At 40.0% G+C, this 268,761-nt stretch overlaps 1 protein-coding gene across 1 annotated transcript; it reads left to right on the plus strand.

Moving 5' to 3' along the window:
* The first annotated feature begins 40,528 nt into the window (after nucleotides 1-40,528).
* On the plus strand, nucleotides 40,529-185,137 carry LOC122218481. The gene is made up of 4 exons (XM_042936705.1): nucleotides 40,529-40,557; nucleotides 42,735-43,281; nucleotides 152,319-152,391; nucleotides 184,577-185,137. Exons 1-4 carry the CDS (start codon nucleotides 40,529-40,531, stop codon nucleotides 184,645-184,647), a joined length of 720 nt encoding a protein of 239 aa, XP_042792639.1. The 3' UTR covers nucleotides 184,648-185,137.
* Nucleotides 185,138-268,761: the final 83,624 nt, after the last annotated feature.

Consider the following 268,761-nt stretch of genomic DNA (forward strand, 5'->3'; position numbering starts at 1 on the left):
AGTATTGACATTTTGACAATATTTATTCTTCCAATCCATGAGCAGGGAATGTCTTTCCATTTCTTTATATCTTCTTCAATTTCCTTCCTAAGCTTTCTATAGTTTTCAGCATACAGATCTTTTACATCTTTGGTTAGATTTATTCCTATTTTATGCTTCTTGGTGCAATTGTGAATGGGATCAGTTTCTTTATTTGTCTTTCTGTTGCTTCATTGTTAGTGTATAAGAATGCAACTGATTTCTGTGCATTGATTTTGTATCCTGCAACTTTGCTGAATTCATGTATCAGTTCTAGCAGACTTTTGGTGGAGTCTATCGGATTTTCCATGTATAACATCATGTCATCTGCAAAAAGCGAAAGCTTGACTTCATCTTTGCCAATTTTGATGCCTTTGATTTCCTTTTGTTGCCTGATTGCTGATGCTAGAACTTCCAACACTATATTAAACAACAGCGGTGAGAGTGGGTATCCCTGTCGTGTTCCTGATCTATGAGTAACTTTTTAAACTTTTGTGTCATGTAGAGTGTTCATGAAGTTTTTGGTGAACTTTGAGGCTACTACCTAACAAATAGTTAGCACTTGTCAGTTTATTATAAATACTTTGACATAACTCCGTTGATTATTGTGTTCATTTTCTTTTTCTTTTCTTTTCTTTTCTTTTCTTTTCTTTTCTCTTTCTCTTCCCTCTTTCTTTCTTTCTTTCTTTCTTTCTTTCTTTCTTCTTTCTTTCTTTCTTTTTTGAGACAGAAAGAGGGTGCAAGTGAGTGAGGGGCAGGGAGAGAGAGAATCCCAGGAAGGACAGAGAAAGAAAGCGGGGCTCACCTGAAGCGGGGCATGAGCTCATCTGATGCAGAGCTTCAGCTCACCCTAAGCAGGCTCCAGCTCATCTGATGTGGAACTCAAACTCACAAACCATGAGATCATGACCTGAGCCAAAGTCAGATGCTTAAAGACTGAGCCACCCAAGCACCATATTGTATTCACTTTCTATTGCTGCATAACAAATTACTACAAATGTAACAGCTTAAACAGCACACATTTATTTTCTCATGGTTTCTGTGGGTCACAAGTCTGGGCACAGTTTAGCTGGGTCCTCTGCTTAGAGTCTTACAAGGCTGTGATTAAGGCATCAGCTAGGCTGCGTTCCCACCTAGAGGACCAACTGGAAGGGAATCTGCTTTCAAGATCATTTAAGTTATTGGAAGAATTAACTTCCTGTGGTTGTATGACTGAGAACTCTGGTTTCTTGCTGGATCCTCAGCTACTGGACACTCAGCTCCTGGAGGCCACTATTAGCTCCTGGAGCCTGCCTATTGTTTCTTGGTATGTGGGCTTTCTCAGCTTGCACACTGAATTCTAATAAGTCTGGCAAAAAGTTTCTAGAGAGAGTCCACTAGCAAGATAAAGTCTTACACAAAACAAGATAATCATAGAATGAGTAGTAACTTTCACCATATTCTATGGGTTAGAAGTAAGTCACTTGTCCTGCCCACACTCAAGGGGAGGGGATTTGGCACCAGAAGTAGGGATCATAATGGGCTACCTGGAGTCTGTTGGCCACAGTTGTCAACATAGTCCTTGAGAAGGCTGGGGAGATGTTCTTTCCTCTGTTGTACAGATGGAGACACTAATGTTCTATGAGAGAGGTTAAATGAACTGGTGTTCAAGAGCATACAGTTAATAGAAAAGATTAAAGCTAGAATCCCTAGTTCTGTGCTACGACCATCAGTACCTATCTTGTATATCTTTGTATCCATCCATCCACCTATTCTCACATCCAACCGTCCTAGTCCAGTGTTCTTTTCACTACATCATGATACTTGTGTAAATGTAGGTACTATTCAGCAAATTCATCTCTTTGAACCCAGCAGAATTACCTCTTTGTCACTGTATTAGACAGGTTAGGTAAGATTCCCCTATGGTAACAAATAACTCCAAAATCTCAATGGCCTTACAAAATAAAGGTTTATTTCTTGCTATTACATATCTATTACAGGTCATCTAGGTGCTTTGCTCCACTTTTCCTTTCCTTTCCTTTCTTTTCCTTTCCTTCCTTTTCTTTTTTCAATGTTGTTGACACACAATGTTACATTAGTTTCAGGTGTACAACTTTGTGATTAGAAAAGCTTATACATTATGCTATGTTCGCTGCAAGTGTAGCTGCCATCTATCCCATTACTATTGCAACATGCTCCATAGTTTCTTACCTGAGGAACCAGGCTGATGTTGCAATCACCGTCTTGAAGGTTGCCAACCCTCATTCCAGAGGAAAAAGAGAGCTCTGGTGAGTCTTGCAATGGCAATTAAATGCTTTGACCTGGAAGGGAAACTATGGCATTTGCTTAAAACTCAGGGCCCAGAACCAGTAAAATGGCTCTATCCAACCATAAGAGAGGCAGGAAGTCCAATACAGCACTATTCCCAGGAATAAGGAAACCTAGAAGTAATCGGCATATAATTGGTGAAATAATTATTAACGATAGCCATGAATCTAGTCTATCATGAAATGAGTCCCTTTCACCTTTGTATTATTCGTGGCCTTAGTCCAAAAGACCTCACCCAACCTAACAATCTGCTTCTAGACCTGTTTTTTTTTTTTTTTTAATTTTTAATGTTTATTTATTTTTGAGAGAGAGAGAGAGAGGGCAGGGAAGGGTCAGGGTGAGAGGGAGACACAATCTGAAGCAGGCTCCAGGTTCTGAACTGTCAGCACATAGCCTGATGCGGGACCTGAACCCACGAATCCTGAGATCATGACCTGAGCTGAATTTGGACACTTAACCAACTGAGCCACCCAGGAGCCCCTAGACCTGTTTCTGATAGCCTCAGCTTTTGACTCTTAACTTATTTACATCCTCAGAGTTGTATCTCCCCTAAAACTTAAGGCTTGCAACTGCCTGTCCAGCTCTGGTTTCTAGTTTTCTTCTTGATCACAATTTTTACTTTGTATTCTTAATGACATTGTTTTTGGCCATTGTTTTCTGGATAAACAACTCACCAAATCTTGCTGCACTCCTGAGGCCCTACACCCAGACCCAGGCCTTACAAGCTAATGTCTCTGTGAAGTTGGCAAGTCATTGAGAACACCACAATGAATGCCACGTGGGGAGAAAAATATGATTATCTTCTTAAGTCTTCCCCTGAGCTCTTTTCTTCAGAGATACTGTAGGCACTGATCTAAATTCAATTAGTGTTTTAAGAAAGGGCAACATCAATGGAAGAAGTGGATCAAAGCATTAGACATGACTGAACCCAGCAGGAAAGCAGAGCTGGCCATTCTCAAGGTGAATAATTATCTGAAGAAAGGTGAACAATAACAACACAACCTGTCAGTTGCACGCCCATTTTGGCTCAACAGGAAAGCTGCAACAAGTGAGCTAAAATATTAATGCCACAGTAAACCGTCTCAGAAGAATGTTGTATTAGCACAACATTCTCAGTGGGTGCCCAACGCTGTTGGAACAAAGTACTAAAGAATACAGAAGCAGCTGGATTAAATATATGTTCACAGCAGAAGAAACGTTTTTCATCCTATAGCTGTATTCTATCTTATCATTTTAAGCATTTCTGTCAACTCAAAAACTAAATTGCACTCAACCTTGTTGTGTATACATTTTATGACTCCGATAGCCCGAGAAGAAGGAAAGTTGTGGGTTAGGGAAACAACATCTGGGAGATGTCTCCATTATAAAGGTAAAACCCGCCAACTCTTAAGATTTAGCCCCCAATAGATTATTTGCTTGTCAGGAGGCGACTGGATCAAGTAAACCTCTTTCTGCCTCTGAAAGGCTCCCACTGTCACACCATGCAGCAGAGACCTGTCTCTGCAGCAGTTCTGGGTCAGCTTTTAGGGTCTCATTCAGACCTAAGCAAAAGTTCCTTCCCTTGGTTTCCCCCAGCATGGCCAAGGTAGTCTGGAACTTATTAAAAGGTTTAAAAGAGCAAAGAAATACATAAACCTTCTTTAACAAGTTGAAGTCTAGTTGGCACAGTGTTATATTTGTTTCAGTGTACAGCATAGTGACTTGACAAGTTTATATGTTAGAGATACACAAACCTTTATAAGTTATCTTATAAATAGAGGTTTCTGTCTTTTCCATAATGTGCTCGTTGCTAGAGCTTATCAGTCCTGTTGCCGTCCACTCACTGCCTAGCTGACTTGTCTGAGTTTCCCCCAAAGCAGACCCTGCATCATGGCTCTGTGTTTGATTTTATTTGGGAGGTTACCCCAGGAAGCAGTGAGAGGGTGGAGAAGTGAGGCGGGCATGAGAGGGAAGCCGCGTTAAGGAGTGGGTTGCTACAGCAGACAACCAGGGTTTAATCCCACAGGGGCGCTCTAAGACCATGTAGAGCATGCCTCAGAACCGGAAAGAGAGGAAGATGAGATGTTTATCCACCAGCTCCCATCACTCACTGTTAAGAGTTGGGTCTGGGGGGGTTAACTCTCCACTTTCTTGCCTGCCCAGCACGTATGCTGAGCACATTTCCAGAGAAAAACTTCAGGCAGAGAGGTGGAGGTGTTTGAGGAAGGGAGCCAGCAGGAGAGTGCTCAGGAACTCACCATGAAGGTGCAGGTAACCTCCAGGGTAGGCCCCCGGGGAATGCGTGGGCACTAGGAGCATCAGCTTCAAGGAGCCCTAACAGGTTAGCACAACTTCACAGGCTCCCCCCATCCCCCTGCCCTGCTCCTGATCTCTCTTCCAGCTATCTTCTCTATCTCACAAGATGTAGTTTCTGGCAATAGTTCTCTTCTCAACGAATGGTGTGTGTGCATGTGTGTGAGTGTGTGTGTGCACATCACACATGCACACACACTTTGTAGTTTATATGACACTCCAGATTTTACTTTCTCAGAATTTCCCATTTCCCTGCTGCTAGAATGTATCTTTGATATGGCATAATGATGAACTTTACTCCTGCAAACACTGCTACAGCTGTTTGCATTTTTAAAAATTCACTCTAAATGAAACTATAATGATAAAATGCCTATAAACATAGAAACTTTTTCTTGTAATGTGGTTGGAAATTCGTTTACACTACAGATGTGTGTAAAGTAAACAAAGAACTGATCTGATGGCTCTCATCAGTTCTCCACCCTATTGGGTAGAGGGTGAAAACAAAATTTTAGGTCAATAGGGTACAGTCAGGCTGATCTTATAACAGAAACAGTCTCTTTAAATTAGCTCGGTCTCTATGGATGATTCAGGCTTTCAGATTTTCTTCATCTACCTGTTCCTCTCCAAGATGGAAGCTAAGGTGATTTCCTCATGTTGGTGACTCGGGGTGGTCCTTGCTGTGCTCTGGCTGGTGGGCCCTATCCCATCTCTGGGCATCCTGCCAATTTCTGCTTCTGATGTCATTCATTTGTCGGTATCAGCTTTGTTGGGACCAGAGGTCCTCCCAGCTATGAGTCCTACCCAGTACCTGGCTCAAACCATTTGCCCGGTAGCCCTCAGGCCAGGATCACTCTGCCTTTGTCATAGTAACCTCTTTGGAAGCCTGGCCAGTTGGCACCCACCAGTGCTACCCTCCATGGAGCGTATGGAATCATCTGTACATCTTCCAGGCTGCCTGGAAATTACAGGAGACTTTAAATTGCCCATATCAGGCCTTCCCTTTCTATATCACACTTCACTGCCTATTTTTTACTTAAAAATTTTTTTTTAATGTTTATTTTTGAGAGAGAGAGAGACAGAGCATGAGTGGGGGAGGGGCAGAGAGAGAGGAGACACAGAATCAGGCTCCAGGCTTTGAGCTGTCAGCACAGAGCCCGACACAGGGCTTGAGCTCACAAACTGTGAGATCATGACCTGAGCCAATGTCAGATGCTTAACTGACTGAGCCACCCGGGCAGTTCTATTTTATACTTTTTAATACCCACCTTAGATGTCTCTGTGGACGATCATGGACGAAGAAAACTCTCCGAGAACATAAAGCCAGTAGCATTGAGGACAGTAGACCAGAACATTATTTTCAGAGAGCAAAGCAAGAGGACTGCTAGACTAGATGAACCGTCAGGTGTCAGGGCTCTCCAGAGAAACAGAACCTATAGGATAGATATAGATATATAGAAAGAGATTTATTATTGAAGGATTGGCTCATGGAGTTATGGATCCTGAGAAGTCCCACAATTTGTCATCTACAAGCTGGAGGCCCAGGAAAGCTGGTGGTACAGTTCCAGTCCAAACTCAAAGACCTGAGAACTAGGGAAGCCAATGGCCAAAGTTCCAGTCCAAGTCCAAAAACCCAGTAGCAGGGATATTTAAAGAATCAGCCTGAGTCCGAAGGTTTGAGGATCAGGAGCACCATTGTCTAAGGGCAGGAGAAGATGGATGTCCAGCTCAAGCAGAGAGTAAACTCACCTTTCCTTCATCTTTTTGTTCTATTCAGGATCTCATCAGAGAGAGCGATGCCCACTTGCATTGGTAAGAAGGATCTTCTTTACTCAGTCTACCCATTCAAATGCTAATCTCTTCCAGAAACACCCGCATGGACACATCCACAATGTTTTCCCAGTTATCCAGGGATCCCTTAGTCCAGTCAAGCTGACGTAAAATTACCCATCACACTAACCAAGGACATCACTCCACCTCCAGGGCAGGGATAACAATTGCTGTCTCATTCTCCAACACTGTGCACTGGGCACGTTGGAAGTAGCTAACTTAATTTCTGGTTTGGAGGTTGCCAGACCATTTAAATATGATTGAGAAGATTGCATAGCATTCAGAGATCCTGGAGTTTGAGCTGGATGATAACTCAGTTAGATTTTGTGGTTATCTCCTTTGAGGTGCTCAGTACTCCTAGAAATTTGGATGGTGAAGGGCAGACTGACAGATATTGCTAGTTTCCTCCCATTGTTACAGGGCCTATATCATTTATAGTCTAAGCTGGGACACTTCTGAGGGTGAAAGGGAATTCTCAAAACAATTAGCCTGTGCAATTACAATTAATTCAAAACAAAAAAATCATTACCAAATGATAAAATCAATAGTTGCATATTTACCCCAGACATTAAATGACAAAACGGCTATAGGAAGTGGTATAGCCCACATCAAAACCGCTCAGCCTCTATTTCTGCACATTTATTTCATATGCATCCATTCTATCGTTTTCTATGGACTCCACTGACTGGTGGCCTATGGCACAGGTCACAACACAACTGGTTGATCCACCAAGTGCCTGGCAGGGACAGCATCACCAAATACTTTGCCCACATCACCCGAGACCAAGAGGAGTTGGTTGTCAGAGCTGCTTTTGTCTGAACACACTGTGTGTTATCACTGAGTTCCCTGTATCTAGACACTTACAGGGAGGTGTTAGCTCTGTTGCATCTGGAAAGGTGAAGAAAAGAGAGAAGTGTTATGATTGCTAGTTGTCTTCTGGGTTTTACGATGTGTTTATGTGAGACTTCATGTGTTTCTCACACATTACCAGACAGGTCCATAGCACAGAAATGAAAAGTGCAGGTCTACCAAACCCTTCCCAGCTTATTTTAATACATTTGATAATTAAATTTCATGAAAATGAAAATCCAGGCCAAATATTAAAGTGTTAGGAACACAAGAACTAATGGGCAATGGACACCGCCTGGGAGAATTCCAGGCCAACCAGTCAGATTATTCCAAGTTCACTCTTTCCTCATTCTTAGGAGTAGAGTCCTCACTTTTCAGCTGAACACATGGCCACCAGGAAGACTCTTTCTAGTGGGTTGGCAATTGAGCCATCCAGTTTCTGGGCACAGAGTGCCAGTGGCAACAGTGGCGACATTCAGGGTCCAGTGCAGAAACACCAGCTATAGTATTCAGCATTTGGCAATGGCTTTATTGCATGACGTCAGCTTTGGTTCTGAGCCTTATTCTCTGGTTTTCCCGGAATGCTGTTAGTTTTCTAACATTATTTCCCCTCAAATCAGTCTCCTTAATTCTGTTCTGTTCAAATAAGTGCATTGACTGGTTTACGGAACAGACCTAGATGACATTTTCTGATGAGCAAAAAAATTTCCCTAACATTCCTTAAGTCCAGTATATGAACATTTGCTATTTTAGTCCCTTTAGCGTCCACACCCCCTTGGCATGTAACCCGGGTCCGGCCAACCACACATAACACTTCATTCTCTGGCCATGGAAGTTTGTCCAAGATGGACATGTATTTAGGCCAGGCCAACCAAAGTCTTTCCCAGGAACTAGGAATTTCATCCATGAAAGTAGGATTGATGAACACATGCTCTCTCTCTGCTCTTGGACCATGAGCTTCACAGGGTCTAGAGTGTTGGCAACAATGTCTCTGGCAAACTGATAAAGACTCTCCGTGGCATTTACTCTTGATGGATAGAGTGTGTGTGTGTGTGGGGGGGGGGGGCTCGCAGGGGAGAGGAGGGAAATGAAGGGAAAGGAAGGGAAGGGATGGGAAGGGAAGGAAAAGGAAGAGAGTTTTGACAATCTCATTTGAATCCCTGGGCCCAGATGAGTCTGAGGCCCAGAGCCAACCCTATTCTTCCTCATTCTGTGGACGAATGTTTTCCCTTTTCGTCTTAAGCCATTTGAATTTAGTTTCTGTAATTCACAATGGAAAGAACTCTGAGTTAAGGGTATATATTTTTTTCCAGTTTTATTAGCAGAATGAAGCAAAGGAGGTCTTTTTCTCTTTTAAAAATAGCTTTATCGAGTTATAATTCATATACCATACAATTCACCTATTAAAGTATAAATGATTTTTGGTATTCACAGATACATGCAACTATCACTATAATCAATTTTAGAGCATTTTAATCACCTCAGAAAGAAACTTCTTTACATATCATCGCTCATGTCTCTTATTCCCCTCCTCAGCCCTAAGCAACCTACTAATTTACTTTTTGTCTATAGATTTCCTTATTCTGGACTTTTATATGAAAGGAACCATACAGTATGTGGTCTTTTGTGACTCACTCCTTTCACTTAGCAAAATATTTTCAAGGTTCATCCATGTTGTAGTGTGTATCAGTACTTCATTCCTTTTCATAACTGAATAATATTCTGTGGTATGGATATAGCACATTTTATTTGCCCATTCATGTGTTGATGGATATTTGGGTTGTTTCCACCTTTTGGCTACTATGAATAATGCTGCCATAGATATTTGTTTACCAGGTTTTTGCTTGGCATATGTTTTCATTTCTCATAGGTGTGCACCTTAGAGAGGAATTACTGCTTCATGTGGTAATTCTAAATCTAATCATTTGAGTAAATGCTAGCCCGATTGTTTTCCAAATGGCTGCATCATTTTACATTCTTATCTTGCAGTGTATGAGTTTTCATTACTCCACATGCTTGCCAATACTCATTGTTATCTGAATTTTTTTGATTCTAGCTATTCTAGTAGGTATGAAGTGGTATTTCACTGTGGTTTTGATTTGCATTTTTTTTTAATGACTAGGATGTTGAGCATTTTTTCATGTGCTTACTGGATATTTGTATCTCTTCCTTAGAGAAATGTCTATTCAGACCACTTGTCCATTTAAAAATTGAGATATTTGTATTTTTTATTATTGAGTTGTAAGGATTCTTTATATATTCTGGATACACGTTCCTTATCAGATAGATATATGATTTGCAAATATTTTCTCCCATTTTGTGTGTTGACTTTTCACTTGATGATGTCCTGTATTTTCCAGTTCTTAATGGTATAATTAAGCAGAATAGGTCTTAATGTCCTTGGTTTCATCTTTTTTTAGTATATTTTTCTACCCTTGGAGTCTAGAGTCAAGCTTTTAAACCAAAAAATACTTAATCATTTTTTTTTTAACTCAGGAAAAGTGTAAAACCTATAGGACAAACTGTGGGATAAAAATCATCCCAGGCTGGTGCTTGGCATAGGTCTTCTAGGCTGGGAAGGGACACGGCAGGGGGGAAAAACCCAAAACATTTCTCAGTATCCTTCCCATTTTATCCTCACAACATGGAGAATTTCCTAGTGTATTCAGATCACTTGTTCATAAGTGATATTTAGAAAACTTCTGGGTTGTTACCAGATTAAAATGGACAATCACCACTTGATAGCATGAACAATGAGGAAAAGGAAGGCGACAAATCTCAAGATAAAACCCCAGGATAAAGGAGTAAGCCCAATGACTCTGTCAACGCAGTTACCTACATTATAATGTAGCTCAATATAGAGGATGTGAGAAGCCCTGCTTGCTGTTGTGGTGGTGGTGGGTGGTGGGTGGGATGGGCGTGGGGGGGAAGAACATGCAGGAAAATCTGACTTTGAACTGAGTGTTAATAAAGGAAGTCAGAAGACAGCATAGGTGACTCTAGTGCTGTGAATGCTACGAGGGCAGTAACAGAGGCACAACCTCTGTTGTGCATGGAGTCACAGCAATTGGAAAAATCTTGTCCAGGATGGGGAATCAGGAGAGAATTCATGAAGGCAGTTCTGAAAAGATTCAGCCTTTGAGCTGAGTCTTGAGGTGGTGTTGGAACTTCTGTGTACAGAAATGGAGAAGGAAAACACTGCCAGCATTTCAGGTCTGGAGGAGTGGACTCAGCTGGTCTTGAGGGCTGGAGATGAGGCTGGAAAACTGCTTGGAGCAGAATAAGAAGGTCTGTAAATGTGAGACAAGAACCCTTTTCCGTAATGATTGAGACAATGAGGAGCCACTGAAAGTTATCGAGTAAGATGCATTTGGGAACTGGATGAAAAGTGAGTGGAGAGTGGAGAGACCCTGGCTCTGGGAGGAAAGAAAGACTTCTTCTGGGATGGTGTGGCCAGCTGGACTCAGACTTTGGTTTAAAGGACAGCCCTCATGGAATGACGGCTGCCCAAAGCCAGCACCGAACTCGCTGACTATTCTCGCTGACTGAAGTTACCACTGCTGTTTCAGGAAGGTTGTGGGTCCAGAAGAAAAGATGACATCTGATGGGAGATAGGCAGCATCTATTGTCCCCACACTCAAAACTAATCAAACGTATTAAGTCACACAGGGGCTTTACAATCAGTTCTGGGGCTTTGGAAGCGCTGGTTGGCAGAGCACAACAGGTGATGGAATAAAAGATTGCATGCAAGTGGCTTGCTGAAACAGAGTCACCTCCCAGGAGGACCCTCCCAGGGAAACATGAGAAGGGGGTGGTGGTGGTGGTGGTGCGAGGCAGGGGGCCCTCCTGCCATCTGAGCTGTTTACACATCACATCAAAGCTGCAGGAGTGGAATGGGCAACTCCAGCTAACCGGATCTCTGTGAGAGGGCCACAGAGCAGAGCCCCAGCTTCTTCCCCTATAAAATGGCAGGTATTTTGAGGATTAAATTAAATCATTCATGTGCAGCACTTGGCAGAGGGCCTGGAACATAGCAAACTGTTTTCATTCCCTATGGATGCTCCTAGGACAGCATGCCTGTCGAGTTATGGGATGACTCTTTGCTTCAGAGCCGTGTGCTGCTGTCCCCAGAAGGTGTTGGGACACCTGGTTGTTTTGCATTTGAGGTCGTAGCTCAGAGGCAGCCGTGTGAATTGATTTGATGCCTCTACTTCACAGTTCTGCACAGCACTCTCTGTGGTGAGACTTCCCCCTCCGTTCCCCAGACTGGCTTGACTCCTCCTAAATGTTCTGCCCTGTTCCTGGCTTCCCCTTCCTGGCCACCAAGAAATTGTGGGCCCTCTGCTGAAGGCTCAGGGATCTGGCAACCTAATCTGGGAAGGTTTTTAGGTAGTTAATCAGGGGAGAAGAAGAAAGTAGAGAACATAACTGCGCCACATTTTAGAAAGATGAGGAAAGTCTAGGGAGGCAGTAAAGCAGGAACTAAATTTGTCGGGAGGACTACTCAGGGCATTTGGGCTGTTTAGCTGTCAGGTCAGGTTACTAGCAAAGCTCCTTCTTTCCCTCTCTTGCTCGCCTCCTTCCTTCCTTCCATAGTGAAAGGAAGAAGACAGATCTTGCCTTGAGGTAAGCTGTAAGAGGGAGAGAGGCATACACACAAATGACCCCAACCGGGAGTAGTAAGTATCGGAGACTCACTTAATGGGACCTGTGAGTTCAAAGTGAGGAGCAATGATTGTGCATTGGAAGAGTTGTGGAGAGCTTCAAGGAGGACGTGGCAAAGAGGCTCATTCGAAGGATTTGTAAGATTGAAACGTTGGAAATAAAGGGAGAAGGCAACAGCTCAAACAAGGTACAGAAAGGAAGAAATGGTAGTTGTGTAAAAGAATGAATCCTTTATTTTGGTCAGAGTTCTAAGTGTCTGAAGGGAACAGTGGGCCAGATTGGGGAGGAGTCTCAACGCTAAGGTGGGGATTTGGGACTTTAGTCCATTGCATAAGGGAGTAGGTGAGTGATATCACAGCAGTGTTTTAGGAAGATTAATCCATTGGCATCGTGTAGAGTGGATGGGCAAGGGTGGGGGAGCAGGGACATGGCTTGTAAATATTGCAATGGTCCAGATAGAGCTATTGCTATACTCGGTAGCATCAGGGAAATGAAGAGGCATTAGAAATGAATGCTGTGGAGTTAAATTAGTAGAAATTAGTAACTGATTGAATATAAGGCCTTAACAGGAAAGAAGAATCAAGAATGACTTTTCTGTCTTTTCTCATCTGGGGTTGTCCAATTCTACTTGTTTCTCAGAGCTACTGGCCTCTATTGGCTGAACAAATAATCTTACATGCATCCCCTTCATTGGGCTTTGTTCTGCTCCCCTCCCCCCCCCCCCCCGACACCTATTGTGATGATGGTGTACAAATCTTTGTCATTTATCATCGTGGCTATATACAAAGAGGTATTCTGGTTTTCTGGTGTACCGTGACACTTTTTAATGCCACTGTTCCCAAGGATTTCACATTTAGAAAGGTTTTCGTAATGCATTTATGCTATGGGAAAAGAATCAAGTTTTCTAGAGAGTCTTTATGCTGACATACAGATTATTAGGGTGAGCTTTTGGTGGTGTGGCAAGGGGAGGGAAGAGGTTGCTTGGGGGTATTGCTGACAAAGGCTTGTAAGTGTGATGATTTTTCACTTGTTCACTGGATGTCTCCTTCAGAACTATAACCAATTGGGCTTGGGGCAGCAGCTGCTTGTTTCTATTGAAATTCTTGCATTTTCTCACTTCATCTAGGTCTTGTTTGAGTCTGATTGGTGACAGACAATGTGCCAAACATCCTTCTTCTTTTAAAATTTCTCTTGTCCTTGACATTCGGAATATGTTTTTCCTCTTGCCCTCTCTTCCTCTCTCTCCCTTCCTCCTTTTCTCCTGCAGATATGAAGATGTATAAATGTATCATTTCAAACTTTTTTTGGGGTACCTAAAACAACAAATGTGCATTCCTCAGTCCATGTCATGGCCATGGCTCTGTGGTCGGTCCCATGTGTCTTCCTCGTTCTGGAATCTAGGCTGAAGAGCTGCTCCAATCTTGGTCTTGTGGTGGAGGAAAAAAAGCAATGATAGATGAATCCATGCAATGACTTTATAGTTTCTACTTAGAGGTGGCACATATCACTTCAAAAATATTTTCTTTCCACTCAAAGAAAATGCCACATAGTTTAAGTTTTTCATCATTCCTATCTATTTGTCAGCCTTTTCTAAGTTATACTACAGTGGAAACAACCCCCATGTCTTGTGGGTTACAACAGCAAATCTCTAGTTCTTGCTACATACTAGCTGTGCCAGTATGCCAGCTCTGGGTCAAAGGCAGCTCTGTGAGTCTGTTCAAGTGTCTTCATTCTGGCTTCCAGGCTGAAGGAATAGCCTTTCTTTTGGCAGAGAGAAAAGAACCTCAAACTTACTCTTTTTTTTTTTCTCTTTGGAATAAAACTCTTTGTCTAAAGTGTGGTAGGGCACAGTTCTCTTCTTTTATCTTCTTTTCTTTTGAGATCTTCATACTGCAACATTGGCCTATATCAGGTTAGGATAATGGAAAAGGGTATTTGCCAAAGGTGAAAAGATTTAGAGCCCCTGTTGGCAGAATACTGCCTTTATTTTTGCTATAGAAGTGAATAACTCTTGCAGAACAAGGTTTATCTTGTGGACATTTCACTTGGAGTCTGGAAGCATAGAGTGCTTTGCTCTTCCTATGCTCTATCTCCAGAAGGACTGGATGTGCAATGCCCCCTTCACACCCCCACCCCTTTCTCCAGAGGTGAGGAGAAGAAGAGGTAGACTTCTAAGTAGAGGGAAGTTGAACAATTCTAAGTAGAGGGTTGAAGAGATAGATGGAGGCGGGCAGTGAGGGGAGAAGAAGATTAAGGGGGAAGACCAGAGAGGCTGGGTTCTCTGACACCCACCCTTTGGTGGGCTTAGGATTCAGGGCATAACTAAAGAGCTGTTTTTGCCCAGCCTGAGTCTTAGTGTGTGAGTGATTATCTAATAGTATGGATTCTGTTTGGGAATTTAGAAGTGGTTGTACCTCATTGCCTTCCAGTAAATAAGGGCATAGCTACATAACCCCAGTGCATTACACAGAGAAAAGTAGGGCTGCTTTGGTGTGGGAATGGAAGACACCGCCATATCCCCACCCAACCACTCTGCAGAATCCTAGGACTCTGAGAAATATAGTTTGAACACCTAAAGGATAAAGTCATAATCCTATGGTCCAAGATGACATTAAAAAAGATGACTTCTAGAAAAAAGTATTAGGGCTTTTGTTGTGGTTGCTGGAAGATGAGGTGAATTATAATACTATCCCTTGAAGAATCCCAGAAGAGGGAGGACATAGGCTAGAAGGCAAGGATTATCTTATATGCATTTGATGCTTTGGTAAAGATAAGTACAATGAGAAAATTTTGTTATTTTTGCCTTATCAAAAGGAACTGCAGCCACTAAAGGGGTCTATACACTCAGCGGGCTCAGAGAGTCAGCTGTTTGTAGAGGTGGCAGATTTGGAAAAGAACTGGGAGGAGATCAGCCAGGACACTGGGCAGAGAGGAGAGAAGCCACTCTTCCCATGCTGAGGAAGGCTTTGTGGGCAGCTGCAGCGAATAAAGCCAAGCTAGGCCTAAGCTTGTTTTTGTGGACTTATATGTAATGAAAAGGGGTCCTAGTTTCTTGTAAGTAGGTCACTCTGTATCATGTACCGTGAACTTCATAAAGTGAACCAACATGTAATGGTGTAGAGTTGTAATCCTTTACCTCACAATGGCCCTTGATGAGGTGTGTGGTCTGGGAAACACGGGACAGGGGCAAGGTAGCCTGGAGGATTGAAGAATTTCTTAGCCTTCCTGCCAGCTGTCAACTCTGGGGAAACAGGGCCTGTTCTTTCCCACCGAGTCTCCTTCAGAGAAGCATGTCTATTGTGTTTGTAGAGGGGAAAAAAAAAGAACATTCATTTCTATTACTTGCTTCTGTGAAGATGTGTTAACTAACGAGGAGGAGGAGGTGGCTTCTTTTTATGAGGATTATACTGGCAGCTGAGGGGCAGCACATAATGAAGGAGGTTTACAGATTTGCTGTTGAAAGCTGTAGATATCTATGCATACTGTTCCCAGATGAGAGAAAGCTAGGGCTGGCTGCTACAAAGGTCAATGCCAAATTTAAATGCATTTTTTTAGATCATTTCCATAGCATTTTATTCACAAACATTGAGTGACTTTCAGTTTCTCAGGAAAAATAGCCATTAACATTTTTATTTCTCTCAAATGGGTTATAATTATGTTGTTATAAATATGGACACTCTAAAGAGATCCTGCTGAGGAAAAATGGGCTTTTTTTTTCTCATAATGAGGAGAAAATAGGGGTGACTGATCCTACTCAGAAATAGTTTCAAACAACTGGTTTTGCACTCGAGGTGTGTAGAAGAAGATTCCACCCAAGTTCACTTAGTAGTAGTTTTGAACTATTAAAAAGAATAAAAAGCAACCATAGAGTTAAAAAAAAACTGAATTCAAATTGGTTGTAATTATTTACACGGAGAAGTTTAAGTAGTGGATTGGAAACCAAAAAAATGGAAACTTTCCTTTAAGTAAAATCATATGGGAATAGCAAACATGCAAGACAGATCAAATAGGAGCTGCTCTGGGTGAAGGGAGGCTAGATGGACCAGGGCCCATCTTATTTGTCACCCTTCCTTGAGTCTGTAGTGACCACTGTGGGACCTTTGTGGCATCCCTGGAGTTCTGAGGATTCCAGTTTGACCATGGGTTGGAGAGCATGTTTTCCTTGAATCCCAAGCCCATAGGATTTGTCCAATAGCCTCCAGGTCCTGAGAAGTAACATGACACATTTGGTGTCTGGGCATAGCCAGTGTGAACATTCCTGTGCAGCTGGTAGGGAGTTCTGGGGTTCTGGTGCAGATGGGTATTCTGGAGCTGGGTGTGGATGTGAAGTGGGACTGATACATGGTAGCAGTTGGGGAGCAAAAGGGAATGGAGATCATGTCTTGGGTGAAGGACAGTCCAAGGTCCACAGGAACTGTCCAGAATTCAGAGTCTAAATAGAGTTGGCAATGAATCAAGGGCAGAGTCTGTAGCAAAGGGTCTTCAGCTGAAGTCAGACAAGACTGGACTAGGGTCTGAAAGTGGGGACAGAGGCAGAAGCTAGATTTTGAGATATAAAGAGAAAGGCTTTATGGGGTCCTGTGGTCTTGATTGTGGGCAGGGAGGGAGATGCAAGGGCCCAGGGGGTCTGGAGAAGGCCATGGCTTTGGAGGGATGGGGGTTGAGCTTCTTACCCTAGAGTTTTGCTTGGGATCTTGAACACGATGTGAGTTAGCAGCCTTGGGTGCCTATACCATGGGTCTGTTGCACCCTCTTTCTCTATCTCATTGAGGATGGGGATCTTATCAAAGATGGGCTTCAGAACTACTTTTGACAAGGATTCAAAGTAATTTATCTTCCTAAAACTTAATTTAAAAATCCTGAATAGTTCAAGTAAACATGTGCACCACTCATTGTATACCATATATGCCTGTGCCATTGGGATTTTAGTCTTTTGGCACTTTTTCTTTTTCATATTTTTCTGAGGACTCTGTGGGTCCTAGTGTTGTGGAGCAACCAAGAATCTTACAGCCTAAAGTCATTCACACTCAATGACTTCTTCCAAGGCTGAGGGTAAGGGAAACGCTTGCTGCTAAGTAAAAAAGTTAGTACTGCCCACCCTGTTGTGTGCCTGGGAGGGTCATTGCCTAGGATAGCCAGAGATGGCAAAAATGGTTGAATGAGGAGAAACAAAAGCTTAAGAATTATTGTTTTCTTTGTACTTAAGGTTTATGAATTATTTCCTTTTGAAAATGTGTTCAAAAAGCAGATCCTCCACTGAGGCCCAACATGAAAAGCTCTGGGATAGGTGAAAACGTGAATGTCTGAAATACAACCTCACGCCACTGCGATGGGCTCAAGCTACTCTTAGTGAGTTTTTTATCCCTCCTGCTGCCTGTGACTTACATCAAGCTGTGGAGAGAACCCCCAAAACCAATAGGTCATTTTAACATAAGACGAGAAAACACTAAATAGAAGTTTAAATTTAAAGGGAAATTATAGGGGTGCCTGGGTGGTTCAGGTGATGAAGCATCTGACTCTTGATTTCTGCTCAGGTCATGATACCAGGGTTCTGGGATCAAGCCCTGTAGCCAGCTTTATGTTGGCCGCGGAGCCTACTTGAGATTCTCTCTCTCCCTCGGTCCCTCTCCCCTACTCATACTTGCTCTTCCTCTCTCTTTCTAAAATAGATTAATATATACACACACACACACACACACACACACACACACACACATATATATATATATATATATATATGGAAATTATAGATCTTTTGGCAGTTTAGAGAATAGGAGCCCAAATCCCAGAAGCTGATATTTCCTTTTATTCGGGTCTGAGGCCATCTATTTTGAGGTTTCTAGGGTTGTTTTTCAAAACCCTCTGGGATACTAGGGGGACAGAAGGGTATCTGAATAAGGAGCTAGATTCTTTTGGCAAGGAGCTGGCAAGGAGATTTGACTGGCCTTTGGCAAGTTGGGGTTACATTTCTGAGACACAGGTGCTATAGGAAAGCTTGGGTAGAAGCCCCAAATCTCAGGGATACTCTGGAGTTGATCGACACAGATCTGTCCAGAGAGAAAAAAACCATTATCTAAAATCAGTTAAGCTCTAGAAAACTCATAAGACAAGAGGGTCCAGCTGACCCTAATGAAATCTGGATTCCATTTCTCAGACCTTGAGATCTACTAAGAGACTTGGGGCAGAATGTCTTTTTTTTTTTTTTTTTTTTAACATTTATTTATTTATTTATTTATTTATTTATTTATTTAGAGAGAGCAAAGGGGAAGTGCAGAGAGAGAGGGAGAGAGAAGCCCAAGCAGGCTGTGCACCATCAGTGTGGAGCCCGACCTGGGGCTCAAATTCACAAACTGAGATCATGACCTGAGCTGAAATCAAGAGTTGGACACTTAACCAACTGAGCTACCCAGGTGTCCCAGAATGGCTTAAAGTCATGTGGCAAGTTGGTGGTGGAGTCAGGTTTATAGTTCCTGCTTCCTGACTCCTAGTTCAGTGATTTTTCACTTCTACAGTGCTACCTCTACCTCCCCCTGATTCTATTATGTGCCAAAAATCTGCCTTTGTAGGAACTAATCTCCCTTCCTCCATCCCTTTCCTTCCTTCCTCCCTCCCCCTTCCTTCCTTCCTTCCTTCCTTCCTTCCTTCCTTCCTTCCTTCCTTCCCTTCCTCCCCCATCCCTCCCTACTTCCTTCCTTCCCTTCCTCTCCCATTCCTCCTTCCTTCCTTCCTTCCTTCATTCCTTCCTTCCTTCCTCCCTCCCTCCCTTCCTCCTTCCCTCCCCTCTCCCTTAAAATATTTGGTGCTCAATGTGTGCCTGGAAATATGCCATTTTTAGAAAGACAAAAATGAGTGATAATCAGTCTTTCTTAAAATCTTAAGCTTTAAATAATCATCCATTAATAAAGCAGAGAAAACTTCACTGAAGGAATTATGAGATCAAGCATCTTTTTAGTCATACATTTTATTGTCATTTACCAAGGGTTATCTCCAAAAGTCTAGAATCAAGTCTAGAACCAAGCACATATGTATTTGCATACTTGATAAGGTTAGCCAAATCTAATCTCAGCTGAGGGAAATATCTCAGCAGCATACTTATTCCATCCATGGGGTGGTGTGAACTTCTTCATTCACCCATTATCATGGCCCTAGCAGAAGTAGGTAATTGGCAGAGGCAAGGAATGAATGGGGGATGGAGGGAGTTGAGGGTGAGAGGGATATGGGCAAAATGGCCTGGGCAGCCATAAGTCAGAGGAGGTAGGCTGGAGCCAGGACCAAGAGTATCATGGCAGACCCTGGGAACCTAGGGTAGGGCATTCTAGGTAAGGGCTTAGTGTGAAGTCAGAGAACAATGAAGGGCAAGTGGGAGCCATAGTCAGAAGCCAAAGAAGAAATAGAAGCCGATAAGCCTGACAAACCTGGGTCAAAGACAAATCTGTAGCAGCCATGGTAGTCTCTGAGTAAGAGTGACCATGTTGAGGAAAGATTGGCTTCAGGAAACGCTTGTATTCTTGCCTGTGGCTCAGCCAGATACAGACCTGAATCCTCTGTGTGGAGGCCCATGGAGCAAAGCAGATGGCACATACAGGTAGCCTCCAAGCTGTCTGAGGCTCCCTGGAGGTTGTCATGGCTACTGACTTATTAAGAAGGAGATGGAGATGCGGGTCCTGGGAAACATCACTCTCACAAAGTTGCTTTTGCTTTCTTTCCCTCTGACTGTCCAAGGCAAAGAAAATTTTCTCCATGGACATTTCATCAGAGAATCCACTTACAAAAGCCAACAGAAGAGCAAATGCATAGCATGGTGACAGGCCTACAATTTGAGAGTTTTATGTAAAAAAAAAAAAGATTCTGCAGTGTCTTCCTCATATAATAAATAAAAATCTGTATAGCTGGATATGGTGATGAAAAACAGCCCATCACAGAACAGCACTGAAGAAAGGGAATTTTCTTAAAAAGGAATTTCCTTAGGTTTGTAACTGATATTCAGGGTTGAGAGGTGTACGTGACAATGTTCTCTTATGATTCCAGGTGTTTTAAACACCATAGTCTTGATATACCCACTTTCTGGATATTAGAACCCAGAATTCAGAGCCCCAAATCTAGGGCTCATTTATTTGTTTGTTCACCGAACACTGGTTAAGCATCTAAAAGCTGGGTGCCAGGAATGCAGAGGTGAATATAATATGACTTCTGACCTTAAAGAGCATACAATCCACTTGAAGAGACAGATACGTGCATTAATAATAGTGATGAGGTATGCAAATCTAGGTAAGCCTAGGGTAAAGGTCTGGGCAAAATACCCTAAGAGTATAAAAAAAGAAATGCCAAAGAGAGAGGGAGAGGGAGAGAAATGCCTAACTCCATCTAAGATGGAGTGGGTGGGGAGGGGAGGGGAACTTCTAGGAGAAGGGGATTCTTTTTTTTTTTTTTTTTTTTTTTATTTTTTAATATATGAAATTTACTGTCAAATTGGTTTCCATACAACACCCAGTGCTCATCCCAAAAGGTGCCCTCCTCAATACCCATCACCCACCCTGTCCTCCCTCCCACCCTGCCCTCCCTCCCATCCCCCATCAACCCTTAGTTTGTTCTCAGTTTTTTAACAGTCTCTAATGCTTTGGCTCTCTCCCACTCTAACCTCTTTTTTTTTTTTTTTTTTTTTTTTTTTTCCTTCCCCTCCCCCATGGGTTTCTGTTATGTTTCTCAGGATCCACATAAGAGTGAAACCATATGGTATCTGTCTTTCTCTGTATGGCTTATTTCACTTAGCATCACACTCTCCAGTTCCATCCATGTTGCTACAAAAGGCCATATTTCATTTTTTCTCATTGCCACGTAGTATTCCATTGTGTATATAAACCACAGTTTCTTTATCCATTCATCAGTTGATGGACATTTAGGCTCTTTCCATAATTTGGCTATTGTTGAGAGTGCCGCTATAAACATTGGGGTACAGGTGCCCCTATGCATCAGTACTCCTGTATCCCTTGGATAAATTCCTAGCAGTGCTATTGCTGGGTCATAGGGTAGGTCTATTTTTAATTTTCTGAGGAACCTCCACACTGCTTTCCAGAGCGGCTGCACCAATTTGCATTCCCACCAACAGTGCAAGAGGGTTCCTGTTTAGGAGAAGGGGATTCTTGAGCTGAATCTTGAAGGGTATCAGGGAGACAAAAAGAGAACGATGTTTCAGGCAGAAGGAAGGAAATTTGGAAAGGCAGAGGTATGGAAAAAGCCTGTCATTTTTTAGAGAGTATGGTTTGGTTGAAATCCGGGAAAATTGTGGACATGGCTGAGGGACAACCCTTTCTTAGTATCATGTTGATGTATGTGAATTTTATTGTAATGGTCATGCTGTGTTCCCCCCAAAATTTATATATTGAAGCCATAACCCCCGACCCAATGTAATGATATTTGGAAATAGATTTTTGGGATGCAATTAGGATTAGATGAGGTCATGAAGGTGGAGCCATGATAATGATATTAGTGCCCTTATAATAAAGGGAAGGAAGAGAGAAAGAGAGACAGAGAGGGACATTGTCCTTTTCCATGTGAGGATACAGTGAGAAGGCAATCATCCAAAAGTCAGGAAGAGAGAGCTCTCGCCAGAAACCAACCATGTTGGTAACCTGATTTCAGACTTCCAGCCTCCAGAATTGTGAGAAAATAAATTTCTGTTTTTTTTTTAAGCCAAATAGCTGATGGTATTTTGTTAGGGTAGCTCAAGCAGACTAAGACAGATCAGTTGGCTTAAAATATTTCTTAGGGTAACCTTCACTTTTCAAAACCCTCTCAAAACTTATGCAGAACTCTAAATATAAATTTATTTTAGGTAATGAGCCTCTCTGCTGTCTAAATTGTTGACCAAGTCAAGCAATCTCATGGAGAGAGTAGAAGAATGAATTCTTTCATTTATTTGATAAATATTTATCAAGTGCCTGTTTAATGCTAGGCATTTTTTATAGTGCTGGAGTTTCAGTGGTGACTAGGACAGACTAGCCACTGCCCCCATGTAGCTTACTTCCTAATGGAGAAGGTAAGAAGAAGAAGACAAGAACAAGGGAATTTCAGGCACTGCAAATACCATGAAAACAGTAAAACTGGGTCACATGGCAGGGGTAGGAGCTAGTTTTTTTTTTTTTTTTTTTTTTTTAACGTTATTTATTTTTGAGACAGAGAGAGACAGAGCATGAACAGGGGAGGGTCAGAGAGAGAGGGAGACACAGAATCGGAAACAGGCTCCAGGCTCTGAGCTGCCAGCACAGAGCCCAACACAGGGCTTGAACTCACAGACCGCAAGATCATGACCTGAGCCAAAGTGGATGCTTAACTGACTGAGCCATCCAGGCACCCCAGGAGCTAGTTTTCAATGGTGGCCAGGAAAGGCTCTCTGAGGACACACCATTGGCACTGAGAGATAGATAATGAAAGAGCTGCCATGGGGCACCTGGGTGGCTCAGTTGGTTAAGCCTTGGAGTTCGGCTCAGGTCATGATCTCACAGTTCTTGAGTTCGAGCCCCATGTCAGGCTCTGCGCTGACAGCTCAGAGCCTGGAGTCTGCTTCAGATTCTGTCTCCCTCTCTCTGCCCCTCCCCCGCTCGTTCTCTCTCTTTCTCTCTCACTTAAAAAATAGACAAACATAAAAAAGAAAAAAGAGTTGCCATATAAGCCTTGTGGGGAGAGGAGGCTGGGAGTGAGGGGTAGATGGGAGGATGGGAGCAGGTCAGGGGTTGAGAGGCCATTTGTTGTGGTTTGGGGGAGAGATGAAAGTGAGTAGGACTAGGGGTGGAGATGGAGAGGAGTTTGGATGAAGGATGTGTGGATTTGAAATATCTTTTGAGGGCTGGGCCATCAGGGGGATTGGTTGGAGGAAAAGAGAAAGAAGAGTCAAGTATGACCCCCCACCCTCCCAAGTTTCTGGCTAAATTAACTGGATGATAATGCTGTCACTGAAGAACAATGAAATTAGTTTGATATTATGAGATTAAAAGAACCAATTGGTGCATTTAATGAATTTAGAAAATTCCCAACATTTGTTTGGGTGTTGGGTAGACTTGTTTTGAAGTTTGACTTCCTTCCAAATCTGCAATCACTATCATCTCCATCAATAAGAATTAGTTGATGTCTGGTTCTAGAAGAGACTTGTAGCTTCTACGAAAAATCCATCACAGTGACAACAGTTAGGGACCCTGCCCTCTGGTTGTGTCCCGGAGTCGTATGTCCACACAGATGGAATCAGATAGACAAACAAACAAACAAACAAACCACAACTTGCCGGAGAATTGCATGGCTAGACTAGATGGAGGCAGGGGGAATTTCCTATTCCTCTTAGAGTTGACCTATATGCCCGCCATTTACTTGTTTTCTCTCAGATGTAATTTGCACCCTTCCCTTGCTCTGCTCTATATCACAGGGAATTATATTTCTAGGTAGGTTTGACCAGTTGCATTCTAGGCAGGTTTGGCCAGTGGAAGGCACTGGCAGAAGATTGCAGGACAGGAAGAGGGGGGAAGTCGTGTTCAGGTATTTCCCTGCTTTTCAAAATTTCGCATTATGCCACTTTGCTTTTATGAAAGCAAACTTTTGCTTCCTGAAGGAAAGCTAACTGAAGTTTTTTTGCTAACTGAAGGAAATCTAAAGAGAATTTTCACTGTTATGAAGAAAAGGAAGTGAAAATAGCATTCAACATTTGTTTTGCAGCAAGCTATTATAGAGACAGAACACCCCAAGCAGGGAGAGGGGCCCTGCCAAGCTCCTTCTCTGGGAAGCATCTCAGCCTCTCAGCATCCAGCCACCATAGCTGTGAACTGTGTCTATGAGCATCTGGGCTTTAACTGGATTTGTTTTGTGCATCCATTAGCAACATGTGTCCCTAAGGTATCAGAAAAGCCCAAGAGAGGTTATTTTTCGGGTCTGGGAATACTCACAAATTTTTCTGTAGAAAGTGATGGGAATTGCTTCTTTACAGCATTTTGACTTATGAAAGATTTGGTAGGAATGCTCTAGCAGGAGAAATCTGTATTTCTTTGTCTTTTGCTCTGTCTAGGGTAAGACTCCTCTCTCATGAGACAGATTTCTTCACAATGCCCAGCTTCTGCATGGGGGCCCCTGCCCTGGTCCTAACTCTTCTAACGTCCTGTGTTTCTGGACACTGATGATGCCACTTCCTTGTCCAATTCCTCCTGCCCCAGGTGGCAGTGAATTCCTGCTGTGGCCTCGCCATATTTTCTTTGCTTTCTGGGCTCTTCAATTACCTGTTTACTCATTCCTTCAACTTTAGTCAAATTCAGTTCCCTGTATTTTTAAGATCCAGAGCGGTTTCTGGTTTCTTAAGAGGATCTTGACTGATTATTTTGTATGTTGGGTTCTGAGAACTCTAGATGTTAGGTGATCAGCTTGTAGAGTCTGCATTTTCTGGCTATTTTCTAGCACTCTTATTTCCTCACCCATAACTTTCCATCTTGCTCTTTCCTTGTCTGTCCATTAATCTTCTTTTTGTTGTATGAGTTTGATGAGAAGTCAAACTCATGCGCAGTGTGAAGCATATTCACTGTTGTCTTCTCTTCTTAGAAAGCTTTACCAGATCTATACAGGGACCTCATTCCTAAACCAACCGGATGTCTGGCTTCACAGTTTCTTTCTTTTTAATGCTTACTTTATTTTTGAGAGAGTGATGGGGGAGGGGCAGAGAGAGAGGGAGACAGAGAATCACTGACAACAGAGAGCCTGACTTGGGGCTTGAACCCACGAACCTTGATATCATGACCTGAGCCAAAGTCAGACTCTTAACTGACTGAGTCCCCCAGGTGCCCCTCTGGCTTCATAGTTTCAATGTATCTACTCTGATGCTCTTCTCTAATGGATGGGTTAGTCAAGAATTTCCCAAATTAGCTTCTTCGTATGTCCTGTTTCCAAAGGGCAAACCCACAGGCACTTTCTTTTTGAGGATCTACTAGGGGTATTTGAAAGTTCCATTTAGTTTTATGATCCTTTCATAGCATAGGCCTTACAAAGTTACACACCAGGGAGAGCTGTCAAAGTTCATGCAGGCATTAACCTATTTTGTTCAGCAGTTAAGGAAAAAAAATCTCTATTTTGTTTTGGGCTTATGACATTTTCGGGATGCATTGTGGAATGTTTTTGTTTTGGTCAAGTGCCTTAGTTAGAGAACAGTAAAAACATTTGACAAAGCTCTTTTTTTTTTTTTTAATAAGTAGAGAAAGCTATGATTAGAGACCAGAAAGGCCCTCTGATACAGCGTATTTTGTCTGAAGGTCTACTAATAGATTTCCATATGTCTGGCATAATTTTAAAGTGCAACTACCCCTTGGGGAAGGTGTAAATAGTATAATTAGCTTTTTTTCCTGGCTTCTGGATAGATCAGATTCTGAGGACACTAAGAGTTTAGAAGAAATTGTAAATGAAAGTAAGTTGATTTTTTGGGAACAGGGGTTTATCCAAAAAAGGCTGCCCAGAGAATGTTGGAATGTGTGTGTGTGTGTACATGTGTGCATGTACGTGTGTGTGTTTGCATGCTCTTTGAGTAAGCAGGTGCCAAAAAAGGATGGTGGGATGCAGTCAGGGCCTTTTAAAAACCATGTTACTGTCTCTGGAGTATGGTGTCCTTTTCAGAGGACTAAACATTCTGGCCTATGGAAGATGTATTTTATTTTATTGCTTCTTGCCTTCCTACCTCAAACAGAAATACTGCTCTTGAAATTCTTAACTTTGATAACGAGAATAATAACTTCCTGGAATGAGAGGAGTCAGGTTTCTCAACTTGTTTACACATCCCAATGAACATTTATGTACATTAATATAGTAATTTCCTCAGGGGGTTGAATGTTAATGAATCATTAATAATAAATATTCAAATCTCATTCCTGGATTTACAGGGGATGGTGGGAAACATTTAAGGGGTAACCTTGTTATCTAGGAAAAACCCCACTCTCACATTTAATACGCATAAATAAAATATCTTTCATCTGGGGAAATCAGGATGCTGTGATATCAGCAAGCCCCAGACTAGATGGCTGTTTCAATATCTAGCCTGTTTACTTTGGGGGAAGGACCAGCTGTTCATAAAGCAATTTACATTCAACAGGTGAACCATGACTCTAATGGATGTGAAAGATACAGTGGAGATAATCTGTAGAATGCCATTCCTTTACTGCTTCCTGGACCACCCATGGCTTCTAAAGAAAATGCCATTTACAAATTAGTTTTTAGATTTTTTAACATGTTTAATGACCGTTTGCTTGATTTTCTAGAATTAAGAAATGATTTACATCCAGCTAGCAATCAACACTGTATTTTTATTCTTTTTCCTAACCTCTGTAATAGCTGGATGGAGATTGGAGGGAGAATGGCCTTATATATTTTTGGTACTTACCTTCCTCGTTGGATTAACGCATTTCATAGAATTGTTGATTTTTGTTAGACTGGGATTTAGGAGACTCATTACAGTGATTAAAGAGGGATGACAAATGACATTTTAATAAAATAGCTGACATATATCCTGGAATAACAGGAGGTAACAAGCACAAGGACAAAATGCCCACATGCCAAGAATGGTGAAATAAGAGATGGAATGAGCCTGCATCCTTGATGGTATTGTTGAAACACTGCACTGGCCTGGACTGCATTTTTCCAGATTTCATGTTGTGGTAATTAAATGTCTATTACTTAAATTCTGCTGGTTGAGGTTGTTTCTTATAGCCGAAGGCATTCTTAACTGACCTGCTATCTCAAACCAAACTCCTTGGGGCACCTGGATGGCTCAGTCGGCCAAGCGTCTGACTCTTGATTTTGGCTCAGGTTCTTGATTTTGGTCTTGATTTTGATCTTACGGTTCCTGAGTTTGAGCCCTGTGTGGGGCTCTGTGCTGACAGCTCAGAGCCTACTTGGGATTCTCTCTCTGCCTCTCTCTCTGTACACCCCCCACCCCTGCTGTGCACTCTCTCAAAATAAATAAACTTAAAAAAAATAACCAAACAAACTCCTTCTGTCTCGTCTCCTCTCCCATCCTGTTCCTCTTCTTATATTCCCCAGTTAATGGTATCCATACAGTTGCCCAAGTCAGAATCTCAGGGATCTTTTTCAACTCCTTTCTCTTGTTCACCTGTCTTCTTGAATATAGGGACTATTTCTTACTCATCTTTTTATTACCAGTTCCTGGTACAATGTCTGGTACACAGAAGACACTCAAAACATATTTCTTGAACTAAAAAAATTAATGTGATTAGGTATTGAATGTCATGGATTAGTACACAGATACTGAGTAAAGTGAAAAGGATGACCTTGGGAAATATTTTTTATTAGGCTAGCGTGAATTTTGATGAGCCAACCTTGCCCCTCATCATAGACTATCTTTCTACTGACTAAAATTCTTTTGTCCCCCTGATTGCATGTTTCTTTCACATAGACATTATTGGATAAGCATTATCATATTTTTCCTCTTGAACCCTTTAAAATATTTTTATGTAAAAACCCTCTTTTGTGACATTTCTGTCTCTTAAATCACTATTATTAGGTTACAGTCCTACCTTTAACCTGGTAGACATTCTGCATCTTTGTAATGACTTCTGCTAATGTCTGCTCTATTCTTTTACATTGGTTGGTTATATTAATCTTATTCGCAGAATCTTGGGTAGGCTCTCTGTCTTTTTATGTACAGGGGATATAATGGCAATGTCATGAGGTTCATAATCTTGTGGTGAAATGAAAAGAAGACCAGATTTGAAATGCAAAAAAACCCTAGGGTTTGTGTCATAGCAGTTCCTATATGTATAATTTTAATCAAGTCAAGAAGCCTAATCAATTTTGTTTTCTTACATTTATAATGGGAAGAAGAGTTATACCTATCCTGTCCCTCTCACAATACTGCTGTGAGAATTAAGAATCCTGCAAGTGTAAGGCTTATATCATGTGTCCATTATGGGGTGTAGTTACTTGCATTTGAACTGCAAGTGCATAGACTGAACAAGGTTATTATAGATTGGGAAAAGGTGAATCTTCAATAGAAGAAAGATTAGGCAAACAATAAATATCCAAAGAGCTAGCTTATAGAATCCAGGCATACTGCAAGATCTTTTGTGCTTGAGAAGTTTCCAGTTTTCTCTTTTCTATACAATGTAGGAGCAGTTACTGGAAGAAGTAATAGAAAGATAAGTTGTTTTCAGAGATATGAAGCTCTAAGTCTTGTTTGGCTTTTCCCAGGATTGCCGTATTTAGCTCCTAACCTCAGAATCTGAGGAGGGCTTTCAACCAGACCTCAGTAGAGTAATTAGAACTGAAGTGTGACTCTTGTTCAAGCTTCTCATGTTACAATAAAGAAATTGAGATGTAATAAAGAGAAATTACTTGCTTTAGATCATACAGCTAAGACCTAGAACCCAGGTCTCTTGGCTGCTGTGCTGAGAGATCCAGCCATGTTGAAATCAGTTGCAAAAAGGGTGCCTGGGTGGCTCAGTTGGTAAAGCATCCAACTTTGGCTCAGGTCATGATCTCATAGTTCGTGGGTTCAAGCCCTGCACCAGGCTCTGTGCTGACAGGCTCTGGCCTGGATCCTGCTTCAGATTCTGTCTCTCTCTCTCTCTCTCTCTATGCCCCTCCCCTGCTCACACTCTTTCTCTCAAAAAATAAATAAACATAAAAAATGTAAAAATCAGTTGCAATGTATATTGATAATGATGATGATGATAATAGTGATCACAGTGACAAGGATGAAGTAACCATGGTACCTTGAAATTTGTGGTAAACAATGGCAATTACATAGCAACTTTTGTTGTTGTCTTCTAGACAAGTGCGTGAAAACATTAATTAACTGGAGGGATTGCTGCGAAGTCTCTTGGTAACAGGCAGCCTTTAATCCAGGCAAACAGTGGAAATCAGCAGTAGCTGGATGTCTGGAATAAACCATTAATTGTATGAATTACAGTGTTTCATGGTAATTATAAACCTCTGAAGAGGTACCTATGGGATGAATATTTTTGGAGGATTTTCAGGTGAGGTCAACATGGTAATGAGAACTGGACAGGGTCATAGTGGACTTTGGTGTTTGACTCAGCAGCCATTAGCTGTATCTTTGCAGAATTATGATGGCTTTGGATACCTGTGGTTCTATGCATTGTTGTTGTTGTTAGCTACTTTGAGGCCATGGGTAATTTGTACCAGGATTGTGAGTCAAGTGCAAAGGAAGAGTAGCTACTGTAATAATGTTGTTCAAGAACCTGGATCCATTGCAAAACCTGGTGCTCATCTTTTCCCATCTCAAATAATTATTTATTGCTTGTTTCTCAGATTACTAGGGTAATATAATCTTTGGCCAGCCTAATAGACTCAGATTTTATTCACAAATTTTTAAATCTTATACAATATATCCTGACATGACATTTTTGCTAAGCTCAGTTTCTTTATACTCTAAATTACTTTGCAGAGGGCGTTACTTTGTTACTTATTTATTTATTTATTTTAAAAGTTTATTTATTTTGAGAGAGACAGAGAAAGCACAAGTGAGGGAGGGGGAGAGAGAGAGAAAGGGAGAGAGAGAATCCCAAGCAGTTTCTGAACTGTTAGTGCAGAGCAGAGGGGTCTACTTTAAATCATATGTCAAGCAAACCAAAGCCACTTGATATGAATCTTTCTAAGTCTTAGGCAAGAACACACTCTCCTCAGAGGTGGGCCTTTGGAGTATTTATTTCAAATGAAGACTTGAATGAAGATGTGAATCATTATCAATATTGTTATTATTTGCTATACCTGCCTTCTGTGGGGGTAGCCATGGCTAGAGAAAATGAGGGGTGAAGATTGAAGAAGTGGGAAATAATCAGTTTTTTGGGAGGACAGAGAGATATGAGCTGAACTTTGTGTTGGCATGGACTCAACTCACTGAGCTGAGAAGACAATGTAAAAAGGTCCAGGCTTCTATCCGTAGGAAAGGGAAGAATGGCCAGACCCAAATTGTAACACAAGGTTAATATCCAAAACATATGAAGAATTCATACAACTCAAAAGCAAAACCAAACCAAAACAAACAATAAAAATTCCAATTAAAAATGAGCAAAGGACTTGGATAGACATTTCTCCAAAGAAGATATATGAAAGGTCAACAGGTACATGAAAAGATGCTCAACATTACTCGTTAGGGAAATGCAAATTAAAACTGCAATGAGATATCTCTTCACAGCTGCTAGAATGCCTGTCATCAAAAAGATAAGAGATAACAAATGCTAGTGAGGATGTGGGGAAAAGGGAACCCTTGTGCCCTGTTGGTAGGAATGTACATTGGCACAGCCATTGTGGAAAACAGTATGGAGGATACCCCCTGCCCCCAATAAAAATAGAACTATTATATGATCCAGCAATTCTATTTCTGGGAATATACCCAAAAGTAATGAAAACACTAACTTGAAAAGATATCTGCACCCCTATGTTCATGGCAACATTGTTTATAATAGGCAAGACATGGAAACAACCTAATGTCCATCAGTGGATGAATGGATAAAGAAGATGTGATATATATACCACACAATGGAATAAACACACACAATGGAATATTATTCATCCATGAACAAGAACTCCTGGCATTTTTAACAGCACGGATGGAATGTGAGGGCATTGTGCTAAGTGAAATAAGTCAGACAGAGAAAGGCAAACACTATATGATCTCACTTATATATGGAATCTTAAAAAAAAAACAAAACCTCATGTAACCAAAATTATAGAGAAAGAGATCAGGCTTGTGCTTACCAGAGGCAGGGGTTGGTGGGAGGACGAACTGGAGGTAGGTAGTCAAAAAGTACAAACTTAGTTATAAGATAAATAAGTCCTAGGGATGTAATGTATAGCATAATGACTATAGCTATTGCTGCTGTATGTAAGATAGGAAAGTTGTTAAGAGGGTAAATCCTAAGAGCTCTCATCACAAGGGGAATTTTTTTCTTTATTCTTTTCTTTTTATTGTATCTATACAAGAAGATGGATCTTTGCTGAACTTACTGTAATCATTTCACAATATATGTAAGGCAAACCATCGTGCTGTAGGCCTTAAACTTTTACAGTGATGATGTCAATTATTTCTCAGTAAAACTGGAAAAAATTATAAGCAATATCTTTTTTACCAGAAAAAGAAATTATTTTACATTTATGTCATGCTTTACCACAGCTCAGGCATGCAGACCTAATCCAATCAACTCCAACAGCTGCCTGGAGAAGGCAGCTAATTTTCACACCAACCTTTTAAGGCAGGGAGTTTGTACCCCTTTCCAGAGGTGATAATAATTGATAAGAGACTTTACAAGTGCTTTGCATGAATGATAATCTCTTTTAATCCTCAAACTATACCCATGAATCAAGTGGGTTACTATCTTCATTTTACGCAGGGCAGACTGAGGCTTAGGAGTTGTTATGTCAATTGCCTGAAGGTTCACAGGCACCTGGGACAGTTTTCCTAACAGCCCGTGTGTAGAGCCCGTGTGTATGTATCGTGCTGATCCTTGGTGGATCCAGATGAGGAAATGAGGCTCAGAAAGGTTCAGTGAGTGACTCAAGATCACACTGTAAATAGCAGAGTTAGGATCAAACATAGGCCAAATATTTCTAAGTTTAATGAAGTAGTGTTCTACTTTCCTCATCCTTGTAAACTTGAAGCCCACAATACCCCTTATCAAAGGGGTATTTATTGTGGCATACTTGTCATTTGAAACAGTTCCCTAAGTGAATTTGATATACACCATCTTTTTCGACCCATATTTCCTAGAAAACAGAAACTTAGGCAAAGCTTATGTGCTAGTAATGCATTATTGGGGGTGTAGTTGAAGGATGTTAAGAGGGAAAAAGAGATGTAGGTGTGGCAGGAGGTGAAGCAGCCACGGCTTCATGAAAGAACACACCCAGGTGCTCACTTATGTGGCATACTTCCAGCTAACCCATACAGAACCATAGCACCTCAGAGAAAGGAAGGGAGAAGAATCTTTCTGACAGCTCTTTCCCGTTTTCTGTCTCTTGCCATATAACATTTGTTCCATAGGGCATCAACTCCCTTGCAGTTTTGGGTTTGTTCCCTGGCTTTTGAGGACAGCTGTTGGAGGAGCCAGAGCTTCTGTGGATCTGGTTGTGTTAGGTCTGGGTGCCTGAGCTGCTGTGGCTTCTACCAGAGTCTGGCCTTCACCTGACAGAAGGGGGTACAAGGGGGATGGGCAAGGTAGCTCGCAGAGCTAGAAGATTAAGTGGTCATGGACCCAAGAGGCAGACAAAGATGAACAGATCTGGAGAGCTGCATAAGCTGTGTCTGACGCATTGCTCAGACCATCCTTGGAGATCTGGCTCTCAGGCTACGGTTGTGGGCTTTTGGTCTTATAAGACCAAGATGCCCTCATTTTGTTGAGAAGGGAGGTACAAAATCAGTGCATCACAGAATCCACTTTACTTGAAATCTGCTAAAAACCCTTTAAGTGGGTTAGTGAATTAAGGTGCAGTCCCTATTGCTATAACTGATCCCAAGGACATAGCTGATATTCATCACCAGCCTTTTTTACCACTAATTTTAGATTTCCTTTTCCCTGGGCAAGTGCATTGGCTTCTTTTGGTTGCTACTCTGGTAGGAATTCTAGACCTTCCACCCTAAGTGGTCTGAGCATGTAGTTGCTTTGTCTGTCTTTTTTGCTTATTTTTTTTAATGTTTACCTATTTTCGAGAGAGAGGGGGAGAGACAGAGTGTGAGTGGGGAGGGGCAGAGAGAGAGGGAGACACAAAATCCAAAGCAGGCTCCAGGCTCCCAGCTGTCAGCACAGAGCCCAACACGGGTTTTGAACATGAACCGTGAGATCATGACCTGAGCTGAAGTCAGTCGCTCAACCAACTGAGCCACCCAGGTCTTTTTTTTTTTTTTTAAATGTTTATTTATTTTTGAGAGAGAGAAAGCACACATGCGAGAGCAAGGGAGAGGCAGAGAGATAGGGAGACAATGGTCTGAAGCAGGCTCTGAGCTGAGAACACAGATCCTGATGAGGGGCTTGATGAGATCATGATCTGAGGCGAAGTCGGATGCTTAACCAACTGAGCCATCCAGGTGCCCAGTTACTTTGTCTTTCTGGTCTGTAAAAGTTACTGTAACTGTCCATGAACAGTTATAACTAAGCAATGCCAGTGTTAAAAGATGACCAATGTAAAAAGATTCTATAAAGAATCTTTACTGTCTTACTGTGTAGTAGCAACCAGAACTCCTCATGATAATTACTGTTGATTACCTCAGCAGGAAGTGACTTTTTCTTTGCCTGCTGGTTCATGGGCCTAAGGACCCCAGAGTGGCCAGGCAGTAACAATCATAGCTCTCCAATTCAGTGGGATCCTTACTGTGTCACTTGGTGGGAGTTTTCTCTACTCCCCCTGACTCCCCACCCCCAATGAGATATAGAAACTCTAACTTGGTTTAGCTTACCTTTTCAAGACAGGAAATATAAATCATGCTAGGGAAAGTAAGGGTTAGAAGAACTACCGCTGTTTCTACATGGCTCCTAGATCCATGTAGCCTAGCTGTGGAGATGCAGCACCATCCATATTGAATCCTGGAGAACAGTGCCCCAACAGTGTATCCCAAGCGGACTCTTAAAGTGAGTCTTCAGTAGGCTCTGCCATTATTCTTTCATGTCCCTTTCTTCTGGTAAAGAGATATGGAATAGAACTAGTGTATCCTTCAATGGAATACTACTTGGAAATGAGAAAGAATGAAATATGACCTTTTGTAGCAACATGGATGGAACTGGAGAGTGTTATGCTTAGTGAAATAAGTCATACAGAGAAAGACAGATACTGTATGTTTTCGTTCTTATGTGGATCCTGAGAAACTTAACAGAAGACCATGGGGGAGGGGAAGGAAAAAAAAAGTTAGAGAGGGAGGGAGGCAAACCATAAGAGACTCTTAAAAGCTGAGAAGAAACTGAGGGTTGATGGGGGCTGGGAGGAAGGGGAAAGTGGGTGATGTGCATTGAGGAGGGCACCTGTTGGGATGAGCACTGGGTGTTGTATGGAAACCAATTTGACAATAAGTTTCATAAAAAAAAAAAGAACTAGTGTATCCTGGGGTCATAGGCCCATTGTCACACCTCCTTTGCCTTAAAATGGATTCTTTCATTCAAGATAATATAGTGTGAAGTACCATGTTGATGGATTAGGCATCCTATAAACCCCCAGATGCTGGAACTGGCAGAGACAATGCAGTCAGGGAAGGTGATCTGGAGTAGATATTCATTCTGATAAAGATGAATTGCTGTCTTTTTAAGGTAGATGGTGTTTAATGATGAATGGTGCCATACAGAGGATTCAGCATTGGTCTGTGCATCTGGAGGGGGGTGGTAAGCATTCAGAAATGACAGTAGCTAGATTAGCTGTGGTGGGAGAGAGTCTGTGTTGTTGGGCCCATGCAGAGCTTCCATCCCTGAGACCAAAGCCACTCTTGGTTCATGGGCCCATTGAGGTATTCCCCAGAGGCTGATTGAGAAACAGAGATTGGCTGACATCCATAGGTTCATCATCTTGTCCATCTGGTCTTTGAGCTCCTTCTCTGAGGTAGATAATTTCCAGTAAACATTCATATGAGACACAAGCATCCACATTTTGAGTTCACTCCCATCAGTCTATCTGTAGAACTTTTCACAGACCTCACTGTATGTGATCTTTCAGACCTATTGCTGTCAGGGCTCTGAACAATTAACCAAACCATTTGTTAATGTTCAAGTGACTGTTTATATCCATATCTCAGGCCAATTCTCCAATCAAGCATACTGCTTGGAAATCCACCCACTGGCATGATTTCCCTTCTCCAGTGTTTTCTGGGATACCCCTGAGTAGTGCTGCAATGTGGCAGCAGTATGTTTCCAGCTAGCACCAACGGATCATGCAGACTTATCTGTGAGCTGGGTCTCACAGTGTTCATAGAGAACTCCTTGTGAAGCTGTATATGTGGATGAAGAGAAAGGCATCCAATACCAACAGGAATCTGAGTTTCCTGTTCATGTGAGTTACTCACACCTTCTGGACCTGCCTATGCCTATTCCCCAAGTACCGCTGAATTGTGACTCAGTGGGTCACACATTCCCCCTAGTCAGTAGAATGTCAAGAGTTTGTTTTCAAACAGAGAGCAATTCTCTGCTAGAGGTCATAGTCTTGCTCTAGGGCAGTAGTGATTTGTACTTCAGTGTCCTGGTTTCTTTCATCCCTCTTCAATTTATCTTAATTGTGTTTATAACTAGCTTGCTCCTTTGAACATGTCATCATCCTGTATAACATTATTGTAATTATTGGAAAAGTCCAGGGCCTTTTATTGGTAACTATTTATAGGGTGCTGGCACTTTATTTTAGATCAATTTTGTTAAGGCCATCAAATAAATTAACATATACATTTCATTTGGAGGAAACAATATATTTGCATGTCAACACAAACAGAAAAGGGGGGAGGGGACTGGGAAAGAAAAAAAGGGAAGAGATGTTTTCTAGCTTAAGATATAACATCTTTTACATTGCTCTTAACCTTGGAAGGCCATGGTGATAGACAGCATTACTTGGGGGTAAGTCTTTGATCCAGGTGATGTGTAGGCTGATCTTTACAGCAGGCTAAAGTCAGTGGCCATCCATGTTAAGATTCCCCTTAGGATGAGAAAGAACTATGAGTGCTATGTTTACTTTGTTCAGCTTATTCCACCCCATCCTGAATGTGTACAGTACTCCTTCACTAGATACTGTGTGATCCTGAATGCTACCACCCTCTTCCCATCCAGTCCAAGAGCATCTGTCTTGTGGGTTCACCCTCTTACTTTGATCCACCCTATTTCTCCAAAGCCCTTGTCTCATAATCCCAATTCTTAATCCCTACAGTTTTTGTTTTTGTTTTTGTTTTGGCCCTGAGTATTAGTCATTGAGCTACATTTAGTTTTCTCCAGGATGAAGCTGGAATAAGAAAGGAGGGCTGGAAATGCTACTCATTGGTCCATCCTCAGGATCAAGCATCTATACTATCATTGGAGTTTTCAAAATCTCAACATGGTGCCTGGGTGTTTTATGGAGAGACAGTACAATGTAGTGATGAAATTGATGAGTTCTGGAACCAGATCACCTGGGTCCAAATCCCAGATCCACCATTTAGTTCTGTGACCTGAGGTAAGCCTTTAACCTCTGCTCCTCAGTCTTCTCATCTATAAAATGAGGAAAATAACACACCCATATTTATAGAATTGTATGAGCATTAATAAATTTATGTGTGTAAACTACTCAGAAGAGTGCCTGGCACATCCTAAGTGACTTATAAGTATTTGCTCCCATATCTTATTATATTATGCTAATAGCTAATATGTCCTTTCTGTTTTTCCAGTTGCATTTCAGAAGATCCTCTTCTCCCAGCCCACATGGTATGGAGTCAGTGTTTAGAAAGCAGGTGCGCATGAGTGGCTCAGTTGGTTGAGCATTAGACTCTTGATTTTGCCTCAGGTCATGATCTCATGGTTGTGAGATTGAGTCCCACATTGGGCTCCATGCTGAGCATGGATTCTCTCTCTCCCTTTCTCTCTGCCCCTACTCTGCTTGAGCATGCTCTCTTTCTCTCTCAAAATATATAAACCTAAAAAAAGAAAAAGAAAGCAGGGGAATATATACTCTGCTCAAAATTGGGGGTGGAGGAGAGAAACAAATCCACTTAATAGAAAAGTATTGGCAAAAATTATGGAAAGAGCCTAAATGTCCATCAACTGATGAATGGATAAAGAAATTGTGGTTTATATACACAATGGAATACTACGTGGCAATGAGAAAGAATGAAATATGGCCCTTTGTAGCAACGTGGATGGAACTGGAGAGTGTGATGCTAAGTGAAGTAAGCCATACAGACAAAGACAGATACCATATGTTTTTTTACTCTTATGTGAATCCTGAGAAACTTAACAGGAACCCATCAGGGAGGGGAAGGAAAAAAAAAAAAAAGAGAGGTTAGAGTGGGAGAGAGCCAAAGCATAAGAGACTTTTAAAAACTGAGAACAAACTGAGGGCTGATGGGGGGTGGGATGGTGGGGAGGGTGGGTGATAGGTATTGAAGAGGGCATTTTTTTTTGAAATTTATTGCCAAATTGGTTTCCATACAACACCCAGTGCTCATCCCAAAAGGTGTGAAGAGGGCATCTTTTGAGATGAGCACTGGGTGTTGTATGGAAACCAATTTGACAATAAATTTCATATATTAAAAAAAAAACAAAAAAACAAAAAACAACATTAATAAATATACAGGTCACCCCCCCCCCCCAAAAAAAAAAGAAAAAGCATTGGCAAGTCAGTATGTAAAGTAATAGGAGAGACTATAACACTTTGTTAGGCCTGGGAACGTGAAGACATATTTATTTGCTTAAGAGCACTAATGAATCTAGATAGCCAAGGGTAGACATATAAGTAATTTATTCTTGTAAGCTTGATCATCACTATATTAGTCATTAAATACTTGATGATTTACACATTTGGAGAAAGGAAGGCTGGGAGGTCCCAGAACATTGATAGATTCTTCCCTAATTCTCATCATTATTTATTGTTTCTATTTTCAAGCAGAGGAGAAAAGTCAAATTACTCTTATTTTTGAAGATGATGTTATTGGTATGTTGCAGTGTTTGGTTTAGTACTTTGTGAGATGTTCATGACAAGTTAAAAAATTAGGAGATCAAATTGCCTTTTACTTTATGCATTTAAAACAAAATTAGAATTTTATTTCTAGTTTTATTTAAAGAGGAATTAAAATTCAAGAATTAACTCAGCATTTTGCTGTAGTTGGAAAAGACTGAGGGTCAACCAACTAAATTTGATGGTTTATTATTACATGCATTCAGATGTGCTCCCACAAACACACAATTACTAAGAGCAAAAGAACTTATTTTTTTCTTTCTAAAAGGCTGCTGTTCAAATAAAGTTTTGAATTTCAAAAGGAAAGAGAAAAGCAAAGCCATTTCATATAGTATTGGCATTTAGCAAGTACTTAAATATTTGTTTGATATTTGAATTTATGTTAAGGTGTACATATATTATATATTAGTTAATTATAACAATTAATGATTTAGATATTAGTTAATATATATTAATATATATAATGTGTATTAATATATAAGGTGTATATTTATTAATATATATTAAAACATGTATATCTTAAGCTTATATATATATATATATATATATATATACCTTATACATATATATATTAAAAATATATATATATCTTAAGTTTATTTAGAGAGCATGAAGGGTGGGGAGGGGCAGAGAGAGAGGGAGAGAGAATCCCAAGCAGGATTGTCAGCGCAGAGCTCAACTTGGTGCTCGATCTCACCAACTATGGGGTCATGATCTGAGCCAAAGTCAAGAGCCGATTCTTAGCTGACTGAGCCACCCAAGTGCCCTTAAGATATATTAACCTGATGTTGTAGATTGTTTACATAAATGACTGCAATTTTTCTTCCCTGTGTGCATGCCCCCTTGCAAAGTGACTCTGTGAGTCCTCCCATCAGAAGTGAAATTTATTTCCCCATCCTTTGAATATGAGCTGGTCTTGTGATTTGTCTGACCAATAAAATATAGTGGAGGTGGTGCTGTTCCAGCTTCAGGCTTAAGCCTTAAGAAGCCTTCCTCACTTTAGTCTCTTTGGAACCCTCTTATCACTATGTGAAAAGCCAGGCTAGTTTGCTGGGGAATAAGAGACTAACTGCCACATGGGCAGTTGTCCTGGTGACAGCTGGCCAACTGCTAGACATGTGAATGGGACCATTCTGGACCAGGAAACCTGAAGTAGAATAGCCTAAATCTGACCTATTTAGCTATGGCTATTTGGAGCTGCAAGATAAATTCTGGCCAATATCAGAAGACACATCCTGCTGAACTCAGACCAAATTGCCTGTCTACACAGGCAATGTGTGCTGTCTACACAGTGTGCTAAGTAAATGGTAGTTGGTATCAGGTTTGGAATAAGAGCTAACATTTACTGAGTGCTTACTATGTGCCAGGCAGCACTCTAAGTGCTTTACGGTTATTGACTCAACTCTCATAACAACTCTGTGATAAGGTTATACGTGAAGGAAGTGACAAGCAGAAGTAACATCTCAGCCAAACTCATCAGCCTGATCTCCTCCCCCTGCTTGCTGATAATGGGGCAAAGGTCAAGATAGACAAAGCCAAGTCTCTTCTTAATGAGGTTTCTTTAGAGTGGTGTTGACTAACATTTCCTGTAAAGGTCCAGATAGTAAATATTTTAGATTTTTTTGGACCATCTCCGTCACAGCTACTGAGCTCTGCCTTTGTAGTGTGAAAGTAGCCATAGGCAATATGTAAACAAATAAACCTGGGGTTCCAAAAAAACAGGTAGCAAGTTGGATTTGGCCTGTAGATCATAGTGTGTTGACCCCCACTCTAGAAATTAAGCTCTAATGACATAAGACATCCATTGAATGTAATAAATAAGTTTACACTCTATTCATCTAGCATGGTACCTAGCTCTGAATCATCCTTGGGAGAACTGAGAAATAGTCACACAAGTTATTCTCAGTAGGCCTTAATTCTTCTGCAGAATCCCAGTTAAGAAAGGCACTGTAGGTGTTAGTTTCGTCTTAAATCTGGTTCTTTTTGTAGCTGTGGGGTAACTGCTATAGCCATGGACAATATTTTCACATGTTCACTCTAGTAGGAAGAAGAGATCCAGCCCAAGGAGAATAAGGAGGGGCTTCTCCCGAGGCCCAACAAATTTCTCTGGTGTCTCAGCTGGAATGTGTCACTATTCATTTCTGATCCAAGCCCTAGCAAAAGAATAGGGTTTTTCTAACTGGCCTGGAACTAATCAGGTTCTGCAGCAGTTGGATCAACAGTTACTGCGCTGCTGATATTTTTAATTTGCCCTCTCACTTGAATTATAGTTTTTCTCCGTTCAAAAATAATTTTCCCTTGGGCACCTGGGTGGCTCAGTAGGTTGAGCGTCCAGTTCTTGATTTCAGCTCAGGTCATGATCCCAGGGTCATGGGATCCAGCCTCATGATAGGCTCTGTGCTGAGCAGGGAACCTGCTTAAGGTTCTCTCTCTCTCTCTCTCTCTCTCTCTCTCTCTCTCTCTCTTTCTCTCTCTCTTCCTGGCTTGCACTCTCTTTCTCTCTTTCTCTAAAAAAAAGAAAAGAAAAAAAATTTCCCTTAAAACTTTGAGCATATTGCTCCAGTGTTTTCTTGCCTCTGGTCATATTGATATGAAGTCAATGTCTATCTAATTTTTGTTGTTTTGAAGTATAATTTTTACTTTTTATTTTGGACACTTAAAAATTTTGTCTTTATTCTTGCCAAATTTTATCATGATTTGAGGACTAAGTTTTTTTTCATTTATCTTTCCCAGTACTCAATGGAGTCTTTCTACATACAGACTCATATCATTGTTCAGCTCAGGAAATTTTTCTGCCATTATTAAAAAAAAATACTCCATTTCTCAATTCTGTCTCTTCTCACCTGTAAACAGTATTACTAGTGTTTCTATAAAAAGTGGATATCTGGACACAGACACACAGGGAGAATGCCATGTGAACATGAAGGTAGAGATTGTGGTGATGCATCTGTAAGCCAAAAAAAGGCCAAAAGTTGCCAATAAACCAACAGAAGCTAGGAGAGAAGCATAGAATATATTATTCCCCATAACCCTCAGAATAAACAATCTTTGCCAAAACTTTGATCTTGGACTTCTAGCTTCCAGAACTGAAACAATAAATTCCTGTTCTTTCAGACATCTAGTTTGTGGTACTTTGTTACTACAGCCCTAGGAAACTAATACAACTCTGTTCATACTCTCCATTTGTTTTGTCATTTCAGACATTGTATTCCATAGTCAAGAAGAATTTCTCAACATCCTCTCATAGACCATTAATTTGTTCTGTAGCTATGTCCATTTGATTTGTTTTTAAACCATTTATATTTTCATTATAAGGATCTAAAATTGGTTCATTTTCATTAACAGCCTATTCTTATTTCATGGATACAACAAGCAAATTTTGTTTTTCTGTATCAGCTTTATTTCCTTTGAGATGTACTAGATAGGATTGTATTAAATTTCAAGTAACAGAAATCACAACAAACTATAACTTACACAAGTAGTGAGTTTATTTTTCCCATGAATTAAAAAGTCCAGAAATGAACATGCAGAGTTGTCATCTAGGGACTAGGCTCCTTCCGTATGTTTTTTTTAAATTAAATTTTATTTTTTTTCTTCTTTGTATCCTGCCATTTTGAGCATGTGGCTTCACCCTTGTGGATGTAAGATGACTACGAAGCATTGGGTATATATTACAGACCAGAAGAGGAAAGACATAGTAAAGAGGAAGGAAGGATTGGTATCCATGTTAGTATGACAGATGCATTTGACAAAATCCAAAATTATAGTGATTTAAAGATGAAGTTTATCGATCTCTTATATTAATTAAATCTGGAGGTCCAGAGCTGATATTCCACCACACGGTGTCAGGAACCTAGGCAGCTTTTCTTTTTGTTCTGTCATTGAAAATATGCGGCTTCTTTAATGTGATCCAACATGATTGCTCAAGATTCAGCCATCATTTCTTTATCCCAGCTAGCAAGAAAATGGAACAAGGAGGACATGAACTTACATCTCCTGGCCAGAACTTAGTCATGTGACCACACTTAGCTGCTAGGGAGATGCCACTGAATTTCCCAGTGGAGTCTCCCCCTACCCCTTAGGAAGCCATAGACTGGGCTAAAATCAGAGCTCATAACAAGACTAAAGAAAAGAAGAATGAATATTAGGAGACAACTGGCCAGCTCTGTTACAATTAGGAAAGCAAAACTTACCCTTAAATACCCAACAGACTTCTATCTCAGTGGCCAGATCTGTTTTTCCTCTTACATGATTGAGAGGTAGAGTTTTGTTAAATCATTCATCAAAATTCTGGTAGTAAGGAAGAAAAGGAGAATGGATCTTGGGTAGGCAACTAGCAAGTCAGTCACACTTGTGTATAAGTTTTTCAATTTAAACAGTGATGCTTCTTTCATGCTATTTGTTTTCCTTAAATTATTAGTGATACCTGGTTATATGATCCTGCCTTTTTTTTTTTTTTTTTAAATCTTTTTGTTGTTTCTGGTGGTGGTGGTGGTGGCAATTACTCCAAGGATAACTTCCAGACTCCTTAGGTGAAAGAAATGTCACAGAACAGTACAGGAAGAACGAGGTGACACTGTTTAGATGGCCATAGCACAGGCGGCAAAGGCCACAGGCTGGAGGTGGGGGCACAGGGAAAGGCCCCCAGGGTGGCCAGGGGACACAGCAAGGACACAGGCAGGGTGGCCAAGTCTAGGGGACTCTCGCTCATCTGCATTGTTTGAATTCTTCCAGACAGAATGCCTCCAGGTGACACTTGGCAGACCATAACATCTGAATAATCATCATTATAGCGAGACTAAGGAAAGAAGCAAGTGGAGCAGGCGCTGAGGTATATTCAGAGGCTAAACCAGACGCAACAGAGCGGTGGAAAGCAGACCTGTGTGGTTAACATGGGTGGGACGGAGGCCTCTGGAGGCCCAGAGGCTGGTCTGGGGGTGTTGTGGAAAGCCGGGGTCTGGGGCTGAGCAAGTCACTGGCGTGGGTGCCTTCGTTCAGTGAAGATGCCCAGGTGCTTCCAGGCTGGAGGAGGATCTTGGCAAAAGGCAGCAGGCTCGCGAATGGTGAGAGCGCCAGCGAAAGCTCTCGGGCACCCCTCCGGGTGCATACCCCCGGTACTTCCGCAGATGCGGTTACAGGAGAGTACCTCTTGCCGGATGCAATCGTCTTCACCCGCCTGCCTCACGTGGTCCGACTTCACGGAGCTCACACCAGGTCCGCCAGGAGGCTGCCCTTGCGGTCGGAGTCCACTCCAGCTGCCCTGCGGTCTCAGTGCGGCAGACCCCGGAGAGCCTGCAGGTCTCTGACATGGACAGGTCCCTGACATCCAGCTATCGCTGCCTCAAAGCAAGGAGGCCACAACGGGGGACTGGTGACGGTCACTCACACAAGCGCAGCACGGGAACACAAGACTTTGGCAACCGCCGCAATCCACGTCACACGCAGGAAGATCACGCGAGAACGTGCTGGAGGCGGGACAGGGAGCCGCTGGTGAAGATGCGCATGTGCGGTCTCTCAGCTTCGCGTCTCATGTTGTCCTCCTCGTGTTCCACTACCGCCGGGCTCAGGTTCTTGTCGTCAGCCAGCTTGCTGAGGCGTGAGGACGCCATGGGGTCAGAAAGCGCCATATTCTTTTTTTCAGAGAAACTGCCTCGCCACCTATGCATTGTTGAAGTGAGGGCGGTTTTCTTTCTAGTTTCTATCCCTCGGGCTCGGACGTCGGGCAGTCGGGCTTGCCCCGCTGCGGGGTATGTGGGGGGGAGGGGCTTGGCCACCTTGTCCGCCTCGTCTTGTGCGATGTCCACCGCACTTCCCGGGAGCACCACTGGTGGTTGCGGCATTCCGGCCTGAGCCCACATGACCCCCTCCTCTTACAGTAGTGGGTGCTGGTTTCTGAATGTGCAAGTTCCTGTTCCTGAATGTTGCATCTGCTTATCACAGACTGCCTCTAGCGACTGCGAGGAGGTTTGGGAGGGTTCCGGTAAGGCAGAGAGTAGCCTGGTCTTCTGAGTGTGGAGATTTCATCTTCTAACCAGCATCCTGCCCAAGAACCCACACTCACTGCGCTTCCTGGGGCTAATGACTTCACGATTTTACTACCTGCTTAGAGGGAAGGACAGATCTCTTGGATGGTCCTTTGGAGGGCCTTGACAAATTACCCCAAGAGTTCGTTTCCGGTCCCTTTAGGGTTCTCCTTATTCGCTAACTCAGAACTGAGAGCATCCCAGGAGCAGCTGCCGCTTTTTGCAGAAGTTTTCTGATGAACAGACTTGGGGCTTTGGATGTATGTATGTATGTACGTATGGATTTATTTTTATTTTTGTTTTTGTTTTTTAGAGAGAGAGTACAAGTAGGGGAGAGGGGCAGTGGGAGACAGGGAATCTTAAGCAGGCTCCATGCTCAGTGTAGAACTCAGTGCTGGCTCCGATCTCACGACCCTGGGATCATGACATGAGTGGAAATTAAGAGTATGGCACTCAACCTGTGGACCTACCCAAGCACCTCTATATGTATTTATTTAACCTTTATTGGAATACAATTGACAAATAACATTGTGTAAGCTTAAGGTACACAGTATGTTGACTTGATACACTTAAATTGCAAAATGATTATGATCACAGTGTTTGGCTAACACTTGCATCATGTCCCATAATTACCATTTCCTTTTTGTGGTGAGAAGATTGAAGATATCTCTTCAGGATCCTGTTTTAATTATATTTGAATATATATCTAGAAGTGGAATTGCTGGATCACATGTTCTAGTTTTAATTATTTAAAAAAAACGTTTATTTGTTTATTTTTAAGAGCAAGAAAGAGCACAAGTAGGGAAGGGGCAGAGAGAGAAAGAGAGGGACAGAGAGAGAGAGAGACAGAATCTGAAGCAGGCTCCAGGCTCAGAGCTGTCAATGCAGAGCCCGCCTGGGGACTTGAATCCATGAACCATGAGATCATGACCTGAGCCCAAGTCAAGAGTCAGACACTTAAGTGACTGAGCCACCCAGGTACCCCTCTAGTTTTAATTTTTTGAGGGACCTCCATGGTGACTGTGCAATTTATATTCCAATCAGGTGCACAGAATTTCCTGTCTCCACATCCTCTCCAACACTTGTTATCTCTTGTCTTTTGGATAATAGCCATTCTGACAGGTGTGAGGTGATATCCCATTGTGATTTTGATTTGCAGTTTCTTGATGGTTAGTGAAGTTGAGTACCCTTTTATATACCTGTTGGCTGTATGTATGTTTTCTTTGGAAAAATGTCTTTTGATTCCACGGCTCATTTTTCAAGTCAGATTTTTCCCCCTCTATTGAGTTATATGAATTCTTCACGCATTTTAGATATTAACTCTTTATCTTAGATACAATTACAAATGTTTTCTCTCATTCCATAGGTTGCCTTTTCATTTTTTTGATTGTTTGCTTTGTTATGCAGAAGCTTTTTCATTTGATATACTCCTACTATTAATGTTTTGCTTTTGTTGCTTGTACTTTGGTGTCATATGCAAAAAACTGTTGCCAAGACCAATGTCAAGACCTTATGCTTTCTTCTTAAAGGTTTATGGTTTAAGTTTTATGTTTAAGTCTTTATTCCATTTTTTTTAAACATTTTTTTTTTCAAAGTATTTTTAAGTTTATTTTTGAGACAGAGAGAGACAGAGCACGAATGGGGGAGGGTCAGAGAGAGAGGGAGACACAGAATCGGAAGCAGGCTCCAGGCTCTGAGCCATCAGCCCAGAGCCCGACGCGGGGCTCGAACTCACGGACTGCGAGATCGTGACCTGAGCCGAAGTCGGACGCTTAACCGACTGAGCCACCCAGGCGCCCAAGTCTTTATTCCATTTTGATTTATTTTTTGTGAATAGTATAAAATAGAGGTCCAGTTTCAGTCTTCTGCATGTGGTTTTCCAGATTTGCCAACACCACTTATTAAAGAGACTGTCCTTTTCTGATTGAGTATTCTTGGCTCCCTTTTCTTTCTTTCTTTTTAAAAAAATTTTTAAAAATGTTTATTTTTGAGAGAGATAGAGACAGAGTGCAAGCAGGGGAGGGGCAGACACACACACACACACACACACACACACACACACACACACAGAATCTGAAGAGTCTCCAGGCTCTGAGCTGTCAGCACAGAGCCCAATGCAGGGCTCGAACTCCCCAACTGCTAGATCATGACCCGAGCTGAAGTCGGACGCTTAATGGACTGAGCCACCCAGGCACCCCTCTTGGCTCCCTTTTCAGCTATTAGTTGACCATATGTGCAAGGGTTTATTTCTGGTCTCTTGATTCTGTTCCATTGGTCTATGTGAGTGTTTTTATGACATTACAATACTGTTTTGATCACTATAGCTTTACAGTTTGAATCCGGAAGCATGATGTCTCCAGCTTTACTCTTTCTCAAGATTGCTTCGGCTATTTGGGGTCTTTTGTGGTTCCATACAAATTTTAGGATTGTATTTTCTATTTCTGTGAAAAGTGGCATTGGAATTTTGATAACAATTGCATTGAATTGATAGATGGCTTTGGGTGGTATGGATGTTTTAACAATATTCTTCTAATTTATGAAGATAGGTTATCTTTCCATTTGTTTATGCCTTCGTCATTGTTTCGTTAAAATCTGTGGTTTTCAGGGTACAGATCTTTTATCTCCTTGGTCAAATTTATTCCTAAGCATGTTATTCTTTTTTATGCTGTTGTGAATGGCATTGTTTTATTGTTTCTTTTTCAGATACTTTGTTGTTAATATGTACAAATGCAACTATCTTGTTGTTGAATTACTCCTTTTGCTCTTGTATTGTTTACTTGATATTTTTAAATTGTTTACTTGTGTTCTCTGGTAGCTCTCTGAGCATCTTTGGAAAAATTAGTTTGAATTTTTTGTTGGGTAATTCCTGTATCTTTGTTTCTTTGGGGCCAGTTAATGGAGTTTTACTGTATTCCTTTGGTGGAGTCATATTTCCTTGATTTGTCATGATCCCTGTAGCTTTGTGTAAGTACACATTTGAAGAAGCAGTGACCTCTTCCAGACTTTAAGAACTAACTTCTGTAAGGGTAGACTTTCACCTGTGGGCACAGACATGCTGAAGCTTGCTGTGACTTGGGTCTCGTGGCACAGAGTAGCAAGTACAGGAGCATGTGATGGCACCGGGTCTGGAGGAGTGTGTTACCTCTTTGGCTCAGGCCGCTGGGATCCACAACTTAAACAACTGTGTGGTCCTTTGTGACTGTTGTGGGAATGGGCATGCTGCAGTGGCTGCAAGAGCTGTTGGGGTCCTCAGTAGCATCTCCAGGTCCAGTGGCTAGGGACCAGGTCAGGCAGTGGTGATGGCTGGAGCCAGTGGTGTGCACACATTCAGTTGCAGGGACCAGCTGTAGGTGCCTATGTAGTGACAGAGGCCAGATGCAGACAGACATGTTTTGATGGGGCCAGGACAAGCAGCAAGGGCCAAGGCCAGCTATGGGCTCACTGGCAGCCTACGGGGCTCTGGCTGTCAGTGTGCTATCCTTTGGCTGTACAGTATCCCCCTGGACATTCATACTGTGAGAGGCTGGTGTTGGGGGTTGCACCAGGGGTGTGCAGGTACTTAGTTAGCTAGAGGATCTAGCTCTGAGTGTGCACATGGCAGTAGGTGTCAGCTGTGGGGGTCTAGGCTGGAGTCTGGTACTCACGTAGACACAGAGTCCTGGGCAGTCTAGATCCCAGGTTCATTGGGGGTTGGGGGGAAGGCAGAGTAGGAATAAGGGAAGGACCCAGGCAGCTGCTGGTATCAGCAAACATGAATACCTGTGGGGCAAAAGCTGGGGAATATGCAGGTTGTTGACAGAGCAGGTCACTGTGAACTGTGGTCACTCCCACTGGCTGTTCTTGGTAGTCTCTGCCTTCACCCTCTTGTTCCTAACCCTCTCTGTTTGTCTCAGCTTTGCCCCCTGGGTGGGGTGAGATCAAAGCAAGACCTTTGTGTAGCACCCCAAACAATGGAGAAGCTGGTGGCCCACCCTACTCTTTCCTGGTGAAAGGAATTCTTTCCAGCTGGGAAGTTCCTGTTGGCAGTGAGCAGTGGGATTGATGAAGGAGGCAAAATGAAAGTGTCTTCCTTCTCTTCTTGTGTGGTTATTCTCAGGATTTTTGTTCCACTGTTTTGCTAATGTTTCTTAAGTGGACTCCAGAAGCTCTCTCTCAGAGCTCTTTTTGTTCATGGATAGCTGTCTATTACTGAGCTTTGTGGGACAGAGGCTAGGATCTCCTATGTGGGTTGTCATTTTGGTGATGTCACTCCTCTTGGGGCTTTAGTTTTCATTCTATTTTATTTTTTTTATAATTTTTTTTAATGTTTATTTTTGAGGGACAGAGAGACCGAGTGAGAGCGGGGGAGGGGCAGAGACAGAGGGAGACAGAATTTGAAGCAGGCTCCAGGCTCTGAGCTGTCAGCACAGGAGCCCGACATGGGGCTTGAACCCATGAACTGTGAAATCATGACCTGAGCTGAAGTCAGACGCTTAACTGACTGAGCCACCTAGGCGCCCCTAGTTTTCATTTTAAATCCAATCTAATTTTACTTTTACACACAGGTAATATATAGGTAATTTGTGGTTTCCTGAGAGTATCTCTATGCTTGATAAAAAACACAAAAGTTTTCTGTCATTTCTAGGGATTTGGGGGCAGGCCTGCATACATACTCAGCTTCTTATGTACTCAGCTTCATATGTGCGCATCTTCTTAATCCAATCCTCCAATATAATTCTCTACTATATAATAAACTAAATAATCTATGTAGTAATAAATAGGTCAGTAATAATCGACTAAATAAAACGCTGATGTCCTGTGGGGTGTATTTATTTCCTTTGGATGATATAACAAATGGCCTCAAACTCGGTGGCTTGAAACAGCAGAACTTTATTTTCTCACAGTTCTGGAGTCCAGAGGTCTGAAATCACATTATGTTCCCTCCAAAGGCTTTTTGGAAGAATCCTTCTTTGCCTCTTTCAACTTCTGGTGGCTCCAGGTATTCCTTGGCTTGTGGCCACCTCCCTGCAATCTCTGTGTCCATCTTCACATGGACTTCTGCTCTTTGTCTTTGGGTGTCTGTGTGTTTCCCTCTTCTGTCTCTTATAGGGACACTTGTCATTGGATTTAGGGCCCACCTGGTTAACTGGGATAATCTTATCTTAAGATCCTTAACCTAGCTGCAAAGATCCATTTTCCCAATAATGTCATATTTAAAAGGCTGGGGTGTTAGCATGTGGACATAACTTTTGGGGGCCACCATTCAACCAAGCAGAACATCTGGAAGTCACATTTAGAAATACTCTGGTGTTATAAATTGCAGCATTTGGTATCTTGTGGAGTAGGTAAACATTACTGTTATATAATGCATATCTGCTCCCACAGATTCTTTTAAACTTTTCTCCAATTTCTTCCCCTTTGCTACCTTATCTGTAGGGGAGGCTTACAAAAAAGCAAAAGAAAAGTGTACTCACCAGAAATCTTTAACTGCCAGTATTTGCTGTACCCTTATGTCCTGAGAAGAATAGATAATAGTAATCAAACCACCTATTCTTTTCCTAAGTCCTGCACCAGTATTCACTCCATAATCTCACACATGGTTTTCTTTTGTGAGGCTAGGGTGAAATCCATAAAATAAATTAAATAATAGTGAACCCGAGTTGGACCTTTGCAATGCAGGTGACTCAGTTACAAGTAAAGCATTTCAAATTCTTGAGGTAAAATCACAGTGGATAATGCCAAGCTGCCATTCTTTTCCCAGCAGTTCATTCTCTAGGCATTAGGTTCTCTGAGGCTTTGGCTTAACTCTGCTTGGGGGTCATTTCTTTCTTTGTAAAAAAATTTTTAACATTTATTCAATTTTGAGAGAGACAGAATACAAGTAGGGGAGGGGCAGAGAGAGATAGGGAGGCAGAATCCAAAGCAGGCTCCAGGTTCTGAGCTGTCAACACAGAGCCCAATGTGGGGCTTGAACCCATGAACTGTGAGATCTTGACGTGAGCCAAAGTGGGACACTTAACTGACTGAGCCACCCAGGCACCCCCATTTCTTTCTTTTGTAAGAGGCAGTCAGAATCCTCCTGTGAACATTTCTTTTAAGTGGCCTGGATTATCGGCTTTCCTCATATACCATTTCGCGAGGTGCTTTTTTCTCTGGGGTAACTTGCAGGTAGAAGGAGTGAGATGATGGGGATAAGGTGTGACAGAAAACCTTAGGGACATGTGAAGCCCCCTCAGGGAACTGGAGATTTGGTTTGGTGTGTTCAGACCACTTGGCAGGGTCTGATTTCCTTTCCAGGCCCTAAATACTTATTGAGTTATTTTTAACCCCTAGCCCCAGGAGGTTTAGATCCCTTAGTAGATGGAACCCGGCATTTCTGACCTAACAGTGTGGCTAGTGTGGTGGTAACATGCTATGGGACAGGAAGATGAAACCATTCCTGACTAAAGAACCTGTTTTAGCAAGAGTATTAGTGCTTCCCTCTCTTCTCTCTCAGGGACACTGCCATGCAGACGCAAGGAATGCGGCGACTGTGAAGGTTGACCATAGACAAGGATTAGTAAGACTTAAAATTCTGGAGAGACAGGGAAACTGGATCTCAGGTCTATTTCTTTGTTCAAGGTTTAATGAGCTTTGAATTCAGGGAGAGAATCAGAGTGAACTCCATTGTTTAGGGAGATGATGCAGAACTTAATGGAGAAACCATTATATATTTGTAACAGGATGTTAAATGGGACTTTTCCCCTTGGGTTAGAATTTTAGCCAAAGCACAAAATGGAGAACATTAGAAAAAGGGCCACCTCTGTAGGGTGTCCTAAACATGGCATATCTTGCACAATTACCAACTGCCACCCCACTGTCCTGTCTCAGCCTGTGTAAGAAGAGGACTGGGAGAGGGAGGGAGTCATCTGAGAATTGGGTCTTTTGGAGGATGCAGTATTTGTGGTAAAAAGTTTAGCATCTTCTAGAAGCCCTGGGGTAGGGACAATAATAAGACAGTCTTTCTTGAAGACTGGGAGGTGCCTGTTAGTGGAGGAGGCTAGCTTTTCATTTCCTGTTTGGACACCTGCTTGGGCAGTGGAACTGACGACCTGTCCATATTCTTAGTCCAGTGGAGGAGAAGAGAATTATAAAGACATGACAGGACCAGGTGGGGTGGGGAGTGGCTGCACAGCAGGCTAGTGAGGTACCTGTGGGTCATCTGGACTTTGAGGAGGGTCCTTGAGCTATTTGCTGGTTTTTAGTCACTCAGGAGGCTGCAAGCTAGACCTTCCAGAATCCCAGCAGCAGAGGCCATGGGATGGGTTGCTGGTGTTTAGAGCCAAGGAAAGGGTCTTGTGACAGATTTTGAGGCTGAGCTTGATTTCCCACAGCAGGGAACAATAGTAGGGTGGGGAGGCCTTGGTTAGCATTTAAATGTTTGCTTTCTGAAGGCATAGTGGGTCAGAGGAGTTGTAACAAGAAAGAATAGTAACCTCTTCCAATCAGGTCAGGAGACATTCTTTGTTCCCCCTGGTGTTCTTTCTTGCCTCAGCCCTGGAGGAGGTAGAAGGTTTAAAAGGGTAGACAGGAGATGTGTAAAGAACAGGCCATGTCCCTTCCCTGTTCCAAGTGCCTGGAGCCGCAGTACAACATGTTTTGGGGAAAGAGAAAACTTTAAGTTATAGATGAAATTGACACTTTCAGTTGGGACTGGACTGAGTTAACAAATGAAAATATTTGGAAGCATGTGGAATCTGACCAAGATGTCATTAGGCACCAGAAAGGGGGCATCCATCCCACAGGGTTGGAAGCAGTGGCTGGGACTCTCCATGCACAGATTAAATTTTTTTTTTTTAACGTTTATTTATTTTTGAGACAGAGAGAGACAGAGCATGAACGGGGGAGGGGCAGAGAGAGAGGGAGACACAGAACCGGGAAGCAGGCTCCAGGCTCTGAGCCATCAGCCCAGAGCCCGACGCGGGGCTCGAACTCACAGACAGTGAGATCGTGACCTGAGCTGAAGTCGGACGCTTAACCGACTGAGCCACCCAGGCACCCCTCCATGCACAGATTAAACTGAATAGCTTACTACTTCTGTCCATTTCTAAGTCAATAGTGGATTCAAGTCAGGGACAAGACTCACACTCAAAACTCTTTGGAAAGCATAAAGCACTTTTTAATGTAGCAGTTAATAATAGATTTCACTTATGATTGGGTGGATGGGTAATAGTATTGATGCAGGTGGCAAGGAATATTTTTCACTTAGAACCTGATGGTTAAAAATAATATAGCATTTTCAGAACTCTTCATAAGTTGTTTGTTATTTTTAAGAAAATTACTAAACTAGTTTAAAACCTAGAAACATGTAGTACTGGAACATATCGTTTTATTTTCTATGTTATTTGTATTTTCAAAGAAGTAGCTCTTGATTGTTTCCACTGTTTTACTAATTCAATTCATTAATTTCTACTCTTATGAATTCCTTTCTTTATTTTACATTGATTTTGGTTTTTCTTTGCTTTAATACTTAATTTATTACAAGCAGTTTTCCTTTATCAGTACGCAACTTTAGTGGTATAAATTTCTTTTAGATAACAGCTTTGACTGTTTTTGTACATTTTAGGATATAATGGTATTATTATTATTTAGTATTAAACATTATATAAGAGTTAATTTTTCTCTTTGATCTAAGAATTACTTAGACTGGCCTTTAATTTCTAAGTGTTTAACTTTTGTTTCTTTTAATTTCAAATCTTTATCAGTTTATTGCTTTGGGAACAGAGAGGGTAACTTACACAATTTCTGCTTTTTGGAATTTATAGACTCTCTTTGTAGCATAATATGTGACAAATGTTTATATTTTTTATAGGTGTTGGAAAATAAGTTCTGTTTTCTGTAGAGTTGAGAGTTAGCTACTAGCACTTAAATCAGACTTACTAATGACAGGATTCAGAGTCTCCTTACCATTGTTTTTGACCAGTTAATCTGTTGAAGATTAGAATGGTGAGTGAAATCCTTCCACTACTATTATACTTATATGACTTTATTCTTGCCTTATTAGATGTTTTTGCTGTATATAAAGAAGTTCATGGAAATAATATCCCTAATTTGAATTATATTCTTCATCAATGTGAAATAATTCTACTTTCCCTTGAATTATTTAAAAACACTTGTGCAGCAGATTTTTTTATTATAATAAGTATTTGTTGTAAAATTCTAAAATAATATAAACTTGCATAAGTAAAAGCCAAGGTCTTCTTGGTCTCTTCCAAGAATTTCATTCCCACTCTGTACCATTATTAAAAGTTTGTTGTATAGTCTTCCAGACTTAAAAAAAACCTCTCTCTTTCTCTGTATGTGTGTGTGTGTATGTGTGTGTGTGTGTGTGTATATATATATATGTAATTTTAGATATGTAATCTTTTGAAATTCAATAATATGATATGGATAGCTGTGTCATATTTTAATGGCTACCCATTACTTAATTGTATAAATTTACCATAATTTATTTAACAATTCTCCTTTTTAATAAGTCTTTGAATTAGTGGTTTTTGCTCTTATATGCAATTTTAGATCTTGAATTCTCTTTTTATCTGATACAGTTTTGTGAAATTCTGTTCTTTATTTTTCATGAACCTGATATACCTTTGCCCATTCATTTGAAAAATACTGCTTTTGAAAGTATGTTTTTTTAAAAGTTTTCTGTCCAAATGTTTCCTTAACCATGAGGACTTCCCTAACCATGCTTTAAAAAATAGCACTTTCCTCCTCCACTTCACCTACTCTTCCTGATTCTTCTTCCTAGCTTTATTTCTCCATAGAGCATTTATCACCACCTGATACTTGTTTGTATATTTATTATTATTGTTTGTTCCTTCCCACCTCTCTAAACTAAAATGTAAATTCTGTGAGGACAGGAACTTGTATCTGTTTGGTTCATTACTTTATCCTCAGTTCCTGACATAATGTATGGCATGTAGTAAATACTCAATACGAATTTGTTGAATGGATATATTAATCCCTTTAGTTTAAAGTTTGTCTCTTTATTTTTTTGATTATTTTATTAAAGTTGACTGATGCTCCAAAGTTTAGCTTTGGCCTCACTCTTTACCTAAAATTGTGCCATTCAAGCTGTGGCTTTGTTTTCAAGTTTTAGAAGACCAAATCACCAAATGCCTACTCTAGTGTCATTTCTGGAGTCCCTAAACTGACTGCTTCTGGTTTCCTAGCCTGTTGAGAGATATCTGAGTGATTATTGATAGATATGAATTTAGTGCTTTTGTGTCGCCTGTAAAATTGGTGTTTCTGGTGATGTTCTCTGTTCCTTTCTAGTCTTTGTTGCTTTTGGTCTTTCTTTCCCACTCAAGGAGTCCCCTTTAATATTTCTTGCAGGGCTGGTTCAGTGGTCACAAACTACTTTAGTTTTTGTTTGTCTGAGAAACTCTTTATCTTTTCTACTATTCTGAATGACAGCCTTGCTTCATAGAATATTCTTGGCTGCAGGTTTTTCCCATTCAGCACTTTCAATATATCCTGCCACTCCTTTCTAGCCTGCCAAGTTTCTCTGGACAGATCTGCTGCAAACCTGATCTCTCTTCCATTTTGGGTTAAGGAATTTTTTTCCTTTGCTGCTTTCAGGATTCCTTCCTTGTCTGTGTATTTTGTGAATGTGACTATGGTATGTCTTGGTGATGGTCATCTTTTGTTGAATATAATGAGAGTTCTCTGTGCTTCTTGGATTTCCCAGATTGGGGAAGTTTTCAGCTATAATTTGCTCAAATAAACCTGCCCCCTTTTCTCTCTCTTCATCTTCTGGGACTCCTGTGATTATGCTTTAAGGAGTTGCAGAGTTCTCTAAGTCTACCTTTGTGATCCATTGCCTTCCTTTCCCTTTTCTTTTCAGCTTCATTACTTTCCATGATTTTATCTTCTGTATCACTGATTCGTTTCTCTGCTTTGTCCATCTTCATTGTCATGGCATCCATTTGGGTTTCATCTTGGTTGTAGCATTTTAAATTTCGGCCTGACTAGTTCTTAGTTCTTTTATCTCTGCAGTAAGGGATTCTCTAGTGTCTTCTGTGCTTTTTGTTTCAAGCCCAGCTAGTATCCTTATAATTGTTTTAAATTCTAGTTCAGACATGTTACTTGTATCTGTATTGACTAAATCCCTGGCCATTACTTCTTCCTGTTCTTTCTTTTGGAATGAATTCCTCTGTCTTGTCATTTTGTCAAGGTAACTGTTTTTTGTGTGTGATTGTTAGGAAAAGCTGTTATATTGCTGTTCCTGAGAGTAATGGCTATATTAAGAAGAGGTCCAAAAAGAAATAAAAGGAAGCTAGATCTTAGATGTGTTTTGGTCTGCTTGTTAAAAGAAGCTAGAGCCGGGGTGCCTGGGTGGCTCAGTTAGTTGGGTGTCTGACTTCAGTTCAGGTCATGATCTCATGGATCATGGGTTGCAGGCCTGTGTTGGGCTCTGTACCAACAGCTCACAGCATGGAGCCTCCTTGAGATTCTGTGTCTCCCTCTCTCTCTGCCCCTCCCCTGCTCATGCTCTGTCTCTTCTCAAAAATAATAATAATAATAATAAAGGGTAGAGCCAAACTAAATAAAGAAATAAGTAAATAGTAACTTTTTCTGTATCCACCCCCCCCCCGCACAAGGAAGCTAGATCCTGTTTTCCTTAAAGCTGAAGATTTGCAACACTCTGTGATCAGTAGACTTGGCGCGTATGACAGGTCTGTGCTGTGTGCTGGCCTTCTGGGGGTGGGGCCTGCTGCGCTGATTCTCCTGCAGACTTGCCCCAGTGGAGATGTACCTGCAAGGCACAGACGGGTGGGGCTTGGTGTGAGTGGCTCTGGCCTCCACTTGGTGGCACTGTTATGCTCACTAAAGTCAGTAAGTGTTGAGGGGCAGGGGGTGGGGGGTGGGAAAGGAAATAGCATTGCCCAGCTCTCTCCAGAGCAGGGAGTTTATGCCTGCCACTCCTCAGGAAACCCTCGCAGAAGAGCAGTCACCCTTCCTGTTCCATTAGATCCCGGCCTTCACTCAGTGTTTGAGCTGTCGCCTGCCAGGCAGCACAGCACTCTTGTGTTTTATCTCAGGTGCACCTGGGTTTTGAGACTCCAAACTTAAGACATACCTGGGGCGCAGACCTGTGCTGATCCTCTGGGGGAGGGTCTCACTGTGCTGTGGCCTGGAGCCGGTTTGTCCCAGAAAACAGTCACAGGACCGTGCAGCAGCTTGGAGTTTATGGTAGAGTGCAGCAGTAGCCGGCACCAAGGCTTGTTGCCCTCAGTCGGTGTCTTTGTTCCTATGCCAATGAACAAGGCAGCTCAGTAGTGCCCACAGGGTCTTTTGTCCCTGGAGAGGTCATGCTGGCATTCCCAAATGCATTCCAAGAAGGGGAACTGTTTCTCCTTGTGCATCCTAGGGTAGCCTCAAACCATGTTGCCTGCTCCTGGGTCGCCATGCTCCTTCCCCAGTGGAGCACGATGAAGTGCACCAGGCATGACCCTAGTCATGGCACAGACCTCTAAAACTCCAGACTTTGTGCTCCATTGCTTATAAAAACTTGTGGTATTCAGCCCCTCTCCTTTTCCCAGTCAGTGGTTTTGGGGAACAGATTTTCTTGTGGAATCCCCTGCACATATTTGCACTCTTTCTCTTTCTTTCTCTCTCGCTCCTATCTCCATGATCAGGGGTCTCTCCCCTCCAAGTGTCTGCACCTCTTTTCTCCCCCAAATCAACTCTCTGTAGCTCTAGCTTCTAAGAGGTGGTCGTTTTCTATTTGTACATGTGCAGTTTTGTTCTCTCAGTACTCAGATTGATTTCTTGGGTGTTCAGAATGAATTGATATATATACATCTGTGTTCAAGGGATGAGGTAAGCTTAGAGTCCCCCCTACTCCTCTCTATCTGAACTCCTCTTTCTGAGAGATGTCTGGATCTCAAAACAGCCAATAACAGTAAATCAATTTAAAGAAATATTTTAAACTTAAAAAGGAAAATCAGTGCAATGTCATGTATTATCATTGCCATTGCAAAACAACAACAACAACAACAACACCCCAACATTGTGAAGGGTATCAATAACTTCAGGCTTGAAAGATATGATATTATGTTCACACCCTTTACTTGTAGGTTCAGAAAGGAATCGCAGCGTGAGGTACCATGGTAAGATTACTGGCTGTAAGGTATCAGACCACTTATTATTGTTCCTCAGCCAAAGACAAGCACCATAATATCCAAGAGGTTTTAAAATTGCCTTGTCAAATAGTCATACAAAATATTCAAATAGGATGAAGGAGTAGCAACTACATGTTTAAAGTCTTCCTGAATACTTAGTAATACCTACAAGCCAGGACTGAGAATCTGTGGGCCTCTTGAAGATAAAATAGTTCATTTGCTGGAACCTGCTGAAAAAGTACCTTAACTGATGAACTTGAAGGTGCATGATATCTACTAGAAGGATTCATTTCTTACACTGCTCCAGGAAAGATAGTGAAATCATTGTGCATCTAATGAAAGCTAAGATGCAAATAGGAATCCAGACTGTTTTTCTCTCTTGGAAGTCATTTAGGTGCCCTATTGTCATGTTTGTAGATCTAAGGATTAAGGACACGTTAAAATAGTACGTTTTTGCATAATATTAAAAAAAATATAAATGAGGGCAAAAAACTGCATTTGCTCCTGAAAATATTCTGAAAACAGCTTCTTCCAGCAATGCACAGAGATTCCATTTGTTAGGTTGCTTCAGTGAAATTGCACAATCACTATTGACTAGAGCTTAAGTCCTGAAAGAGAAGAGTAGGCAAAATTCCTTTAAGCCAGTTGCTGCTAGAGTGGAAGGGCAGCATTACTATCAGCAGTAGTCTATTTTGACTAGATTTGGCAAAAAAAAAAAAAAAAGTTCCTTTTGCTAACTTCAGTTGAAAGGAAGGGTCTATTGGATTTTGTAAATACGTGGTACATTGACCATGCATGGAAGGTGAATCACTGGCGGTTAATGAAGCTGAGAAATGATTATTCCTGCACTATAATGTCAACTTTAATATTTGAGAAATAATATATTAAATAATCAGATCAAACTGATGATTCAGTTTATTTTCTGGGAAAATTTTCAGATTTATCCTGTCTCAAGAATTTCATCCAATGGTAGTGAGCTTCAGCATTGGTTTTGGCCTCATTTGAATGTTGAGTTCAAACTTGACCCTTCACTATTGGGCCAATTCATATATTTGTTACATTTCTATTAAATTTTAAGTAGATACAAAATAACAAAATACAAAGCATCACTTACCTACTCCTTGATTTAAGAAAAAGAACAACACACTGTTACTGTTAAGTACCTTGTGTGCCTTCCCCAGGTCCATCCTTTTTCCCTAGAAGTATCCCACTCTTCTGAATTTTGCATCTATCAGTTCCTTACTTGTATTTACAGATTCATGGCCTGCACGCTTGCATTGTTGAATACTATATTTTTAATATATTTGTAGTTTTTCTATAACAAAATTTTTAATGTTTTTAAACATTATGTCCATGTTGTAATATTCATTTTGGCACTATCGTAATGTTGTAATGTATGTCCATGTTGTAATATTCATGGCACTATTGTATTTCATGATGTGAATGTTCTACATGTTTATTTATTCATTCTACTCTTTATGTACATGTGTTGTTTTGATTTTTTAAAATTTTACTCTTTCACACAGTATTTCATGAATATGCTTACGTCATGTGTGCCAATGCATAAATGCAAGGGTTTTTCTGATGTGTGTGTGTGTGTGTGTGTGTGTGTGTGTGTGTGTGTAAATGGAGGGGGGTGGGCATGGGTAATGATGGAGTGTGAGGTTGGAAGTCAAGTTTCATTTTCTTCATGCAGATGTCCAGTTGTCTCAACCATTTTTTCCCCAATCCCATGGGTGTCACCTCTATATCAAGTGCCATTTGTGACTTAGCCTATGTCTAGTCACTCTATTCTGTTCCATAGGCTTCTTTGTTTCTTGGGGTATTGATACGGTATTGAGTCTTCCAAGCCATGAACAGTGACATTTCTCTCCATTTATTTAGGTCACTTCTACTGTCTTTTAGTGAAGCTTTATAACTTTCCTATCAGAGGTACCACACATTTTTTCCCTGTGGCCCTTTGAAGATGTCAGAAGCACTGCTCAGCCTCTGAGCTGACTCTTGTTGATTGGCCATTGTGCTTTTGGCAAAATTCCAGACTCTCATCTTTGGCTTTCTATTTTCTTATAGATCCTGGCCCAGTAATTTCATACTGTCTTTTTAGCTTGATACTTTAAATAACATGATTTTTTATATTCTCTCTGGGTATTTTAGTTTTCTTCAGCAGGAGAGTTGGCCCAAATTAGTGTACCACCCCTGGGAGGAAGTCCCCAGATCTTCTTCTACTTGCATCCTCTAGATCTTTCCAATTTATCTCCTCTTCCTTTTCCCTTCTCTCATATTTCTTCTGCACCAAGCTTTACTTTACTCTTTGCTTCTTTCTTCCTGTTAGCTTCATTTTTTTCAGCTTCTCTGATGGCCCCTCCTTTCCCCCGTTTTTGTATTTCAATTAAAATTATAGCATGTTTCATGATCGAGACAAACAGAAATGAGCTTGGTGGAAACCACAAGCATTATTAGCACATCCCTCAAAACAAAACAACACAACAGTCCCGCTAGGATTCAGCCATAAAGCACATTTACTTATCATGTACAGGATTCAGAAAGCTCATAGAGGCAAATCAAGAGGCAGTGTGGCAGTGTTGAGAGAACTTGGCTTCAGATTAAGATAGACTTGCACTTTAGTCTCTCTCTACCACTTGATAACTGTGGAAACGGGCACATTGAGGGACTGTGATTAATTAATGTAAGCTGACCTCTTTTTTTCCTTTTGGTTAGTCAGTAGATCTATATTTTGTCTAAGCTGCACAATTGCCCTGATGCTCTTTATATTCCACAGTAGACAGAAGAGTTCATTTTTTCATTAAAAGAAGAGATCACTGTAGATCCTTTATCTGAAGTCCCAATAGGTAAATATTATGGGCTGTCAAATGTTTCAGGTACTTTGAATCATTTTGAAATTTGAATTGTCCAATTCTCTGGATTAGCTGATGGCATCACATTACCTAATTAAGTAAATGTCTATTCTTTGGTATTTCTTTGGTTGACACTAAGAAAAAGAGTATGGTTTTGATGTAGGAGACTTTGGGGAGAGGTCACTGAAGATTAATAACAAAGGATTTAGGGCAGGGAGGAGGAGAGGGCTTTTGAGAGATTAACGTTTCAGGAGTTGGAAATGAATATAGCCCTTGCCAGAGATGTGTATCTCAATTTACACAAAAGATCAATTTATGAAAATTTGTATATGCATTAACTTTTAATAAGTGTAATCACATTAGAATTTCCCAAAGGGTATTAGCACATAATGAAACCTGGTTATGAAACCTTTTGTAAAATGAAATGTGTTCTTTTCCTTTTTTTTAAATATCAAATTATATTAAAATAAATATTACCTGGGCTTTGAAATGTTAACTATTAAAAATATCCTTGAAGTATAAACATCTTATTCACTTATGAAGGAGCAGGTTTTTCTAAAATAGACCAGAGTAAAAAGTAGCATATTTTCACCTACTTGAATCCTAACATATGTATTTTTCTAAGGAATATATTTTAGGTTTAAATTTTAGCAGATTGAGTATTTAGGTTTCTCTCTCTCTTTGTCTCTCTCTCTCTCTCTTGGTTTTTCCTTAATATAGCAGTTAGTTTTCAAAGCTGAGAACTTCTACATTTTGCTTCTTTCACTTGTACAACCTGTACCTGTAGTACCATGTTCAGATAGCTGTACAAGAAACACAGATGTCATTATATTCTTACATAATATCTTATTTTTTTCCTTATAATCTAATTATTTCTCCCTTCTACTCCCCTAAGATCACTGGGGAATTTGTACAATCTAGAGTCAGTAATATACCAGGATTTAAAGTATAATTTTGTTATTTTGGGAAGCTTAATTCCAAATTCTAACTCAGTATCCAGTATCCCCTTTGGGTGATGTGTCCCAGTCCACAATACTAGCAAGTTTCATTCAGAGCCAAGTTGACAAGAGATGTGCTCAAATAAATTACCATCCCTGTTTCAACTAATGTGTTAATAGGAAAATGAAATGATAAATTAATGGAAATATGAAAGGGGAAATGGGTGTGGATAGAAGGATGGGGTAGAAGGAATATTTTATATCTTATTAAGACAGGAGTATGGATGATTCAGTGCCTGAATGAAAAGCTTGCGCTTAAGGCTGGCCTTGGAAATTTGAAGCTCTCCAGAAAAGAAAATATAAACCCTGGAATCTCACTGTGTTGAAATTAACAGATAAAGTTTTGGTCCTCCCTGGTGTTTACAAAGAACAGATATTCATGGTTAATGACAGTTCTTTTTTAGGAAGTCACTTCTCTGCCTCCAAGAAAGTAATATTTATCTTAGAGAAGTTTCATCTCCACAATATCCTGTCTTGTGTTGTCCATCTGTTAAATTAGGAGTTTTTGTTACAAAGATCCATCAAGAAAAAATGACAAGGATAATCATGCAGCCAAGAATAATGTTCATTTACTTATTTTCTCCAGATCTCAAAGTGCTAATAAATGGGATAAATTGGTGAAAGAATGTTGATGATTTACACATTAACTGCACTTGAGGGTAGATGACAGTTTTCTTTGGAGCCCCTTTAAGGCCAAACTATGCAGATTTATCACATCTGGTTGCATTATTTACATCAAATAGTATCATACAATTTTATAGGCATTATAAACTCAGTTTTGGTATGACCCGATGTAGTCCATTTCTTTGAAGGTAGCATGAAATGCCAGGGAAGAAGGTGTTTCAACTCATAATGAGGATCAGGGAACACAGGAAGAATTTTCTGCCTTATGATTAGTGAAGCTAACCTCTGAAGTCCTCATGCTCCCAGAAGTAAGTGTTCCTCTTGGAGTTGGTTCATAGCAGTGGGGTGTTTGGGACTGGAGGTCTCTCAATGACTCGTAAGGGCCAGGGATTCTGAAAGTCCTGTACCACATGAGACAGTCCCACAAGTGAGGAACTGTGCTGCCTAAGTGCAAATAACACTCCTTTTTGAGAAACACCGCAGGAAAAATGTAAGGGCCACCGGAACTCTCTGGGTACACGTTGTCTCAGTTACTAATGCTGTGTTATAAACTGCCCTGAAACTTAGAGGATTAAAACAAAAATGGTTGTTATTTCTCATGATTCTGTGGGTTGACTGGGCTCAGATGGGGTGTTCCTCTGCTTCATGTGGTGCAGCTGAGGACATTTGTGGAGCTGTCTTCAGCTGAGGGCACAGTTAGTCTTAGAACATTAAAGATGGCTTCCATTCTCCAGGGTCTGTCGGTATGTGGCTTCTTCTTTTTCTGTAGTCTAGCCAGAGCTTCTTTATGGCACGGTGGCTGGCTTTCAAGAGGGAGTTTTCCAAAAGTGCAAAAATGGAAGCTACAAGACTTCTTACAGTCTAACCTTGGAAATCACCCATCACTTCTGCCTCATTCTGTTGGACAAAGCAACTCCCAGGGCCAGCTGGGATTCAAAAGGGGAGGGTAAATAAGAGGAGAGGCAAAGTCTCATTGCAACAGCTACCTGGATGGGAGGGTTTGTTGCAGCATATTAAGAAATGATCCTTATGCAAATGATTACATTTAATTCCGTGTAGGTAGGGATTATTATCAGAGGTAGGAATTATTATTAATCCCATTTTATAGAAGATGGAACTGAGGTTTTGTGGGGTTAAGTGACATGCCTAAAATCAGGCCACTGTTAAGTGATGGAGCTCAAAGCCAGCTTGCCTGATCCTAAATCCTTTTGTCTCTTTTTTTTTTAAATTAAAAAAATTTTTTTGTGTGTTTATTTATTTTTGAGAGAGACAGAGCGACAGAGAGAGAGAGCATGAACAGGGGAGGAACAGAGAGATAGGGAGACACAGAATCGGAAGCAGGCTCCAGGCTCCGAGCTGTCAGCACAGAGCCCGACGCGGGGCCCGAACTCACAAACTGTGAGATCATGACCTGAGCCGAAGTGGGATGCTTAACCGACTGAGCCACCCAGGTGCCCCTGTTTTGTTTTGTTTTGTTTTGTTTTGTTTTGTTTTATTTTATTTTATTTTATTTTATTTTATTTTATTTTATTTTATTTTATTTATTTTATTTTATTTTTTTAATCCTTTTGTCTTATTTTTTATTTTCTTAACTTAGAAGTTATTTCAGTGTTAGGCAAAATGAATGAGGCTTGTGAATTTGGTAAGTCTTCTCCTTTTGGTGATTGTTAAATGTCTTCTGGACTTTCAAAGGTCATGCAGATTGCCCATGGTCCCTGTACTGTAGTATCTCATCTAAGTCTCATTTCCTCAGACTGTAGTTTAAGCTTTGAATATTCCTCAATACCTTCTTCTATTCAATTTATTTATTTATTTATTTATTTAACTTTCAAATTGCTAATTTCTTTTTCTTTCTTTTCTTTTCTTTTTTTTTTTAAATATGAAATTTATTGTCAAATTGGTTTCCATACAACACCCAGTGCTCATCGCAACAGGTGCCCTCCTCAATACCCATCACCCACCCTCCCCTCCCTCCCACCCCCCATCAACTCTCAGTTTGTTCTCAGTTTTTAAGAGTCTCTTATGTTTTGGCTCCCTCCCTCTCTAACCTCTTTTGTTTTTTTTTTCCTTCCCCTCCCCCATGGTCTTCTGTTAAGTTTCTCAGGATCCACATAAGAGTGAAAACATATGGTATCTGTCTTTCTCTGTATGACTTATTTCACTTATCATAACACTCTCCAGTTCCATCCACGTTGCTACAAAAGGCCATTTCATTCTTTCTCATTGCCAAGTAGTATTCCACTGTGTATATAGAGCATACTTTCTTTATCCATTCATCAGTTGATGGACATTTAGGCTCTTTCCATAATTTGGCTATTGTTGAGAGTGCTGCTATAAACATTGGGGTACAAGTGCCCCTATGCATCAGCACTCCTGTATCCCTTGGGTAAATTCCTAGCAGTGCTATTGCTGGGTCATAGGGTAGATCTATTTTTAATTTTTGAGCAACCTCCACACTGTTTTCCAGAGCGGCTGCACCAATTTGCATTCCCACCAACAGTTCAAGAGGGTTTACATTTCTCCACATCCTTGCCAGCATCTATAGTCTCCTAATTTGTTCATTTTAGCCACTCTGACTGGCGTGAGGTGGTATCTGAGTGTGGTTTTGATTTGTATTTCCTTGATGAGGAGTGATGTTGAGCATCTTTTCATGTGCCTGTTGGCCATCTGGATGTCTTCTTTAGAGAAGTGTCTATTCATGTTTTCTGCCCATTTCTTCACTGGATTACTTGTTTTTCGGGTGTGGAGTTTGGTGAGCTCTTTATAGATTTTGGATACTAGCCCTTTGTCCGATATGTCATTTGCAAATATCTTTTCCCATTCCATTGGTTGCCTTTTAGTTTTGTTGATTGTTTCCTTTGCAGTACAGAAGCTTTTTATCTTCATGAGGTCCCAATAGTTCATTTTTGCTTTTAATTCCCTCACCTTTGGGGATGTGTCGAGCAAGAGATTGCTACGGCTGAGGTCAGAGAGGTCTTTTCCTGCTTTCTCCTCTAGGGTTTTGATGGTTTCCTGGCTCACATTCAGGTCCTTTATCCATTTTGAGTTTATTTTTGTGAATGGTATAAGAAAGTGGTCTAGTTTCATCCTTCTGCATGCTGTTGTCCAGTTCTCCCAGCACCATTTGTTAAAGAGACTGTCTTTTTTCCATTGGATACTCTTTCCTGCTTTGTCAAAGATTAGTTGGCCATATGTTTGTGGGTCTAGTTCTGGGGTTTCTGTTCTATTCCATTGGTCTATATGTCTGTTTTTGTGCCAGTACCATGCTGTCTTGATGATGACAGCTTTGTAGTAGAGGCTAAAGTCTGGGATTGTGATGCCTCCTGCTTTGGTCTTCTTCTTCAAAATTACTTTGGCTATTCAGGGTCTTTTGTGGTTCCATACAAATTTTAGGATTGCTTGTTCTAGTTTCGAGAAGAATGCTGGTGCAATTTTGATTGGGATTGCATTGAATGTGTAGATAGCTTTGGGTAGTATTGACATTTTGACAATATTTATTCTTCCAATCCATGAGCACGGAATGTTTTTCCATTTCTTTATATCTTCAATTTCCTTCCTAAGCTTTCTATAGTTTTCAGCATACAGATCTTTGACATCTTTGGTTAGATTTATCCCTAGGTATTTTATGCTTATTGGTGCAATTGTGAATGGGATCAGTTTCTTTATTTGTCTTTCTGTTGCTTCATTATTAGTGTGTAAGAATGCAACTGATTTCTGTACATTGATTTTGTATCCTGCAACTTTGCTGAATTCATGTATCAGTTGTAGCAAACTTTTGGTGGAGTCTATCAGGTTTTCCATGTATACTATCATATCAGCTGCAAAAAGTGAAAGCTTGACTTCATCTTTGCCAATTTTGATGCCTTTGATTTCCTTTTGTTGCCCTATTGCTGATGCTAGCACTTCTAACACTATGTTAAACAGCAGTGGTGAGAGTGGACATCCCTGTCGTGTTCCTGATCTCAGGGGGAAAGCTCTCAGTTTTTCCCCATTTAGGATGATATTAGCTGTGGGCTTTTCATAAATGGCTTTTATGATGTTTAAGTATGTTCCTACTATCCCGACTTTCTCGAGGGTTTTTATTAAGAAAGGGTGCTGGATTTTGTCAAATGCTTTTTCTGCATCGATTGACAGGATCATATGGTTCTTTTCTTTTATTGATGTGATGTATCATGTTGATTGATTTGCAAATGTTGAACCAGCCCTGCATGCCAGGAATGAATCCCACTTGATCATGGTGTATAATTCTTTTTATATGCTGTTGAATTCGATTTGCTAGTGTCTTCTTGAGAATTTTTGCATCCATATTCATCAGGGATATTGGCCTGTAGTTCTCTTTTTATGCTGGGTCTCTGTCTGGTTTAGGAATCAGAGTAATGCTGTCTTCATAGAATGAGTCTGGAAGTTTTCATTCCCTTTCTATTTTTGGAATAGCTTGAGAAGGATAGGTATTATCTCTGCTTTAATGTCTGGTAGAATTCCCCTGGGAAGCCATCTGGTCCTGGACTTTTATTTGTTGGGAGATTTTTGATAACTGATTCAATTTCTTCACTGGTTATGGGTCTGTTCAAGTTTTCTATTTTTTCCTGTTTGAGTTTTGAAAGTATGTGGGTGCTTCGGAATTTGTCCATTTCTTCCAGGTTGTCCAGTTTATTGGCATATAATTTTTCATAGTATTCCCTGATAATTGCTTGTATGTATGAGGGATTGGTTGTAATAATTCCGTTTTCATTCATGACTTTATCTATTTGGGTCATCTCCCTTTTCTTTTTGAGAAGCCTGGCTAGAGGTTTATCAATTTTGTTTATTTTTTCAAGAAACCAACTCTTGGTTTCATTGATCTGCTCTACAGTTTTTTTTAGATTCTATATTGTTTATTTCTGCTCTGATCTTTATTATTTCTCTTCTTCTGCTGGGTTTGGGGTTGCTGTTCTGCTTCTAGTTCCTTTAGGTGTGCTGTTAGAGTTTGTGTTTGGGATTTTTCTTGTTTCTTGAGATAGGCCTGGATTGCAATGTATTTTCCTCTCAGGACTGCCTTCACTGCATCCCAAAGCATTTGGATTATCGTATTTTCATTTTCATTTGTTTCCATATATTTTAAATTTCTTCTCTAATTGCCTGGTTGACCCATTCATTCTTTAGTAGGGTGTTCTTTAACGTCCATGCTTTTGGAAGGTTTCCAGACGTTTTCCTGTGGTTGATTTCAAGCTTCATAGAATTGTGGTCTGAAAGTATGCGTGGTATGATCTCAATTCTTGCATACTTATGAAGGGCTGTTTTGTGACCCAGTATGTGGTCTATCTTGGAGAATGTTCCATGTGCTCTTGAGAAGAAAGTATATTCTGTTGCTTTGGGATGCAGAGTTCTAAATATATCTGTCAAGTCCATCTGATCCAATGTATCATTCAGGGTCCTTGTTTCCTTATTGATCCTGTGTCTAGATGATGTATCCATTGTTGTAAGTGGAGTATTAAAGTCCCCTGCACTTACCACAATATTATCAATAAGGTTGCTTATAGTTGTGATTAATTGTTTTATATACTTGGGGGTTCCTGTATTCGGTGCATAGACATTTATAATTGTTAGCTCTTTCTGATGGATAGACCCTGTAATTATTATATAATGCCCTTCTTCATCTCTTGTTACAGCCTTTAATTTAAAGTCTAGTTTGTCTGATGGAAGTATGGCTACTCCAGGTTTCTTTTGACTTCCAGTAGCATGATAGTTCTCCATCCCCTCACTTTCAATCTGAAGGTGTCCTCAGATCTAAAATGAGCCTCTTGTAGACAGAAAATAGATGGGTCTTGTTTTCTATCGATTCTGATACCCTATGTCTTTTGGTTGGAGCATTTAGCCCATTTACATTCAGTGTTATTATAGAAAGATATGGGTTTAGAGTCATTGTTATGTCTGTAGGTTTCATGCTTGTAGTGATATCTCTGGTACTTTGTGGTCCTTGCAACATTTTACTCACAGAATCCTCGTTAGTATCTCTTGTAGGGCTGGTTTAGTGGTGATGAATTCCTTCATTTTTTGTTTGTTTGGGAAGACCTTTATCTCTCCTTCTATTCTGAATGACAGACTTGCTGGATAAAGGATTCTCGGCTGCATATTTTTTCTGTTCATCACATTGAAGATTTCCTGCCAGTCCTTTCTGACCTGCCAAGTTTCATTAGATAGGTCTGCCACTAGTATTATCGGTCTCCCTTTATGTTAGAGCGTGTTTATCCCTAGCTGCTTTCAGAATTTTGTCTTTATCGTTGTATTTTGCCAGTTTCACTATGATATGTTGTGCAGAAGATTAAGTTACATCTGAAGGGAGTTCTCTGTGCCTCTTGGCTTTCAATGCCTTTTTCCTTCCCCAGATCAGGGAAGTTGTCAGCTATGATTTGTTCAAGTACACCTTCAGCCCTTTTCTCTCTCTCTCTTCCTCTACTGGAATTCCTATTATACGGTTATTGTTCCATTTCATTGCATCACTTAGTTTTCTAATTCTCCCCTCATATTCCTGGATTTTTTTATATTTTTTTCTCAGCTTCCTCTTTTTCCATAGTTTTATCTTCTAATTCACCTATTCTCTCCTCTGCCTCTTCAATCCAAGTCGTGGTCACCTCCATTTTATTTTGCACCTCATTTATAGCATGTTTTAGCTCTTCATGACTATTTCTTAGTCCCTTGATCTCTGTAGGGATAGATTCTCTGCTGTTCTCTATACTTTTTTCAAGCCCAGCGATTAATTTTATGACTATTATTTTAAATTCATTTTCTGTTACATTGATTAAGTCGTTTTTGATTAGTTCATTAGCTGTCGCTACTTCCTGGAGTTTCTTTTGAGGAGAATTCTTTCGTTTCATCATTTTGGATAGTTCCTGGAGTGGCACAGAACTGCAGGGCTCTTCCTCTGTGCTGTCTGAAGTAACTTGCGTTGGTGGGTGGGGCCACAGTCAGACCTGATGTCTGCCCCTAGCCCACCACCTGGGGCCACAGTCAGACTGGTGTATACCTTCTCTTCCCTTCTCCCAGGGGCAGGACTCACTGTGGAGTGGTGTGGCCCCTGTCTGGGCTGCTTGCACACTGCCAGGCTTGTGGTGCTGCTTCTATGGAGTATTAGCCAGGGTGGATCCACAAGGTGCACAGGGGTGGGAAGGGCAGGCTTAGCTTGCTTTGCCGTCGGTGGTCCCCTGCAGGAGGGGACCTGCAGCCCCGGGAGGGAGGCAGGCAGACCCTGAGGAGGGATGGATCCACAGAAGCACAGCGCTGGGTGTTTGTGCAGTACAAGCAAGTTCAGTGATGGGAACTGGTTCCCTTTGGGATTTCGGCTGGGGGATGGGAGAGGGAGATGTTTCTGGCCAGTGCCTTTGTTCCCTGCCGAGCTCAGCTCTGTCTTTCGGGGCTCAACACCTCTCCCTCCCAGAGTCCTCTCGCCCTCCCCACTCTATGAGAGCAGAGCTGTTGACTTTTAAGATTGCAGATGTTAAGTCCCACTGGCTGTCCAAACTCATGGAGTCCAGCCCCTCTGCTTTTGCAAGCCAGATTCAGAGGCTCTGCCTTGCGGGCAGGCCGCCTTTCCACCGCCCTGGCTCCCTCCCGCCAGTCCACGTAGCGTGCACTGCCTCTCTGCCCTTCCTACCCTCTTCCGTGGGCCTCTTGTCTATGCTTGGTTCCGGAGAGTCCGTTCTGCTAGTCTTCTGGCTGTTTTCTGGGTTATTTAGGCAGATGTGGGTGGAATGTAAGTGATCAGCAGGACGAGGTGGGCCCGGTGTCCTCCTGCACCACCATCTTCTCCCTCCTATTCAATTTTTTTAAACGTTTATTCATTTTTGAGAGACAGAGACAGAATGTGAGTGGGGGAGGGGCAGAGAGAGAGGGAGACAGAATCCAAACCAGACTCCTGGCTTTGAGCTGTCAGCACAGAGCCTGATGATGGGCTCGAACCCATGGACTGCGAGATCGTGACCCAAACTGAAGGAGGATGCTTAACAGACTGAGCCACCCAGGTGCCTCCCTTCTCCTATTTAAATGATGACATTCTTTTCCCTGTCCTGCTCTCAGCTAATACAGAACCAGAGAGCAGCTAATAACATAACTCACGTTCATCCAAGTATAGTGATTGCCTGATATTTCTGCCTACCTAGCATCTATTTTCACATCTGGTATCAGAATCCCAATTTTCTTTGGGAAATCCATTTCTTTTATTTCAAATGGTGCTGAATGCAATCCCTACTTGAGGATTTGGCAGGTGTTGAGGGCTGGGTAATCAGAGGCCGGTATTTCTCTTGTTATGGTGATTGGTTCACAGATGGGCATGTGATCTGAGCTAAGTCAATGATAAACCTCTAAATTTCAGTCTGGGACTTTTTTCTTTAAAAAAGAATAAAATATTTATTTTATTTTGAGAGAGAGTGTGAGTAGGGGAGGGGCAGAGAGAGAGGCAGAGAGAGAATCTCAAGCAGGCTCCAGGCTGTCAGCACAGAGCCTGATGTGGGGCTTGATCTCATGACTCTGAGGTCATGACCTGAGCCGAAATCAAGAGTCAGACACTTAACCCACTGAGCCACCCAGGCACCCTCAGTCTAGGAGTTTCTGAGAAGATGTGAGTAAGCCTGGCACAATTGGGAGCTCTCTTGTCTGTGTAAGGCAAGAGCATGCAGGAGAATAAGGTCAAGAAGGGGAAACAGAGGGGAAGTGGTGCTGGGGGCGAAGTGGTCCCATAGCATCATTTGGGACTCTGGAAAGGGCCAATGCCAGATCTGCCCCTGGATTTTTCAGGATGTTAGTCAATAAATTCCTTTTTTTTTTTTTTTTTTTTTTTTAACTAGTTCTAATAGACTTTTCTATCAACTACAATGGAAAGAATCCTGACTGATAGACCATTTATGGTGACCAAAAGGACTCTCAGAAAGACACCTCACATAAATAAGCCTATGAAAAGAAATTATAATAATTCACAATTCCACTGTGATTCAAACAATGGAGATCCTAAGGTTGTGTAATGATAAAACTTCAGGTATGTAGGGTTGACCCTTGAACAATAGGGGTTTGAACTGTACAGGTCCATTTACTTGCAGATTTTTTTTCAATAAATACAGTATGGTACTGTAAATGTATTCTCTTCTCTATGATTTTCTTGATAACATTTCCTTTCCTCTGGCATGCTTTGTTGTAAGGGTTATAGCATGTAATATATATAATATGTAACATTTATGTTAATCAGCTTTATATTATCAGTATATTGTCAGTAAGCTATTATTATTCAACTTTGGGGGAATCAAAAGTTATGTGTGGATTTTTGACTGTGTGTGTGGGGGGGTGGCACCCCTAACTCTTGTGTTATCAACTGTATAGACAAGTGTGATGTGAGATCAGGAATTCTATCAATTAGAAACAAAATAGCAATAAGTGCTGCTAGATCATATTCCTTAGCCAGCTGAGATTATGAATTGTACACTGTATTTCTGAATGCAAGATTTCTGGTTCATTGCCCTATACATAGTAATTACTAAAGCAATAACAACAACCAGAACACCAAAGTCACTGAACGGAGTCTTTCCTGAAGAGAAAGGAAATAGGGTTTTTCTCATGTTCCAGCTCTGATAATTGCTAGTGCCTGCTTGGGGCACAGACTGAAGAAGCCTCGTGAAGCCTCTCATAGGCTGTGGGAAAGGACGAAGGAATGGTAGGGTCTGCTGTGGGTGAGGGGAGGGTGCATGGAAGCGGCCCTGGGTCTCTCATATATGTGGTGATGACAAAAGAAGATAGAGGAGAGCTGCCTTTTTATTTTTCCTGTCTTACTTCTACCCTACCAATTTTGGAGGCTTCCTTGTTAATTATAGTTAATGTCTTTGCTAACTTACCTAAGCCTGAAGTCTCAAAGTGAATATTTGGAGGTCACTTGGGTGATTTGGTATCCCATATCAAGAGATAAAATATACCAAACAGAAATATTTTCTTTAAAAGTTGATTTATTTATTTTGAGAGAGAGAGAAAGAGTGAGAGTGAGCACACAGGCGGGGCAGAGAGAGAAGAGGGAGAGAAGGAGAATCTGAAGCAGGCTGTATGCTGTCAAGCACAGAGCCCAACATGGGGTTTGATCCCACGAAGAGATGAGATCATGATCTGAGCTGAGATCAAGAGCTGAACCTTAACTGACTGAGCCACCCAGGCGCCCTGCCAGCAAAATATTTTCTGTCATTTTATTTGGTTGGCTTGAGTTTGATATAGACTGAGTCTCAAGTGACCAGTGGTGGCCTGGTTACTTGCCAAATCCTTTTCTTCTCCACTCTGATCTTTGGGGGAGGCAAAGAGTCACATGCCAGCTTGAACTGGTGGAATGTACTGGCAGCTTTTGTTAGAAGCTCACTGGAGCAGTAAGAATAAGTTTCCCTCATCTCCCCAAGACATCCATGTTCTAATCCCTGGGACCTGTGGATATGTTATGTTACATTGCAAAGGGGAATTAAGGGTGCACATGGAATTAAGATTGTTAATAATTAACATAGACTACTTTGGGTTATCTGGGTGGGCCCAATGTGATCTCAAGGGATCTTAAAATGGAGAAGGAGCAAATGAAGGGGTTGGGATGATGTGGTATGAGAGGGACTCAGCCTACCATTGTGGCTTTGAAGATGGAGGAAGGGGGCCATGAGCCAAGAAGCTGGAAAAAGCAAGGAAATAGATTCTTCCCTAGAGCCTACATAAAGGAAGGCAGTCCTGCTGAGACCTTGGTTTTAGCCCAAGGAGTCCTCTGTCAGACTTCTAACTTGCAGAATGGTGAGATGATAAATTTGTATTGTTTTAAGCCACTAAGTTTGTGGTAATTTGTTAGGGCAGTGACAGGTAATGAGTACAGATTTCCTTGCAATGAGAGAAAACTCTCTTACATGCAGTTGGAATTGAAGATCAGGGTTAAATGGGACTTCGGAGGACTTTAGCCCATACTTAATTCCCCACATATGAATTTCCTCTACCATATATTTGATAAATGGTCTTCCAGGCTGTGTGAACCTGTCAACAATGAGAATTGGCAATTTCCAGAAATGGTTTGTTCCAATTTTGGATGGTTTGAACTGTCAAAGTTCTTCTGTACAGCAAAAGCATAAATGAGCTTTCTTATAGCATAACTTCTTTATTTTGATTTTGTTTTCTAGAATTGTACAGAGATCATCTAATTATCTTGTTCATAAAAGATAGCCCTTTACGTCTTTGAAGATTTAACCATGATCCTTAAAGGGTTCTCTTTTTCGGACAGAATACCCTCATGCTGTTCTTGTGGATCCCACAGTACACAACCTCTGTTGACTAAAACTGCAACAAACACTACAGGTGTGGTTTGATCAGAGAGTCTGTGGAGGCCTAATTATCTCCTTTGTTCTGGATCTCAAACCTCTATGTTGCATGTGCTTTGTCAGGAGCATCTCTACCACATGCCCAGAGGTGTATAAATGGCTCTTTCTCTCACCATACTGTAATCCCCCCTTTGGTATCTCCAAAGCTCTGAGTGCTCTGTTCTATAACTAGTAGATGCCTGATATGATGTTTATTCTTGAAACATGCCATGGTTTTCATATCTTTCATCTTCCTGATCTCATTTCTTGCATGACCTGTGCAAGAGAGGAGATAAAACTGATTTGGCAATGTACAGGAAAGAGCAAGAGTTGCGTAGTCAGAGACCTGGGTCCGAATTGATTTTATGTTTTCCTGGCTCTGAACTGTTGGTAAGTTTCTTAGTCTCTCATGAACCTCAGTTTCCTCATCTGGAAAAAGGTGAAGAATAATTCTTACAGTGCTGTGGCGAGGATTAAATGAGATTGCTTATGTAATATACACGTATGCCCTAGTCCCTGGGCGTAATTTACTCACTTTATCTCCTGCTTCTGAGGCTCCCTTCCACTTTGTTCCTCCTTTTACCTTATACAGTCATAAAACAGTACAAAATTGAACTGCATAGTTTCATCCAAGAGAGTTCAGGATGATTATTGTGAGCTGGAGCAATGGCTGACTTCCGGAGGGTGGCAGAAGCCAAATAGAACCTTGCAGATTGGGCGGGGCTGACTGGGGAAGTGTGTTCTCTGGCTTTGAAAGGTATGTTCATTTTCAAGCTTTCTCATAGATGAAGACAAAGCCCTGAGCATTCCCCGTAGGAAGGAATGTTTTGTTTATAACTCATTAGTTTTGAAATCTGGCTGAAAAAAGGTAGGGCATGGTTTACATGCTGTGATGAGACAAACAAAACCGAAGAAAAACAGGCTAAGGCTTAAATTGCCTAGGGCCTGAACCAAGACTTTCTCAAACATACGCAAATGAGGAAGAGTTCCTTTTTTTTTAAAATATGTTAATTTATTTATTTTTGGGAGAGACAGAGCATGAGGGGGGGAGGGGCAGAGAGAGAGAGGGAGACACAGAATCCGAAGCAGGCTCCAGGCTCCAAGCTGTCAGCACAGAGCCCCACACGGGGCTTGAACCCACGAAGAGAGCATGACCTGAGCTGAAGTCTGATAATCAACCAGCTGAACCACCCAGGTGCCCGGAGGAAGAGTTCATTTTCCATTTCCTTAAGGCAAGTTTTGTTTGTTTGTTTGTTGTTGTTTTTAAATTTACAGGTCTGGTTTAGGTAATGAAGACCACATCACCAGAATGATGGGAAATCAGACTAGGGAACAATCAGCATGGCAGGGAAATGAGTTCTGGGAAAGTTCTAGGTTGTTGAGAGAAGCTAGACCCTGTAGGCCTGTCAGTGTTTTGTTTTTGAGTTCTCCAAAAAATCATCCTTTTTAGATGGCTTGGCAAGCAATTATTTTATTTTTTTTCTCATAAAATCATAATCTGGGACATCATTTTGGAAGGCATGCCAGTAGCTATTCTTTGGGCTGCTCTGCCTCCGCTAGTTTTATTTTTAACCCTCTCATGATTATTTCTAAACCCCTTAATCATGAAATCTCATTTTCTTTTATTAGGAGGGATTTATTCACAAGGCTAACTCAGACCTACACAGCATCCTTTAATACACATTACTGAATGCTGACACGGTTCTTCAAGCATTAAGAAATGCTTTCTGATACAAGATACACAAAGTATGTGGAAAAATGGAGACACTCATGCCTGAGATCATAATCTGACATATCAATTCAGTTTTATATATGCTAAAGAAATTCTTCTGACAATAGCAGTGAATTCGACAACAATGGGATGGACAGTTACCTCCTACTAGGTGCCAGGTAATGTGTTAGGTGCTATGACAAAACAGTGAACATACTAGGCAAGGTCCCTGACCTCAGGAAATTATGTTTCAGTATGAGAGATCACTGCCCCCCACCCCTGACATATGCACTAGTAAATTGATAAACAATTGAAGTAATTGCAAATTGTATGCATACTATGATGAAAGCAAAAAAGAAAAAAGGTTGAGATTAATTGGCTGTGCTATAGACTGTTTGGGTCCCCCTCAGATTCAAATGTTGAAGCCTAATCTCCAGTGTGATGCTATTTATTTGGAGGTGATTAGGTTGAAAGGGTGGAGTCCTCATGAATGGGATTAGTACCCTTATAAAAGAGACCCAGCAACTTCCCTTGCCCCTTCCACCATGTGAGGACACAGCCAGAAGATGCCCATCTATGAACCAGGAAGCAAGCCTTCACTGGACACTGACTCTGCCAGCACCTTGATCTTGGACTTCTAGCCTCAATTGTGAGAAATAAATTTCTGTTGTTTCTAAGCTACCTAGCCTGTGGTACTTTCTTATAGTAGCCCAAACAGACTAAAACTGTGTGTGAAGTGGGGGGGGGGGGGCACCTACTTGTAATACAGTGGCCAAAAAAAGCTTCATGAGGATTAATATTTAAACTAAAACTCAAAGAAAAGGGTTTATCTTTTAAAGTATGGGTAGAAGGATATTCAGGGTAGAAAAAATAGCATATCCTGAGGCCCAGAGGCAGGAGAGATCTTGGCATATTCAACAAAACTGAGAAAAGGCCGAGGGGTCTGGAATGCACTGAGGAAGGAAAAAAAAATTAGGTTGACGGGATTTCATTAGATCAATGGTACTTGCACTAATTCCACCCCCAGTAACAAATGCCACTTTGCTCTTCTTCTGTCCATCTGCCACTTCCAAATTTTCCCCGACCCCTGCCAACCCAGGGAAACGAAAGAATCAGCCCACTGCAAATGCTGTCAGCCTGCTTGGCTTCTACTCTGCCACCCAGGGTCCAGGCTGTGAGACTTCGATCTATAAACTGAATTTCCTCTCAAAACCTTAGACCAGTGTTGACTTCTGGTAGCAGAGTTTTAAGGAACAATTGCCCAGGACTTTGACATAACTATCCATTGATAGTCCAGCTCTAGTTTTATGTCTACTCTGATAAATATCTTCTGCCTTCTCTTGAAGATCTGGTTCCAAACAACTCTTGTAAGTGCATTCGTTCATTCATTCACTTCATTGATTTGGTTTTTATTGAGGGACTTCCTCAAGCAAGGCACTGTCTTAGGGCCTGGGAGTATATAAAGAGAAATAAGATGGGTTCCTCCATGGGTCCCTCCTCTGGGTCCTTTCAGAGTAGCAGGGAGGCAGGCATTATGGTAAGTGCGGTGACAGGGAGAATAGTCTTTAGGGTTCAAGGAAGCCTTGCTAGAAGAGAAGCACAGGGGACAAGGTGAGAGGTACTGGGTAGCGACTGGGTAAGAGCATTCAGGCAGAAATGATGGCAGGAACCGAGGAGATAAGAAGTAGCAATGGTGTGTGTGAAGAAATCTTAGCGTGACCAGATCCTTGCCACATGTCTTTCATGCAGGATTTGGACTTTCATTGTTCTTCTTAGGCAGCAGTTGTACCCCTGAACTCGGGTCCTCTTATCCGTGCAGATGTTTCTTGCGCAGACTCTGTGCCCCTGGGAACCTGCTCTGGTGTCCCCAGCAAAATGTTCTGCCCACTTATTGGAGCACAGTGGCCCGTCTTCTGCTGTGGTCTCCAGACCCTACATTGCTCTTCCTCCATACACTTAGGGGGAGGTTTTCTGACTCCTGGGGTGTTCTGTCCTCTTCTTGCTATTATTAGGTCATCTGGGGGTTGAGTCAGAGGGGCTCTGGCCTGATTGCACCCCAGAGGACGTTTTCCTTGGCTCCTTGCTGTGGGAAGAACACAGCTTGTTAAGAGCTGGTTTCCATTGGCCTCCTCTCATCTCTGCTCTTGGGCAGGGTCATCTTCCTTGGAGAGTGATGAGGTCAAGAGGAGCGAGAGGCAAGGAGGACATGTAGGTGACAGAGAGCATCTCTGCCTTTCACAACAAAAAAAGGGTTATTGTCAGAAGCTAAAGAAGGAAACTGAAAGGCCACAATTAAACTACCAGTGCTGCCTCCTCCTGTGTGTACTCCCTACAAAACAAACAAAATGACACTGGGCACAGCCCGCTGGAACTAGCGCACAGATACAGAGGACAGAAATCCCGAGGACACTCTGTGCATTTGACTTGTACATTTTTCTTCCCAGAAAAGCCCAGGCAGGAGATGCTGGAGAGCAAGATTTGGAATAATCACCCTGAAGGAAACACAGCAGGGAGAAGGGACTAGGACCTCTGAGAAAAAGTAGACTTTCAGGCAGATTTTAGCAACAGCATATGTTTTCACTTCCCTTGATTCATTTATTCATTCGTTCACTCATTAGTTCATTTAACAAAAATGTATTCGTTAACTTTTATGCCAGGCACTATGCTAGGTTTGGGGAATATATTTCCTAGCAAAAAAGCAAATTTCTTGACCTCTCAGTGCTGATAGATTTAATGGTGCGTGCACATGTGCATATGTGCATGTGTGTGTTTGCATATGTATGTATGAGTGTGATTAGAGGAACAGATGTTTTAAAAAATGCAATAAATAGCAAAAATAAGCCATACAGTGTTCCTTAGGTACACATATCTTGGGCAGATGACCTCCCCTAGAGGTGAGGGCAAGCTTCTTGGAGCGCAAAATTACTACGCTGTGTCCAGACAGCAAAGTAGGAGCGGGGAAGAGCAGGGAGGGAGAGTATTTTAAACATCAGAAGTAACATGTGCCAAGGCCTGGAGTTCTGTGAAAGGACTTGATTCTTCAGGGAGAAATCATCCCTGGCATTATAGTTTATAAGGAAAGTGATGCTCAGGTGTTGTTTAACACCTTTGAGGATGCAATAAGCGAGGGTGTACTGTGAGAGAGCCTTAGGTTGGTACAGGAAACACTCAGACACCCACATCCATGTTCACCAGACCCCACTGATTTTAGCCTTAGCTGTGGTAGCTGCTCCATGGGAATGCACATGCACTGTGGGCTGCCGGACTCCCTGCTCTCAACTTGGGTTTCTCCTTTTTCTAACCGAGGTCCGTCTCTGGGTCCAGATGCAGCAGGAGCTTGCTAGAGTTGGTGTCCCTGGGGCCAGGCTTCAGCCACTGGGGACTGGAATGTGTGCCACAATCCAGCTGGCCCTTTCCAGAAGGCATTCTTTACCCTTCTTAGGAATCCTGGTCCAACTGAGCCCAGGTTGTTCACATCGGTGACCTTGATAATGAACCATTGTGTTGGCTCTCTCTCCTTTTATGACTATCCCCAGTCTCTGTCGCCTGCTTCCTGCGATCATAGGCCAGGTAAGACACCTGTGCCCAAGGTCTCATCTTTGCTGTGCCTTTGAGGCAGCCTCAACTTAAGATAGTTGGCCACCTAAATAAAGTTAAGTGAAACTTTCCTCAACTTTTGATTGGGTCTTCTCTTTATCAAGTGCTATATCATAGCTGTGTTCCTCAAGTAACTGTAAGGCCACTTTCTCTAAGGAATGCTCCACTGAGCCCTCCCATTTTTGTAGGTAGGTGAAGCTAAGGCTGAGCTCACCTCAAGAGAAGTCCAGGGGGCACCTGGATGGCTCAGTCAGTTGAGTGTCTGACTTTGGCTCAGATCATGATCTTATGGTTCGTGAGTTCAAACCCGAATCAGGCTCACTGCTTGTCAGCATGGAGCCTGCTTCAGATCCTCTGTCCCCATCTCTCTCTGCGCCTCCCCATCTTCTGCTCTTTCAACAATAAATAAAACACTAAAAAAAAAAGCCCATGATAAAAGCTCAGGATTTCTGATTTCAAATTAAATACCTTCTGTACTGCTCTATTTTGGGATATCATACTTCTCCTCAAGGGAGTGACTAATTCTGCATACCATTCCCTGAGTTTTATTCAGCATCTTTTATCAAATGTCATTTCCTTATAGGAATAATCCAGTCAAACATGAAGCATTTGAAAACACTATCTGGTCCCCATTCCTAATGTTTTGGAGTTATCTATACACGAAACACAGCACTATGTTTTGGAGAACTCTAAACGAGAGAATCCGGAAATCATCTTGTTTCAGATGTGCTGGCTTTCACCACAAAGTCCATGTACTGAGACTCAAGGTCATTGCCTGCCATTTCAGAATAAGACTCAGCAGTGTAGTGACACATTTTTAACACATCCTTCTCCAGTTTAGAGAGATGCTCTAGGTTTCAAATGGCGTCTTTCCATTTATATTTTGCAGGAGAAATGCAGTAGTTTCCCCACTGCTGAAAACATGCTAAACTCCTGGGCTGACTGCAATTTGACTGGGTGTGCGTTATCCAGCTTCTTGTAAATTCCCATCAGTAACATAGCAGTGAGATATGTGGGGTCTGCTCTCTCCTTTCTGAAGTCTACCTTAAGTGCCTGATTTGTACTAAAGGGAAAAGAAAATCCCCTGGCCTAACTAGTATATCAGAGAGAAGAATAAAATAGAATTTTTGGCTCTTAGGGCCATTCCAGTTTGTCATTTTGTGAAATTAGAGACATATGCGTGATGTCTGTGTGTTGTGGGAAATTCTGTCCCATATTCCAGCCAACGCTGGGAGTTCTGGAAGAGGACAGAGAGGAGAAAGAGAAAGCTATTTGGACAAGTCAGAATATATGCTAATTATGTGACAAAAATAGCATCAATCTGCACACATTAATTCTAGGCAAGTCTCATTCTTAGCCTGTTTTCTTTTCTTTCCTGGCTTTCATAGTAGTAAATGAATTTTAAACTGGTTGCTAATGGAAGAATATTCAGAGGTCATGTGGCTTGTCTCTTACTGCAGAATATCATTTTTATCACAAGCACTAGGGGGTAGAAGGGACTACTGTTGGTCAAATAATCAACCTGTATTTCAGGGAGATCATAACTAATTTTGATCTACTCGGATTGTTGCCTAAAAGACTCAAGTGGTGTGGAAGGGGGTAGGTGGTCATTTGTAGGAAAGGGACTATTGTATGGAAAGTGTTGGAATTTGAAGAATGGGGTCCACACTCCAGGGTTTCCATAATCTAATGGGTTTCTCTTCAACTAATTGTATCCCTTATGGGTATCCTGAGACTTCTGTGATCAAGTTCTAGGGCTGAGCTTAAAGAAATAAGGTTGGGGGGTGCCTGGGTAGCTTAGTCAGTTAAGCATCTGACTCTGGCTCACGTCAAGATCTCACAGTTTGTGAGTTCGAGCCCCGCGTTGGGCTCTGTGCTGACAGCTCAGAGCCTGGAGCCTGCTTAAGATTCAGTCTTCCTCTGTCTCTGCTCCTCCCCCACTTGTGCTCTGTCTCTCTCTCAAAAATAAAAAAAAACATTAAAAAAAAGGAATTAGGTGGATCAATATGTCAGAGTGGAGAAAGATACAGATAGTGGGGTGTTGTAGGGTGACTGGCAAAGTATTGAGGAGGCTCAAGAGGGGTTCAAGTGGAAGCACATAAAAAGGATCTAGGTACTAAATGTTGAAGATTCAGGAGCTTTGAAGTCATTGAGGCACGGCCTGGGATGGCCTAGCCTGGTCCTGCCATGTACATGGCAGTTAGATTTCAGATGAGAGAGTCAGAAAGTGGAGTAAAAACCAATCAAGATCTGAGGAATCTGGGAGTACTGACTGAAAGAAGGCAAAGGAAAGCCTTAGCAGGAAAAGACAGTGAGTCAGTTTAAGGTCAAATTACAGACAAAAGAGAGTGAGTCAATTTTCATGGCAGGGAAGTGGAATGTAGCCTTGTGTTCTTGGTCCAAATTCTTTTCTTCTTCAAGCCTCAGTTCCTCATTTGTGAAACAGAGATAAAAATTCTTCCTACATCTTATGTTGGGAATGAAATTTAAGTGGAATCATAAGGTGAAAGCATTTTGTAAACAATAAAAAAAGATGGTTATTGGGGCACCAGAATTTGGCTTAGGTCATGATCTTGTGGCTCATGAATTCGAGCCCTGCGTCCAACTCTGTGCTGATAGCTGAGTCTGGAGCCTGTTTCAGATTCTGTCTCTTTTTCTCTCAATGCTCCTCCCCTACTCATCTCTCTCTCTCTCAAAAATAAACTTAAAAAAAAACCCGAAAAGATGGTTATAATGGAACTTGGTGATACTCTCTCACAGGACTAATACGCAGGGCGTAGGTGAACATTCCTTTGGTGAACCACACATTTTGATGGCTAGAGGAAGGACTCCCCACTCCCCACTTCCCACTCCCTACTACACTATGGTAGATCCTGAAAGGGGCTTATTGGCTGGCTACTCTGAAGTTCCAAAATAAGATACCTTCTAATATTTGCATTTTTGCTTATTCATATTAATTTTTCTTCATAATATCCCATTATAAAGTTTTAAAAAATAACTTCAAGGACAAGGACTTCAGAATGGGATAAAAACTGTTGGTCCTTTTCCCAGAAAAATACCTGGACAGGGTCATCCCTACTTTACTGTCACTGATGCTTCGGTTGGGCAAAACTAAGCAAATAGCTTCCTTTGCAGAATCCTTCTGGGTACACTTCTATCTGGCCACTGTAAGTATGATATACAGTGGGCAGGCCAAGGAGTGAATAATTTGGGGTAGAGAGGGTTTGGTTGGATCCAGAATACTGCCCTTACAGGAGGGGAATAAAATGGAAGACAAGTGAATTCTTAGTAATTGATGTGAAATTCCTGCTTCCCTCCTAGGCTACTTGTGAAAGGCCTGACTGCTAGGTGGGAACCACATAATAAATCATACAGCCTTGAATTCTTTGGTTGTTAACTGGAAAGGACTACTTATATGGAAAGAGGACTTTCTTAATGGGCTGAATGGATAAAATAATAGCAGCATGTCATTCTTTCATGACGCCTCCCTTGAAATATTTCCCTACTCTTTCTTTAATTGAAGGATTCTCAGTAGAAAGCAGTTAAGATAAAGGGTTTGGTTTTGATCTATAGTTCAAGTGCAAAAGAGATCCTAGTGATACCAGAGGAGCCATATAAGTAGCTGTCATGCCTGCCCTTCCAAACTTATCTATTCTTCCCTATAGAATAATGGGTTTCCTGGAAATTGATCATTAGGAACCAAAAAGCTTCAAATACATCACAGCTCCTATTATGGGTCTGTTTTTTATTCACAAAACTTCTGGCACCAAATGTGTGGGTTTTCCACACCATGCAATTTTCCAGTTTGCTGCAGACACTGACTGGATGTCCTACGGTTTAATTCAATTCTGATGCTAACTACCTGGAATTTAGCACAGACCCCACAGGTTAAGGGCTCAGTTGTGTGAGAGTGGCCCCCCCCCCTTCAGACTCCAATCACATGTATGGGTTTCTAGGTTACCCAGACTTCTGTTCCATTTGGGTATGAACTGGGGTTTTCATGACCCCCTCTTCAGATTTGGAATTTTGGTATAATGGCTCAGAACTGAAGGAAACATTTTACCCTTGTTGTTGGTTTATTATAAAGGATACAAATGAACAGTAAGATGAAGAGGTACATAGAGTGAAGTCCAGAAGGGTCCTTGGAGCTTCTGTCCTGGTAGAGTTTGAGGTGCACCATCCACATGGTATGTGTTTGTGTTCTCCAGTTCAGAAACTCTCTGAATCCTGTTGGTTGCATTTTTATGGAGGTTTCATGATGTAGATGCAGATGATTAAATCATTAGCTTTGGAGATTAACTCAGTCTCCAGCCCTTCTCCCTCCCACTGGGGTTCAGACTGAAAGTTCCAACCCTCTAATTACAAGCTTGATTCCTCTGGGAACCAGCCTCCATTCTGAAGCTATCTAGGGGCCCAAGAGTCACTTCAGGAGCGTAACCTCAGGTGTGGTTGAAAAGGGCTTATTATAAATAACAACAGATGCTCCTCTCATCCTTATCAATCAGGAAATTACAAGGGTTTTAGGAGCTCTGTGCCAGGAATTGAGGATAAAGATCAAATATATATTTCTTATTATATTATAATAGAACAGTTCCCTACTTTATATTTGTTAGTATATAATTGTTAGTAATTCTTAAATAGATTCAAGAGACAATGATCAGCTTCCATCTGAAATGACTTCTCTACAAATTTGTTAGTTTACCTCAAATATTTCTATCACTGGGATCCTATCTTGAAAACAAGGTATTGAACATCTATACTCAAGTTTAATATATTTTTAAGAAGGCAACTTATCAGCAGTCATTAATACCTTATTAAGAAGTATTTATTTACATTGGCTTGGAAGGAAAACAAAAAGCCTGAGAATTTTGGTGAGGCAGAGTTATGAGGAAAGTTTCTGAACTTAGCAGGATGCCTCAATAGATTTCCTGCTAATTGAATTGGAGGAAAGATTTCATTGATCACTGGTTGAACAAGATGCTAGTCATGGGGGTGGGAGGATGAGATGTGTGGGTGTGAGACAAATATGATATCGTTTCTGATTTTAACAACCTCGCTATATATCTTATCATAAGCAGATAATTTCCATATAGTTACAACAAGGGAACACAGAGGTACCAGGTGCTATGGGAACTGGCAGGTCATTCAACCCAGTCTGTGAGTTGGATGGAGTCACAGAAGGCTTCCTGTAGAGATGAGCCCGACCTGAGTTTTAGTTTCTTTTTTCTCAAAAGTGAGGTTTATTGAGGTGGAATTTACATAGAGTAAGATTTATCCTTCTTATGTGTACAGTTTTAGGAATTTTAACAAAAGCATAATGTTAAATAACCACTGTCCCATTCAAGATACAGAATATCTCCATCTGCCTAAAATGTTCTTTTAAGCGTCGTTGTGGTCACTCCCTTTTCCTCCATACTCAGCCCCTGGCAACCCCTGATCTGATTTCTAGCCATGTAGTTTTACCTTTTGTAAAGTGTCCTATAAAGGGAATCATAGAGTGTGTAGTTTTTTGTGTCTGGCCTCTTTTATTCACCATAATACTTTTGAGATTCATCCATGTTGTTGCACATGTCAGTAGTTTGTTCCTTTTTATTGCTGAGTAGTGTTCCATTGCGTGCATATACCATTATCATTGTATTCAGCAGTTGAAGGAAATTTGTGTTATTTCCAGTTTTTTTGCAATTATAAATAAAGGTGCTTATAACAGGTGTTTATAACAGTTGTGACCAGGTCTTTGTGTAGACATATGTTTTCATTTCTCTTGGATAAATACCTAGAAATGAGCTTGCTGGGCCATATAATAAATATATGTTTATAAGAAACTTCTTGTTTCCACCAGCAATGTATGAGGACCCCACTGCATAATGAAGGGAGCTAATCTTTAAAGAAGGTGCAAAGAGAAGTAGGGAAGACATTTTTGGCCTAGAGCTATTTAAGCTAAAACTTGTTAGAGAGGAGGAGTTAGGCAAACAGGCTGTGCTGGGAGCATTCTAGGATAAGCATGTGCAAAAGTCAGCCCAAGAGGCGTCTGAAAATAAGGATGCAGGGGCGCCTATGTGGTGCAGTTGGTTGAGTGTCTGACTCTTGATTTCAGTTCAGGTCATGATCCGAGGGTCATGGAGTGTGAGCATGGAGCCTGCTTAAGATTCTCTCTCTCTCTCTCTCTCTCTCTCTCTCTCTCTCTCTCTCCCTGCTCTGGGTAATATTTATAAGAGCAGTTTTAGTGGAGTGCTATGGGTAGAAGCAAATTTATTGATGTTGAAAGAATGAATGGGATGAGAGGAAGAAGAGAGATGTGTGCAGACCATTCTAAGAAATGTTAGGTGTGAGTGGAAGGAGAGAAGACAGGAGATAGAGGTGGTCCACAAGGTCTAGGAGACTTGTGAAGGGTGGAGAGACCTGAGCAGGATAATGGGCTAGACAGGAAGAGGGTATAGATGCAGACTAGGGAGATGGTAAAGCAGGGGATTAGCCTGGGGGAGAGTGGGAGGAAATAAGGGCAGCCTTTGACCTGGTTGTCTGGCATCTCCTGCTTGGCCTTATAGGGAAGGGAGGCAGGTGTGGAGACTGGGAAGCCGAGGTGGTCATGTCTGACCTATTTACTACTTCCTTATGGTAACCAAGGAAGACAAAATAGAAAGTGGATTCCAGGTGGGGAATTTAGAACTTCTGTCTAAGCATCCCTAAAAAAGGCAGATTCAAAGAACTGTACAATAGATTTACACTTAAAAAGGTCTGTTCTTGGTAATGCAAGCTGGTGTAGCCACTCTGGAAAACAGTATGGAGGTTCTTCAAAAAACTAAAAATAGAACTACCCTACGACCCAGCAATTGTACTACTAGGCATTTATCCAAGGGATACAGGTGTGCTGTTTTGAAGGGACACATGAGCCCCCATGTTTATAGCAGCACTGTCAACAATAGCCAAAGTATGGAAAGAGCCCAAATGTCCATCAATGGATGAATGGCTAAAGAAGATGTGGTATATATATACAATGGAGTATTACTCAGCAATAAAAAAGAATGAAATCTTGCCATTTGCAACAATGTGGATGGAACTGGAGGGTATTATGCTAAGTGAAATTAGTCAGAGAAAGACAAAAATCATATGACTTCACTCATGAGGACTTTAAGAGAGAAAATAGATGAACATAAGGGAAGGGAAACAAAAATAATATAAAAACAGGGAGGGGGCAAAACAGAAGAGGCTCATAAATATAGAGAACAAACTGAGGGTTACTGGAGGGGTTGTGGGAGGGGGGATGGGCTAAATGGATAAGGGGCACTAAGGAATCTACTTGTGAAATCATTGTTGCACTATATGCTAACTAATTTGGATGTAAATTAAAAAAAAAGAATATAGGGCAAAAAGAAAGTGTTTTACAAGATCCTTTGAAAGATCCCGGTCTAAATTATTATTGAGGAGCCTATTTGTAGTCATTCTGAAAGCATAGAGTCATAAAATAAACCACTTGAAATAACTAATGAAAAAAAATTAGTCTGTTTTTGTAAATATCATACAAACGCAGTACATAAAAATGACAGTCCCATAATACATTATTGTATTATTGTTACATTAATGTATTTTGTTGGATTGCCTTACAATAATTTATTTATTCATACACTTTTAATACAACTTAGAGGCTGCTGTGTGTGAAGCTATATGTAAATATCTTGTATGGGATATTACCTTCTTCAGTTAATGTGTTTCTTGTTACTTTGTGCACACCAGAATAGAGTTCCATGAGGCCAGTGATCATGCTCTTATTGACTGTTAAATCCTCAGCATTAACACTGTGACTTGCACTTATTAAATACTTCAACTATATTTATTAAAATAGTATGTTTTTGCTAACATTATAGGGTGAGCATTTCTCCCATGTCATTAATATTATTTAAAGGTATTTTAATGACTTCATAGTGTTTTTTGGCATATGTATACTGCCATTTATTTAATAATTCCTTGTTGGGGGAAGGGGAAAATGGGTGATGGGCATTCAGGAGGGCACTTGTTGGGATGAGCACTGGGTGTTGTATGTAAGTGATGAACCATGGGAATCTATTCCCAAAACCAAGAGCACACTGTACACACTGTATGTTAGCCAATTTAACAATAAATCCTATTAAGAAAATTAAAAAATTAAAAAATTAACAAAACACAAAAACAAAAAACCAATAATTCCTTGCTCACTAGAGGCACAATGAAGCTTTTATAATGGTCTAATGATGTTAATCATAGTCGTGATGACCGTTGTTTATTGAATGCTTGCTGTTATAAGCATTCATTGCTGTGCTTTGTACACATTATTTTATTTTATCTTCCCAACATCCCAGTTTGATATGTGTTATTATTATCCCCATTTTACAGCTGAGGAAAATGAAGCTAAGAGAGGTTTAGTAACTTAAACTCTGAAGATAATGAGTGGCATAACTGAACCCTATCCTCGGTCTGTTGACACCGAGCCTGTGCTTCGTGATTCTTCTATGCTGCCTCAGAGGCTAGCTCCTGTTGTTCAATCACAAAACATTTACCAAGCACCTATAATGTGTGAGGCAATGTGTGGGCACAAGAGAGGGAATGGTAGAACAGGCTTAAACAGCCTTCTGGATGTAGACAAAGATACAAGGTGTATACCAGAAACAGGAAAGGGAAACTTAACTCATGGTTTCCCAAGAGGTTAAAAAAATCCAATTCACTTCAATTGTGAAAAGTTTAGTGGCCATGATTTATGTTCCAGGCACTGTAGTGGGCACTCGGGGCACTGCTGTGAATGAGATAGACTGGTGCCAAGAATACAAATCCACTGGCATTAAATCCACGAATACAAAAGCAGAAGCTATTAAAGCAGGGCATGCTCAGTGCACTGTAAGAGTGTGGAGCAAAAATAATAAACCTTGTCTCAGGGGTCAGGGAGGGTCTCCTGGAAGCAATGTTATTTTAGTTGAAATTTGGAGGTTAAGTAGGAGTTAGCCAGATGGAAAAGGAGAGGGGTCACAGTGGTGGGAGCACATTTGAGGGAAGGCTGGAACCAGAGAGGAGCAGGACAGACAGACTGAGGGAGAGAAAGAAGTCCAGTTGACTGGAGCAGAGACAAGGGTGTGGGACAGGGTGACAGGAGTGAAACAAAAAGAGTGTGGGAGTAGCTGTGGCCAGGTAATGCAGAGCCTAGAAGGCCATGCTAGCGTTTTTTTCGTCCTCCTAAGAGGTGATGGGAATCCACAGGAGGATGTGAAGAGGGGTGTGATGTGGTCAGATGTGTGGAGACAGTTTGCTGTGCTGCACTGTGGTGAATTGATCGGAAGGGACACGGTGAGCGGATGTTGCAGTAGCCCAGCAGAGGTGTGCTGCAGACCTGGGGCAGAGCAGTGTGGGGAGGTGAGATTGGATGCGTTAAGATAGGATATGTGCTAGATTGGATTGAGTGATGCCCGGAGAGAGAAATATGGGGGGTGAGGGTTCATCCCTGACTCTTGCAATTGAGTAGACCTGGGGTCATCTACTGAGATGGGGAAGAAGAGAGAGTTTGGAAGGATGGTTAAGAATACAGTTCTGGACACTTAAAATTTTATTACCAACATGCCAGTGGAATGTCTAGGAGCTTATTGGATCTATAGATGAAGAAAAATATATAGGAGTTATTGCTATATTGATAGTACCTGAATCTGAAGCAGGGTGTGTCAGCCTGGTAAGAGGGTGTTGAATAAGGTGTATAAAATGGTTTGGGAGAAAGAAGGGCTGATAGGTTAAGAAGGCAGAGGAGTGGAACAGCAAAAGAGACTTCAGTGAAAACTAGTTGTGGGGGGGAGATATTCTGGAATCCACCTGATGAGAGTACTTTTCTCACAGAAAGGAGAAATCAAGTGTTACATACCCCGGAGAGGTGAGAAAAAACCAATGGTTGAAAGTTGCCCATTGGATTATACAACCTCTAGGGCAACAGTGACCTGGGCAAGAGCAGTTTTGGTGGTGGTGAGAGAGAAGCAGTTGGGGGGAGAGAGTTGAGTAACTGGTGGGATGGACACGCTGGCCTCCAAGGTCCTGGAGCCCATTCCCCACGGCCTGCACCCCACTAGGTGTGGGGGAGATGGGTAGTTAATGAGCGCTGGTGAGCCTGAGTTGTGGCAGCTGCGGTCCTGGAGGAGCGCTGTCATGAATTTTCCTGTTGGCCATTATAATTTTATGGGGGTAATTTGTTTTGCTTTGTGACTTTTTAAGAACTAGCACTAAAAGAAAAATGAGAGGCTTTCCAGGGACAGCTTCTTTGACAGCTCAGCAGCACTACACACACCCTGAGAAAGTTAAGGCTTAAAGGGGATGAGAAAAACTTACAGGAAATTTATTAGTTGTGTTTCAAGCTGTGCACAGTGCAACAGACTAACAGTATATTAATGCCTTCCTGGGAGGCTGCCATTCACCTAGCCACAGAAATATGGGGATAAAAATGGTCTGTGAAGTGAGAAACTCACTCAGGATATATAGTAGGGCTATTGGAAAAAATGACCCTAACACTCATGAGAAGCTTCTGGCTTTTTATTGAGAGTTATTCTTCAGACAGGCTAGTCTGTTCTTAAAAAATTGCTGGGAGGAGTACTGTGGGGGCTCTGCATCAGAGTTGTTGTGACCCTGTCTTGTCTGAACAATGGGAATTGCTGACCTGGGAGCGTGTATATGTAATATATATATATATATATATATATATATATATATATATATTACATACACACACACACGACAGATATATATGTCAGATGTTTGTCTTGACTTTGATATGTGCCATTTTTTCCTTGTATATTTATATTTCTAATTAGGTTTCCCTCAACCTGCTATTAAAATAAACTTGCTTTGTCTAAGCACACCTATGTGGATTGAGAAAAAGGTAGTGCAGCTCTCTGGGTAATGATGAGAAGCCAACTGGGGCTAACGTTTTGATTTTGCTGTAGAGATTCCACAACATGGAAAATCCATAGGCAGATGATCTGAAACCTGGATCATGGGTGGGATCATCCAAGTGTGGCTACAGAGTGTGTAAGGGGAGGTCACATAGATCTCAAGAACCAGGAACTAAGCTCATAGCTGGGGTACACGGTGTGCCCAGACTATGGTCCAGCCAAATCGATCATTTTGAGTATCTTATTATCAATAATGATGACGGGTGAGTAATTTAGTCTTGAAATTCCTAAACCGGTTCTGTAGGATCAGTGCCATGGCTGGTTGCTTTAAGTGAGTGTCTTCATGGAAGCCCAGAAATTATTTTAGCATCTGGGAATATGAATTGAATGAACTCCGAGACCCACCAGATATGGAAAACAAAGAGTCTGTTGGGATTGGTTAAACAATTGGATGGGGGCCCTGAGCCTTCAGGCCCTGATTATTGGCAGTCTTAGCTGTGAGGACAAGGACCAACTTCCTAAATGTCTCTAAAATGTTGTATAGCTTGGAATTGACAGATAGGAGTGAACATGGGGTACATTTTCTTAAAAGTGAGTGGTCAGTTCTGAGTCTTTTAAGTGAAAAACTCCTGATTTTATTCTAAAATGCCATCTTCTTAAATAATTTTTTTTTTTTTGATTATCTTTTTTAGAACTCTCTTGAGCCCAGACATTCTGTTGTGCTTAAAGGAGCTTCCTTGATGGAATTAGTTTCAGAACACAAAGTTAAAAATGAGTTCTAGATTTAAAATGGGAATATGTTTAGCAGCCTGAGCTATATACTACGTCGTACTGTGGCTTTTAACACTGTTTCTTCACAATCTCTCCTTTAAAGTTAAACTTTTTTTTTTCAAGGTCTGGAATAACATTTTTATTCCAGTTTTATTGAGAAATAATTGACATACATCACTGTACAAGTTTAAGGTATACAGCATGGTTTTATTTACATACACCATGAAATGATTACCACAATAAGTTTAGCTAACACCTGTCTTCTCATATAGATAAAATACAAAGAAAATAAATAAAAAAAGAAAAAAAAATTTCCTTGTGATGAGAACTCTTAGGGCTTAAATCTTTTAACAAATTTCCTATGTATTACACAGCGGTATTAGCTACAGTCATTATGTTGTACATTACGTTTCTAGTACTTACCTTTTAAAAAAGTTTTTCTTTTAATCAGTTGGTACTCATCACAACAAGTGCACTCCTTAATCCCCATCACCTGTTTCTCCCATCCCCCCTCACACCTCCCCTCTGGTAAGCATTAGTTTGTCCCCTGTAGTTAAAGAGTCTGTTTCTTGGTTTCTCTCCCTCTTTCCACCCCTTTGCTCATTTGTTTTGTTTCTTAAATTCCACATGAGCAAAACCCTATGGTATTTGTCTTTCTATGACTGATTTATCTCACTTAGCATTATACGCTCTAGCTCCATCCATGTTGTTGCAGATGGCAAGATTTCATTCTTTTTTATGTAAAGCCAAACTTTTAAGAAATGGAATTTCTATGTTTGTCAAATGCCTTCAGATGAAAAATCTCATCAGAATCCTAATGGACATGAAAATAATGCCAACTTTCAGGTTAAGCAGCTATCCAAACACTAAACTATAGTTTCTGATGCTAGGAAATTATTTGATGCTCCTAACAGTGTAGTTTTGGGAAACTAATAAAAATCAAATGATATCACCACTATGTAGTTTGGCTAACTTTGAAATTTGTCTTAAAATTGGATGACAAATAAGATCTATCTACTATATATTGAGCTGAATAAAAAATACAATCTTAAGGAAGGTTAATTCAGTAGGAAGCTTATTCACACAATTTTGGCTTCAAATGTCAAATGAATGTCTTAGAAATGAGATTGGGTTAAAAAAGATTAAAATGCTTTTTATTAAAAAATTATAGCTTTTTATGTGCGTACACAAACATACATGTGGATATATGCAGAGAGAGCGAAGGGGGAGGGGAAAAGAGAGGGAGAGGGGGAAATCATGCAGATTAGCAAGGAAGTAAGACAGCACTGCAGGTAGAGTGAATTTACAGGTGCACATCTAATTGCTGATTTTCTGAGCTGTAATCTTTATTCTATCAAATCATTCAGGCAAACATTCCTTTAGTCCTCCTGGGCTCAGTGACATTATGATGCATCTTGAGAAGTTGTAGGAGATTTGCCTTGTCCCTACTGGTCTTTGGGATAATTACTTTGGATGATTTTCCTTAATCCTTCTCTTGGTGATCTGCAAGGTGCCACATTATGCCTCTTTGCTGACACTCTGCTTGCTTTTTGTAAATGCTTCCTGCTCTGTGCTCCTTTGTCAGAGACCCTGAAGCCAGAAGAGGAATAGTAATTGTCACTAATTTCACGACTTGTTCGCAGAGAAGAAATGCCATAGACCAGTCTCATATTCAGAATACTTCATTGTGTATTTCTGGTGCCAAGTGATGTACTTCAGGTTGAAATGTAATGCATGCCTTTCCAAATGGTGGGAATTAAGGGAGAGTTTGATATACTTTACAAACACAGAGGCATTCCAAAAGTTGGGTCATTTTTCAGAGGTATAACTAGTGTTGCTCAAATAGGAGGAAATGCAGAGGAAGAGAGAGATGTTGAAATTTTTCTGTATTAAAAAGTTTTTTATTTTTTATTCAAGAATTGTAGAATCTGAGGGTTGATAGGGCACTTTCGGAGACACCTCTAGCCTCACATGCTTTAACCCCCTATTTTTACCTCCTTAGAACGAAAGGATTAAAAAACAGAGAAAAAAAATGCCATACCTAAAAGTCAGAGTCACGATTTTTAAAAATGAAACTGAAAATCTGGTTTCCTGGGAAGACTGATCAGGAGAGTTATTCCAGATAGATTTTGTGTGTAACTCTTGAACAGAGCGTCTTTTTCTGCACACATTTCAGCAGTTCTAAATAATTGAATTTTTGTATTTTTTCCCCCAGAATCTGAATACCTTGAGAAAAGTAAAGTCTAGCCATGTATATGGTCCTGGTCTAGACCTACTGCTGTTTATTATTACTTATGGTAATTTTTTCCCTCCTACAGCGTGTTGGACATTACAAACATTGGTGTCTTGCTTTTATTGGCTTGAAATGCTACTTTAAGTGTGCATGAACTCATTTTCTTTGATTTGTTTTTAAAGTTTAATGTGTTTATTTAAGAATTCAGTTGCTTCCTGAAAAATGTAAATGTAGCTAGACTTCCCCTATGTAGTACTAGTTAAATCTTTTGTTTAATGAGATCTGATTGTGGATTAGATCGCAGATAGTTTAAGAAGGTCAGAGTAAGAAACATGCTGGCTTGTCTGGCTTATCTCTGTGTGTTACTGCCCTTCCTCCAGCCCCTGGTCTACACCTACATGCTTGAACACCCATCTTCCAGTGCAGTCCTTAGCACACAGGCAATGCTCAGGTCATTTTTGCTTTACTCCTCATCACTTCCCATCACTTCAAAATTTTTGATTTGTCTATAATCTGTACTTGTACTAAGCCACTTAGCATCACAAGGAGGGAAATGTTGTTTATGGCCACTGACTGACCTGATTCTTATCTCAAGATCTCATAATATATGCATTGATCATTAAGAAAAGGCTAAACAGAATTTTCAGCCTTACCACTACTGACATTTTGGGCTGAATAGTTCTTTGGTGTGTGTGTGTGTGTGTGTGTTTTCTGTGTACTGTAGAATGTTTACCAGCATCTCAAGCCTCTATCTACTACATGCCAGTAAAAACCCCCCAGTTATATCAACCAAGATTATCTCCAGATATTGCCAAATGTCCTGTGGAGGGCAAAACCAAACCCCAGTCAACAAATGTTGGGCTAAGAAAATATGTATGTTTGTATGGAACATGTCTTCCTGCAGAAACAACATACCAGGGGACATTTCTTACTTACCACTTCACCTCCACTATCTAGAATAGTTTCTGGTACATGATAGGGTTCAGCGGTTCTATAGGTGTTACTATAAAGAGGACAGAATATGATAGTGACCTGTTAGTTTTTATTTCCTGGCTTACAGTAAGTGCTCAATTAATATATTTTTTTAATGACTACATGATAAACAAATGAAAGCATGACTTCCCACCTAGGACTTTAGACCTTGAGAGGAAGGTAGATCTAAGCTGGGTATTACTATCATTAATGATTCTTCAAGTTGGGGTGTCACCTTCCTGCTCTCTTTAGAAACATGTGGGTGCCATGGCCAAGTTACTCCTCATGCACAGATGAAGGCAGTTATCTTCAAATGGAAGTCTTTGGCTCACTGTTGGATTCTGAAATTTTGATTTGGTGGGTCTTGGCTGGCATTTTAAAAAATAGAAATAGGGGGCTCAGTTGGTTAAGTGTCCAGCTTTGGTTCAGGTCATGATCTCATGGTTTGTGAGTTTGAGCCCTGCGTTGGACTCTGTGCTGTCACTGGAAAGCCCGGCTTCAGATCCACTGTCTCCCTTTCTCTCTGCCCCTCCCCAACTCTCTCTCTCTCTCCCAAAAATAAATAAACTTTAAAAAAAAAACTTAAAAAAATAGAAATAGTATAAAATAGAAGAGAAAATATTAGAGTGCATCACACCTTGTCAAGGTGAATATTGTTCCTTAGCATTTTTATTTTAGTTATTTTGTGTTTATCTAGATCCTGGTTTGTAAGTGAAAAAATGTTTTTTTCTGTGGGCCCCTCTCAGAATAATTTGAAAGGTGGAGCAGCCCAGGATGTGGAGACCAGAGCAGAAAACACTGTGTCCCAATAGCTGGTTTGATAAATGAAGAGTAAGAGAATGAAAAGAAGAGTGTAGAGCAATACCAAGGAGACAGTGGCTTTGGGAAGAGATGTCTGCACCTATGACAACACAAGGAGGCATGGTGGTCTTTTGGAGTGAAGTGGCGAGGGGCGATGGAAAGTGAAGTCAGATAACCATGGGTTTAAGTCTAGAAAGTAGTGACTGTTCCCTTTGTGTGTTCTTTTTTTTTTTTTTAAAGCATAAAGAATACAGCCGTTCTGTCTGCAGAATTTCTTTTCTTGGCCCAATGAAAAATGATATCAGCGTATTTTTCACTGGTCTTCTATTTATCCAGACTGAAGGAGTCTGGTGTTACATTAGTCGGATCAAATGTACCTTGCAACAATATTGACTCAGATGATGGCAAATGAAGATATTTCCTCTAAGGTAAAAGCCTGTCACTCATGAGATTTAGGACAAGTATGGGCTAGCTGGAAATACCTCTTTTAACATTGTTAACATGAAGAACAAATGGATTTGAAAAACATATGTGCCCTTGGTGGATCTTTTTCCTACATAAAAGACATTTATTTTGAATTCAGAAGGTGATTGATTTTATAGACTAAAAAATGCTGTGAATAAATTAAATAAACCAAGTACTGATATATTATTCATGAAAAAGATGATAACCAGATTTCCCTTTTCATTTTATTTTAAAAGCCAGAGGGATAAAAAAAAACTACCCAAAAAACCTCTAGAATTAACAGCCAGGAATATTACAAATGAGGTGTCTAGATTAAGCAAGGAATGCTAAAAAAAAAAGGCATTTACTAATTTGAGTATGCTCCTCGGAAAGTGTCTATACATAGAGCCACTTTCTTTAAAAAAAATAATGTGTGCAATGTCTCAGAGAGTGCTTGGATCCTTGGTTTTGTACAGGTTTCCAACATCATAACCAATACTAGATAAACTGCGCACATAGGTATCCTTGCCAGGGTCGCAGCTTAGTCCTAGAAATCTTTTCCTGATGTGTTTCTTATTTTCCATCCTGATTTGCTCCCAGACCTCCTCTTATTTTGTTACTACTTTTTTTTTTCAATTCTATATTATCCCTTAGTCCTGATGATTAGCATTTCCCCTTACCTGATTCTAACTGTATTTTTTCACTGCCTCATGTCTCTTTGGATTTTATTTTTTCCAGACCTAGTGTATCTTTAGAGAGTCTTTGTGTTTAGTTTCCTCATGGATGACATTCCTGTAGGACTCTTCTTTTTCTATTGAGCAGAGTTTAAACAGAGACGAGATATGCATACAGCATGTTCACAGCATGTTTTAGAGCACCACGAAAAAAATAAAGAGTCTGTTGAAAGTTGACAGGTGAAGTATATGCTTATAGATAGAAATCATGTGGGCTCTTTGTTTTTACTCTGAAAGCCCTTTGGGGCCAGAGAAAGATCAAGTCAATGTGAAATCAGATGAACTATTAAAAATAATGAGAATTTAGCAAGGCGTTTGTACACAAGATAAAAATGTAAAAATCAATAGTTTTTCTCTGTTCTAGCAAAAACTGACTAAACATGGAAATGGGAAAGAATGGTCCCATGTTTGACAGAGCAACAGTATCTAAAAAAATACTTAGCAATAAAGATAACAAGATACAGGACCTATCTAAAGAAAATCATAAAATTGTTATTGGAAGACAAAGCAAGAGCTGAATAAATAGAGGGATAAACCATGTTCTAGGATAGAGGGGCTTAAAATAACAAAGTATCAATTTTATCAAAATTAATAGATAAATGTACAATTCTCAGTAAAATTCCAAAAAGGTTTTTCTTTTTAGAGTTGGATAAAATGATTTTGTTGTTTATATGGAAGGATAAATACTCATGAATAGAGTAGGAATTTTGAAAAAGAAAACGCCAAGCGGCTGTCTTCTCAAGTGTCAGAACATACTATCACACCATAGAAAGTAAATCAAAGTTATTGACAAAAGAATAGACTAATAGCCCAGAAGATCTGAATGGAAAATCAAGAAGTAGAACCTAATACACATACTAAGTTTTATTCTAGGCATGGGAAAATTAAGAACATATTGCTATTTAGAGGAGAAAAAGGATAGTTTTGTTTTGTTTTGTTTTTTTTAGAGATGGCAAAACTTGATCTTTCATGTAGAGGAAAACAAAATGAAACCTCTCTCACATTATATACAAAAATGCATTCTAGTGTCAAAGTATAATTTTTAAAAAGTTAAAAACATGACTCATACAAATATAGATTGAACACAAGTCAACAATTTATTTAACTCATTAATGAGGGAACTGGTAGGACGGTAAAACCAGTTCAAAGAACATATGGAGAACAGATTTATATGGTTAGTCAGGAGAGGCAGGCTGGAACAAGCTTACTAAGAGACAAAACTGGTTCAGGTCCTATAGGGAAATAAAACTGTGCCTTATTTTTTCTATTGGACAGAAAAAATTTGCATCTCAGGAAAAAAAAAAAAACTACAAGTCAACATGAAAAGTCATAGAGTCTGGGTCCATCAATAGTAAATAGCAAATCAAAACTGGTATATATCTTAATATCATATAGGTTAAAGTTTTAAATTTAAATAATAAAGCAATTTAAAAAAGTACCTGTGAAAAAATCCAAGAGATAACTACATGTATATTCCAGAGGTGAGGAGATTTTAAACAAGACCGAACATTCAGAAGTTTTATAAAAAAGGAAAAAAAAGACTATAGAAAATTGCAAAAGGAAAAGGTTTTGCATGGAAAAAGATACTATAAACAAATAGATAAAAAATAGATTTGGAAAAATATTTGTAATGTAGAGGGTGAATAGAACGCTACTGTGAAAAGAACTCTTACCAATTGACAAGGAGATAAAGGCTCAATGGGAAAATGGGAAAAAGATATTCAGAGGCAATTCATGAAAAATAAAGATGCTCAAACTGACTCGAGTCCAAGGAAATGCTGGCTGAGGTAACAGGGGGCTGGCCTTACACCTCACAGAATGCAGGAACTTTGAGTTCCATCCATTGCCCATGGGCACGTGGGAAAAAAAAGTATTTACATATTCCTTTGAGGGAAATGTGTATTGTTATAGGCTGTTTCCTTTTTTGAAAATAAGCTAGAAATATGTATCAAAAGTAAAAATACAAATATTCCTTGACCTACCAAATCTTATTTCTGAGAAACTGTTTGAAGGAAAAGCAGCAGGAGGTTAGTATATGTTCAAGGATGTTTATTACAGCATCAACTGGGGAAGAACTGGGAGAAAATGGATGCACCGTTCTCCACCAGGGGAATGGTGAATAAATGACAGAACATTCCTCTCATCACAAAAAAGAATTGGACCCAAGCCAGGTGATTAGAAGGAATTTCCATGAGTTATTATTGCATGAGGAGAGCAAGACACACAAAAGTCTGTGAAATACAATCTCATTTTTATAAAACAAAAATGTGGTCCCTGCTATATGTGTATATACAGTTGTTCAATACAATTATATAGGCATGAAGGCAAATGTAGAAAGATAAATATCCTAGGCAGTTAAGATGAATAACAATGAGGGAGGAAGGGAGAGAGAAAATCAAGCAAAATAGGGGAAGAAAAATTTAAAACACTGCACTAGAGATACAACCCTAGTATGCTCACATCTATGCACTATGGACAACATTTGTGTATAGGTAAAAGGATAATTTTTAAAAATGGTTCTGACTCTCATTAGAGGGAAGGATACTCACATAATAGGTGTCCTTGAAAGAAGAGATTAGTAACCAAGACTGGAAACATCGATGCTCTCTTGGCCTCCTCATTGCTTTAAGCCCTTTCAAGCTGTGATTTCAAAGCTTTGGCATATTCTTGGATGTGTGACCTTTCCATTCTCCCTCAATAAAAGTTTAGGCCCCAGAGACTGAGGAGAGATGAATTCTTTTGTGTAAAGAAAGAGATGGGGAGGGGGTGCCTGGGTAGCTCAGTCAGTTAAGCGTCTGGCTCTCGATTTCAGCTCAGATCATGATCTGACAGTGATGAGAATGGAGCCTCATGATGGGCTCAGCACGGGGCATGGAGCCTGCTTGGGATTCTCTCTCTCCCTCTCTCTGCCTCAACCCCCACTCGTGCTTGCTCTCCCTCAAAATAAATAAATAAACTTAAAAGAAGATAAAGAGATGGATTTGGGAAGAGGGTGGGAGGTGGGTAAGAGATTCTAAAAAGGAAGTTCATAGAGGAAGGCAGAGCCATTAGAACATTTGCCTAAGCACCGAGGCAGTGCAGCCAAAGGACTCAAATACAGGTGCCTCAAACTGATTCTAAATCTGTTTGCTATAATGCCCCCCTGCCTCCTGCACTCATGTATCTGGAAAGATAGCAGGGCATCACCAAGGGAAAAAAATGGTGGAAGCAGTTGGAGGATATCAAGGTGGGAAGGTAGAATAGATATAGTAGGCTGGTATCAATGGGCCTTTGATTGTCCAGGACGTGTCTTAGAAGGTCAAGAGCAGGACATAAGGCAAAGTGGGTTTGAATATTTTGGGGGATGGAATGGTCTCTTTGTGAGATTACTGTGCATTCTCCCTCCCTCTCTTCTTTCCTCCTTTCTTCCTTTCTTCCCTTCCTTTCTTCCTTCCTTCACCAGATGCTGTGATAGTACATAATCATGGAATATAGCAAACAGTAAGACACCATGGTTCTTGTCTTCCTGGAGTTCACACTCTGTCAAAAGAGACAAGTGATTATAGAAAAAGTGGGTTATGGTTATGGTGAGTGCTGTGAAGAAGTATATGGGTGTATGAGAGTTTATAGACAGGGAAGCTGGGTTAAAGTCAGGGGTTGAGCACTGAGGTGGTCTCTGTGAACACCTCATCAGTCCTACTTGCTGACTATTCTGCAGAGGCCTTAAGAAAATAGGATAAAAAATTGGGAAAAGGGGGAAGGGCCAGGGAGGAAGTAAATGGATAAAGACAGGCTGGTGAGGTGTTTGGTTGTAAGAATGCTCAAATTACATTGCACTTTTGCTTAGGAACCCTCCTTAAGGGAAATACAACTGCCGTTAGTGTTGCCAGCATTCAGTTACTTTTTCTATAGTTGGACATGCTGGCCAAGCCTCTTGTGTCTCTAGGGAAGAGGGAAGCAGGCTGCCATTATTGAGCACCCCCGATGTGCTAAGCCCTGCACTTGGCACAAGTTACCTTATTCCTCACAGACAACTCTGTGAAGTAGGTATCCTTAGCACCTATTACATATGTGAAGGATAAGAGAAAAAAAAACCTATAAATTATACATGTTTAAAATCGTTTGGTTTGATTTGGTTGCTTGGTCAGCAACCGGCCCTTGGTTTTGCGGATGGGTTGGGATGTGGAGGGAGAATCTGAAGAGGCCTCGGTGAGTTGCACGACAGAACTTTCCTGGGGAAACAGCCTAGTGGGGAGGAGAAGCTGGGCAGGGTGGAGGAAAGCCAGATGGGGTGGGGATTTTGAGGTGGGCAAAAGGTGAACTGTAACAAATTCAGGGAGGCAGAGGGCTTCAAGGAGAGAGGTACAAGAGAGAGTTCGAGGAAATCTGTCTCAGTGCTCTCTGCCTGTGTCACACCCCTTTCCCCTTGCCCTCTGTCACGTTAAGATCGACATTCTTCTTTAAGACCTTTGGATTTGTGTCTCTTTGAGATGCTGAGATGAATGAGCATTAAAATGGGCACATGGAGGCCTGTCTCATTTGGGTTTTGGACAGATAGGAAACCAAGGTTCCGATGGTGTAAGTAGGGTTCCAAAAGTCACCTCATCCCTCTGCCTTTCAGTTTCTTTCCCTGTAACATGAGAGACGGACCAGGTGATCTCCATGATTTCTTCATGCTCCCAGGTCTTCAGGGGAGAACAAGCTGACTTCTTTTCATACTGGTTAGGACAGCAGCTTTGCATCAGTTGGGCCTGGGTGATTTTCAGTCCAGTGCTCACCGGTGGCTGCCATGGGAGGTGCTGAAAAGAATCCTGAGGCTTTGAGTTAGAGAGGTGTTCCATCATAGCAGGCCTGGGAGCCAGAGCACCGCCTCTGTTGTCCCAGCGTCAGGGGGAGAACAGGTCTGAACAAGCTCTTTCTTCCTAGGAGGCCCTGCACCCCCCAGCTGACCTGATAGGGGCTGGAGGAGGCAGACCCTGCTTGTTACCCTCTCCAGGACCTCTCATGGAAAACTGCTGATCGCTGTCAGGGGAACTTGACAACATCCTGACTTTTCTTTCCATGAAAACCTAGAATACTCATTTTCTCATAAAGCTTCTTTAAACGTAACGTTGCTTTGGGTGCCTGGTGGCTCAGTCGATTAAGTGTCAGACATTGTCTCAGGTCATGGTCTCACAGCTCATGAGTTCGAGCCCCACGTTGGGCTCTGTGCTGACAGCTCAGAGCCTGGAGCCTGCTTCGGATTCTGTGTCTCCCTCTCTCTGCCCCTCCCCCATTCATACTCTGTCTCTTTCTCAAAAATAATAAACATTAAAAAACAATTTAAAAGTAACATTGCTTTTCAGATTTTTAAAAATGTTTATTTATTTATTTTGAGAGAGAGAGCGCGCGAGCAGGGGAGAAGAAGAGAGAGGGAGACAGAGAATCGCAAGCGGGCTCTGCACTGGCACCTCCAGTACCAGTGCAGAGCCCGATGTGGGGCTCCAAGTCATGAGAACACAAACTATCTGTAGAATGTTCTAAAATTTGAGAAAGTGTCTTAAGGAAAAAAATTAAAATTTTCTGTCATCTCACATTGAGAGATCATTGCTTTTAATATTTGGTGTATACAGTTTCTGTCATAGTTCTCTGCCCACTCTATTGCATTCATTCATTTAACAAGTATTCATTGAGCATCTGTGATGTACCAAGCACTATGCTTAGATACAGCAGTGAATAAGGTGGAGAGGTTTCTGCCCTACTCAAGTGTATATCAAGTTTACGTTTTTATAACATTGTTATCATACTATAGATAGATTTAATATCCTGCCATTTTAACTTGATATTCATCACCAAGGTGCTTATAGTCTTTATGACATCGGTTGTAACAACTGCATATGGTTTCTTGTAGGCACTCCTTCCTCTCTCTAACCTTTTCGCTGAATGACTCATTCCATCTTTTTGTACGTCCACTTATTGGCCACTGCTGATTTTTCTAGGGATGAACATCAGAGCCAAGCTGAAACAAAATGCTTTTCTCCAGAGTTTTTGAATGTGGGACCAGTGAGATGAGCTAGAATTTGCAGTCTGGGAATAGAAGTAGGAGGAGACTTTGGGGGGTAGGCAGGGGTCAGCAGTTGCCAAGGGGTCAGCTCTTACCAAGCTGGGGGGGAGGAGAAAAGGAGGCTGAAAGATAGACATTGACAGGAGTGTGTGTGTGTGTGTGTGTGTGTGTGTGTGTGTGTGAGGGAGGGGGGGGGGAGAGAGAGAGAGAGAGAGAGAGAGAGAGAGAGAGAGAGAGAGAGAATGAGTTGCAGATGGAATATTTGTATCTGCTCAAGTTCTTTATGAAGTCCTAAGCCACTAAGTGATAGTATTGGATATAGGGCCTTTGGGAGATACTTAGATTTAGATGAGGGCCCTCATTATGGGATTAGAGTCCTTATAAGAAGAAAAATCAAGAGAGAGTGGTCTCTCTTTCTTTCCACATACATACACTGAGGAAAGACCATGTGAGCACACACAGTGAGAACGCGGCCATGGCTACCTGCAGGCCAGGAAGAGAGCTCTCACTAGAACCCAATCATTCTGGCACTCTGAACTTGAACTTCTGGCCTCAAAAACTGTGAGAAAATAAATGCCCATTGGATGAGACATCCAGTCTATGGTATTTTGTTATAGAAATCTGAGCTGACTGAAAGAGAGAGGGACAGAGAGACAGAGAAAGGAACGGCCTTAGATGTATCCCTGTGATCCCACTGCCAGGTTGTCCATTTTCTGCTCAGCCCTCAGCCTGGCTTCCTGGCTGCCCAGCTTTTGAGTACCCAAGTTTGCTGATCTATTCTGCTTTTGCCTAACCTGGTTTGACTAGTTTCTGTCATTGGCCATCATAAAACTTGGGTTAGAACAGAGGAGTACGTACTTTTTAATTTATATCATGGATGTATTTTGAGTTTTAGTTAGTATAGTTTTTGTGGGTTTAGTACCCATGTAGGAGGTAAGGGGATGAAACAATGAAATGAACAGGAAGCCCACACCATTTAGGTAGAATTTGTTCTAGTTCTTAGGGATCTCCTTGAAGCCAGAAGTTATAGGACTGAGAAATACTTTGGAACCACCACCAGACTTCTTAAAACCGTAGAACTCTTTGAGATAATGTTGAATCATACATAACTCATGTTAAAAATAATAATTCACTGAAACTTTTGTCCAGTATACTCCCCTAAAAATCTTAGTTCTCATGAAAAATGAGAAATGAGCGAGAAGAAATTATCATCCTCAGGAAAAATATTGGTGGTGGTAAGGATAACCAGTTAACCACAATGGAGCCCCCAGTAGACTCCTGCCAGACCTGTACTGGAGGGAAGAAAGATTGAAGAACATGATTTGAAAATCATTGCACTCCTGGATTTGGTCCTGGTCAGAAATTGGCAGCTCTTGGGGCGCCTGGGTGGTTCAGTCGGTTGAGCGTCCGACTTCGGCTCAGGTCATGATCTCACAGTTCATGAGTTCGAGCCCTGCATCAGGCTCTGTGCTGACAGCTCAGAGCCTGGAGCCTGCTTCAGATTCTGTGTCTCCCTCTCTCTCTGCCCCTTCCCCGCTCATGCTCTGTCTCTCAAAGGTAAATAAACATTAAAAATAAAAATAAAAATAAAAGAAATTGGCAGCCCTTGATTTCAGGGACTTAATTTTGCCCCTGCTTTGCTCACCCCTCTGCCTATACACAGAAAGCAATTGGAAAGGATTGTATTTTTATATTCGGCAAGACCGTGTTTTATATGTGCAAAGCCCAAGGGCTCAGATGCTTGTTTCTGTCACATTCTGGCTATAATCAATGTGCATCAGTGACTTTGGCACAGGTGTTTCCTTGGAAAGATGTCAGCAACCACAGTGGCCATAAGGGGATCCAGGAGGGTCCATTTGCTTTCTGCTCACCCCATTTCTTTGAATGTAAAATGAGGTTTAGACTATCAAATTACTTAATAAGTCATGCAATACATCACTGCTCTTGGAAATCCCTTAATCATGTAGTTTTATGACGCTATGGAAATGTAAGGAAGAAAGAAGAAAATCCCCACTGATGTGAGTGGAAAAAAAATGACAGGCCTGAAGATTCTAGGCAGCCCGGGGAGATGTAGACATTTCTAACGTGTAATGGCTTGTGGGAGAGGATTAGGTGTCTGATTTTACTTTCAGAGCAAACATGCAGGAGCAGCTGTATCACGTCGGCATCAAAGGCACACAGGCAGTTCCATGACCAGGCCTCATTGGGAATGTCACGGTACTAATGAGTTCCATTCACTCCTAAAAATACATGCCAGCTTCTTCCTGAAGCTGAACCATTTGATCCTCTTCTCCCATCAACATCAGGGGGCTATGTTTTGTGGGAAGGACATGGTGATTCCCACACCAAGTGATGAGGCTGAGGAGGTTTGCTTCCAGTGGCTTCTGCATTTCCCACTTCCTGTGTTGGTGTCCTTCAAGCCCCTGGACCCCAGGACTGTTGTTGCAGGCTTCTAAGAACAGCAGGGCCAGTGCCCTGCCCATGTCCCTCACCCTTACATTAATGAACTCCATCTTGGCTCCCACTTGGGGGCAGAAGAGAAAGAGTCTACCCTACCTTAACTCACCAAATTCTATATTTCAGGTCCACAGTTGGCAATACCCCACTGCTAGGAACCAGTTATCTCTGTATGTTAGAATTGTTTCAGTTGGAAGTTCCAAACCTAACTCAGATTGTAGGCAAAAGGGGGAATTTGTTGTTTTATTTTAGTTAAAGCCCATGGGTACATTTTCACTTAAGGCTAAGTCCAAGGATAAAAACAATGTCACTAGAGAGATATCACAAGAAGAAGAATTGGGTGCTGGCCAGTTAACAGACACCTATCAGTGTCTCTTGCATGCCCCACAAACACTATGAACAAGACAAACAGGAGTTTATGATGTAGTGGGGATGTTCCACAACATGTGCAATTGCAACATGGCATGATGAGTGTTACAGTGGCAAATTACAGCATGCTAATAAGAGGGGCACACAGCCCAGCTGAGAGCACAGTAGGGTCGGGGATGCCTTTACAGAGTAAAGGATATTTCTGTAAAGTAAGTGCTAGAGTTAGACAAGAGGGAGTTATGGAAGGGGGTGGAGGGGAGAGGTGGCGAATATTTTCTTTCTCACATGAAACTGCCAGGTCAAACCATCTAAGAATGATGGTGTTTTCTAAATAAGAAATAAGGCTGCATTGTGTAATAGGTATAAATATACTTAGCAAGATAAGGACTGTGCCAGGAAATCCAGGATGTATGGTCACCATCCCTCTTCCCTTTCCCCTGCTATTAAGAAAATAAACAGCCAATCTCACGAGTGGGCCTTACTGCCAGTGGTGAAAGGGAACTAACATAAATTGAGCACCAATCATGTGTCAGGTGCTTTGCTGACATTTGCTTATTTAATCCTCTCTGCCATTCTATGAGATCAGTACTGTTTCTAATTTATAGATATAAATGAAACAAAGTGACAAGAACCAAAAAACAATCTAGCAAACAAAACCCAGGAGGATGCAGAGATTTAAACAGTATATTTAAAGTGACGCTGCTAGTGAGTGTAGAAGCCAGGATTCAAGCCTACGCATGCCGGGTTCATTCCATTTTTGCCAGTGAATATTCTGTTTTATTGGAGTCTTCCAGGACTGATTCTCTGGTCTTAATTGTTTAACTAATGCAAGATTCTAAGATTAAAAATTTAAATTCCAGCAGGCATAAATTTGTTTTTATTTTGGGAAAACAATTGGAAAGGTGTCTACCTACCTGGTGTGAGTATGGTGAATAAAGTGATCATATTCCCTGGCCTCCTCGGGCAGGGATTCTCAATTTAGATGCCACCATATTTTGCTGAGTGTGGTAGATTGAATTCTGTACTTCTCACTAGCAGAATTATACAACTGTATATTGCCATGGCTTCATACTAGGTGGAGTATACTTCTTTCTTCCCCCTCACCTTGAGCGTTGGGATTGACCATATGCCTCGTTTTGGTCATTGAGTTGTAGTCAGATGTGACATGAACAGATACTTGAAATGTGCCTCTGTTGTTAGCTTGTTCTTTGTGCATTGTGGTGAGTACCCCGCTAGAAGAAATGCTCTACAGGGCGCCTGGGTGGCTCAGTACATTGAGCACTGACTTTGGCTCAGGTCATGATCTTGAAGTCTGAGAGTTCAAGCCCCGGATCGGGCTCTGGTCTGACCGCTCGGAGCCTGGAGCCTGCTTTGAATCCTGTGTCTCCCTCTCTCTCTGCCCCTCCCCTACTCACGCTCTGTCTCTGTCTCTCTCTTTCAAAAATAAAATAAACATAAAAAATTTTCTTAAAAAAGAAGAAATGCCCCTTTTGCCCGGGCTCTGAAATACGACATGTAGAAAAGATCTGTAGCTCATAGCCTGGAGCCACGCCCAGTTGCCCTGGAACATGAAACAGGGCTGCTCAGCTGAATCCAGCCTATATTAGCCAAACTAGTTCACAGCTACAAGAGGAAGAGAATAAATGCTTGTTATTTTAAACTGCTGAATTTTGGGGTGACTAGCTAGACGCAGCTGACTAGTACAAGTGGTAATTTTTTTTTTCTGCAACCAAGCTTACTTACCATCTTAAAGATATCCATCAGATGTAACCTTGAACTGAGAGGGTTGTAGGGTACATAAAGAAGGGAGTGCAGTTTGCTGTTAGCAAGAGGTAAAATGGCTTTGGAAAGACATTGAATGCTTCCTGGAATGTGTGAGAACTTTGTACCATGGTTTATAGGGAAGCAAATTAAAGGCAACAAAGAATACTTCTAGAGGAATGATGCTCTGCTATAAGAGTAAATGGATAAGTGAGTGAGTTTTTATAAATCTTGTGAGATATTTTTCAGTCATAGTAATGATTGTGTTGTAATTGTTTCTGACTTGTTTGGTGTTGCTTTGAGGCTTTTAATTCCTTCTTGCATGTGGATAGAAAATTTTGGACTCATAAGTGTGCTGCAAGGACATAAAGTTGAGCATTATTCCTCATGTGTAATGTGTTTATAAGTTGTTGCAATAAGCTGTTCTTAGTTGCTTTACTGATAAAGAGAATGATCTACTTCTGTTTTACCCAAAATAGTACAAAGGTGCCTGCAAAGGCTCTTGCTTCTTTGCTTGGAAGTTAAATATGGAAGCTTTGGGATTCTCAAATTTCTGTTGAGACACTGGATTTTTCCTGGCTTATAAACACTCAAATATTGGTATTTACTGTTAATTTACCTTGGAATATGTTAAACATACAGACCTTGTTTTATTCATTCATTCAGCATGTACATTGAGTGCCTTCCCTATAATGAGTACTGGACTAGGTCCTGGGTGTGCAGTGGTGAAAAGAATAGGCATAATCTTTGCCCACAAAATGCTTTACATGGCTTTTAACTCAGATTGCATATTAAAATAACCAAGAGAGCATTAAAAAAATGTAGGTGCTTGGGCCTACCCAAGAGATTTTGGTTCCATCAGAATGGGAGAGGACCTAGGTATCACTATTTTATTTTTTATATTTTTAAATTAAAGTTTACTTATTTATTTTGAGAGAGAGTGTGCAAATGGGAAGGGGCAGGGGGGGCAGGCAGAGAGAGAATCCCAAGCAGGCTCTGTACCAGCAGTGCAGAGCCTGATGCGAGGCTCAAACTCATGAACCGTGAGATCATGACCTGAGCCGAAGTTGGATGCTTACCTGACTGAGCCACTCAGGTGCCCCTAGTTATCAGTATGTTAAAAAGCTACCCAGGTTCAGATATGTAGCCAAGGTTGAGAGCTGGGGTTTAGCACGTAGTTAACATTTCTTACTCTGGACAAGGCACTGTACTAGACACTGAACATGTAGGGACTTGCTTTATCCTCGCTTGAGTCTGGGAGGAGCAGATACTACAACACCAACTGTATGAGTGGTTAGATGACTTTTTTAAGGCACGCTGAGTATGTAACAGAGCCAGGATTCTAACAGGGACCTGTCTTAACCACTATGCTGCACTGTCTTTGAAATATAGTTGATGTAGACCATTTACAAAAAATTAAAATAAGAGTTAATGCAATAAGAGTTTTGAGATATTGACATCTAATCAGAAACTGGATAAAGCATTCCTGAAATAATGATGTAAATCTATGGAAAAATATGAAGTGATTTCCTAAAATTTGATTTGTATTTAATTTTTCAAGAATTCTATCTGCTTGGAAGTTTAGGTTGTCATGTGTAAACCTCTTATTTTCATACTTTTTTTCTCCATCCCTCTCTCCTTCCCTCCCTTTTTCTATCCCATCCTCCCTCCCTTCTTCCTTCCCTTCTGCCCATTATTTTTCTATTTCTTTCTGACAGGGAGTCTGGCCTGGAGAGAACTTATTAGTCCAGGTTGATGTTGAGTGACTGTGTGTGTGTGTGTGCATGTGAGTATTTACCAGACTTAGTGATTGAAAAGCTCCCCAACTCAACCTTGATTTGAGAAACTTTTAAATTACCATATAAGTTCTGAAACTTGTATAAGGCTGAAATTTGTAAATGTACTAATCCAAATTTAATATTATGCAACCTGATGGTTTCAGACAAGAACATCAAAGCTCGGAATTCTCTTCCTTACATGGTCCTGTGTTCTGAAGAATTGAACCTTTTACATCCTGTTTCAAAAACCAAGTAACCTTAAACCAAATGCAAAACATTAAAGTGCTCTGAGAAATGAGTGCTAAAACTTTTCCAGAGAGGTGTTTGTAGGACAGACAACAGGAGCCATGCTCATTCTCTGAGAAATGAGTGCTAACACGTTTTTGGAGGGGTGTTTGTAGCACAGACAACAGGAACTATGCTCGTTCTTTGGTTCTCAGCCCCACACCCTGCCCCATCTGTTGACTAGGATATGACACCAGTACAGAAAGAGACAAATGGACATATGCTTAAATGGTTTCACTGAGCCAAAATCAAATTTTCACCCATACCCTTGCCACTAAGCCTTCCAGACCTACATTTATAGACAGCACTGTCAAATGCACATCGAGCTTGTCATCCAAGATAGAATTGTATATTTCAAAAACACTACTGACAACTGTTTTTCCATCAGCTGCTGCCTAAAAATTTTGTACCCACATGCATATGCATGATCATGAGTATGCCGGGACTCACATGACAGATAAACCACACTGCAGATGATCTGTGGTCATTGTGACCCTTTATTGAGAATTCTGTACAAAAATAACTTTAAATTCAATCAATAGATCTGAATTACTAGCTTCTTCTACGTTCCCTTTCACGGAGAAGTAATTCGTAGTTATGTCTTCTTTCTTAAACTGTAAATATCATTTGAAATTAAGAAATCCCCACCTCTTAAGTGAATTGTTTTCTTTTTACTCTCTCAGCAAAAACTGTACCTAATTTTCCTTGTGTCTAATTCGTAGAACCACATGGCTTTTTCTTCTCTGTTCTTTTTAAGCAATGACTGTTGAGTGGAGATGGGAGCCATAGCCTTGGGAAAGTTTCCTAGCAGAACTCAACACCAAACTCTTTCTACTCTAATTTCTTCCTTACAGAGAAATGCTACAGTAGCAAATTTTATCTTGGACAGGTAGAAATTGCCACTTGCTTCTGAGGAATCTTTTAAAGCAACCACATACGTTCCTGTCACCGCATGTATGCTGGTTGTAAAGTTTTCATGAGAATTCCCTGGGAATATTAGTTTAATTTATTTAATTTTTATGTAATCTTTGTTCTAGGCTTGAGTTTGTAGCATTTACCAACAAGCTATGGTTTCTCCCTCACCGTTATTTTTTTTTTCCTTTTTAATATGCCTACTTCTATGCCATAAATATTTCTTTTATGGTTGGGCATACTCTGACTCTTTATTAGTAGCTTCTAGGACTTTTGGCATAGCCAGGCAAAACAGGAGCACCTAGCAAATAGTTGGCAAAAAGCTAGTCACTAATACATTAAAAATCAGGGGATAGATGTGAAAAGTATACATTTGGTCTGTGGCGTCATATATGATTGGCCAGTAACTCTACCATATATCTGATTGTGTTCTTCTAAGTTCTTTTGATGCTGCAGTTTATGTACATTTAATTTTCTCTTCTTAAATCTGGATTAATTCATAAATAAGTTTATTGAAGATACTTCTACTTAGGAATCCCTGCACCAGACCCTCAGCTTAGGGGCGAGCATCATTTTAGTCCTACTGTGTGTGTGCTCTCACTGCCTCTTCATTGTCACCTTCATCAATCCCAACATTGTTAATTTTGTCATTGCCACCACTTACTGAGCAACTAATATGCTCCAGATATTACACAAGCACTCAAAACTATTTCATCTATTACTATTTCTATTCCACAAGTGGGAAAATGGAGACTTTATGAAGGTTAAGCCATGTGTCACGAGAACACATCTAATAAGTGGCAAAGCTGGAATTTGAACATCAAAACATCCCCATGTCTGAACAGCTGCATCAAAGGGGCAAAAGTCATGGTGGCTGGTCAAACTCACTCTGTCAAGCTGTCATGATAGCTGTGATATGTGAGATGTGGGCAGGTGTTTCCCATAGTGCAAAGAAAATGTTTCTATGATGCTAATTAATTTAGAATTATTACATTTGCCACTTGAGAATTTTAGAAGGAATTTGAATATATTACTTGAGATATAAGCTCAAAGAAAGCTCTAAAAGATGAAGGTGCAATTTATGTGGATGTTTTTTGCAAACTGGAACATTTAATACACTAAATCCTTTTAATGCTACCACATTATTCACAACAGAGTATAGAAGGAATGATTTATGCTTGTAATAGTCAAAGCAAATCTGGGTATGCATGGAAAGCTAATGGTGTTCTTGTTTCAAATGCTGGGCTGGAAATTAATTTCACCAAACATTACACTGCAGCCAAATACTGTGTAGCATCCCATTTACTGATATATAAACTTGATGAATTAACTTTAAATTGATGCTATTCCAAACTATTTCTTTTTCCTATTATCTTGGTCCATCAGCTGGCATTGGCTACTTTCTAAATAGTTCAATTTGCTTTCTAAAATAGTTCAACTTTTAAAATTGAGCAGAGTAATTTATTTTGTATTCTTATATGAATTTCAATGGAATAAAATGCTATAGGAAATAATACCTTTAAAAATGTATGTACATATGTCAATATGAGAATGTTTAAAGGAATATATACCAAACTACTAATGTTAATAGTAATTATCTTAGAACATAATTATCTTGGGGTTTTTAGAACTTTCTATTTTTTCTACAATGAATTTAAATTGTGTTGATAACAAAGAAAACCCACCTCAAAGATCTTTGGGAATAACTGAATATAAAGGGAACGATAGGTCAAGAAGAGAAAATTGGAGCTAATGTGGATGTTAGAACAAGAGTAGGTGTGACCTCAACATCTAGATGTGTGCCTTTTCAGCTTGAAATTATGGCCCTATCTCAGGGGACCATACTTGGTTCCTTGGTCTTAGTGGGAAGCACTTAACACTCTTTTTGCCAGTTCTTGTCTTTCATTGGGATAGATTCCTAACTCTTTGCTGCAAGTGCCTACTTCTCATTATAGAGGTTGAACACTTCAGTCCTTGTTTTCTCTGCTTCCTCACAGTCTGAGCTTAGCCATGTAAACTCCCTTTGTCAGGGCCCTGTGTGGAACTTCTAGAAAGTTGCCAAGGAGAGACTTCTGGGATAGATTATCCTCCTGGTAAAAAGAGATGGGCAAGAAGAAACTGCCTTCTTCATTTGCCTTTGGATATAACTGTGACGTTGCAGGCTCCTTGCACCATAAAGGGATAACCTTGACATCAAAAGCCAACCAGCTGAGATTAGTAGAAAAGAAAGATGGGAAAAACTATGTGTCCTTGATAATGTCATTAAGCTACTACAGCAATACTGGAATTGCTCTGCCTCTAGACTTCTTGTTAGTTGAATGAATAAGCCCTATTGTTTAAATCACATTTCATTGTATATTCTCATGTAACCATCTCCTCCTCCCTCTCCTTCAGGTAAACAAAAGTGTCCATGTATATCAGTTTATACAATCACGTGCTCAGGAAATAGGGTGAACATTTCATTCCCAGATACCTGATCATTACTTTTCCTTGTAATTATTTGGCTAAAGGGTCTCACTGCTATGTCATTGGGTCAGATTTTATGCGCCAAATGAGGAAGATACCTGGCCACTGAGACCCGGGTAGGGCACTGTGCTAAGATACACAGATGAGTCACTTGGGTCTGGGGTGAGGAGGGTATTCAGAAATAGATGTTGGGGAAATGAAGATTTTCTCTCAATGCTAAATAGACCACATTAAAAGGAAGTTACCCAAAGATTTTCCCACTGCCAAGCATTCAAATTATTTGGCATTTTGGCAATCATGTTGAGACACAGTAGAAGGCCATAATGGAATCTATGAAAGATCACAGTTTCATTACATATGACATTGAAAAAGGCTCTTTTTATTTATTTTTAAAAACAATTTATTGTCAAATTGTTTTCCATACAATACCAAGTGCTCATCCCAACAGGTGGTCTCCTCAATGCCCATCACCCATTTTCCCCTCTCCCCCACCCCTCCATCAACTCTCAGTTTGTTCTCAGTATTTAAGAGTCTCTTATGGTTTGCCTCCTTCCCTCTCTGTAACTTTTTTTCCCCCCTTCCCCTCCCCCATGGTCTTCTGTTAAGTTTCTCAAGATCCACATATGAGTGAAAACATATGGTATCTGTCTTTCTCTGACTGACTTATTTCACTTTGCACAATACCCTCCAGTTCCATCCATGTTGCTGCAAATGACATGATTTCATTCTTTCTCATTGCCAAGTAGTATTCCATTATATATATAAACCACATTTTCTTTTTTTTTCAATATATGAAATTTATTGTCAAATTGGTTTCCATACAACACCCAGTGCTCATCCCAAAAGGTGCCCTCCTCAATACCCATCACCCACCCTCCCCTCCCTCCCACCCTCCCATCAACCCTCAGTTTGTTCTCAGTTTTTAAGTCTCTTATGCTTTGGCTCTGTCCCACTCTAACCTCTTTTTTTTTTCCCTTCCCCTCCCCCATGGGTTTCTGTTAAGTTTCTCAGGATCCACCTAAGAGTGAAAACGTATGGTATCTGCCTTTCTCTATATAGCTTATTTCACTTAGCAAAACACTCCACATTGCTACAAAGGGCCATATTCCACAGTTCCATCCACATTGCTACAAAGGGCCATATTTCATTCTTTCTCATTGCCACGTAGCACTCCATTGTGTATATAAACCACAATTTCTTTATCCATTCATCAATTGATGGACATTTAGGCTCTTTCCATAATGTGGCTATTGTTGAGAGTGCTGCTATAAACATTGGGGTACAAGTGCCCCGATGCATCAGTACTCCTGTATCCCTTGGGTAAATTCCTAGCAGTGCTATTGCTGGGTCCTAGGGTAGGTCTATTTTTAATTTTTTGAGGAACCTCCACACTGTTTTCCAGAGCGGCTGCACCAATTTGCATTCCCACCAACAGTGCAAGAGGGTTCCCGTTTCTCCACATCCTCTCCAGCATCTAGAGTCTCCTGATTTGTTCATTTTGGTCACTCTGACTGGCATGAGGTGATATCTGAATATGGTTTTGATTTGTATGTTCCTGATGAGGAGCGACGTTGAGCATCTTTTCATGTGCCTGTTGGCCATCCGGATGTCTTCTTTAGAGAAGTGTCTATTCATGTTTTCTGCCCATTTCTTCACTGGGTTATTTGTTTTTCGGGTGTGGAGTTTGGTGAGCTCTTTATAGATTTTGGATACTAGCCCTTTGTCTCATATGTCATTTGCAAATATCTTTTCCCATTCCGTTGGTTGCCTTTTAGTTTTGTTGGTTGTTTCCTTTGCTGTGCAGAAGCTTTTTATCTTCATAAGGTCCCAGTAGTTCATTTTTGCTTTTAATTCCCTTGCCTTTGGGGATGTGTCAAGTAAGAGATTGCTGCAGCTGAGGTCAGAGAGGTCTTTTCCTGCTTTCTCCTCTAGGGTTTTGATGGTTTCCTGGCTCACATTCAGGTCCTTTATCCATTTTGAGTTTATTTTTGTGAATGGTATAAGAAAGTGGTCTAGTTTCATCCTTCTGCATGCTGTTGTCCAGTTCTCCCAGCACCATTTGTTAAAGAGACTGTCTTTTTTCCATTGGATACTCTTTCCTGCTTTGTCAAAGATGAGTTGGCCATACTTTTGTGGGTCTAGTTCTGGGGTTTCTATTCTATTCCATTGGTCTGTGTGTCTGTTTTTGTGCCAGTACCATGCTGTCTTGATGATGACAGCTTTGTAGTAGAGGCTAAAGTCTGGGATTGTGATGCCTCCTGCTTTGGTCTTCTTCTTCAAAATTACTTTGGCTATTCAGGGTCTTTTGTGGTTCCATACGAATTTTAGGATTGCTTGTTCTAGTTTCGAGAAGAATGCTGGTGCAATTTTGATTGGGATTGCATTGAATGTGTAGATAGCTTTGGGTAGTATTGACATTTTGACAATATTTATTCTTTCAATCCATGAGCATGGAATGTTTTTCCATTTCTTTATATCTTCTTCAATTTCCTTCCTAAGCTTTCTATAGTTTTCAGCATACAGATCTTTGACATCTTTGGTTAGATTTATCCCTAGGTATTTTATGCTTCTTGGTGCAATTGTGAATGGGATCAGTTTCTTCATTTGTCTTTCTGTTGCTTCATTGTTAGTGTATAAGAATGCAACTGATTTCTGTACATTGATTTTGTATCCTTCAACTTTGCTGAATTCATGTATCAGTTCTAGCAGACTTTTGGTGGAGTCTATCAGATTTTCCATGTATAATATCATGTCATCTGCAAAAAGTGAAAGCTTGACTTCATCTTTGCCAAATTTGATGCCTTTGATTTCCTTTTGCTGTCTGATTGCTGATGCTAGAACTTCCAACACTGTGTTAAACAACAGCGGTGAGAGTGGACATCCCTGTCATGTTCCTGATCTCAGGGAAAAAGCTCTCAGTTTTTCCCCGTTGAGGATGATGTTAGCTGTGGGCTTTTCATAAATGGCTTTTATGATGTGTAAGTATGTTCCTTCTATCCCGACTTTCTCAAGGGTTTTTATTAAGAAAGGGTGCTGAATTTTGTCAAATGCCTTTTCTGCATCGATTGACAGGATCATATGGTTCTTTTCTTTTATTAATGTGATGTATCACGTTGATTGATTTGTGAATGTTGAACCAGCCCTGCATCCCAGGAATGAATCCCAGTTGACCATGGTGAATAATTCATTTTGTATGCTGTTGAATTTGATTTGCTAGTATCTTATTGAGAATTTTTGCATCCATATTCATCAGGGATATTGGCCTGTAGTTCTCTTTTTATGCTGGGTCTCTGTCTGGTTTAGGAATCAAAGTAATACTGGCTTCATAGAATGAGTCTGGAAGTTTTCCTTCCCTTTCTATTTCTTGGAATAGCTTGAGAAGGATAGGTATTATCTCTGCTTTAAACGTTTGGTAGAACTCCCCTGGGAAGCCATCTGGTCCTGGACTCTTATTTGTTGGGAGATTTTTGATAACTGATTCAATTTCTTCGCTGGTTATGGGTCTGTTCAAGCTTTATATTTCCTCCTGATTGAGTTTTGGAAGTTTGTGGGTGTTTAGGAATTTGTCCATTTCTTCCAGGTTGTCCAGTTTGTTGGCATATAATTTTTCATAGTATCCCCTGATAATTGCTTGTATTTCTGAGGGATTGGTTGTAATCATTCCATTTTCATTCATGATTTTATCTATTTGGGTCATCTCCCTTTTCTTTTTGAGAAGCCTGGCTAGAGGTTTATCAATTTTGTTTATTTTTTCAAAAAACCAACTCTTGGTTTCGTTGATCTGCTCTACAGTTTTTTTAGATTCTGTATTGTTTATTTCTGCTCTGATCTTTATTCTTTCTCATCTTCTGCTGGTTTTAGGGTGTCTTTGCTGTTCTGCTTCTATTTCCTTTAGGTGTGCTGTTAGATTTTGTATTTGGGATTTTTCTTGTTTCTTGAGATAGGCCTGGATTGCAATGTATTTTCCTCTCAGGACTGCCTTCGCTGCATCCCAAAGCATTTGGATTGTTGTATTTTCATTTTCGTTTGTTTCAATGTATTTTTTAAGTTTCTTCTCTAATTGCCTGGTTGACCCACTCATTCGTTAGTAGGGTGTTCTTTAACCTCCATGCTTTTGGAGGTTTTCCAGACTTTTTCCTGTGGTTGATTTCAAGCTTCATAGCATTGTGGTCTGAAAGTATGCATGTTATGATTTCAATTCTTGTATACTTATGAAGGGCTGTTTTGTGACCCAGTATATGATCTATCTTGGAGAATGTTCCATGTGCACTCGAGAAGAAAGTATATTCTGTTGCTTTGGAATGCAGAGTTCTAAATATATCTGTGAAGTCCATCTGATCCAATGTATCATTCAGGGCCCTTGTTTCTTTATTGACTGTGTGTCTAGATGATCTATCCATTGTTGTAAGTGGAGTGTTAAAGTCCCCTGCAATTACCACACTCTTATCAATAAGGTTGCTTATGTTTATGAGTAATTGTTTTATATATTTTGGGGCTCCCGTATTTGGCACACAGACATTTATAATTGTTAGCTCTTCCTGATGGATAGACCCTGTAATTATTATATAATGCCCTTCTTCATCTCTTGTTACAGCCTTTAATTTAAAGTCTAGTTTGTCTGATATAAGTATGGCTACTCCAGCTTTCTTTTGACTCCCAGTAGCATGATAAATAGTTCTCCATCCCCTCACTCTCAATCTGAAGGTGTCCTCAGGTCTAAAATGAGTCTCTTGTAGACAGCAAATAGATGGGTCTTGTTTTTTTATCCATTCTGATACCCTATGTCTTTTGGTTGGAACATTTAGTCCATTTACATTCGGTTTTATTATAGAAAGATACAGGTTTAGAGTCATTGTGATGTCTGTATGTTTTATGCTTGTAGTGATGTCTCTGGTACTTTGTCTCACAGGATCCCCCTTAGGATCTCTTGTAGAGCTGGTTTAGTGGTGACAAATTCCTTCAGTTTTTGTTTGGGAAGACCTTTATCTCTCCTTCTATTCTAAATGACAGACTTGCTGGATAAAGGATTCTCGGCTGCATATTTTTTCTGTTCAACACATTGAAGATCTCCTGCCATTCCTTTCTGGCCTGCCAAGTTTCAGAAGAGAGATCAGTCACGAGTCTTATAGGTCTCCCTTTATATGTTAGGGCACGTTTATCCCTTGCTGCTTTCAGAATTTTCTCTTTATCCTTGTATTTTGCCAGTTTCACTATGATATGTCATGCATAAGATCGATTCAAGTTACGTCTGAAGGGAGTTCTCTGTGCCTCTTGGATTTCAATGCCTTTTTCCTTCCCCAGTTCAGGGAAGTTCTCAGCCATTATATCTTCAAGTACCCCTTCAGCACCTTTCCCTCTCTCTTCCTCCTCTGGAATACCAATTATGCGTAGATTATTTCTCTTTAGTGCATCACTTAGTTCTCTAATTTTCCCCTCATACTCCTGGATTTTTTATCTCTCTTTTTCTCAGCTTCCTCTTTTTCCATAATTTTATCTTCTAGTTCACCTATTCTCTCCTCTGCCTCTTCAATCTGAGCCGTGGTCGTTTCCATTTTATTTTTCAGCTTGTTTATAGCATTTTTAGTTCCTCCTGACTATTCCTTAGTCCCTTGACCTCTGTAGCAATAGATTCTCTGCTGTCCTCTACACTGTTTTCAAGCCCAGCGATTAATTTTATGACTATTATTCTAAATTCACTTTCTGTTATATAGTTTAAATCATTTTTGATCAGTTCGTTAGCTGTTGTTATTTCTGCAGATTCTTTTGAGGGGAATTCTTCCGTTTGGTCATTTTGGATGGTCCCTGGAGTGGTGTGGACCTGCAGGGCACTTCCCCTGTGCTGTCTTGAATAACTGGAGTTGGTGGGCGGGGCCGCAGTCAGACCTGATGTCTGCCTCCTGCCCACAGCTGGGGCCACAGTCAGACTGGCGTGTACCTTCTCTTCCTCTCTCCTAAGGGCATGATTCACTGTGGGGTGGCATGGCCCATCTGGACTACTTGCACACTGCCAGGCTTGTGGTGCTGGGGATCTGGCGTATTAGCTGGGGTGGATAAGCAAGGTGCACAGGGGGGGGAGGGGCAGGCTTAGCTTGCTTCTCCTTAGGTGATCCACTTCAGGAGGGGCCCTAATGTAGCGGGAGGGAGTCAGACCCGCCGCTGGAGGGATGGATCCGCAGAAGCACAGCATTCGGTGTTTGCGCGGTGCAAGAAAGCTCCCTGGCAGGAACTGGTTCCCTTTGGGATTTTGGCTGGGGGATGGGCGAGGGCGATGGTGCTGGTGAGCGCCTTTGTTCCCCGCCAAATAGCTCTGTCGTCCGTCCGGGGCTCAACAACTCTCCCTCTCGTTGTCCTCCAGCCCTCCCGCTCTCTGAGCAGAGCTGTTAACTTATAACCTTTCAGATGTTAAGTCCCGCTTGCTGTCCAAACACACTTCGTCTGGCCCCTCTGCTTTTGCCAGCCAGACTCGGGGTCTCTGCTTGGCCGGCAGGCTGCCCCTCTGCCCCGGCTCCCTCCCACCAGTCCATGTAGCGAGCACCGCCTCTCTGCCCTTCCTACCCTCTTCTGTGGGCCTCTTGTCTATGCTTGGCTCCGGAGACTCCATTCTGCTAGTCTTCTGGCGGTTTTCTGGGTTATTTAGGCAGGTGTGGGTGGAATCTAAGTGACCAGCAGGACATGGTGAGCCCAGCGTCCTCCTACGCTGCCATCTTCCCTAGAATCCTCCACATTTTCTTTTTCCATTCATCAGTTGATGGACATTTAGGCTCTTTCCACGATTTGGCTATTGTTCAAAGTGCTGCTGTAAACATTGGGGTACATGTGCCCCTATGAGTCAGCACTCCTGTATCCCTTGGGTAAATTCCTAGCAGTGCTATTGCTGAGTCATAGGGTAGATCTATTTTTAATTTTTGAGCAACTTCCACACTGTTTTCCAGAGTGGCTGCACCAGTTTGCGTTCCCACCAACAGGGTTGGTGTTCCCAAGAACAAGAGGGTTCCCATTTCTCCACATCCTCTCCAGCATCTATAGTCTTCTGATTTGTTCGTTTTAGCCACACTGACCGGTGTGAGGTGGTATCTCAGTGTGGTTTTGATTTGTCTTTCCCTGATGATGAGTGACGTTGAGCATCTGAAAAAGACTCTTTTTAAAACAAAGTTTATTTTTGAGAGAGTGTGAGAGAGAACAACAAGCATGTGTGTGTACGTGTGTGCATGAAAAGGAGGGGCAGAGAGAGAGAGAATCCCAAGGAGACTCCACTCGACATGGGGATTGATCCTACAAACTGCGGGATTATGACTTGAGCCAAAATCTAGAGTTAGATGCTCAGCTGACTGAGCCACCCAGGCGTCCCTGAAAAACGTTCTTAATGTTCACCATCATTACATCCCAAAATTTCCAGAATACACCTATCCCACAGATTATAGATATATTTTTGTCTCTATTGATTGAAAACATACAAATAATGACAAGAAGTTACTACTAATGTGGTAATGGTTTTAATTTAATTTTTATTTTACCTATCCCAGCAATACTTACATTCGTTAGAAAATAGTTCCAAGAAGTAAGAGACAAATCATGTTTTCAGTTTTTAGACAAGGCTTATTGCACATATTCATCTGTGGTTCTCCTTAGACCATAGGATGGAAGCTGCCACCCTAAAGGCATTTCCACAGCCACCTGTGGATGAGAAAATAGCATTATAATGGGGAGACTGAAAATATGCATTATTAGGTGGGAGTAGGACATTGGGGCTGAAGTCTTGTTTTAAGAGAACTATCCAAAAGAATTTCCTTAATCTTGAAAAAAAAGAAGAAGAAAGAAAGAAAATCAACAAAACAGCTTCAAATTTTTATGTGCCTGTTCTCTTCCTCTCATTGTGTTGTATCTTCCTCTACATGATTGTATTCAGTATTTGATTTATGTATCACGTACAACTGCCTGATAAATAGAATATAAACAAAAAAGTTCTTTTTCTCATGCATCTCAATTCCAGTGTTGTCTAATTGTGTTTCTTAATTTTGACCCTAGAACATTTTGGGCTAGATAATTCTCTGCTGTGGGGGCTGTCCTGTACATTGTAGGATATTTAGCAGCATGTCTGGCCTCTATCCACTAGAAGCCAGTAGCATCCCCAATTGTGACAATCAAAAGTGTCTTCAGATATTGCCAAATGTTCCCTGGAGGGCAATTCTTGGTTGAGAACCACTGATATAATATAAGCTATCAAACTCTCTATAATGATTCTTTAGTTACTTAAGTAAACAAAAAAAACAACAAAAAACCCTTTGTATAAATGGAAATATGCATAAATGGTACTCAGCAACAATAATAGTCAATAGTCAATTGTTGAATGCATACTATACTGCAGACACTGTGCTAAGTACTTTACATTCATTATGTTGTATAATTCTCACATCAAAAGTATGAAATAAGTTATTAATGTATCACAATCCCCTTCTTCCCCCCTCCCTCTTTTAAACCAATTGAGAAAATTGAGAGTAGGCAATTTGCTAGAATGTGATGAAATTAGTATGTGAATTCAGGCAAATGGACTATAGAACAGTGCTCTCAACACCTAGAAGATAATGCCTCTCTGAATAATGTATGGCCCAGGGAACAATAATGTCCTGATCTAAAGGAGCAACATCCAGGGTGTGCAGTAAATGAAAAATTTGTTTCCTCTTTCTCTTTAAAATTTGTTTTAAATGTTTATTTATTTTTTGAGAGAGAGAGAGAGAGAGACAGAGTGCAAGTGGGGGGAGGGGCAGAGAGAGAGGGAGACACAGAATCCAAAGCAGGCTCCAGGAGCTGAGCTCTCATTACAGAGCCAGACAAAGGCTTGAACTCATGAACCATGAGACCATACCTGAGCCCAAGTTGGAGGCTTAACCTACTGACCCACCCAGGTGCCCCCATTTCTTTTCCCTTTTATTTCCACATAGAAGGACATCTAATAGCTTCAGTGCACCTTCTCACTCCCCCTGTGGGGAGAAGGAGTGAATTACCTGACTGGGGCATTTGGGACGAGAACCTAGGGATGCTCAGCTTTGTCTCTTTCTCCTCTATTTCTCTTTCAAGTTTGGTTGCCAACTGAAAGCATATATTCTGCTCCCTTTTGCAACTCCTGCCATAAGGGAGAGGGAACGGGCCCCAGGTGGCACTTGGCTGGTGGTGAAGTCTGTCTAGTCTGGGGTTTGGTTTGGGAAGCCTCTTATCTCTGTGTATCTGAGTCATGTTTCCTACTGTCAGCTTTAGCAGCAATGAAGGTGGTGTCTTGCTCTGTATTTTATGCCTGTCTTTCTCTTAATTTGTGCAAAATTCTACTGGGGAAGAAGAGTGTATTAGTTTTCTATTGCTGTTGTAACAAATTATCACAAATGTAGTTGTTTAAGACAATACAAATTTGTAATCTTATAAATCTGGAGATCAAAAGGTGAAATGACTCTTACTGGGCTATAATCAGTGAGTAACCTGGCTGCATTTTATTCTGGAGAATCATTTTCCTTGTCTTTTCCAATCTCCCGAGGCTACCCACATTCCTTGGCTCATGGCCCGTTTCTCCACTTTCAAGTCTGTTAGTGTAGCATCTTCAAATCCCTGTCTGACTTTGAACTTCTGCCTCCCTCTTCCATCTTTTAAAGACTCTCGTGATCACCTTGGGGCCACCTGGATATTCCAGGATTATCTACCCATCTCAAGATCCTTAGCAAAGTCCCTTTTGACATGTAAGGTAATATATTCATAGGTTCTGGGAAGTAGTATGTGGATATCTTTGGGGGGGGGGCATTATTCTGCCTAGAAAAGGTATTAGTGAATAATCTCCTCAATCCCCTGGCTATATTATCAAAAGCCTCTCACCAAGAAATGGACTCACAGACACTTATCTGTGATGGTTGGTTTATATTTCAGAGCAGTCCAGTGTAATCTAGGCCCAGGGCTAAGGCCTAATTTCTACTTCCTGGTCATTACTTTTGCTTGTAATTGTTTGGCTAATGGCTCTCACTTCCATGGCATCAGGCCAGGTTATATGCACCGCATGAGGTAGAAAATTCATAATGACTTGGGAAAGTCAGTGCTATTTAGTGGAGCCGACACTGTGTGTGCTGCAAGTTATCACTGGCTTCCTTAACTTTTTAGTGGTAATTTTTACTCACTTCCCTCTAGATACCATAGGCAGGAATAACGAAAATAGAAGTGCGTGTGTGAAAGTGTGCATGCGTGTGTGTGTGTGTGTGTGTGTGTGTGTGTGTGTGTATGGCTTTTGAAGTAGTGACTCAATCCCATGTATTCATCATGTATTTATTTCCCAGAAGGGATAATATTCCCCATGTCTCTCCTCTCTTCCTGGGAGCTGGAATGTTCTGGCTCGTAATTGCAGTTGTGACTCAATAGCCCCTCTTATAAAGAGTCAGCTGAGTCGGTCACGATGGAAAGTTCTGTGTGTAAGGATGTGGGTCCAGGGCAGCATATTGCCAGCTTTTTCATATAGAGAGCTGTGAGCAGTGACTAGAGGGTAGGAGAGGTGGCCATAAGGAGAGGATGACTAAAAGAAAAGTGCTATTAAGAGTCTTCTCCTGTGCTTACTGTGAGCCAGGAGGGATGACTATCTAAGATTAGCCAGTAGGGACAGGATGCCAGGAGGGCCACTGCTGAAGATGGTGTAAGGATAGGCTGTCAAGGTGAGGAGGTGGGAAGGTGGTTGAAAGGATATTCATAGATAGGATGATTGAGGCAGAGGGGAAAATGATGTCATTCATTGGGGGGAACTTGAAAACTGTTTGGTGAGTAACTCTAGACTTAGCCATGAATGAAGTGTTTGCTGTGATCACTCATTTGCATGGTTCCTAGTGCTTTTCTTAGAGGTGGAGATGATTCGGAAAGGAGCTGTGGTAGATTGAGTAGAGAGAATGAAAGTAATGAATGGCCCAGGGAGGGAGCTCAGAGAAGAATCCTCGAGCAATGATATCTGATGTGAATATTAAGTGACTTCCTATCTGATGTTGTGCTAATTCTATATTTTCAGCAAAGCCTTAAAAAACGTAGAAGGATGGGGTGCCTGGGTGGCTCAGTCGGTTAAGCATTTGACTTCAGCTTAGGTCATGATCTCGCAGTCTGTGAGTTCGAGCCTTGCGTTGGGCTCTGTGCTTACAGCTCAGAGCCTGGAGCCTACTTCACATCCTGTGTCTCCCTCTCTCTCTCTCTACCTCTTCCCCACTTACACTCTGTCTCTAAAATGAATAAATGTTAAAAAAAATTTAAAAAATGAAGAAGGTGCTGAATCTGTGGTTGGGGTAAATAAGGCAGGGGATGGCAACATGCATAGTGGCGCTGGGTTGACCTGAGGTAATGCGAAATTGGGCTATTGTGAGAAGAGATAGTAACTATAGAAGACTGTTTCTCCTTCACACTGTCCCAGATCTTTGAAAATGTTGGGAGTGCTGCTGGATTTCCAGCAATTTGGGGGGTAGGAGCATAAGTTATTTTTGTTTGAGTAATAAGGAAAAGGATGGTTCCAGAAGGTGGAGTGCTGGGGGGCATTTGGGTTATATTACAAATTTCCTAATGAAAGGGACTAGAGGTTTAAACTAGTATTTTAATATAGCATAACTGCTTACTTGTAATGAATTATAGTGTGTAATAATATAGTAAAACCATAAATTTTCCTAGCTTTAAGCAGGTACCTCTGACTACATTTGCAAAAATATGAACATCAAAAAATGACAGTGATGGATTATAACATAATGAACTTTATTTATTTTAAGTTTTCATTTCTTTATTTTGGGACAGAAAGAGAGAGTGAGTGTGTGAGTTGGGGAGGGGCAGAGAGAGAGAAAGAGAGAGAGAATCTCAAGCTGGCTCTGCACTGTCAGTATAGAGTCCCATGTGGGGCTTGAACTCATGAACCGTGAGATCATGACTGGAGCCAAAATAAAGACTGAGACACTTAACACCTAGGTGCCCCAAGATATTGAATTTTTTAAAGTTATTTTTATTTTTTAATATAATTTATTGTTAAATTGGCTAACATACAGTGTATACGGTGTGCTCTTGGTTTTGGGGGTAGATTCCCGTGATTCATCACTTACATACAACACCCAGTGCTCATCCCATCAAGTGCCCTCCTCAATGCCCATCACCCATTTTTCCCTCCCCCACCCTGTTCCCCCATCAACCCTCAGTTTTTTCTCTATGTTTAAGAGTCTCTAATAGTTTGCCTCCCTCCCTCTCTGTTTGTAACGATTTTTCCCCCCTTCCCTTCCCCCATGGTCTTCTGTTAAGTTTCTCAAGATCCACATATGAGTGAAAACATATGGTTTCTGTCTTTCTCTGACTGACTTATTTCACTTAGCATAATACCCTCCAGTTCCATCCATGTTGCTGCAAATGGCATGATTTCATTCTTTCTCCTTGCCAAGTAGTATCCCATTGTAATATTAACCACATCTTCTTAATCCATTCATCAGTTGATGGACACTTAGGCTCTTTTCACAATTTGGCTATTGTTGAAAGCACTGCTATAAACATTGGGGTACATGTGCCCCTATGAATCAGTACTCCTGTATCCTTTGGATAAATTCCTAGTAGTGCAATTACTGGGTTGTAGGGTAGTTCTATCTTTAATTTTTTGAGGAACCTCCACACTGTTTTCCAGAGCAGCTGCACCAGTTTGCATTCCCAACAGTGTAAGAGGGTTCCCATTTCTCCACATCCTCGCCAGCATCGGTTGTTTTCTGTGTTGTTCATTTTAGCCACTCTGACCTGTGTGAGGTGGTGTCTCATTGTGGTTTTGATCTGTATTTCCCTGATGATGAGTGACATTGAACATCTTTTCATGTGTCTGCCCAACATATTTAATTAAAATTTTTTTTAATGTTTATTCATTTTTCTTAAGAGACAGAAAGAGAGTGAGCAGAGGAAGGGCAGAGAGAGAGAGACACACATACAGAATCTGAAGCAGGCTCCAGGCTCTGAGCCGTCAACACAGAGCCCGATATGGGGCTCAAACTCACGAACTGTGAGATTATGACCTGAGTCGAAGTCGACCGGTTAACCGACTGAGCCACCCAGGCACCCCTCAACATGTTGAACTTTAAAAGAGTCATTAACTTTTATAGTGGTGGTGGTGGTGGTGGGTGCAGTAAAAGCTCTTCTTTACAAAAGAATACCAACTAATACATGTGGAAGGAATGATGAGAAAATCACCGTTTTGCCATCAACATTATAATAATCAGTGCAGGCAAGAGTCATTAATGGATCCTTAAACCAACAGCTGAAAAGTTGTCAGGGGAAAGAATATTCACCATGTGGTCCAAGAGTTACACTTTATCCAAAGGATTTGAAAACTTATATCCAAACAAAACACTGTATACAGATGCTTCTAGCAAGTTTTATTCATAACTGCCCAAACTTGGAAGAACCGAGATGTCCTTCATTAGGTGACTGGATAAATGAACTGTGGTACATCCAGATAATGGAATATTATTCAACAGTAAAATGAAATGAGCTGTCAAGACATGACAAGACAGGGAGGAATCTTCTATACTACTAAGTGAAATAAGCCAATATGAAAAGGCTATGCATTGTGTGATTCCAAAATGTGACATTCTGGAAAAGGCAAAACTTGGAAACAGTAAAAAAGAGCAGTGATTGCCTGGGTTAGTGGGGAGGGAGGGATAAATAGGCAGAGCACAGGGAATTTTAGGTCAGTGAAACACTCTGTATGGTACTATAATGGTGAATAATTGTCATTAGACATTTGTCAAAACCTATAGAATGTACACAGAGTGAACCCTAATGTCAACTATGGACTTTGGGTGATAAGGATGTATCGATGTAGGTTAATGAGTTATAATAAATGTGCCCATTGGGTGGAGGATTGATAATGTGGGGAGGCTATGCATGTGGGGGAGCAGGAGGTATATAGGGAATCTCTACCTTCTGCTCAATGCTTCTGTGAACTTAAAACTGCTTTACAAAATAAAGTCATATATGTATATATGAATATTCACATCATCTTGAAGTATCATTTGTTATTTATTTCAATGGGCGAAAGTACCTTAACAATAAAAAATATTGCACACTCCTTAATTAAGCAATCAAATTTAACATCATCAATAATGAGACATTTAGGGGCGCCTGGGTGGCTCAGTCAATTAAGCATCCAACTATTGATTTCGGCTCAGATCATGACCTCATAGTCATGAGATCAAGCTCCACATCAGGCTCTGTACTGAGAGTGTGGAGCCTGCTTGGGATTCTCTCTCCCTCTCTCTCTGCCCCTCCTCCTGCTCATGTGCATGCACGTGCATGCTCTCTCTCTCAAAATAAATAAATCAACTTAAAAAAATGAGACATTTTATATTTCCTAATGTGATGTAATGACACAGCATCACTTACATAATGTTGCCAAAATCTTGCCAAAAATGTTTAATTTGAATTGAACCATAGGGAAATGATTAGGCAAATACAGGTTATGGAACATTTTCTAAAACCACTGACCTTAAAAAATGCCAATGTAATGAAAGACCCCCAAAAACTAGGGGTGGGGAAGAAGGAGTAGGATGATAGGGAGAGCTGTTCTGGATGAAAGGAAACTGGAAAGATATGGTAACAAAATGCAATGCATCATCTTTGATTAGATCCTGGTTATTTAAAAAAGAAAACAGCTTTAAGGACTTTATTGGGTCAGTGGGAAAAGTTTGAACATGGACTGTATATTTGATGATATTTTTAAATACTTTGCATGCCGATGATATTGTGCTTATATAGGAGAATGTTCTTATTATTGAAATATAAATGCTAAAATAATTAGGGTTGAAGTATGATGTTTGTATTTTTCTTTTTTTAAAAAAAATGTTTAGTGCTTATTTATTTATTTACTTACTTTTTGAGAGAGAGAGACAGAGTGTGAGCGGGGGAGGGACAGAGAGAGAGGGAGACACAGAATCTGAAGCAGGCTCCAGGCTATGAGACTGATGCGGGGCTCAAACCCACAAACCATGATATCATGACTTGAGCCGAAGTTGGACGCCCAACCGACTAAGCCACCCAGGGACCCCTGCATGTTTTTTAAATGCTAACACACACACACACACACACACACACACACACACACACACACACACACACACTGAGAGTGAGATAAAGCAAATGTGGCAAAATGTTTAAAATGGGTGAATCTCAGGAAAGGTATGTGATTGACCCTTGTACTATTCTTTTAATTTTTCTGTATGTTGGAGAATTTTCAAAATAATGCACTCAAGGTATTATCCAGAGTAAGATATCTGAAACCAGGTGGTTTCAATAAATTATCAAGACACAATGTTAGTATTCTGTCAAGATTATTCTAGTAATTCTGCAAGAGTATCCTGACAGGTATTGTATTACGTGCCAGTACCCCCCAAAGGGCAAAGTGTAGCAAATGAATTAGTTAATGTCTGCTGAGTGCTTGGGACACTTCTGTTATGGCTGGTTTGCAAATGCCGAGATTAGAGGGTTTAGACAGGAAAAAAAAAAACACCCAAAATGAAACTTCATGCGTTTAACCGAGTGATGTTATTGACAGCCCCAGCTGCCAAATACCTAACCCTAATGGGACATTGGGGAGGCTGTGTTGGTGACTTTAGCTTGTACACATGGTCCCATTTGTGTCACAAGCACAGGTTTTTTTTGGGGGGGGGGCAATGAAACATGATGGAAAGGTAGAAAGAGAAATAAATAGAGTGTTAATCAAATTAAATGATCTCACTTGTAATAGATAAATTATTATTTTTATATTTAGCTGAGATGTGCATTATTTCTGTGATATAGATTCTGAGTAAAGGAAGTTTAAAGAGGTAGGTTGTTTTTGCCTCTGCATTGGGAAAGACTTTACTTTGAACCATAATTCTATACATACACCATGAAAACCAGTTAAGAAAATGAAGAAATGTAAAATAAGTGGACTGGTAGAATCTTATTTAGTCAACCCTCCTACATAAAAGTTCCACGAGATCTGAAGTAATCTAGAAAAGTATCACTTACAGTGTTCTCTGTGATTCATCATGGGAAATCTGGCTGGGCCTAAGACCAGCCACCCATGAGGAATTGGTGCTGGATTGGAGGGAAAAGCGATGGTTCATGTGCTTTTCCTTCTGGTCTCTCGAGTTTGTTCTTACCAAATTCGTGGGCTTAAACATTCTCATAAATTTCCAGGGCTGTCCTTGTTCTGAGGGGATTCTGATGGTACAGTGTATTCAGTGGGACTTGACATAACCCTGTTCAGCCAGACGAAAATCTGGAAGTTTGGCCTTAATTCTTGGGCCCCAAGGGCCACACCTCTAGGGGAAGTTATTCAAGATCTGCCAGCACTTGGTACTGGAGAGCGTACCTGGAGAGTCCTGGTGGAACAGAATGTTTTGACATGTCTCTCTTTCCAAGGGGTTCATTAACATGAAAAACTTGCGTTTTTGTTTTATTAGCAAGTAATGTGTGCCATGGCATTGACTTCTATAATTCATCACTCTTTTTTATCATTTTAACTATTTTTTTTATTTTTGTGGTAAAATACATGCAACCTAAAATTTATATTAACCATTTTAAGTGGAGAGTTCAGTAGTTGTAAATATATTCACATCGCTGTGCAGCCAATCTTCAGAGCCCTTTTGTCTTGCAAAACTGAAACTCTGTACCCATTAAGCCCAACTTCCCTTTCTTCCGTGCCCCCCCAACGCCTGGTAACCAGCATTCCATTTTCTGTCTCTGTGAATTTGACTACTCTAAGGGTCTTATAGAAGTGGAATTATACAGTATTTGTCATATTGTGTCACTCACAACTCTACCCTCATCCTTGTCCTTGAGCCTCACTAACTCCAGTCTCTGTGATGTAGTGAGGATATCTGTTGCTCAAATTACTTTGTCATTTTTTTAAACTGAAAAACAAATTAAACTATGGAATATATTTAATTTAGAATGGGTGATAAAGGTATATGTGCATCATAGAAAAATGACAGGACTCCATGCAGCAATTCTGCATTTCTTCTTCTTTTTTTTTTTTTTGAAAACAATCTTTATTGAGGTATAGTTAACATACAGTAGACTGCACATAATTAAAGGGTATAATTAGATACACTTTTTGGATTTACTCTTTTTTAAAACTTTTGTCGTGGTGGGAACACTGAACATGAAATCTACTCTCTGAACAAAATTATAAGTGTACATGCAGTGTTCCTGGCTGTAGGTGCAATGTTGTACAGGAGATCTTTAGAATTAATTCACTTTATTTAACTGGACCTTTATGCCTGTTGACCAGTAACTCATTTCCCTCTCTCACAAGCCCCTGTCAACCACCATTTCACTCATTGATTTTCTGAATTTGACTGTTTTAGCTACCTCATATAAGTGAAATCATGTTGTATTTGTCTTTCTATAATTAGCTTGTTTCACTTAGCATAGTATCTGCAAGATTTACTGATATTCTCACATACTGCACAATTTTTTTTCTTTTTAAAGGCTGAATAATATTCTCTGGTTTTGTATGAACCATATTTTCTCTAGCCATTCATCCGTTGTAGGATATTTGTTTCTGTTTCTTGGCTATTGTGAATAGTGCTACAGTGAACATGGGGTTCTAATATCTCTTTGAGATCCTGATTTCATTTCTTTTGGTTAAATACCCCAAGATGGGCTTTCTGGACCATATAGTAGTTCTATTTTTAATTCTTTGAGTTATTTCTATACTGTTTTCCATAACAGCTGAATCATTTTGCATTTCCACCAACAGTGAATATGGATTCCAATTTCTTCACATCCTTGAAGATGCTTTTTGTCTTTTATTTTTTGGTGGTAGCCATCCAAACAGGTGTGAGGTGGTATCTTGTAGTTTTGATTGATTTGCATTTCCTTAATGATAAGTGATGTTGAACATTTTTTCATATACCTGTTGGCCATTTTATGTCTTCTTTGGAGAAATGTGTATTCAAGTCCTTAGCCCATTAAAAAATCAGGTTATTAGTTTCTTTTGCTGTTGACTTGTAGGAGTTCCTTATATATTTTGAAGGTTAACCATTTATCAGATATATTGTTTGTAGATATTTTCTCACATCCCATAAGTTACCTTTTTACTCTGTTGACTGATTTCTTTGATGTGCAAAGACTTTTAGTTTGATGTAGTCCTGTTTATTTATTTTTGCTTTCGTTGCCTGTGCCTTTGGTGTTATATCTATGAAGTCATTGCTAAGACCAATGCCATGAAGCTTTTCCTCTGTTTTCTTCTAGGAATTTTTACAGTTTCAGGTCTCATATTTAAGTCTTTAATCTACTTTGAGTTGATTTCTATGTATGGTATAAGGGCCAATTTTATTCTTTGAACTGTGAATATCCAGTCTTCCCAACAGCATTTGTTGAAGACATTATAATTGTCATTAAAGGGAATTTAATATTGTAAAACACTCTTTTTATACCTATTGGGATAATCATGTGATTTCTATCCTATATTCTCTGTCAGGTAAATCATATATACTGCATTTCATTAGGGCCAATGTTTGGAGATTTACCTTGTTCCTTTGGTCACAATGTATTTAGAATATCTTTGTTTGATCTTTCATTTTCTTTAACTTTCTGTGTTGGTATCTATGCATTAGACAAAGCAGCTACCTCTCCCAGTATTCACAATCTGGCTTCTTACAAAGAGAAAACCTGCACCAGTCAGCCCAGCCAGAGATTTCTGGGGCCTTTCTAATCTCCCAAATAGCCCAACTCACTTTCTTTGTTCTTTGCAGGCCCCAGGTATCTGGTGTATATGCAGTTCCATCTGGACACTGGGACAGATGAGACCAAAGCCAGTTCTTTGGGTAGCCTCCCAAAGATTTGGCTCATTGGATGCTCCATCCAACCCAAGTTTTTCTTCCACTCATTCTCGGTTGAACTGGGAGGGAATGCTAGGACAATCCCTGCCTGACTCTCTGCCTCTGTTCTCACTAGCCCACAGGGAGCTAGATAATGCCAAGTCCCATCAGCATTTTGAGACAGGCAAGTGAGAAGCAAATCTTTTGGCAGGGAAAATTTGTTGCATTGGGTGCCTAGACCAACTCCTTCCCTCCCTAAGGAGAAACTGGGAGCTGTGCTTTTTGTCTGCTTCTTCTTTGCTGGGCCAAAGGAAGAGCTATGGAATTTACCAGCTTAAGCTGATATGTCCATTCTTCTCTGGGTGGTTAGACTATGCTGGACCCATCAGAGCTTCATGATTGGCAAGACAGAGTCCTTTGTGGAGCCTCCTCAGAAGATTTGGGGGTTGGACATATACACCAACTTTTTCTCTCTCCTGGGAATAGATCTAGGGGATCTCTTCCTAATTGTATGACACTCTGCAAGTAGGGATTTGGTTGAGCAGGTATCCCAAATCTCCCTACCAGCTTTGGTGAGTACGGTTTTGCATTGGCACAGTGTACAGGATCCTTTCACTTAGTTTCTGGATTTCTCCCAAAGAGAATTTGTCTGTGAAATGGTGCTGAATCAATGTATTTGTGGGAGAATGGAGGGTCCAGGGCTTCCTGCACTGCTATCTTGCTGATGTCACTTTAAAGATTGACATTGTTTTGTAGGACTGGCTTGTTTTATAGGCCGTGTTAAACTATTTCATCAGAACAACCAAATGAAAATGTGGGCCCAGCTTTAGGTTTCCATGTAGCTCTTGATAGCATTTCTTTCTTCTAAAAATTGGTTTTGGGCTGGAGGACTGACCTTTTTCCTTGACTTCTCACTCAATAGTTCTTTTCTGTCTATTTACATAATTCTATCTGGCACCACTATGTAACGCCGAACCCCATATTAGCACCCCCTGGTTCTACTTGACACTAATTCCCATATCCTATATTTACCCCTGCCTATGTCCTCTAGTAGGATCCTACCATGTCTGGGTAGATTTTCTGGAGCTTCCCTGTAATCAACAGTGCTGTATCTGGTTCGGTTTTCTGGTGTTGAGCCCTGTCCACTGGTTCGAACCTTTCGGGAATATCCAGTGCTTGCTTTGTGCTGAGATTTCGCCAACCTGCTTGGTTGGAGTTGGCCTCTGGGGCCAGGAGACTTCCCTCCAGCTTTGTGCCTTCAGCATGGACTTCTCCCAGTCCTGATTTTCTCCAAGTGGAGATATTGACTTGGAGGACTCCATATGTCAGGTTAAATATCAAGACTTTGCAAAAGTTTTTGAAACCCATTGGGAAAAAACAGTTTACACTAGAGGAGAATTGAGAAAATTGTTGATCAACTCCATTCACCTCTTCAATTTATAATGATTGACTTCTTCAGGAATAATAATGAAGGAAGAAAGTATAAGAAGAAGGCAGGAAGAGAAGAAAGCAAACAGGAATAAGATATAGGAATGTAACATCTGTGGATGTTTTGAAGTTATTGAACCAGTGGAGTTAGAACGAAATGGAGTTAGAACTTCAAAAAATGGTGTATTGAGTGGCTACCATGTTTATTCTCACCTCAAGCACTTAGCAGCAAAACCTGATAAAGCTTCAGAAGCTGGAACCAATGCTGGAGGTAGAGGCCACTTATGGTCACTTTGGACTCCATTTCCTTTATCTCTAGAAGGATAGATACTTAGGGTAAAATCTAGCTCTTCCAGTTTGGACCTTCAAGGACCAATATCAAAATAAATGCATGGAGAAACACACTGGCTTTCAGGAGAAAGGCTTTTTAAACAGTGTTAACAGTATGTAGCAACAGAAACCACCTTTAGCTAATTCCAGCAGAAAGAGGGTTTATTGTTAGGGAATGCAGATGGTTGTAAACAAATGAAAAGATAATAAACTTCCCTTATAATAAAGTAAATAAAATTTAAAACTACACTAAGATATAATTTTCACCTTATCAGACTGACAAAATCCAGAAGTTGGACAACATATTTTGTTGGCAAGGCTTTGGGGAAAAAGACATTGCCGGTAGGGGTGCAAAGTGATAAACCTCAATGGAGGGAAAGTTGACAATATTTATCAAAATTACAAATGCACATATCCTTGGACTCAACAATCCCATTTCTGGGAATTTCTTCTAAAGGCATCTCTTCATACATAAAAATGACATATGCCATGCTGTTTACAATAGCAAAAAAAAAAAAAAAAAAATTGGGGACAAGCCAAATAAACATCAATAGATACTGATTAAAATAAACTGTGGTACATCTGCACAATGGAGATCTATGCCACCATAAAAGAGGATGAGAAAGACTTCTATATATTCATATAGATATTTTACTAAATGAAAAAAACCAAAGTGCAACAGAATGCACATATATGCGCACATTGTGTATATGGGCATAGCATGCTACCTTTTGTGTAAGAAAAGAACATGATAGGAATACTTATTTGTATTTATTATGTTTACAAAAAGAAATGCTAGGAGGATACATGAACTTAAAAATGGTTACCTAAAGGTTGTGAGGGGTAGCAGGGTGCAAAGGAAAAGGAAGTGAAGCATTTTTGCCTACCTCGTTGTATTGCTTCGAATTTAGAACAATGTGAATGAATTTAGAATATTGAATAAAAAGATGATGTAATTTCCTACAGGTCCTAGATAACCAGGCTCAGAGGCTAATCTTTGGAAACAAGAGACCAAATCACTCTGCCAGCTCTGTGAGATAAGCTGTGCCAAGTTCATTCTGGGATAGCAGCAATGGTAGCCACAATGACGTCCAGTTTCTAGAGGCATGAAGGTTGTGGTTCTAGTGCAGCCTCCTGTGTCCAGGGTTCAGTGTCAGGGGTTAATAGGTAGTAGATGCCATGTGTCTGTGTTCAGCCCTGGTGTCTTCTCTGTGTCTCACAAATGGATGCCAATGTGCTAAGATACTGATCCCCTCAGCGTTTAGTGTTACAGATGATTCTGGGTCTGAAGCCCCCAAGCTGGTAGTTGGTAGCAGCAAACAGCCTTAGCTATTGGTTCTGCTGTGCACTACACATGACATACTTTTCTATGTATGCTTTATTTTGAAAAGATTTGGAAGCAATGGATTAGAGAACAAATTTTAAAAGAAAGGACTCTCAGCTTGCCTCCAGTGAGGATAATACATCACAAGGATCAAAGCATTCAAATTTGTTAAATTTGAGACATTCGTTTGTTCTGATGTGCTTAGAGTGGATTTGCTGCTGTTGATGTTCAAGTAGTCAGTGCTCTGCACCAGGGGCTGGTTTCCAAGGAAATGAAGGCTCCATTAAAGCTGCTTTCCACACAAGTGTTAGAGCGCTTATCTAAGGGTTCATGATTACCGAAAGTCTCACCAGATGTACAGGGGAATTTTGGGAAGGATAATATTTACTTCTATGTTCTCTCACTTAAAGGAACATACGAGGAAAATGTTTTAAGGAAAGGGGAGGGGAGAGCCAGTGTAAGGTATCTCAGACTAGCCTGTTGCAGTGTTCCTTAAGTCCCTTAAGGGTATAAGGATATAGTCCTTATACGTGGATATAGTCCACGTAATTCAGCCTTCCCAGGCACCGAGTTGGAGGAGGGGTGGATATTTGATTTGGAGGGGCAAATGGAAGGTACCCAGCACAGTCTCTAAAAATACAAGACAGTGTTAGTCACAGATAGTTGTGTGGGCTTACTGAGAGAGGAATGTTATTAACAAATCTTCCCTGGTCAGTTTTGACCTTTGTTCTCTGTTCTCTTACTCATTCATAGTATTAAAGTATTAAAGGATAGAACAAGAAGAGGAGTCCTCTTCCCTGGCTCCAAGCCCATTCTCATGTTCTTCTTTTTTTTTTTTTTTTAATTTTTTTAAATGTTTATTTATTTTTGAGAGAGAGAGAGAGACAGAGTGCAAGCAGGGGAGGGGCAGAGAGAGAGGGAGACACAGAATCCGAAGCAGCCTCCAGCTCTGAGCTGTCAGCACAGAGCCCAATACGGGGCTCGAACTCACGGACTGTGAGATCATGACCTGAGCCGAAGTCAGCTGCTCAACTGACTGAGCCACCCAGGCGCCCCACTCTCATGTTCTTGATAAACCTTTTCTGGATTCCACTCATCCATCCATCCATCCATCCATACATACATACATACATCTTTCCAAACATTCATACAACAAGCATATGCTTTTCAAGCATTGGCATAAATTATTTTGTACAAGGTTCTGTGCTAAGAACTTGAGTATAAATAGAGGAATAGGACTATTTTCAGGAAGCTTGCAGTCTTACAAGAAGACAGATATGCAAATAAACTAATGCTATGTGATAAGTGTTAATTATAAATATGCATATAAAGATCATCATGGAGAAAGAAAGGCCTAACCTTTAATAGTGTAGGAAAGGTAATGCTGGAGCTTAGATTCATAACAGAGCAGAGGCTCCCCTTATGGCCCCTTTTAATGAAATAGAAAAAGGCACTCTGTCTGAGCAGACAGAGAAGGCAAAGGTGCCCCCTCCAGCCAGACACAGTCTTGAGCCAGACGTGTGATTGGTGACTGAGATTTAGGCTGGTTTTTACCTTGTTGGCTAGGAGCCTTTATGCATCCTTCAGATTGCCTACCCTTATGGGGCAGCCCTCTCCCTCAGCTGTAATGTTCCAACGACTGCTACATCAGAGTTAGGGCTTCCCTTCATTGATTTAGTCTAATACCCAACTAGAGAAGTAGATGCATGGGTGTTTGGGTTGGTCAAACTGTTACCAGTTAAATTCCCTCCCTTGCTTAGGGAGACAAAGTTAAACTAAAACCAGGAGTCAAAAAAGTTTTGGAGCCAGGTGGTATTGACCAGTGGTATATTATTATTCTTACTGCTTTATAGGTGTTCCAGCAGGTTATAAATAAACTGAACCCCCTCTCTTTTCCTTGTCTTCCCACCATAGGTCATACAATGATACACATTTGCAAATTTCCTATACAGTAACTATGATATTTGTTGCCTTTATTGTATTGTATTGTATTGTATTGTATTGTATTGTATTGTATTGTTTATTGACAACAAACCATCAGGCAAAAGCATATAATATAAGGACTTATTGACAGGGTTTCGTTGGAAATTTGTGCTAGAGGTAAAAAAAAACAAAAAACAAAAAACAAAAAACAAACAAAAACCCACAACCAAAAAACCAGCCCCTACAGTTGTTTGTGAGTAACTTCAGTGAGATGTAGTCTCCCATTATTTTATTTTGCAGTATGTTAGTGTTGAATATTGGGGAAATTCTTAGCTGATGTAAATTAATAGCACCCTTTGTGGTGGCCTGGTCAGGGAACAAAAACACCATGTGAAATTGGAAGAGTCCTCCCTTACACATTTCACTATATTTGCAGCAGCAAGAGTCTGGTATCCACTTTTGAAACTCATTTGTTACATTATAAAATATGTTACATTATAAAATACAATACAAAATATGATACAGAACCCTATGCCTGGCTTGTCTCTATATGGTGCCAATAATCATTGTCTTAATTTTTTATTTCTATTTTATTTTTATCTTTAAAAGTTTATTTATTTTGAGAGAGAGAGAGCGAGAGCAAGGGAGAGCATATGCACAAGTGGGAGAGGGGCAGAGACAGAGGAGAGAAAGAATCCCAAGCAGGCTCCACACTGTCAGAGCAGAGCCCAATGTGGTGCTGGATCCCATGAACCACGAGATCATGACCTGAGCCAAAATCAAGAGCTGGACAACTGAGCCACCCAAGTGCCCCTCAATTTTATTTTTATTTAAAAGAACTCTAAAGGATCCAAATCAGCTTTCCAGCCTCAGGAGTAGGGATGGGTTGGTAACAAGTGAGGACTGTAGAAACAGGGGAGAGAGATGTGAAGATTATCACTATAGGCTGCAGTGACAACAACTTTCTTGTGGGAAAGTCACATGGACTCTTGAGACTTAGCTGTCTATAAAATTACCCAAATTATGCTAAAATTTATTGCTATCTCACCGTCACTGGTTTGATGTCAGTGTCATGCATGCTCAAAAAATCTGTTTGGGGAAAGCAAGACAATGCTCAGTGAACAAATGGATTCAAATCTGGGACAACAGATTCTTTTTTTTTTTTTTTTTAAAGTTTTTATTTAAATTCCAGTTAGCTAACATACAATGTAATATTAGTTTCAGGTGTACAGTATAGTGATTCAACACCTCCATATATCATCCTGTGCTCATCACAGCAAGTGCATTCCTGAATCCCCATCATTTATTTCACCCATGCCCCCACCAGTCTCCCCACTGGTAATCATCAGTTTGTTCTCTATACTTAGGAGTCTCTTTCTCGGTTTGCCTCCCACCCTCTCTTTTTCCCTTTGGTCATTTGTTTTGTTTCATAAATTCTACATATGAGTGAAATCCTATGGTATTTTTCTTTCTCTGACTGACTTATTTCGCTTAGCATAGTATTCTCTAGCTCCATTACAAATTGCAAGATTTCATTCTTTTTTTATGGCTGGGTGATATTCCATTGTGTGTGTATACCACATCTTCTTTATCCATGCATCAGTCACTGGACACATGGGCTGTTTCCATAATTTGACGATTGTAGATAATGCTGCTATAAACATCAGGGTGCCTGTATCCCTTTGAATTAATATTTTTGTATTCTTTGGGTAAATATCTAGTGTGATTGCTGGATCATGGGGTAATTCTATTTTTAACTTTTTGAGGAACCTCCATACTGTTTTCTAGAATGGCTTCACCAGTTTGCATTCCCACCAACAGTGCAAGAGGGTTTTCCTTTCTACACATCTTTGCCAACACCTGTTATTTCCTATGTTGTTAATTTTACCCATTCTGACAGGTGTGAGGTGATATCTCATTGTAGTTTTGATTTGCATTTCCTTAATGATAAGTGATGTTGATCATCTTTTCATGTGTCTGTTGGCCATCTGGATTTCTTTTTTGGAAAAATGTCTGTTCATTCTGCCAATTTTTTAGTTGGATTATTCAGTTTTGGGGTGTTGAGTTTTATAAGTTCTGTATATATTTTGAATTCTGACCCTTTATTGTATATGCCATTTTAAAATATCTTCTCCCATTCCATCAGTTGCCTTTTAGTTTTGTTGATTGTTTTCTTCACTGTGCAGAAGCTGCTATGGTTGATGTCAGAGAAGTTACTGCCTGTGTTTTCTTCTAGGATTTTTATGATTTCAGGTCTCATATTTAGGTCTCTAATCCATTTTAAATTTATTTTTGTGTAGGGTGTAAGAAAGTGGTCCAGTTTCATTCTTTTGCATATTGCTGTCCAGTTTTTCCAATACCATTTAAGAGACAGTCTTTTTCCCATTGGGTATTCTTTTCAGCTTTTTGAAGATTAATTGACTATATAATTGTGGGTTCATTTCTGGGTCATCTATTCTCTTCCATAGATTTATGTGTCTATTTTTGTGCCAGTACCGTCCTGTTTTGGTTCCTACAGTTTTGTAATATAACTTTAAGTCTGGGATTATGATGCCTCCAGATTTGGTTTTCTTTTTCAACATTACTTTGGCTATTTGAGTTTTTTGTGGTTCCATATAAATTTTAGTATTGTTTGTTCTAGCTCTATGAAAAATGCAGTTGGTATTTTGGTAAGGATTGCATTAAGCGTGTAGATTACTTTGGGTGGTATAGACATAATAACAGTATTTGTTCTTCTAATCCATGAGCATGGAATGTCTTTCTATTTCTTTGTGTCATCTTCAATTTCTTTCATCAGTGTTTTATAGTTTTCAGACTACAGGTCTTTTACCTCTTTGGTTAGGTTTGTTTATTCCTTGGTATCTTACTGTTTTTGGTGAAACTGCAAATGGGATTGATTGCTTAATTTCTCTTTCTGCTGTTTCATTATTGGTTTATAGAAATGCAGCTGATTTCTGTATACTGATTTTTCCCCTGTGCATTGATTTTGTATCCTATGACTTTACTGAATTTGTTTATCAGTTCTGTTAGTTTTTTGGTGGAGTCTTTTGGGTTTTGTATATGTAGTATCATGTAATCTGCAAATAGTGAAAGTTTTACTCCTTTCTTGTCAATTTGGATGCCTTTTATTTATTTTTTTGTTGTCTGATCGCTGTGGCTAGGACTTCTAGTACTATGTTGGAAAAGTGGTGAAAGCAGACATTCCTGTCTTGTTCCTGACCATAGAGGAAAAGCTCTCAATTTTTCCTTATTGAGAATGGTATTAGGTATGGGATTTTCATAGATGGGTTTTATTTTTTAATTTATATTTATTTATTTGTTTAATAAATTTATTATTTTTAATGTTTATTTCTGAGAGAGAGAGAGAGTGTGCGCAAACATTCACAAGACCAGGGGTAAGGGCGGAGAGAGAGGGAGACAGAGGATCCAAAGTGGACTCTGCACTGATAGCAGAGAGCCTGATGTGGGGCTTGAACTCACAAACTGTGAGATCATGACCTGAGCCAAAGTCGGGTGCTCAACTGACCAAGCCACCCAGGCACCCTTATTATTTTTTTCAAAGATTATGTATTTATTTTGAGAATGAGAGAGAGCATATGTGCATGCAGGGGAGAGGCAGAGAGAAAGGGAGAGAGAGAATCTCAAACAGGCTTCACACTGTCAGGGCAGAGCCTGATGCAGGGCTCCATCTCATGAACTGTGAGGTCATGACCTGAACTGAAATCAAGAGTTGGATGCTCATTTGACTGAGCCACCCAGGCATCCCTTATAAATGGCCTTTATTATGTTGAGGTATATTCCCTCTAATCCTACTTTGTTGAGGGTTTTTATCATAAATGGATGTTGTACTTTGTCAAATGCACTTTCTGCATCTGTTGAAATGATCACATGGTTCTTATCCTTTCCCTTATTGATGTGACATATCATTAATTGATTTGCAAATATTGAACCACTCTTGCATCTTGGGAATATATCCCACTTGCTTGTGGTGAATGATTTTTTTTGAATGTATTGTTATTATTTTGTTGAGGATTTTTGTATCTGTGTTCATCAGAGATGTTGGCCTATAGTTCTCTTTTTTTTGTAGTGTCTTTATCTGTTTTGGTATCAGGATAATGCTGGCTTTGTAGAATGAATTTGGAAGTTTTCCTTCCTTTTCTATTTTTTGGAATAGTTTGAGAATAGGTATTAACTCTTCTTCAAATGTTTGATAGATTTCACCTGTGAAGCCATCTGGTTCTGGACTTTTGTTTGTTGGGGGTTTTGATTACTGATTCAATTTCTTTTCTGGTTATCCATCTATTCAAGTTTTCTATTTCTTCCTGTTTAAGTTTTGGTAATTTATAAGTTTGTAGGAATTTATCAGTTTCTTCTAGGTTGTCCAATTTGTTGGCATATATTTTTCATAATATTCTCTTATAATTGTTTGTATTTTTGTGGTGTTGGTTGTTATTTCTCCTCTCTCATTTGTAATTTTATTTATTGGGGTCCTTTATCTTTTCTTTTTGGTACATCTGGCTAGAGGTTTCTCAATTTTATTAATTTTTTTCAAAGAACCAGCTCCTGGTTTCATTGATCCGTTCTATTGTTTTTTTAGTGTCTCTATCATTTATTTCTGCTCTAGTCTTTGTTATTTCCTCTCTTTTTCTGGCTTTAGGTTTCATTTGTTGTTCTTTTTCTAGCTCCTTTAGGTGTAAAGGTGTATCTGAGATTTTTCTTGCTTCTTTGGGTAGGGCCTGTATTGCTATCTAAACTTCCCTCTTAGGACCACTTTTGCTATATCCCAAACGTTTCGAATTGTTGTTTTTATTTTCTTTGTTTCCATGTATTTTTTTAAATTTCTTCTTTCATTTCCTAGTTGACCCTTTCATTATTTAGTAGCATGTTACTTAACCTCCATTTATTTGTGGTCTTTCCAGATTTTTTCTTATGGTTGACTTCTAGTTTCATAGTGTTGGGATCAGAAAAGGTACATGGTGACTACAGTCTTCTTGTATCTGTTGAGGCCTGTTTTATGACCCAGTATGTAATTTATTTTGGAGAATGTTCCATGTGCACTTGAAAAGAATGTATATTCTTCTGTTTTAGGATGGAATATTCTAAATATATCTGTTAATTGTATCTGTCCAGTATGTCATTCAAAGCCTTTGTTTTTGTTTAGATGATCTGTCCATTGATGTAAGTGGGGGCATAAAGTCTCCTATTATTATTGTATTATTATCAATTAGTTCTTTTTTGTTTGTTATTGTTTTATATATTTGGGTGCTTCATGTTGGGTACATATTTACAATTGCTATATCTCCTTGTTGGATTGTCCCCTTTATCATTATATAGTGACCTTCTTTGTCTCTTGTTAGAGTCTTTGTTGTAGAGTTTATTTTGTCTGATACAAGTATTGCTCCTCCAGTTTTCTTTTGACATCCATTTGCCTGATAAATGTTTCTTTATCCCCTCACTTTCAATCTGCAGGCATCATTAGGTCTAAAGTGAGTCTCTTATAGACCGCATAGAGATGGGTCTTGTTTTTTGTTTTTTTTTTTATCCATTCTGACACCCTAGCTGGCACAACAGGATTCTTATTTGGAAAGTATAATTTCAGGTATAATTTGTGTTCATTCACAAATTTTGAGAATGATCTATTAACGTCCATGTTTCTTGCCTTTTCTTCAGGGGGTAGTTCCCTCTATACTTTATGATTCTCTCCACTGTATAGGGCACAAGTTAGTTATTTACTGGTTAATTTGCTCATTGACAACAAACAACAGCTTACATTGAGTATGTGGAAAGTCCACATTGACTAAATTAGCTGGATAATTGCAAATACTTCACTGCTCCTGGAGTTATTAAAAGAGAACTCTCTCATCGTTGGAGAGTCATTGGCTGTCTTCAGCACCATGACCTCCAGATTGCTTTCATCACCTACTTTTCAGCCCTGGCATGATTTAAAAAGTTAGGAAAAGGAGAGGAAGTTTTTGCTTCCTAAATCAGTAATTTCTGACTTGGTTTAAACTTGGCAGGCTTTGGAAAAAAGAATAATTTATTTAATGAATGTTTGATAAATTTATTTAATTTATTTAATGAATGTTTGAGTCCTGCTATGTGCCAGTAATGAGAAGATATAGCAGTGAATTTTCAGATGAAGGCTCAGTTGACATAAAACTTACAATCTAGAGGAAGGAGACAGATAAGAAGCAGTTATAAAAATAAACAGTGCTGAGTACCTGGGTGGCTCAGTCCATTAAGCGTCTGACTCTTGATTTCAGTTCAGGTCATGATCTCACGGTTTGTGAGATGGAGCCCTGTATTGGTTTCTGTACTGTCAGTGCAGAGTCTGCTTGGGATTCTGTCTCTCCTTCTCTCCCTGCCCCCTCCCCTGTGTTCCCTTTGTCTCTGTCTCTCTGTATCTCTCTTTCTCTCTCTCAAAATAAATAAATAAACTTAAAAAAATTAAACAATTCTGTTTTAGATAGTGGATAAATACCTTGAGAAAATGAAGGCTACTTTAGGTGGGGTGGTTAGGGAAAGGCTCTCTGCAGAGGTGGCTTTTCCCTTCTTAAACTATGGATTATTGGATGCTTTCTATGCTAGGTCTGTCCTACAGGTTTTGTTTATATTAACTCATTCAATCCACACAATAACCCTACAAAAAAGTATAATCATCTTCTTTCTAAAAATGAGGAAACTGAAGGACACAGCCATTTGGAGGCTTGCCCAGGACCACACAGATGGTAAGTGGTAGAGCCAAATTTGAACCCGGGGAGTTCTGTGCCTTCAATTACTAGATCCTATCTGCCAGCCACATAAAGAGTTGGAAGCAGCTCTGCTAGGCAGAGGGAACAGCAAGTGCAAGTTCTTTAGCAGGAAGAGTTTGTGCCATCTGAGATGCAGACCAGAGACCAATGTAGCTGAAGCAGAGCGAACAAGGGAAGAAGTGGTGGTAACAGGGGCTCAGAGCTGCACAGAAACCAGAACTTATAAAGCCTTGTAAGCTCCTCCTCTTGGTGAGGAATTAGATTTAATTCTAAAGGAAGCCATTAAAGGGCTATACGAAGGGAGTCCTGCCTTTAGACCGAGTAAGAGTGGTTCCTTTCCTGGGCTTTGTGCTTTAGTGGGTCTCACATATGGCACATACACATATAAGCTCGTGCACGCACACACACACACACACACACAAACACACACCAGAGTCTTCAACTTTGAGGTATTGCTCTGTGGTGAAAATAGTGATATAAATAGTAATAGTTTATATGGTAAAATTAAAGTGTTTTGTAATGTTTTCTGCAATAACAATAATTATATGCAACGCCACTAAAATATTTAAACATGATATATACATTTTGAGGTTTGTTTCTGAATCTAAATGTTGGTTTAAACTGAACAGTTCTGGTTGTTATCTGGGGAAAATTTCATTAAGTTGAAATTAATTAAAAAAAATTAATAACTCAGTAAAGGAGATCTAATTCAGTATTACTGTGAATAGAATACACACGTGAAAAATATTGATTATAATAATATAATTATAGATTTTACTGGAGTGAAGGCAAGAAAAATGTCTTATTCCATAAATAATAATTTATGAGCTATCTATATCCTTATTTTATCCCTCATCCAAACAATGCTGGCCCAACAACAGAATACTCAGATGTGTGTAATAATAATTAAATTCAGTCATCTTGGTTATTTTGCCAATTTTTAAAATTAAATTTTTATTATTTTCAATGTTTATTTTTGAGAAAGCAAAAGACAGAGCATGAGTGGGGGACAGAGAAAGAGGGAGACTTAGAATCTGAAGCAGGCTCCAGGCTATCAGGACAGAGCCTGATGCGGGGCTTGAACTCCTGAACCACAAGATCATGACCTGAGCCGAAGTCAGACACTTAACTGACTGAGCCACACAGGCACCCCTATATTTTGCCAATTGTTAATCATGTAAAAACAGCATGCGTATGTTTTGATTTCTGTTTTTATTTTTTTATTTTTATTTATTTAAAAAAAATTTAATGTTTATTTTTGAGAGACAGAGAGAGAGAGAGAAAGGAGACAGAGAGAGGGAGACACAGAAATTGAAGCAGGCTCCAGGCTCTGAGCTGTCAGCACAGAGCCCCACGTGGGGCTTGAGCCCATGAACCATGAGAATGTGACCTGAGCCGAAGTTGGCCGCTCAACCCCACTGAGCCACCCAGGCACCTCGATTTTTGTTTTTATACATATAGATACACTTGTCAAAGTAGGAGGATGGAATATTTTTTATTTAATGGGTTTTTAGTTTCATTGATGAATTTAAACATTTAAATAAACAGTATGTGGCTTCCATTTGTCTCTCTACCCAGGCCCTGCATATATAAGGAGTGGGCCTTCAGGGAAGTGACATGATCTGATTCATGTTTCTAAAGGGTAAAAAGAAGTGGAAAGCTAAACTCATTTCTAAAAGTGACATCTGATTTATGTTTTTAAAAGATAAACAATAAAGCTGTATTTATTTCTGAAACACAATTTGAAAAGAAACTTTCCTTCATCAATTTTTTTCCTTGGAAGTTCAGCTTAGAGAGAAGTTAGACACTTTTAGTATGGAGAAGAAGACATAGGTAGCTTGGAATAATACTTGTCTTACAATGTGTCAAATATAGATTCTTGGACATTAAAAACTCCACATTAGTCCTCTTATGTTTCCTATAGCAGTGGTTCCCCATGGTGCACATTATAAATACTTACAGAGTTTTTACAACATACCTTTGCCTGGTGCCCCACCCCAGAGATATGAGTTAATTGGTCTGGGTGGGGCTCTTAAGTCTATAGGGCTCCCAGGTGATTCTAGTGTGAGGTCAGGGGTGAGAACTGTTGCTTCAGTGGCTCCTTGCTCTATAAAACTGGCCACTTTTCTCTCTTATTTGGAAATTTCTGTGAGTTTCACCCACCTTTTCTTTTTCAGTATTTTTTGGCAGGTGTCATCTCTTTATTTTTCTTGCAATTCTCTTCTTTCAACTGGATACAAAGGAAATTATCCCTTTATTGGACTGTAATTGAGGTTGCTTAGAAAAATAATAGTCATATGAGCACATGTAGGTTAAAAATATAATGGACTTAATCAGATGGCAACCTCTGTGGGATCTGAGCCCCTAACCTTTTATACCAGCCTCAGGGAGATGGCATATGATATGATTAAAAATATTATTGGACAGAATAAATATATAGTATGTATACATAAATACACAATTCTGGATTTACGTTGCTCATGAGAGGCTGTTAGCAAATCCCAGGACTAAAATATACCATCCATGCCAAGGTTTCTCTGAATATATTTCCTGTTGTACTCAGGACGAAGTTCATTCCCAAGCTTTATAGCAGACTGAGTGATAGTGCTATCATGAAGGGCAGAGCACCTGAACCCATAAACAGGGTGCAACATAGGGATATAGGACTGGTTAAGAAGGACTTGCACGGGAGAGAATCATAAAACTGCTTTTGAGAAGCCTCTGCTAAAAAATATGGCTGCTGTTGGCATGGTTGTTGCCCAGATTTCGGGCTGAACAGCAGCCTTTTATGATCTGAGGCATTAAATTCCCTTTATTAACACAAACAATGAGTCTCCCAAAAGGACAGAGTTAAGGAAGCTTCAGAACACGAGAGGTCCTCTGGGTGAGGCTTTCTCCCTTCCCCAGATCACCATTTCTGGGGTTATGCTGATTTTTTGTTTATAGACTCTTACAGCAGTTTACATTCTGGTTTTTATTTTTTTATTTTTTGTTTTTTAGAGAGAGGGAGCAGGAGCAGGGGAGAGGAGCAAAGGGAGAAAGAGAGAATCTTTCCATGCTAAGCGTGTTGCCTAATGTGGGGCTCTATCCCATCACCCTGGGATCATGACCTGAGCCGAAGGCAAAAGTCAGATGCTCAACTGACTGACCCACCCAGGCACCCCTGAAGTCTGCTTTTTGGTATTTTCCCGTTTCATTGAACCCTTTTGCTGTGTGTTGTCTCTTCATGCATGTTATTAATTTCTTTTCTTAAAATCTTTCCATCCCTACCACCACTCTTGCAGTTCAGACTACCAGACTCTCCTGCCCAGATTGCTGTACTAGCTCCTACTGTTCTCCCTGCCTGTCTTTACCCTTCTAGTCCATTCTCTACATTCCACCATCACGATCTTTCTTAAGCCTAAATCTATTATGTAATTCCCCTGCTTAAAAACCTCCATTATTCCTCACTACTCTTAGGATAAAATTTAAATCTCCAAGTGGGCTTACAAAGCACTGGATAACCCATCCTCTGCCTGCCTCTGTCACTTCTCTCACCTAATACCTACCCCCTCCCATCTCCCTACCGGTTTAGGGAGATCCACTAACCTCCTTCTTCAGAATTACCCTAAGATGCTCGTTAAGAAAGAAATCCAGATCCCTGCATTCCATCCAGTACTGGTGGGACCAGAATCCCAGGGAGCTCCCAAGAGGAGGCTCCTAAATACCAATCTAAGAAACATTTGCTAGGCCATTAAAGGGGTGAATGTGAATTGAAGCCGCCTGGATTACAGTGGGCAAACTCTGCTTCATTAGCCAGGTCAGCTATATAAGAGGATGATTTCAAAGGTGAGAGAGGTCTGGTGGGGCAGCGGTATTGCTTGCTGTCTGTGGCAGTTGTGTGTGCTATTTCCTTTAGAAATTTAGAAATCTGAGAATCCTTCCAATACTCTTGAAAATCTCCTTTTAAAATACAAACTATCTTAGAAGCTTATGAACTGGTCTTAACTTAGATTGTTAGAGATTTGGGTAAAGTACAGAGAAAAGAGGATGAGATTTGGAGTCAGATGACCTGATTACAACTTGAGTCGATCTTTGCTGATATTTCAACCTTGGGCAAGTTTTTTCAATTTCCTGATTAAATTATAGTTTCCTTATTTGTGAAATGGAACTAATAGTATTGTTAGGTTTAAATGAAGTGAGGAGATGTTTTGTAAACTGTTAATTGCCATCAGCCAAGTTGGTATTCTGTCTTTGTTTCTGTCTTTGATTGAAGAAAGAGGAGAGTAATGGGTCTAAAAATGGGATACTTAGAATTCAGAAAATATTTTGAAGTGAATTTCATTGACATCACGATGTATCAAAATTTGTGGGATACAGTGTAGAGAGGAAAATTTGTAGCACTAAAATTGAAAACATTTACTCTTCAAAAGGAAACTTACCATAAAACATAAAGCACAGACTTGTATCTAGAATATATGAAGAATCCTATAACTCAATAATAAGATGACAAATGACCCAATAAAAATGGGGAAAGGATGTGAACAAACACTTAACCAAAGACAATCTATGGATGGCTAATAAGCACATGACAAGATGCTCAGCATCAGTAGTTACTATGGAAATGCAGACTGAAACCACAATGTGATACCACTACACATTTAGCCACTAGAATGGCTAAAATTACAAAGATGGACCATACCGAATGTTGGCAGGGATGTGGAGCTCCCAGAACTTTTATTCACTGCTGGCGAGAATGTAAAATAGTATAGCCACTTTGGAAAATAGGTTGGCAGTATGGTGACCCACTTGGAACCCCAAAGTTGGTATAAAGATTATTTTAAGTTGGAGATATTTGGGATTCAACAGATGCAGAAAGAAGCCTTCTTGGAACTTCCTTTATTTGGCTAAAAGTAGGCAATTCTGAGAAGTGAGAATTGCCATAAATTTCCTCTTTGGGGTAGCCTCTATTGTTAGGAGAGAGATCAAGAATAAACCTACCATAAATCTCCTCTTTGGGTGACAATTACAGCCACTGGGAATAAGTAATGTTAGAAAAATTTCCAATCCACTGAATAAAATCCATGAGTCCACATTGATATAAATAAGTGAATAAATAGATATAAATGGGAAGTTGTATTAAAACAGGGTATTTACATAGTTTCAAAGTACCTCCCCACAAAATACCTAGTAATTATAGGGGAAAAGAAAATAACCTCAGGTGGAAAAGCCTGACAAACACCACCTTCATCAAATGATCTAAGTGAACATCACCATCATGAGAACAAATTAAGAGCGTGTGACATTTGATAGGGTGTGATGACAAGTATTTCTGATATTCCTGCCAAAGATATGTAACTTTAATCACATGAAAACATCAGACAGTGCAAAATTAAGGGACATTCTTTTATTTTTTACTTATTTTTTAATGTTTATTATTTTTGAGAGACAGAGAGTGACAGAACATGAGCTGGCGAGGGGTAGAGAGAGGAGACACAGAATCTGAAGCAGGCCCCATCCAGGCTCTGAGCTGTCAGCACAGAGCCTGATGGGGAGATCGAACCCACGAACAGTGAAATCATGACCTGAGCTAAGTCAGATGCTTAACTGACTAAGCCACTCAGGTGCCCCTAAGGGACATTCTTTTAAAAGAACAAAAACAAACAAACTGGCCTATCGTCTTTACAAAAAAAATTTTTTTTAATGTTTATTTATTTTTGAGAGACAGAGAGCAAGCAGGGGAGGGGCAGAGAGGGACGGAGACACAGAATGGGAATAAGGTTCCAGGCCCTGAGCTGTCACCACAGAGCCCCATGCAGAGCTCAAGCCCACGAACCCTGAGATCATGACCTGAGCTGAAGTTGGATGCTGAACTGAGCCACCCAGACACCCACAAACTGGCCTATAGTCTTAAAAAGTGTCAAGGTCATGGGGTGCCTGGGTGGCTCAGTTGGCTAAATGTCCGACTTCAGCTCAGGTCATGATCTGGTGGTTCATGAGTTCGGGCCCTGTGGCCTGGAGTCTGTTTCGGATTCTGTGTCCCTCTTCTGCTGCTCCTCTCCCACTCATGTTTTGTGTGTGTGTCTCTATCTCTCAAAAATAAATAAACATTAAAAAAAAACAAATTAAAAAAAAGTGTCAAGGTCATGAAAGTCAAGGAAAGACTGAGGAACCATTCCAAACTGAAAGAAAATAAAGAGACATGACAAAGAAAAGCAATACATCGTTCCAGATTGGATCTTTTTGCTGTAAATGACTTACTGACAAAAAAGGTGAAACATGAAAGGAGTCTGCAGATTAGATGGTAGCAATATATCAGTGTTAGTTTCTAGGTTTTGATAGGTGTATTTTAGATATTTAGATTTAGATATTAGCTAATTCCCTTGTTTGTAGGAAATGTACACTAAGGTATTTAGGGAAGACAGGCATTATATTGGCAACTTACTCTAAAATGGTCTAGGAAAAAAAATTATTTGTACTATACTTGAAATTTTTCTATAAATTTGAGACTGTTCAAAATAACAATTTGAAAAACTTTATACAAAAGAAATCATCTTATAGTATGGAGTCCTGTGGGGCAAGAGACGTCAGGACGCCAGATATGATGCTTTTGCAGTAGACTACATAAAAAAGACAGTTGTTTCAAGCAGAATAGTAGTAAACAGAAATCTTTAATATGTTCAGGAGAGGCAACTGATGATAAGTGGAGGCTGAAAGGAAGAAATAATTCAAGGACTATTTCACACCATTTTCTTGAGATGGGGAGACTGGGAAAGGAACGGATTTGGGAATGAAGTTAGGAGCACTGTTTTAGGCATGTTAAGCTGGGGATGTCCATGAGATATCACAGTGAAGGTGCTGAGTAAGCAGTTGAAAACATGGGTCTGACACTTAGGGGACAGTATAAATTTTTGAGTCACCAACACATAACGTGGTTTCATCATAGACCTAATAAGATCACTGTTTCAAACAGATTCTTGGTACAAAACAACCAGATTTCCTCTAGTGTAAAAGTCAAGCAGAGCCAGTTCTCCAACTTTCTTCTTAATAATGTGTTGGCTACTCTGGGTAATTCTACCTTTTTTTTTTTTTTTTGTCTTTAGAGCAGTAGGTTTTTCCTCTGTGATACCCTCAACCTCAGCATTTGGAATTTACTCTTTAAAAAAGTTTTTTGTTTTTAAGTTTATTTATTCATTTTGAGAGAGAGAGAGTGAGCAGGAGAGAGGCAGAACTTTTTAAAACAAATATTTGCAATTTGATAGAGAAAATGAGAGAGGCTGTTTGTCCCTCACTTTTATATTTTCATTAAATCCACAGATACGAATTTCCTGTGACCTGGGATCCTGAGAACAGGACTCTTGGGAGGGAACCATGAAAAATCAGTTCTGTTGGTGACATTTCCACCTTTCTCTTATTATTTAGAAAGTTCACTATGAAAAGATCTCTTAGAAATTCTCCCAGAAAAAAATTTTTTTTTCTATTCTGCTACTTTGCCTGCAAGTGAAGCTATAGTCCTCTTGGGTGGACATCATAGCCATTTCCCATTGTTGGTTATGAGGGCCTCCAGGAGGAAATTATATGAGTTTACATGTAAATCAGGCAGTGAGAACAGACTGTTTAGATTCAAAAAGGCTGTTTCCATGGAACTGATAAAAGACAGACAAGGGGAACATTTCTATGGTCCAAAAACACGTTCTAATAGACAATTTTCTTTTCACATTTCAACAGTGTTCTTCAGAGTTGTAACGAGGGTCCCATGTGCCCACTGCTCACCTCTTGAGGCACTTTGAACAATGTCTGCCTGATGGCTGTTGCACCTGTCTTTTATTCTGTAAGGATTCTTAAGAATAGTGACTGTAAGCCTTGTCCTACATGATATTTACTTTTACTTGTATTGACCTGGGTTTGACTTTTTGAATAAGGACTTCACCATCTGTCTTTACATAAAACGTTTCCAGTTCACCCTTACAATAAATAAATGACAAGAAACTCTCCTTTTCTTCCAAACAGCTCTTTAAATCTCTCTGTGTCCTTAAATCTTAGAGCCTCCTTTTCTTCAGAAGAATCAATACCTCAAATTTCAGGTGTATGTGCACACTCTGGAGTCAGGTTGTTAGGGATCAAACCTTGTTCAAACCTGTGAATCTGTGGAATCGCTTGGACTATAAGTCACAGTTTCCTCATTTGTTAAAAAGGGATATAGTGAGGGTCAAATAAAGGACTCTTGGGAGTTCTTAATGCAGAGCTGGCACTTGGTATGTGCTAAATATGGTAATTTTGTCATTATCTTCATTATTATTTCCCTTACTAGTCTAAAACCATCCTCCTCAAAGGGCCAAGATTCTGATCATGTAGCAGCTTGAGCTAAGTGATAATTGAGCTTTTTCTGAGCATCTTCTAGAGACCTCTGCCTCACTCTTATCATGCATTTTGTTATACAGGACTAGTCTGTAGCCAGCATGCCCATGTGCACTGGCCACCATCACTTCTGTGACTGGTTGGTGTCCATAGTATGAGGTAGTTATGTATTTTGAATAGCCCCATGATTATAAATGTTACATTTATAATGTTGGATTGAGAGTTCCCAAGGGCAGAGATTGTGCTTTCTTGATAACCAGTGGGTTAAGACCATGCTTAACAGATGGTAGACTCTCCATAAGTTTTTGATGAACCAGAATAAATTGTGGGATCTTGAGGTGTCATGGTAGACTTGAGGTGTTACACAAAAGCTGGCCACCTTTTGGCTGGACCTCTCAAAACAAGTCATATGGAGGAGCTTTGTCTAGGGAGGAAGGTGGCTGTGAGCCTCTACCTCGAGTCATATCCACATGAGTACCTCCAACCATGTTGTACTCAAGCCTATAGCAGTTTTCCCAACAGCTTTTCATCACAATCAGGGCATTCACTCTCAGACTATGGAGGTTTGCTTTGGGAGGCATTTATTATTTGGCTCCTTTGAAATGTTTAGCAATGCAAACAGGTCATCTGCTGCTGCTTAATGACATATGAACTGTCACAGTTCCCTTTTTGCCTCTTTCCTCCACTTCCGCTCCCTCCCAACCATCTCCAACATGTGATTAATTCAAAGGTGGCAGACAGCATGGGGGCTCTTTATCTTCCACAACCCCTGTAGAGCTGGAGGATAGTAGAAATTGCAAGATGGTTTTCAAAATGTAATTGAGGAATGATACAAAATCCCATCTTGTTCGACTTGTTGAAAATTCCTGCATATGGTCTTTTAACACCGAGAAGGCTTCCATGTATAATAAAATATTCCTTTCAATTCCAGGGTCTTGTAGTGAGGGTGGGGATGGGTAGTTTCTAGGCCAGAAACTTCTCAGGGCAGTGGTTTTCATTTGGGGGTGTGGAAGTAGGGCCTTAAGCCAAAACCCAGTCAGGTGAATGAGAAAAGTGACTGTAAGCAGTACCGTTAAGGTACAGTAAAAGTGAATTCATGTCAGAAATGAAGGTGTCGAGGCTGCTGCATCCTAAAAATTAATACTAGTGGGAGTGGAGGCACCTGGGTGGCTCAGTTGATTAAGTGCCTGATTCTTGGTTTCGGCTCAGGTCATGATCTCGCGGTTCACGGGTTCGAGTCCCGCATCGGGCTCTGTGCTGACAGTTCGGAGCCTGCTTGGGATTCCCTCTTTCCCTCTCACTCTCCCCCTCTCCCACTTGCTCTCTGTCTCTCTCAAAAATAAATAAACAAACTTAAAAAAATAATAGCATGAGTGCCAGGGTGACCTCTTTGAGACACCTCTGAACCTCAGGACCCACTTTAAAAACCATTATCACCAAGATAAGGAGACCATTTAAGTCGACATGAATAGGGTTAAAACTGGCCAGGAACACCTTGTACCTCAGAACAAATTCAGATTCTTGCAAACCAAGAGAAAAATGTGTGTGTGTGTGTGTGTGTGTGTGTGTGTGTGTGTAAAAGAAATAGAGAAATGGAGATTAATAAGGAGAAAAATGGAAATATATTTCCTGAAGGCAGTTGTTTTCTTTCTGGAGAAAAAGACTGAATAAATGGAAAGAATGTTGGACCAGGAATTAAGTGACTTGGGTCTGGGAGTGGAGCTTGGTCTCTCTGAGCCTATTGCTCACTGACCCAAACCTTAGCTCCATAAGCTGTGAATGACCTCATGGGTTATTGTAAGGTGATAACAGGGGCATAACTGCCTTGAAAGTAAAGTTGATAAATACTGCAAGCTATCGTTGCTATTATTACAGAAGTGAAATACTACAATTAATAACTAACAAAGGCTGATATCAAGGACCTACACACACCATCTTAGCCAGGACTTTATACGCAAAACTGTATCTATCATGACTGAAGTACATGCCAAGTCTTGTGGATATTGGATCATAACAAAAAGGTAGAATCATGTTGCTAAGGATTGTACACCAGCAATTACCTCTTGAAGGGAGATTGATAAGAGAATTAACTCAGCATGCCAAGAACCATCTGAGAACGTTTTAGAAAACAAACACTGTAAGATCCCCTGTGATAAAAATTTAGTAATAAAAGTTGTATTTTCCCCTTCCTTTCTGCCTGCCTTCTTTCCTTCTTGCCTGTCTGGCTGCCTGCCATCTCACTTCGCACTCTTTAACTCACTTCTTAAAAGAATAATTGAGTACCATCTCTGTAAGATATTGTGCTGGTCTCTGGGAGGACTACCAAATAAGTAGGGCATGATCCCTGCCTTCAAGGAGCACCCTGTCTACTTTGAGGAGCATTGGAGGTAGAGCCACTGGTCTTCATGAATCACTTGTTGCATTGCAGTGGATCGATAAGATTGAATCAGGGCTGGGCACAATATGTAATCATGCCTTAGTGTGATTCTCTCTACCATAAACACCATCCCTTTTCCTCATTAGGTGGTGAACTTCTTATAGATCAGGTTAAGCCACTGCTTTTCTGAATGCCTTCATGGCTAACCCAGACAGAGTTAGCAACCTCTTTTTCTTTATTTCCACAGTACTTGGAGCAACATAGACCCCAGTTCACAGATCTGGACTCTGCCCCTTACCAGTTACTTACCATTGACCTAGGTAAGTTACTTGATCTCTCTGCTCACCAGTTACATTCTGTAATATGAGGCTGATAATGCTCCCCGGAAGTGGTGGTGTTGCAAAGATTAAATGAGATAATGTAGTTGCCTAGAACAGATGGTGATCCTCAAAACAGGAGTTCACTGAATGAATAAGAACATTTATAATTCTCTATTAAAAGTATTTGTGAAGCTTGACTCCTGCCCTAGACTCAGTGCTCCTTAAGAGCAAGCACCATGCTTCCCACTTGAATCTTCGAGGCTTTGCCCATAGAAAGTGCTCCATAAATACTTGATTTATGAACAAAGTAGAGAATGGATGAAAAGTGGTTAAGAGTGGGTAAGTTAAAGAGATGGCAGAGCTAATTTGCTGATATGTTTATGATTACATTATAATTTTGTGAACTCATTAACAAAGTGGGAGTGTAGTGGGAGCAAGTTAATTGATTTTGTTAGAAAACTTAGAGAAAAGTCTAAGTCTACAGCCCAGAAATGCTGCTGGTAAAGCTGACTGTCTTGACATCTGGAGTGAATTAACTTCTAATTGGAGAGCTCATGGGCCTTAGGAGCTGCCAGGATGTTTGGGTGAAGAAAGTAGTTTTTAAAAAACATGGCACATTGTCATGTCACCAGGTTGTTTTCTTTCCTAATAACAGAATATTTTAATGTTTTGGGGGCCAGAGTACTCCTCCTGCTATAATGAATTTATAATAGATTAAGATGAGTTATGCAAATGTGATCATCATAATTACAGTGACTTTGAGTTTATGATCTCCTCTATTAATTATTCTTCAGTGGTTTAACAGTACAAGAGTTCAAGATATCAAAAATCACTCTGCTATTGTGTATTACCACCCCCCTCTTTTTACTTCCTAGGAATAAATGTTTATTAAGTGAATATATATCAAGGTGAAAATGTCCTCATTTTAAAAACTAGCATCATAATTTCTCATAGGGAGGGAACAAACTTTGATTAGGAAAATATCTTTGATAAATTACTTGGGGGCAAAGTGAGATCCTGTGAAAACCGGATGGCAGGAACAAAAAAGCATGCAGAATTGACCAGAAGTTTGAGGAAGGGAGGGTAGAGACTGAGATGAGAAGGGGGGTGGGGAGGGTAGAGAGGGGAGGGCTGAGCAACAGGGCAGAAGGCTAGGGCCCAAGTTAGAGAAACTTTCTTGGGACTCGTGGAAGCAGAATTATTTCAAACTAAGTTTCAAGTTGTTTCCACTACTGGACTGTAGCCCTATTTCTGGAAACCTTCAAAAAAAAAATCTTTGGGTGGAAATTATGGGCAGCTTGAGTCCACTTCTGGGTTGATATAGCCCCAAACAGGGGAATCATGAGCAGCAGATAAGAGCCAGAGGGAAACTTGAATGAAGAGGTGGCCTTCACTCCCCATGCCCTGTCCCCAGCCCCAGGAGTTTGGACTTTACACAATTCTCTGGAAAGATTAATTTTATCTAAATCTTTAAAAAAGGTAAAGAAGTGGCTAAGAGTGTGAATTCAAATCCCTGTTGCTATCCCATATTGCCTTGGGCAAGTTACTTAGCTTTTGTAAGTCTCATCTGTAAAATGAAGTCATACTTTTCAGGGAGGATTAAATTAGATAAAGCTAGTAAAAAGTGCTTACAACAGGGCCTGGCACATACCAAGCATTTCATAAATGTTAGGAAGTAATATAACTATTGTATATGTGAAAACAATTCCATGGTGTTTTTGGTCCAAATGATGCTTTTGCTTAGGAGATTCAGGCAGTGAATCCTGCCAGAGTTCATACCTTCCAAAGCAACGGTGAGGGCAAGTCTCAGTTCTTAGTACAGACTTCTTACTATCTTTGCAGGGTAGCACCACACATGCCTCATATGCAGAAATTATCTTCCTTCCTTATATTGGTAGCTTTGACCATGGCTTACCAACCCATAGTTCCAACTTTGTGACGGTGACGATAGCATTTTGGAACCATGCCTGGATCATCATACTAATGGTCCCTTATATTTATATAACCTTTTAGAGTTTACAAAGGGCTATACACACCAGCCGCTAGCCTTATAAATAAAGGTGCCCTTATACTCACTTTGCAAACGAGAAACTGTGGCTCAGAAAGCCTGGCTATCCACAGCAGCAGACCCACAGTGGCTGTAAAGTAGAACTCAGGCTTTTTGGACACCTTTTTCATTGGAATTTGAGAATATGAAGGGATGTTCTTTATCATCTAAAGTAGCACTAATATCTGTAAACCCCTGCCCAGAGAGAGAAAAGCAGAAGATAGTTTTGAGCTATTTTGCATATCAAAGGACTTAGTTCTCCCTCTTTACAGATCTGAAGTTTATCTGCCCAAATTAAATGCAGACTTCTAGTGCTAATCTTATATATTTCCTTTTTTCGAATCTCTTTGGAATTTGTGATTTGCTTTAGACAGTCGACCAATTTAAAAAAAGAAAACCGTAGACTTTATCTTTGGAGAAATTCTAGGAGGGTCTCCTTTATGAACCAAAAATACTCTCTTCCCCTGAACTTTCCATCTCCCCTCTTCTCAGGGTATTGCCCTGACCCTGGTGCCTGAGTGCGAGCTTTTCTGATTAAAAGCAAAATGCCAGTGGCTGCTTCAGTTACTTTAAATCCACTGTCACCTATTTTTATCTTGCTTGTATGATCATGAGATAACAAAGCCATGATCCATAACACTTGAGAAGACAATATTTGGGGACGAGGAGCTAGTGCATGCTGGAAAGAAGGGCAGATGAGGAAGAAAAGAAGCCACAGTGAGGAGGAGAACTTTTTAACTGATGAATAAGCCTGATGGGAGGAGAAACCAGAAACTTGCTTTGCAAAATCTTACTGTAAGTACCTGTTAAGGAAGCTGGGCCTGAAGCTTAAAAACTCAAGTGGAGCTAGAAACCCAAGACTAGGATAAATATCTGCTGGAATTATTGTCTAACTTTGGGAAAACATAGAGTGAGGACGCTGTACCAGAGAGAATGGCTGGTCAGTAATTGTAATACCTTCACTCTGGTGACCTGAACAGGTTAGAACAAGTTTGAACAGGTGTAGAAGGTGTCATGTCCACACACTGGACAATCTTAAAGACCTAAAGATCCTGGTGTGTGAGTGTGTGTGTGTGTGTGTGTGTGTGTGTGTGTGTGTGTAGGCTGGCTCACACTAAAAGGGGCAGGGGGTGGAGGTAGGAAAATGTCAGAGAGGCCTAGTCAAGTGGGACCTCAGGAAACAAATCCCAGAGAGCAGTTCACTTCTATAAAGGACAGATTACTTAAAAAATACATGTGTAAATTTGTGTTCTCATTTAATAACTTCCCGGGGTCTCTCTCTCTAAGGATGTGTTAGTATGTAGAGAATGAGAAACCAGACACTGATGGATAGGGTTTTATTTTGTTGCTCTTTGTTCTGCAGCTATAAAAGGAGTATCTTCTAACTGGCATTGCAAGCTGATTTTCAGAACCATGCTTTAGTATGATATGTAATTAATGACTGCAAAGTCTTTTCAACAAAGAAAGATGGCAATACCTGGCAATGTTAATTAAGTATAGATTTGAAAGATCCTCTTCTGAAGGTTTGAAATTAAATGCCAAATGATGTAGAGGGTCTTCAAACGCAATTAAAGAAACATATCAAGTTGACCTTCATCATCTTCACTAATTAATATTTATGGGGTGCCTAGACATCTTGCTTGGTGTTGAAAAAGGAAAAGAATCCGGAATTTTATGATAGTTGATAAAATACTTATGAGCTCAGTGACATGGTAGGAAAGGGAATAAATGAACCATTTGAGCATAATATGAACCATTTGAAGAATTTTGAAATTTGTTGAGACCTCATTAGCAGGATCCTGAATATATCTTCTCAGAACTAATAGGTTATGCTTCTAATGTATCAATTTACTCCTTTAAGAAGAAATATCTAGAAGAAATTGAATCGGTTATCAAAAATCTCCCAACAAATAAGAGTCCAGGACCAGATGGCTTCCCAGGGGAGTTCTACCAGACGTTTAAAGCAGAGATAATACCTATCCTTCTCAAGCTATTCCAAGAAATAGAAAGGGAAGGAAAACTTCCAGACTCATTCTATGAAGCCAGTATTACTTTGATTCCTAAACCAGACAGAGACCCAGTAAAAAAAGAGAACTACAGGCCAATATCCCTGATGAATATGGATGCAAAAATTCTCAATAAGATACTAGCAAATCGAATTCAACAGCATATAAAAAGAATTATTCACCATGATCAAGTGGGATTCATTCCTGGGATGCAGGGCTGGTTCAACATTCGCAAATCAATCAACGTGATGCATCACATTACTAAAAGAAAAGAGAAGAACCATATGATCCTGTCAATCGATGCAGAAAAGGCCTTTGACAAAATCCAGCACCCTTTCTTAATAAAAACCCTTGAGAAAGTCGGGATAGAAGGAACATACTTACACATCATAAAAGCCATTTATGAAAAGCCCACAGCTAACATCATCCTCAATGGGGAAAAACTGAGAGCTTTTTCCCTGAGATCAGGAACACGACAGGGATGCCCACTCTCACCGCTGTTGTTTAACATAGTGTTGGAAGTTCTAGCATCAGCAGACAACAAAAGGAAATCAAAGGCATCAAATTTGGCAAAGATGAAGTCAAGCTTTCACTTTTTGCAGATGACATGATATTATACTTGGAAAATCCGATAGACTCCACCAAAAGTCTGCTAGAACTGATACATGAATTCAGCAAAGTTGCAGGATACAAAATCAATGTACAGAAATCAGTTGCATTCTTATACACTAATAATGAAGCAACAGAAAGACAAATAAAGAAACTGATCCCATTCACAATTGCACCAAGAAGCATAAAATACCTAGGGATAAATCTAACCAAAGATGTAAAAGATCTGTATGCTGAAAACTATAGAAAGCTTATGAAGGAAATTGAAGAAGATATAAAGAAATGGAAAGACATTCCCTGCTCATGGATTGGAAGAATAAATATTGTCAAAATGTCAATACTACCCAAAGCTATCTACACATTCAATGCAATCCCAATCAAAATTGCACCAGCATTCTTCTCGAAACTAAAACAAGCAATTCTAAAATTCATATGGAACCACAAAAGGCCCCGAATAGCCAAAGTAATTTTGAAGAAGAAGACCAAAGCAGGAGGCATCACAATCCCAGACTTTAGCCTCTACTACAAAGCTGTCATCATCAAGACAGCATGGTATTGGCACAGAAACAGACACATAGACCAATGGAATAGAATAGAAACCCGAGAACTAGACCCACAAACGTATGGCCAACTCATCTTTGACAAAGCAGGAAAGAACATCCAATGGAAAAAAGTCTCTTTAACAAATGGTGCTGGGAGAACTGGACAGCAACATGCAGAAAGTTGAAACTAGAACACTTTCTCACACCATTCACAAAAATAAACTCAAAATGGATAAAGGACCTGAATGTGAGACAGGAAATCATCAAAACCCTAGAGGAGAAAGCAGGAAAAGATAGCAGTCTCTTACTCGACACATCCCCAAAGGCAAGGGAATTAAAAGCAAAAGTGAATTACTGAGACCTTATGAAGATAAAAAGCTTCTGCACAGCAAAGGAAACAACCAACAAATAAGGCAACCAACGGAATGGGAAAAGATATTTGCAAATGACATATCAGACAAAGGGCTAGTATCCAAAATCTATAAAGAGCTCACCAAACTCCACACCCGAAAAACAAATAACCCAGTGAAGAAATGGGCAGAAAACATGAATAGACACTTCTCTAAAGAAGACATCCAGATGGCCAACAGGCACATGAAAAGATGCTCAACGTCGCTCCTTATCAGGGAAATACAAATCAAAACCACACTCAGATATCACCTCACGCCAGTCAGAGTGGCCAAAATGAAGAAATCAGGAGACTATAGATGCTGGAGAGGATATGGAGAAACGGGAACCCTCTTGCACTGTTGGTGGGAATGCAAATTGGTGCAGCCACTCTGGAAACAGTGTGGAGGTTCCTCAGAAAATTAAAAATAGACCTACCCTATGACCCAGCAATAGCACTGCTAGGAATTTACTCAAGGGATACAGGAGTACTGATGCATAGGGGCACTTGTACCCCAATGTTTATAGCAGCACTCTCAACAATAGCCAAATTATGGAAAGAGCCTAAATGTCCATCAACTGATGAATGGATAAAGAAATTGTGGTTTATATACACAATGGAATACTACGGGCAATGAGAAAGAATGAAATATGGCCCTTTGTAGCAACATGGATGGAACTGGAGAGTGTGATGCTAAGTGAAATAAGCCATACAGAGAAAGACAGATACCATATGTTTTCACTCTTATGTAAATCCTGAGAAACTTACCAGAAGACTATGGGGGAGGGGAAGGGAAAAAAAAAAAGAGGTTAGAGTGGGAGAGAGCCAAAGCATAAGAGACTCTTAAAAACTGAGAACAAACTGAGGGTTGATGGGGGGTGGGAGGAAGGGAGGGTGGGTGATGGGTATTGAGGAGGGCACCTTTTGGGATGAGCACTGGGTGTTGTATGGAAACCAATTTGACAATAAATTTCGTATATTGAAAAAAAAGAAATATCTATAAACTATTGCAGAATCTTTGACTAGTATTTGAATGTCAGCAACTACCGCCTCTCTGCTCTCTATAATTCAATTCAATTTAATTTACCTATGTTATATGTATCATCTACCAAAGTCCAGTGCTAGATTTTTGTTGGGAAGATAGAAATTAATAAAATAAGATCATTTTCTCAAAGAAAAGATCTAGTAGTTAAGAGACTTGATTCTTGAGGAGTCTGGCTCCTGCCCCCTTCCCCCCCCCACAACCCCCAAAAGCTGTGATATTCTTTGCTTACTTGACAAGCCTCACATGTGCTCCCTATGCCAGACTCAGTGCATAGTGAGTTGAAGTGTCTGAAGGGAAATGCAGTCAAGGATTCAGGTTCTTCTGGGCTGATCATGTTCTTTGCATATTTCCCTTCTTGGCCCAGGTACCTTCATTCCTAGGTCTCTTTAACTGGGACTTTGGCTGAAGTCTTCTTCAAATGCCTCTGTCAAGGGTTCTTATGGGTGGAAGTCAGGGGAGGAGGAAACTTACAAGACACTTTTTCCCACTCTGCCTGTATTCAGTATTTTCATATTCCTAGCTCTCCTTACCTCCCCCCAGGGTCCCTATGGCCCATAAAACTGCAAAAGTCTTTTGTTTGGGGTCTCTCAACAGTGAGGCAACCCCTATATCTGCACTGATTCACCTGACTGTGGATGGGTGTGGCATTTCATGGGGGAAAGTGGTATGGGGGAGGTGGTACTTTCTCTCATTTTAACCTCTTATATTATCTGATTAAGGACTTCACCATTACATTCTCTTTGGCTTGTTGCTTTAATTGGCTTCTTTGACACCTGGTGGCTCACCTGAGCTCCTGACAGGTACTAATCCATCCATATTCCACCACTTCCTAGCTATGTAAGATTGGGCAAGTTACTGAACTTCTTTCCCAGTCTTCAGTTTTCCTGCTGTAAAATAAATGTAATACTGTAATAACACCTATTCCAGAGGATTGTTGGGAAGACTGTATGAGATGATGCTTGTGGCCTGCATACAGTGAGGCTTTTAATAAATGTTATTATAATATATACTATTATGTAAGAATCTCACAGCCTTCTGGGGAGATTCAGCTGTGAACAATCACTCATTGATTGATTCAGCCATTGAACAATCTTTCAACATGCCTTTTGTATCTACTATGTATCAGGCTCTGGCTGTAGAGAAATAATATGCATGTGTTCTCTTGACTCTCACAGAGGCTGGGAGTCTAGAGGGAAGACAGATGTGGCCCAACTGAAAAGGAAGTATGTACAAGATGACACAAGAACTTTTGAGGGTAAAGGCAGTTCATTGGTGAGGATGTTTTGGCTGAAAGAAGTCAAAACCCAACTCAAACTGTCGTTAATAATTTGAAATTTTATTATTGCATGCTACTGATGTTAAGGTCAGCTGCCCAGTGATGGCATCAAGAACCCAGATTCCTTCCATCTCTCTGCTTCAACAACATTGCTTTCATTCTAAGACCGTCAGTAAGGCACAATATCCAAGCATATTTAAAAATTATAATGTACAGAAGAAAATATTTCATTCCGTATCTTTTTATGAGTGAAGAAACTTTTCCTGGAATTCCACCAGCCAACTTGTCTCATCTCATTGTACAGACATGTGTTATGTGCCCGTCCTGCACAGGTTGCTGCCAAGAAGAATGAGATTACCCTTAGAATATGGAGCAGGGATGACATTAGCCTCTCTCAAAGCACATGATGCATGGGGAAGGGTGGAGACCTGAATCAAATGAAGGCTATGTTAGAAGTGAGGGACAGGATGCATGTTTGTCAGGAGCCAACCATGTTCTCTGGAGGCACCCAGATGTGCATGGGGAAGTGAAGGAAAACTGACATATTTTTGCCTTTGAGTTAGTACCCTGAACTGAGACTTGAAAGATGTAAACGTTGACAGGTAGATAATGAGGAGTGGATTGTTTTGGACAGTAAAGAGTATGCTAGACCGAGGGAGGAATAATTGCAAGGGTGAGGAAACATGAAGTAGTATGGGACCTTTACTTCCTCCCAGGACAGAGTAATAGGAACTAGATTTACTTTCCCATTTAGAGCAACTAATAAAACCAGAGAAAATATATAAAACTACAGTTTTCAAGACACTGAACACCAGGCAACAAAGGATAGTGATCCCTGAGAAATTGGAAGCCAACAAAATTGCTCATGCAATTGTTCCGTTTACTGTTTTGAGAGAGTTTCCAGGTCATGGCACAGGGAGGATGTAGGATTACAGAGAAAATATTTTCATGTTTCTGCACGGTTAGGGATTTCTGAACAGATTTTGATGAAACTTGGAATCTGACCCTAGAGCAAGTCTTAAAAGTTAATTTATAACTGTATAGAGAGTAAGAACTCCTGAGAGATTTACCTAATACCAGAGATACATATTTATATATCAAGAGGGGATTAAACCTGGAACTTGGAAACATCTCTGAACTGTAAATCTGGAAACACTGGATTATTTTTTCCCTGGAGAGATTTATTTACATTCTAAAAGGTTAGAGCAGGATATTTCCAAGGAGATTCTCAGATGTGGAGGGGAGGCAGCAGCCTCTTTCTCCTGTATGCAAGTATAGGAAATTAATTTTTCTGTTTCCCTCACCTACGGGGTGAGCTTGCCATTCACACAGGACAGATTTTCATATCTAGTTCTCATCATGTTGGTTTGGAGACCTGGGGGAGTGACACTGCAATGTTACTCTATTGATCTTGCTGTGAGTGTAATAAGGAATATGTTTCTGATCCAAAAGCCTCAATGTGCATTAAGGACAGCATTAATAAAGATGAATATTTAAAACATAACAGAGAAGGAACCCTGGCAGAGGTTGACAGACTTCCTAAGTTGAGGAGATGGAATTGAGAGTCTGGGGAGACCAAGGAGGGTAGAATTTGTAAAACAAAGTAACAAAGGGAAATATCTACACAGAGGGAGAACCTGGATATTCACAGGAGCTTCTCTTTGAATAGGCAGTAGATTACTGATCAGTTCACGTGTGTGAGAAAACTACTCAAGGTGGTTGGAAGGGGAAGCAATCCAAAAGGATTAAGAAACAGTGCCTGGCACTAACACAGTTCCAGAAATGTTGTATATTCCCACAAGCCAGACTGGAAAAATTCATGGCTTATGGGAACATTGTGTTGAATACTCATAGTGGGGAGTAATTTGGTCCTAGATGGGAGTACCACTTGGGAGCTGCATAGCAAATCATGAAAGCAAGATGCAATAAGATCAAACTATTCCTGGTAACTAAACTGTATCCTAGACACAATTAATGAATATTTATATGAGTACAAAAATACCCAGCACCCAGCAAATTAAAATTCACAATGTCTGTCATTAAAACAAAGATTACCAGGCATACAAAGAAGGAAGAAAATATGACCTATAATGAGGAAAATAATTAATCAATCTAAACAAATCTGGAACTGACTAATTCTAATTCTAAATAATAGAATTAGCAGACAAGTACATTTAAAAATTATAATTATATTACATATGTTCAAAAAGTTAAGCAGAGACATGGAAGATATAAGAAAGACCCCAATTGAATTTCTAGATGAAAAGTATAAGGCTTGAGATAAAAAATAATACAGTGTATTTATTGGTAGATTATACATGAAAAAAAATTAAGTAAATGTGAAGACTCAGCAATAGAAACTATCCAAAATGAAACCAGAGAGAAAAAATTATTTTGTTTTAAATGTAGAGTATTAGTGAGCTGTGGGAGAACTTCAACTAATGTACATGCTAATGTACATGCAATTGGGAGTCCCATAGGAAAGAAGGGGTTGGGGGTGGGGAACAAAAATATTTGAAGAAATAATTGCTGAAACATTTCCAAATTTAGTAAAAACTATAAGAAAAATCTAAGCACAAGAAATATGCAGAAAGCTACATGAAGGTATGTAATCAAATTGCTGAAAAACGATGATAAAGTCAAAGTCTTAAAAGCAGACAGAGAAAAAGACATGTTAAATATAGAGGAACAAAGATAAGAGTGGCAGCAGATTACTTATCAGAAACAGCAAAGGAATATAATATTATTGCGTTTAAGGAATTATAAGCACTTGGTATTGGGGGAGGGCATGAAGGGATGGATAAGGGGCTGTGGCAGAAGATATGTCTGCATAGGCTTGTTGAGATCAGATAATAAAAAGTGTTTGGTGCCCTATTGCAGGTATTAGAATTTTTCTTGGAGGTCATAGGGAGCCATTAAAGAATTTGGGGCAGGAAAATGTCATCGGATTTACATGTTTGAAAGATCCTCTAATGACATTGATTACACAATTGTATTAGTAAATGGATGAATGAATGAATGAATGAATGAGTGGAAGAGGGTGGTTTGGAAAGTTGAGAAACCGGAAGAAGAGAGTGGAACCATAGGTAAACTACTGTATTCATTTCATTTCATTTCATTCATTTGTTCACCACCTGTTTGCTAAGTTCTCCCATATACCAGACTTTAAGCCAGCTCCTTGAGATACTATGGTGAGCAAAGTGACTATTTATATAAAAGGTATACAACTCTCTAAGTATGTTGTATACATCTTTCCATGTCAATATGAGTAGATGTTTTGTTCTTTATAATAGCTGCATAGTATTCATTCCTTCATTCATAAATTCATTCAGCAAACATTTATTGAATGTATTTTATGTGCTTGGCTTTGGGCTAGGCACCAAAGATACAGCAATGAATAAAAAGATTCCCTATGTTCATGATGCTTATATCTTAGTTGAGGGTAAGAATAGACATATAATAAATACATAAAGGTAGATATATGTACACTATAAGGGTTTACCAAAGATCATCCCTTTTGTACAGCCAAGATCTTCTCTTCACTTTGGACTTTATCTTCAAAGCCAATTTGTTGGAGCCCTGCTTCAATGTCATTCCTGGCATCTCTGAATTTTGTGTGATGAATAACCTCTTAATCATATATGTTTCCATTAAGTGTAGTTAGGAAAATGAAGTAATTCAAGAAGATTTGAATTTCAGATTTATTGTTAAGATAATCATAACCACATATGAGCAAGTGTTTTTTTGAAGCGATAATTTCACTATTTGTTTATATGTTGAATTTTTATCAGTTTATTGAAGTATAAATGTATATTTATTATTATAAGAGTAAAATAATTAGTGATGGTGGTCAACGTTGGTAATTTCCTGTAAAAAGCAAACATTAAGTATTTTCAAATGGTTTCATAGGGAAATAGATTGATGGTTAATACAAATGATGCAGTACCTGCATAATTTTAGTAATAATATTATATATATTTGTGCTAACAAATGTTTATAAAAATAGAAATTATTATTACACGACTCATAGCAGTAAGAGTAGTAGTAATAGTACTAATGATGAGGATGATTAGGCTATATCATTATTCTAATCCTTGTAGATTGTATGCTAGTGTTGATAACATTAAACAAAATAATTTTTAAGAACTGCATTCAAGTTTCAGTTAGTTAATTCTGTTTAGGCCATGAGTGTTTTATAAAAATGGCTTCTTTCTTAACAGAAACCCATGGGGGAGGGGAAGAAAAAAAAAGAGGTTAGAGTGGGAGAGAGCCAAAGCGTAAGAGACTCTTAAAAACTGAGAACAAACTAAGGGTTGATGGGGGGTGGGAGGGAGGGGAGGGTGGGTGATGGGCACTGAAGACGGAATCTTTTGGGATGAGCACTGGGTGTTGTATGGAAACCAATTTGACAATTTCATGTATTTAAAAAAAATGGCTTCTTTAAGATTCCTCACATCCTGTGAGGATGGGTTAAAAGCAGAATATTAACTTTGGCACCTCAGAATTTCACAGAGGTAAAAGACTCTCTAATCATGTTTTACAATATCCATGAAAAATAATCTTCAATTAAGACACAGGAAAGAATACAAAGAAAATAAAATGTTAGAGAGAAATGAGGTACCTAAAACATTTTGTTTGCATAACTAATCTAGAAATGCACTCTGTTAGAATCCTTTCAGGAAACGATTCCTTACAGTTATGAGTCTATGAAGGCTAAAGACTTGAATAAAAGAATTGTTAAAATGATTGTTATAGCCTGTTTACAATATTCAGTAGTTAAATATGAAGGATATTTGAGGTATGCACATAAATCTTAGATAAAAGTTCCTTCTAGAAAGCATATTACTGAAAATCTCTTTTGCTGAATTATAGTATCTGCTTTGAACACAAAGGCAATAACAGCATTAAATGTACTACTTTTGTAAATCATATATCATACATTTGGGCATGCAGAGACAACCAGATGTCTTTTAAAGTTTGACAGTCTGGTGGATTAATGATAAATTCAACTTTGTTTCTCTGTACTAGCTTGCCAAAAGATGTCAGGTCTCTCAGAGCCAACAACATAGTGAATTTGATTGAAGAAATATTTATAAATAGAAAACGAGAAAAGAAATTATGTGATTGACATTAACAATAGAACAGACATGGTGAAGGGGATGTGTGATTCAGGAATTTCAGTCACTGTTTTCTTCATAACCTTTAGTTATGTGTTCAGAAAGTAATTACAGCACTGAAGAATATAATAGGATTACGGAACCATAAGCAGGAAATGGTGGGCCACTGTCAACACTGTTCAGCCAAAGACAACCATCATGACCTATAAGGAATTTTTGAACTACCTTGTGAAGGACTTGCACAAGGTATTCAAATAGGATGGAAGAGGAACGGTTACATTTGGCAGACAAAAATATCAACATAACAGCATTTGCTAGCAGTCAAAGGGTTGCTTGAAGAGAAAGTAATTTGTTTTTAGAACCCACGGAAGAAATTATCAATATAAAGTATATTGAATGTGCAAATATTTCTTCTATAATACCTTATATAATCCTCCCAGCATTTGACTAGAGAGAAGGTGCTGATATAGGTGCTCATGCAATAAAAACCGAGATACAAATGGAAAGTCCGAGCTCATTTTGTTTATCTAAAAAGAAAGTTACATTATTCTGTTGTCATATTTCTAGACCCAGGGTTTAAGAACATATTTAAAACAATTTAATTCCAGTATAGTTAAAATACAGTGTGATACTAGTTTCAGGTGTAGTGACTCAGCAATTTTATACATTACTCAGTGTTCATCCTGATAAGTGTACTCTTAATCCTCTTTCCTTATTTCACCCCTGCCTGGTAACCATCAGTTTGTTCTTTATAGTTAAGAGTCTGTTTTTTAAGCTTATCTCTTTTTTCTTTGTTTGCTTGCTTTGTGTTTCTTAAATTCCACATATGAGTGAAAAATCTTGGTATTTGTCTTTCTCTGACTTATTTCACCTAGCATTATATCCTCTAGACCCATCCATGTTGTTGCAAATGGCAAGATTTCATTCTTTTTTATGACTGCCATACCACTTCTTTATCCATTTATTGATGGACACTTGGGCTGCTTCCATAATTTGGCTTTGGTAAATAATACTGCAATAAACATGGGGTGCATATATTTTTTCAAAGTATTCTTTGGGTAAATACCCAGTAGTTGAATTACTGGATCATATGGTAATTCTATTTTTAAGTTTGTGAGGAACCTCCATATTGTTTTCCACAGTATCAGTTTGTATTCCCATCAATAGTGCATGAAGGTTTTTTTTTTTTTTTTTCTCTACATCCTTGACAATGCTTGTTGTTTCTTATGTTTTTGACTTTAGCCATTCTGACAGGTGTGAGGTGATATTTCATTGTGGTTTTGATTTGCATTTCCTTCACAATGACTGATGTTGAGCACCTTTTCATGTGTCTGTTGGCTAACTGTATGTCTTCTTTGGAAAAATGTCTATTCATGTCTTCTACCTATTTTTAATTGACTTATTTGTTTTTTTTTTTTTTTTTTCAGTGTTGAGTTGTACAAGTTCTTTAATGTTTTGGATTCTAACTCCTTAGTGGATATGTCATTTGCAAATATCTTCTTCCATTCAGTAGATTTTCTTTTAGTTTTGTTGATTTTTTTCTTTGCTCTGCAGAAGCTTTTTATTTTGATGTAGTTCCAGTAGTTTATTTTTGCTTTTGTTTCCCTTGCCTCAGGAGACCTATCTAGAAAAATGTTGCTATGGCCAAAGTCAGAGAAATTACTCCCTGTGCTGTCTTCTAGGATTTTTATAGCTTCCATTCTCATGGTTATATCCTTAATCCATTCTGAATTTGTTTTTGTGTATGATGTAAGAAAGTGGTCCAGTTTCATTCTTTTGCATGTAGCTGTCCAGTTTTCCCAGCATCATTTGTTGAACAGACTGTCTTTGTCATGTTGCATATTCTTGCTTCCTTTGTCAAAGATTAATTGACTGTATAATTGTAGGTTTATTTCTGGGCTCTATATTCTGTTCTATTGATCAATGTGTCTATTTTTGTGCCAGTACCATACTGTTTTGATTACTACAGTTTTGTAGTATATCTTGAAATATGCTATTCAAGAGTATGTTATTGCTCTGTGAAAAAAGCTGTTCATATTTAGATAGGGACTGCATTTAATCTGTAGATTGCTTTGGGTAGTACGGATATTTTGACAATATTTGCTCTTCCAATCCACAAACAGGGAATATCTTTCCATTTGTTTGTGTCTTCAGTTTTTTCATCAATATTTTATAGTTTTCAGAGTACAGGTCTTTCAACTCTTTGGTTAAGTTTATTCCTAGGTTTTTCAATCCTATTTGGTGCAATTGTGAATGGGCTTATTTTCTTAATTTCTCTTTTTGTTACTTCATTATTATAGTATATAGAAATACAGTGGAATTCTGTATATTGATTTTGTATCCTGTAAACTTAACCGATTCATTGATCAGTTCTAGTAGTTTTTTGGTGGAGTCTTTAGGGTTTTTTATATATAGTATCATGTCATCTGCAAATAGTGAAAGTTTAGCTTCTTCCTTACAAATTTGGAGGCCTTTTATTCCTTTTTCTTATCTGATTGCCTGGTTACCAGGTTATCTGGCTAGGAATTCTTGTACTATGTTGAATAAAAGTGGTGAGAACAGACATCCTTGTCTTATTACTGATCTTAGGGGTAAGGCTCTCCATTTTTTACCATTGAGTATAATGTTAGCTGTGGATTTTTCACAGATGGCCTTTATTGTGTTGAGGTGCATTCCCTCTAATCCTACTTTGTTGAGAGTTTTTATCATGAACAGATGTTGTACTTTGTCAAATGCTTTTTCTGTATCTATTGAAATGATCATATGGTTTTTATCCTTTCTCTTATTGATGTGATGTATCACATGATTGATTTTTGAATATTGAACCACCCTTGGATCTCAGGAATAAATACCACTTGACTGTGGTGAATGATTTTTTAAAATATATTGTTGGGTTCAATTTGCTAATATTTTGCTGAGAATTTTTGCATCTATGTTCATCAGAGATATTGGCCTCACATTCTCTTTTTTTTGTAGTGTCTTTGTCTGGTTTGGTATTAGGGTAACCCTGGCCTTAGAGAATAAATTTGCAAGTTTTCCTTTTCTATTTTTTTTTAAGAATAGTTTGAGAATAGGTATTAATTCTTCTTTAAATGTTTGATGTAAAATTCACCTGTGAGGCCATCTGGTTCTGGACTTTTATTTGTTGGGAGTTTTTTGATTATTGATTCAATTCCATTGTTGGAAATTGGTCTATTCCTACCTGATTCAGTTTTGTGAGGTATCTTTCTAGGTATTTATCCATTTCTTCTAGGTTGTCAAATTTGTTGGCATATGATTTTTCATAATATTCTCTTACAATTCTATTTTTGTGATGTTAGTTGTTATTTCTCTTTCATTTCTGATTTTGTTTATTTGAGTCCTCTCTCTCTCTCTCTCTCTCTCTCTCGGATGATCTGACTAAAGTTTTATCAATTTTGTTGATCTTTTAAATTAACCAGCTCCTGGTTTCATTCATCTGTTCTCTCATATTTTTTTTTAGTTTTTATTTTGTCTATTTCTGCTTTAATCTTCATTATTTCCTACCTTCTGGTTTTGGGTTTTGTTTGTTCTTCTTTATCTAACTCCTTTAGGTGTAAGATTAGGTTGTTCATTTGAGATTTTTCTTGCTTCTTGATGTAGGCCTGTATTGCTATAAACTTCCCTTTTAGGACCACTTTTGCAATTTTGGACCATTGTGTTTTCATTTTCACTTGTCTCCATGTATTTCTTGATTTCCTCTTTGATTTCCTGGTTGACCCATTCATTGTTTAGTAGCATGTTAGTTTACTTCTATGTATTTGTGCTCTTTCCAGATTTTTTCTTGTGGTTGATTTCTAGTTTCATAGTGTTGTGGTCAGAAAAGATGCATGGTGAAAAAAAAAAGATGGATGGTGTAACTTTGATTGCTTTGAATTTGTTGAGACTTGTTTTGTGGCCTAACATGTGATCTATTCTGGCGAATGTTCCATGTGTACCTGAGAAGACTGTGTATTCTGTTGTTTTAGGTTGGAATGTTCTGAGTATATCTGTTAGATTCATCTGCTCCAATGTGTCATTTAAAGCTACTGTTTCTTTATTGGTATTCTGTCTGGATGATCTATCCATTGATGTAAGTGAGGTGTTAAAAGTCCCCTGCTATTATTGTATTACTATCAATTACTTCCTTTTTGTTTATTATTAGCTGTTTTATGTATTTGGGTGCTTTCCTGTTCAGTGCATAAATGTTTATAATTTAAGTTTATTTATTTTGGTGGGGAGAGGGGCAAAGAGAATCCCAAGCAGCCTTTGTGTTATCAGCACTGAGCCTGACATGGGGCTCAATCTCATGAACCAAGAGATCATGACCTGAGCTGAAATCGAGAGTTGGATGCTTAACTGACTGAGCCACCCAGGGGCCCTACAATTGTTATATCTTCTTGTTGGATTGTTCCCTTTATTATTATATAGTGTCCTTATTTGTCTCATTACAGTATTTGTTTTAAAGTCTATTTTGTCAGATAAAATATTGTTACCCCAGCTTTTTTTCTACTGCCGTTAATATGATAAATGCTTTTCCATCCCTTCACTTTCAATCTGCATGTGTCTTTAGGTCTGAAATGAGTCTTTTGTAGGCAGCATATAGATGGGTCTTGCTTTTTTATCCATTCCATCACCCTATGTCTTTTGGAGAATTTAGTCCATGTACATTCAAAATAATTATTGATAAATATGTACTTCTTGCCATTTTCTTACTTTTCCTATGATTATTTTTGTAGTTCTTCTCTGTTGCTTTCTTCTCTTGCTCTTTTTTTCTCATGGTTTGCTGGCTTTCTTTAGTGATATACTCAGATTATTTTCTCTTTATTTTGCATATCTGTTACTGGTTTTTGGTTGGTAGTTATCATTAGGTTTGTATATAACATCTTAGGCATATAGTAGTCTATATTAAGTTGATAGTCACTTATATTTGAACCCATTATCACTCTCTCCCCACCACATTTTAGGTATATGGTATCATACTTTACATCCTTTTATTTTGTGAATCCCTTGACTGATTTTTATAAATACACTTAATTTTATTACTTTTGTGTTTCCCGCTTTTCTTATTCCTGCTTATGGTCTTTTCTTTCCACTGAAAGAGTCCCCTTTAACATTTCTTGTAGGACTGGTTTAGTGGTCATGAATTCCTTTAACTTTCCATTGTCTGGAAAACTCTTTATCTCTCCTTCTATTCTGGAGGATAGCCTTGCTGGATAGTCTCGTAGGCTGCAGGCTTTTTCCTGCCGAAGAATCAGCTGGTAGCTTCATAGGGTTTCCCTTGTATGTAACTGTTTTCTTTTCTCTTGCTGCTTTAAAAATTCTCTTTATCATTATTTTTTGCCATTTTAATTACTATGTGTCTTGGTACAGACCTCCTTGGGTTGATTTTTGCTGGGGACTTTCTTTGCCTCCTGGATCTGGATTTCTGTTTTCTTCCTCAGATTTGGGAAGTTTTCAGCTATTATTTCTTCAAATAAATTTTCTGCCCCATTTTTTCTCTCTTCTTCTTCTGGGATCCCTATAATGTGAATATTGTTACACTTGATGGTATTCTTGAGTTCCCTAAGTCTATATTAATCTTTTATTATTATTATTTTTTCTCTTTTCTGTTCAGCCTCATTACTTTCCATTACTCTGTGCTCCAGGTTGCTGGTTTGTTCTTCTGTTTCCTCTATTCTACTATTTATTCCCTCTAATGTATTTTTAATTTCAGTTATTAAATTCTTCATCTCAGATTGATTCTTTTTTATGTTTTCTATCTCTTTGTTAAAGGTCTCACTGAGGTCCTCCACTCTTTACAAGTCCAGTGAGTATTTTTATGACCACTAATTTAAATTCTCCATCAGGCACATTACTTACCTGTGTTCCACTTAGCTCTTTTGCTGTGATTTTGTCCTGTTATTTCATTTGGTACATATTTATGTCTCCTCATTTTGTTTAACTCTCTGTGTCTGTTCCTATGTATTAGGAATGTCCACTCCATAAGGGCAGAATTTTAAAGTGATTGTGTGAAACAGTGAATGCATGCAAAAATATTGGAAAGTTCAGATATCAGCAAGGGCAACAATCTTACAAGAGCTTATGAAATTGTTCAGAAAGCATCTTTCTCAGGCAATACCGAGTCCAACCAATGTAGGATTGGTTCAGTGACATATGTCACCATTTTCAACCAAACCTTCAAGTCTAGGAGTTGAGGTAAGTCTTTATGTGAGCTACTGTTAGACAAGAAGAAAAACCTTGGTGGTGACATCGCTATCAGCAGTGGCCTAAATGGAAGAGCTTGACCTCAAATACCACCCTCAGTTAAAAATGAGATCCCTTTAGTATTACAAATATGCAGCACAGTTGCTGTAGTAGCCAATAAGTGATAATTCTTATACTATAATATCAAACTTTAAAAACATGACTACTAGTTTTTTTAATAACAGAAAAAATAATTTAAAGAATTTTTTGGAGAGAAAGAGAGCACAAGTGGGGGAGAGGGTCAGAGGGAGAGAGAGCATCTTATTTTTTTCAATTTTATTTTTTAAATTTACATCCAAATTAGTTAGCATATAGTGCAACAATGATTTCAGGGGTAGATTTCTTAATGCCCCTTACCCATTTAGCCCATCCACCTTCCCACAACCTCTCCCCCTCTCTCCTAACCCTCCGTTTGTTCTCCGTATTTAAGAGGCTCTTATGTTTTGTCCCCCTCCCTGCTTTTATATTATTTTTGCTTGCCTTCCCTTATGCTCATCTGTTCTGTGTCTTAAAGTCCTCATATGAGTGAAGTCATATGATATTTGTCTTTCTCTGACTGACTAATTTCGCTTAGCATAATACCCTCTAGTTCCATCCACGTAGTTGCAAATGGCAAGATTTCATTCTTTTTGGTCGCTGAGTAATACTCCATTGTATATATATATACCGCATTTTCTTTATCCATTCATCCATTGATGGACATTTGGGCTCTTTCCATACTTTGACTATTGTTGGTAGTGCTACTATAAACATGGGGGTGCATGTGTCCCTTTGAAACAGCATACCTGTATCCCTTGGATAAATACCTAGTAGTGCAATTGCTGGGTCGTAGGGTAGTTCTATTTTTAGTTTTTTGAGGAACCTCCATGCTGTTTTCCAGAGTGGCTGCACCAGCTTGCATTCCCACCAACAATGCAAAAGATATCCTCTTTCTCTGCATCCTCGCTAACATCTGTTGTTGCCTGAGTTCTTAATGTTAGCCATTCTGACAGGTGTAACGTGGTATCTCATTGTGGTTTTGATTTGTATTTCCCTGATAATGAGTGATGTTGAGCATTTTTTCAGGTGTCGGTTGGCCATCTGGATGTCTTCTTTGGAGAAGTGTCTATTCATATCTTTTGCCCATTTCTTCACTGGATTGTTTGTTTTTTGAGTGTTGAGTTTGATCAGTTCTTTATAGATTTTGGATACTAACTCTTTATCTGATATGTCGTTTGCAAGTATCTTCTCCCATTCTTTCAGTTGCCTTTTAGTTTTGCTGATTGTTTCCTTTGCTGTGCAGAAGATCCCAATAGTTCATTTTTGCTTTCTTTCCCTTGCCTCTGGAAACATGTTGAGTAAGAAGTTGCTGCGGCCAAGATAAAAGAGGTTTTTGCCTGCTTTCTCCTCGAGGATTTTGATGGCTTCCTGTCTTAAATTGAGGTCTTTCATCCATTTTGAGTTTATTTTTGTGTATGGTGTAAGAAAGTGGTCCAGGTTCATTCTTCTGCATGTCGCTGTCCAGTTTTCCCAGCACCACTTGCTGAAGAGACTGTCTTTATTCCATTGGATCTTCTTTCCTGTTTTGTCAAAGATTAGTTGGCCATACATTTGTGGGTCCATTTCTGGGTTCTCTGTTCTGTTCCATTGGTTTGAATGTCTGTTTTTGTGCCACTACCATACTGTCTTGATGATTACAGCTTTGTAGTATGTAGCTTGAAGTCTGGGATTGTGATGCGTCCTGCTTTGGTTTTCTTTTTCAAGATTGCTTTGGCTATGTGGGCTCTTTTCTGGTTCCATTCAAATTTTAGGATTATTTGTTCTAGCTCTGAGAAGAATGCTGGTGTTATTTTGATAGCATTGAGTATGTATATTGCTTTTGGTAGTATCAATATTTTAATATTTGTTCTTCCTCTCCAGGAGCATGGAATCTTTTTCCATTTTTTTGTGTCTTCTTCAATTTCTTTCATAAGCTTTCTATAGTTTTCAGTGTATAGATTTTTCACCTCTTTGGTTAGATTTATTCCTAGGTATTTTGTGGGTTTTGGTGCAATTGTAAATGGGATTGATTCCTTGATTTCTCTTTCTGTTGCTTCAAGGAGAGAGAATCTTAAGCAGTCTCCATACTCAACACAAAGCCTGATGTGGAACTCACTCCCATGACCCTGGGATCATGACCTGAGCCGAAATCAAGAGTTGGACACTCAACTGACTGAGCCACCAAGGAGCCCTAGGAAAAATACTTTTTGAGATGGTTTCATATTTACTGTTTAGCCCATGAGTTCATTTTATGTTGTTTTTAGTGGAATATTAATTTTAATAGATAAAAATTATGATGGTTTGGGCTGAGACAGTGATAATGAAGAGAGTGAGAAATGAATAGATTCTGAATACATTTAAAATACTAGAACTGAGAATATTTGTTGGTAATTGGGTGTGGGATGTGACAGAAAGAGGGAGTCCTGGATGACGAAGTTTTCTGGCTCAAGCAATTGGTTGTTGAATAGAATTGCCATATCCTGAGAAAAAGAAGACTGCCAAGAGATATTTTGGATTGAGAGTGCAAAATGATAGATGCAACAGTTGGTTCTAACACATTAAGTTCAAGACTTTTAACTGCCTTCTCAGCATCTCTGCTTGACTGTCTTGATGTCTCCAATCCACATGTCCCAAATGGAATTATTCATCTTCTCCTTAAACTCGCCTTCCTGATGTCTTCCCCATATCAGTTAATGGCAACTTCATCTTTCCAGCTCAGACCATGAACTTTAAAGTTAACCCTGAGTTTTCCTCCCTCTCCCTCTCTCTGGTAACCCTCTCCCTTTCTGTCTCCCTCCCTCCCTCCCTTTTTTCCTTCCCTCCTTCCTTCTACATATCCAGTCTGTCAGAAATCTTGTGGTCTTTACATTTAGAATTAAATCCATAATTTGGTCAATTCTCACCATCTTAGTTGCCAGAACCCTGCTTCCTAGCCACCATCATCCCTCTCCAGAATGTTACAGAGGACTCCTAATTGGTTTCCTTGCTTTACCTTCCTCCTCTACAGCCTATTTTCACCATGGCCATTAGAATTACATTAAACCATAAATCAACCAGATCACTTTTTCACCTCTCTTGGGTCTTTGTTCAGATGTCATCTTCTCAAGGAGGTCTCTCTTGACTGTCCTGTGCAAAAAGCAAACTTGCACACATACTCTTACCTGCCACACACCCCATCCTCCTTACTCTGTTCTAGTTTTACTATTGTGGTAGCACTTTTCTTCTTTTTAGTTAACATAGTTTGGAATTTATTTTAACATATTTTAAATGCATTCTGTGTCTCCTTCCACCAAACTGTAGTATAAGTCCCAAAGACAAGGATTTTTGTCTATTTGTTCATTGAGGTATTCCAGGTACTTGGAACAGTGCCTGGCACACAGTAGGTGTTCTGTAAATACTGACTATTGAACACTGGGGCCTGACTCTCCCCAAACAGTAATTTCTTTAATCAGGGTGACACTAAGACACATGAGCAGTCCAGGCTATTAATTTGGTTCCCCTTCAAATGGACATTTTTAAGAAAATTTATTGTGTTTAGAAGGGAGGCTGAGTTCTTCAGGGCTGTATGTGGGAAGGACAAAACACAGGAATGGGGCTCAAACTTTCCTTTCTTATCCCAGGCAATTCAGCTCTGGCCATGGATGTATCCAGAACAATTCAGAAACAAAGCTCTGGAGTTCCACTCACCTTCCCTAGCACACATCTTTCACTCCAGCATACCCTCTGGGGATCTCACTGTGCCTACTCCAAGGGATGGGTTTTGTTTGCCATATCCAGTATCCTCCCTAAGAGGCCATGTGGCAGGTGGAGACTTTTCCATTTCGGACTATTCTCTGGGGAGTTTTAATGCCCCTTAGAAGTTGGTGATCTAGGCAGCCAGCCACGTTTCTGAACTTAGTCACAGATTTGCACTTTCAGGATAGCCGGTTTAGTCCCATCACTTGAAAAGCCCTCATTTGCTTTCCCCAAACATCCTGCCTGGGAGACCTCCTGCTTGTCTCTCTGTAGGTCTCAGCAGAAAATAATAATAGCGTGAGAGGTGTCACTGTGTTGGAGAAGGAAAGGCACTCCCTACAACCTAGGTTTTTCTCAATGGCAGAACGTTCTTGTCAGTTTATCTCATCTGTTTGGGAATATATATTCTCATTTCTCCTCTCCTGCAGGTGCTCCAGCTGGGAGCCCCTTTTAAACTATTTTACTCATGATCAAATCTACTTTACATCTTCAATAACTTGTGGCTTCTAGAAAGGTTTGAGGTAGAATCCAATGTTAACTAGAGTGATTTCTGTATTAGTTCTTTTTCCTTGTAAAAATGGGGCGTTGTTGGGAGCCTGGGTGGCTCAGTCGGTTAAGCTTGCGACTTCGGCTCAGGTCATGATCTCATGGTTCATGAGTTCGAGCCCCATGTCAGTCTCTGTGCTGAAGCTCAGAGCCTGGAGCCTCCTTCAGATTCTGTGTCTCCCTCTCTCTCTGACCCTGTTCATGCTCTGTCTCTCTCTCCCTCAAAAATAAATAAATATTAAAACAATTTTAAAAAGGGGGGCATTGTGAATAAAATTAATATTTGAAGAGTGAAATGAGTTTCATGATAGGCAGGTGACACATTTTCTCTGTAAAAAGAGGGTGAAACCTTCTTTCCTGTAGCTTAGAATTATTTTGAAGCTCACATGAGATGAAATAACAAATGGGTTTAATGATAATCTTTTCCATTTTGTAGTGGAGATTCTCTACTGGTCTGGAAGGAAATCAGTACAGGGAATAGAAATATTTATTCTAAACAGGACTTCAGGAGGAAAAGGGGAATGGTTTTAATGCCTTTGTTCCTGAGGAAACTAATTGCCCCACTTTGTTTCTTTTCATTGAGGGTGAAAGGAGGGTGGGAGATAGGGGATATGTAGGAGATAGGAGTGGGAGGGGGTCGCTTGGATACCATGGGAAAAGGACAGCCAGAGCACTGAGGTCCCCATGGAGACCCTGCTGACCCTGTTGTACCACCTCCTGCCACCTGCCCACCCCTGCTCCTACCTCAGGCTCAGAAAGAGGGAGACTGGTAGGGGAGACCAAGAAGGGAAACTTACAGTCTTCAGGAGTCTGAAAATCGTGTTATCAGAAGGAGAAAAGAGATTCCTAACCCCTATTTTTCTTCCTCCCTCACCTCTCATAGATCTCCAGCCTCCCTCATTTCCCACCAACCTTCTACCCTGTATGGCTTTTACTAGTCCTTTTTTACTCATGAATCTTTAGTCACACACACACAAATTGAAAGTAGCAAAAGTTTGGGCTGGTTAAAATGTTTCCAGATACTTGTCTTTCAAGGGGTGCCCTCCAGGGAAAATTCCAGTAAACTCCTGTTACTATCACTATTTTTCTGTGAATAATCACCCACCTTCAATCATCAACTTCTTTTTTGAATCCACATTTCACTGGTTCTGGCTTCTAACTGTTAATTTGGGTTGTCAACCCCTGTGAATTATGAGAGGGGCATCATATGCCCTTTTGAACAAATTCTTTTATTTTACTTTATTTTTTTAGGTTTATTTACCTATTTTGAGAGGCTCTGACAGCACAGAGCCTGATGTGGGGCTCAAACTCACAAACCGTGAGACCATGACCCGAGCCAAAACCAAGAGTGAGACGCTTAACCGACTGAGCCATCCACACGCCCCAACTTATGAACAAATTCTAATCAGCGCAGTTCATTGCTCGCTCTTTCTTTTCCTTCCTTCCTTCCTTCCTTCCTTCCTTCCTTCCTTCCTTCCTTCCTACCTTCCTTCCTTCCTTCTGACACTGTGGAGTTTAAGAATCTTATCCTTAAGGGTTCACTTAGAGGACAGAGTCTAGAAAACCCTGTTTAGGCGGGAATTGTAGTTCTCCCATGAAGAGAACCTGACAGGAAGCCAGGGAATGAGTCAGGGGAGAGAGAAGAGGAAAATAAATTTTGTCTTTAGAATCATTAGAAGTAAGGTTTATGATATGGGAAGGTGTGTATGTGTGTGTGTGTGTGTGTGTGTGTGTGTGTGTGTGTGTGTGTGTGTTTGAAATGAATTATCCCCCTGGACTTAAGAAGGTATAAGATCACAAAAAATAAAGACAGGAGACCCCTTCCTCTACTCACGTAGGGCAGGTAGCTGTGAGAAGGCCACAGGAGGAACAGGGAAACTTTCTGGAACTCCACCTGGGCTGCTTTGGGAAAACAAACACCGTGTATCTTTTTTTTTTTTTTTTTTCTTGTATTTTCTTTTCCTTGTTTCATGGTAAGAGGCAGTGCGCTTGTGTTATTTCTACTCCCCTAACTTGGTAGGTCTTCCTCAAAAGAGCTGAAGATGTACCAAACCTGAGATTTGGCTTTGAAAAGTTATTACCCATTTTCTTCTATGTTTTACTTGAATTGAGATAATCAGCTTGTGTCTCCTTCTACCCAAAATGAATCACGAGGGTTTCTTTCTGACTTTAGACCCAATGGACAGAAAATTAAACTTCCTAATTCACCCCAAGTACAAAGCAATTAAGAGCTAAAAAAGGGATTAGAGTTTTGAAAATCACAGGAGCCCAATCTGACTCTTGCTCTTAGCTAAAAACATTTGAAAAAGCCCTTTCATCCTGAAAGCAGTTTTAGGAACGTTTTTCTTCAGGTTAATTGGATGTCTTACTGTCTCTTTTCTTCTAGGGATTCTCCTTAGAGCATGGTTTACAGTATTTGCAAAGGGTTTTTGTCACCAATTTTGGTATTTTTAAAGGTACTATGGTGTAGACTTCTGTCACCTCCCTGTTTTCTCTTGTTATACTGAGACATTAAGGGAGGAAGTGATTGCATTAAAGGGAAGAGACTAGATTTGCTGTTCTGAGACCTCTGTGTAATCTGTACCTAGACCTGAAATCAGCCGTTGGGCTGATTTCTAAAGGAATGAGAGTATGAAATGGTAACAGTTCAAAAAAATGGGTTTCTGGTTTCCAGTCCAGCATCCACCATGCAAGGATCTTAGAAATGGTTACTCCAATCTTTATAACAACAAAAAAATGTGGAACTAAAAATTAACAACCCTTCTTAGATCCCCACGGAGAATTTTGGTCACAGGGCAGACTTCTGCCCCCAAATTAGAGGGGCATACAGATGCATATAGAGAATCACAATTAACCAGAGAAGTACCCACAAATAGAAATCTCTACATGAACCAATACCAGGGTAGAAAATTGAAAGTATAATTAGTGAATTCCTGGAGGCTCAGTATGGACAAATTTGAGAGTTAAAACTCCAGATCTAGGCTTAGGGGCTCCCCATACTTTTGTGAGTTTTACCTCTAGGACCTCAAACACATTCTCACAGTCAAGATAGGAGAAATTCCTTATACTTCAGTAGGAGGAATAACCATTTTGAAATATGCTTAGAGCATTCTGTTCTTAACAAGGCCTGCATCAAGAGAAACTATTTCACTAGATTAGGGAAGGGAAATAGCAAATTCCAGCCCTTTTGTAACCTTGCTGTCTCACCATGGGGAGAAAAAAAAAACAAAACTGAGAAATATTTGTGAAGGTCCCAGCCTAAGGGGACAGGCTCACTAAGAAGAAGTCTAAGACCTAATCATAGGATTATATAATGCTTTCTCTTCTCCACCCCCCCCAACCATACTTTACTACATTTCAATAAGACAGAATAATAATGTATAATAATGGAATTTCAATGGAATGACCTGCACATCTCAGATATTATTTAAGAGGAAATCTCTAAGGAAATCTAAAGACAACAGGGGCTTACAGAAACAAAGATACCAGAGGAAATTTTAGCCTCTGAAACTTACAGCTTCAGAAAACATTAATTCTTAGCCAGATAAACAAAACATCACATGGAAGGCCTATTTACTATGATTCCTTTTACTTAGTACATCATGTCTAGTTTGCAACAAAAGGTTACAAGCATACTAACAGACGAAAAGCCAAAACAACACAGAGTTTGAAGAGACAGAGTAAGCATCAGGATCAGTCTCAGGTATGGCAGAAATTTTAGAATGATCAGATCTAGAATTTAAGACAACTATGATTAATATGCTAAGGACTCTAAGTGGACAACGTGCAAGAACAGATGGGTAATAATAATGTCTAGGACTTTTAGTGGTATTAGAGGAAGGGATAGGGAAAAGTATGTGTGTTCCATCTTTGAAGTGGAAAACTTAACTGTAACTTAAAAAAAAGTATTTGATTTCTCTTCATTGTCAATTTCCTCTGAATTTCTATGTATTTATTTCTATTTCTTTCTTGAATTTTAAAGACTTTCCTCAGAGATATGATCCCTGGCTGCCTATTCTTTTTAAGATCGAGTACTATAAAACTTGAAGTTATGTCAGGGAGAGGGGTGGGACCAGCCACTCACTGCAAGGTTATTGGGCAAGGATATAGCCATTCTTGGAGAGATGATGTACATGTATTGAATGCCCACATATATAAGGTCTTTTCTATTAGGATTATCCTTTTTTTTTTTTCCAGAGAGTCATCCTCAAATATACTGCTTGGGGCTAAACCTGTCAATGTAGTAACCTGACGAAGGAAGAGAACTGAATATTCTGTATTCAGACTTCACTTAATCTGTCTGTTTTTTAGTATAGCTACTCACCCTATTCTGGGTTATGCTATAGTTCCCATGTCTAGTGCAGGGTGAAGGTAGGGGACTCTTTTCTGATCACTGATAATCAGACCACACAGGTCACAGGTGGGACATCCATTGTTCCTGTCTACACAGTGTTGGGAGACAATTCCCTACTAATCATGGTTTTTGAATTCTACTGTCTTGTGAACAGACGAATTAACAGCTTTTTTAATGGATGATCTTTTCAAGGATGTTTATATAGCAAGCGGCTTTGGAAGTCAGAGATGGGATCTCTTCCCAAAGCAGAGAGATTTGTTTGCTGCACACTATAATAAAGGAAATGTCATCTTCCAGGACAAAGGTTGGGCAGATTTTCTTGAAGTCTCTTTAACATATGGGGGCTTCCTAAAATTGAGAATCCTCAGCTGTGATGCAACCCCCCTGCATGTGCAGCATTCGCTCATGCTGTTTTGTGTAGTCCCTGTAGGACTTGAGGGACAAGGTAAAAACAATGAACATGAAGATCATGCTGCCTGCTGTGCTGGGAGTAGTAACATCATTTGCCTCTGACCCAGGAGACTCTTGTTTTCTGCTAGCATGAGTGGAACTGCGAACATTTAACTTGTAAGTTTTTACAAGTAGATTAAAATCTCAGGTGCTCAATTCTGTGATTTTCCAGTGTGACAATACCATGTTTGCGACTCAGGAATCTTTATGAACTTGCTTCTGAGTTTGTCTTCTTCTATACCTCATACAGTTGTTCTAAATTCTGGTCTTACTGCTAGAAGACTGGTTTGGATGCTGCTACTCTGGGACCCACAGTCTATTTTCCTTCTTTAGCTTGGGAATATCTCTTGTAAATATGGAGAGAAATCCTCCTCCTTTCATGGTTCTTCAAGTTTCCCCTTCTGCTTCCATAAATTCCCATATCGTAAAGATTTAGCTTTTGCAAAACAAAAGCCAGAATGTCTTCCAGTACTTTTCAGCTTCCAACCCTACCACTCACCTCTTCTGAGACAAAGAGCAACCTCTCTGATGTCTGACAAGTATAAAACAAGAAGGGAAAATACAGGGAGAAAAAGACTCACATGAATTACTATCTGAAAATGTTATTCAGACACATTTATTCTGTGTTTGACAAGTGTCTCCCGCTCTCACTGAACAGTCTTTATCACATGGCCAGAATCCAAGGAACCCACCCACCCTCCTGCCAACTTTTACATAGGGGTTTAGTAATTCTATAATAATTTTTTAAAAAGTCTGTATAAGGAAAGAAACAAGAACAGTGATGAGCACTTTGCCACCCTTCCAGATTTCCACAGCCACTTCTTTCCTGCTTTATTCCCATTAATGTTTGTTCTAAGGGATATAAATTCTCTAGAGGCCCACACAGGGCCCAAGCTTGATAGATCCTGGAAAAGTTAGAGCCATCAGGTCTCTTCCAAGAAGAATAGAGTCCTCTGAGAATAAGACAAAGCTAGGAGCAGGAAGCAGGTGAAGGGCACTGGTTTTCTTTCTTTCTTTTTTTTTTTTTTTTTTGGAAAACAAAAAATGGAATGAGGAATGGATGATACAGTGATGTTTAGGTTTATTTGGCAGACTGAGGAGAGGAACTATGGTTACATGATCCACTGAATTTGAGCAGTGTGGAACTAGGAAGGTTAAAGAGAGAAGAATTACCCATCTTTCATCTGCCCCTTGGGGAAGGGACCTTTGACCCCAATCCAGGAAGAAAATGGCAGTAGGGAGGTCATGCCTATAAGTCAGATAGAGCTGGAAAAACAAGTGTGTAAATGAGAGTTGGGAGGAGGATGTTAAAGGGCTTATAATTATGTTACTTTTATGTCTCCCAACTGGTCCTGTGACTTCCTTTAAGAAATTATCCTGTTTGACATTAGGCTTTAAAAATAAGCTAATGTTTTACCTATTATACTTCAAATGGAGACATTCAGTAAATTCACCAAATTTAGATATGTAGTGAAGAATTTTTTGGTCTATGTTTTGAGAAAAGTTATTATTTCAGTATTTTGACAGTTAAACATTAATGCATCCTGAGCTGTTTTACCTGAGTCTCAATTTCTAGATTATCCTGTGGCTATTGGAAGATCATTTTCCCTTGGGGACACTGCATATGGAACGATCAGATTTCACTACCTTTACATATATCAGCCTCTGACCTCCAACCTGTGGGCAGAAAATTGGTTTCCTTAATTGAGCTTGCCTGCAGAGAAAGGAAAGGGCTAATACTGGTATATGATTAAGAAGGTGAAAGGAAAATTCTTCATGAGTCTAATCTAAATGCCTCCTTTTGACTAAAACGTTTGATTATTTCTCATATTTTTGATAGATTATGGGAATATTTTCCAAGTTTGGTTGATGTCTAGTTAGTCTTTTCTCAGTGTGGGTTATTGAAAGGAAAGGTGGAATTAAAAATCATAATTTGATTTTGGTTCTTGTCATTAATGTAACTCTTCCTAGTGGTCCCAGGCTTCTTGCTTCCTATCCTTCCTCTCTGGGTGTTGAGTCTCCTGCTTTGTCCAGGTCCATGTTTCCTACCTCTGTTGTAGCATAATTCTTATGCATTTTTATGGCAACAAAATATATCCCTTCACACTGTCCTAACTAGTCCTACTCCTCACTAGGAATACAGAAAGGAAGAATGGAAGCAGGTAATTGGGGAAGAAAAATCCTGTTTTGCCTCTCTAGAATATCTGGATTTTATATTTCCTCCTGAGTCCTATCCAGACAGCCTAATGGAGAACCAAGTGCTGGCAGGCAGGAGAGGCTGTGGCAGGGGCAGACACAAGAGAAAAGAGATTTAATTCTTAGGGGCTGTATTAGTCCACTAGGGCTATCATAGCAAAATGCTATAGACTGGGAGGCTTAATGGAAATTTATTTTTTCACAGTTCTGGAGGTTGGAAGTCCAAGATCAAGGTGTCAGCAGGGTTGATTTCATTCTGAGGCCTCTCTCCTTGGCTTGTAGATGGCTGTCTTCTTCCTTTGTCTTCATATGGTCCTTTCTCAGTGTGCCCATGTTTTCTCTTTCTGTGTCCTAATCTTTCTTCTTATAAGGACATCAGTTATGTTAGATTAGGACTCTCCATGTGACCTCAATTTTATCTTGATTAACCTATTTAAAGGCTTTTTCTCTAAATATAGTCATATTTCAAGGTACTGGGAGTTAAGACTTCAATATGTAATTTCGGAGGAATACAATTCAGTGTATAAAGGGGGCTGAGGATGGGGGTTGGGGAAGGATACAGAGCTGGGAAAGTCATGCAACTTCCTTTGGTGGTTGGTTGAAGGATAGAAATTCACCTGTCTGGGGCCTGGGATGTTTATAACCTTAAGTTTTATAGTCTCAGCCCTTCTACCAGTACAATTTAAGAGCTTGGGGTTACACATGTACTACATATACCTTAAAAATACTTGTGAAAGAAAGGTGAGGAGGAGTAAATATATAGCCATCAGAATGGTATCTCCTTAGAAGGAAAAGGACTGAGCTGATAGATCAGGTAGGATGATTTGGGGCGAATTTTTTTCTTAAGTTGCTAAAAAGATATATATCTTTTTCTCTACTGTCCTTTAAAATAGAGATTACTGAAAAGCACAATGACTTATATCTTGGAGGTGAGAATTAATATTTCAATAGTTTTAAAGCAGTGGTTCTTTCTACCTCTAGAGATTCTCATTTAATTTCCCTGGGAATCTGTGCTACTAGTATTTTAAAAAATCTCCCCTGCTATACTAATGTGTAACTAGAGTGGAGGACCAATAAAAAATAGCGTCTTTGATTCTCTACTTTCATCTCAGACAGCAGCACAAAAACTTCTAGAATCTGGAACGGGAGAAAATCCGTCCCCTAGAGCTTCAACGAAGAGGAGAACCATGCATACCCCCAGAGAGAGTCTATGTTTTCTTTTTTCTTTTTTTGTGATATACCCAAGACCCACCTTGGACTCAAGGGACACAAATTTGGTCTTCTTCAGGTTGGTTGAGCAAAAAGTGAAGGTAGGAATAATTGGGATTTATAAACATAAAACATGTTTTTTTTTGTTGTTCTTATTAAAAATGTAAAATGTCCCCTTTCCCACTTAGTACAGGTTTACAGACATGTTTCTGAGGGCATTTTGCTCATCCCTTGGAAGTGGACATTCCCTCCTATTCCATGTTTCCAGTTGTCTGAAGGAGGGATGAGTGTCAGCGCCCCACATCTGTGGCGAAGGAAGATGAGAAGAAGCTCTTGCTCTCCAAATAGTATCCCTGTTTCTAGGTGGGATGCATGGGATGCATATTATATACTTTCCTCCCAAGGTCTGTACAGAAGCTGGAGATGTCCTGGGCCACCTGGATGCATGGAGACATTGGAGAAAACAGATCCATGAGGTCAGTGGAGTTTGTGACCAGAGAAGAAAGGGAGATGGGAGAATTTTGTTTGGAAAAGAACAGACTTGATTTTGCCAGAGGACTGCATGACTTCTTCTTTGATAGCAGCACATGAACCTTTAGTTTTAAGAGCTAGCAGGGTTTGGGTGCCTTCCGTGGGGAAGTGAGCCAGGACTACAGCCCTAAATCTAAGACAAAGGACATGTTGCAATCAGATATCAATTCTGAAGGAATATAACATTTTTTGTTCTTATAATAAGAATTCAGATATTCATTGATAGTTGTAGTGAGTGGGATGGGACAAAAGACACCTGATGTTTTCCTTCATCTCTTCTCTAGAATAGGAACTTTCTTAAATGCAGAGAGCCAAATAAGCTGTTGTTTGGATTGTTTTCTTTTGCTTTTAAAAGTTATTTTACTTTTGCACCCATTTTCTATCTTCTCTAATGTTTTTCAAGACTGATATGTCCTTTAACACGTGTTTATTTTGAAAAGGTGGTTGTTTATAATTCTGGAAATAAATTTGAACTTTGGAATTAAAATATCTGGTGTGTTGATCCTGACATATCCCTGATGACCTACACTTGAGGCTCTGCAGAGTTCGTCACAGCACAGTGTGGAGCAGGAGAAACCCCTGCATTCAGCAAAGGAGGGAGTTTTGCACAGGGGGCCCCTGTCCATGATGTTTCCCCTCTGGAGGTACAGAGAATTAGAGAATTAGGATCCTGAAGAGAGTTTGAGTGTGAAATGGTGATTGCATGTATGCAACTTCAAAATCTGTAAGAATCCAGCTCCCATTCAAAATGTGGGATGTTTCCCAGGTAAATGTGTTGCTTGTTTTGGGTTTGAAGTTATCCCCTATTCCTGGTATCTCTGCCTGAAGTGTTCTTAGGGCTCAGGTTACCCAGTAGGGCTTGGATGGTAGTATTTCCCCCTTTCAGGGATTGGCCCAGAGATTTTTTCCTCCAAGTTTATGGGTAGGGAAAATGCAATGAAACTGTGCTGATGCTGCCTGTCCCCTTAATCTACAAAAGTAATTAATCTATTTTTTATGTGGTCATTTTGACAAATTTGTCATAACCTATGGGGCATTTTAATTTAACCTAAAGCCAAACCATTAAGTTTTTAGACATTTTTCACCCCACCACTCTAACCTATCCAAACCCTAGAACTTTGTCCTTTACTTCATACTATTCTATCACTTCCATGGGTTATTATGAAGAAATGTCTGTATATAGTACTGGTTAATTGAAAAAAAAGAACTGTTTTGGGGCACCTGTGTGGCTCAGTTGGTTAAGCATCCAACTTTTGATTTCGGCTCAGGTCATGATTTCAGGATTGTGAGATCAAGCCCTGCATTGGGCTCCGTGCTGAGCTTGGAGCCTGTTTGAGATTCTCTCTCTCCTTCTCTCTCTGCCCACTCTCTCACTCTCTCAAACAAAACAAAACAAAACAAAACAAAACAAAACAAAGAAACAAAACAAAACAAAAACCCCAAAACTGTTTTATCATTTTGGCTTGGTTAGTTGGGTAGTGCCCAGATGTCTGCATTAAATGTCTTGTTTCCATCCTTGCTACAAACTTAAGTCCCCAGGGTTTGTGCAGGGATGCCACCTTGCCTTCCCTAAGGACTGTCACCAGAGTTGGAGTCTGTCTGAGATGGTTGGCGACAACTGGATCAACTGAGCTGGTCCCAGAGCTCTGAGAGCAGAGAAATGTCAGGAGCAAGAAGTAGATAACAGAAATCTGGATTTTGGAGAGACCCAAGTATGGCATTCATCAGTGATGATGTTGGAGAGTGGAGTGATGGTAAGAGGAGTTTGGACCATTCTTTTCTCCCTCCTCATCATTCCTATGAATTTTGGTGGAAATGATTCATAATACAGGAAAGAAAGCATCTCTTCTTTCCTCCTTGGAGAATCACTTCTGACCTTGGATAGGAAAGGGACCACAGGAAATAGATTATTCATAGATTGCATTTATGTTCTGGATCTGTGTTTGAAAGATATGCCCAGATTGTAAACCTTCCCTTGCTGTTTCTGGGAAGAATCAGGGAAAAAATGGTGGAAGGGGATCTCCCTTTGCTCCAACTGGTAGAAGCTCCTAGAAAGATAGAAGCTAGGACACTGAGTATGACATTTTGATCTCAAAAATTTAGGGCTTGGTTGTTTTTAAATCTTGTTTTGCTTTTCAAATTAGGACAATAAATGAATAAAGACAGATAAGCAAAAGTGCCTTTGGTTTTTCACTGGGAAGAAATTTGTTATTTCAAATGTTAATAATGAAAAGTCTAAGTTAGCTCTCCTTATATATTTGTCCTGATTCTCCTGTTTCCAGAGTTTCAGAATAAAGAGTTTAGCCTTGAACCCTTCACCACTCGCTATGGAAGAGAATCCTCCCTCAGGGACATCATTCCTGAGGGAAGGAAAATGAGTGACAGACAAAAGCTTCTGAACCCAGATGTAAATCCCATCTGTGACATATCCAAGCCTAACCCCTGACCCTTGGACAGAAAAATGGGCTTTTATTAGAGCCCACACACAGAATAATGAAAAGACTAATGTAAATTCAAGATTAGTGAAAGAAAGTAAAAATTTAGCAGGAGCCAACCCAAGTTTTTCCCATTGCCCAAGACTTTTGAAATGAACTTTTCCTTATCTTGAAGAGTAGAAGGAGTGTAATACCTTGCCTTTATAAATCACAGGTAGGAATTATAAAACAGTAATTTGTAATCAGTACTTAACCTCAATATATTTGTCTGCAATGTTTCTATCTTTTACCCTTCTTCCTATCTATCACAAAAATGAGAGCAGCAAGACTCCCCCATCCTTTTAGGTATTCCGACTTGGGTGTGGTTTAATCTTAGACCAGTGGTATATACACAAAGGAACATCAAGGTCAAGAATCCAGTGTTCTCTAGTCCTTTGTTCTGAATTTTCATAGTGAGGCATGTCTTTTCTTTAAAACTATATTTATGGCTTATAAAGTTAAAGAGTGAAAACATGCTCAACAACAACAACAAGACCATATGAAAGACAGAAGGGCTTGAGGAAAAACTCTGTCCAGGGAAATCTGCCTGAGAGCTCATCCTGAATCTAGGACTGTGTTACAACCCCAGGTTCCTATAGCAGGTATAGAGAGTATGTGGAGGCAGAAGCAGCAGTGGGAAGGACACATTTTGTTCTTGACTCTGGGATGTATAGGAGTGACCCTAGGGTTTTTCTTATGCTTGAGTAGAGAACATAAAATTTAATTTTCATGGTGTAGGAGGAGTTGTGGCTTACAGAAGAAAATGGAATATATTCTGTTTCTCACTTCTATCTTGGTAGAGTAGCGAGAATTTCAGCCTGAGTAAAAGGTCAGCAGCACACCAGGTTTCTGAAGGTGAAATCATATGGAACATTGGGCTGGACTCCATTTTGGACAACCAGTAAGTATTATAAATCCCTTGAGGATTTAGACTTATTATATATATGAATATATATATATATATATATATATATATATATATATATATAAAATATGAATAATATATAATATAAAAGATATATTTTAACCTAAAAGTACAACATATGCATTTCTTTCTTTCTATTATCTTTCTATAAAGTGAAAGGCTTTTTTTGTGAACGTGTGGAAAAGATAAATAGGTATACATATATATTTAGTAATTTGTCCATGCACATAAATAGGAGAAATGTTTTACCAATGAGATATTTAGTAATGTCCAAGTTAACTCCTCATGTACTTTTCCTTGCAATTTTCCTTTGGTTTCTGGGATACATCATGGTTACACAAAAATCCTTTCACTATAGTTCCTGCTTCCCATCCTCAGAATGATTCCCTGAAGGCTTTCTCCATAATGGACCAAGTCTGACCTCTGACCCATGAACAGAAAATTGTACTCCTTGATGTGATCTCTGCATACATTATTCATTGAGCAACTCTAAACCTTAAACATTCTCTATGTAGGAGCCCCACTTACATCCTTTCTTACGTCTAGTATATTTTAAAGTCTCTTGTTCATTGTATTTTGTTTCTATTATATTGTTTATTTTACTTTGTTTTCTTTTGCAATCACTCTGTTCTAAATGATTTGATTCTAATAGTCTCAAGACTTAAGTTTTATAATCCTCAGCATCTGATGAGTTTGTCTTTATTTTCCCAGTTCCCTGGGGTATGCATGATGAATTTTACGGATGGAGAAGAAGAAAAAAAAGAAAGAGTTGATGTCTATGTTAGTTCTTTTTTTCTTCAGTCTCAAAGTCCAGAATCTATAAAAAGAGCCCAAGAAGCAAGTTCTGTGCACTTGTAAGAATAATACTAGGATTAAAAAGCGGGCGAAAGAAATTTGTATGAAGAAAGGGGTGAGCGAGAGGAGGAAACATTAAGGAGAGTTTCAAGGCAGGGAGGGAGCAATATATTCCATTTTGGGGAGTAAGAGAGGAGATGGGAATCCTCTGCAACATACTTTGCTTTTGGAGTGAGGATAAATGACACCACTCAGGTGGGAATGGTCCTTAGGAAGCCCAGTGACTGAAAATAATCCTTGAGTATACCATTTGGACAGGTTGATGTGAAGGAGACCCAACTATAGCTGTGTGGGTGGAGCCAATGGGTATGAGACTGTTGGGTGATGAACTTGTAGACTTCCTAAAGTCATCTGTCAGCTGAAATAGCTGTTAGGAAAAGCCTTTCTGAGAACACTTCTGCAGCAATGAACACCTGTAGGGCTCTGGTCTTGACTTCTAAATATCATTCTCCACTGAAAGAATCCAGAGCTCCTTGGGGAAGTGGCTGACTCCAGGTATAGGGCAGGAAAAGTACACCATGAACTTGGAGCATTTTTTGTGCCAAAAGGCAAGAAAGTGCTCAAAGAAGTGGTGAGGTTGTGTAAAGGACACAGAGGCCAATTTGAAGGGATTTCCATGGAACAATCTGAACATCATAATGACCTTTGATAGTGATGGACGATAGCCCAAAGAATAAAATAACAGTCTTTGAATCCATACTGATAGAAATAAATGAGTAAGCCAATAAATGGGCAAGAAGAGAATGCTCTTCTTTACAGTAGAATTAATAAAGACAGAAAGATGGGTAGAGCTAGAAAAGCACCTTCTGGCAATCACTGTAGTAATAATTGTTTCAGGCAAAAGTCACCAATGACTCCTAAAACCAGAGGGTGAAAGTATGATGAAAGACGATATACTTACATAGTTTCAAAGTATCTCCCAACAATATACTTATTGGCCAGGATTCAGAGAAAAAAATAGTATCTTTTGAGCAAAGAAAAATGTTTCAAAGAAAAAAAATAGGATCTTTTACAGTGGAGAAACCTGCCAGAAATCATCTTTACCCTGTGATAAAATTAACATCATCAGTATTGGGACACTTAGACATTATGTGCCTCCTGAGAAGGGCATAATAGCATTTGTATGATATTCTGACAAGAGTGCATTCCTGAATCTAATCATGATGGAATATCAGACAAACCCAAATTAAGGAACAGTCTGCAAATTAACTAGTTTGAACTCTTCAAACTACCAAGGTTATGAAAGGCAAAAAAGCATAAAGAAATATTTCATACTAAAGAAGACTAAACTAAAGAAGACACCTGGAACTAATGGTGTAACATTGTGTGTCAACCACACCTCAATTAAAAAAAAAAAAAGAAGACCAAGGAGACAAAACAACTAGCTATAATCCATAATCTGTGACCCATGGTTTGCTCTTGAAACATTTATTTCTTTTTTAACGTTTTTATTTACTTTTGAGACAGAGACAGAGCATGAATGGGGGAGGGGCAGGGAGAGAGGGAGACACAGAATCGGAAACAGGCTCCAGGCTCTGAGCCATCAGCCCAGAGCCCGATGCGGGGCTCGAACTCACGGACCGCGAGATCGTGAGCTGAGCTAAAGTCGGACGCCCAACCGACTGAGCCACCCAGGCGCTCCAGCTCTTGAAACATTTAAAGCACAGTAGTGGACACTTGGCAAACTTTGCAGATGATCTGTCTATAAATTAGATAATGAGAGTGGTATTAGTAATGGTATTGCGTCAATATTAATTTCCTGATTTTGGTAACTGCAGTGTGATAATGTGTAAGAATATTGTTATTTTAGGAAATACAATAGAAGCATTTAAAGGTGAAGGGACATTCACCTTTGAATGTCTAAAACTTCTGTCTAAAACTTACCTTCAAGTGTTTCAGAAAAAAGAGTATATATCAACGGATTTAAAAGAATGATAAAGCAAATGTGATAAAATGATAATATTTGAGGAATCCTGGCATTGCACATTGCACATGAGAATTCTTTGTATTTTTAAAACTTTCCTGAAAGTCTGAAATTATTCAAAATTAAGTTACCCTCTAAAAGCTATGTGGAGAGGCAGTTTTATGAAATAGTCCACTCTGGAGCCATAGTTCATGCAGCTTTCATGAGGTTAGGCAGGGGATTCTGTGGACAGGAGGCAAGCTGAGGCTTTCAAGACAGGTTACCCTGCCTACTGGGGAAAATGACATTGCTTTTACAATGAAAACCCAAATGATTAAAAAAATAGGATAATATTTACTCCGCAAGTTTAAAGACAACAAAAATATCAGTTTTAACAATGTAAATTGTTGATGAAAATAATTAAAAAAATGTAAAAGCAGTCTGCAAGCATGTATTTGTTATCAGTGGGCTCTAACTAATAATGATGTCCAGATTTACTCATCTCCTTACCATTAATATGATGTCGGGGTCTGTCAAGTCAGACAGAAACGAGAAATACGCAGAATTCAATCAGATGTTATTTAAATATCTATAGATTTGTGGTGGGAACCCATGGCAAAATATGAAAAGTGTTCAGAATGGAACTTGGCAGTAAATGGATTAGTTAAATCTAATTAAGTGCTGAAACAATCTTGGTGGGGATTTGGAGACTCAAATCAGATTGAAGAAATAAAAAATGTGTAACTTAAATTCATGGGGCCATGAAAATGACCTATTTGGAGGGCATGGACTTGGATTCCCTCTTGGCAGATGGTTCTATAAAAGGGTTACACTTGTCCATTTGTGGCCTGTGGAAAGTCAATCCTAGCCAAAGCCTTGGCCAATGAGCAACCTTACTATGCCAAGACAGTCACCGCAATTCACTTGAGATAACAAATTCCAACTTGCTTCTGTTAGTATATAAAATTCATTTCGCCCAAGGGAAACATAGATTAGTCTTAGAGATAATGATTTAAGCCAGACCCATAATATTAATAATTTTTTGTTAATTTACCTAAAATAGGTACACATGTGGATTTAAAGAGAATTGAATATATTATAAACACATTGGCTTTGCAATTCCAATTTAAAATATGTAATTCAGTAGCTGATTTAGACATATGATTTTTAAGTTGAAATGCATAAAATATTTTACTAAGCTTATAAATAGTATTCACTATTTACAAGAGCTTAGAATTCATCATATTTTAAATGTCATATATTGAATTTAGTTGAATTTTTAAGTGCCTGGAAGCGTTTTCCTTATTGTGGCATTCAAAAGATGGTTTTAAATAGACAATTATACTAAAAATGTAAATATAGGAAAAAAATGTTTAGAGGACCTTAAGTTTATAAAAGAAACCAAACAAATTGAGTTGATCAAAGATTAATCAAACATTTGATTTGACTTCTTGAGAGTAATTCTTAAAATTATCTTATTTTATTATTTTTTTCCAGTTTTACTGAGATTAATTGAAATATAACATTATATTAGTTTAAGATATACAATATAATGATATATATATCAAATAATTATATTGTATATCTTAAACTAATGTAATATACAAATATATATAAATATATATATTAAATATATATATATATATATATATATATATATATATATATATATATATAATGAGTACCGCAATCTATTTACTTAATGTCATCATCTTTCATAGTCAAATTTTTGTGTGTGTGATGAGAGCTTGAAGGTCTACTCTCTTGGCAACTTTCAAATCTACAATATTGTTGACTATAGTTACCATGTTGTACATTCCATCCCCAGAATTTATTTACCTTGTAACGGAAGTTTGTACTTTTTGACCACCTTCACCCATTCACACACACTCCAGCCCTATCTATTGGCAACCACCAATCTATTCTCTGCTTCTATGAGTTCAGGTGTTTTAGATTCCACACATACATGAGATCACACAGTATTTGTCTTTCTCTGTTTAACTTACTCAATAGCATAATACTGTCAAGGTTGCCCATTTATAAATAAACATTTAAAAATAAACTGAATTTTAATTAGGAAAAAAACCCCACCCTGAATTGAAGTAGCAACTCAAAAAAAACCATCCCAAAACCCATACATTGATACCTACAATAAATCTCATATAGATAGATTTATGGAGGTTTATCTTTGAAAGGAAAAGTGAAATTATAAGTAAAACATTAACAATAGTGAACTGAAATACCTACAAGGATATTTAAAGATGTATAACATAGGGGTGCATGGATGGCTCAGTCGGTTAGGCATCAGACTTCAGCTCAGCTCATGATCTCATGGTTTGTGTGTTCAAGCCCTGCATCAGGCTCTGTGCTGACAGCTTGGAGCCTGGAGCCTGCTTCATATTCTGTGTCTCCCTCTCTCTCTACCCCAACTCTGCTCACACTCTGTCTCTCTCAAAAATAAATAAACATTAAAAAAATTAAAAGGTGTATAGCATATATCAAATGTGCAAATGAAATTTTTTATTGGTGAAACAAGATATATAACACATGGAAAATGTACATGAATACTTTGCTTCACCAAACGTAGGTTTTATCCCTAAGTAGTCATATCATTGAAAATAAGAAAGGAATGAATAAGATTATAACACAGACATAATACACATCATTATCATTCAGAAATGTGGAATTCTGGCATAGATGAAGTACATGGAAATCAAGAAAATGGATGCCAGGTAAGTCCAAAATCCTACATCAAATTAATATAGAACATCTGGGGGGAAAATTATTTTTTGGCAATTGAAGTCACTACTTTTACATGAAATAACAAAATACAGACTTAAGGTGAAATTTATATACTATTGAGCATGCACTTTAAAAGGGAAAACAGAAAGGATTAGAATCAAGGAAATGTAACAACTATTACCTAAGGCTAAATCTAAAATCAGTACATAAGTAAATTCCTTTAAAAAGAATACAAAATAGATGCCTGTTTTAGTTAGGAGGAAGATTAAGCTGTATGTAAAAAAGACCCCAAATTACAGTGGGTATTTCTGAAGAAATAATATAGAAGTAGTAGATGATTAATTTTATTTGATTAGAACCTTCTGAATGAAACTGAGAGAGAATAAGAATGTGTCGGCATAGAAGGGTCATTGCTCGGAGATTGAAGAGGGAGGGTTGTTTGGAATAGTAAAAACAGCAAATATTAGGAATTGTTTAGAGGCTAGCTTGAACTCATTTAATTCTCACAATGACTATGAATTAGGTACCATTATGATTTTCATTTTGTAGATGGGGTAAACAGGGCACCAAGTTATTAATTAATTTGCTCAAGGTCACTCACAGCTAAAACTGAGATTTGAGCCTAAGCATTTTGTCTCCAGTATCAGTGCATGTAACTGCCACACTGTGCTATCTCAGTAGCCTTTTCTTAAGAAGGGAAGTTTTCTCATGTTAATCCCAGACCAGTCTGTGCAGTAATTCAATGTTAGGAAACATGGCTGTTGCATGTAAAGCATGCACTAGGGTAAGAACTTGATTAATGAGTTAACTAGGGGAGTGCAAGAGTGAAGGAGTTTAAGAAGAAACAGTTAAACATTCAAGGCTGTAAACTATCTGTCCTATAGCAAGGAGCATCAAACCCTGGTTCAGAGAGCCTAAGCAGCATGGCCAGATACTTCCATTGCTTTTCTAGTTCATTAACTCAAACAGTGCACTTAGAAAATTTTAGTGTTGTGCCTCAGTCTTCCCATCTGTAAAGTGGAGATAAATACCTATGTTTCCCCACAGGCATATATTTTAGTAGGAATAAAAGCTTGAAAGCCTTGGGAGATTATAATGATAGTATTTAGAGCAATTACCCTGAGAACAATAGTTCCTTATTACTGGAAGGTTTTGCTTTCTGCAGTTTGTTAACTGTGGTCAACAGAGGTCCACAAGTAGCTGATAGTTTTTCTGAGAAATGGTCAGAGGGTCAATAGTAGCCTAACTATGTCACAACCCCAAATTGTTCATCTTACTTCCTCACATCACACGGGCATTTAGTCATCTCACATCATCACAAGAAGAGGGGTGAGTACAGTACAGTAGGATATTTAGAGAGAGAGAGCACATTCACATAATTCTTATTATAGTGTACTGTTACAATTGTTCTATTTTATTATTAGTTATTGTTGCTCATCTCTTACGTGCCTAATTTGTAAATTAAACTTTATCATAGGTTGGTATATATAGGTGAAACATAGTATATATAGAGTTCAGTACGATCCATGCTTTCAGGCATCCGTTGGGGGTCTTGGAATGTATCCCCCACCGATAAGGAAGACTACTGTAGTTACATTGGAGAGTGCTAAGAAAGGGATTGCCCGGATAAGCACGTCTGTGTTTGATAAATTCCAGAAGACCAGGTAAAAGTAGGCCACAATGAAGAGATGAGCGGAGAATGTAGAACAGCATATTTCTTACTACTACAGGGACTGCCAGTTGTTCAGTGATTGTTTGATGAGTCTTGGAACATGAGCACAGCCTGACTTCAAACTTCCTAAGCACATAATCAAGGCTGTTGATAACTTGTTGGCCTTCCTACTCAAGATAACAAACAGGAAGTTTCTACAACCCCTACCCAGTAGGACTCTGAGCGTGGTAACGCCAAGCTCTCTGGTTTTCCTTGAAACTGTTGGCACTGAAACATTTGGGAGGTGGTTGGCTTGGGGTTGAGGCAGTTAAGAATCATTTTGAGCAGTCTTTCTCTGCGCATGGATATTTCACTATGTGTGGGAGGTAGCATTGCCAAGTGGTGAGCATAGAGACCTGGGATCCTTCCGTGTGACCTCGAGTTCTGGTCCCTCCCATCAGCCAAGTGACCTTGAGTAAATGACTCATTCAGACTTCAGTTTCTCTGTCTGTAAAATGAAGATAACAGGCCCTACTTAGTAATATTGTTGGGAGGACTAGAGGAGCATGTAAAGCGCTTAGCTCACAATAAGGGCTCAAATTATGTTAGCTATTATTTTTAACATTCATTTTTGTTCTTTATTATTTTATTTTAAATATGAGTGTATAATTGCTCTTAGGGGGCCAAGGACCAATTTCATTGGCATTAGATTCTAACCAACTCTATTACCACTTCAGAAATAAGACTCATCAACGCACTGAGTGTGGCCCAAGATTTTTGCCTGCCTACTACCCACTCAGCAAGGAGCCACAGTGAGTTTGTGGTAATACTAGCTATCCACGTGTCTTCCATGAGCATTTGCAAAATGATGATAAATTACCCAAACTGTGGCAAAGTCTCTGTACCTATTGCAAGACCTAGGGGTAGGAATGTGCGTTAGCTAAAGCAATCCATAACAATTTTGAAGTTACTGGCACATGTTAAGAAACAGAGTATCTTGATCCTTCTGAGAAAAGTTTGCAAATGTTCTGCTATAATTGTATGTAAATCTGAGACTTGGCATCAGCATATTTCCTCTTAGCAAATGTGTCTGAATAAATTGATCCACCTTGTCTAAGACAGAAAGGGTATCTCCAACCATTAGTATTCTGCCTCTGGGTTGGTTTTTTTCCAGCCTGGTGTAATTTCAGGCAGCAGGCCATTGTCCCAAATGCATTTCTGATTGATTTTCTGCCTAACAACTGACAACTTAACTTTTCAGCAGGAGGTCTGAGCTCAGGCCTCCTTTTTAATGCTTCAGAGTGTAATATGATCCTGATGGATGGTTCTGAAGAACAACTGGCTTTTGTGATGGAAAAGAAAGTGTAGGACTTGGTTCCCAAACACACGGATTTCTTCCATATGGATTACATTACTATAAATTAGAGAAGGGTAGGGGTGAGGAAGAGGTGGTTGGTTGCTTTTGTGGGAAAGGCCAGGATTTAATACTATTATCCTCTTGCTTATAATTTAAAGAGTTCTGCTCTCACTTGAATCCACTGATTTAAGAAAGTGTTTGGTGAAAGTGGGCGCAATCTACTTGATTCCTTAGGTAACTTTACAAAAGGCATTTAAAAATCCCATTTTAAAACTTGATTCTAACTAGATATCAAGAGTCACAATCTGCTTAGTGGTCAGTTTTGTTGCTTAATGATACAATTTGTATTTTGTTTTAAATAGATTTGATCCTAGAGATTTGATTCTAATTGAGCAGGCTACTGTGGGTTCCTGAGGATTTCTCCAACAAGAACAGTTGTGTTTGGTATGTGCATCTGAGTCGTTCGTGAAGGATGGAAACTTCTTGGACAAACCTCCAAGTCAATCAAAAGGATTACCAGGATTTTAATCCCAGATATCAAATCCCCAGCTGTTGGTAAAAATGTATGATCTATGGTTCTAAATGACCACAGTTGAGTGACACTTTGATTTTCACACAGGCTCCTTTTAAGTGGCAGATGGTATTCCAGTTAGTTTGACTGCAAGTTCACTGGAGTCTGGGTTCTCCTTGGGTGGCAAACCTAGGAGAATCTATATAATGGCAAACTCACATTAACTGGCACCAGTGGATTTGCAGAGCAAAGTCTAATTTCCTTGGCCTTGTTCATTCTGCTTCTCAGCTTTTCCCTATTTTCTTTCCATTTCTGAATCCTTCCAAGTCTACCTCATAATCTACTGTGAGGTCCTCAAGGTGACTTCGACCCCAATCATCTCTTCTATTTCTTACCTCCTAATGCATTTGTGGTGTGTACCATCTGACTCAGTTTATAATAATATTATGTTTCATATATTTCTCTTATTAATATATGTACATTGGCTCTTCCGCTTTTAACTCCAGTTCCTTGAGGGTAGGGACATTATTTCATACCATCCTTGTAACTTCTTCCTTTCCTTGATAGTGTCCAACTCAGTGCCAAACATCCAGCAATTAACTAAATATTTCCATACGGTTTAAAACATAACTCTAGAAGCCTTTTGAAAAATGTCAGTAACTTGAGAGTTTACATTTTAAGCCGTAATCAGTTGACCCCTTAATTGGAAATGAGCACTTTCTCTGGGTAACTTGTATATTCATGTGGGAGGGCAGCATATATAGGGCTATGGGGAAGGATGGAGAATGGTTTTCACTTACTTCATACTGTCGCCTCTCTTTACCCCAGTCTTTGAGAGCAGATATAGTGGATCAATCCAAGGAAGCAGACATCTCACTAGGTATTTCAACATAGAGAATTTAGCCTAAGAAACCGGTTAAGACAGAAAACTGAAAAAATGGAAAGGGGACACTAGATTATCACAGAGATAGTAACTGCAGGAAACAATCCCACCCAAGTGATGTGGTTTGAAGTCGATGGTCAGCAAAGAATTCTTGAGATGGTTTTGGTACAAAAAGGTGTTTTTATTAAAGCACGGGGACAGGACCCATGGGCAGGAAGAGCTGCACTGGGGTCATGAGGAGCAATTGATTATACACTTTGGAGTTGGAGACAGTAAAGACAAAGGAAGTTTCCAAAAGGATTATCAGAAGCTAAAGAAGACTTATAGGATCCTGGAGGCCTAGCTATTATCAAGCTAAGGTTGTTTTTCCTTCTAGCAAAGCATTGATATTAAGACAGTTGGGAGTTCTCGAAGAATGTTATACTCTGCCTGCCTCAAGTATTTGTTAATTCCAGCAGGTTGTAAGGAAATTTAATTTTATCTGCATTTCTTTTGCCTTTGTTCTCCATATCATTAGCCCTGGGTGAACCAACTGGAAGAGGTTTGGGTGATGAGAACCTAGAAGCCAGGAGGAGAGGTCCCACAGAATTGCACTCAGATCTCTGAGGAGGGCAAGGTGAGATGGTCTGAGGATGGCAAAGAAGACACTGGGGCCTGGGACCAGCTGCCTTGCCAGGGCAAAAAGCCATTGCTGAGTGATGCTGACTGAAACAGCAAGCAAAGGGAAGACTAAGACCTTCTTTCTTCTAGTCTCCCCGACTCCCTCTAGTGCCCCTGTTGGTAAGAGCCTATCAGGAACAGCTGGCAAAAGAAGAACATCGCTTTCAGAATCCCAGCCCCAGCACCAGAGTAGAGCAGAGCAACATGGATTGGAGCTGAGAGTTAACAGCTTCATTAACTGGCACACATGAGAACAATATATATTGCCTTCCTATCTCGTGAGGGGGTGAGGAGGATGATAAAGATAACAGAGACACGCCTGAAGCACAGGGTCCTCAGTGTTTGCTAGAACCTAAAGCCAAGGAGGTGGGCACAGCCCTGCCAAAACAGTCACACTCAGAGGGAGCTCTGAGCTCCATTTTTTCTGCCTCTTCCCCCCCCCCCCCCCCCCAACTTAGATTTAAAATCTACTTGCTCTGCCATCTCGCTAGCCTCCAGTGTTTGTGGAGTCTTCTCTACCTTCCCTGGAGAGAATGTGATGGAAACGTAAAGGTGACACTTTTGGCATGTTGCACTAATCTGGAGGAGTGCTGGCTGATTAAATCAAATGTTAGCATTCCCTGAAATTCAACTATTAGAGAGTCCTATTAATAGCTACTCACAATTGGCTCCAACAGGGAGACCCACTCTGAGAAGTGTGATTATTCCTTCATTATGATGTACTGACTTCATATAGAACCTGATACCTTTATTAGAGGAAGGAACTCATTTTACATTAAAATAAGTCCACACTAGAGAAAACATCTATCCTGCGTATAAGAGTATGTTCAAACACGCTACATAAGTTTCTGGGTGGAATTCTCCAGAAAGTGAGGAGTTGGGAACTGTGATACTATGGCAGGGTCTTGCCCCAGGTGGCCACAAGAATTAATGCATGCTTGTGGGTGAACTATGTCTACACTGAGCACACTGCTGTGGCTGCAGGCACATCTTCCAGTCAACCAAGTGTGAACTGATTCAGGTTCTAAAGGGATCTTGGTGGGAATTCCATAATAATGGAAGTGTACTCCCCCACTGTGGAAAATCACCCTGCATTTATGTTTTCTAGGGTTGAAACTTTGGTATAATGGCTTCTATTCAATCAAATAGTTGCCATGTATAAAACACCGTTTTAATTTCCTTCATGAATTAGGTCATTTACTTCTCACAACTCTAAGAGCATTTTTTTGTTACTTATCTCCATTTTGTAACTAAGAAAACTTAAACAGAGAATGATTAAGCAACACTTCCACGGTGGCAGAGTGAGGGTGCAAACCCAGGAAGTGTGACGTGCAGGACCACGCTGCCTCACAGGGCTGCCCAGCTCACGTTGTTAGCAGGAGACTTACACACAAAAAGACAGTAGTAATACTGGAAAAATTTACCAGTTACTCCTGGAAGAATGTCCAACATGTTCATGTTGCAGGACACATGGGCACTCTTGAAGGTAATTCTCCTATCTAAGAAGGAAGAGAAAGAAGGAGTAATAAAACAATTGAGCACCCGCTCTGTAAGCAAGTCTGTGTTGAGCATTTCACATATGGCCTAAGTTGGATCTTATCAGACCCATTTTTCAGATAAGAAGCTTGGAGGCTCAGAGACGGTAATTTGGCGAGATTATTGAGTTAATAAGTGACAGAGCTGATATTTGAGTCTATTGATCTTGGATACTCCCGTTCTAGCAATTGTTAACATTTTGAGTTTCTTTCAAAAATTATTTAAACCTTTGAGAGGTGTCTGGGTGGTTCAGTTGGTTAAGTGTCCGACTCTTGATTTTGGCTCAGGTCATGATCTCCTGGTATGTGAGATAGAGCCCCGCTTGGGATTCTGTCTCCCTCTCCCTCTGCCCCATGCTCACTCGTGTATGTGTGTGTGCACGTGTGCACTCTCTCTCAAAATAAATAAATAAACATTTAAAAAATTATTTAAACCTTCAACAATACTTATACTTCAGATAATAAAGATCTTAGAAAACAAGTGAGAGAGGAGTAGTTTTTTTTCCATTCAGCTTTTAGTTTTGTTTCTTATTCTTGACAAAAGCCATGGTAACTATTCATGACTCTAGCCAGAGCCCCCATCTGTCCTCCTTGATGTGTTTATTCTAATTGGAATCCACAGAGGTCATTCTTTTGCTGTATCTATTAACTGAGCTTGCATTTAGAACATTGCTCTATTAGAATTGTGGAGATTATTAACTTGGATTTTTCAAATCAGATTTCCTGCAACTCTGCTCAAAGCAACCTTATTTTCCCAGTAGAACAATCATGTATTTTCAGCGAGCGGTCATAAATATTGAAGAGTCAGTTCCTAGCTAATTTAAAAGAATAAGGGATGGAACATCCTTCACATTTCATTCTGATCTAATTTTGGTTGAATAAGTGTTTGCAAAGGTCAATCTGAAAACAATGTCATAAAGAGCTCCAAGAGGAGTATTTACAGGTTTGGCTGTGTGTGTGTGCATATGTGTGCCTATGTGTGTGTGTGTGTGTGTGTGTGTACATTTCTATATTTGTAAAAGAAATGATACATTAAAGAATGAAGGCATTAAAACCAGAGAGAATCAAATGCTCACTTCTTTTTTCATAGTACTATATGATGATCTTCGATATTCCCACCAATCACTTAAAGTTCTGCAAGCTTCTGAGGGTTTCTGGATTTCCAAGGAAGGATTACATGCCTCCATTTGGTTTTATGGTCACTTATGTTTTCTTATGGTCACAAGCTCTTCAAACTAGAGATTATACAAATTTTATAGATTCACTAATATTATTAACAAGGATATTTTAAAACCTAGATGACCCCATCCCACAACTTATTTGAATGAAATGAAATTTATTAAGCCATGAATGAAATAGGGTCATCTGTCTTATATTTTAATATTCTAACATATGTCTTTATCGTATTGCTGTGGGGCAGCTGTTATTAATGCCAATTTGAATGGTTTTCCCACTTAACTTTGCCCCCAGTCCACTGCTATCTACCTAGTGCAAACGTGTGTGTGTGTGTGTGTGTGTGTGTGTGTGTGTGTGTGTGTGTTTTAATTGAAAACAGGCTTCTTGCTGGTACATGCAGTTCCTTTGCTGGAATTAGAAAAAGGCGCCCCCTCTGGGTGGACAGATGAGGAAAAGTTGCTCTTTCTGCCACGTCCTCTCTCAGTCCCTTTCTATAAAACCTGTACAACTGTGTGCATTTGCTTATAAACTGTGAAATATTTATAAGCCCTTAAAACTGATGTCTGAATTAGTAAATGACCTCATAATTGGTCTCCTTGCCTTCAGCCTTTTGCCATTACAATATGTTTCATATATGCTTCATTATCCTTCATCTTCCAACAGTTTTTGCCATCTCCTCTCCCTCTGCAATGTTGTCAGAGTCTCCTTATGGCTGGGGCTGAAATGCCAGTGCTCACCTCATGTTCAGAACCCTCCAGAAACCTCCTTTTGCACCCTTAACTCCTCTTCTTCCTCGGTGTGGACACTACACTTTTGTCAGACTAGTTTAGGTAGCATTTACCAACCACCCCTCTTGTCATTACTACCCCTAAGATCTCATTCCTGTCATCTGGAACAACACTACCCTCCATTTGCTATGTCTAGCTAGTTTAAAAGAATAAGGGAAGGGGCATCCTTCAAGCCGTGTATTCTGGCACCGTGTTTCTGTCAAGGTACAAAGTTAATTTTTGTTACAACTAAGTGTACATAACATTTTGACAATGTGAAAGATTTTGCAGAAGCACAGTACGTCCCTAAGTCTATATCAAAGAAAGGGTTGATCTAGCAGAACGTTCAAGAACTTTGCTTCATGAGAACATGATCAGGACAGTAAAGAAGTCTCCTCTCGGAGGGATACTTGCTGAATCGTGAATGAGGAATAAGGTGATAATTGTAGAAGGATTTTTTTATTTACTAAAATGTGCTTTAAATAGAAAATGGTGTTTACTTTTTGAGACCTTCAGCTATGTTGGTGAAAAATTTCAATACTAGAAAAGGAACTATGAACACCAAAGAGGTTCTACTTCTACTCTGTCTCAGACCTTTGAATCCTAAAGGACCAGATGAAAGCTTGCCTTGGCTTCCTTTGCCCTTTGCCCTTGATGATTTCTTCCTCCCCTAAACACCAATAGCACGGATCTTCTGCATCTGCACATGGAGTAGATGATGTCAGTGCTCTGTCCGCCTCCCTGCACCTAGCCCAGAAGTCACCTCTTCTACAAACTGATGCCTTCCTGCATCTCCCCGCCTGAGGATGTTCTCTCATCTGGGTGCATCCTTGGTCCATGCATAAAATTGGTCAGAGGTTTTGGGGAATTAACATCCCAGGAGCTACCCTCAAAAAGGATAATAGAATTTGACAAATACTGCATTTGCTCGCCTTACTTTGGGATGGTCTTCAAGCATGTTTCACACAATCAGGGTCTCCAGTAGAACTGAGTTCCAGTTAATCACCATGATCATCTGCTCAATCATATACCCCTTTTGGCTTTCCTTCTCCATATTGCTACCCCACTCCTTCCCAGCACTTCCTGGAGCCCTCTTCTAGATAAATTGTTTGCACCCACATTCCTGTTCCCCATGCCTTCATTAGTATTATGTCCCATTTCCTTCTTTCTTTCCTTCTTACATGTTTTGTCTTCTTAAGGATTAATCCAGCCCCAACTCTGAAATATCCATCCTAATACAGCAGTGTCACGGTAACTGGTGAGGATGTTTTTATTGATTGAATGAACACTGTGGAATGAATCAAGTCTTGGTGGACTTTTCTGGGAAATGATTCCCATGGAATTTTGAGTATAAAGGGATTTTATTTCTAAAGTACCAGATTTCCTCTTGTACTACTTTCTAAGAAAGGCTTTTAAATATCAAATGATTTGATAGGTCCTTTTTTTTCATACCTAACTGCAACCTCTGCAGCTTGTTATCCTTCTCGTTTTGATTCAAGTGCTGTTATTAACCCTCTTCCTGTTTATGTATTTCATCCTGCCTCCTGCCTCCTGCCTCAGTCAGAAGTTGACGGTCAGAACTAATGCAGCCAGGGCATGATGGGGGATGCTAGGTGTCCTCAGCTTTAGGGGCTGTGCATTAATAGCCTGGAGAGCCCTCAGACAGGGAGCTGGCACTTCCTTTCTTGTATAACAGCATTATGCACATTACACCACCAGTTTCCTGGCAGCATCTCGAAAATCTGATTAGAAACCCATCCAACGCAGGTATTTTTCCACTGCATTTCAAGTCCATCTCTTTTGTCACAGAGGAGATTTGACTAGAAGAGGGGCAGGAAGGACAAGTTGGTCAATTGCCATTTTAGAGTGAGGAAGTACACAGGATGGAGGAAGATGAAAGACTGCTTTGGAGCCATTCTCATTTTGTTCTCTTATGACTAGTAGGTCTTCAGGGTGATTTTAAAGTTTTCTTTTATTTACCTTGTGTTCCTATCATGAGCCTTGTTAAGGTGTGAAATACACAGATTCTGTTATTACTCGCTGGCCAAGGCAGTGTCAGTTCGTCCTAGTCAGTCTCTCTGAGGCAATCTAATGGTAAATGTTTAGTTTCAAACCTTGAGTTTTAGTCTTGGGTATGTTACAGTGTCATGTGGTCATCGACCTAAATTTTTAGTGGGCCAACTGATTGGAATTCTCAAATGTGACATACACAGAATAGTACTCACCTGAGTGTGTGTTTTCCTTTTGCCTTCTCTCCTCTCTCCTCTCCTCTCCTCTCCTCTCTCCTCCTTTCTCCTTCCTTCTTCTCCCTGCCATTTTTTTGAAAGCTTCTTTAAGGATTAACTTATTTTGCAGGAGAGTGGGTAAATTACTCCTAGGAGTAAAACTTGAAATGTTTCTCATTATTTTTGATTAGACTCCTGCAACTAACTAGCCCAGTGGTATCTTGCACAAAATAGGCTCTCAATAAATGCCTGTTGGACAAATTGATCACATGAAGAATGGAGCCTGGCAACCCAGTATGGGATAAATACCTACATTTACATAACTGCCCACCTATCTTTTGGAAATTATAATGCTACAATTGCATTTATTTACAACAATTGAGATGGTCACATTTGAATTCAGAAATCAGAGGCTTCGTGTCTGAGTTTATGATCAGCTATGAAGGACCTAGAGCAACTATTTGCTTTCAGATATGCCTTAAAAAAATTTGTACGTTAGATAGAGTCAGGAAGTTGTGTTCTAGTCCTGATTCTGTTATTAAAAATATATAATTGCTGGGATGCCTGAGTGGTTCAGTCAGTTAAGCATCTGACTCATTGTTTTGGTTCAGGTTGTGATCTCACAGTTTGTGGGTTTGAGCCCCACATCAGGCTCTGTACTGACAGTGTGGAGTCTGCTTGGATTCTGTCTCCCTTTCTCTCTGTCCCTCCCCCTTGCTCTCTCTCTCTCTCTCTCTCTCTCTCTCTCAAAAGTAAATAAATATTAAACAAATATAAAAAAATTTTAAAAAGTCTATAATTGCTTTTGCTTTGGGACCTTATTTATAAAATGTGGAGATTAACATCAATAACCTCCACTGTCTTCCATCAAAGAGTCAGTGACTTTATAATCTTTTGCAAAGAGCAAGAAGAGAGGGGCTTTTAAAATTTGTCTTCAAGAAAAAAGTCCAGTCTTCTGTAAACCAAAAGGAAGTTACTAACAGGCTGTAACCAGGATAGTTCTGAGTTGTTCTTCCACTTGACATGTTGTTCTCTCCAGTCACCTGCAGAAAAAGAATGTGATTTCTACCCTTGCACTGTTTGCTAATTATATTGAAAAGATGGGAAAGAGAGAAAAGCAGAAATGTGTTTCCTGCAACATCTCTTAGGGGGAAAGAGAAAATGAACTTATTCTGATGTTTTGTTGTCAGGAAAACATTTACTTAATTCCCTCATCACACACCCCAATTACTCTTATTCTTTTTCGGCTCCATAGTTCTGCTCAGACACTCAAGTGGATCTTCCAGATGGTTGCCTGGTCTAAGGTATGACGCTTCTCTCCGTAAGCAAGCTTTTCCCTCTTTCCATCCCACATACAATATGTTTCCTATGTATTTGGCCTTTACGTTTTTTCTTTAAAGTTTTAAGAATAATAGCTGATGGTTTTGATTTGTTCCTTAAAGTAATACTTGACACTTGCGAGGGGTGTTTTATGTCTGTACCCAGTGCTGCCACCTTCTCAGGAGAAATCTGCTTTAGAGGTTGACAGGGAATACTTCTCTCAGTCAGTGCTAGGGAAGTGGCAGTGATAAACCCACTGCACTTGTCCTGAATTTTCATTTGGTTAAGACTCCATAGCATAAGTCCCTCCCTCCTATAGAACCCGTGTTAGAGGAAGAAGAGACTCCAGGCCATGAAACCGGCCCACGTCACTCCACTGACGGATGTCTCCCACACCTCTGATGCCAGGGTATTTCATCTTTTCTTAAAGGATTAAGAGAAGGGGTTTGCTGAATATGACGGGTGATATTTATTGCAGTCTTTCAAAGAGCATCTGCCACTGAAATGCAGGTAGGAGAATGAAGCCAAGTATAACCGGCTCTCAGTGAGAGTCAGTTCCCCATGAAGATTTATGCTCTCAGACCCTGATTTAAAGCCCATTCGCCCTTCTGTGGATGCACAGTCCACCACAAACACAGCCCCAGCCACCCCTACCAGCACCAGAACTTCCACTACCCCTAGTCTGACAACCATCACCGCTGACCACGGCCTCATTACCATCACCTCTTCACCTTACAATCCTCATATCATTTCAAGTCTACCTTTTTTCCAGAGCATCAGGACTAAAATGTTATGATGACACAGTCTAAAATAATAATAATAATAATAATAATAATAATAATAATACCATCTATGAGGTGCTTATGATGTATCCATATATATAAAATGTATATTTATAAGTATATGTGTGTGTGTGTGTGTGTGTATACATATATATATATATATATATATATATATATATATATATATAGTAATGTTTATTTATTGAGAGACGGAGCATGAGCAGGGGAGGGGCAGAGAGAGAGGGAGACACAGAATCTGAAGCAGGTTCCAGGCCCTGAGCTGTCAGCACAGAGCCGGACACGGGGCTCAAACTCACAAACCATGAGATCATGACCTGAGCTGAAGTCAGATGCTTAACCAACTGAGCCACCCGAGTGCTCCTACCCATATTGTTTTGTAATTGTTAACTAACTGAATCCTCATAACTACTTTATGAACTAAGCAATATTATTAAGTACATTTTGCACATGTAGAAACTGAGTCTGGTGGTGTTAAGTAAGCTGCCCAAAGTGGCTGGATCCTAACACAGGCTCAGAATCAGAATTTTTAGCCAATATGCCAAACAAAGATTTTCCCCCCCACTGGGAATACTTGGATTTGAAGTTTGGAAGAGTTTGCCACACACAGACACACACATCACTACCTTGGCAACAGCTAGTAAACTTACTACATTTATTTCCCTTTGATCTTGTCAAGTTAGGGTAGACTGTGTATCAGGAATGGATGGCAAAGTTTTTTTCTTCCTCAAGTCCAGTGCAGATTGCCTGATTCTGCAGGACACTGCACCCCTCTGCAGCAGCTAGGGAATCCCAGCTCTCTGCAGGATTGCTGATGCAAGGGGAGAGAGTATGGAAAACTCACCTACTTTTCAGAGCCTGAAATGGGGGGTGACACACTCCACATCTGTTCACAGTTATTACACAGAGCCAGGCACAGGGTCCCAACCTAGCCACAAGGAGACTGGGAAGTGTAGGGAGGGAAAGCACGTGGGATAGTCGAGAACACCACCACCTCTGTTTATTGGTGGAAAAACATAACCTGCTCAAGTAAATAATTCATATCCATAATTGGAATGCCACGAGACCCTGAGCAATCCTGTGTCAGGAATCCAAATATCTAATTAACTTGTGACAATCCTTTTTTCGTCTGAAAAATGTACAGACTTAATAAATTCTCATGGGATATCATAGTCCCCCAAGGCTTGGGCTTTGGCATTTCCAAGTGATCTTTTATATAATGAACAATAAGGGGGAGGAGAGAAGGCGTGAAATCTTTGAAATTTTTATATCTTGCTCCATGTCATGTCACTTGCTACTCTTTGATATTTCTAGCTATTAGAGAATAGAGGAAGTCTCACCTCTCAGAGCTCCACATGTGAAAAGAAGAATTATAATTGGATCTCCATACTGTCATTTATGTTTGGTATAAAAGAGGAAGATATGAGCCTACAGGGAAGAAGAAACCAGGTTATGTCTTTAGAGCTTGCTGAAGGACAAGCCTCTCTTTATCCCAACATTCTTGATTTGATGGAGTGAATGATCTTTACTCTTCAATCTTTAGAAATAGTTCAGGGAAATAAATTTTGCCAGCAGAGGGCTGAAAAATGAGAACTGGAAATATTTGATCATTATTTAACATTATTTTGAGTAAAGAATAAAGAGCACTGTGTTGTAAACTTCTCTGACTAGAATCTGTTATCTAGAGTTCTAAGTCTTCTATTGACTGCCTCAAACTAGAGCCTGGCAAAAAGAAAGGATTTGATTCTAATCATTGGGTAAATAAAGGGCACTGGAAGTTCTCAGTGTGTGTTTGCAGTCTTTGTGGACAATACCATGGAAGGAAGAGCCACTGTGCTTACACACTAGCTGTGTCAGGGTCAGACTGCATGGATTACTGGTCTGGCCCCCTAAGGAATCTTCCATGTTCTTATGGCCTATACCTTGTTCGTGGGGGCTCTGCTAAATGAGGAATGAAAAAGGCATTTTTTCTGGTATTATGATATCCCATGAGAATTTGTGAAGTTCAAATTTTGCTAGGGCTGGAGCCACATCTCTCGGTTCCAACTTAGCAACTTTAAATCCTGGAATCCCAACAACAACAAAAAAGATACAGTGCAATCTAGACTAAAGGTACCCCACCTATCTCCTAAACAGAAAAGTTCCTGGTTTCACTGCTTATAGATTTTCAGCTGTAATTGCCTACTCTTTCTTTCTTGGAGGTGGAGATTTTGAGAATGCGCAATTCTTCTTTATTCCTGTTCCTGTGATCATTCCCATTTGGTTTGCTGGCTAGACCAGAAAACTACTTTCTGTACTGCGAAGACATCTCACGATACAAACTATTTTCAGAAAGGTAAGTTACATGTGCATGGTAATGCACTTATACTAGCTTGCTGTCTTTATCTTAAGGCTTTCTCTCTAGCTATCACACTTACTTTATATTGCCTTTTCCAGTTATTCTATCATAGCTTTATTTTTTCTTTCACCATCAATCTAGATCTAGTAACCATCAATTACTCTAGAATTGCATGAAAGTCTCCAGTCCTCAGTCTTGTGTACTCCTGGCCCATCAAGTCAGGTTTATTCTCAAGAGAAGTTCTCTGACTCTGTCAAATTCTTCTCTATACAAGTGCCTTACACACACACACACACACACACACACACACATATATGCATGCACACACATTTTTAGTATAAATTATACATTCTGCATTGCTAAATAATAGACTTATTTCACTAGTGTCGGTAGTGACTAAGTTTTAAGTTGTATCTGTACATATAATAGGACCACTTGTGAAAGGAATCACGAGAACAGAAACAGACTATGTGCCTGAGAGGGAGCAGGCCCCTGCCAATAAACATTGCTACCTAGAGTTAAATGGCCTTAGGGGGAAAATATAGCCCATGAACCAGAATAGATAAGGAAGCATCTTTCCTTAATGTCCAATGAAGCTTATTCCCCTTGAGCTTTATTGAGGTATAATCCACAAATAAAATTGTAAGATAAAGAGTACAACATGATGATTTGATATTAAACTTGTAGAAACAGAGAGTAGAAAAGTTGTTGCCATGGGCTGGGGAATGGGGGAAATAGGGAGAGGTTAGTAAGGATACAAGCTTTAATTTGTAAGATGAATAAGGTCTGAGGATCTAGTATATAACATTAGACTGTAGTTGGCAACACTATTATATAATAGAAATAATTTTAATTTGGTGTCCGAATAGGAGCGTGGGAAGAACTGGTGAGGGAAATTTGAGATATCTAAGGATCTTGGCTAAGAAATATATAAGCTTAATTAAGATTGAGAAATAGAATAATAAACTAGTAGATGTAATGTAAAAGCTTAGCTGCGCTCAGCTAGTTTAAGCAAGTCTGATACGCAACAGTAGTATTTTTTCTGTGTAAGATTTTTATTCTGTCACTCTAGTTGCCATTTTTGTTATTTAGAATTTTCCTAATCTGAAGCCTAAGGATCAAATTAAAACAAAGCCTCTCTTTATAAATTTTAAAGTGGTCATGAGGAGAAGTATTGAGCTTGTCCTCACACATAAGTAGGGCCTACCAGGGGCAGACAAGAGTCATGGCCACGTGCTCAATCTGCCTGTGAACCAGCCACTCTATGGTGTGACTGCGGCCACAGATGTTCCTGGGTCATAGCCAGTGACAAAGCCAAGCAGTTATACAGTACTGGTCTGTTTGTGAGAATGTCCCAGTTGGAGGAATTCTTTACTGAGTGACCACTTTGCCACTGTGTATGTGAATACAACTTAAGTCTTGTCAAATATGGTTATTTCATTAACATCACTATTGTGTTTGTGGTAGACCTTCTCACTGGACTTGGTTTTGCATTCCTGTTGGTTAAGGGATAGCTCTAAACATCAAAAATTACTCTTAAAAAGAAGAGATTTCTCTTTTCCCCTTTGTCGTTTCGTTTCCCTAAAACTAAGATCTCTTAGTTTATCAACTAGGGATTCTTTTTCGGCAACAGGAAGATTAGTTAACTGACTCAGTCATATTTTCCCATAAATGGCAACATGAGCTGTCCTGAGATGTATTTTTAGATACTGGATTAGTCTTAGAATGTGAATTCTGCACTGTGGGAAAGAATGACATGACCCTGCTAAGATTTGAACTCTGCTTTCTGTCACCATGGTTACCATTTGATCATCCTAACTTGCATTCTTGGAATCCAAAGGAACAAATCTAAATAATATCCTCTATAGAAGACAGGAGTCAAAACATAAAATATGTTGTCCTTTATGTGAACAAATACAAACCATGCATGGACTAAAGGACAAAAATGCCTGTGGAACAAAAGGGAGGAGGGATATATTTTGTTGGAAAATGCAAAATTTCAATTGGTTATTGTAATTTACTATTTCAGAAATGTAGGTTACAGAACTGCTTAGTAAAAGCAAAATATGATGATAAATGTAGTGGTCCAAAAGTTTCATCAGGTGGGCCATATGGAGCCCATCTTACCTGTATCTTGTATTTTAAAAAATCTAATATAACACCTAGCCCAGTATCTTATTATCTGAGTGACTGCACTGGAATCATGTTTTCTTAGCATTCCTGATTAAAAACATCAGCCTCAAATGGAATCAAAATAGGCTTTATTAAAAACTGTAAACATGATCTTAAAATATGCTAATTCTAAAACATCTGAAGCATGGCCATTTCATAAGTATTCATCTAGTCCCTACCTTTTGTGAGCATGAATCTATGACATCAATGCTAAGATTCTTATTCTCTCAAGACTACTTTTCAGTGATTACATTTCAGAAAAAGAAAAACAATCATTTTAATACAACCCTCCTGGCCCCCCAGTAAATAACTACTTACAAAGAAGCAGTCAAATTTGTATCCACACAGTTGTTAATGTTGAATGATCATCACCTAACAATCATCACCTAACACTCATGTTTTATTATTTTATTTTATTTTATTTTATTGTTCTATTATCTTTTTAAAAATTTCTAGTTAGTTAACATACAGTACAATATTGGTTTAAACAAAAGCAAATATGAACTATCGGAACTTCATGAAGATAAAAACTTCTGCACAGCAAAGGATACAATCAACAAAAGTAAAAGGCAGCCTTGGGAATGGGAGAAGGTATTTGCAAATGACATATCAGATAAAAGGTCAGTATCCAAAATTTATAAAGAACTTATCAAACTCAACACCCAAAAAACAACCCCATTAAGAAATGGGCAGAAGAAATGAATAGACAGTTTTCCAAAGAAGATGTGTAGATGGCTAACAGAAACATGAAAAGATGCTCAAAATCACTCATCATTAAGGAAATACAAATCAAAACCATGATTAGATGACACCTAACATTCTTATTTTATAGAACAGACCTTACTCCTTACTGGTAATCATAAAAAAGTTGCATATTTGGATATATTTTATAGCTCAGCCTCTTCTTTGGAACTAGTACTCATTAGATAAGAAGACATGTTGCGGATACAATTTCTGCTTTCCTGAAAAGTCAAACTTAAATATTCCTACCTGGGGTGCCTGGGTGGCTCAGTCGGTTGAGCGGCTGACTTCGGCTCAGGTCACGATCTCGCGGTTCATGAGTTCGAGCCCCGCGCCGGGCTCTGTGCCGACTGCTCAGAGCCTGGAGCCTGTTTCAGATTCTGTGTCTCCCTCTCTCTCTGACTCTCCCCCATTCATGCTCTGTCTCTCTCTGTCTCAAAAATAAATAAACGTTAAAAAAATTTTTTAAAAATAAGTGTTCCTACTTTTCAGAGGTTTGGGAAGTTCTAGTTGGCAAATAGGTTGAGTAGACTTGTCCTATTCTGAATCATTAGCTAACCATGGCATTAGCATGTATTCATGCATATAAGGCTGTGGCTCACTATGGAGTTTAAATGAATAAGGGTCCTGGTTTGTCTTAAGGGGAGGAGTTGAACACATGTTGGAGGCTGAGCCAAAATTTCCTTTCTCTGGGCTTAATGACTTTTATTCAGGAAGCAGTGGTGCTGGACAGTTCCCTCCCACACAAGTAATGAGTGGCCAGGAGGAGCAGGTCTAGGATTTGGGATGATAAAAAAAAGGTGATATTATTGTGGTCTTGGACAATAGCTTGTTCCTTTGCTTCATCATCCATTTCAGGTTGAAATGATATTTTTTCATTTTTATCTGACCCTTACCTATTTTTGCAATCTTCTTGAATAATAAAAAATGTGAATTTTGGTACGAGGGGTTTTGAAACAGTGCCAGTAATTTCTGGAGTGGTCAGGAAATGAGATTTCTCAATGCATGCTCAGGTTGCCCTAATGTACAAAGCATTCAACACACATACACTGCTGGTCTTCTCCAGGGCCTGTGATTCCACCATTCAGTTGCTCCAGCGTGTGTGTGTGTGTGTGTGTGTGTGTGTGTAGAAATCTGAATTTTAACAAGCAGTTCAGGTGTTTCCAATTCAGGCAGTAACTAAGAAACATTGACTATAAAGAGAGAGCTTCTATCCTGCATTTGTCTGTTCTACAAGGAGATTATTCCAGTTAACTATTGCTATGAAACACTATGCCAAAATGGAGTGGCATAAAAGAGCCATTTTATTATGATTATGGGTTTTCTGTGTTTCATGATGCCTGAGGCCTCAGGTAGTGAGATTTGAAGGCTTAAGGGGATTCTACTGCTTCAAGTTGGAGTCATTTGGGGGTTTCTTTACATGCCTGGTAGTTGAAGTCTCGTAGCTAAGACCTCAGCTGAGCTGTTGGCTATAATACCTTCACACGGCCTCTCCATATGTCTGTTCGCATGGGATAGTTTGGGCTTCCTCACAGCATGGAAGCTGGAATCTAACAGTCAATATCTCAAAAAGGCAAGGGGGGGGAGTGTGTGTTATTTATCTAACCTACCTTGGAAGTCACATACTATCACTTCTATCATACACCATCAGGTTAAGAGAATTAGAGATATGTCCAAGTTCATGGGCTGTCAAGGTGGCATTGTAAGAAATGCATGTGACATGGGAGTGTTGTGGCTATCTTTGGAAGATAAAATCTTCCATTGAGATGAATCATTGAATTGAGAACTGTAAAAAAATTAGTAAGGACAATTAGAAGGCCAATATAGTTGAAAACATTATAATAGAAAATTTTTCTTGCTGTGAATGAGTTAAAATCTTTTTACCCAAATGAATTACATCTCACAGTACTATAAAACTCACAAATCATATTACTGAGACATTTCATCAATCTTGAATAAATATGAAAAACAGGAGACACTGGCATCCTGGAAGATTAGTATATATTATTCTGTCCACAGGAGGAAAATGATAGACTCTGTATATGGCAGTTCAGGTACGATTCTAGAGTCTAGTAAATTCAGGTATACATATATATGTATGTATATATATATATATATATATATATATATATATATATATACATATACATATATACATATATGTAATATATATATGTATATACATATACATATATACATATACATATATACATATATACATATGTATGTATGTATACATATATGTATATACGTGTATATATGTATATATACGTATATACATATACATATGCATATATATACATATATACATGTGTGTGTGTGTGTGTGTATATATCTATATCTATATCTATATCTATATCTATATCTATATCTATATATATATCTATATATGTATGAAGCAAGTGTGATACCACTTTCTTATATATCCATGGAAGATACTGCTAAATACTCACCTCATGGAATTCTTGACTGCTATGTTTGGACAGGACCTACAATCATTGTCAAAATTATGCTGTAAGCAGCCACTACCAATTAGTTGTTGGCACGTTGAGTTGAAACCTACTTACTTAGAAACAAAAACCCCTAGAGCATCTGTGACAGTGCTTCACAAAATTCTAGTGTGCATAGGCATCATATGAGGAACTTTCATAAAAATGCAGATTTTCAGGCCTAGATATTCTGAGTCAGCAGGTTTTGGATAATTTTCTTTGAAATACTTCAGTATAGACTGTGTGATATGAACACGTGTGTCTGTAGTTACTTTTAATCTGTATCCTTGTCATGGTTAGTTGCCTTAATCGGAGACCTACACTCTAGGGTGGTTGGCTAGTATTTTATCAAAAGGAATTCAAACCAAAGGAATTCAGTTATATTCATCTCCAAAGAACACTGGAAATTTTGGTATTTGATGAATATCAGAACTGGGTATTTCTTGATGAAATTACTAGTTTTCATAATATGTGGATTTTCTGGAAATATCGTAGAGAGCCTCACTGTCCTTACATACACAGGAGTGTAAAAATATAGTGGAGCCAGCAGTCTGCATCCTCAGAAACGGCTTCCAGATTCCTCCATGGGTTGTTTCAGCTGCTAATTTGGAGACATCTTGGTCTCCTGACTGTAACTAGAGAGCATGCTGAATCCTGCTGTGAAAATTGTGCTTCCTTTGCCTCCAGTGAGCCGTCCAAGGAAGGTTCTGTTGGAGTGGTTAGAGGAATTGAGCTCTGGAACTCCAGTGGATTTTGCCAAACTTGTGGCATGATGGTTGCATGTTTGCTGAGCAATGCTGGTGTGTGTGTGCCAGGTTTCAGTCTGAGACTTGCATTCCGGGGGGTAGCAGAGAGGAAACTCAGGACCTTCACCTACAATTAATTGTTGGAGGTGCCTGATGTTTCCTAAAAATCCCCTGAAAATTGTACATAACCAAGTTGCAGTAGGTCAGAATCTGACTTACTAGAAGCACTTTAAGTGATTCTGATTTGAGACACACTGAATTAACTTCTATCTCCTTCCCTGTTTCAATGGAGGACCAATGGATATTTGGCAGTGGGATGTGGGAATGTTTCAAGCATTGGATGAGTGGCCAGATCTTCCTGAAAAACAAAACAAGTCCTTTATGATCTTGGGATTTAATTAATTAAAAAAAAAGATTTAAAACTAATATAATATTACCTCAATGAATAAATTTTAAAAAGAGGTTTAATAAAAAGTATTTGTTCTGGTTAATAAAAAGGAAACAAGCTTTGTGAGCCTCAGCATCTGCCTAAAGCCCACATCCAGATAAAGTTTTCTGTAAATGCTTCAAAATGAACCACTGCAGAAAGCCCCCATCTATGATCTAATGATTTTTGCAAAGTCAAAGTAAGTTCACAAGCAAACACAGTTAAGTGAGCTCTGTTCTTTTTTTTTTAATTACTTTCCTATCTTCAAATGATATCAGGAAGCTAGAGATATCTGGTGGAAAATAATGGGTTTCATTAAAATGCTGTGCTTATAATTCTATTATTATTGTTTGTGCCTGAAATTATAAGTATGACATCGCAAAGCTAGTCTAGAGAAAAAAATCACGCCTAACATTATTTTTGCAAAATTTCTCATGATGAAAAAGCATTGGAATGCTTTTTGGAATAAGTCTTATAGGGATAGATAAACATCAGTTCTTAAAATATTTAAGCCTATTCCTTCATACTCAGATAATAACGTAGTCGAAATAATGTGCCCCATGCATAAGAGGAACTATATAAATTGTTTGTTAACCAACTTTTTGATTGATATAGAGCAAGTGAAGGAAGTATTTTTATGTGGCAAAAGTTGAATATGCACATAGCAATGATATTACAAAACTAGTGTGTGAAGCTTTCTGAATATAAAAATATAGAAGCTTCTGAATCTTGAGAAATCTTCCCTGGGATTTTAGCGTAGGGAACATTTTAGCGTAGAAAGGAAAGATTTTAGTGTAGAAAACAAAATCGTTAGGGACCCTTCAGCCTCAAATGGAAAAATGACAGTTGCTGAAAGCCAAGGGGGCCATTTTCTGCCTGGGAATTTGTATTGGAGAGAAAAATGGAATCATTAAATTGATAGAGGGGAGTTTTCAGATTTTTAAAGTGGCTTTGTTTTTCACAAGATCATAATAGGTTTCATTGGATCCATCAAAACCTTTTTTTTAAAAAATATTTTTAATATTTGTTTTTGAGAGACAGAGAGAAAGAGAGCAGCGCACGAGCAGGGGAGGGGCTGAGAGAGAGGGAGACATAGAATCTGAAACAGGCTCCAGACTCCGAGCTGTCAGCACAGAGCCCGATGCGGGGCTTGAACTCACGAACTGTGAGACCATGACCTGAGTTGGAGTCAGCGCCCAACCGACAGAGCCACCCAGACGCACTTCCATCAAAACCATTTGTATCTCAGCATTGTTCAGTAGCCAATGAAGTCATGTGTATCCTTATCTGAGACAGTGTAAAATTTTATGGTGGCTACTAAGTCATTAAAGAGGATGAATCTTGTGCATAATTTAAATAGATGTAATGACAATATATTTGAGTTATTTGGATATCACCCTCCCCAAGGAACCTATTTCTGTCACAATTGGTGAACCTAAACACCCTCTCAACTTCTCAAATACTGCAGATGATGATGACCACGTGATTTTTTTTTTTTTTAATGTTTTATTTTATGTTTGAGAGAGACAGAGTGTGAGTGGGTGAGGGGCAGAGAGAGAGGGAAACACAGAATCTGAAGCAGGCTCCAGGTTCTAAGCTGTCAGCACAGAGCCAGCCCGATGTGGGGCTGGAACTCACGAACTATGAGATCATGACCTGAGCGAAATCGGACGCTTAACCAACAGAGCCACCCAGGCGCCCCTCGACCAGGTGTTGTTTTGTTGCTGTTTTTTCTATGTGGCTTTCTTTTGTAATATTTAGAAATAGAGCAAATGTGCATTGAGAAAAACCTCTTTTTTTCTTCAGGAAATAGTAAAGGCTGCTAATTTGATATAACAGACTACCTAGTTTGTTGATTTTTAATACTGATTATGCATCTAATGTGAAATAAACTATTTAATTTATCCGATTAATAAAAGCATGCTGGTGGTTATTGGTGACATGAAAGTCAAATAACAATTGGACCAGAATTTTCATTTCTTAATCAGTTGCTTGGGGTTTTTCCCTTCTAAAATTGTGAGCTATGTTAAAGAGTTTCCTGTTTTGTGTGTTATGGTTCCCCAGAGAATAGAACATTAAGGACAAAAATAGTTTAACAATGAAAAGAGACCGGGAAATGAAGGGGTGATGTGGGTGTACTATGTCAAGAAAAAGGCAGAAATGCTGGTTAGCTTTCTTGGATAATAGTAAACAAAATACGCTGTTTAATCACACTATTCTACTGCATATTTCTTTTTTTAAAACCAGTAATGACTTTAGTAATGAGAGCAGTGTTTGCTTTGAGTTTTTTTCTTTCATATTATTTCTTTGTGTCATTGCATGTTATGTTTAATAGAAGCTGGGTTTGTGGTTCTTTTAAAGTGGCATTTATAGAGACTATTTATGTAAATTCTCCACTCTGCCATGGTAGCCTGATTCTTCAGATGGCCCCTGCTGTTTCAAAGGCTGTTGTGGACCAAGAGCAGTTCTGGAATTACTCAGCTGTTGAACTCAGAGGGACTTTGGAGATGATCTTGTCCAATGCCGTTTCACAGATGATGAATCTGAGGGTGGAAGAGGTTGAGTGACTTGGCTTCTACTTGTTATTGGCAGACCCTGAGTTAGAGCATGGTTTTGTCAGTCCTGATCCAATGATTTCTTTTTTCTTTTTTTTAAATGAACCTTTTATTTTGAGATTGTTGTATATTCACACGCAGTTGTATGAAACAGAGATCCTTTGTACCCTTTACCCAGTTTTCTCCCATGGTAACATCTTGCAAAATGATAGCACAATAGCACAACCAGAATATTGACCTTGACACCATCAGGATATCAAGATACAGAATAGTTCCTTCACCACAGGATTCCTTGTGCTGCTCTTTTACAGCTACACCCACTTTTCACCAAACCCACTCTTAAATCATTGGCAACCACTGTAATCTCCTTTCCATTTTTATAATTCTGTCATTTCATGAATGTTATATAAATGGAAACATGCAGTATATAATCTTTTGAGATTGGATTTTTTTCTACTCAGTGTAATGTTCTAGGGGCTCTCGGAGATTGTTGTGTGTATCACTTTGTTTCCTTTTATTGCTGAGTAAGTAGGGATGTAATGTATCAATGCTTTTTTCCATGGACTATTTCTGTTCCAATTTTGGGAAATCCCAGCCATTTTCCACGTTCGAGGTTAAGAAACATACTTATGAAGAAATAGTTTGATTTTGACAATCTTCCTTTTATGTTTGGAGACTTAAGGAAAGTGATTGTAAAAACAACAGAGATCCATGTAGTATAAAGGGTGTTTTGATGGTGGCCTAGCTTCCTTTGTTTGGCAACGAGAGTGAGGAGGCCTTTTGGGAGGACCCTCATAGTTTGGAAGATGATTCCTGAGGTATGATTAGAAGGAGGGTCTACCAAACACTGTGTCTGCGCGAGGCAGCCTCCTCAGGAGACCAACATTTCGGCTATTAAATGGGGCAAAACAATTGCAGATCTCATCTCCATGTCACAAAGGGGGTTTGCAGGTGCCAGTTGTCATTACTGAAAGTGGAGTGTGGCCAGAAGACATGATTTAGCACCTGTCTACTCTCTAAATGTGCTGTGGGTTTTAATGACCTGAAATAGTTGAGATTTGGCTCCTGCATTATGCCATAAAGATAGATTCATCAGGAAAGCGAAATGCTTGTAGGTGAAAAATGTGTTTTAATTCTTGAATTAAATTTTAGTTCAAATCACAATGGGCTGCATGGCATCTGGGCTGCAGACATTTGTCAGTACACTCAGTGATAAGAACAATTTCCAGATTTCAGAACTGTCAATTAGGAGATGGGAGGTCACAAAGCCATACCAACCTCCCTCTGTGTATTTATGTGTTCTAACCATTTGAAGATGATTTGAAGGGACAGTGGTGAAGGAGGAAGAAATGGCCTAGGGAATATTGGAATTAAAGTATGGGGTTGGGGGAGCACACTTATTTGAAGAACCATTAGATAAAGAGATAGAGACTTTGGAAACATAAATCAAGGGAAGGGGGGAATATGATATAGCTTACAGAGTCTTACTGGCAATCTTTAAGAAGCATTCCTTAATGTGAAGTGAGGTACGTATGCCCTGTGATACCTAGATTGGAGTAAGAGGGTGAGGATGTGGGGGGTATGGACAGGGACTTGTGCAGGAGCATGAGGGACCCTAAGACTCTGTTGGATAGATCTCAGGCACTAGAAAGGACTAGAAGGAGCTGGAAGGAAAGTACTGATTCATTTAGATTTTTATTTTCACATCAGCAGTTTTAATTTGAAGTTGCCTGTCTGAGACTCTGTAATTTAATGTCTTTCTAATGCCGATAGATTTTCCTGCCAGTGCTGTGCAATCCATTGTGAAGCTGAACGGGTAATCAGACTGGTATTAAAAATGAACAGTTTGGAGAGTCATTTCTGTAACTTCTGAGGTCAGAAATAATTTATCATTCTTCAGAAAGCCAGGCTGCCTGCTCTGATTTTAGTTAGCCATCCCTATGGTGAGGGCTGGCTTTGAATTTTGCCCACAGACACTTAGACATGATTTTTATGTAACATGTTCTTATCTCTAGTGTCCCTCATTCCAAGAGGCCTGTTCTCATAAAGGTGTCTCCAGTCTTTCTGGAGGATAAAGTCACAACATCAGAAGTCACCAAAACATGTGGGCTGCTAGTCGGTTGGGGCAGCCAGGTGTGAAGTTTCAGGTGAGATTATGACAAGTTCCCTGGCACTTCCCACATTATACAGTGAGGATGAAGGTTTGATCTGACTTGCTCTGGGGGTTGTACCCAAATCACTCTATCCTCTCCTCTCCCTACCTCACCACCACCACTCAAGTGCTGAGGGCCACTTCAGGGCCACCCAGCCAGCCACCGTGGAATTGCTGTTGAGTATTTACGCTGTTCCTCACTTCAGGCTTCAGATTTAACAACAAAATTTGTTGGTTCTGTTAAAGCACCCTAGAGAAATTGGTGTTCTTCAGGGGTGCTTCTATGGTCAGGTAGGGTAGGTAAATCTTCCAGCGAGAGTAAAGTGAGATGAATGGCTTCTCTGGGGCCACTTCCAGCATGGCCCCTGACATTGCAGTCACAGAGAGGAATCAGTGCTAGTTTCCCAAGGAGCTCTCTGTACTTGCCCAGTCTCCCAGGAAGGGAGAGGAGCTAAACAGCTAAAGGGGGTTTTGAATTGATGCATGCTGTCTGCTTGAAAGAATAGCCCCTCTCCCACCTCTTCTAGTTCTGAGTTTTCACTGTTTCTAGCCCCCAGTGCCTTTTTATAGGAAAGAGGTGTATAAAAGAAGCAGCACAGAATAGAGAGTAAAAACATACCCTCTAATAAACTAGACTGTTTGGGCTTGAAATCAAGCTTTGCAACTTAGCTCGGGCACATTATTTAGCCACCCAATGCCTTGGTTTTTCCTCATTTGTAAAGGAGGGGTAATAATACCTATTTTGTTGCATTTTTATATAGACAAGTAAGTTTGTAAACATATTCCAATGATCTGTTACTGTCTTACTGTAAACCTAATGTGTTAAGACAATAATAATCATTTTACTGTTATTGTTCATGGTCCTAGTAGTTGATTTTGGTTCAGCTGGGCCATTCCTATTTAGAGCGTATTATGCAGTTGCAGTCAGAAGGTTGCTGGAGCTGGAGCCATCTTGACCTCAGGTGGGGCTGCTGGTTGGAACACTTCCGTCTGGGCTCTCCATGTGGCTTGGCATCCTCACAGCATGGAGACTGGATTTAAAGAGCAAATGCTCCAACAGAACTAAATGAAAGGTATATCATTTTTTATGAACCAGTCTCAGAAGTCACATGGCATCACTTGTTCCACATGATGTTGGATAAAGGAGTCATAAAGGTCCATTCTGGTTCAAGGGGAAAGGCCCTAGATCCTACCAGTCCATGGGAAGAGTATCAACATCACTCTGTAAGAAAATGTATGGGTTGGGGTAGGTTGTGGTAGCCATCTTTAGAAAAGCCAATCTTCCACAGAATGTGGACCACTTAGAACAGTATCTGGTTCATGAGTGCCCAGTGATTATTAATTATCATCATTTATTAGATTCCAAGCCTGCTGACCTCAAAATGAAGTATTCCATTACTTCTTATCCAAGCCATATTTCGAAGGAAAGTCTGGGGGACAGTTACTCTTAGTCCTGTGGTTTTAATGATGCTACTACTTATCTGTGTCCAAGGCTCTGTGAGGGAGAACTGGATCTGAGGCTGTTGTGTCCTTTGGAAGTGACCCTTGAGGGAAAGGCTAAGGAGGAAATTCAAGCCAGCCTGGAAAATGTATCCAGGCGATTTGATCATAGCAGGGACGCAATGATGTTGGAAACCAAGTACACCTTACTCCAGTGCACTGCACCCATACCCTCTCCAAGTGACCCAGCATAATTAATTTCCAAAAGGAGTTGACTACAGTGTCACACTCATATTCACTGAGGCTTGTAAGCTTAGGATAAAATTGTGTAAAATTTTCCTTGGCACTGGGCGGGATCCCTCTGAGGCTGAATGCCTCTGAAGCCAATCACTTCATGGACATTCTGGGTAGTGTTTGTCTGATTTTGGGGTGACCCTCATTTGAACCCAAATCTCAAAGACTAGTGGATTACATAGCTTAGTCATGGAAACACCAGTCCAAAGCCAGAGCTTTAGGACTTTTGTTGCAAGTAAATGAAACATAGGAAAAGGCTTCTTGCATGCCATCTGCTTCTTTATAGACCAAATGGCACCAATAGCAAGCCTTGGGCCCCAGGCAGTATTGACAGACTAGAGCAACTCTCTCCAGATGTGTCTGGATCCTTCATGACTCCTTTTACCTTTACTTAATAAAATATCTTTCAACTTAAAAAACAAACAAACAAATAGTAACCTTGTTCCTCTTCTTTATAGAGGAAGGAATCTCTGTGACTCAAACAGGAAAGCAAAGCAATCAAAAACTTTAGAAAGGCTTTAAAATATTCTAAAGTGAAAATCACAGAGGAGGCTTGCACTGCCTCTATAGATATCATTTGACTATGTAAATTTACCTAGGGCTTTTGGTGACTTATGTGTAGCTCTTCTAAAGATCCTAATGGAGATTTTAGGATTAGAGTAAGCCACTTGTTATATTTGATGGTAACTCAGTAGTTCATTGCTATTAAGTCCTTGTAGATGGATTGTATTGGTTTAGGACTGATACGTAGGGAGAGAGTAAAAGCAAACAGCCCAGGCCTCTAGTTCTGCAGATCAGTCAGTATCACATTGGCTGGTTCTGCCTGCTGATAACACCAAAGACATCCTGGGAAGAACTGCCTTTGTGCAGGTTGGTTGAGGGAGAAATGAGAGAATCAGAGCAAGTCATGGGTAGGTGAATGATTCTAATGAACTCATGCTCATAAAGCAGAGGCCAAGAAAGGATGAGGAAGAAATAAGGAACAGGAATTGAAAAATAACAATGGAGTTTATTATATGAGATGGATTGCCATTTGAAGACATCTTCTTATTGTCCTAGGCCAAAATTTCAGGCTGAAATTCTTATCCTAAACCAAACAAAGATTAATTATGAAATATTTTTGTAGCATCTGTGTCTTGGTTTGGTTTCACTCCAAAACACATTGACATGAGGATCTGAGTGCAAGTAGTTTATTTGCGGGGCAGTCAGCACAAGTGAGAGGGAAAAATCAATAGAAAGTGTGTTAATGAGCTGTGGACATTTGGATTTCAGTTCTGCTGGGGACCCTTTGAGGAGCCATGCATAGCACATCTCAGAATTGTCTTACATAGAGATAGGGAATCTGGGCAGTTTAATCTTTGATTCCAGTCTGTATTGATTGAGGTTTGCCCTTGGGATGTAAATTACCTTCCTTCCTTCCTTCCATCCTACCTTCTTTTCTTCCTTCCTTCCTTCCTTCCTTCCTTCCTTCCTTCCTTCCTTCCTCCTTTCCAACCTTCCCTCCCTCTCTTCTTTTCTCTTTTCTTTTTCCTTTTCTCCTTTCCTTTCCTTTCCTTTCCTTCCCTTCCCTTCCCTTCCCTTCCCTTCTCTACCTTTCCCTTCCCTTCCCTTCTTCCCATCTATCTATTATAGGTTTGTGTGTTTAGCTAGCTAGCTAAATGAATGAATGAATGAATGAATGAATGAATCTCAGTGGAACTGTATTTAGAAAAGCATAGATGGTTTGTCCACACAAATTATCTTATGAAACAGTATTATCCCATCTATATGAAAAAAGGGGAGAAAATATTTTATCCTGTCACCATCTGGTCCAGATATCCTGAGAATTGTCATTTGTAACATACCAATAATTCAGGTCCCCAAGAATTAAGCAATGGGGTTAGAGGATAACTTTAATTCAGTATAATAAAGCTGCATCTGATGAGGCCCTGCTCAGTGCAAGAAATAAAAGAAGGAGTTTTGCTTATCATGTTGCTTTCCAGAATAGATCTAAGAATCAGCACTCAGGAGAACAGGTATTCTGGCAAACACTGATGACTCTTCCCTTATATGATTATGAGCACGGAAAGAGGAAAGCAAGAACAGCAATATAAAGCCTATGGAAAGGTGAAGGAAGGGAAATATTCTGAAGCTGCAAAGAAGGTATATACCTCCAAGACTGGAGAAAATATATATCTAAGGATATGTAAGGTATTTATGGCTAAAGAACCAGAGGAAGACTTTTTTAAAAAAATTAGGAATTCTCAGTAATATTCAAGAAGACTCAGATTCTATGAAATAGAAAATCATAAGGAAACAACAGATTGAGATAGGAAGAAAATACATGTATAGAAAAAAGTAATATAAGCCCCCCTTTACAAAAGGAGAACATGAAATCAGCAATATGTGTCTTCTTTTATAAAGAGAGTCAACGTCAAAGAAAACTAAAAGGCACATCTTTTGAACCTAAATGTGCTGTTCATTTAGATGCTGTGCTGCAAACTCTTGTTTTATAAGGACACTGAGTTTTGAAATTAGTTAACTATTTTATAGTTTTGTCTTTAAAAAATATTTATTTATTTTGAGAGCGAGAACAAGAGCAAGAGAGACAAAGAGAGAAAGAGAGAGAACAAGTGGGGGAGGGGCAGAGAGAGGGTGAAGAGAATCCTAAGCAGGCTCTGTGGTCAGTGCAGAGCCCAGGGTGGGGCTCCATCTCGTGAATCATGATAGTGAACTGAGCTATCAAGAGTCAGTTGCTTAACTGAGCCACCGAGATGCCCCTATTTTATAGTTTTATAGTCCAATGCTATAAAATGAAAATTTCAAATAACATACTTATGGAATTTTCTTTACAAAATTTTTTTAATGTTTATTTATTTTTGAGAGAGAGACCGAGTGTGCGCGGGGAAGGGGCAGAAAGAGAGGGAGACACAAAATCCGAAGCAGGCTCTAGGCTGTGCGCTGTCAGCACAGAGCCTGACGCGGGGCTTGAACTCAGGAACTGCAAAATTATGACCTGAGCCAAAGTCAGATACTTAACCTACTGAGCCACCCAGGTGCCCCTGTTTATAGCATTTTCTTGAAGAGTGTGTGAAGAAGTATTTCTTGTATTTTCCTTTTTTTTTTTTTTTTTTTTTTTTTTTGGTTCTTTCCACTACTTCTTTTCAGGAGCAAATCTCAGTGGGGCATGTTATCTACTGATTCTCCGAACAGCTGCCCCCTCCCCTGAATTTGCCACCTTGTCCTGCCCTCAAGTTGAATTAGGTGACCACATAGCTTCTTCCTCACTAGTGATCCTGTGCTTGTCTCAGAGCTCTGTGTGTTTGCACCCAGAGGCCATGGAAACATTTCTTGCATTTAAGAAATGAACTGAACTCATTCACCATGAAGGGTGGACAGTTACATTTTCAAACACTTCTCTCCCAGGGACCCAAGGAGGCTAGAACTTTGTACATTTGCCTGCCCTTACACCCATTTAAAAAATTTAAAATGCATTAAAAATTATGCTAGTCTCCTTTGCTGCATGAACTTCAAATTGCATGAAATGCAATAAATCTCATTTTAGATTAAAAAAAAAAAGACTTTTTAAAGCCTTTGTTGCTGACTAATTAACTAGAGGAAATGTTCTCACCACTTCAATTTGATTATCCTCTCTTCTTTATCATAAATGACAAAGTCCTCTATTGTGTATTACTGTCATTCAAAGTAAAGTGGATGCCCTTGTCAAATTATTTTATTAGAGAGCACTTGAGTTTATCAGTCTGAAATTTAAATATTACACTTTTTATAAATGTGAACATTGGTGAAGCAAGTTTTAGATGATTGTATAAAGGTGTGAAACTTGGCTAGTGTAGAAGATGATAACAATTTATTCATGGTAACCATGCCATTCATTTTATATGTAAGAAACTCACATCAAACTTACTGGATTTTCTTCCTTTCTCCATTTCTGTTTCTTTCTGGATTTTTGTTCTCAGTGTAGATACACAGTGTAATTCCTGGAATTTGAGACAGCAAATCCCTCTTGTCCTTTCCCTATCATGGTTTAAAAATAAAAGTGCTCCCAGAAATGCCTAAACCAAAAGCTTAATGGTGAGGCACTGGAAGTTAACAAAGAAACTAAGAATGCAACAGCAGTAAAAAGTAGAATTCATACTGCAGAAATCTGATTCACACAGGAGAGATTTTTCTCAGGTTCATGGGAAAAAAGGTAAACTATTATTTATTTATTTATTTTTATTTTAGAGAGAGAGAGAGAAAGAGAGAGAGAGAGAGAGAGAACATGCAGGAGCGGAAGAGGGGCAGAGGGAGAGAAAAAGAGAATCTCAAGCAGGCTCCGTGCTCTGTGCAGAGCCCAACATGGGGCTCGATCCCTTGACCCTGGGATCATGACCTGAGCCGAAATCAAGAGTTGGATGCTCAATCGACTGGGCCACCCAGGTACCCCCCCAAAAAGTAAATTAGAAAGAAACATTATGAAAGTGAGTATTTCTGACATGGAAGTAGAGATTCTGGGATTTATCTTCAGAATTATAAGTCTTCCTTGGGGGAAAAAAACACAAGCAACTAGAGCAAAAGTCATGATCAAAGAAAAATTCTTGGGAACTTGAGAAAGAATGAGAAAGAGAGCTTGAGCTGTGGATTGGGGGATGTGGAGAGAGGGAGAGGAGACAGGTGTAGCCTGATTTGACTCCCCATAGTCCAGGCGAAGTCAGTGCTCACTGCCCAGCATAGGGCCACAGTCGATGGCATGCTGGTAAAACCTCACACTAGCTTGTGAGAGCTGCTTTTTAAATTTTCAGAAATTCTGTGAGCTGGTCGTTAAACATAGCCATTGTTAAAAATGAAGTGATAAAGTTACGGTTAAGTAAATGATATTAAAAATAAAGGTAATAGATACTCAAAACTTATCACTCCATAGTTATTTTACTGTAATCTGTGCCCTTAAGGTTATTGACATCTGCTGTACAGAGGAAATATTATATAATACGGTGTGTCTGCACATCCCTTTCCAACTCTTTGCTCAGTGATGTCGCAGTGGCGATCTTAAATCATCCATAGTGGGAGTATTTACACCATTGGTATCAATGCTACAAATCAGGGTTTTGTCTCTTACTTTGCTGCTTGTCTAGACTGCAACATTAATAACAGAGATTAAACCTAAAAGTGAATAGCAAAAAAGAAAAGTTGAGGAAACATTCTTCCACTATTCAAAAATTATCTATTAAAAAAAGAATTCACTCAGGTCACTGACAGATGAGTGAAGTTCTAATGTAAGTTTTTCCCTTTCTTCTTGTTAATGTAAAAGAAACTATCAACCAACATCATGTGACGATCACCCCAATTTCTTGACTGCAACCATGGAGGGTCTATATAACAAGAGTTCAGTAAAAATCAAGGAAACATTAAATGAGAATTAATTAGCTCTACGGGGTTTAAAATAAAGAGGATTATATATTTTATTATTATTTATCATTTGTGTGCGATACATCTTACTTGTCAGTAAAATTTATATGGTGAACATACATAAGTATATATAATACATTCTGTTTGAGGGGAAGCTTATTTTTATGTAAGTTGCCACATTCTCTCAATTTTCATGGATTATAAAGGACTGGGGAAAAAACTTCTCAAGCAACAAAGTGGACAAAACACTATACAAACAAAGGGAACAAAAATGATGCCTTTCTCAGGTGATTTTCTTTGGAGACCCAAAATGCTAAGGCATAATGAGGGCAGCTACAGAATTTTGGGAGAAAATATTGTGATCAAAGAAGAAACATCCAGTCAGGATCTCTTTTGTATATAAAGACCACAAAATGACTCTCTGTGATGTCCATGGACTCCAAAGCTATTTCATTTGCATATCTTTCTTGAGAAACTTACTTGACTATATTCTCTAACTGACTGAGAAATAGATCAAAAGGAGGAGGTCAAGGATAGGAAGACTAAGAGGAAACACTAAAATAAGCTAACAACAGAAGAAGAAATAATTGCTGTAAATTTGGCTACAAGCCAAATGCAACTAAAACATTTAAAATTTCTTGAGTTTTAGAATATAATAAAAATAACTTAATAGCAATTAAAAAGAAGGGATAGAGTAATGATCTTAATTTGTTAGTGATTATACTGATTTCCTGACTCAAGATATCTAATCTATTGAGAGAGCCAGATCTTATAAACTCTGTAATGTTATGTCTTGAATGTTTTTAAAAAGAATTTGCTCCAAGTTTCCTAAGAAATATCAATTTGTCTTACCTTGTTCTGCTTGCCATTTGTTGTCTTGGGTTATATGTCAGTTAAGATAGCTCTACCTATGGTACTTCTGTTAAATGACTTCATTCCCTCCAATTTAGAACCATATTGTGGCTCCTAGACTCTTCCATTTTCAAATATGTCTACTTTTCTGTTCACCATAATGATCACGTTTATTAGTTTTCAAAGGTAACCTTGTTCATTTATTCTTTAAAAATTTTATTAGTACAAATTTAAAATTAATATATTCTTGAGAGAGAGCAAGCATAAGTGGGGAAAGGTCAGAGAGAGAGAGAGAGGGAGAGAGAGAGGGAGAGAGAGAGAGAGAGAGAGAGAGACAGAGAGAGAGAGAGAATGCCAAGCAGGCTCCATGCTGTCTGTGCAGAGCCTGATGCAAGGCTTGATCTCACGAACTGTGAGATCATGACCTGAGCTGAAATCAAGAGTCGGTCACTTAACCAACTGAGCCATGCAGGTGCCACTAAGACAATTTTTTTAAGAGCAGTTTTAGGTTCACAGCAACCAGCAGAAGTACAGAGATTTCCCGTATACCTTCTGCTCCCCCACATGCATAACCTCCCCACATTATCAACATCTCCCACCAGATGGGCACATTTATTACAACTGATGAACCTACATTGATACATCCTTAGCACTCAAAGTCCACAGTTTATAATATGATTTACTTTTAGTATTGTATATCCTAAGGGTTTGGACAAATGTATAATGACATGTATCTACTGTTGTAGTATCATACAGAGTATTTTCATTGCTCTAACGATCCTGTGCTCTACCTATTTGTTTCTCTGTACATCTCCAACCTCTGGCAACCACTGATCTTTTTACTGTCTCCATAGTTTTGCCTTTCTCTATAGTATGTAGCATTGTCAGAGTGGCTTATTTCACTTAGCAATATGCATTTAAGGTTCCTACATATCTTCTAATGGCTTGATAGTTCATTTATTTTTAATTTTAATTTTTTAAAGACTTTTTAAATGTTTATTCTTGAGAGAGAAAGAGAGCATGAGTGGGGGAGGGGCAGAGAGAGAGAGAGAGAGAGAGAGACAGAGACAGAGACAGAGAAAGACAGAGAGAGACAGAGACAGAATCTGAAGCAGGCTCCAAGCTGCCAGTGCAAAGCCCAACATGGGGCTCGAACCCACCGACTGTGAGATCATGGCCTGAGCTGAAGTTGGACACTCAACCAATTGAGCCACCCAGGCATCCCGAGAGCTCATTTATTTTTAATGCTGAAGAATATTCCATTGTTTGGATCTATCACAGTTTGTTTATCTGTTCACCTACTGAAGGACATCCTAGTTCCTGCCAAGTTTTGGCAATTATGAATAAAGCTATTATAAACATCTGTGCACAGGTTTTGTGTGGACATACATTTTCAACTCCTTTGGATAAATACCAAAGAGTGGGATTGCTGGGTTGTGTGGTAAAGGAATGTTTATTTTTGTAATAAATTGCCAAACTGTCTTCCATAGTGGCTGTACCATTGTGCATCCCCACCAGCATTTGGTGTCAGTCTTCCAGATTTTGGCCATTCTAATAGATGTGTAGTGATATCTCTTTGTTGTTTTGATTTGCATTTCCTTCATGACATCCAAGGTGGAGCATCTTTTCATATGCTTATTTGCCATCTGTGTGTCTTTTATGGTGAGGCATCTGCTAAAGTCTTTGAGTCCTTTTTTTTTTTTAAATTGGGTTTTTTGTTTTCTTACTATTGAGTTTTAAGAGTTCTTTGTACTGAGGTGTCTACATTTTTTCTATTGCTCCCTTTTCACCAGGTTATCTATAATATTTAAGCTATATTATTTTCCAAGCTTCATTTTTTTCTCAATGCCTAAAACCCAGGCAACACTTAATAGGTCCATCTCCCCCCCAGGTATAACTTCGGGATCTCTTCCCTACAAAGTGTCAGGTGGCATGTTATTCAGGTAGAGGGGGTGAGGCAGAGAACCGAATATTACAACAAGCTTTGCTAATGTTCTTCATCTTGCCAGTGAGTGCCTATTGATGCAGGAAGAGATTCTAGACCCGCGGGTGTCCGGCTCTCACTTCAGAGATGAGGAGATGGAGAGAAAGAGCTGTCAAAGGGAACCACTGGTTAATCACAGTTGAAAAGGCCAGAATCTAAGGTTTCTGACTCTCAACTCATTAACAATTATGCCTTGGTTTTTTCTTAGAAATGAGAACTACAAATGATAAGGAATTGGGTGAAGAGGAAGGAGATAGTGAGGGCTAGAAGGGATGAGCCCTCGGTGCTATCATTGAACTTGTGGTTAAATGACCTCATTTGTACCTTTCCACCTTGTTCATTATCCCTCCACTAAGGCTACTATCATCTGGTCCATATTTTACTATCAAAGCCATCCTCTCATATAAGTAGACTTTCTTGGTATGTGATTCTTTACAACCCTTGAAAGGGGTTCCTTTGTTTCTCCTGACAATTTCTATTACTCATTGCTAAGCATTAGCTGCCTTATGTTCCTCTCAATGGGCTTCTCTCTAAGGGGCATTAGCTAGAGGCATCTTTAAATGTATACCACATACTTTCTTTACTTCCCTTTCTTTTGCTCTTTCAGGGTTTAATTCAATCCACAATTGTTAGAGGTTCTTCAGAATTTACATCCAACACTTCCTAGTTTGCGTGATCTTTAAAAAATTAACATGATTTTTAAGTGTACAATTCAGTAGTGTTGAGTAGATTTGTATTGTTGTGCAACAGATTTCCAGAACTTTTTCATCCTTGAAAACTGAAACTCTATGCCTATAAAACAGCAATTCTCTCTTTCTCTCTTTGGTTCGATTTTACATTATGGGATAACATCATATAACAAAACAATTGTTTGGACTGCCATTGAAGAAGGAAACAGCTTCCAGTTCCTAGAACCTAGTTTTATGTAAAGATGAAGATGTTAGGATGATTATGTTTAAATTAGGGGGGGAAATATAATCCAGAAGAAACTTTCATCTCTTTGGGTGCGGTAGTCATTATGTATGTATGTGTGTATGTATGTATGTATGTATGTATATACAGGTGGGATGGTTCTTGGCCTCTGAATCATCAATATTTTAAATATAAAACAACCACAGCCATGAATAATGTACAGCACATAGGACCCAGACCATTTTTGTCACAGTTCTTAAATGCATTTGTAGTTCTAACACCCACTGCTCCTGTTGTTCTAACTCTATGCAATTTCTATCTATGAGGCAGCCCTAAATCTTTCCATTCCCAGAGGAAGCCTGCCATCTGTTCATCAAACTTGGAGTAGTTGGAGGGAGCAGCTGCAGTTTCTATCTGAATCTGAATGTGTATATGTTAGTCATTAAGAAAGAAATTTGTGCTCATTTATGTTTTGAGTCATAACTCTGCCATTGGTTGGTCCCAACAAAACTGTCCATGTCAGTCCCAAGGGAGCAAGATCTGTGTTCTGTTCCCGGAAATACTCTTCTGATAGATTTTGGGCAACTCATGTAAAATCACTTTGACTCCATCTAAAAATGGAAAATGTCTTGCTTGTTGTTGTTGTTGTTGTTTTAATTCACCCTTTTTTCTTGTTGAGAATAAACAGGCAGCTCTTTGATCTTCCTTATTGGTTTGGAGAGAGTAGCTTATGTTCAGCTCTGGGGCCAAGTTCTCTTTGAAGGGTCTAAGGAACTATCATGGCTGATAGCTGAGATGAGCTTTGGAGATCAATTGGTCCAGTGCCCCTCAATCTTCAGATTTGCCTATGATCTTGTTAATTTGTGCAGTGTCTTTATATCACCTATTATGTATTTTGTATGTATTTAAATAGATTTCAGATAAACTTATTTTTAACACTTATTTTTGTCCTGTGTAATAATATCTGTACATTATAGTTTAGATATGACATTAAATTTATATTACAAATTTAAAAATACAGAATTTATAAATAAATGTATGTCCCCAAATTGCATTAAAACAAATGCACTATTCTTTTTGAAATAATTTTTAAATTTTATATTGTGCTATAATTGTCAGATAACATTATATGAGTTTCAGGTATACAACATAATAATATATTTGATATGTTTATGTTATGAAATGATTACCAGAATATGTCTAGTTAACATCCATCACTACACATAGTTACACACTTTTTCCCCTTGTGATGAGAACTTTAAAGATCTACTCTCTTGGAAGCTTTCAATATATAATACAGGATTATTAACTATAGTCACCATGCTATATACATTGTATCTTCATGACTTACTGATTTTATAACTGGAGGTTTGTACCTTTAGACCTCTTTCACCTGTTTCTTTCACACACACCCCCCCAAACCCCACCTCTGGAAACCACTAATCTGCTCTCTGCAAACACACAATTCTTCTAATAAAAAGTAACCGTGTATCATCTAAAACCAGTGGTTTGTGTATCACACTCTGGGAAATGCAGATCTAAACCAGCTCTGACAGCTTTTGCATGTGGAAAGTGAACTTCAGAGTGTGATTTATGAAGTCCCTTAGCCACTTGGAATCCAGAGCTTCTGACTTCAGTTTCCTAACTGGGAAATGTAAATGGGAAAGGCATTCTGGTGATAAATCTATCTGGAATTTTGTCAGGAGAATTCGGGAAGATGTGATGGCTTAGAAACATAGTTTGGGAAGACTGTGGAGGACCTTGGATGTTCTGTGTAGGAGCAGAACTATCTCCCTGGGCTCCAAGGTCTTAATCCTGGGATCCAAGGAACATCTAAAACTGCATGTGATGGCTAGTGGATTTATGCACATGGATATTTTGGTGGGGCACGAAGAGTCCTCTATAAAAAGTTAACAACCACTGCTCTTGGAAATGTGATCTATTTTAGTTCTCAAACAGAGGAATAAGTGCATTTTAGAACGATCACTCTGGTGCAGTATGGGACATAGAACAGAATGAGGGTAGCCAGAAAGAGTGAGAGCAGGAGGTGACTGAAGCTGTCCTAGCAAAGGGTGCCTGAAAGGGCCTTCAGGAGTCACTCTTTTAGATGGACCTAAGAACATACATAGATATAGGTAACAGTGATCCAGAGAGAACTCACATGGGTTTTCTTCATTTATTTTGTGAGGATCACCCTCAGAGCCAAATTGTTGAGTGAAAAAGTTATACACATAAATATTATCCAAACAACTCCTGATTTTTGTGTATGATCAAGAGGCGGATTAGGGCAAAGGAGGGAGAGAAAATGGTGGTAAAAGAAGGGACTTCTGCACCGTCAGAGAGTTGCTAATTTTGCAGCTAATGGGGACACATGGAAAGTAATATTTTCTGGTACTTCTGCCTGAAGGTTAGTAATTTTAACACAGCTGTTGGCCCTTACCTCTCTCAGAGCGCTGTGCTGCCCTGAGGGTAAGAAATGTATTTAACAAACATAGCAGCCCCTGTGAGTCCGGCACCGTGCTTTTGCAGAGTATTTCATTTGGTAAGCATGACTGAAGAGAAGTGCTTCTGTAGAACATTGAGCAATACAGAATGAGGATTTATTCATTCATTTACCAAATGTTCGTTGAACATCTATTATGTTCATGGCACTGATAGACACTAGGGCCACAAGAGAGGGAGAAGTCATACATAGTCTTATCCTTAAGAATCTCACAATCTATTAGGAATAGCAAAACAAATCAATGCATTTATCTACATACATATATGGAAATTTGCATAGCAAGTTAAATTAAGAAAAATAATCATACACCTGATGATTAACTATTTACCATCTTACAGTAGTTTTTCTAAGGAAGAGCACCAGTACTTTTTATCCCCCCAGAGATTATCATCCTAATTTTTCACTGCAGTTTTATCGTAAACCTGAAAAAGTAGACTACACAAGGGATGATAGAGAAGGGTGAACATAGAAGGAGACAGTCATTTGGGGACTTGTTGATTAATGACATAGGCTTCACTTTGAATAAATAGCTTTGCATCTGGCTCAGAATGCTACTGATGGAAAGCTACCACAATTATTATTTAATACTTTGGAGGTGACATCTATGTTCAAGAGACTGCTTCATAAATAACAGGCTCCCATAAATAATGAAGACCTAGTCTGCTTCAGAAAATTGGAATTGAAAGTCATAAGTGGCTCAGAGGAAGATAAAATAAAAGATGGAACTTTCAGGAAAGCCATCCGTGAGTGGGCTGGTTGGACTTTGGAAGTGTTGATGGAGCAGACAGTACGCCTCAGTCCGGGAAAATCAGAAACAGATTTTCTTCTCTTTATATATAAGGCATCAAAAATCCCACTGAACCTTTTTGACTTTTCAGCAATACCTTTAATAACTTTCTCAAAGATGGCATTTGTAGTTGATCTTCTGTGTTATCATCCTTGTAACTACAGAACAACTTTTTCATGAGAGTGACATGAATAATGTCAAGCTCAGTCTGTTGGTAGCATTTGCATTGGGTAGCTATTGCTGCAAATCAAATGACCTCCAAGTTCAGTGGCCAGCAATGGCAATCATTTAATATTGTAGCTCCTATGTCTACAAACCAACTCTGGGTTGGTGGGAGATTAGGCTTGGCTGGACTCTGCTCTATGTGTATCTTGTCCTCCTCTTGGGACCAGTGAGGCTGGATATGTACTACTCATGGAGGTCCAACAAAGCAAGTGGTAAATAAGCAAAGCCTCCGAGGAGCTTGGTGTATAGTTACTTCCCTTTTGCTCTATTGGGCACAAGTCATATGGCTGAACCCAATGGGAAGGGGTGGGAAAATATACTTCATCCACATAATGGGAGGATCTATGAAGTTACATGCAAAGGATGTGGCTAAAGGGATGGTGAAGAATTGGGGGGGGGGGGTCTCCTTCCTTGTGCCAAGATGAGAAATCCTTAGGTAGAAATGTCAATTATATTGCTTACTGATTAAATGTCTTGCAAAGGTTGCTTAATCTTTTTGAGTCTTAACTTACTCATCTTTAAAACTAAACTAGTAAAATGTTCAGATTTTTTGGTAAAACTCCTGGACTTAAACTGAATTATCTTTTGTTTTCTTTTTCCTAATCTATGTATATGGCCATATATTTGCTATCATCACATTCCCATAATGATGCCCATATATACTCTCTTGTGCTGCTCAGGGCTTCCTCTATCACCTTTCAAAGATATGTTACTGACTAAAAATATTTAAAAAAAGGAAAAGAAAGGAGGGCATACTTTTTCTCCATGTCCAGTAATGCAAAGCTGGGGAGGGGAGAGTGTTCTTGGCCTTCAGAGTGACTATCAACACCATGTTAACTTTCTTTTTGCTCATGTTCCTACCCAGAAATCTGAAGGATTTACTTTACCTGAATAACCAGTGCTTTTCCAATATATCCTCCAATGATTAATATCAGAACTCTATTTGATATCAGCTATGACAATACTGTATGCCCTACTTTCTTGCCCAACGCAATGTGAGGTCTCCAAGGGAATGTATAACTTTTGCACAAAGGATCATTTTATAAAGGTATATACTAGAAAGGCAGTAAAAAGTTGTGATTAGGAACATAAATTAAGTAGCGGAGTGTGTCGTATGCTTTTCCTCATTTGATCCTTGAAACAGTTCCATGAGGTACTATTTTACATACCCATTTTACAGATGCAGATTTTAAGGCTTAGAGAGGCTGGGTAACTGGCTCAACATCATCTATCTAGTGAGTTGTAGAAACTAGTCCCAAGTATACAGCTAATCCTAAAGTCCATATTATTAACTGCTTTTTTTTTTTTTTAAGAGCAACAGTGTTATAATCTGGAGTTGAATTCCTGATTTAAGATGTACAATGAAATAAACCATAGATATAATCTTTGATGTCAAAAAGAAAAAAATATAACAATAAAGACATCTAAAATAATTGAAATTACTTTCCTGAGTCTATAAAATGTATATAAATATTGTGCATATAAGCCTCCAACAATTATTAGTGATGCATATTTCACATCATAATTCAACTGTACAATATCTTTGACCTGTTGTCAGCATACTAACTACAAGAATATCACTTAAACATTCAAGTCAGTACAATTTTCTTGCCTTTGGAAAAAATTTAAGGCCTTTCTGGAAATGATTTGAATGGTCTAGTTCTCTCCCTCTCTCTGTCTCTCTCTTTTTCTCAGAGAGAGAGAGAGAGAGAGAGAGAGAGCACGCTAAAGCAGGGGAGGGGCAGAAAGAGAGACTCTCAAGCAGGCTCCATGCTCAGCACAGAGCCTGATGCAGGGCTTGATCCCACATCTGTGAGATGATGACCTGAGCTGAGATCAAGAGTAGGACACTCAACAGAGTGAGCCACCAAGGCACCTAGTTTAGTTTTCTTTTTAAAGCAAAGGGGAATCTTGAACTGATAGTTTCCCCTTTTCTAAGTTTCCCTGCAGCAAGTGGAGGCCTTCTAAATTCCTTCACTGACCTTAGGTTGTTTGCCAAATTGAAATCATTATTTTTATTTTTTAATTAAAGTATAGTTGACACACAATGTTACCTTAGTTCCAGTTGTACAGCATAGTGATGCGACTGTGATCATTATTTTCCAAATTAGCCATTGCTGTACCTAAAGATTTGAAAACCTGGTGGAGATTTTAATGATGAAAATCTGGTAGAAGAGATATCCCTCTAAAGCAATTTTCTCTCTCTCTCTCTTTTTCTTATATTTTATTCTTTGTTTTCTAACATCTCTCTTTTAGCCCTTCTCCTGCATCAACTCCTCAATCAAGGAGAAGGTTATATTTTGGGGTCTGTGTATGGAGGCTATTTGAAAGCAGATTTTATGACTATAAGTTTTCTCTTAGACCACCTGGCAGCCCCTTGGGTCTTACCTTCATTTGTTTTCCAGAACAAAGGCCCAACATAATTCACCTTGCCTGCAACACAACCTGAGAGTGAGCAGACAGTTAGTGCAGCATGAATATTTTATAGGGTAGCAGAAAGTGGAGAAAGATTAGTACCCAGAACATGCCAAATGAGGGGCGAGTTAGCTACCACAATTGAGAACCTAAAAACAAATGGGGAGCAAATTGTTTTCTTGTTGGATATCATGACACCACCAATCCTGTTTTTCATCTGTCAGTCACCACCACTCATTGTCTTCTGCACCTTCTCTCAGCTCTGCTTCTCAGTGTATGAGTTCCCCGGGATTGAGACCTGGTCTTTCTTTTGGCTCACTCTACCCTTACTTTGTTTGGAAATTGTGTACTCTAACAAGGTTTTACATGTAAATTACATTCCCACAGTTTCAACTTGTTTTCTATCTCCAGCTTGGATCTTTATTCCAAACTTCAGCTCCTTATGTACAGATGCCAACTTGATCGCCCCACCCAGGCATCTCACGAAGCATCTCAAACTCAACATGTTTGAAACTTGCTTATCCCTTTTTAATCAGCCCCCTTTTGGTTGGTGCTTAGTAAATGCTAACTCCATCTTTCCTCCTGGTTGCTTCTGCCAGATACCCAGGAGTCATTTTTCCGAGCTTTGTTTTCTCTTTTAAAACAGCAATTTAAAGTTTACTCTAGCTATAATACAGGCTTCTCTGGCATGCTTCAGAACCCATTACAAAGACAGTCTGTTGTACTTGTCTGTCTGATTTATGGGTTGGTGCAATTTCTGGCACTAGGGCATCATCTGAGTTTGGACCAGAGAACAGTGATAGAATTGGCAGAATAACTTTAGAAATAGTTAAAGCTAGAGACCATTATGTTTCTAGGACAAATGGCTATCATTATTATTTAATGTTTGCGTGATAAATTAGAATCATTAGCATTTAATTTTTAAATATGATTTAAAATTTAATATTATGTTAATATTTGGGTGATGAATTTTTGTTGTAAATGCAGTTGTCAAAAAGAATATGCATTGATACAGGCTGTCATTAGGGCCTGGAGTTGTGGCTTGTCAACTTGTCATAAGCCAAATGGTTAAGTTCCTTATCAGTGTTTTTGGTCACATGGTCTGTGCTTTCTCCTTCGGTTTTCCACTTTCTCAGTGCGGATGTCAGATGTCTGACCAAACTCCAGGGAAGGAAGAAGAGGCTGTCCTTTTGTGTCACAGCATTTTTGCTGAACACAAATGCCACGTGGATGACAGGTTGGAGGTGAGGATGCATTGAGAGGTGGATGAGGGCTGAGGGCAGTGAAGGGGACACAAAAACCTTTATAGGTTGGGAGTCACCCTCAGTGTCTCCTTCCCACCACTCACTCTCCACATCCAACACGCCACTTAGCCTGGCCAACTAAAACTCAAACCCACCAGTCTTCTCCACCCCACCAGCCACTGTTGCCTTCCTGGAGCCTTGCACTAGCCATCCAGGGGTCTTCCCTCTTATTCTGGCCCACCTTGAATCCGTCCCCTATGCTGCAGCCAACATGAGCACTTAAAAGTCATACATAAAACTGGGGCACCTGGCTGGCTCAGTTGGTTAAGCATCTGACTTCACTCAGGTCATGATCTCATGGTTCATGAGTTCAAGCCCCACAACCGGTTCTGCATTGACAGCATGGAGCCTGCTTGGGATTGTTTCTTCTTCTTTCTCTGCAACCCCCCCCCCCCCCCATCTCTCTCTCTCTCTCTCTCTCTCTGTCTCAAAATAAATTAATACACTTAAAAATCATACACAAAACTATGTCTTTTCCCTTATTAAAATCCTTTCATGGTTTCCCACTGAACTTATGATACAATCCAAAAGTCTTTTTTTTTTAATTTTTTAAAATTTATTTTTGAGAGAGAGAGCGAGCGTGAAGAGTTAGGGGCAGAAAGAGAGGGGGACAGAGGTTCTGAATCAGGCTGCACACTGACAGCAGTGAGCCTGACGTGGGGCTCGAACTCATGAACCATGAAATCATGAGCTGAGCTGAAGTCGGATGCTAACCCGACTGAGCCATACAGGCGCCCCAGTACAATTACATTTCAAAATTCTTAATGTGTCCTACAAAGCCCTGCAAAATCACTATTTCCCCAGATTGCTTCTCCAGCACTTGCCTTTCACGCTACCCACCGCCACATTTTCTTCAACATACCAAGGACTTTCCCACCTCTTGATGAGGCATGCTTTCTGTCTGCCAGGATGCTTTCCTCCTGCTCTCTATAGAGCTAATCAATTCTTCTTCCTCCGGGTCTAGGCTTAATTGTCACTTCCTCAGAAGGACAGTTCCTAAACTTACTGATCTAAATTGCCATCCTCTCTTATATTCTCACATAATACTTTCCCTTATAATCCTTATCAAAATATATAATTTCGTATTTTTTATGTAGTAACTGTCTCCTATACCAGTCAGTGACTCCAGCCAGCAGGAGAAGGGTCCACTTTGTTATCATGAGCACACATCCAGGTACCATCCGTGTGGTAGGTTGGCGATAAGTATCAGTTGGAAAAAAGTTAATCTAATTTTTATTGTAAAATATATATATTTTCTGGAAAATCTAACTTTAGGAGGATCAAATTATTCTTTGCAGAATTTATCACCTAAGTCCACATATAAAAGACATTATTAGGTGGTATAACAGACAATGTGTTTAATTAGGATTTAAAAGAAATATGAAAATATTCATTAAATTGATATTAAAAATGTAATAGTGGCTGATTTTTAATCACAAAAAGAAATACTTGTGTAACTGGTATCTTGAATAGGCAGGACTCTTGGGATATATTCAAAAAGCATATTTATTTTTTATTTCCCACGATCTGTTTCACATATATCCAATGGAAGAAGTATTTCCTTTCCCAGTTTACTTTCCATAGTAATGATAAAAATAATTGTATAGTTACAACCTCAGTTTCAATTCAGAAATTAAGATATCCATCCCAAGTAATGACCCAAACTCTGAACTTCATTTAAAGTTAAGATGTTTCTGGGCACCTGGGTGGCTCAAATGGTTAATTGTCTGATTCGGCTCAGGTCATGATCTTGCAGTTCATGAGTTTGAGGCCCTCTTCGGGCTCTGTGCTGACAGCTCAGAGCCTGGAGCCTGCTTTGGATTCTGTGTCTCCCGCTCTCTCTGTTCCTCCTTCTCTCTCCCTCTCTCTCAAAAATAAATGAAAACATTAAAAAAATTAAAGTTAAGATGTTTCTGTCCTTCTGGTTGGTAGTTTTCTTCAGGCGGAAAAGTGGGGATGGGGATGGGTCACCCTCTCTCTCCTTTCCCCAGTTGGGCCTTCATTCCTCCTTTTTTATTTTGCTAATTGTGTTTCCTATCCTTACCTGTATTGATGTGGTTGGGAGAGGGGTGATAGAGGAAGGAGAGAAAAGAGGGACAGAGAACTTTTTCTAAGACAGATATTGTTGTTAGATAGCTGTGCATTTATTTATTTATATTAAAAATTTCTTAAACTTTACTTATTTATTTTGAGAGAGAGAGGGCATCCGAGCATGGGAGGTGCAGGGAGAGAGAGAAGATTCCAAGCAGGCTCTGCACTGCCAGCACAGAGCCTGACATAGGGCTCAAACCCACGAATGTGAGATCATGACTTGAGTGGAAATCAAGAGTTGGATGCTTAATCGACTTAACCACTGTGGTGCCCCAAGATGGCTGTGCATTCTTTATGCTTGGTTGGTGTTTAATATTCTCTTTCTTTCTTCCCCTTTGGAGGTCCCCTCTGAGAATTCTTGAATGCATGTCCTGTGAGACAGGGAATATATGTATACATATACATACATACATACATACATATACATATAGTGGAGAGGAACAGAGAAGGGAGGAAAGGAAGGGGGCAACTGATAAAGAGAAAGAGAGACAGAGATAACGTTATTTTAAGGAATTGGCTTGTGTGATTGTGGGGACTGGCAAGTGCAGATCGGTAGAACTGGCTGGTAGGATGGAAATTCATGCAAGAATATTATCTGAAATCTCCAGGGTCTTGAATCTGAAATATCCAGGGTGGAAACTCAGGCAGGGTTTCTATGTTTCAGTCTTGAAGAGAATTCCTTCTTTTTTTGGGAAACCTCAGTCTTTGCTTTTAAGGCCTTCACCTGATTGAACGAGGCCCACCCACATTATGGAGAGTAATCTGCTTCTACAGAATTAAATGTTAAACCCATCTAAAAACTACCTTCACAGAAACATCTAGACTGATGCTTGATGGAGTATCTGGACACTATAGCCTAGCCAACTTGACACATAAAATTAACTGTAACTATTTCTGGTAAGACCCATCACACCCACATGATACTCTTTTGGGCAAGGTTTCAAAGGGCTTCAGCCTGGCTTTTTCTCAGGTGCCATATCAAATCTGAAAGAAACAGTCATACATCACTTTCCAAACAAGTTTTACTTTTTTTTTTTTTTGCTTTTTTAAGTAATACCTTTTATCTTGTAGCTTTATTGAGGTATAATTCACAACTAAAATTATAAGAGATTTAAAGTATGCAGTATGATAATCTGATATTCATATACATTTTGAAAGGATTCCCCCATCTAGTTAATTAACACCCCCATCATCTCACATATTAACTCCCCTTTTTTTGCTTAGAATACTACATATACTATATTTTTCCTATACATATATCTATGATAAAGTTTAATTTATAAATTAGGCACAGTAAGAGATTAAGAACAATAACTAGTAATAAAATAGAACAGTTGTAACAGTATACTGTAATAAAGGTTATGTGAACATGGCCTCTCCCTGTCTCTCAAAATATCTTATTATACTACACTCACCCTTCTTTTACACTCACCTTTGTGGTGATGTGAGATGATAAAATGCCTATGTGATGAGATGAAGTGAGGTGCATGGCGTGTGTTGTGACTTAGCTTTAGGATACCATTGACCTTCTGGGGATAGTCAGAAAGAGGATCATCTGCTTCTAGACCATGGTTGACCACAGGTAACTTATACCCATAAGTGGGATTGCTGGATCATATGGTCTTTCTATTTAAAATGTTTTGAGGAATCTTCATACTATTTTCCATTGGGGCTACACCAATTTACATTTGCACCAATAGTGCAAAAGGATTCCCTTTTCTGCACTGCCTCACTTGTTATCTTTTGTCATTCTGATGATAGCTATTCCAACAGGTATGAGGTGATATTGTGGTTTTGATGTGCATTTCCCTAATGATTAGTGATGTTGAACACCTTTTCATGTTACCTGTGGACCATGTGTATGTTTTCTTTGGAAAGATGTCTATTCAGTTCCACTCTCCATTTTTTTTTTTTATATATGAAGTTTATTGTCAAGTTGGTTTCCATACAACACCTAGTGCTCATCCCAAAAGGTGCCCTCCTCAATACCCATCACCCACCCTCCCCTCCCTCCCACCCCCCATCAACCTTCAGTTTGTTCTGTTTTTTTTTTTAATTTTTTTTAACATTTATTTATTTTTGAGACAGAGAGAGACAGAGCATGAACAGGGGAGGGTCAGAGGAAGAGGGAGACACAGAATCTGAAACAGGCTCCAGGCTCTGAGCTGTCAGCACAGAGCCCGACGCGGGGCTCGAACCCACGGACCGTGAGATCATGACCTGAGCCGAAGTCGGACGCTTAACCGACTGAGCCACCCAGGTGCCCCTGTTCTCAGTTTTTAAGAGTCTCTTATGCTTTGGTTCTCTTCCACTCTAACCTCTTTTTTTTCCCACTCTCCATTTTTTAAAAAATAAAATTGCTATTTTGTTTTTTTGTTTTTTGTGTTTTTGTTTTTGTTTTCTTTTTTGTTTTTTGTTTTTTGTTTCTTTTCTGTTGGGTTGTATGAGTTCTTTATATGTTTTGGATTTACACTCTTTATCACATATGTGATTTGCAAACATTTTCTCCCCTTCCATAGGTTGCCTTTTCATTTTGTTGGTGGTTTCCTTTGCTGTACAGCAACTTTTTAGTTTGGTATAGTACCACTTGTTTATTTTTGCTTTCGTTGATTTAGATTTTGGTGTTAAATCAAAAAAAAATCATTTAAAAGATCAGGGTTAAGGAGCTGACCCTCTGTGTTTTCTTCATTGAATCTTATGGTTTCAGATCTTATATTCAAGTCTTTAATCCATTTTTGTGTTGATTTTTGTGTATGGTGTAAGAAAGTGGTCCAGTTTCATTCTTTTGCATATGGCTATTCACTTTTCTCAATACTATTTATTGAAAAGGCTATCCTTTCCTCATTGTATATTCTTAATGCCTTTGTCATAAACTAATTGACCATAATATGCATGGATTTGTTTCTGGGCTGTATATTTTGTTCCTTGGATCTATGTGTCTGCTTTTATTCCAAAACTGTACTATTTTGATTACTACAGCTTTGTAATATTGTGTTATCAGGAAGTGTGATGCTTCCAGTTTTATTCTTCATTCTCAAGATTTCTTTGGCTATTAGGTGTCTTTTGTGGTTTCATATGAATTTTAGGATTGTCCTATTACTGTAGAAGATGCCATTGGAGATTTTATAGGAATCACATTGAGTCTGTAGATTGCTTTGGGTAGTATGGACATTTTAACAATGTTAATTCTTTCGATCTGTGAGCAAGGAATATCTTTCCATTTATTTGTATCTTCTCCAATATTTTCCACCAATGTCTTGTGGTTGTTAGTATACAGTTCTTTTACCTCCTTGGTTAAATTTATGCGTAGGTATTTTATTCCTTTTGATGCAATTGTAAAGGGGATTATTTTCTTAATTTCTCTTTCCAATACTTCATGATTATTTACATACATCAGATTCCGATAAAAGTCATGGTGTTCAAAGTCTTGTTACTAGCCCTGTGGCTCTTTACCATTCCTGTTCAAGCTATGTGGATGGGGGTTATAGATTATGAGCCATCTTGAAGATTAGTAATGATATGAGTAAATCTAGGAGATGTAGGTAACGTGGCATCCTTTTAAATTTTGGCACCATTTATAGTGACTATAAATTGAACCCTTCCTATCAGTGTAACAGATAAAGATCTCATCCTATCCAAGGCCTTTGTCCTCTGGTGGTTAGGAAACTTCAGCAAACTAAGAAGACAATTCCCCTCTACCCCAGTTATTTGGACTGACACATTTGCTTCCTTATTGGGTAAGCTGGATATTCTCTTATTCTCTGTTTACTCTTTCAGGCTCAGTCTTTTCTCTACCCTTCTCTGCTCCCCTGAAGGTTGACATGTATCTACTGGATCAACCAGGCTCCCATTCTTCCAGAAGTTCAGAGGGTGTCAGAAGAGATACAGGTAAAGTATTTCTTTCCATGTCTCCCTCCTGCCCTGCTCAGGTTGGTAGTGGCTGAGTTCTCCTTCCAAAGACACAGCTCCTATCACGTGACTGTCCAGTAACTAAAGGTTTCACTGCTTTCTGGCAACTGCTTCATCTCTTCAGGTCTAGGCATGGCATTCAAAGTCTTGGTACTAGCCCTGTGGCTCAACCATTCTTGTTGATTTCCACCACACTTTTGTGAATAATCCCTTACCTTTTCTTCATTACCCTGTTTGAATATGCCATCTGTATGCTGCCAGCAACCTGATGGATTATATAACTCGTACCAGGAGAGACCCCAGAAACGAACTCTTAAAATGGACTCTGATTGAGATTCTTACTTATTTGATGAATACGTGAATAATTTTTTTCTTCTGGGGGAAATGGGAAATGGGACATTGGTGATTGATAATATGTAGTGTCATCATGAATACTCAAAGTATCACAGTAATAGCATATGATGGAGTTCAGGTGGAGGGCAAAGTAATGGGAGACCAAGTTATCCAATTCCTCTGACACATTTATTGAATAACCCAGTCTTTCTTTACTGATTGAAATGGTCTCCTTTACCATAAACTAAATTCTTTTATATACTGAGGTCTGTTCCTGGGCTATTTTGTTCCATTTATTTGGATGAATCTCACACGATCACTTTATTTTATTGACCCTTTATGTGAGTTGAGGACACAGCACTGATTCATAGTAATAACAGCCTCTGCTTCAATAGTGCTAACTCTTACCAGGCCCCGTTCTAAGTGCTTTGTGTGTGTTACCTCATTTCGTCTTCACGGCAACTCTGTGAAGAAAAGCTGCAGATCCGTGTTCTGCAGATAGAAAATGAGGCACAGAGAAGTTAAACCACTGGCACCAGGTGCCACAGCCAGAGAGCAGAGGATCTGGGTTTGAATTTAGGGAGTCTGGATTCAGAGTCTGTGCTCCTAAGGACTATGCTACATTGCCTCTAACTATGAGGCAGTGAGGGCCTTTCTTCTGGAGACTAAAAAAAATATAGTCTAGATGCACTGCTCCTGATGACCTAAAGTAATCAGATCAGACTTATATAACCTAAAAAAATTGATAGTTACTATATCTCCTCGACTGTCTCTTTCAATTACATGTTTCTCAAGTAACCTTCTAGTTACTGTCAGACTTTATCTGTATCAGACCAGGAAATCAATCCAAAACATTTTATACCTGCCCGTCTCCCCTACTGTTCGTATTATTGAGGGAGCCAAATAATTTCAACTTTTTCTACTGCTGGTTTCTCATAAATTGTGGCTGGCATGTGTATATTTATGAAGGTTCTATTGCATTGCTAGATTCTCATTGTGTTGTTATAACAGATTACAGATTGTGTTGATAAATGCTGTGATGAGACATGATAAACACAGTCCATTTAGACTCGGTAAAATTCTCTTCAGTTTCCTGGTCTCTCCTAAAGGAAGGATTAGAATAACTGAGTCACAGTGTTGGGGTGAATATTGTAAGATCATGTATATGAGAGCAATTAATATAGTGCTTCGCATGTGTAGGCATTCAAATCACGTTGGCAGAATCTGAATCATTCCAGACTATGGTTCCTACAGGGCTCAGACTAAAGACAGAGAGGAGGTGCAGAGTGATATCTATTTATTGGGCATTTTCCATGGTCCAGGCATTATGTTTGGTGGTTTCCACGCATATAGTTTGATATTAGTAAGTGTTTTTATAAGATGGCTTCTCCGTGTGGTACAATGCCTGAAATTAAAGTCCTATTCTCTATGCTACCCTGATATCTGGGGAAATCAGGAGGGCAAGGGGCACTCTTGAATATCCTAACCACGAGTTCCCCTCCCACTGTCCTGCAGGCAAGGTCCCCAAGTCAGACAGACAACCCTTAGCAGCAAATGGACAAGGTACAGTTCCCACATATCCCTGATAGCAGGTTTCAGTTCCCTGCCAGCCCACAGAATTATTCAAATGAGCCAATTGTATCCTCCCATGGGAAGCAGCTCTCTTGATACTACAAAGCTTATGTCCCATAGTCCTTGGTTGTTCATTCTGTTCCTGAGCACAACACTTGTATGGCCTGTGGAGCATGTGGTGTCCTCCCTGCCTCTGGGCTCAGAATATGTGTGACTACTAAGGCACTGTGATCTCATGCATCCAGTGTTGGGTGTTGTGGGTTGGCCACCCCCATAGCCTTAGGACAGGAATCCCTCTTTTTACCCACTGGGTAAATAGGAGGTGGTCAAACACCCTAGAAGAAACTGAACTGAATGGGTTCCACTGAATGCCCTAGATCATTCTTCTCAAACTTTAATGTGGAAACCAATTACCTGGAGATCTCATTAAAATCCACTCTGACTGAGCTTTGGAGAAGGTCCTGAGTGGGGCCTGGGATATTGCATTTCTTTGTTTTAATTAATTAATTAATTAGTTTTTAGTTTTTACTTTTTAAGTCTTTTTTTATTTTTGAAAATATTTGAAGTATTTAAATATTTGAATATTTTTCAAAATATTTATTTTTTGAAATACCGCATTTCTAACAAGCTCTCAGATGAGGCAGCTGTTCCTCAGACTGTGCACTGAATAACAAGACCCCAAGGAACACAGAATCCAGGCCTAGGAGACCTGGAATGTTTCCTGCATCACTCATCAATGACCTTCCAATCATCTAGGAATCCAGCACATCAAAGGATGGCTGATAGTACTTTCCACAAACTGGGACATTCAGCCTGAAGGACTGGAAACTGAGCAGGATCTATGTTAAGATGCTAAGGTGGAACAATCCAGTGGTACCAGAAGAAAGAAACTGCTTAGAGATCACATGACCAAGACACCCATAAGTAGCTGGTAGAAAGGTACTTACCCATCCAGAAAGGACAAGTGCCTTGTCCTAGCCACTCTGTGATCAAAAAATTTTAAAGAAGGAAATACTGGTCTCCGTAAAGTTTATCAGACTTCTTAGGATGAAAGAACTTTGCTTATTTCTATTAGCTTTTTAGTAATGATTGCTGGGAAAATGTCTGACTTGGGGGAAGGGGAAATGAGACAGAGGAGTTGTTGAGAGGTTTGCTAATAACAAGCAAACCAGCTACTTCTCATAGAGGAGGACAGGAGGGAAAGGACAGAAGCAGAAAGAGAAGGGCTGGATGAAATCAAATCATGTTTTCTCCAGGAAGCCTGACCTTAGTGAAATCTAAAAGCAGAGGCCCCAAAGGAGTCCTTCTGTTCCCAAGAGACAGTGCATATTAGATTGGCCTTATGCTTAGCAGACAGGCCTTGATGCTAATTTCTCTTGACCTTCTCATGTGATTCTTGTCAGCCCAGCCCTCATTTGTTAAGCTTGCTTTAATTATGTGCATAATGGCTCATTATTTTTTATAAAGGAAGCAGCAAAGGAAACAATTATGCAAATGAATGAGGTTTGTCGTTCACTAAGGAGTTGGGGGCTAATTGCGCATTGGTACAAAAACACTACCACCAAACACAATGCCAAAAAGTATCTCCCTAATCTCTATCTCTGAGGTCTCTTTAAGCACAACCAGAACCTACAAGATAAACTTAGTGTCTAAGAACAAAGATAAAATGCCAGAGGAATTCACCTAAGGCCAGGGACTTTGGAACCACTGATCTTCCTTGCTAAGGTTGAAGGTTTATCTAAGTTGTCCAAGATCAGGCTTCTCTAAGCAGCACCTCCTTTTTTGTTTGTCTTCAGTTGTCAGACAGAAAGGGATTTGTGTGTTTGGACTTAGTATTCTTCTTTTCTCTCCTTTGGAATGTCTCTCTCTCTCATTCATTCATTCATTCATTCATTCATTTTGCCTGTTTTAATTCCCTTCCTGACTCAGCTTACTCATCACAGGTGGCCTTCTTTCAACCTTAAATGTTTCAACCTTCTTTCATCTTTGATATTTTACCTATAATAGACTAATTCCCCCCATGTAAACTCTAATTCTGATTTATTAGATTAGATCGGGGGTAACGTCATATGCTTCCCTGTTTCCCAATATTTCTCCCTTAGGGCTTTTGTAACATTTGAAATTAATTGCTGTTGTAAAATGACCTAAGCTAACTTGGTCATTTATAATTATTATATCTTCGCCAGAACTCACAACCAGCAAGGATATTATACTGAAGGCAAGTCCCAAAAGGGATTCTGCACAACAAATGTCATCAAGCAGGCACAAAAACTATCACACAACCTATTCTGTAAGCTCAATGAAATCCTAGCTTTCTTTTTATGCACCCAGACAAGCTCCTAATTCAAGGGTTTATTTGAGGCAAAGGTGAAGATATTCTAGCAGCAAGATTCAGCTCTATTTCTAATCCATATCAAATAATACCTAAATGGTAAGATATGGAACCAGAAGAAATACCAAGGCCTAGGGCATCATTTCAAAAGATATAAGGCTATTAGGTTTGATAGATTTCTATATTTGTTTATGTAAGGGTAGCAGGGCTTATACAATATTTTCAGTCATTCCATACAACTGGAAGGTCATCTATTTCACCAAAGAAAAATGACTTCCAACATCCATTATACTAAGTAACAAATTTTCTGATGTTGATCAGATATTGAGGTAATTGTACTCTGGTGGTTCCTGGAGTGTGGATCTTGATTAGAGTCTTTCAAATGCTAACTAACCACTCCTGGAGTCTGTATTTCTGATTAGGGCAGTTCAGATATTAACTAACCACCTCTAGATATAAATTAAAATGCCCACCTATATATTACATAGTCTGTGAAGTAATTTAAATTAAAATTAAGACAACACAGCAGTTGTTAAATCTGCAGGTTTACTTACTGGAATGTAAGCTCAATGGATGGGGTGGTAATTTGTTCATATCATATACCCAGATCTATACAGTTCTAGATGCAAGAAATGTTGGAATAAATGGAGATCATCTGCCAACCTCTGACCCTTCCCAATTTTGCCTTCTTACTTCTCATTTTCTTCTATCACTTTCCTTCCTTCCTTCTTTCCTTTCTTCCTTCCTTCCTTCCTTCTTTCCTTCCTCCTTCCCTCCCTCCCTATTTCTTTTCTTTCCTTTTCTTTTTTCTTTTCTTTCTTCTTCCCTTTCTGTCTCTCTCTCTTGTCATCTTTCTCCCCTCCTTTTTTTATTTACATGGGAAATCATGTGGCTTTTTCAGAATTCTGACAGAATATTCTGCCATTGAAGACTAGAGTGTTTGAAGACTTGCTTTATCTTGATTAAATTGCTTTGAGGCTGTATTCTTTCTTTGTTTCCTCATCTGTAAAAGGAGGATAGCAGTGGTGCCTGCTTTGGAGGGTTGTTGGGAGAATTTGTGGAGTGTTCCCAGCATACTTAATTCTCCCCCCACCCCACTTCTAATTTGGGCCCAGCCCTCATTTTACTAATTATGTGATTACTTTAATTTCCTCAGCATGATGTCATTTATTTCTTTCTCCAACTGATCTTGAGAAGGTGAACACATAGCATGTTCTTTGCTGGGTGTATTGACATGTGTGTGAGGTGGATGGGGCAGGAGATGACAGGCCAAGGAGAATTACTTTGCTCCTCTCATCTTTATTTTCTAGTGGGATTTTCTTAGGCAAGCCAATTAATCCATTTCAGTTTTTTGTTTTTCTATCTATGAGAGGGAGTTATGATGCCAACCTCATATACATGTCATGAGGATAAAATGAGATTGGTATATGTGAAAGACAGTTGACCCAGCCAGATAGATGCTCAACAAATGTTAATGGGATTGAATGATTCTTTCTAGCCAATTGTAACATCAGGGTTCAACCAGGAAGCTAACCACTCTGAGCGACAGATAAGGGATTTATTACAGGAATTAAACCCTATTCAGTTGTGGGAGGTTGGGGAAATGAATGTCTGAAGGGTGAGTTGGTAGATCACAGAAGACACCAACCAGTCAGTCTGAAAGCCGGGCACATCCAGCTGCCAAAGCGAGACCAAATGGGGAGTGGATGGAGAGGTTCTATGAGGAACTATTGCCTGTCTGGATCCATAGCCACGCACCTGTTGATGAACTTGTGATCTCTCTTAAGCAGCAGGGTGTGTAGTCAGGAAGAAGAGCTTGACCTTGAGTGGAGGAGAGTGACAACAATATGGAACCAGCTGGTACCTGCGTCTGTCTGTCACCCACGTCTAAGCCTGAAGGCTTTAGAGAATAATGGCTGCTGCTTCATTTCTACCTTTCAAATTTCACACAGATTCCAATTTTGACCAACTTTAACCTCATATAATATACAGGTGTAAGAATTTTGGGAAATGTAGTTTCAGCTTTACCAAGCTGACCCAGAAAAAGAACCATACCAATATTTTACATTTTACAGCTAACCTATTTTAGATCTGATTTAAATTATCTTTTTTTAAAAGAAATAACAGGAGTTAGCCTTTAATCATGATCTTAAATCTATGGAATTATAGGAGTCATATTCTAGAGGAGTCAGACCCTTTACTTTGCACTTGAAATACGATGTCACATAAGAGAAGGATTTTAAACATAATCCTATATTAGTTTCCTTACAAATGGGGAAGGGAGATTTCATTGACTATAAATTTGGGTTTAAATTTCAAATAGCTGCTACAATGACTGTATCCAAGGGCTTTCCAATTTATTCATTTGTTATTTATCTCCTCCTACTAGATTTTAGGTTTCATTGTCTATCTTGCCATTTCTTTTCTGAGCCTCTTGGGACTCCTGGCATGCAAAGTCTGGACTCTCAAACCTATGCTTCTAGATTTCCAGTGGGTCCAGAACACTTGTAGATAATGACTAAAACAGTAAATGCCATCTCTGACTTGTTGAGGAAAAATGAGTGTTAAGGTTCTTGAGTATATAAGGTTAGGTCCTTAAATTTTTTTTTTCTGATCCTTAATATTTTCTTAAGATTTGCCTCCCTGGAAAAAAAATTTGCCTCCCTGGGGTGCCTGGGTAGCTCAGTTGTTGAACATCTGACTCTTCATCTCGGCTCAGGTCAAGATCTCATGATTTGTGGGATTGAGCCCTGTATAGGGCTCTGCCTGATGATGCAGAGCCTTCTTGGGATTTTCTCTCTCTCTCTGCCCCTCCCCTGCTCACACACACACACACACACACACACACACTCTCTCTCTCTCTCTCTCAAGATAAATAAATAAACATAAAAAAAATTGTCTCTCTTAGTTGAGGCTAATAGCACAACTGTGAGACTACTTCAGGAATTCTGTAGAGTTTAAAGCATTAGTTCATCTTTCTTGTTAAGCAACAGGAGTTGAATAAGATGCCAGCACTGTCTCAAGAGATTTAAAATCTAGTGTGTCCTGGGGGCACCTGGGTGGCTCAGTTGGTTAAACGTCTGACTTTGGCTCAGGTCATGATCTTGTGGTCTGTGAGTTCGAGCCCTGCGTCGGCTCTGTTGCTGATGGCTCAGAGCCTGGAGCTTGCTTCGAATTCTGTGTCTCCCTCTGTGTGTCTGTCCCTCACCTGCTTATGTTCTCTCTCTGTCTCAAAAATAAATAAAGAAAAATTAAGAAAACCTCACTCCTTTCATTAAATAAATAAATGAATAAATAAAAATAAAATCTAGTGTGTCTGGAGGGAGAGGGAGGAAAATGGTAAAATAACTTCGGGAGTGAGTTTCTCTGGAGGAAAACATGGCCAGTGGCCAGTTCTTAGGAAGAAGACAGAAATTGGGGGAAGCCAGTAGAGAGCTGCCTTCAGGTGTCAGCCCTCGTGAGAGTTCATCAAGCAAAGAGAGCAGCCAGGGTGTTTATTCCCAGTAGAGGAAACTCAAGGAGAGCTGAACGTTTTATCCTTTAACGGCCTGGTTGAGCGAATGGAGAAGTTTCCTTCTTCTTTTAACTAATTGAAATCTGACAAGAATGGACAGAGGAGAAGACAGAGAACAAGCAAAACAGGCTGAGTTTGTGATTGTAAAAGGTAAATCATTAAGGGAATGAAGTTTATTTGTAGCATCTCCATTTATCCTCTGGGGTCCCTCTAACGCCCTTTGTCTGGGGTCTCAGTCACCTTATGCTCTCTATGCTTGCTCTCTCTACTGTCATGCCATACCTTGGCTCACCGGAACTCTCTTTTCCCCATTAACCTGTACCTGTCTTGTCTTATTCTTGGAGGCTCTGTTTATTTTCTATTTTATTTTTTAATTGGTTTAATTTTTTAAATGTTTTTTTAAATTCATTTTTGAGAGACAGAGAGAGACAGAGTGTAAGTGGGGGGAGGGGCAGAGAGAGAGAGGGAGACACAGAATCTGAAGCAGGCTCCAAGCTCTGAGCTGTCAGCACAGAGCCCAACGTGAGGCTCAAACCCACGAACCATGAGATCATGACCTGAGCCGAAGTCGGATGCTTAACCAACTGAGCCACCCAGGCACCCCATGATTTCAGACTTTTAAATAGTCCTTGACATTTACCACATTATATATGAGGGAAAATTGCTTGACAGTTTTTTGTTTTATTTATTCCTGAAAACCTACAACCTAGGAGATCTTAGTTCACTTAGTTACATCACAACTTTTTAAAGTCAAGATGTAAATGGGAAAATATACATTCAGATTAGTTCTGAAGGAAGACCAGCCATGTTTACAGCAAGTAAAAGAGATTCAATTGGAATGTGGAATCACTTACTGTTTTATTCACATGGAATAGTTGGCAGTGAAACAGGTCACAGGTTTTGATTTTACAAGGAAGAGAAAAAGTTGTAAATACAAATAGTGGTTACGTAGTGTGTTATGTTCAATGTATTATGCAAAAAATTGGGCAGCAAATGAAATCTACTGATGGCAGGTAGAACACAGATAGCCTGGGGCATGCCGTGGTGGTGGTGTAATTGTTAAGCATTTTAATAGTGGTACACTTGGATGATATGCAGCCTTGACTTTGGCCTCATGAGACCCTCAGCAGAAAATCCAGTTAGGTCTGCCTGGTCCTCTGACCTAGAGAACCATGAGGTAGTATTAAATGGTTAAATGTGTGGTAATTTTTTCATGCAATGACAAAAAATTAATACAACTTAATACAATGTGTTCCAGAGGGTTGGAGTTAAACTCTAAAAAGACTCAGTGGCCCACAGCCTTAATGCAACTTTTAGGCTAATGGTCTGAAGCAAACTGGAACATTCTCTCTAGTAAGGGGCAGATTATTGTGTCTTGCACTTCTCATTACCAGGAAAGAACACAGTACCTGATAGGAGTCTTTGATTTCTGGAAGCAGCATACTAGGAATATTGATTCAGCCCATTTACAAGATGACCCTTGAAGATTGCCAGCATTATGTGGGTCTCAGAACAGAAAAGGGATCAGCAGTAGGTCCAGGCTGATGGACTTTTCCGTAATGGGTTTGATGCCTCTTCCAAATATGCATTTGCCTTTTCTGCCTACAGTACCTTAGCCAGCACCACAGACCAAGGGCTTAGAAAAAGTTTGATCCATAAACATGGGATCCCACATAAAATTGTATGGGACCAAGAGACCCATTATATAGCAAAGGAGGTGAGCAGTAGGCACATGACCATGATATCTATGGTTCCATCATATGCGCCCCCCATCCACAGGCTGCTGGACTGACCAGAGCACTGGAAAAGTCTGTTGAAGGTCTAGCTCATGTGCCATCTTTGAGAGGATGCCCTGTGCAGAGGAAATACTCTCCTTGAAGATGTGGTATACACCTAAATCATTAAATATTATACGCTGCTGTGTTTTAAGATGTAGAAGTCATGGATCCAGGAAGCAAGGGGTGAAAATAGCAGTGACCCTGCTTACCATTTCATCCACTGGCCCCATTAGAGAGTCTGAGCTTCCCTTCCTCACAACAATGAATTCAGACACTTTATCATCTTGGTTCTTAGAGGGGTGATTGGTCCACTAAGGAAAACAGCAAGATCCTGTTAAAGTAATAATAGGATTAAGCACTTGGTTACTTCAAAGATCTTGTCTTAAGAGACCAGCAGGCAAGGAAAGTAGTCACCATACCGGCAGGAATAATTGACCCTGATCATCAGGCAGAGGTAGAGCTGCTGTTCCACACTAGGGGTCAGGGAAGTATATATTTGGCATTCAGGTGATCCACTTTGACTGCTCTCGGTAACTGCCCAATTCTGGTGATTAAGTGTGGCAGCAGTGGTCAGTCCAGCAGCCTGTGGATGGGGGCGCATATGATGGGACCATACATATCATGGTCATGTGCCTACTGCTCACCTCCTTTGCCAAATAACCACCGCCTGGGAAGGTCATGGTGACCAGTGGCCCATTGCCTCTCTTATTCAGAAAATAAGTGTCTGTGTCATCTCAGCAGCCTAGCCACCTAGACCAGCAGAGGTGTTAGTTGAGGGCAAAGAGACTCAAGAATAGATGGTGGATGACAAGCAGGGTGAGTTTGTTACTGCCTCAAGATCCAGTGCAATGGCAGGGATGGTAGTTTTTCCTACTAAGCTTCCTCCTGTGAGATTCTCCCAGGAGGAGAGACCAAACAGAATATTGGAGGAGCTTCTCTCAGGATTTGCTGTATGAAGCTAGTGGATCCAAGTGTAGCGAGGAGTTGTCTACAAAGGATGCCATTGTGTGTCACCCAGATCCCCCGCCAGGTCGGTTCATTCATTCCTCCACCTGGTAGGAGTGTTGGTGGCAGATAGCTCTCAGCTGAGTTCCTCTTCTGGAACTTTCTATAGGCTGGAGAGAGCTGTCTTGCCTAAAGTTATGCAGAGGGGAACCTGCAATTAATACCCCAATTTGAGACCGCTCTGCAGGGTCATTTCATCCCCAGAATTCCCTGTAGGATTGGCTGAGACCTTTGCCGCAATGGTATCGTAATTCCAATACACCCTCTGCCCAGCCCTGCTTCCTTCTTTCTCTCTCAGGTGTTGATCTCTATGTAAATAATCCCCCAATAAACCTTTTGTACACAAATCTCTGTCTTGGAGCATGATTTTGGGGTTGATGACCTGTGACAGAAGGTTGGTGCCAAGCTATATCCTACTAGAAATATATGAAATAACGGTTCATCACAAAATTTCTGCTATTGGATACCTTGGGGTATTTAAAGTTGGGGATTCAGTTTTTGTGGTCTAAATTTATTATGCAAAAAGGTGCACCGACTTTATGTAGAATTTTAAAAATTACTAACAAGGTTGAAAATAATCTTAAAATGTCTGAGGCATGAAGATGGTTGGATCCAGTCTTTACATGTCATCCAGACCAATGGCCATTTCTTTTTGCCTTTCATACTTCTTTTACATGGTGCACAGCAGGAGATTTTGAAGTATGCTGGTCTTTTCTACCATCAAATAAGACACTGTCCTGTCCTCCAATCTCCCAAATTCCTAGAAGAGCCAATTCATAAAACTGGGTTGGAAATATGCTAAATATAAATGGGTTTTTTATTAGAGGCCCGTAAACATACTTCATGACTTCTCTTTGTTTGTTTAAGCTTTTCAAGCTTGTGACTTCAAATTTTCCAAGGCTGGGCTATTTTTTCTGGATACAGGGATACGTATTTCAGGACAAAATGTGCAGACATAGCCCTGTACTGGGATCCCCTTCAGACTGACAAAAACTTCAACTTTTATCTGACTTCATTTTGAAAGATTAAACACATGTAAGGGTATTTGGAAACCTTTTCAGAAGCCAGAAATACTTTAATAATGCTCCAAACTGCTACTGACATTTAAAAACCTGATTATGCAAAGAACTTCATCTCTGGGACACGGAATTACCTACTTCCAAAAATAACTCATCTTTTTCCAGCTCAGAGAGAGGTGATGTTAGTAGGATTAGTTAACAGACCAGAATCCCCCTTTTGAGCAAAGACATCAGATGTAATTAAGGGAATATTTGGAAACAGACACCACCTGACTTGGGATGGCTTAACTTGAGAAGTGCAGTCTTTACAGGCTTATCATAAGTAACGCTTTAACCATACTGAGCAAATTTTGTATTTATGCATACGTAATAGCTGAAGCTGATGTGCTTTTAGAATAGCCTTCAGTCAATGCAAATAATTAGTGATGACAATATGGTGTGCCGATTTTAAAGGTGAAAAAAGCTCTTGGTGACGTGAATTCATGATTGGCTAAAGAGCATGCTCTTCAACTAAGCCATAACTTCTTGGCTTATTAATAGGTATTGGTCGCCACCTTTTAAAACTCTTACAGACAGAGCTTGGGAAATCATTGAGAAGAGGAAATAAGTGATGTAAAGGATGGCTTAATCATTCAGGAGGATGATAACTGGCTGGCAAATTTCAGATTTCAGGGGAAGCTGGAAGAGCTGATCTAAGGGACGGAAGGCTGCTCTGGAGTAGTTGGCGGACATCTTTGAAGATGAAGATGACTGAGCAAGATGGTGTTTCATGTTTTTGAAAAGGGAGCCGGAGATACTGTAAGAGAAGTTACCTTTGGAACTCCTCCCTGAGAATTGACCGTTCATGCTCATTAACTCATCAATGGAAAATTTTGCCCCAAGTGAACCGGATATTGAACCTTGACAGGGTCCCTAGAGCAATGACAGCTGTTGATGCTGATTATAAAGATACCTACCAGGAAAGGAGGCACCTTTGGTCCACATTTTGCTGGACTCACATTTTCAGGAACCAGTTAGCTTATGCCCCCCCCCCACCGATAATTTCAAATATAGATTTATGATACGTGTTTGGTTTAAAAAAATTTTTTTTTAATGTTTTATTTATTTTTGAGACAGAGAGAGACAGAGCATGAACGGGGGAGGGGCAGAGAGAGAGGGAGACACAGAATCGGAAGCAGGCTCCAGGCTCTGAGCCATCAGCCCAGAGCCCGACACGGGGCTCGAACTCACGGACTGTGAGATCATGATCTGAGCTGAAGTCGGCCGCTTAACCGACTGAGCCACCCAGGCGCCCCACGTGTTTGGTTTTATATATTAAATAGGTATCTGTCAAAGTGGGTATCCAAAGTGAGGGATTTTACTTTTTATGATTAGTATTTGGCATTTTAATTATATGAAATAGATTTTTGGGAATAAAACTCCAATTCAAGAGGCAACATGGGACTCTTAGCTGTCATCCAGAGACTTTATTGTATATCATGGGCCAGTCATATCTGCATTTCTAATTCCAGTTTGTCATTCCTTCTGAGACACAGAAGGGGAAGAGCAGAGATGGGGGTAATGGTTTTTGAGCGCTACACATAAAGGATCTTATTTAGTCTTTATAAACACGATTGCCAAGAAATGATTGCCATCTACACTTTTTTTTCTTAGGTGAGGAATCTGAGGCTCAGGAAGATTAGGTAACATGCCTGGGGTCTTTAAAGTGTGTGATCGACAGAACTGAGACGTAGCTGCAGGTCTATTTTCATATGCTGCTTTTGCCAACAACCTATCCTACAAGAAGATGAAGGTAATAGCATTGAATTACTAACTTGAAAGTAACTATCGTGACTTTTACTTTGTTTTATCCCAAAGAAGTCTAGCTCAGTGCTGGGTACTGTAAATGATCACAGGGGTAGGTGAGGAGCTGGGGAAAGCATGAAATTTGGAGCTGTGGCACCCAGGCTTCAGAGCCAATTCCCAGGGCTTCCCAGATTCACCACTAACCAAATACGTACCCTCAGGAAAGTCAGCTTCCTCAGACTACCTATCTTTTCGGGTGGTTGTGGGGATTAATTGAGTTGATGCTAGTAAACCACTTAGGATAGTGTCTCATACATGATAAGTTCTCACTGGATATTAGTTTTTATTACGATTGATCAGACGGATTGTACCGTAGTGTAGGTATGTGAACTTGAGTAAGCCTCCTTTTCCTCCTCAGTAAAATATGGAAAACTCACTTATATGGCTATCATATTTAGCAAACATATGCTTTTATAGTCTTTGATCCGTGCTCTGTGCTCTTCAGGTATTAATTTATTTAACTTTCATAATAGGCCCACGGGGCATATACCATTCTGACCCCCATTTTACAGATGAAGAAACTGAGGACCTGAGAGGTTAAATATTGTCTTCAAGGCAATACAACTGGTAATTAGCCAAGGTGAGATTCAAACCCAGACACTCTAGCTCTAGAGTCTGAGTTTGTCATGTCTAATCCATGCCACAGCTGCAGTGAAACAACATTCGTAAAGCATCTGTCCATTTCCTGGCAAAGAGCAGAGGCTTAGCAGATGTCAGCTCCTCTCTCATTTTCTCAGTATATACCCTTCAAAATTGTCGTGGAGTGCAACATATGCATTTATTAGCTGGCCAGCATGCCTTCCAAAGATGCCCACGTTTGTGTAATAGCAGCATCCCTGGACTCTTTAGGGGTGCCAGACAATATGTGAACATACCTCTCTCTGATTAGGCCCGTCCTGGATCGTCCTTTCTGTTGCAACGCTGGAGTTCGAGGAAGCAGGACGTCAACATGCACTCATGCGTGTGCAGTGATCTCCTGCAGGGCAGTTGTCGGTGCTAACAGTGTGGAGTAGAGCAGCCGGAGGGCAGCGCTGATGTTTCCAATGACGGAGAACAAGTAATGGAGATGAGGCAGCCAAACGGATGGCACCTGACAGTAGTGTGCACACCCCCAGCTGCTGTTCAGGGTTCCTTGATGAAGATGCTAGGAAAATTTTAGGTGAGGCAGTCTGTATCATGTAGGGCTGTCCCAAGAAAATCAACTGTGGATGATTTCATCCACTGAAGGATTTCTAGCATCCTTTACTCCCAGATACGAAATGCTGGTAACTGCACCAGTCATGGCAACAAGCAGAAAACAAAACCCAAATATGCTGCCACACATTGCTACCCGTGGGTAAGGGGCAGTGGTATTGGCCCTATTGAGAATGGCTCCCTGTCGGGCCCTTGGGATCTACCTGGGATTATGAGTAGAAAGCTGCTTCTTCCACTGCCTTACTGCTCAACATCAGGGGGCAGCGGGGAACCCCTAGCATCAGCACCACCTGGAGCTTATTACAAATGCAGATTCTCACCCCTTCTCCCCGACCTGTGAATCAGAAGCTGCATTTTTTTTTAATTTTTTTTTTTTAACGTTTATTTATTTTTGAGACAGAGAGAGAGACAGAGCATGAACGGGGGAGGGGCAGAGAGAGAGGGAGACACAGAATCGAAAGCAGGCTCCAGGCTCCGAGCCATCAGCCCAGAGCCCGACGCGGGGCTCGAACTCACGGACCTGAGCCGAAGTCGGACGCCTAACCGACTGAGCCACCCAGGCGCCCCAGAAGCTGCATTTTTTAATAGACTTTATTTATTTATTTTTGAGAGAGAGAGTGCAAGCAGGGGAGGGGCAGAAAGAGAGAGAGAGTCATAGAATCCAAAGCAGGCTCCAGGCTCTGAGCTGTCAGCACAGAGCCTGAAGCAGGGCCCGAACCCACAAACCAACCGTGAGATCATGACCTGAGCTGAAGTCGGAAGCTTAACCGACTGCGCCACCCAGGCACCCCTGAAGCTTCATTTTAATGAACCCCCCCCCCCCCGCAGTGATTTGTGTACACATTAAAGTTTGAGAAGCACCATCATCTAGATAGAACATGGACTTGGGAATAAGAAGGTCCAGAGCTGAAATCAAGATTCTGTCTCTTATTAGCTCTGTCACCATGGGAAGTTCACTTAACCTTTCTGAGCCTCAATTTTCTGGTCTCTAAAAAACCCTTCCTCACCATGTAGGCACTTAACAGGCATTCAACACAGGCCATTTCCCTTCTGTCCTCCTCTCTTCCATCAGACGACACAGTCAGGAAGGCCAGTTAAACTCCTTGGTGAACCTTAGTGAATTTTTACTGTAGGAAATTGTGGCAAGATGAGGATAGGATGACATTCTCTCTCCCTGCCCCCTCCTCACTCTCCGGCTTGCTTTCTGCAGTGAGAGATACAATACTTACCGAGTTCCAGCCCGAGGCATCACTGGGCCATGACAAACACTGGAAGCACGGGCTGATCTGGGCGTGTCCAGGTTGGGGAGAAGCCAGTACCCTTGGCTCAAACGGGTCAGTTAGAAAGAGCAAGTAAGATTTCTAAGATAAAGTCTTGGACTAACGGTAAAGGATGGATCTTCAAAGGAACAGCCCAGAGGGCAAGTTCAGGTCCAGGAAATTCATTAGGCAGATGGTAGGGGACTGAGGATCAGAGAGATCTCTGGGAATGAAGAAGATGAAACCAAACTTGTCAGGACACTTTCAGATCTTTCTACTACATCCTGTTCTGCGCTCCCAGAGTACCCTGTACGTTACCAAGGTACCCACCACTCTGTGTGGAGTCACTGTTTTTATTACTAGATTGAAAGCATTTTGAGGATGAGTATTATTTTAGGGATCATGTCTTGTTTCATTTGTTTATACATCTAGAATGTATACACGAATACTGTTTGTTGAGGGGTGAATGAATGAAATTTTTGCTTCCAATGTTACAGTTCCACCACAGGCTATTCCTTAGTGGAATCCACGGGACCTTTAATGGAGCAAACAGTGAGGCTCTCAATGAACAACTGCTTCTCTGTTGATCTCTAGTCCTATATGCCTCTACCAGGTAGCAGCCTGGGTTTCCCACGCCCGCCTCTCCTCTTACAGCTAGTGTCCTAAGCACAGAGAAGGAACCGAGGGGAAAGGATACAAAGTGGGGCAGAATTTCTAGCCTACCCGTTCTCCTGTGTCGATGGTTTTGACTCTGGTTGGACTGAGAGCCTGTTATTCCACAGGGAACCAGCTGCCTCATTTCCAGGAGATTATAGAGGCTAGCAAAGAGTGATTTTACTTTTTCTTTTTTTTTTTGAAGAGCCACCTGTCAGCTCCCTGGATAGCTCAGGATGTCCCGCCCCAAAGGAGCTAGTTCAGGAATTTACCTGAACTCATGGGGGCATTGAAACTGGCCTAGGGAAGACAGATGTAAAATCCAGCCTCTCCATTATAGAGGAGAGGAGGCCAACAGCCAGGTATTGCTGGGAACCCTTGGAGGGTGGAGGCAAAGGCAAAGATTCCCAGGCTGTGCCCCATGATTAGGGCTGCTTAGTGAGCTTGGCTGCTTTCCAGAAATGGATGTTCTGAAGGAGAGAGCACAGCCCCTCATGCAGCCCCCGGGCCTCAGGACTGGAGATTAATTGCCATCGGGGATTACTCATCCTGTAAGTTAAATGTATTTCATTTCATCGAGTATCGGCTCCAGAGCTTGTTATCATGGCTCAGCAAGACCATCTGCAGCCAGGTGTTTCCTCACAAGGGGAGATGAAGGAGGGGGCTTGTTGGTGGGATGTGGAGGGAAGAATGGCCGGTGGAACTTTGAAAGGAAATCTCGCTCTTACTTTCCCCCTCTCTTCCTAGCAGATGTTTTTATCAAGTTCTGGCTTTCTGAAGAATGCATTATTCTCCTCAGAAGACCCCAAGCAGAGACGAAGGGCAGGGAGGAGTTGGTGGGTGGATGGGGGGTGTGGAATGACCCAGGGCTCTTGCATGCAGCAACCTAAGTGTTGACAATGGTTTTGAAGCCCTTCTCTACCCTATTTTTTGTTTGTTTGGTGTGTGTGTGGGTGAGGTGGGGGTGGAGAGAGAAAAGAGCAAGGAAAGTAGGGAAGGGAGAGTATTTGGCACTTATGGACCACGTAGGCATCTCTCTCTCTCATGTTCATTTGTTTGTAGGGTCCAGTTCAGTCGCACCCTTTCTTTTCCAGTCCCCAAGCTTTACTCACATTTTGGCAGAAAGTTTGAGTCACCCTGCCATGTAAAGACCCATGACCAGACGAGACGTTGGCTAAAACATGAGATGTTAGGGTAAAAGAACGTGCAAAGGCTAGTGGAAGAAGGAAGTTCTCAATGCCAACAAGGTCTAGTGATCAGTTGCAGAAAGGAAGTCTTTTGTAACTATGTGTTATTCTCTTCCTCAATTTAATATGTCTCTGTATCTGCCTATCTCTCTATTTGTCTAATCTACTTACAACCTGTTATTTGTATTCATCAGTTCCTCCTCTCTCCTTCATCCCTGCCATGTCTCCCTGCCCCCACCCCTTATCCAATATGAAGTGGTTAATCGTAGAAGTTGGTATATAAGTCATTGGCTATCAAAGGAAGATTGCATCTGGACTAGGAGTAAATGTTCCCAGAGCTCAAGTCACACGTGGAATACTGTGTCTTTCTTTTTAGGGGGCAGGTGAGTGTGTAAGAGACAGTTGCATCACCTTAGGGATAAAATGATGTTGTTACTCTCCTCTTGGGGGAAGTTGTAATCTGGAGTAAGAAGGGTGGACTGTGCTCACTTATTTTCAGCTCAGTATCCTCACCACCTTGTCTAAGGTCTCCTTTGCAGGACAGAGAGGAAGCTGGGAATTGCATTTCTTTCAATTCCCTTTCTTTCAGGGTTCTGGCTACAGCTTGTCCATAAGACGTTCTCACATGAGATAGGAAAGATGGAAAAAAGGGAAAGTCATTCTCCGGACCATTGCTGGCAGGTGTGGGGGTAGCTGGGGCTCCCCAGTGAGCTCTTAAGAACCCCCTGTCTCACTGCTGGAGCCTGAGACAGTGGCAGCCTCCCAGAGACCCAAGAATTTCAGCAGTTACCTGCTATGGCTCCCCTACCCGTTTCTCTTCCTGCTCTTAAAAAGTTTGTGCGAGACTGATTTCTATGTGAAATCCTTAGCTTTGTGTTCAGATGTTCTTATATATTCCAGGAATGCACGGGGAAGTGCTTGTTGTTTTCCCCAATGAATGCCTGTGGCAGGTCTCAGTGTCCTGGCACGGGGGCCAGGGGTGAGCATTTGTCTCTCACACCACCCGACGGCCCCTGGCTTCCGTCGGGCTTGAGCTTTTCAGCACTTTGCCCAGCAGTGTTTGCTGTGGTGAGTTCTGTCCAAGTGCTGAGGCAGACACGGCTAGTGGGAGAACAGGAGTGCTCTGCACTGTCTCACCACAGCTACTGTGTGGGCTTCGTGACAAGAGAAGGGTCAGCCCGGAGTCCCCTGCTGTTGAGCTGGAGGTTGTCAGGTGGGTGACCTTGTCTGGAAGGACCAGCATCTTGACAGAGGGAGCCCAGAGTCTGCCAGGCCAGGTGCCCTACGAGGGGGCCCCTGTGGTGACTCTAGAAGCCTCCCTTCAGGTAGGGGCCTTGCTTCTGTGGCGGGTGCCCGGCCTTGGCCACACTGGATTCAAACACGGATGTCTGGCTGAGTGTATGTGCAGGAAACTCGGGCACTGAGTGAGGGCTCTGTGGAAGCAGTCAAGAGCATGGACTCTGGAGTCTGACGATTGGCACCAGAATTCTGCTCCACAACTTACCAGCTGTGTGACCTTGGGCAAGTTTCGACACCTTTGGCCCTTAGTTTTCTCATCAGTACCATGGGAATACTGTATTAATAAGATCTACCCCCTTGGGATGTTAATCCACGTAAAGTACTTGGAACAGTATCTGGCTCATCGTAAGTGTTAGGTGAGAATAAGCCATTATGATGATGATACCATGGAAAGACAAGTTAGTGACATAATGGAACAAGAGGGCAAAAGGGGAAGACATTCTGAGGGTAGAATTCCTAGTCCACGCTGCTGGGGATTCACGCTTGTCTCCTACGGAGAGCAGGGTAGCTTCAAGTGGAAGCTAAAAGGGGGGTTCTTCACTAAACTCTGGGAGACAGTCGGGCCAGTGTTTGTGCTCTGACAGAAGGGGGGTAAGTAGAGGCAGTCTCTTCCTTGGCAGAGAACACAGCCCAGCAGGGCAGCATGAATTGGCAGAAAGGTGACAGTGCCTGGCAGGGGACATGTGCTTGGGACCTGACTGGGCCTTCTCTGGGCTGCATGCCAGACTCCCTCCAGATCACCTAAAATAGCTGAGGGGGGTACCTCACAAGACGGGGAAGGGCCCATTTTAGTAGAAGGTGTGAGAGTCTTAAGAGCTGGGTTATATTTAGATCGGAAACCAGCCCCTTGAGTGGAAAATAACCAACGGCTCTGGCAACAGACCGACCTGGTTTGAATTCCACTTCTACCACTTACTAAACTGTAAATATTTGGCAAGCAGGGGCCATCTTATTCATTGCGGAGTACATATGTGGAAGGAGTCAGTAGATGCGTGAGTGAATGGAGTATCCTGGCACCTCAGTTTCCACATCTGTAAGATGGAGAGAGTGTAGTGATCACTGAGTTGATCCAAGGATTACATTAGACAATCAATGCCCACAGGTACCCAAAGTTCCTAATGGATACTACGTTCCTTCTGTTATATAGTAAATATTCAGTATCTTGCTTAAAATAGGAACACAATACACTTCTTGCCTCCAACGTATTAATGCTGCTTTAGTGCTATAAATGGAGTCCATTCTGTACTTGTCATAGATTAGGTCCTTTAAAAGAAGAGACCGTACTGCTTACAGGCATTTTCCCAATTTGATCATTGCTTTTCGATGGTCATTTATGACACAATACTTTCTGACAAACATCAAAATATAGCCAGCTATTGGTGAGCTGGGTGAGTACTACTGAATTTTAGGAGAGTAAAACATCACAGATAGGTTACTAAAGACTTGAAACATGTTATGATCTGACTTGGAAAAGCTATCATATAGGAAAATATATTGTTGGGGACCCAATAACTCATAATATGTAAACACCACCTGTTAGGCCGTTTCTTTCCATGCACGTTCAAAGTGCTTTCTGACCGATTCTGTTCAGACAAGCTTGGTTGGAATCATGGACTGGTTACTTGCTTTTGTGCCCATGGAGGGCCTCAAAAAAATGGCCGAATCATCAACAGGAAAGGGTCTGTTTGATGTCTGGTCCTGTTTTTTCATCTAGACTCTTCCCAGTCAAACCTCCACGTCGTGCCACTGGAAACCAAGCACCTAACCTTATTAAATCTGGCCTTAAGTTTCACATCATCAAATCAACTTGCTCTAGCTTACAGGTGGCTCCGTTCCTCTCCTGTGTTGCAGAGTGCATGCATCTTGTTGCCGTTCTTCTCCTCAGAATCAGAATAATCTTTGGTTAGCTTCTGAGGGTTGATGGTCTATTCTGAATGATTGAAATTGCTTGCTATTTAACTGTCAGGATGGGTATGATGGACTTAATTTTTTTGAAGGAGAGCCAGCAAGCATCAAATGTACTTGCTGATGTCAAATATGCCTTAATAAGACTTGAGTTTGTCTCACTGCCTACTTACTGAATCAAAGTGTTTATTCTTACATCTACTTGCTAAGACGTGGTGTATTGTTAAGAGCAAAATCACTCCTTAGAAAGTTTTGTTTCTGACACTCTTCAATTCTGTTTCAAGATCAGAGAAGCCTTCCTGCCGTGCAGAAAATGCTATCTATTGATGTGGGGTAAATTTTCTTTAAGAACAAGTCAAGGCTACTTAATATGAGCAGAGCGACTCAATGGCTTGAATAACAAAACATATCAAAATGTGAATCACTACTGTCAGATGCAGGCTTTTAACAACTTTAATTGATATAATTAGTATGCAATATGTCTTACAACAAATGTAGGTACAATGACATCAAATATCAAAGAAGTTGCACATCTTTCCATCTTTTAAGTGATGTTGGCTAACTCACCCCAAGAAAGCAAGCTGGCATGGGTCTTCTGGTTAGCACTATTACCAGTATCAACTAATGCCTTAAAATCAAAGTTGAAATGGTACATTCATTTGCCAACAGGAGGTTAAAGGCAAAGAAGGTGAATCAGTGAATCAACGTGCAAATCAACACGGCCCAGTTGCAAAATTCATTTCCCACCCGTGAGGGTTTGAACCATGCACCCTTGCAAGCAAGACGAAGGGCAAACAGATGACTTCAAACCAGAATCAACTCTGTAAAGAACTCAGAACAACTTCAGGGCGGTGAAGGCCAGAGGTCTACCGCTGTTAGTGCTCAGGTATCTATACTGTGTTACCCTAACCTCCTGGATCCTAACTCAGTAGTCCGGGAGACCTATGTCCTGGGACATCTTTTCATTTGGAGACAGAAACCATTCTGGTCCCGGGCACAGCTAACCCTGCAGTCAGTCAGCAGCACGGGGGGTAGCTCATAGCTATGACAGCTGCCCGATGTGGCTACCATAACAGCTGTCGCTTGATAGATGTAAGTGAAAATAACACACCAGTACCACAACAAAGAAACTGAAACTGAGATCCCTTATATATATCTGCGTTAATACTTTAAATGTCCATAAATATCTTTTCTCCAGAAACTGAAAACACTAGACATCGTTTCATTAATCCTCACAACACGTTTGTGAGGTAGTGTGGGGTGAGGTCAATGTGAAAGCAACACCCTCATTTAAGAAATGAAGACAGACATCCAGGGAGGGCAAGAGACTTCACTGGGGCCAGGAGAAAAGAAGACAAAGTTGGATCCCACTGTTCATCATTTGCAATCTGTGGTTTCGAAGAGGCTGCTTGCCTCCCTCCTGCTCTGACATTCTATCGCTTTATTGACCTAGTCCTATTCCTGGAAGGAATGTGGTTGCTTTAGATCCGCTGAAGCTATTTCCCTTGGGTAGACCTGAACAGACTCTCTGATGTCTAGGCGTCAATTATCAGCATGTATTTCAGGGGTGTGTGTGTGTGTGTGTGTGTGTGTTAAGCAACCTATGTTGAATACAGTTGTTGAAATTCTTTGGCCAACTCAGAAAAAAAATGCACTTGGCAAAATAAGGTTCAACCTATGGTAGTTTACACTGACATAACACGGAGTGTTAGAGTTTTTATGGGAAGCTGTCACCTTGCTGAACAGATCTTCCTGAGGTCCAGATCTCTCCCTTTGCCATAAGGATTTGGAAAGTAACAGGAGCAACAAACCCACCAATCGCTCTTGAACAACAGAAGACTTCGGTTAGGACAGATGTTACTGAGTCCGTGGTTCATAACTGGTCAGCATTTCCTGGGAAGAGGTTGGTCCCTCTGACCCAGCATAACGACTGACCCAGTATTTATCCAGAAGAGCACCGCTTTGAAGGTGTTTCATGGACATTTTGTCAAAATGTTTGTGGCTGAGGGAGAAAATAAAAGGGATATCCTGTTTTTACTGAATTGTTCTTTGCTAAACTGAGAGCCTCTAGGCTTTATAAAGGGCATGAGAGTAGGGAAGAGAGACAACTATTCAGGCCCATCATGGCCAGAGGGGGCACCACTGGTCATCCCTGGCCATTTTTCTGAGAATGTCCACTTTTTTTTTTTTTTAATCAGAGATATCAGAATTCTTGGCACTCTACTTCTCATTACCTAGTCCTATTGTAAAATATCTCTGGGGGTTGCTCATTCTCCTTTGATATGGAAGGAATTTAAGAATAATTTCTTCGCAGGGGCGTCTGTGTGGCTCAGTCGGTTGAGCATCCAACTTCGGCTCAGGTCATGATCTCACGGTTCGTGAGTTTGAGCCCCGCATCGGGCTCTGTGCTGACAACTCAGAGCCTGGATCCTGCTTCGAGTTCTGTGTCTCTGCCCTTCACGTGCTCACGCTCTGTCTCTCTCTCTCTCTCTCAAAAATGAAATAAACATTAAATTGTTAATAAGAAGAATAATTTCTTTGCAGAGTGTGGGATGGCAGGCTGTGGAAAGTGGAACCCTCCTGGCAACTGTGAACAGCGTGGCAACAATGGTTTTCATGTCAGTACTTGCTGGACCACAGCGAGTGACAGGTTGACCTGAGGGTCAAGTTTCTGGAAACCAAACAGAGCCATGGCAGCAGGTCCGGGTTTAGAAAGAAAAACTGATCCCATTTCAAGTTCTTTAAAACACTGTGGGACAACAGAACACATTCTGAAACAGGGCCCAATTTATGTTTCCCAAACCATGGAAGTTTCCCACTCCAATCAGGACATGAGATGCCATTTGCTAACATCAGGTGTTACAGGAGGATAGAGTTTGAGCCATGAAATAAAGCTATCTAGAGAACACACAGAAATACACAGCCAGCCACGCATGCCAAAACAACCCATAAGCCAACAAACTACTTTTTAGATAACAATTTAACAAATTGTTTCATTTAATTAAAAAGAAAAAATACTACTCTGGCAGTGTCCTGTTTTGTTAAAGGTGGGCATTTCAGTAACTCATGGTTTCTCAAACTCCGTACTATTGACATTTGGGGCCAGATGATTCTTTGTTGCGGTGGGCTAGCCCGTGCCCTGTAGGTTGTTTAGCGGATCTGTGGCCTCTACCTACTAGGAACACCAAGTTGTGACACTCAAAAATGTCACAAGACATTTTTAAATGTTTCCTGGGGGACGCAAAATTGTCTGCCGGTTGAGAACCCCTGCAATAAATGGATATCTGCAAACATGATCGGTTCCTTCTCAAAATTCAAGTTGTAGGGTCTTAAGACTGTATACCTAAGAGTGCTCATTAATTAAAGGGCAGAATTAGTGAGGTAAGTGTATGGGAAGAATGCACGGATTACTCATGGTGTCTGTTTCCTATGGAATTGCCTCCCTGAACAACTGCATATAGACTAATGCCTTTACCCTTAAAAAAAAAAAGTTTACAGCCATTATCCAACAGACCGGAAGGCAGTGGACCAGCTGTTTCATGGGTATAAAGCAAGGATTCCAGACGCCCCTCCAAGCATTGGATGACACTGTTAGTTATTGAGGGCCGATTCCTAGTTTCCTTAACGCGGCACTCAGTGCTTGTCTGTTCCCAGCCT

Source organism: Panthera leo, chromosome B1 (genome assembly GCF_018350215.1).
Source record: "Panthera leo isolate Ple1 chromosome B1, P.leo_Ple1_pat1.1, whole genome shotgun sequence".
NCBI classification, from domain to species: Eukaryota; Metazoa; Chordata; class Mammalia; order Carnivora; family Felidae; genus Panthera; species Panthera leo.

What these genes read in the sequence shown, in the direction of transcription:
- LOC122218481 (XM_042936705.1), top strand. Translation starts at nt 40,529, where the DNA reads ATGAAGGTAGAGATTGTGGTGATGCATCT. An exon ending in GCCACCTATGCATTGTTGAA is followed by an intron (nt 43,282 to 152,318) that starts GTGAGGGCGGTT and finishes TTATTTCCACAG; the next exon opens with TACTTGGAGCAACATAGACC. An exon ending in GTTACTTACCATTGACCTAG is followed by an intron (nt 152,392 to 184,576) that starts GTAAGTTACTTG and finishes TTTCCTCCCAAG; the next exon opens with GTCTGTACAGAAGCTGGAGA.